The 288,358-nt window shown below is 44.3% G+C and overlaps 3 protein-coding genes and 1 long non-coding RNA gene across 5 annotated transcripts; 2 read left to right on the forward strand and 2 right to left on the reverse strand.

Moving 5' to 3' along the window:
* Positions 1-2,352: 2,352 nt before the first annotated feature.
* On the forward strand, positions 2,353-170,835 carry kctd14 (potassium channel tetramerization domain containing 14). 2 transcript variants are annotated; one of them, XM_084318007.1, is made up of 5 exons: positions 2,353-2,469; positions 88,091-88,315; positions 88,759-88,893; positions 91,152-91,507; positions 170,781-170,835. In XM_084318007.1, exons 1-4 carry the CDS (start codon positions 2,416-2,418, stop codon positions 91,461-91,463), a joined length of 726 nt encoding a protein of 241 aa, XP_084174133.1. In that variant the 5' UTR covers positions 2,353-2,415; the 3' UTR covers positions 91,464-91,507; positions 170,781-170,835. The 2 variants fall into 2 exon arrangements, with proteins under 2 accessions (XP_084174133.1, XP_084174132.1); XM_084318006.1 differs by lacking the exon at positions 170,781-170,835 and having other exon boundaries at positions 91,152-92,045.
* On the reverse strand, positions 158,132-188,656 carry LOC311231427. The gene is made up of 4 exons (XR_014619867.1): positions 188,248-188,656; positions 180,126-180,258; positions 169,132-169,407; positions 158,132-159,935 (listed from the first exon to the last, which is right to left on the reverse strand). It is a non-coding gene; the product is annotated as an uncharacterized lncRNA (long non-coding RNA).
* A 5,535-nt stretch (positions 188,657-194,191) lies between these two features.
* yju2b (YJU2 splicing factor homolog B) lies at positions 194,192-238,007 on the reverse strand. The gene is made up of 10 exons (XM_084317999.1): positions 237,906-238,007; positions 230,665-230,702; positions 230,473-230,526; positions 230,298-230,380; positions 228,431-228,486; positions 222,606-222,666; positions 221,048-221,190; positions 217,372-217,544; positions 202,306-202,444; positions 194,192-195,209 (listed from the first exon to the last, which is right to left on the reverse strand). The coding sequence occupies exons 2-10, from the start codon at positions 230,665-230,667 to the stop codon at positions 194,683-194,685; spliced, it is 1,239 nt and encodes a 412-aa protein (XP_084174125.1). The 5' UTR covers positions 230,668-230,702; positions 237,906-238,007; the 3' UTR covers positions 194,192-194,682.
* Positions 238,008-254,835: 16,828 nt separating this feature from the next.
* On the forward strand, positions 254,836-257,013 carry LOC311232168 (transcription factor IIIA-like). Its single transcript, XM_084318868.1, has one exon. The coding sequence runs from the start codon at positions 254,847-254,849 to the stop codon at positions 255,831-255,833; it is 987 nt and encodes a 328-aa protein (XP_084174994.1). The 5' UTR covers positions 254,836-254,846; the 3' UTR covers positions 255,834-257,013.
* The last annotated feature ends 31,345 nt before the right edge of the window (positions 257,014-288,358 follow it).

The following is a 288,358-nucleotide window of genomic DNA, read 5'->3' on the forward strand; positions in this document are numbered from 1 at the left end:
CCTCCTGATGGGGCGGCTAGATCCCGCGTTACCCCAGACAATGTACCGGCCTGAAGAAGCGAACGGCCGACGAATGTGGAGGTACAGCCAAGTATTAGCCGACAAGTTTTGGAGCAGTTTCCTACTGCACTACCTACCGTCTCTACAGACCCGCCAGAAGTGGGTAAAAGAGAGAGACAATTTGACGGAAGGAACAGTCGTCATGATTATTGACCAGTCACTACCCAGAGCTATGTGGCCGGCTGGCCGCGTAAGCAAAGTGATCACCGGTGCCGATGGCAAGGTCCAAGCAGCTGAAGTACTCGTCCAAGGGCGCACTTACACCCGTCCTGTGGCGAGGCTCATAGAACTGCCCCGACTCCCAGACACAATCGATGATGACTATGACCCTATGACTTTGTGAGTTGACTGACCCTTACAGCGAACCCTTGAGTGGTAGACAGTGCGGTTAATCTGTCTCTGCTTAACTAATTAGGTTGGGACCAATTAGGGGGCGGCTGTTCTGAAGGATCAGATTAAACCGAATATATATATTTATTTATATATATTTAATTGTATTTGTATATCCCCTGATATCCCCTGATATCCCTTGTATATTCCTTGTACAATATGCATTGAATATCCCTTCTAGTCTACTGAACATCCCATAATAGTCTCCATTCTACCATTGGACGAGACCTTGGTGCCAGGTCGCCATACCCCTCAGACCAAGTTCAATCGTACCGCTCAACATGTATGGACAAGTCCTAGTTCCGCGTAGGAATATGTCTACCGCACCACTAATGGTACTATTTATTCATAGTGCGTATATATACTGCGCTATTAAAGTAGAACTTTCTTTTAGTCCAGTTCCTTACCCTCCAACAGAGTGACAGACGCAAAAGCCTCCCCGCGAACCACGTGTGGGCAGTAAGGCCAATTCGGCCCAGTATCGGCATTGAGACATCGTGTATATTAATATTTGAATAGTCATATTTGGCACTATATCGTCGAGTTGGACGTATTCTATTAAGCTAATAATAGTCTATTCATATATAGTGCCTCGTGCGGTAAGAGTTCTATAGTAATCAGCACCCCCATCGTTTCGGGCATCAGCTGGACGCTTATCCAGGGTGGTTGACCCCACGTGAAGCTGCACCCGAGGAGCTCCAGGCCAAAGAGCGAGTGGACCTGTATATTGGATTATTCTACCGACGACGGCTAGCCTTCCCCGGCTTGGATTATGCTTTGTATACTTTGATTATTCTATGGATAAAGGCCAACACTGCGGTGTGTTGGAAATACCCCCCCCGGAGAGGGCGACAGGTGAGACGGCGCTCTGCACAGTGAGGTCGCCTCACGTCTCTCCGTCGTGGACCGGAGGACGCCGGCCACAGAGGGTCCAACTGCATTCATCTGTGGATCGAGGATCGTTGGGCACCGTGTCGCACAACTGTGGACTCTCCCAAGATACCCTCGGCCAGACGGGATCCAGCCAGTGACTCTCTAACCCCCCCCCCCCCCCTCCAGCTGTCCTACAAGCAGTCTGAACCTTCCCCTAGTGTATCCAGCTATATAATCATTCAAGTATCATCGCTATTGTTCCCTAAATATTCCAGGTTGTATATTTGCTTCCTGCGCAATCAGAGATTGGACATTCGATATTGATCTACCTACGGATACTCATTTGCCATAAAAGTGCATACTATTTCAAATCATAAATGTAATTAAGTGATCGTTGTACATACCTTTTGCTATGTATTAAAACTCAAACTTTCGATTTGGTACATTTGTGTTGGATCCGTTTATCAGGTGGGAGTGTTCAACATATTCATACCTAGTACTGGGTGGCCAGAGTCTAAAGTACAAGAGGTAGTGGTAGTAAGTATCATATCTAACCATACAGTCAGGGAATTGTACCCCTCAGTTACACTGTTCCTTTCGGCCATGGAATTTGGTGGATTATATTAATATTTACTGTTGGACTGTGGTAATTCCATGTACGAATAAATAAATGATGACGTTTGGTGAAAAAGCAAGTTATTGCACTATTAATCCCAATAGGGATATTCATCTTTGTTTGATCAAGAGTAACCTTTTATATACAATAGTATATATAGCATTATTGTACACTATCATACTATGGGTTATATATGCAGGTGTATGCGTATAGAAATGATTATATGCAGGTATATTCAGACAGATATGGATATGCGGTAAATATAAATATACATACTGATACACTACTATACCGCATTGTTGTACATGCCATCAAGGGCAGTAAGTAAAGTTTCTGACACCGCCCTCCCCAGCGAACCATGTCCGTATTAGACCCCGCCCCTGGAAACCTACCTGCTGTTCATAGTGAAGCGGTCTAGCTTTCGCTTATCTTCGCAGCCTACAGGTCTACTGACGACCGATGCTGCAGGGACCAACATGAGTCTTCCAGACTACAAGTCGCCCGGAAAACAATCTTCCCCCGCTGTGCTGGTATGTAGTTTTCTTACTTTTCTACTTGGTGGACTCTATTTAGCCATTGGTAATCGATGCAGAACATGTTCGGATCTCCGCAGGGCAGCCCTAACTAACGCACCTGTTCAGGTTGAGTGTGTAATAGGCCTTTACTTTGATGATTCAGGCTAAATATATATTTGCAGACCTTGAATAACTTGGAACAGGTTATCCAGGTGTCTCGGATCACAGCTGCCAGAGTTCGGGCGAGTTACGTCACTTAATCACAACAATATATTTACATTAATTTAGCTGACAATTTTATCCAAAGCGACTTACAAGTTCTGTACGACAAGTCAGCAGGAAGGGTACAACTCTTACAGATGAGTAACAATCAGAAGTGCACAGTGGTGCGTTATTGAAATCATCTGGGGTGACACGCACCACGTGCACGCGCGCTCCCGCGAATGCGCATTTAATGTCCCCTCGCTTGGGCACAGACTAAAGACAGTGCCTAATTGCCTCTACGAATGGAATGTAACACTAGTGCTCATGCCACGCGGTACCACGCCGTTCCACCACTTTTCTGAGCCGAAGCACGCACATGCACGCGCGTGCACACAACAATGCGTTCACAACTTTCACTCGACTCGTGCGCAGTGTTGCGATGCTCATATCAACACTGGCTGCACGCACGCTAATGACGCCACATGCACGCATGCTCCCAGGCGCGTGCGCGCGCTCCCGCGCATGCGCATAAATGTACCCTCGCATAAGAACAGACTAAAAACAATGCCTAATTGCCTCTATGAATGGGATGTAACACCTGATGACCGGCGCTATTGATATGCAAAGTAGCCAGGTGTGTACTGCGAGTTGGCGCATCAGTCGAGTGCAGCACATTCCTGCAGTGTGCATGCGCATGCACATCCGTGCGTGTGCGTGCACAGCTTCTGCTCACAAAACTTTGGTTGCACGGAGTGCAATCTCGTCCCATGAGCAATGCATCTCTGCTCGTGCGCCAAGTGCTATCCAGGGACGTGCACAGGACTTTAGAGGGGCAGGTGCTCAAAGGCTGAAAAGGGCACTATACCTGTGTGTGTTTTAACCGAGCGCGCTCAGCGCGCAAGCCCGATTTTTAACACTTTGAGTGCCAGCGACGTGTTATGTCGTCTTTTCATGCCCCCCGTTGAGTGCCGACGACGCAAATTGTCGTTTGATTTTTTTTATTAGCGATCTGAATTCATATTTCATCAACCGAGTCTGGTGGATCTGTGTGGGGCGAGCCAACTGGCTCCATTATGCTGGCGAGGGATCTGATGAACATGGAAGTGATCGCGAGTTGGAAAGCAGCCTGGAATATATATTTACAGCAGCCAATAATCAATCAATAAACGCGATCGATATTTGGAATGGCGATCAGGAATTGGAATAATCTTTTTGGAGAACATCTGATCTAAGGTAAGGAGTCTGTTACCAGTTTTACCAATCCCCCTTTTTATGCTTTTTGGGGGGTTTTGGTGATCAAATATTGAACTATAATAATCAGTGCAGGAGCTCACTTATCCTTGAAAGACACTTTTATCACTGACTTAAAAGGCCCACACATCTCCATAAATGTTCAGGGGGGAGGGAATAAGTGCTTACCCTACAGACCCCAAGAAGTGCTGTATATTCTGTATTGTTTAATATAAATGCATTTTTTATTCCAATTTGTATTTGAGATTCCCAAATCCCATCGGACTTGACTTCTTCGTGTCCCTCAATGAGTGTAATACCAGCATTCAACTGTATGCGCCACAGCGGTTTCTATCATCATCATCACCACCCACACTATGCATAAAATATAGGTCCTGCGAAGAGGCACGCTGAGGAGGCAGTGCAAACTGCAATGGAATATGGGGCATCTCTCTCTCTACCTAATATTTTGATTCTATCCTGACATTTTTCAGTTGGAAGGGCAGTCTATATGCGCATGCATTAAAGCATTCCGTCTCCAGACGGATTTCCGTCAATTTGATTGGGGAGATCCGTCCATTTGATTCGCGGTCTGACGGAATTGGCTACCTGGTATAATATGATTTGTAGATGCATACACATTTAAACAAAATTGAGCCAATCAGAGGCGCCAAATATGAAGAAAAAAAATCGCGCCGCGCCAAGCAGAGTCATCGAGAGACAGGACGCTGCTCGCTCCGGAGGCTCGCTCCGCGGTTGCAGCTGCAGTTGCAGTCTATTGGGCGAGTTACACATTTGCGAGGTCTGAGAAGTCTGTCCACCACATGGCAGGGTAACAAGATAGTCATGTAAAATAATTAAAAACTGCGTGTTTTGGTTTAACGAGTCGACTTTTTTGCAGCCTCGCGCGTCAAGTCAACTCTGCTTGTTGACCTAGTTTGTTTGTTTGTTTATTTGTTTGTTTATACCACGCTGCTTGCACTCGCTGCTATACCGATTAGCTAACGTTAGCTTAATAGCGTCGGTTAAATGGAAGGAGTAAGCCGGCCACTAAAAAGAGAACCCACCGCGGGGTTCTCAGATGAAAAGGATGAGCGGCACCACCTAACAAAAGAAAGTTTAGAGAGGAGAGGACGTTTGAAGAGACTGGCTAGGCAGCGCTACTGGGGGCTGTAGTGGTGAGTTGTTAACTTGTTCCGTGTGCCGCAACTATGTCAAAAACAGAAACAACACTTTTGTCATTGTCGTGTTACTTCACAGTACAATACGTGAGTCCCCTGCTGTGGTTGTGAGTATAAGTTTATTAGCTTAACTCCGTAGCAACATCACACAGGTGTATCTGTCTGTAGACAGTCTCCTCCCCACCATATATTCTCTCCCCACCGTATATCTTTTTTCTACCATCCCCTCCTAATGTACGGTCTCCTCCCCATCATATGTATATAATCTGTTAGGATCTATGGGTAACTACTGTATATTTCTCTCCCACCCCCTCCTAATGTACAGTCTCCTCCCCATCATATCATGTATATAATCTCTGTTAGGATCTATGGGTAACAGTACTGTATATTTTCTCCCACCCACCCACCCCCTCCTAATGTACAGTCTCCTCCCCATCATATGTATAATCTCTTGTCAGGATATATGGGTAACATTACTGTATATTTGCATATCGTATATGTCACAAATGTAACTACTATATACCTGTAGACTGTAGTATGTCCATATGCCATAAATGTCACTATGAATTGAAAATGGGGGACCCTGATGATGTAAACAAGACAAACGTCTTTCTCTGGTCTGCATCCCCTTAACAATTGTGTGTATTGAGCCATACTGTATTGTACCCATTCTGCAATCTGTTAAATATTGATTGAACATTTTATTAACAGAATTGCAGAATGGGTACAATAGAGTACGGCTCAATACACACAATTGTTAAGGGGATGCAGACCAGAGAAATACTTTTGTCTTGTTTACATCAGGGTCCCCCATTTTCAATTCATCATAACATATATGACACACATGACATACAGATAGACAATACTGCTACATCTATACATTTATGACATACCAGATTTACAAATACAGTATTGTTTGTGATACAAAAATAGTCTAAAAAAGAGAGTATATACATTGGAGGAGGTTGGGTAGGTGGGGTGGTACATTGGAGGTGGTTGGGTAGGCGGGGTGGGGTAACTGTACATTGGATTATCGACAAAACCTTACTTGGTCCCAAGAAGAGGGTCTTGTGTATTAAATAAAGTTTTCATTCATTCACTCTGGATCTGGTAAATCCAGTAGCAATACACACAATTGTTAAGGGGATGCAGACCAGAGAAAGATGTTTGTCTTGTTTACATAATCAGGGTCCCCCATTTTCAATTCATAGTGACATTTATGACATACACAACATACATGACATCATGACATTTATGACATGGGGACATACTTGACTTACAGGTATAGTACTGTTACATTTGTCACATATATGATAAGCAAATATACAGTACTGTTACCCAGAGATCCTAACAGTAAATATATACATATGATGAGGAGGAGACTGTACATTAGGAGGGGGTGGGTGGGTGGTAAAAAATATATACAAACGGTGGGGAGGAGACTGTCCATTGTTGTTGTGGCATAATTTGCTAAACGTGTTTAGTCCCTTGTTTGTATGATAACAAGCCGTTTAGTTCATGGTTCAAAGTAATGGGAAAGGGGTGCTAGCTCGCCATCAATCAGAAGCTAGCCACAAGACTTGCATTCACGCTCTCCAGCACACAGCCTCCCTGCCTGGCACAACAACCACAACAGTAGGGTATATAGTCACAGTCAGGACAGTAGGCTCTACAAGTAGGCTCCCTTAAAACGCTAACGCTATTAAAAAAAATAGTGGAGATTAAAATAAGAATATGACTTGGCCTGAAAAAAAGTTCAGTCAGGAGATTTTTTTTTGCTTTAATCCCTGTATGCGTAACGGGGAAAAAAAGGGCACTTTTTTTACGAGGCTCAAAAAGGCAGGTGCTCAAGCACCCCTTGGGCTCTTATGTGTGCACTGCACGTGCCTGCACCTATCACCTAGTTTTTCATAACAATAGCATAGCAATAGCATAACAAAGAACAAGAAGTGAAAAACCAAAATACAAGCCCTGTACCAATTGGTTGCTTGAGCTGTGGAACCTCTCACTATGTGACTTAATGGTCCCGACTGGAAGGATGAGACATTTCTTAAGTTGTGCTTCAGAAGGAAACTGTCCTTCTGTAAACTGTAAGTTACATTGTTAACACTTTAATCGCCGGGGTTAAATTCATAATTTACCATCCCTCGCCAGCCCTATTTAACATGGAGAAGTTCCCCTTCTTTGCAGGGCTATAACTTTTTTAATTCTATTGCTAAATTGCCATTATTATGGCCCATTCAATGTCCTATATGTATTGTTCAGGGTGTAGCAACGTTAAACTTTTTCATTCACATATTCATACTAAAATATGGTCTAAACGTATAAGTATGTTATCGTTTTCTGCAGCTTTCTTCAGAACGTGATTTATAGCCCTAAATGCATTATATTGATGATCAAATACAGTTTGGTAGGAATCTGTACGAGATAAAAAATGTCAAATGGACGTGCTTCTAGAAGTTTCTACGTATCATCTGATGATGACCGGATGGGCGGGGGATCGTTTATAATTCCGTGGGCAGCGTTAGATGATTCATCCAGAGTGGGTCATATGTTCATCAGATCAGTTAGTATAGAAGACGTTAGAAAATAACGCTGAATCTTACCGTGGCTTCCTCGCGCTGCTGGCAGATGAGCGTGGAACAGAATTTTTTCTATTATGGGATGTAGAAATGCCCGATCCATTTCCAGGTTGTATAAATAGTATATACGTCCAAATCATGTTGTTTTTTCGAGTTATTTGCACCGATCGATGTTCACTGTATCAAGACGGAGTCTCTCTAACGATAGCGAGTGGCCGGACCACATATGGATGAGCACTACCGGTTCAAAGGTTAATTTCCGGTTGGCGATCTGCCGATCGGCCACCAGATGGCGCTCTTGAACCGCTAGAGAGTTGAGAGGAGATCAGCAGTGTGTCTCAGGGCTCCGGAAAGGAAATATGATTTCGATGACAGATTTTTGAAATATTGACATCAAAGACGAGTTACGGCGTCTTCGGCAGAATGAGCATGGCTAGGAAAGACGAGTTACGGCGTTTTTTCGGCGATTAAAGTGTTAATTTAGTTTGTATTTACTTTATTTTAAAAAAAATGTATTATCTCTCCCCCCCCCCCCCCCCCCCCCTTCTTTTTTCGTTTTTTCCTCCCCTCCCAATGTTAGTCGTTATGCCAATTCCCAATCCGCTTCCTGGTCGTTGCGCACTCTACCCCCTACCGTCTGGGAGGGCGGAGACTATCACATGCTTCCTCCGACACATGTGTACCCAGCCCACCGCTTCTTTTCACCTGGCAGCGCGGACTCTCACTGAGAGTGTAACGTGTGGAAGGTCACACTACCTCTCTTAGATCCTTCCCTCGCTGTGCAGGCGCCCTGACCGAACTGTAGGAGTCGCTGTCCACAATGACCCAGACCCACCCACCGGCTTCCCTCCCGCTGACTCTGCCAATCGAGCCAGTATGACAGCCGGCAAAGCCGGAAGCAACGCTGACAGCTAGATTTGATACCAGTGTCTCTTGCGTTGGTGACGAGCGCCTTGCCCGCTGCGCCACCCAGCCGCTGTATTTACTTTTCTAGTTTTAAGTTAATTCAATTAAAGAAATTGTAACTACAATATTGTATCTACAATTACATTTAAAACATTGTTTGTTTTTCAACCATATCTGTTGACAATATAATTTCTTTATATATTGAAGGCTACATCCTGCTACCTTTTTCAGCTTCTCTATTTCAAGGCAATATTTACAAAAACTTAACTAAAACTAGTAATTTCCTATACAAACATGTTTCCTACTATTTATACATAATAATCATCTGTTCTGTACGCACGCGAGGGAACATGTATGCGCATCCGCATGCACGTGACGTAATTTAAACAGAGTACAGGCACTTCTGAAATGACCACTGCAGCCCTGGTAACAATGTTCATCAAACAGTGTTGAAACTTGGGTGCTGCAGTGTTCAGTGCATAGTAGTAGAGATACATATTAGTATAGTACTGTAGTGTAGTAATATAGACAAGAAAGACTAATTAGTGGAAGAGTGCATGATAGTAGAAGACAGTAAGAAGGTTGGTAGTTTTATTTTCTTCTTTCATTTCAGATATTGATTGAATATTAGGGATGGGTACCTTTCACATTTGAACCGATACCGGTACCGGTACCGGTACCTGTGAATCGATACCGGTACCCAACGGTACCTTTTTTCGGTACTTTAAAAAAAAAAAAAAAGTTTTTTTTTTTTTTTTTTTTTTTTTTTTTTTTTTTACTTTTTTCTTTTCATGTCAACGTTCACACGCACAATATATGCTTACCTAGGATTTGACTTGATTCAACAACAAAGCAGTCGGAGCAATGACAAGCCGAAAACTGTCGAAATTTTATTTACCTACCTCAGTCGTAAAAAAAAATCCAAACTTCAAATAACTACAATTTCGACAAGTTTTCGGCTTGTCATTGCTCCGACTGCTTTGTTGTTGAATCAAGTCAAATCCTAGGTAAGCATATATTGTGCGTGTGAACGTTGACATGAAAAGAGAAAAGTAAAAAAAAAAAAAAAAAAAAAAAAAAAAAAAAAATTAATAAAAAATATTTTTTTTTATTTTTTTTTAATTTTTTTTCCGGTTTCTCACTTGATTCGATACTCGGTAGTACCGACGTGTTTCGGTTCGGTACCTCAAAAGTACCGAATTCGGTACCCATCCCTATTGAATATTGATTGATTGATTGAAAACGCTATTAACAGATTGCAGAATGGGTATAATACAGTACGGCTCAATACACGCATGTCATTAATTGTGTGCGAGAGGTCGATCAGTGACCACGTTAGCGTATGCTAACGTTAGATGGAAACAAGACCATATAACGTTACTGGTGAAAAAGTGATTTACATTGGAATACTCCTGTGCCAACTTGCTGTACTTTGCTTGCAGGTCTGCAGCCATTATTGCTGGATTATGAATAGTCCCAACTTTAGCCAAGGTAACGTTAAAGCTAAAACTAGCTTTTCGGTTAGCGCTTCAGCTAATGCTAATAACACCAGCAAGCGAACCCATCAGAGCTCCCCGTCAACACCCCTCTCTCGGGACGATGGCATTTAAGAAAGTATCTGCTGTTAAAATGACAAACAGCATTGACACTTTAATTCACGGTCGATTAAAAACACGTTTGTTTTATAATGCTCACTCAGCAGACCGCACGCGTTGTTAATAAATGACGTCATATGGTATCGGAGCGCAGAATTAGAGGGTACTCGCCGATACCAGCATTTTAGGCAGTATCGGAGGCATTTTTGATACTGGTATCGGTATCGGAACAACTCTAGTAGTTAGAAGATGTAGGTGTCTTGATGGTGTGTAGTTAGAATATGTAGAGCAGAGGGGTCTTGAGGGTGTGTAGTTAAGATGCAGATCGTAGGGGTCTTGAGGGTGTGTAGTTAAAAGATGTAGAGCGGATTGCAGAGAGTGACTCCCCCCCCCTGCACAAAAAGGGCAGCAAATTAGACCCAGGCAACTACCGCCCAGTCCGCCCTGTTTCTATTCTTACCTGGCTCCATCTCGAAAGTCATGGAACAAATAGTCTACGAACAGGTCGAAAAGTACCTTGCGGAAAAAAAATCTAATCTACGAATTCCAATCTGGCTTCAGAACATCCCACTCCACGGACACATGCCTTCTCTATTTGAACGACCACATCAAACAAGAGGTGGACGGGGGCAAATACTGCAGCAATCCGGCATGGTCATGCTGGACCTACAAAAGGCCTTCGACACTGTCAATCACTCCATTTCTAAAAGCAATTGGTTTTTTTCAGTGAGCTGGATGCAATCCTAACTGGAGGGGAGAGAACAGATGGTGGAGGTAAACGGTACTCTAACTCAGGGGTTCCCAAACTTTTCAGGCCGGGACCCAGAAAATAAGGCGTCAGAGAGCCGCGGCCCAATGCACATCGTCAGGTTTTTTTTTTTTATTATTTTGCCAGGCGACCAATTTTTAAGCCAAATATCACTTCAATCCTATTAAGTTAGTTCAAGTTAGTTATTCATTTATATGTGCTATTTATGAGAGGGCTAACTTGTTGCAAAATTATAATGATAATAATAATAGCCTCATTAAAATACTATTGTTGCTTCGGTTGTTTTTCAGCATTTTATGTGCATAATCTGTTATTTAGTTTGAAATGTTCGTTGAAATAAGTAGATTTTTCGTTTTCGTTTATTTATTAAGTTAATATAAAACCATATAGTCACATTTTAGAATACAATAGAATAGAATTTTAGAATACAACTAGAAACACTGTCCTGGCCTGCTTCTAAATTCAGTGGCTGCTCGCGGCCCACCTTTGGGAACCACTGCTCTAACTCACTGTGGTGAGCTGTGGTGTTCCACAAGGAAGCATACTAGGACCGCTACTAGGGGTGGAACGATACGCATTAGAACCGTACACCGTTCGATACGACTTCCACGGTTCGGGGCGTCTGTGTATCGTACGTTCAGGGAATGCGCAAAAAAAAAAAAAAAAAAAAAATTGGCACGGAGCCGGGAGAGGTGAGCGCTGGCTGCAGCAGCAGCAGGTGCTAGTCAGTTTGTGTAAATGGCAAGCGCAATATAAATCAATCTTCATTACGACTTTAAAAACATAGCCATTAACATTACATAGGCCTACACACATCTTGCCATAACGTTAGCAGTTTGTACAACACAACGCACGTTTTAACTATGATAGCCCGCCAGCTAATACAGTCAATGAAATGTTATCGTAGCTACTAGCTAGCAGAGGAGAAAATGGGAGTCTGAGAGGTGGGGTGTTTAAAGACAATGATAGGCGTTTATTCAACATCCAAGAAGGCTAACATACAACTGTGTTTACTAACTACAAACCGGGACGCGTCAATTCTTTTGCCAACACACTTGCATTTTTCCACGATCTGATTGGCCACTGACGTTTCTGGTCATGTGACATCTGCACCAATCGTGTAACGCCTGTTTCTATCACTGGTTAAGCTTAGGCACTCTTTCGAAGTTGGTTACGGTTAGAGTTTGTCTTAGAGCAGGGCGATAGAACACCAGCCCTGATTCCAAACTCTAACCTTAACCAACTTCGAAAGTCGCCTAAGCTTAACCAGTGATGGAACTAGGCGTTAGGTAGTTTGCAGGCTGTTAGAGGTGGAAATAGGCGCAGAAACAGGCGTCACGCGATTGGCGCAGATGTCGCATGACCAGAAACGTCAGTGGCCAATCAGATCGCGGACAAATTTAAGTTTGTTGGTAAAAGGTTACACGCAACCGGGACTATTGCCACTTTTCCACTGCATGTTATGAACTCCTAACGTTGGCTGAGCTGAAGGTCCGTGCCGCTAAAATGTCCCTGCGGACCCGCCAACCCATAGATAGTTCCAACTCACCGAATTACGTAATCCACCACAGTTGCACTCAATATTTAAATAATGTTAGTCTAAATCAGTGATGCCGGTAACGCGTTACTAAGTAACGCGTTATTGTAATCTGATTACTTTCCCCCGAAAATAGTAATCTAACGCGTTAATCTTTAAAAGCCAGTAATCTGATTGCAGTTACTTGTCCAAGTGGCTGTGCATTACTATTTCGTTACTATCTCATCATAAATTCATAATGCATGCGGAATGCAGTATTTTATTTCGTTTTCGACAGTCAAAAATACATTTTTGAGCTGTTTTTCTTATTTGGGAGTGACGTGGTGTGGCAGTGAAAGGGTTACACAAGAATGTGTCCTCGCGGCGTGACTGGACTCTCTGTCTGTGAGTGACTCTGCTTTGGCCCAATCACATTCCCCATCCACAGTCTGCGAATCAGAGGCAGAGTAGGGCGGGTCTTCACAGCACGTCATGTGACATATGCGCCAATCGTCTGACAGCAGGGCTCCGTGGCATTCGTCTGAGAATTCCACCCCAAAACGCTTGTCTAAACGAAGTGAAACCGCAAGAAGACTAGAGAGACATTTATAAAAACAATTTAATAGTTACAGTTGATATAATTGAATAGTTCAGCCTGCATTTGTTAGATGTGAATGGATACACTGGTTTTGTAAAACCACTGGCTGGCTGCTCTAATGCTCTCCCACAGTTCTTCAGGTGGGAGAACACGAGTGACAGAGAGAGGGGAGAGAGACACACACACACACACACACACACACACACACACACACACACACAAGCACGCGCACACGCACACACGCGCACACACATACACACAGAGAGGGAGAGAAGGGATTATATTATAATAATAATAATAATAATAATAATAATTATTATTATTATTATTATTATTATTATTATTATTATTATTATTATTATTATTATTATTATTATTATTATTATTATTATTATTATTATTATTATTATATTAGAGATGTAGGCTGTCTGGGTGGGGTTGGAGAGAAAGAGGCATGGGGTGAGAGAGAGAGAGAGAGAGAGAGAGGGGTGAGAGAGAGAGAGAGAGAGAGAGAGAGAGAGGGGTGAGAGAGAGAGAGAGAGAGAGAGAGAGAGAGAGAGAGAGAGAGAGAGAGAAAAGCTCTTATTTGCCAGATTTACAGTTAATTTACATGTTAAAGAGAGACTGCTTGTATGTTTATAGAGAGACATTTATAAAAACAATTTAATAGTTACAGTTGATATAATTGAATAGTTCAGCCTGCATTTGTTAGATGTGAATGGATACACTGGTTTTGTAAAACCACTGGCTGGCTGCTCTAATGCTGTGAGCATCATAGACTGTTGCTTTACCATACTTGATGGTACAGAAGCTGAAGCACTAGTTTAACAATTTACGTTATGTGCAGAGAAACAAGTTAAAAACAATTTATGCACTTTCAATAAAGCGTTTAAAAAAAACTGTTGGGGGAACGACGACTTCGTAACCTAGTTACTTTCAAAGTAACTAAGTTACTCTGATAATCAAGTAATCAGTAAAGTAACTTGGATTACTTTTTAAAGGAGTAATCAGTAATCAGTAATCGGATTACTTTTACAAGTAATCTGTGGCATCACTGGTCTAAATAAATGTAGACGGATAATGTACGTATTTTTAAAATAGAATGAACAGAGCAGTGTTGTTTTGAAACAGTACAGTGTGTGTGTTAGTTTGATGTATGCTGCAATTTATATTGATGGCCTTCTAATTTGTTTATTTATTTATTTTAAATAACGGTGACACTTTTCCCTTTGATAAGAAATCCAGCCATATTCCTTTCATTGTATTTCAAATACTGCACTTTAATTTCAAGCGGAAAACTAATCTTTCCATTAACACATTGGCGGCTACCGTCCCGCGGCGATTTATAGTCCAGAGGACCAAGCTTTTTGAGACTGTTTTCGCGATATTTCATGATCTTTGCAACACTATTTCTATATTCTATATTCTAGCTATGGGGAAATGGTTCGGCACATCTGACAAGAACGTTAGGTTATGACTATAACCAAGTTCTGTTAACACTTAGTGAACGCTCAGCGTTTCATGCATATATCTCGCTTCAGCATATATACACTGAATAATTTCACAAATGTACCTTTAAATGCCAGCATTCATCTGGCCACACCCCCATCCGCTTACCTATATAAGCAGGGATGGTGCCACACACTCATCTCCTTCCCAACAAATTTCACCACAATGAAAAATCAAGGGCCGCAGCGGCGTCTAGACGCTGAGTGTTCACTAAGTGTTAACAGAACTTGGTTATAGTCATAACCTAACGTTCTGTATCACACTAGCTCACGCTCAGCGTTTCATGCATAATAGGAGCTGAGCGGGAGCTAGAAGCTCGACAAATGTACCCTGCTGAGGCCCCCCACAACCATCAGATCAGGGAGGGCCGAGCCCCCCCGACCCACCCTAATGGAGGGCACCCCCCCTATTGGTGGCTTCACGGGAGGGCGACGGACCCGACCGTGCGAAGAGGCACTCAAGCAACTCAACGCACAGGGTGAGCAGACCGTGGCTTGACCCCACGACTACACACACGCACAACCCGCATGCCACCCGGGAACGAACGGAGGGATAAACCTCGTTACTGCCCCCAAAATCACGGGGTCAAGGGTAAACCCAACCCCGTGGCAAGGCCGTAGCAGCGGAGCGCGAAGGAAGACCCAGACCCACCAAAGGGACTGGACCCCCTGGAACGGGGGCCCGGAGAAGTCCATGATGCCAGCATCAAGACCCCACCAGGTGGGCACTTAGTGACCCCGCCCCCCACATCGCCAGCGTATTCGGACAAAGGCCCCTCAGCCGAGCGGGCCCTGTCCCCCCAATAGTACACCGCCTGGCACACTGACCCTGCAGAACAGGCAGTCAGCATGGCCGTAAGCACACAAAAAAGGTTAACCAACGGAAGCAGGCAGCGCACCGGGGAAAAACCAGGCAACAGGCTATTAACCCTAGCCTGGAGACTGCGGACGAGACAGGCGCCAGAGGGGACAGCTGAACACAGCCGCCCCGGCGGAAGGAGCGTAAGCTGGCGGTGTTGCATGACCAAGCCTCCATTTAAAAACCCCCACCCAGAGGGGTTGAGGCAGAGAAGGCTGACACGATTGGCATACGTCATGAACGTGCATGGGCACCCTCAAACGGTGAACCCGGGAGTTGACACTGCTCCAACACACCAGGGAATCAACCACCTTGGCGTTACCCAATGCGGTGGTTGTTCCTATAACCCCTCAAGAAAAAACTCAAACACACCTGCGGGTATACACCGGCTATACCGCAGTACAAGTGTTTCAGTTTTCAAAAAAGGGTTAACCCAGGCCTACGGGTCGACGAAACATTACTTCGGACCGGGCCTGGCGATACGGGAAGCACAGAGTCACCAGAGGAGGTCAAAGACCACCCCAACAGGCCCCTTTTCGCCATGCGTGAGAGAGGAGCGAAAAAGAATGGAGAACCAGCCCCTAAGCACACCGTACTTGGTATTCCCAGGCGGTCTCCCAACCAAGTACTAACCAGGACCAACCTGTGTAGCGGCCGAGATCCGACGAGATCGAGTGTGTACAGGTTGGCATGGCCGTAAGCCATTACGACAGTGCTGAGTAAAAACGTACCCAACCAGGGTCTCCATAGTGCTTAACCCTGTGACACCCGGACCGACCTGGCATTTTTCCCCCTGAAAAAAGCCCAAGTCCCTCAGGGTACCAGAACAGCAGATCTGCATCCCCGGCGGACAACGGGTTCAACTGATCCGGACCAGCGTGACCAGAACCAGTCCCGTGCCCTAACCACGCCGACATGCCTACTCCAGGAGAAAGGGCAGATATGCGTGTTGATCTTAACATGAAAAGAAGGCGCCACCCAGACGTTCGGGTGAACCGCGCCCGGTGGCCCACCCCCAGGGCGTGAGACCCCTCTACATGTTCAGATCCATTCCATCATCATCCCCCAGACATGAACGAGAATCCGTCGATAACCAACCCAGGTCGTGGGATGTGGTCGTCGGAAGAGGAAAAACCTCCATCTCAGTTGCTCTATAAAAACGCTGTTTTAACCTCAAGCAACCAATGCGTGCCAGTCAGTCGCCTGTTTATAGCGAGCTAGCACTATACGTGCGTCGGGACACACCCACATCAATGAACAGGCTATCCTGTCATTGAATCCCCAAGGCGCCCAGGGGAACGACAAGAGGGGTGTGACACTTCCTAACTCCAACTCTTTTTTTAATAGAAAAGAAGGAAGCACCAACAGTATGTATCCCAGTCTACACAGCTGGGGGTAAATTTTTTTCACATTTTTACATCCCACCACCCTCCCATAGGAAGGAGACGGGAATCCCCAGAGAGACTTCCCACGAGAGCTGTACAGATTGAAAAGAATATATTGCACCTTGAGCCATGTAAAAAAATTGGTTTTTAGGGCTCTCCGGGGAAGAGGCACTGAACCCATACACACAATAATCGAATTGAATCGAATACATACACAATATAATAGGACACCTTCTAGAGGGTCCACTCACTTTGACAATCTGAGGAGGAAGGCTCTGTACTCTGATGGAGGCTCCCTCACATGGAAGGAGGAGTCCGAACTCACAGAAGGCCCGAATAGGCGCTTGGTGAGGAGGAGCCCTGACCACCCCCCCCGAAACAGATCCATCACATGGACCTGAACAGCACACGGAAGTCCTACCAACAGAGTGACGTACTCTATGGTGGGGGAATTTCTGCGGTACACACGCCCAATATTCCAGGCCGTGGGACCAGGAAACTCCCCCCCCCCCCCCCCCCCCCCCCACCCCGTAACGTGCCGAACCGCAACGTGACAGGAACCTTGAAGGACAGGGGGTGTACCCCTGACCAACAGAAACAAGGGGGAGAGGAAAGGTTACCAGTTCACCCCTTTACGACCCCACACCATGATACGATGTAATGACAAAAAGAGAATATGACACAGTCATAGTCAGCTCTATGAAGCGTTTGACAGCTTCACACAGCGCATGAGCTAACCTGCTATCTGATTTTTACTAAGGAAAAAACACAGAATAGAGAGGGCTCTCTAAGAGCCCCGGTCCAACATACACATGTGCTTCTGTGGCCAGTCCAACCCAGTTGCAGGTCACATGACACACACAACCCATCATCACCTACAAAAAATGGCAAAAACACTCTACAGAGGAACGCCGTTTTTCATAATGAGAGAATACATAATTCTCGATTAGTATCGGCCACAGGCCTTGCTAAGCACACACGACAGCGACCAAACAATCTTTTCTTTTAGGAAAATAAAGTTTCTCCAGCAGTCATAGCACAACCTCAGCAATCAAGCTAAGGGTTACATCGCATCCCTACCACACAAAGACACAATGTAGTGCAACAACATGTCTGATAGGAGGATGAAGAAGTCCCCAGGGAACCGTGGGGAAAAACACAATCCTCCTACTTTACCCTTAATACGGCCAGTTAAAACAGGAACCTGTTAATATGTGAACACACTGTTCATTGTCATCACAGGCTGAGAAAAGAATATTCTTTCACTAATTTGTCACTAAGCATAGCTTCATAGGTTAGTTACCTTAGTTGTGAGTACACGGTACATAACAACACACATGATGTTTCTCACACAACAACCAGATCATTTTCACATCTGTAACAACAACCCGATTTGCCCGGAGAAGCTAATTACCAGTGACAAGACAGTTCACACAAAACTCGCGTCGTATCCCAAATGCATTGCAGCAACACACGTTTTTGGAAAACAGCGTTATTTACAAAACATGTAGAAGGTAAAGCCGGAAGACGCGTATAAGGTCTGGTCAAACCTTTGTCCTACCCGGAGCGTAGATCAGCGAAGTGCAGTCTCAAGACACCGTAGAAACACAGCCATCCTGTGTTGTTCGATCTGGGCAGCGTCGCCGCTCCACCCGTCGCTACGGTCCCTTTTGTTGACGCAATCCTTGCCGTCCTGGCTCAGGGCAGGGTCGACGAACATCCCCTGTCAAAGATGACGTCGTAGTCAAGAGTGTAAAACATGTTATAATCAAAGCACGTTCAACAGAGTAGCATTAAGCTAACGGCCGCTCCAACCGTCGGTCGCTACTGCCCCTGCTCGCGAGACGCCGAGCGAACGGCGCACGCGACCAGAGGGGAGCTCGCGGCGGCGCGCGAGTAGCCGGAGCTACCCCGCGCTGGCCTTGTCCGATAGCAGCAAGCCAACGTTTCCTAGTGATCACAACAGGCTAGCGCCGCAGCTAACAGCTGACTGGCTAACAGTAGGCCCAACCTCTGTAGGCCACGCAGTGATCCCAGCAGGCTAACGCCGCAGCTAACAGCTGACTGGCTAACCGTAAGCTAAGCAGCTATCACCTGAACTTGTACACAATGATATAACACTCACCCAGACAGGCCGCCGTTCTGAAACCCTCCTCACTTTTTAAGAGAAAAGAGAAACAAGATGTCAACACAGCTTTACAACGGTGATTTTACCAACACCCGACGGAGTCAGCACAATACCAAACTGGCCTGTGTAGCTGACTTGAACATAGATCTTCCGCTATCAAACATCTTATGCACATATCTCCTCGTGAAGGAATACTCTCATTTGGATATGAAAGAAGGGGCTACACGGTGACGGAGAGATACCCACTCGTCCAGAAAACACAGGGATCACCAGTGTTAATGGTCGCGGCCCACTAGTTAAAACTACAATGGTCTTCAGACCAAGGTCTTCTGTCGCCTAGGAGGCTGAACAAAGGACCCTAGCCTGGGGCCAGTTTTCATAAACATTGTCAATTAGCCCCCATAGCACTAACAGACAAGTGAAGCCTGCCAGCAACAGTACTCACCCAACCTGAAACCCACCGCTTCTCACAACAGCGGCGCGTCCTACAGTTCAGCTGTGGCCTGAAAGGTTTCACCCCAACCAACACAACAAGGAACTGCAGTTGAGAAGCATGCAGCGGCGTGCTCCCAATACGAAAACCGGTGGAGGGTTTTAGAATGATCACCATCTTCCAGACACTCCAGTGACGAAGACAACATCGCCGTATTTTCTCGAAAATAGTGAGAGAGAAAATAAAGATATGATGTCAACGTATCTCCTTGTTCTTCCTCTCCTCGTAAACATTGCTTTTCCAGCAAATATTTTTCTCCACGTCAAGTGGGCATATGAGCAACACGTTGCTTGTGATGAAATTTGAGAAGGAGATGAGTGTGTGGCACCATCCCTGCTTATATAGGTAAGCGGATGGGGGTGTGGCCAGATGAATGCTGGCATTTAAAGGTACATTTGTGAAATTATTCAGTGTATATATGCTGAAGCGAGATATATGCATGAAACGCTGAGCGTGAGCTAGTGTGATACAGAACTATTTGCTGTTCAATATGAAAAAAACGTTTTGTTTCTACATGCCTTTGTTCGTTCACAATTACAAGTTAAAAAAGATAAACATTGATGGAAAACCAGGCGCATTTCCTGGAAACTGAGTTATAGACCTTTTTGTGCAGAATGCGTAAATTGTGCTTTGCTGCCTGAGACACATTATTTCCATGGTAACACGACTCCACACCTAGTGTTCCGTTTGTCAAAACCAAAATTGGGGGGGGGGGGGGGGGGCTAAATGATCGAAACACGTTATAACCTATTTAGACTGGTAAATGTCTAGAAACACAGCCATAAGCATTGCATTATAAATTATTCTGTATTCTACTATGACAAATATAAAAAAGAAGCAGGAAAGCTGGACCAGCACTCTCAGGTTCAAGTATTTAATGGCAGCCTGAAACAAACATGTTTAGGAATTCTTATTCCTTCGTCAGTGTTATAGCTAGCAATGCAATTGCAGTCAAGATGGTGGTTATATACACAGGTGGTTAATGACTTGGCAGGAAATGGCATCACGGCGCAGGTGTGCCTGGTCTATTGGTCCTCAATGACCAAAGGAAAGACCTATCAAAATAGAGTCTGTTAGTAAATACAGATTATACAAATATACAACATATATAAAAAAACAAAAGCAAAAGCAAAAATACATTACATTACCAGAAACTTGATATGTAACATGCCCGTAGTTTATAGGGCTAATTGAGCCCCTTTACTTATTTAAAAAAATTGTATCTATTGAGAATCATAGGATAAACATACCTCATACGTGAAAACAACCACATGAATTAAACCAAAATAATAATATTATAGGTAAAAGGTACTTAAAGGAAACAGGTTAACACGTTCTCTTCATTCATTCCTCTAGGTTCTATGCAATTAAACAGGTGGATATAATAACATTCCCGTTGCGATAGTAACTTGTGTCTGTCTCCCCCTCAGACTAACTCAAGTCCCATGTATCTGAGTTCGTTAACGGTATGTACTATGTCTACACCTGGAAAAATGTCTAGCTACTGACTACTTTATATCTGAATTTCTCACAGAACACTTGTGTTCACTGATTCTTGTTTTAAAGGCTCTGGTTGTTTTCCCCACATAAGAAAAATTACACAGGCATTTTAGCAGATACACCAGATTTGATGAATTACACGTGATACGCCCTTTAACAGGTATACTTTTGCCCGTTTTCGGGTGCGTGTAAAATTTATCTTTGATCATGCCTTGACACTGTACACAGGCTTGACAAGGAAAATTTCCATCAGGGATATTCGACAAAAAATTTGTAGGTTTCCTTACGGGCAAGTCGGTTTTGACTAAAAGGTTAGATAAATTCGCTTGTCTCTTATAAAAGTAATTAGGCGAATGTTGAAACGCTGCCCTATTATTGGATCAGAGTGTAGAATATGCCAATATTTATTGACGATGCTCCGTATGCCTCTCGTAATGGGGCTAAAAGTGGACACGAAAGATACTTTGTCTGTTTTCTTTTTTCTTTTTGGGGGTAAACAACGTGACCCTATCGATCAGATTGGTTTTGTTCAGGGCTTTACGTGTCAAATCGACACTATAGCCTCTATCATGGAAACTGCCACGTAGAACTTCTGCTTGTGCAATAAATCTATCTTCCGTGTCACAAATTCTCCTGAAACGATAAAGTTTGATATGCATATTCTACCTTTCCTAGATGTTTTGATCAAGAAAGCCCCTGATGGCATCTCATTACATACAGAGGTCTTCAAAAAGGAGACGGACCGTAACTCGTTCTTACATTATTCCAGTTACCACACCCCAGCCTTGAAGAATAGTCTACCTTTCAGCCAAATCCTCCGTTACAGGAGAATTTGTGACACGAAGATAGATTTATTGCACAAGCAGAAGTTCTACGTGGCAGTGTCCATGATAGAGGCTATAGTGTCGATTTGACACGTAAAGCCCTGAACAAAACCAATCTGATCGATAGGGTCACGTTGTTTACCCCCAAAAAGAAAAAAGAAAACACAGACAAAGTATCTTTCGTGTCCACTTTTAGCCCCATTACGAGAGGCATACGGAGCATCGTCAATAAATATTGGCATATTCTACAGTCTGATCCAATAATAGGGACAGCGTTTCAACATTCGCCTAATTACTTTTATAAGAGACAAGCGAATTTATCTAACCTTTTAGTCAAAACCGACTTGCCCGTAAGGAAACCTACAAATTTTGTCGAATATCCCTGATGGAAATTTTCCTTGTCAAGCCTGTGTACAGTGTCAAGGCATGATCAAAGAGAAATTTTACAATGATGTAATATTTACAGTACAGTATACACATGTATACATTTAATAATAATAATAATAATTAATTTAATTTATATAGCGCTTCTCAATAACCCGAAGTCGCTGACCGTAACGTGCATTCGCATTCTTTCGCCGTTAAGTTTAGGCATAACTTTAAGCATTGTTTCGGAGTTGGTTAAGGTTAGGCATTGTTTCGGAGTTGCTTATGGTTAGAAGGGTTAAGTTTAGGCGCTGTTAAGGAGCTGGTTAAGGTTAGAGTTTGTCTTAGAGAATGGCAATGTTTCGGAGTTGCTTATGGTTAGAAGGGCTAAGTTTAGGCGCTGTTAAGGAGCTGGTTAAGGTTAGAGTTTGTCTTAGAGAATGGCAATGTTTCGGAGTTGCTTATGGTTAGAAGGGTTAAGTTTAGGCGCTGTTAAGGAGCTGGTTAAGGTTAGAGTTTGTCTTAGAGAATGGCAATAGACAGCCTATTTCCGCGCTGCAGCGCGAGGCAATAGACAGCCTATTTCCGCGCTGCAGCTCTCTCGCGCTGCGGCGGTCACATGGGCGTAGTGGCCAATCAGAGAAACGCTAAACACAAGTTGGTTGCCGAAAATATTCACGCCGGGGAGACAGCCTGATAGCACAAAAAAGACTGGAGACAGACATCAATCAGGTTGGAGGGGAGGGGGGGTTTAAGGGTGGGGGGGGTTGAAGGCAAGGGAGGGTGGGTTTTGAGGCGAGCTTTGAAGGTGGAGAGTGTAGGGGAGTCTCTGATGGACTGGGGGAGGGAGTTCCAGAGTCGGGGTGCAGTACGAGAGAATGCCCGATCTCCGAAGTTTTTAAGCTTGGATGTCGGGACAGTGAGGGAGGCAGTGGAGGAGGACCGGAGGGAACGGGTGGGGCGGTAGGGAAGAAGGAGATCAGTCAGATCACCGATAAGACTTTATAAAACTATACACTTGACTTACTATAAAACCGAGCAAATCAGCAGTATGGTTGTTCACAGTTTGTGCATTTTATGTCGATTGTGAAAATATTTACAATACAGTAAGGCGGCTAGGTGGTGTGATTGATTGATTGATTGAAAAGTTTATTAACAGATTGCAGAATGGGTACAGTACAGTACAGCTCAATACATACAATTGTTAAGAGGATGCAGACCTGAGAAAGACTTTCGTCTTGTTTCCATCAGGGTCCTCTATTTTCAATTCATCATATGACACACACGACATACAGATAGACAGTACTGCTACATCTATACATTTATGACATACCAGATTTTCAAATACAGTACTGTTTGTGATACTAAAAAAATCCAGAAAAAGAGTGTATATACATTTGACATAAACTGTGCATTGGGGGAGGTTGGGTAGGTGGGGTGGGGCTGTACATTGGAGGGGGGGGGGGGGGTTGGGTAGGGGGGGGGGACACTAGGGCTGGGCGATATGGAAAAAAATCATATCGCGATAACGATATGATAATTTTATTTTATTTCTCGATATCGATAATTATCGAATTGTTATAAGTATACTTTTTTTTTTTTTTTTTTTTTTTTTAACAACAGATGTATGTTTATTTTGCAGCAATTCTTTGTCATTGCCGCCATCTTTAGTGTTACATCCCCTCACACTCCAGTTCTCAGGCTGCAGCTGGTTTAAAAGCTAAAGTAAACCGGCTTCTCTGCTGGCTGTGGCTCCAGAGGAGTTGAACAGTTCTAGCTCTGCTAGTTTATTTTCGATCTTTTGGCGCTTTTTTGGTGGACAAACCACCGCACATGTGCACTGTGACTCGTGACTGGAGTCTAGTTCTGCTAGCACACATAGCCTACTGTGTACAGACGGTTTCAAAATGTATTTTAAATTAGAAAGCAAACAAAATAAATGGACAAGAGAAAAAGAAATCTGAATTTGGTCAGTATTGTCATTTGGACAAGCAAAGCCATTACTTTAAGTTGCAGGCAAGAAAGACAAGTCTGTCCACTGTCTCTGGTTTTAAAACTGCCCTGTTGCAGGTAAAAAAAAAAAAGTAAAAAAAAAAAAAAAATCGATTTTTTTTTCTTTTCGATATTGATTATTAAAATATATCGCGATATTTATCGTTATCGTTATATCGCCCAGCCCTAGGGGACACTGTACATTGGAATACTGACCTACATTTGACATAGAAATTGTACATTGGAGGAGGTTGGGTAGGTGGGGTGAGGTTGGGTGGGGCTGTACATTGGAGGTGGGGGGGGGGGTTGGATACATTGGAATACTGACAAAGCCATGCTTGGTCTTTATTGTACAACTGGGTTAGGACATTTGTAGGGGCCAGTTTTGAATTGCAGTCTCCCGTAGGTGTTCTTTGAGAGTGTTTTTGAAGGTGGGTAGTGATTCACATTCCTTTACAGCTTTGGGTAGGGCGTTCCACATTGTTGTGGCATAATTGCTAAACGTGTTTAGTCCCTTGTTTGAGCCGAATCTGGGTTTTACATGATTTGTGGAGCTCCCTCTGGTGTTGTGATCGTGGTATTCACTGACCTTTGGGATAGGGATGCACCGATATGAAAATTGGCCGCCGATACCGATTGTTCAACTAACACTATCGGCCGATACCGATACCGATACCGATATTTGTATATAAGTATTTTTTTTTTTTTTTTTTTTTTTTTTTATTTTTTTTTAATGAAACTACTGTATATTTGTATGTGTATGTTTGTATTTGTAGGCCTCTTTACTTACTTAAAAAAAGGAAACATCAAGAAATATGTTTATGGTATCACTATCTCTCTCCCAGTATCGTCTAGCGGCCTGCAGAGGGATACTATTTTCTCAACCAGAGCTTTCAACCAATGCAATGGAACCATTCTTGCGGCCTGCAGCGGGATACTATTCTCTCAACCAGAGCTTTCAACCAATGCAATGGAACCATTTTGATTGACAGTCGATTCGGCCAATTACGCCACACCGCTAGGCGCTAGCACCCACCTCCTGCTGTCCTTACCACCAATCGGCAAGCGTTTATAAATTTTTCTACTTCCGGGCATGCCGCCATTGTTCTGTTTGCGAGAGCAGAACACACTTAACGTAGCTACGTTAGCTGCCCGGCCCGCCGACCGGCGCTCCACGCATGACCAAATGAGACATAATGATTTTACTGCAACAAATGTTATAATAAAACAAAGCCTTTCTATACATTTGTCTGGTTGAAAACTTTATTAACAGATTGCAGAATGTGTAGTTGGGTACGGAATGAGCAACGGAATGGAACCGAGCTATGAACGGACTAACGGAGTAATGCCTTGTTTACTGCTATCTTCGGGTAAATAATATGCTTGTTATTGAACGTGTAACACTTCATTTTAACAGCAGATACTTTCTTAAATGCCATCTTCCCGAGAGAGGGTGTTGACGGGGAGTTGTTATTAATAGCATTGAACAGCTAACCGAAAGCTAGCGTTAACTATTGTTAAAGGTTTAGCCATAACGTTACCTTGGCTAAAGTTGGGGTTATTCATAATGCAGCAATAATGACTGCAGACCTGCAAGCAAAGTACAGCAAGTTGACAAAGGAGTATTCCAACGCAAATCACATTTTCACCAGTAACGTTAGTCTTGCATCTAATAGCTAATAACGTAGCTACGTTAGCTGCCCGGCCCGCCGACCGGCGCTCCACGCATGACCAAATGAGACATAATGATTTTACTGCAACAAATGTTATAATAAAACAAAGCCTTTCTATACATTTGTCTGGTTGAAAACTTTATTAACAGATTGCAGAATGTGTAGTTGGGTACGGAATGGAACCGAGCTAATGAACGGACTCGGAGTAATGCCTTGCTGCTATGGGTAATAATAATATGCTGATGTTATTGTCCGTGTAACACTAACTATATAACGCTAATGCCACAAAACGAATGCCTTGTTAATCATAAGTAGTTACTTTGATGCAGTAGATTGTGTGTGTGTGTGGGGGACGGCGGGCGTTGTGCAGGTAGGTCTCGAGTGAACTTTTTTTTTTTTTGCCTTTTGACGCTACACAAATTATTGGGTATTTATCGGCGACTGCTATCGGCACATTTGAGCTTATCGGCCGATAGGCCGATAGCAGTCAACAAGGCACTTATCGGCCGATACCGATACCCGACCGATATATCGGTGCACCCCTACTTTGGGAAGTATTTTGACATGTACATGGGTACCTTGGTCGTGTAGTGTATCTTGTAGACCAGGCCCATTGCAAGTTGCTGTACTCTGTCGTCTACTCTAAGCCATCCTAGGTTGGCAAAGTGTGCAGGGGTGAAGTGGGTTCTAGGAGTCAGGTCAAGCAGTAGTCTGACTAGTTTGTTTTGAGATGTTTGTAATTTGGTTTTTAGTGCCTTTGAGGTGCTTTGGTACCATCAGGTGCAAGCATAGTCGTAGTACCCTTGAATGAGTGCTCCTGCCAGAGTCTTCAGTTGGTGTAGTGGGCAAGGCGCTCACCACCAATGCAGGAGACGTTGGGGCCCAGCTCTCCGCATTGCTATCAGCTTGGCTGGTCGTTCATACTAATACAATTGGCAGTATTAGGGGGTGGGCAGCTGATGGGTGGGGATCGGATGTTGTGGACAGCGACTCCTACAGGTCGGTTGGTGTGCCTGCGCAGCAGAATCAGGAAGCGACGGGGGCGGCGTGCCCTCCAAACGCAGACCCCTGACGCTGAGAGATCACGCTGTGCAGGTGAAAAGATGCGACTGCTGCTTCCTCGAGTACCGGAGGGGACACGTGATGTAAGGCTTAGTCCACATTGCAGCCGGCTTGTGGGAGGCATGGCCTAACAGCGTTCAAGACAGGGGAGGGTAGAATTGGACGATACGAAATTGGGATGGGAGAAAAATAGAAAATGGGAGAAAAAGTAGACAAAAAAAAAATACAGTGTACAGTATAAGCTAAACTTTGAGGAAACCGGCAACCAGGGGGCGAAATTAAAGCCCGCCGCCCGCCAGGGGCGCTCAGTTTTTACCTTTGGCGCTTGCCACTGGGGGGTCTGCCCGCCGTGTGGCGTGTAGACGTGTAGTTCATAACGATACTCTTATTTTGAAAATCTGTGCGGGTCTCATTTCCGCTCCAAGCGCAGCTAGAGTCATAATATCGATGGCTCCGGCAGTTAGCAGTAGGGGTGCACCGATATATCGGTCGGGTATCGGTATCGGCCGATAAGTGCCTTGTTGACTGCTATCGGCCTATCGGCCGATAAGCTCAAATGTGCCGATAGCAGTCGCCGATAAATAACCATCAATTTGTGTAGCGTCAAAAGGCAAAAAAAAATTATTCACTCGCGACCTACCTGCACAACGCCCGCCGTCCCCCACACACACACACAAATTACTGCATCACAGTTACTACTTATGATTAACAAGGCATTCGTTTTGTGGCATTAACGTTATATAGTTAGTGTTACACGGACAATAACATCAGCATATTATTATTACCCATAGCAGCAAGGCATTACTCCGAGTCCGTTCATAGCTCAGTTCCATTCCGTTGCTCATTCCGTACCCAACTACCCACTACTAGTTAGTTAGCACCATCCAGGCATCAACGTGAGCTCCCGGTACGGTAGCTAGTTAGTTAGCACCATCCAGGCATCAACGTGAGCTCCCGGTACGGTAGCTAGTTAGTTAGCACCATCCAGGCATCAACGTGAGCTCCCGGTACGGTAGCTAGTTAGTTAGCACCATCCAGGCATCAACGTGAGCTCCCGGTACGGTAGCTAGTTAGTTAGCACCATCCAGGCATCAACGTGAGCTCCCGGTACGGTAGCTAGTTAGTTAATAACGTTATATAGTTAGTGTTACACGTTCAATATAACATCAGCATATTATTTACCCGAACACAGCAAGTAAGCAAGGCATTATTCCGTTCATAGCTCAGTTCCATTCCGTTGCTCATTCCGTACCCAACTACCCATTCTGCAATCTGTTAATAAAGTTTTCAACCAGACAAATGTATAGAAAGGCTTTGTTGTATTATAACATTTGTTGCAGTAAAATCATTATGTCTCATTTGGTCATGCTGTGGAGCGCTGGTCGGCGGGCCGGGCAGCTAAGGTATTAGCTACGTTAAGTTTGTTGTGCTCTCGAGTGAGTCGCAAGCAGATCAATGGCGGCATGCCCGAAAGTAGAAAATGAATAAACGCTTGCCGATTGGTGGTAAGAACAGCAGGAGGTGGGTGCTAGCGGTGTGGCGTAATTGGCCGAATCGACTGTCAATCAAAATGGTTCCATTGCATTGGTTGAAAGCTCTGGTTGAGAGAATAGTATCCCGCTGCAGGCCGCCAGAATGGTTCCATTGCATTGGTTGAAAGCTCTGGTTGAGAAAATAGTATCCCTCTGCAGTAGGGGTGGGCGGTATGGTCTAAAATTTATATCACGGTATAATTTGAAGCATAGACGGTAACGGTATATATCACGGTATCATCGTTTTTGATAAAAAAAAAATTATTTTAATTTTTTATTTTTTTTTATAAAATATATATATTATATAATTAGACTTGTACTTGTATTATCTGCGAGACATCGCCACCACGCAACAAGCTCCACTGTCTGTGTGTACTCTAGTAGCCTCCAGCTACGGCCAGGATTCTCCGGAGCTGCACCTGGCAGGGCTCCAGACTAACTTTTTTCACCACCGTCCCAGAACCGTCCCGAAATACAATTTTAACCGTCCCAAAGTGAATGTAACCGTCCCAAAAATCAAATGTAGTTTGTTTACTTTGGTTTTGTTGTCTATAGTTGTTATTGCCATAAGAAACACCTTTCAGAGAAGGGGAGAATAAATTGATTTAGTCAAAAGGCTCCCATGGTGGAAAGATTTCACAAGAATAATTATGATTAAAAATAAATATAAAAAAAAAGTGTTTAACAAGGTGCTAGTATAGGGATATTTGGTCACGGTGCTGTTATAGTCAACCAATTGGAGCCATGTTGATTATTCCTTCCATAGGAAAATATATTTAAATGTATTTTATTTCGTTTTATTTTTTTTTGTTATTACAAATGTGTGTTTATGGTTGAAAATGTTAGAGATAAATAAAGATCAAATCAAGTTTAGCTTTAAACTACATAATGTCATTGCGTCCAGAGATTCCACCTTTGATAACTGTTGTGAAGGGCCAGATTAAACCGAATATATATATTTATTATATATATATATTTAATTGTATTTGTATATTCTCTAATATTCCCTGATATCCCTTGCATATTCCTTGTACAATATGCATTGAATATCCATTCTAGCCTACTGAACATCCCATAATAGTCTCCATTCTACTATTGGTCGAGACCTTGGTGCCAGGCTGCCATACCCCCAGACCCAGTTCAAACGTACCGCTCAACATGTACGAACAAGTCCTAGTTCCGCGTAGGAATCTGGCTACCGCACCACTAATGGGACTATTTGTTCATAGTGCGTATATATACTGCGCTACTAAAGTAGGACTTCCTTTTCAGTCCAGTTTCTTACCCTCCAATAGAGTCACAGACGTAAAGCCTCCCCGCGACGCCACGTGTGGGAGTAAGGCCAAGTTCGGCCTACCATCGGTATTGAGACATCGTGTATATTAATATTTGAATAGTCATATTTGGCACTATATCGTCGAGTTGGACGTAGTCTATTAAGCTAATAATAGTCTGTTAATATATAGTGCTTCGTGCGGTGAGAATACTACCGTAGTCAGCACCCCATCGTTTCGGGCAGAAAACTGGCTGCTTATCCAGGATGATTGACCCCATGTGAGATTGCACCCGAGGAGCCCCAGAGCCGACGAGCGAGTGGACCTGCATACCGGATTATTCTACCGACGACAGCCCGCCTTCCCAGGCACGGATTATGCTTTGTATACGTTGATTATTCCATGGATAAAGACCCCCGACACTGCCGTGTGTTGGAACCCCCCCCCCCCCTGGAGAGGACGCAAGGTGAGGAGACGCTCTGCAAGACGAGGTCGCTTCACGTCTCTCCTCCGTGGACCGGAGGACGCCGGCTCACAGAGAGTCCACCTGCTTTCATCTGTGGTCCAAGGATCGCCGGCGCATTGAACGGCACTACAGTGGGTTCACCTGGGATACCCTTGGCCGGATGAGGCAGCCGGACTCTACCCCCCCCCCCCCCTTCCTACTCCTGTCGGCTTACAAGCGACCGGATTAACCCCCCCTAGTGTATCCAGTCTATAATCATTAAAGTATCATTGCTGTTCTTCCTTAACTATTCCAGGTCGTATATGTACCACCTGCGCCTTCAGAGATTGGACATTCTCTATTGATATACCGACGAATACTCTTGCCATAAAAGTGCATACTAATTCCCATTCATAAATGTGATTGATTTGATTAAGTGCTTGCTCTACACACCATCGCTGTGTAGAAATAAAGACCTATTTCTAATTCGTACATTTGTGTTGGATCCGTTTCATCTACGTGACAGTGTTCATCATAATATATTTATGCCGAGTACTGGGTGGCCGAATATTAAGTACAAAGGTAGTGGTAGTAAGTATCATATCTAGTAATACAGTCAGGGAATTGTACCCCTCAGTTACAATAACTAAAGTAATGACACTTGACTAGTAATGAAACTGTGTAACGGTACACAAAATCCACGGTTCGGTACGTACCTCGGTTTTGAAGTCACGGTTCGGTATTTTTCCGAACCGTATAAATTATATAAATTATATAAATTATACTTTATATATAAATTATAATTTTTTTTCTTTTTTTTTATACAGCTACTGTTTTATATATACTGTTTTTTAGTAATAACTAGAAAGTAATGGTATTTATTCAACAACAGGTGATTGATTATGATACTAATACAAATCTATACACCGAGTATGGGGCTGCAGCACTGCAGATATACCCTACTCCAATGATCCACACGGACATTACACGGTTTTGCACTCGTTACCAAGTGGCTCTGCAGATATACCCTACTCAGCTACAAGGCTCCGTTGGAGAGGATCTGTTGTGATTTTTGCACAATAAATATTCAACATTCTCTTTTGAGACTCCGCCTCAGACTCGTATCATTTGGCACTAAAAGCTAAACATTGTCACCGATATGGCTGTCCGCAACATGTCATTAATTGTGTACACGAGGTGGTTCAGTGACGACGCTAACATGAGCTAGGTTAGCTAGCATGTAGCTGCAGATGGAAAGACTAACTTTACTGGTGAAAATGTGATTTACGTTGGAATACTCCTTTGCCAACTTGCTGTACTTTGCTTGCAGGTCTGCAGCCATTATTGCTGGATTATGAATAGTCCCAACTTTAGCCAAGGTAACGTTAAGCTAAAACTAGCTCTTCAGCTAATGCTAACACCAGCAATCGAACCCATCAGAGCTCCCCGTCACACTGCTCTGTCGGGAGGATGGCATTTAAGAAAGTATCTGCTGTTAAAATGACAAACAGCATTGACACTTTAATTCACGGTCGGTTAAACACACGTTTGTTTTATAATGCTCACAGCAGACCGCAGTGTTGTTGATAAATTACGTGGGGATTTAAGTTCCGCAAAAAAAGGTTCCGCACCGTTGCAATCGTACGGTGCACAGCGCGTACTGTACCGGAGGAGAGGTGGGTAGGAACAGGGTAGGAACTTGATGCTGGATGAGCGTATTGCTGCGTTGGGAGGCGGAGATAGTCATTGGATTTGGCAAATCACGCTACGTTTAGACTTCAGTGAACTTAGTCAGCACGAGACATTCACCATTTGACAGCAATATATGCGCGCACTGTCTGACAGTCGGCCAATTGACATTTCCTGTGAAAAAAAAATCCTCTCCGTCCCGGATGCGTCCCAGCAAAGATTTCTGTTCGTCCCAAATCAATATTTGATCGTCCCCGGGACGACGGGACATCGTTAGTCTCGAGCCCTGGCACCTGGACCTATACTCGAGTAGCCTCGAGCAGAGCTACGGCCAGGATTCTCCGGCGCTGCACCTGGACCCTATTGTATTGGTATAACGTTAGCAAGCCCTCAGCTCGAATACGCATCGAATCAGTGTTATAAGACATTGATATCAGGAGCTATCTGTAGCCGGATATATAACGTTAATACAACGCCTCAGTGAATTATTTAGTTCAATGGGACATTTCGTTTTGAACGGTGAACTAACTTGCGTTAACGTGAGCTAACAGGTAGCACACACGTCTCTAGTACTAGACTTTGTGGAGCGTTTGTTGATGTCGGGAGCTATCGGTAGCTGGCCGACTAGATACCGTTCGGTTAGACAATGCCCCATCATGTATTAAACTAAAAGTGAATAGTTGACTGGGTCATTTTGTAACGGTAGCTAAGCTAACGTTAGCTCAGGGAGATGCAGCCGTCCTCCCGACAGCTCCCGTGTCCCGTCCCACTAGACTACTAGACCCGTGTTTACATGCGTGCGGTAGGGGCTGGCACGCCCACTGCGCGAAGCCTCCTAAATAACTTTTTCCAGTTCGCACATATCTATTATCTATGACTAATTCTATCTATTTTTAGGGGCAAATGCGAGTGAAATAGTCGCGCTGTGGTTACATGACGTCATTGCTATTTTAGAGCTGCACTACCGGTTACACGGTATAGTCAAAATCCATACCGTAGAGCAAATTCATACCGTTTATACCGTTTATACCGTCCACCCTTACGATACTGGGAGAGAGATAGTGATACCATAAACATATTTCTTGATGTTTCCTTTTTTTAAGTAAGTAAAGAGGCCTACAAATACAAACATACACATACAAATATACAGTAGTTTCATTAAAAAAAAAAAAAAAAATTACAAATACTTATATACAAATATCGGTATCGGTATCGGTATCGGCCGATAGTGTTAGTTGAACAATCGGTATCGGTGGCCAATTTTCATATCGGTGCATCCCTAGTTAGCAGCATTCGGTTCGTATGATACTCTTATTTTGAAAGAAACCGTGGCAACGAGTCATATCTGCCCAGCCCTGCAGCGGGATACTAATACTATTGGCTTCTGCTCCTATCAACACAGAGGCAGTCTGCTCTAGTCTAGACCGGACCTCCATGAGCTACCGTTACTGTTTAAACAATGACCCAGTCAACTATTCATTTTTAGTTTAATACATGACGAGGCATTGTCTAACGGTATCTAGCTGGCTAGCTACTGATATCAACAAATGCTCCAGCAATAGTCGACTCGAGTGCATAATACCTCCGTTCCCTCGTTAGCTAGCTCACGTTAGCTAGCTCACGTTAGATCTATATGTCCCAGTAAACTAAATTGTCTTAATGTTACCTAGCGGGCTAGCAGTAGCTACAGATAGCTCCTGATATCAATGTCTTATAACATTGATTCAATGCGTATTGTAGCTGAGGGCTTTATGAATGTGATTTGACCAAAGAACCGTAACGTTATACCAATAGGGTCCAGCTGCAGCGCCGGAGAATCCTTGCATGCTGAATGTAGAGTATTAGTATAGGGTCCCGCTGCAGCATAGGAGAATCCTTTTTGGAGCTGGAGGCTACTAGAGTACACACAGACAGTGGAGCTGTTTGCAGATAGCGAGCATTTTGACTTATTGCGTGGTGGCGATGTCTCGCAGATAATACAACTACAAGTATGATTATATAATATATATTTTATTTAAAATAATGTTTTTATATAAAATATATATATATATATTTTTTTTTATCAAAAAAGAATTGGCAGGTAAGAAATATGCTTGGCGGGTAGATTCTTCCCATCTACCCGCCACTGGCCGGTGAGTCAAAAAGTTAATTTCGCTCCCTGCCGGCAACCAGTACTACACGACAGGCCCTGACTTGGAATCCCCAGGGGAAGCGGAAGAGAGGGCGGCCTAAGAACACCTGGATGCGGGACACTGAGGCGGAGAGAGACAAGTAACTAGCTGGGGGGAGGCAGAAAGGACAGCCCCAAAGCCGTGTTGGATGGAGAAAAGTCATAGATGGCCTATGCTCCATTGGGACACAATTCGAACCTATTCCTAGGCATGGTGGCTGGGAAATGTGGGGTTGAGAACAAGGTGTCTGTCGACCAATACATGCGTATTACAGGCTTTCTAATAATACCAGTTAAAAAGTAAAGACCAAAAAAGCACCTGAGCTCCTGCACATTGACAGGCTTCCAAACAAGTGCCCTGCTAGACTTCAGGGTTGGATCCAGCAGGATGATGGATTGCTCTGCATATATATTTGTTTCCCTAACTATCATCGTTGGGAACTCCTCGGTCAGGAAGAGGTCCAGAAAGTCGACAGGGCGGTCCGACTCCAGTGTTTCAGCGTCATTGATTGGTCCTGGTTCGGCTGTGAATTCTATGTCCGTTGGCACCCAATTGTCAGTATACCAGGTCTCCTGGCTCCTTCGACGAGACGCTGACCCGCTACTTGGACGAGCCCTCCCACTGCTTGCCCTTCCCCTTGCCCTTTGCAGCCCACGACCTGTCAATTACACAAATATACAATGATTACCATAACTAACTAGCCTACCCCGTACACCCTACTGTATAACATGTAGTTAGAAACTTTGTGTGAGAGAGTGAGGCCTGGTACTTATGTCACCAGACCCCCATGGGAAGTATCCAGATCTAGGGTTAAAGTGTGCAAACGCATGGATACACTTCCCAAAGGGCTCAGCTGACCTACCACACATTAATTTCCCCAAGACCACAAACAGACACGGGAGAATGTTTTGAGAAACAATAAGAGACTTTATTACAGGAAAATAGATATATAGCATACAAGTTTATACTCTAAATAAATAACTACTAGCTAACCTAATGCTAAAAGACCTGTGCCCGTAGGCCTAGGGTGGATAAAAAAGGAAGCGCTTATCTGCCCTATAGGCCAACCCCAGGCTGCTACTCCCACCCCCACTACCTGTTCTGCGGAGGTAGATGCGGCAGCAGCACTCGTCCGTAGCACATCAAAAACACGACATTCTTCCAGCACGTTAAGGGCATGCCGTGTTGATAAATGCTTTAGCATGTTGCTCGTATTTCCCCCCTTCAATGAAATCTAGATATTTTGCAAATGCTGCAACTTGCGCTGTTTTCATCAACTTTGGTAAAATGCAGCCACGCTTTCGAACGTCTTTTTCTGCCAGACATGGTGGCTCCGGTCCCAAACAAACTGGCGTTACGTACGTCATATGTCGGAAACGCATGGTATCAATACAGGAATCGAGAGTCACGGAGTCATGCGATTCCAGGAATCAGACAATTAGGAACCGGCTCCCAACGGGAACCGGTTCGCGATTCCCATCCCTAACCATCTGTTCTCTCCCCTCCAGGTAGGATTGCATCCAGCTCACTGATGAACTATCAAAAACAATTGCTTTTAGCTTATCAATCAGAATGGAGTGATTGACAGTGTCGAAAGCCTTTTGGAGGTCCAGCATGACCATGCCGCATGTGGTCGTTCAAATAGAGAAGGCATGTGTCAGTGGAATGGGATATTCTGAAGCCAGATTGTAATTCGTAGATTAGCTTTTTGTGAGATGTGATTGTTGTCTGGATGTATCCGTGTGTGTAGTTAGAAGATGTAGAGTGGATGGGTCTTGAGGGTGTGTAGTTGGAAGATGTAGAGCGGAGGGGTCTTGAGGCTGTGTAGTTAGAAGATGTAGAGCGGAGGGGTCTCTAGGGTGTGTAGTTAGAAGATTCAGAGCGTATGGGTCTTGAGAGGGTGTAGTTAGAGACCATTGACCGGAGGTAGGAGGGAGCCGTTCCCCTTGATGCACTGTATGCAGGTCAAGGACCTTTAAGCGGATTTGTGTGGCGATGGGGAGCCAGTGCAGGTCCCTGAGAAGTGGGGTAACATGGGCTGACTTTGGTAGGTTGGAGATCAGGAGGGCGGCTGCGTTCTGGACGAGTTGAAGAGGCTTGGTGGCAGTGGTCGGTTGACCAGCAAAGCAGTGCATTGCATTGCAGTAGTCGAGGTGAGACATGACTGTTGATTGCAGGAGGAGTTGAGTGGCTTCTTTAAATGGACATTTAAAATGTTTACACTTATTACTGTACATTACATTTTAGTATATTTTTGGCTGTGTATTCATGTATATACATATCTTAGAATGTATATCCCTGACCGTATTTTTATTTATTATTTGTGATTTTAGATTTTGACTACCTAAATGTTTACTGTGAGCGATCTGTAGTGCTGAATTTCCCTCGGGATAAATAAAGTACTTCTATTCTATCTATTCTATTTTATTATATTCTGTAGTGTACCTTACTGCCTGTATACAGCATTGCAAAACACAGTTAGGACCACATGGGTGTTCCCAGTATGATCAGAGTTGTGTAACAAGGTGACAGTGTTTTAAGGAATGTGTACTTATCATCTTGAGTAAACTGTAGTTTACTATGTCTAGAGGCTGTTTGACGCCCCTCCAGCGCTGCTCAATCACACCTGGTTTAGTTTAGTTTATTTGAATAGAGACAGTGCACATTATTCAACAGTAATGAAACAGAGTACCACCACTGTAAATACGCCAGTGTTAGCTGGGTAGCTAGTTTTCAACGGCAGTCCCTAGGCAAGATGTTAAATGCCAGGTAAACACAGAATAGAGAGAGACATTTTAAGAGCATAATTATAACAGTATTTGAATATAACAGCATAGTTAAAAGTGGTTAAGGCTATTAAATACATAATTTGCTATTGGCAAAGTGGGGAAAATACAGAGTAGGATGGGAGAATACAATACAGAATACAGGAAGAAATGCTGAGACAGAACAAGGTAAGACAGGGACAATGTAACATCAGCAACATGTAGGCCATGCAAACAGACAGACATACATTAACACTTTCAGTGCCAGCCATGCGGTGCCCCGGAACCCAGTTGCATGCCAACACCCACTCCAATGATAGAGCTCTCATATTTGTGAAAGCATAAACTACTATCTTAAATTATGGCTATGTGTATAAGGCCCTCGACCTAGCATACCGTGCGGCAAAGGGAACTGCTCCCGCCTACCTCCGGTCAATGGTCTCTAACTACACACCCTCAAGACCCCTACGCTCTGCATCTTCTGGCCGCCTCAGACCTACTCCTATCCAAGCTCCGGGAGGGTCATCAAAGAGAAGTCGCCTATTCTCAGTCCTTGCCCCACAATGGTGGAATGAACTACCGACCCCAGTTAGGACAGCCGAAACACGTCCAATCTTTCGCCGTCGACTAAAGACTCACTTCTTCAACCATTATCTGAATTAAAAAAAGAAAAAAAATATTATCTAACCCTAACTAACCATACTGTCATGCACTTGTCCTAATAAACTAACCTACACTGTAGCACTCAACACTTTGATGAACATTGTTACTCAGCTGATAGAGTTGTGCCCTTCCTGATGGCTTGTCGTACAGAACTTGTAAGTCGCTTTGGATAAAAGCGTCAGCTAAATGACTAAATGTAAATGTATATGGCCGTCGCTTATCAATGACTTGTTTGCAGTCAACATTGTCGAAACGGATTGTTTTTTAATCGGTTAATTTCCGTTTTATACCATTTTGAAAAACGCTAGTTTCTTGAAATTTTCAGAAATTTTCAGAGGATTCTGTGATAATCGCCCTTTACTGGAATATACTGGAATACACAACTGTCATTTTTCGGCCTATTTATTAATCGTTTTCAAATAAACGCTACATTATCGATAGTATGTGTACTTATGCACGCTAGGGAAGCGGGCTGAAAAATCGATTTATCTATTTCCTGATCAGCACACACACACATACACACATAGGGCCCACGTTGATATATCTGAAAAAAGCTCTGATTATCCCAAGACTGGTAAAATAGATTCCTTACCTCAGATCAGATGTTCTCCAAAAAGATTATTCCAATTCCTGATCGCCATTCCAAATATCGATCGTGTTTATTGATCCAACGCTGGGTACTGGAAACACACATTATCCGCTGTTCTGGTGCTGGGCAATGACTTCGATCGTCTCGGGTTACTTGTCTGACAAGTAAAATGTGGAAGCAGGACTTTTTTTTTCACCATGTGTTTCATTCAATCCAATCCAAAGGGGTGCAGTACCATCCGGAGAGACGATGGGGGACGGTATTTTCCCAATGGATCTCAGAGAGTTCCAGTGGTAACGTGAGGCTAGATTGATGAAATATGAATGGAAATCGCTAATAAAAAAAAAATATCAAAAACGAGATCTCTCGTCTCTCTGGCACTCAACGGTTGGCATGAACTAAGGAGAAATGTCGTTGTTGGCACTCAAAGTGTTAAGTAACACACACTACTAATTAACTACTAACACACACAAAGTAACACACGGACTAACAGGCACATAGAGATCAAGGCTTGAGAGGCTGGAAGTGGCAGGGCTAATTGTTCTGCTGAAGATCTGAAGCTACACGAGGGGAAAACACAACGTTGCATTTTCACTCGTGAAAAGACAGTCCGGTTAGACGACGCGTTGTCTCCTGAGCTCTCTCGTTGCCAGAAGCCTGGCGTGGTCAGACGACAACAGATCTCATCACTGAATTCAACACTGAGCATGCGCGGGCAGGTACTCGTTGTGAGCACAGAGCGCACGTGTGTGCCAGGGTTTCCGTTAGAAAAAATTGTTGCCGGTCTCGGTGTCCGGCAAGATTTCCATCTCCCTGACAAATGAGAGAAATTCCGGTCAGAGTTTATTGAGCTTAAAAACAATTGATAGGCAGGCTATATAAAGAATGACATCCTCAAGGCATGTAGATTTATAATATTTTTACTTAAAACTAGGCTACTTTTGCGTATACAGTCATTATATTCCAAATAAAATAAGTCCCGAGGCTCCGTGCTGCTGCGGACTTGAAATCAAATAGGTGTCTGTGCGCAGTCGGCCCGACATGATTAAACAGCAGTCTGTTATAATCACATTTTTCTGAGCTAACGAATTCCGTTATATTGGACATTTGTATTAATTATATCAAGCGAAGAACTGAGAAATTTGGCAGAGAGTCATTATCGTGAAATATAAACGTTGCGTGATGACTATTATATCTCCGCCTCCGTCCCAACGAAGAACCAATAGTATGCAACTGCAGAGCCGCAGAGCCAGCGGCACTCTCGGGTCCGGTCACAGGCCCGCTCAGCAGCGCGCCCCACCCAACGGCTAAAAAAATTAGACCACTTGAGGATCCTGATCTCCCAGACGGATCCGGATGTTGTAGTAATAGCAGAATCATGGTTAAAGAAATCTGATGATGACTCCTCCATTGCACTAAACCATTATAATGTATTTAGAATAGATATAATTGGAAGGGGGGGTGGGGTGATCATGTATGTGAAAGTTTGTTTTTCTGTTACCATTCTACATGCAATCACTATTGCCAAATGCTGTGAAATGCTTGTTTTAAAAATTAACTTGGGTACAAATAATTCACTAATTGTCATTGGAGTATATAATAGACCGCCATCGGCTAATGCTAGCTCTGTTGATAAAATAGCAAATGTTTTAGCTCTGTATCCTGATACTGAAATGCTCCTAATGGGTGACTTTAATTTAGATTGGCTGGGTAGTAATTCTGGGTATCTAAAGGAGGTTAGTGAAAATCTAAACCTAACCCAATTGGTTACGGAACCAACTAGGCCAAACCCCAAAAATCACACAATCTACTTTAATTGATTTAATTTTCTCCAATAGATTAGACAGGATCACTGCTAGTGGAGTTTTTGATTTAGGAATCAGTGATCATTGCCCAATAGCCTGCATCAGGAATACTAAGCTAAAGAAGACAAAATCACACAATATAATAAATCTAAAACATTTCAATGATCAAGCTTTCCTATTTGATCTACTCAATAGTGACATCTCATATACTTCGGAAATTCCGGATATAGAATTGGCCTTGGACTTCTTCAGTAAAACTCTCCTATCAATCATTGATAAACACACACCATTTAAGAAACTCAGAGTGAAGGATAGATCAACTCCTTGGTTTACACCTGAGCTATCATTGCTATTCAAAGAAAGGAATATAGCCTGGACACTAGCCAGACGCTCTGGGGATCCATCCCATTGGCTATCTTTTAGACAGATTAGAAACAAATGTACATCATCTGTCAAAAATGCTAAATCAAGCTATTATTTAGAATTAATCACAAGTTCATACTCTGACCCAACAACATTTTGGAAAGCAGTAAATTCAAATAAAACCAAGACTACCATTTCCCTGCCTACAGAGGTAAAATATAATGACTGTTTGATAACTGAAGGTAAAGAGATTAGCTTAGCCTTCAATAGCCATTTTGCCCAAGCTGGACATTTGTTTAATGAAGTAGACTGTGAGCATGACTGTGAAGAGCCTCCTCCTGGTGACTGCTATAGGTGCGTCTGAAAAGTTTTACCCCGTTATGATCGCGGCTGATGACGTTTGGGATTTACCGATACAAAAGTAGAAAAACTTTGATGACTTACTGGCGCAACAGTATTGCTTTTATGAATGAACTGGACGCGAGCTACACGAGTCCGCACTGCCAACGCTGCCAGACGTGAGTAAACACTCCAGAATTGTGTGAATGAATCGCTAACATGTCTGAGAAGCCACAGGGTGCGACTGAGGATGAATACGCACAGGATGAACAATATGCATTCACAATATGCTCACAATATGCTCTCGCCTTGGGAAATTATGTGCCCTAACGAGAGAGTAACGAAATTAAATAATTAATGGATCATGTCTGTACTAAAGAAAATAAAGAAAATGTCGAGCAGGATTTGAAGACATTTAACACCCTGCTGGAACAATTTATGGAGTTACAAGTCTCTGTGCAATCATTACTTTTGTCTCGTGATGAACAAGAGGCAGATAATCTTGATTGGTACGAGCCTAAACTACTGCGCTTCAAACAATTTCTAAATAGTGCCTGTCCATGTTGTTGTGTCTAAACAACAGCCACTCGACGAGGAGGCTGAACAAGCACTCAATGTTGACGATGTGGATGAAAAGGTTATGATCACAGTAAAATCGACATTCCTTTCTTCGCCAGGCTTATGTATATCATTATACCATCCTCTGCCGGCTCTATTTGTATATGGAGAAGTTCCACTTCTTTGCAGGGCTATAACTTTTTAAATTGTATTGCTAAATTGACATTACTATGGCCCATTCAACATCAAGTATCTATTGTTCAGGGTGTAGCAACGTTATACTTTTTCATTCACATATTCATACTAGAATACGGTCTAAAGTATAAGTATGTTTTTATCGCTTTCTGCAGAACGTGATTTATAGCCCTAAATGCATTATATTGATGATTGTATACAGTTTGATAGCGATCGGCGCGAGATAAAAAATTTCAAATGGACGTGCTTCTAGAAGTTACTACTTATCATCTGATGTTCACCGGATGGGGGGGGGGGGGGTCGTTTATAATTCCGTGGCCAACGTTAGATGATTCATCTAGTGTGGGTGATATGATCATTAGAGCAGTTTGTATCGAACACGTTAAAAAAAAACGCTGAAACTCACCGTAGCTTCCTCGTAGCGTTGGGCGATGAGCGTGGAGCAAAAATATTCCTATTATGGGATGTTGAAATATGCGATCCATCTCCAGGTTGTATAATAGTATATACGTCCAAATCATGTTGTTTATCGAGTTATTGGTAACGGATTGCTATCCATTGTGTCTAGCTCGAGTCCCGGGACTATTAGCGAGTGATCGGACCGAATTGGAATGAGCACCAGCTTCCGTTTCCGGTTTCCGGTTTGGGCGATCCGCCGATCGCCCACCAGATGGCGCTCTTGAACCGTTGGAGAGTTGAGAGGGGATCAACAGTAGATCTCAAGTCTCCGGGGGAGAAATATGATTGCGATCACAGATTTTTTAAAATATTGATCTCAATGATGTGTTACGGCGTCATTGGCAGAATGAGCATGGCGGGGAATGACGAGTTTAGGTGTCCTTGGCAGAGAAAGTGTTAAAGGAGAATGTGTTTGAGGATGATGATGTCGGGCCAGCAATCAGTGTGTCTCAGAACGGTGCAAGTTCAAACGGCTCAACCACTTCCAGCGCTCTGATGAAAGCGACAGCCGAACACGCAGCGCTGAAAGCTAAAGCTTCAGTTATGAGCCTAAAGCATGAAATCGATATGGAAGAAGCCAAGCTCAAGATAAGACGAGAGAGGTTGGCATTGGAAAGTGAATTAGCAGCAGCTGACGCAAGGATTCAAGTGCCAATCACGTGACTCCTGTTTCTGCGCCTATTTCCGCGTCGAACAGCCTGCAAACTACCTAACGCCTAGTTTATCACTGGTTAAGCTTAGGCGACTCTTTCGAAGTTGGTTAAGGTTAGAGTTTGGAATCAGGGCTGGTGTTCTATCGCCCTGCTCTAAGACAAACTCTAACCTTAACCAACTTCGAAAGAGTGCCTAAGCTTAACCGGTGATAGAAACAGGCGTCACACGATTGGCGCAGATGTCACATGACCAGAAACGTCAGTGGCCAATCAGATCGCAGAACGCAACGCGGAACTGGAAAAAGTTAAAGTAATGACGCAACCTGACATTCACAGAGTCCACGCCCACAGTGTACAACCCAATCACGCCAAATCCAAATCCCGCTCAGCCAATGCGTGCGCGTCACTGTCTCAGCATCAAAGTCATGTTCACTCAAGTTCAATCAATGTGCGCACAGCACAGCGCAACTGTCTCCACAAACGGGACAAAATGCTAATTTAAATTCGAATGCAAATGATCAATCTCTGGTCAGTGTTATGAAGAAACAACAAGACATGACTGAAATCATGGTCAAACTATTACAGCAGTCTCTTCTTCCACCTAAAGAAATACCACTTTTTAATGGTGACCCACTCCAATACAGGTAACTTATTAAAGCTTTTGAACATGGCATTGAAGCAAAAACTGACAATAATCAAGACGGCTCTACTACCTAGAGCAGTTTACAACTGGACAGCCAAGACAACTGGTTCGTAGCTTTTTAAATATGGATCCTGCAAAAGGCTATAAACAGGCCAAGGAACAACTGGAATGGAACTTTGGTAATGAGATGTAAATAAAGCACTGAACTGGAATTCTATAAGAGCAGAGGATGGGGAAGCATTAAGAGCCTATGCACTATTTTTAAGAGGCTGCTGCAACACAATGCAGGACGTCCAGCATTTGGATGAGCTGGATAATGCATCCAACCTCAGAATCATTGTCTCTAAATTGCCATTCAAGCTCTGTGACAAATAGAGGTCAACTGTGTGTGATCATCAGGAAAGGCAAAAAAAGAGTGAAGTTTAAAAACTTGGTGGAGTTTGTGGAGAAGCAGGCTAGGATTGCATTGGTTCGCATTGGAACCAATCTTTGGTGACATCATTGACCTAAACACAAACGGCAGAGGTGGCTTCAGAACAAAGCCTGCAGACACAAAACAAAAGCCCAATCCGACCAGCAGAGGGAGCAGTTTCGCCACCACAGTAACTTCCATGCCTAAAGATTATATGATCACTGCTACCCCACAAGCTATTCAAGGCCAAAGACAGGACTCTAGCACAACTGCTTTTCAAAGACAGGACTCAAGCATATCAACTGCTTTTCAAAAGCCTTGTATGTATTGCAAAGGAGATCATACCATGGAGACATGCAACAAGATGAAAGCCATACCTAACGAGGAGAAAATTGATTTCTCAAAGTCGGACGTTTGTGCTTTGGATGTTTGTCAAAAGGACACATGAGTAAGGACTGCCGCAAGTGTATGACCTGTCCAGTGTGTCAACAAAGGCATCCAGGCATTTTTCACTTTGAAATGGAAAATAAGAAGAGTGCTCAATCAGAGGGGTCTCCAAATGGAACATATACAGAGTCATCTGTGAGCAGTGCTTTGGTTTCTCTAGAACCACGTCAACCTATTGGGGCCGGTAGCAAAGAGTGCACGCTTGCTGTCGTTCCTGTTCAGGTGAAGCTTTCTAGAGGAAGCCAGATTGTGCAGACCTATGCTTTTTTAGATCCAGGCAGCTCTGCTACATTCTGCACTGAAAAATTTATGACAACAGTTAAATGCAAAAGGAAATAAGATGGAGATATTACTCAAAACCTTGGCACAGGAAAAGCCTGTCACCAGCTACAGAATCACTGGGCTGGAAGTGGCCGGTATCAACAGCTGCACATTCCTGGACCTACCAGATGTGTACACCCAACAAAGCATCCCTGTGACAAAAGACAACATCCCAGAGGAAAATTACGTCAGGAAATGGCCATATCTGAAGGATGTTGTGAACTCGCTAAAATCAACGCAGGCGTTGGACTCCTGATTGGTGTTAATGCACCAAAAGCTCTTGAACCATGGAGAATCATAAACAGTAAAGGTAATGGACCTTATGATGTTCAGACTCTCCTCGGCTGGGTGGTCAACGGACCACTCGGTAACAGCACCACCAGCACAGATGGACATGGCCGTCTGTATGTGTGTGCAAAAAAATAGAATCTCTATTTCAAACTTGGAAGAGATTGGTCAAGCAGTACAACCAGGATTTTGCAGAGCATTATTATGATGAAAAGAATGAGATGTCAGTGGAGGATAAACAATTTCTGAACATCGCATCCACCTCTGCAATGATGAAAGATGGACATTACCACCTCAAGCTGCCTTTTCGCAAGGAAGACGTTAGCATGCCTAACAATCGACAGGTACTGTAGCGGAGGAGCCGGCCGTGCACCTCCTGAGAAAGTTCAGGAAGAATGACACGTTCTGTCAAGAATACAAAGGCTTTATGAACAATGTAATTTCAAAAGGATACGCTGAAATGGTACCCAACAAGCAGCTGGAGTCACAGTGGCCAAATTCAGTTGAAGAGCCGGAAAAGGTCGCTGATGATGACCCCAAAGTGAGAAACCACACCTCTTACAACTCTGAAAAGAGAAACCGCATTGATGTTTACAGCACAGTGGTGGAGGGAGAGAAGAATCCCAAAAGCACGTTTATCGAACACTTCTCCAAGTGGACTAGCCTCAAGAGAGCTGTGGCATGAATTTTGAAGTTTGAAAAACTGCTTCAATGCTTGTGCCAGGAAAAAACAAGAGCAAGTGGATCACAGCAACAAAACACAAACACTGCTGGAAGACCACATGGACACTTTTAAAGACAAGCTGACCCATCAAAATCGTTCTGTGGATGACGAGGCCCAAGCAGAGGAAGCCATTGTGCGTTTCGAACAGGAGCACAGTTTCCGTGACGAAATGACTGCTTTAAGAAAGGGTTCCACAGTAAAGAAGAGCAGCTGTATTTACAGACTCGACCCTGTCCTGGTGAATGGAATCGTGAGGATGGGAGGCAGGCTGAGCAGATCAGCATTGCCAGAAGAGGTGAAACATCTGGCAATCCTACCCAAAAGTGTACATGTGCCTAAGCTGATACATCCATGAGTTGACCAGCCATGGCGGTAGAAACCACATGCTCTCCAGGCTTCGGCGGCATTACTGGATACTGCGAGCCAACTCCTCAGCAAGGACAGTCATAAGGCAATGTCATGTCTGCCGATGTCAGCGTGGGAAAGTAGGAGAGCAGATGATAGCCAACCTTCCCACCCAGGGCTCTACACTAACCTTTTTCCCAAGGAGCACATGTGCTCCTAAATGAAAACATTTAGGAGCACACAAAGAAATTTAGGAGCACACAAAGAAATGTAGGAGCACAGTGAATTTTTTCTAGTAACTGAGTTTATTAACAAACTCAAATTTTGTAAACAAAAATAAATGTACATGTATCGTAGTACTGGGAAATGGGAACGGAACTGTGCAATAGCACCAAAGTCACTGGCCCACACTGTGTGTATGTGCTAAACACAAAGGATATTGGTTGTCCAGCTGCTTTTGTAGTTTGGTTGTCTGGCACGCTTGGAGGATAGCCAGTAGTCCATGGCAAGAGTGGGATCATACTCCTCGACAGAAGGCCCCTCCAGGCTGATCCTCATCAGATCTTCGGTGGTGGAGACCCCAAGGCAGCTTCTTTTCAAACTCTTTATGCGGTTTTGCGCAGAGAAGCCTCGCTCACACTGGGCGGCTGAAATGGGCAGCACCAGCATCATCTGCACCAACTCCAGTATGTTCTAGGGAAAAGATATCTTTCAATTTCTTTTAAACTCTTACCATTCACTTATCAAAATCAACCATAGGGATGCCATACACAACCACTCAGTACTGTTGGCCTACCTTGTAATCATTCCTGTAGGGGTCCTTTGTCAACATGGTCTCCCACAGGCCACTGTAGGACTTGTCCCTGAAATGCCTCACCAGGTCTGCCACACCATCACCAAAGGTGAGAAGGCTGGTCTGGTCTTCTGGCCATGTGTCAGGGTTGAGCACTTTGAAAGAGTCCAGTGGGGTCTGGACACCCTCATCCTTCAGCAGACCACCAAACCTGGCTTTAAGCTCATTCACGCAGAATCGCCGATGTTGATGGCCGCCTTGATGTGTTGCTTCAGCTGGGGATTGGTGAGGTCCGTGAAGCCGTTCAGATTCCCCTTCAGCGTTATTCCCTTTACAGAAATAACACACACACACACACAATAAATATGGCCATCTTTTTAAAGACTTTTCCACTGCATTTCCCTCCTTATCCTTAAATTGTTCCATTATAGTATACAATGAATACATTGATTCAGTGAATACACCTGGAATCTCTTCTCATCACCCTGCCTGCTGAGCAAGTATGGTCTGGATCTTCTCCAGCATGCCTCCCGCCTTTGCCCTAAACTGTAATGCTTCCAGTCTGGTCACTGTCTTCCTCAACGCTGATGTGGCTTGGGGAAGGATGAGGTCATTCCTCTGCAGGCTAAGTGAGGATAGCTCCTCAAACATGTCTGAGAGGAAATGGCAGAATACACAAAAGAGTGCATTCTCCATTTCCCGCTTTATCTGTTTAGTGCAGGGGTGGGCAATTATTTTTCCCGGGGGGCCGAATGAGCAACTGAAAATATGTTAGAGGGCCGGGCCAAAATTTCAAACTCAATTATGCATAATATATAAATTTTATTTCTATATAAAAAGCAGTAAATGGCATTGTTTTGACCCCTGGTAAGAGTATGTTATTATTTGGCAATTAAAAGGTGAGGTTAGCTTTCAAAAATATCATTTATTCAAATAGAATTTATTTCCAAAATGATAAACAAAATGTGAAACATTAATAACAAAGGGCATGTATGAAAAAGTGCTATACAAATAAAGTTATTATTTTGAGTTTCATATACTATTGAAACAAGGATTTTCTTAGCTTTCTAAAGACATCACATCATCTTATAGCCAAAATAAACAAGACATGTCACTGAACTGTGTAAAGAAAAGTGTCCCAGTAGCCTTTTTTACTTTACATGCCTATATTAAACATTTAATGTTTTCAGAACTGTGCAAAAAAAAGAAAAAAAAGATGAAGTGTCCCATTTCACTTGTTATATTTCCACATTTTAGTGTTCTTCAGCTATTTTTTTTTTTTCATTCAGTGTGATAAATCCAGTCTCTGTTGAGCTTTAACAAGTCCATCAAAGTCAGGTTGCATGTCTGAGGTGGAGATGCGAAGCACAGCTGCCAGATGTTCATCAGTGAGAGAGGATCTGTACCTGGACTTGGTAAACGTCATGACTGAGAATGTCTGTTCACATATAGGTGGATCCAAAGAGAACCAACATCTTCTGAGCATGTCTCCTCATGTTTGGAAAGTTCTCCTCATTGAGAGCAGAGTAGAACTCTAGCAGTGATGCTGACTTAAAGTGCTCTTTCAGTAGTGAATCAGACTGCAGGTCAATGAGTTCAAGCTGAACATCAGTGGGTGCACTATCATCAACACTGCAGGTAAAGGGAGAGGAAACCAGCTGCATTTCATCCTCAACCTTTTTGAAATCTTGAAAACGCCTTGAAAATTCATCATGCAGTGCTCCCAACATGGATGAGTACCTGTGCCGGTGATCAGCTGATGGTTTGACTTCTTTCAGGGTTTTCATGTGTTTGAGATTGTTGCTGCCTAGTTGCCTTGAAATTAATTGCAACTTTGTCATGAAGGCTTTCACATGGCTATGCATTTCATGAGCAAAAATGCCCTTGCCCTGCAGTTGTGTGTTCAGTAGGGATGGGTACCGTTCACATTTGAACCGATACGGTACCGGTACCTGTGAATCGATACCGGTACCCAACGGTACCTTTTTTCTGTACTTTAGTCTCAAAAAATGTAATCTACCTACAGTACCTCAGTTGTGAAAAAAGAAATCCAAACTTCAAATCCACACTTTCGACCGTTTTCGGCTTGCCCCGACTGCTTTGTTGTTGAATCAAGTCAAATCCTAGGTAAGCGTATATTGTGCGTGTGAACGTTGACATGAAAAAATTAAAAATTAAAAAGATTTTTTTTTTTTTTATTTAAATAATTTTTTTATTATCATGTAATCTTTCGCGGGCCGGTCAGAATCATCCCACGGGCCGTATCCGGCCCGCAGGCCGTACAATGCCCAGGTCTGGTTTAGTGAGTAAATAAATGCACAAAAGTGTTAAGGGTTAGTGTTAGTTAGTTAGTGTTTTTTTTTTTTTTAACTATTAAATTGACTGTAAAACTGACCTTCTTTGCCCGCCCTTGCACTTCTGGTGATATTGCTGCTACAGCCAGGTGCTCCATGTGCTGCAGAACAATTGAGTACTGGCCTTCGTCAGTGGCAAGGTCCTTGTCTTGTCCATGCCGCAGGAAGACTTTGAGGGCTCTGTGGACATGGGGGATCCAGCAAGTTCCCTTGACGCTAGATGGTGTGCAGATATCCACACCGAGCTCTTGCCCGAGAGAATAGAGCTCTCTTTTTCATTTTCCGCTGAAGTGATACGTCTTCCATATAAGATGGAGAAGATCATAGACAACGGACACCTTTGGCTCTTTTTTCTGGATCGTCAATATTGCCAGCTCTAGCCTGTGATAGTCAGAACAGAATCTTAATACAAACAATTCACCATCTCTCGCTCCCCCTCTCTCGTGCCAACAGAATACAATAATTCTGTGGTAAGTATTTTCCATTCCAGCACTTGGGGCGCACACACACACACACACACACACACACACACTACATGATGAATTGAAAATGGGGGACCCTGATGTAAACAAGACAAGTCTTTCTCTGGTCTGCATCCCCTTAACAATTGTTTGTATTGAGCCGTACTGTATTACCCATTCTGCAATCTGTTAATAAAGTTTTCAATCAATCAATCAATCTATAATAGTTTAACATTATCTGCTAGCAAATAAAACTAAATCATATACAGGAAAATTTGTATTAGTTACAAACCTATGTGGCATACAGTGGATTGGGATTATATGCCTCCCTGCCTCTCTGCAGGAGGGCAATCACTCCCCCATGGTGGCCCATGTTCACAGAGGCACCATCTGCCCCAAAGGAGATACATTTCTTCATCCATGACCAGGCCCCTCCATCTTCTTCTGGGCAAACAGCATGACATGCTGCTTTGGTGGTATCCAAAACACCTCGATTGACGAAACAAAAAACAATTATACAAAACAACAAAAGTCTTTCTGACAAACTAAATTATATCTCATTACTGATTGATTAAACTGTACACAAGAATAAAGCATATACTGTACACAAGAATAAAGCATATAAAGAGAAACAACTTACCAATGGCATGGGAGTGTTCAAGGGTCTGTTGGCCGACTAGGAGATTGACCGGCTTCCCATCCTCCAACAAGCGCACGTAAACGATCTCGCATTCCGTGTTAGATATATCTGTGTCTCCGTCAATGAGAACAGACAAATATTTTGCGGCTTTCAGCTTCGCTGACAGGCTCTCTCTCATGATGTCGGCAATTTGCCCGATCATCTCCGCACATCTCACGTCATTGTCATAAGTGTTGCCTAATGTCTCGTTTTTTTTTTTTTTTTTTTTTTTTTTATATGGAGTCTGATCAGCGGGCCAAATTTCACGAACGGTTCTTCTTCTTTTGCGATGAAGTATGCTATGTTCATTTTAATTTTTAGCTGTCTCCTCGTCTCCTCCTCTGTTATCAGTATGTAGCGTGATCCAATCTGCGTTGTGTCTGGTGTGAGGTGGAAGTAGACTCCGACAACGGTACTCAATTGATGGTTGTTTTATTGGTGATCTCCTGTTAGCGAACCAAAACAGCACATACAAAACATGGCGTGAGGTACCATCATCACCGTGTAGTCCACCTCTATGCTCTTTCACGGTAAACTCAAAGAGAACGCGCGCACACTCAAAACAGTGCGCCATCCATAGTTACAGCAATTGTTAGCTACTATCAAATACATGTAACTCAGTACAAGTCAACTTCAGCAAAAACATATGAAATAATATGAAATGAAAGACAGTGTGTAAGCATTAATTAAACCGAAATACAAAAACAACGGTTCATACCTGTTAGCGAACCAAAACAGCACATACAAAACATGGCGTGAGCTACCATCATCACCGTGTAGTCCACCTGTGATTGCCAAACAGAATACTAGTTAGCACACAACGGTACTATGGCTGTTTTACACAGGGCGAATTAATGTCATCACACACAGGACAATTTCAGTACCAAAACCAGAACATAAATCAATTTTACAAGTTATACATAGCAATTAAATCAAATATTAGGTAACCGAAAGTCCGTACCTCTGTGCTCTTTCACGTTAAACTCAAAGAGAACGCCCACTTCCGCCGGCGTCTCTCTTGCCGGCGAACCGGCTAAACCATTATGTACATTGGTTGAAAGTATTTACAATACAACAAATACTCAACTGGAAAGATGACCTATCCTCTCTAAACCCATTATAAAAGACCAAAAGGGAGTTCGTTTGGAGAATCAATAACTCAATATGAGGAAATTTATATAAACTAGTAACCAAGGCACCCCTCAAACACTAGAGTGAGCTCGATCCACTTTGTTCCTTCAAAGTAAGAGTGTTTCCGTCTTGGCCTACTTATTTAAGATGAAAGATAACAGTTTCTGTCCATGATTCTAGCATAACAACTTCACTCTGCTACATTCACCCCTACTATTTTATGCCAGATCATGGACAGTGTTCCCTTCAATCACTCAACAGCGTAAGTATAAACCAAATAAATAGAAAATAAAAAATTTACAACAAGTCAACGCGTCACATGTAACTCGGTGTATTCCCTTAATTCCAAACCTAGAAAATATGTTGACCAGCTCAAAAGCTATCCGATGAAGGATCAGGAAAAATAAAGGGTAGCTAATCCCTCATCTAACCATAGAAAAAAAACATGCCATGTACATATTTATACCATGGAATACACCAAAATTACCAAATCATGTCTAATGCAATAGACAACCGTAACTACCGGTATGACTCAAAGAAAATCAAACAGCAAAATCAATGAAAGAAAAGAAAAAAAAATTAGTAATAAAAAGAATTACTCAAAAGAAAACAAAAAAAATTGTGTCATCTTTTAAGATGACAGCAGAGCCCTGACTCTTTGTACAGCCATCGTCTGAATGAGCCTGTTAACTGGCCTGATGAGCCTCCCCAGCCTAGTGTAAACCCCTTGAGGTACCCCAACTACACTCGGTATGACAGTGACAATGGCCGATTCAGGTTCACTCACTGGTACAAGTAAGGATGAACTACAAGGGGCCTCCTCCGAAGCCATCATGTCTCCAGTGAATGATTCCACAGTTGTCGTGTCCGACGACTGATCACTATCCTGATAAACAATTACAGAGTATGATTCCTCTGATTCAACATCTGCATCTGGTCCCTCCATCCAAAAGTGGCGTGGTTTCTTCAGTTTACACTCCTGCTCCCCACCATTATGTGTCTCAAGTGTAATTCTATGATGTTGATCACTACCCATACTTCCCACCTGCTCCTCTGCCGGCTCTGATACACCCGTCCCTGTCACGGTATCTACTACCCCCTCCACACTGGACTCAGGAAGATGAGCAACCCACCGGGCAGTTCTCAGCTCATCCTGATCAGAATCATCTGTCATTTCCTCACTCGGAACAGTGCCAGGAATAGACACCTCAATCTCTGGCTCGTCCCATGACGGCAGAGGCAGGAAATTGACGGGCATAATCAAGTTCCTATGAACAGTCTTAATCCTCCCTGTGACAGGATGACGGATACTGTATATGTTCAGCACACTGTTTTTACACACTACAGTATAGACGGCACTCTCCCAGCGGTCGGCTAGCTTTTTCTTGCCCCGATCCCCCTTCTCTACCAAATGTCCCTTTAACTGTCTGTTATACACCTCAGCTTGCCTGGTCTGTTGCTTCTCAGCATGCTTTTGAGCAAGTGCCATTGCTTCCCTCAGATCCTTTCCCAGTGACTGGACATACTTATCCACATCCACCGTATCTCCATCCAAAAGGACACTCTCAAACATGACATCGACAGATAATCTTGGAGTGCGGCCAAACATCAAAAAGAAGGGTGGGAGCCCTGTGGTCTCATGCACTGTGCAATTATAAGCAAACGTCAAAGTGTTCAACATCTGAGGCCATTTCACCTTGGAACGAGGTGGCAAAGCACGGATCATACTACCTAAAGTGCGGTTTAGACGTTCTGCTTGTCCATTTCCCATAGGATGGTATGGCGTGGTATGGGATTTTTCAACCCCTGCCATCTGAAGCATTTCTGCTATGAGTGCACTCTCAAAATTAGCCCCTCTGTCGCTATGAATGCAGGCTGCAAAACCATAAACAGAAAAAAAATTATTCCAGAGCACTCTGGCCACCGTCTTTGCAGATTGATTGGGACACGGATAAGCACACGCTAGTTTGGTAAAATGGTCAGTTATAACAAGCACATCAATGGACTTATTATTGGCATCCTCAGCCGACCAAAAGTCAATACACACCAACTCCAGTGGTGCAGTGGTGACTATAGATACCAGCGGAGCCCTAGCCTCCGGCTCAGGTGCTTTGCTCAGTACACATCTCTTACAATGACTCACATATTCTTTGACATCCTTTTCCATGGAGTCCCAATAGAAACGTTGTCTAGTGAGCCACAATGTGCGCTGCTGGCCCTGGTGACCAGCCTCATCATGTACCCCTTTCAGCACCTGTCCTCTCAGAGCGCTCGGTACAACATATTGAAAGACCTTCTTCTTGAAACACGGTACAACACTCCTAATTTGGTTGTGAGTTTTCCCCATTGTCTCAGTGTGCGGTTTGTTTCTTTCGACTCATGCACTCTCTCTCTTCGAGATGGGCGAAAGGGGGGCAGCTCTCTTCCCTTTTACTTTGCCTCTCCGTGGCTTTTTCACACCCGTGGTCAACTGAAACAGTGGTCTTGCAACTACAGAGCAGTTCTCAATGTAATGTTGATAATACACCACCATTCCTAAAAATGACCGGATCTTATTGGCAGACGGGGTGACCCCGTCCGACTCCATAATATCGCTCTCCGTCACCCCCACTATAGCCTGCACCTTATCGGGGTCTGTGGCTATCCCTTCCCGAGAAACAATATGTCCCAAAAACTTCAGTGACTTTCTCAGAAACTGACACTTAGATGGAGACAACTTCAGGTTGTGTTCTTGTAAACGCTGAAATACCATCTCCAGCCTCTGCAAACTCTCTTCTTCAGACTTGCCAAAGACCAGAAGGTCATCTAAATAACAGAGAAGACTCAGTGAGTTCTGATCACCAAAGATTGTGAGCATCATTCTCATGAACGTAGCTGGACTGTTACAAAGCCCCTGGGGCATACGGTTATATTCATGTAAACCGAGAGGAGAGGAGAAAGCAGTGTATTTCTTATCATCCTCATGCAGTGGGACATTGTAATATCCGGATGTCAAATCCATAGAACTGAAAAAGGCATTGCCTCCCAACGCTGCAAGTACATCTGCTTGATGAGGCAATGGATGTGCATCTTTCACTGTGCGAGCGTTTAACCACCTGAAATCTGTGCACAGTCTCAAGTCACCGTTCTTCTTCCAACAAAGAACAAGTGGGGATGCATACTCGCTACTCGACTTCCTAATTATCTCCCTGTCCTCCATCTCATTCAGAGTCTCTCTCAACTTTTGGTAATGGGCGGGGGAGAGCCTCCGGTAAGGTAACCGAAAGGGCCGATCGTCAGTCAGTTGGATACGGTGACAGAAGCCACTAGCCTCACCACAATCCAACCGGTGTCTAGAAAACACATCCTCATAGTTCTCAATTAGGCCAGTCAGTCTATCTTTCCAGACTGGTGAGACCTGACAGTCATCAACTGACAGGTTCTGGAGCCCTAGACTAGCCAGTCTATCATTCCCCCTAGCTACATTGTTGCTAGCACAACTCCTAGCTGTCAGACTGCCGTGAGAGCTGCCACTACTCACTCTACCGGCATTCTGGTAGACTGACGTGTTCGTATCACTGTCAAAATCTTCTAATGCAATGCATGGATACACGTCAGCCACTTTCGCATTCCTTCTCAAGGTGATAGCTTTGGTAGTCGGATTTATAATCTTGACAGGAAGCCACCCATCCCCCCAGAGAGGTGTAACTACCCTGCCAACTAGTATGTTACGGTGCACACAACGAGAGGCGCTGGGCTCAACAATAACAGTACTTCCCATAGAAAGTTTTGTCCTGGGTGGGAGACGACCCCACACTACATGCTCACTCATCGGTTCAAGTGTTACGGCCTGTTTCAACTTGACTGTTCCCACTTTGTCAGGAATTTCCTCCCCCCTCCATCTCTCAAGGTTGGCCATGAACCTGATAAACTGACTGTTTTCGTCCTGACATGGTGACTCAGCTGTTCCCAATATGCGCCAGTAGGCCCCCGTGGATTTGAACTGTCTAATTAAGGGCTTCATCACATTGGTGCCTATAATGAGCTCATCAACCTGACCCTCCACTATCAAGACTGGTACTATGTATTCAAAACCGTAAAGCTTAAGTTTCAGCTCACACGTTCCCACCGGACTAGTCTGTTTCCCACCACACCCCACAAGAACAACATTGGTAGTCGATATCAAATCACCCGTCACTACTCCTGCCTCCCTCAGCCGAGGAACCACATCAGCGCGCAGAGAAGTAGCCATGGATCCGCTATCTAACATCCCCTGTAACTCAACCTTGTCTCCTGTTAATACGGTGGTGAAAAATAAACTGTCACTTTGGGATGTTCTGGTCACATTCTGCATAATTACTGTCTTGTCTTTGGGTGCTGCTTCACAAACGGACGTATATACAGACTGAATATCATCATTGCAATTGGAGGAAAAACCATAGGGGCCCACATTGTCCTCCTTTGAATGAGGGCCGTCTAGTTTTCCTGAGGAGGACCAGCCTGTCTCTGACCAGGGGGCTGTCTAGGAGTGGTCTGCCCACAATAGATACCAATATGCCCTGGACCCAGGCACTTGAAACACAGCCTGTGCGTCCTACAGTGCGTCCTAGTGTTGTGCTCCAAACTGCCACAAACCTGACATTCTTGAGAATGTTTGGGGAACTGTTTATGGGGCCATTTTGTACATAAGGACCATTTTGTACAGACTGAGTGTTGTTGCCTAAAGCCATTTCTAACACTCTCAAAACTCTATCCATTGTGTTATTCTCAGATACAGACGACAGCTGCTCTAGCTCTGGACTACTGACAGCCATAGGTGACACGCTTTGTTCGTGATTAACAACCACCCTCTCCTGTGATGACTCAATGGCGACCACATGTTGTGTCAACCGACCTCGACTCGCTCTATGCTCTCTCAAATATTCATCCAAATGTCCCTGCACCTCACCTGCTGTCCACTCACGAGATGGCTTACTTTTGAACACTAAAGACAACTCCTTATCGGGGCAGTTACGGATGAACATGAGAACTAGATGCTGGCTCAGGCTAGTCTGAGGTTCCCCCTTACTAAGAAGACACTGCTCTGTGGCTTCTGCTGCTTTGTTAAGCCTAATCCAATAGTCAAGAGGATTCTCGCTTGCATATGCTTTGACTGCATAAAAGTCAGCTAATGGAAGATCTGAGTGAATAATATCACCAAAATGTTGCCTCAGAATGCTAAAAATAACACCCACCTCACTGACAGTTGAGTTGCTACGCATCCATACTTTGGTAACGTCCCGGGCCCTCCCCATTAGCTTGTTCATAACCTCCTCAACTTGTTCAGCTCCAGTACAGTTATTTTTCTTCCTGATATACGTCCTCATGAGTTCCTCCCACTCAAAAACAGAGCACTTATCTGTGCTGTCCCCTCTAAAATAGGGTGGGGCATTTGCATCTGATCGTAACACAAGATTCATTTTGGATGCATCAATCACAGTATTCCCACATTGGTCAGGTTGGAACATCTGTTGGGGATTTTGAGAAGCTAATGCAGGTGAAGTCCCTAAGGTTGTGTTCTGCATTAACGTCATTCTAATAGCTTCCCCTATTTCTGACCCAATGGATTTTATCAAATTGGCCATTTGGCTGGGGGATGTTTCAACACTAGTGTTGTTCATTTCACCAGGTGAGGGAACAACCGGGGTGAAAAGTAACGATTGGGCATTTCTCTCAGAGTGACCCTCTACACTCTCCCTTCCAGGACTAGAGGGACCTGATAAACCTGGACTCGCCGGAGTAGACTGCATAACCGGTGTGTAACTTAGAACCCCTCTCCCTCTCCCCACAGTCAAGTTCCCTGTAGGAGTGTTTCCTAGGTTCAAAGTCATTTTCAGTATCAAATGGTACTTTTACCGTTATACTCACAGCGTGTTTTAGGTAACACACTCAAAATCAATAAACTTGATGAGAGACCATATCTTTTTCAAAGGATTCAGTGCTCTCCAGCCTTCTCAGGAACAGACGGCGAATGCAGCGTCCACGTGACCAGGCCGCGCCGGCAGCATCCACGCGTCCAGGCCGCACATGAAGCCTCCACGTCTCTCCAGCAACACCGGTGGTCGGCTTCCGCTGACCAGTTGATCCGGATTGTCTCGGCACCAGTTTGTAGCGTGATCCAATCTGCGTTGTGTCTGGTGTGAGGTGGAAGTAGACTCCGACAACGGTACTCAATTGATGGTTGTTTTATTGGTGATCTCCTGTTAGCGAACCAAAACAGCACATACAAAACATGGCGTGAGCTACCATCATCACCGTGTAGTCCACCTCTATGCTCTTTCACGGTAAACTCAAAGAGAACGCGCGCACACTCAAAACAGTGCGCCATCCATAGTTACAGCAATTGTTAGCTACTATCAAATACATGTAACTCAGTACAAGTCAACTTCAGCAAAAACATATGAAATAATATGAAATGAAAGACAGTGTGTAAGCATTAATTAAACCGAAATACAAAAACAACGGTTCATACCTGTTAGCGAACCAAAACAGCACATACAAAACATGGCGTGAGCTACCATCATCACCGTGTAGTCCACCTGTGATTGCCAAACAGAATACTAGTTAGCACACAACGGTACTATGGCTGTTTTACACAGGGCGAATTAATGTCATCACACACAGGACAATTTCAGTACCAAAACCAGAACATAAATCAATTTTACAAGTTATACATAGCAATTAAATCAAATATTAGGTAACCGAAAGTCCGTACCTCTGTGCTCTTTCACGTTAAACTCAAAGAGAACGCCCACTTCCGCCGGCGTCTCTCTTTCGGGCGAACCGGCTAAACCATTATGTACATTGGTTGAAAGTATTTACAATACAACAAATACTCAACTGGAAAGATGACCTATCCTCTCTAAACCCATTATAAAAGACCAAAAGGGAGTTCGTTTGGAGAATCAATAACTCAATATGAGGAAATGTATATAAACTAGTAACCAAGGCACCCCTCCAAAACACTAGAGTGAGCTCGATCCACTTTGTTCCTTCAAAGTAAGAGTGTTTCCGTCTTGGCCTACTTATTTAAGATGAAAGATAACAGTTTCTGTCCATGATTCTAGCATAACAACTTCACTCTGCTACAAGTACTTGCCTCATCAAGGCAGCTGACACCGTGCCGGACGGTCTCTCCTCTCTCAATATGTACATATCTCTGCACTGGATGTGCCGCCGCGAGACGTTGTGTTTTACTACCGAATCTCTTTTCAGGTGCGGGTTTCCTGACACAAACGGCGTGTTGCCTGCCTGTTTCTGCCCTCTGCAATATTTACAAAACATGACATTGTTTTCGAACTCTAGCCATGGGAACATTATTAGCCAATTTGCGTCAAATTAGTATGTCTTGGGGCGCCCCAGTGGCGAACCACATAGCGCGCTCAGCCGCGACACGGTCGACCCGGGTTCGACTCCCGAACCCGTCGTTATTTGCCGAATGTCTTCCCCCCACTCTGTCTCCCATTCCTCCTCTGTCTCTCTCTACTGGACTGCCCAGTAGAATAAATAAAGCGATAAAACGCCAAAAAAACATATTTAAATTTTTTTTTGTGTCTTCCCTCCGGCTCCAGTGGGTGTAGCTTCGCTAGCTACAGTGGGTGCTACAGTGGGGGTACTGTGGGTAGTGGGTGTAGCTTCGCTAGCTTGGCCAACTTCGCTAGCATGCTGGCTAGCGTCAGTATCTTGGTTAACGTTAACTATCACCTCTGTAACATGAGCTGCCTCGCCTGACTTCTCATTCTCCTCTTCTAATGGTATCTTTCGCGCAAAATAAAAATGAATGGGCTTCGACATTTGTCTGACTGACGGTGTATTGTCTGACAGTGACGCTGATTTCATTACTTTCAGATTCCAGTCGCGTGACCACAGGAAACTCTACTGTGATTGGAACGTTTATGCGGCTTTGTGAACTGTGGGACTTGTAGTTTTTTAACGATTATCAGCGGAGAAAAAAAAGAACGACTGAGGCTGTAATCTTCACTCGCACACCGTGCAAGTAATTGATTTTTCAGGTTCGCACACATATTTTTAGGGGCATATGCGAGCAATATGGTCGCACTGTAGAGCCCTGGCCACCGATCGCATCACACCAGGTCTGTTCAGCAAAGATGACGTCTACGTCCGAAGACGTTGGAGGCACGTGCAGTATATTGCAGACCTCTTCTGGAGAAGGTGGACTAAGGAGTATCTGCCAATGATGCAGGAACGTCAAAAATGGAAATGCAAAAGGAGGAACTTCGACCCTGGAGACATAGTCCTCATCGTGGACAGCCAAGCTCCTCGCAACTATTCCGAAACATCAAAACGATGCCAGACTCCAAAGGTTTCATCCGCCGAGTTCTCCTGAAGACGAAGACAAGTGAACTGGAAAGGCAAGTGGACAAGATCTGCCTGCTCCTAGAAGCAGAATAGACCAAAGTATGGTAATGATGACGGGCCAGTGGTGAACACTGAGCTCCAACAGGTGTCACTGTTCTTGAACAGCTGGCTCCCCGCTCCCCGCTCACATTAAACAATGCTAACACATTTATACATATAATTTCTTCTGACATATCTTATGGAATTCGCTAACTTGCACACACACTCCCACCCCCTTCAAATGATGGAATATACAGTGTGTGCACGACGGACTATGCAGCACAAGGACAATACTGCATGCCCTGTTTGCCTTGTCTGTTTGGACAGTAAGCTCATGATCTAAAAAAAAAATATATATATATATATATATATATGTATTAGAGCTGGGCCGTTAACGGCGTTAACGTGCTGCGCTAACGCTATACTAGTATCGCGCGATAATATAATTAACACATTAATCTAAAATTTTTTTTTTTTTTTTTTTTTTTTTACATTTTTTTTCTACCTTTATTTACCCAGGGTAGGTTCGCTGAGCACAGATGTTCTTTTCCATTCACACCTGGGAGCTGCCCAGTACAACCACAGTTGACACCATTGGCCACTGAGCAACTCCACTGGAGCAGTTGATTCAAGCCATGTCACATAGTTCAAGTTTGAAATGATTCTTTTTTTTTTGCTCCTGAGAGTGTGCTAGATACTGTACTGTACTGGTAATATTATGTATTTGTGTTAACTTCTGAATAAAACAACTTATTAAACACAAGTACATCTTATTGAACATTATTTTGATATTTCATTACCAATTATCATAGCAAAACAGCTTTTTCAAACAGTCTGTAATGCATTTTGGAAACGGGAGATGGGCTCATGGTGTAATGGGCCACCTGGCCTGAGAAACATAAGGAGGAAAGAAAAAGTAAGTACTTACTTCTGGTCATTATTTGGGTAGAACACACATATTTTGAATGCCTTCGTCAGGTTTTTTTTTTTTTTTTTGAGCCATTTTAATCTAGATTAATCTAGATTAAATCCAGGATTGCAGATAGATTAATCTAGATTAAAAAAAATTATCTATGCCCACCTCTAATATATATATATAAAAAAGAAAAAAAAAAAGGTTTTTGTCATTGTATCAATTGAAATGTACTGAACTTTGTCTGAATTATGGGTAAACCCTAGTTATTACATGATTATTATATCGGCTCCATTTTGTTTATAGGTAATTGTTTTCTGGGTTAACAATTAGGGGCCAGTGTGGTGGAGCCATATTGCTTATTTAAATGTTTTCTTTTTGACCATGTGTTGATATTTAGATTTAAACTTGTTCTATATTGTGTGTAACTGAGGGGTACAATTCCCTGACTGTATTGATAAGTATGGTATCATTAAACCACTACCGCTTTATGTACTTTAACTACTGGCCATACAGTACACGATATCTAAATATGATGAACACTTTCCCACCATGAAACCAGGTCCACACAAAGGTAATAATCAAATATTTAATATATAGCAAAAGGTACATATAATATTCACCATTACATTTATGATTTGAATGCTCTTGTAAGGCAAATGAGTACTCGTAGGCAAATCAACACTGAATGTCCAATCTCTGGTTACGCAGGAAGCAAGTATACAACCTGGCTCTTAGGGAATTATATCTATGGTCACTTAATGATTATAGCTGGATATACTGTAGGGGTCCTCCCGGTTGTAGGCCGGTAGGGGGGGTAGGAGAGCCGTCGGCCGTATCCCGTCTGGTCAACGATGTCTAGGGAGACTTCACGTACAGAAGACAGTGCAGTAGAATCTTGATCCACAGATGAATACACCTTGGCTCTCTTGTAGGCTGTAGCTGTAGCTGTAGCTCCACAGTGAAGAAGAAGCGAGGCGACCTCAGTCTGGTCTGAGCGCCGTCTCACCTTGACTCCTTTCGGGGTAGATCCAACACTCACCGGTGCTGGCGATTATCCGCTCCACAAATCAAAGTACCAAAGCAAATATATATTCCATGCCGCATAGGGCTCAGCAGTCGTCGGGTAGGTAATCCAATGTACAGGTCCACTCGGTCCTCGCCTAGAACTCCTCGGATGAAAGCACCACGTGTGGTCTGCCCAACCTGGTTAAGACTCTAGATAACACGAGGAAGCGATGGGGGTGCTGCTCACTTTAGAACTCTAACCGCACGATGCACCATACATAATAGACTATTATTACTTAATAGAAATACAGTGCCAAACTCTGGCAATTCAGCTATTAATTCGCACGAGGTCTCACTGCTATTCTAAGGCCAAACAGGCCATACTACACCGCACGCGGTATCGTGGGGTGAGGCTTCACGTTCTGTTACTTAGTTGGGTAGAAGGGTAAAGGACTAAGAGGAATTCTACATTTCTTGCGCCATATTTATATGCACGTGGACAAATAGTGCCACTCTGCTTTCGGTAGCCGTATTCCTGCGCGGAGCCGGGGCTAGTAAGGGCATGTCTCGTCGGTACCTTTGAACTTGAACGCCAGGGGCTGGTCCCTGGCGCCTGGTCCTTTTGTCCAATAAGAGAATGAACTATTATGGGCTGTAGTAGAATAAAGGAATATTCCGTGTATATGTACAAGGAATATACAAGGGATATCGAACGATATACAAATACTATTCAATATATATCCATAAATAAATATATATATTCGGTTTAATCTGATCCTTCACAACAGCCGCACCCTAATTAGTCCCACCTAATTAGCTAAGCAGAGACAGATTAACCGCACTGTCCACTACTCAATGTCCGCTGTAAGGGTCAGTCAACTCACAAAGTCATAGGGTCATGGTCGTCATCGATAGTATCGGGGAGCCTTGGCAGTTCTATTAGCCTCGCCACGGGTCGGGTGTAAGTCCGTCCTTGGACGAGCACTTCAGCTGCTCTGACCTTTCCATCGGCACCGGTGATCACTTTGCTTACGCGGCCAGCCGGCCACATAGCTCGGGGTAGTGACTGGTCGATAATCATGACGACTGTTCCTTCTGTCAAATTGTCTCTCTCTTTTACCCACTTCTGGCGGGTCTGTAGAGACGGTAGGTAGTGGAGTAGGAAGCTGTTCCAAAACTTGTCAGCCAGTACTTGACTGTACCTCCACATTCTTCGGCCGTTCGCTTCTTCAGGTCTGTACATTGTCTGTGGTAGCGCGGGGTCCAGCCGCCCCATCAAGAGTGTGTTGGGGGTGACTGGGTCGACATCTGCTACATCGCTTGAGACGTAACCGAGGGGCTTTGAGTTCAATACTCCCTCGATCTCCGTGAGGACTGTCATTAGGACTTCTTCCGCCACGGTCTGGGCCCCAAGCACGGCGTACAGGGCTGTCTTTATGGAACGTACTTCTCGTTCCCAGGTTCCACCGAAGTGAGGTGCGTTCGGGGGATTAAACTGGAAGTCAATCTGGGATGGAGCGAGGTGGGTCTTAAGTTCTGGGCCCATAGCTTGGAAGCTCTCTCTCAGCTCTCTTTCTCCGCCTTTGAAGTTTGTCCCGTGATCAGACAACAATGTAGACGGTTTTCCTTTCCGTGATGTGAATCTTCGGAAGGCCATAAGGAATGAGTCTGTGCTCATGGTTGGGAGGAGTTCGATATGTATCGCTCTGGTGGTCATGCATTTGAATACAATACCCCACCGCTTCTCGGTTCCTCTTCCTCTCTTTATATACAGCGGGCCAAAACAGTCCATACCGGTGGAGTGAAAGGGCTTGTCGCCGAGTCGGAGGCGACAGGGAGGTAGGTCAGCCATCCGGGGTATACTGGGCTGCGCGCGCCACTTACGGCAGTCTAGACAGGTTCCCTGGAAGCGCCGCACTGCTTCTCTCCCTTGCAGTATCCAATAACGACGTCTGATCTCCGCGAAGACTCTCTCTGCCCCTGCGTGGTGCACATCCTCGTCGTATTTCTTTATGATCAGCTCTGTGACCTTATGTCGGCTGTTCAAGACTATCGGGTACTTAACGTCATCCGGTAGGTCTGGGGCTCTCCGCAGACGACCACCCACTCTGATGAGATTATGGGTGTCGCTCTCGGGGGCTAGGTGGAGCAGTCTGCTGTCTGATGGGACGGGCTTTGCTCCCTGTAGACAGGCTAGCTCATCGGGGAACGAGTCTCTCTGGGCTCGTTGTAGTAGAAGGAGTTCTGCTTCTTCGTAGTCAGCTGCTGAAATGTCAGTTGTGGGCTGAACCTCTGGGTGGTGCCACAGAAATGTCTTTAGCTGCGCACTCTCTAGGGTGAGGCAATTGTCTAGGACCGGGTCTGTGGGGACGAGTGTGTGTGTCAACCCACAGAACATAGGTTTCTTGTTCTCTGCCTCCTCTTTACTCGCCTCCCGTGGGGTGGGTGTAGGCCACTCTTCTTCGGGGAGCTTGAGGAACTCTGGCCCGTCACTGTAGAGGTTGTGACGGGTGAGGTCATCCAGGGACATTCCCCGGGTGATGACGTCAGCTGGGTTGTGTTTGGTGTCCACATACCTCCAGCTGGTTACTTCTGTTAACTCTTGAATCTCGGTGACTCTGACTCCCACGAAGACCTTGTATCTGCACGAATCAGACCGGATCCATGTGAGTACGGTCGTGGAGTCTGACCACAAGATTGTTCTTTGGGATGGTGAGTTCACGTTGGATTAACGTGGCGAGCTGCGCTCCTGCTAGGGCTGCGCAGAGCTCTAGACGCGGGATAGATTGTTGCTTGCGTGGGGCTATTCTTGAGCGAGCCAGGATGAAAGCAGTATGTATTTCTCCTCCCTCCTCTCGGGCACGCAAGTAAGCCACCGAACCGTAGGCTACTTCGGAGGCGTCGCTGAATACGTGCAGGTCGATCTTGCATGTCTCTGGCCTCACTGTGGGTGGGAAGTAGCTGCGGCGTATATTAACACCTGGGAGTGAGCGGAGTTCCATCTCCCACTCTCTCCATGTGGATGCAAGGTGTTCGGGTATGGGATCGTCCCAGCCCTGGTCTTTGTCCCATAGCGCTCTTACAATCATCTTTGCCCTGGTGGTGTAAGGTAGAATACATCCCAACGGGTCATATTGTCTGGCGAGTGTTCTGTATACACTCCGTCTGGTGGTCGGTATTGCCGTCGACCTTCCCTGCTCCTTGGTCAGGGGTTTGTGTCTATAATGGAGCGAGTCTGTTTTGAAGCGCCAGACTAGTCCTAGTGTCATTTCTTGGGCTTCTCCTGGGATGGTCGCCATCCAGGTGTCGCTGCTCGCGGCCTTGTCCTCGGGAGAGGCTGCGCAGTACTTGCGGGTCGCTGCTGGCCCACTGCCTGAGATCAAAGCCGCCTTTGATCAGGGAGGCGCGGAGCTTGAGTAGGAGAGCCTCGGCTTCTTCTGGCGTCGAGACGCTTTGTAAACAGTTGTCCACGTAGAAACTATTTGTCACACTTTGTTGGACCTCTTCATCTGCTGCTGGGTCCTCTGCGACGTGTTTTTGCAGTGCAAACGTAGCACAGCATGGGCTGCATGTGGTTCCGAAAGGGAGGACTTCCCATTGATAGATGGCTGGGTGCTCATCTCCGATCCTCTCTCTCCATAGGAACCGCAGCAGGGGCTTGTCCTCCTCCACTAGTCTCACCTGCAGGAACATCCCTTTGATGTCGCCGCTGATAGCCACCTTGTCCTGGCGGAAGCGTAGTAGCACGCCTAGTAGGGAGGGGCCGAGTGTTGGGCCGGCCAAGAGTTCTTTATTCAGATTTTGTGATCCGATCTGGTAGCTGCAGTTAAACACAATGCGATCCTTGCCGTTGTGGTGGACCTTGTGGTGCGGCACGTACCATGATTCGGTCGTCTGATCGGCCTCTTTAATGTCAATTTTCTTTATGTGTCCCGCTGTGATTAATTTGTTAATCTCAGCGCGGTACACAGCTTCTTGAGCGGGGTCTTTGGCTAGGCGCCGCTCTGTGTTCAATAGATACCGCTCCGTCGCCTCTTTTGTAGCGCGAAAGGTGGGCATTCCCTCTCGCCTCAGGAGTGGAGTTGCGTATCTCATCACTCCGTTGACGTTGACTCTCTTTGTCCCGTGCTCGAGGAGGGCTATAGCGTAGATATCTTCCTTAGAACGAATGTCTTTCTTTTCGTTCTTAAAGGGCATTGTCTCTAGTGTCCATAGCCTCTCGACATGCTGCAGGAGTGTGGTGTCTCCTTCTGTCGCTCTGGAGTGGAGGCAGCTAGTGGCTGCTGTTCGGTTGAGAGACTTGGCGAGGGGGCCTTGTAATGTCCATCCTAGGCGGGTCTCGACTGCTGCAGGGCAACCTCTGGGTCCTGTATGGACCCGGTCTATCGGGACTATGAGGTCTGCATGGTCGGAGCCTATCAGCAGGGTCGGGGTGGCGCCGTCTATGAGCGGGATAGGGAGTTGACGCAGGTGCACATATTTATCCATCAGCTTGGCGATGGGGTAGGTGTACTGCGATAGTCCTTGTAAGAGCCAATTTACATGGTTGTAGTGCCATATGTTATATTTTATGCATTTGTTTGGATTTATGTATTTATGATGAATTCTGCCTGTAATACATTGTGCCTGCCAGCCTGCCAAATTGAGTTTGTGGCATCAGTTCCCGTTGCTCACCAGTAGGTGACATACGTAGCTACTTAATGAGTAACGGGACTGATGACAGGCAGGTGCGTTTGGTTACCGGTAGAGCCAAACAGTTTTTGACCGTCAAGTCGTCAAGTCGTCAAGTCGTCACGTCGACACGGCACGTTGTTTTGTTATCGTTTTGTTTGTAGTGTATAGTGTTTGTTTGTTCTTTTGAAGGTATCGTTGGCATTTGCTTTGTATCGCATGCAATTGGTGCATACGTTAATTATGTGGTAAATAAACCCATTTGGGGTACTAGTGGAACGGACCTTGTGGACATTCATTCCTTTCACCAGACGGTATACAACAGCGGCCACAGACGCGTCAACTATAGGTTTTTAGCCGGTAACAGCCTCCTCAAGGGCTTATAGTTTTATTGTTTTTGTTAAAGTCAAGTTGGCCCTTATACAAGTCAAAAACTAGTGCTCGTTGAGAACACATGAAGAGCAAGTCAAAAACTTGTGCTCTTTAGTATAAAGGTGGATTGAGAACCACACCAAGAGCAAAGCAAGTCAAAAACTTGCTCATCAGTAAAGTGGATCAGCCAGAACCACAGCAAGACGAGCAAAGTAGGTTTAAGCTTTGCGCAACAAGAAACGTTGAGGACAGCGGGGAAGCCATTCAGCCTCGCTTTGATGCGCGCGCGGAGCTGATGCGTTGAGGACTGCGTGGGATTTGCGCAGTTCCAGCTGTTGGATGTCAACATAGCCATGAGCTGAGAAGCGCTGAACGTCAACCTACTCATCAGAGCTCCGACTACAACCAACGGTACCCAACGTCAGCTGCCAACATTTTCCGTGGTAGGCTACAAGCCGAGGTAAGGTAGCGCTACCCCTTTTTTTGGCCATGGTAAATGTGTGCACACAACTCTTACGTTTTGCGAGCATAAAGTCCAATGCATTGGTAGCTGAAAATAGACTGCGCGTACCAGTCTACCGTTAACTTTGATTTGTTTGTGCGCGCCACCGTTGAATCCGTTATGTGCGCCACGCACAACTATCGTTGACTGTTTGAATCCCTTCGTGCGCGCCGGGCATAACGTTATTGCTTCAATCATTTCACTGCTGATTGTCAACATGAGCGTTGCGGATGACAATCAAGACATTAATAATGAGCAACTCGTCGGTGCAGAGGCGGCTGTGAAAACTGTCACAATGGAAAAAAGGGAAATTAAACTGACCTTAAAGGCTGTAATGGAAAAATTGGGAAAATTGGAAAATAAAAGATCAGATATATTAAATAAGGCACAAAAGTTGTACAAAATGATGGAGGTATTTATGCACAATGCTGACGTGACAGGGGTACAAGATGTATTATGTGAATATGTAAGGCTGTGTGAGACAGCCAAATCTGTACAAAATGAATTTATGAATACGTCAACTATGTCCCCGGACGAAAATACATTACAAACTGCCTGGTTTGGGTCAAGAATAAACACGTTGGAAAGCTTCCACATGCTTGTTGAGAGTTGGCTGGCACAAAATATGGCAATTACAAATAGCCAGGGTGAAGTGCACTCAGAACCTGTGCACACAGAGGATGTGCACACTGTCTGTGTAGACACAGAGGCTGTGCACACAGAGGATGTGCACACAAGGGAGGTGCACACTGTCAGTGCACCCACAGAGGACGTGCGCCCAGACAACATACAAACAGTGGTTGATGATGTGAAACCAAATGACAGTATTTCAAATATCTCCTTTGGACGCTCACAAGGCAGCAGAAAGAGTGGTAGCAGTGTCAGCTCTGAACGCCTCATAGCAGAGGCTAAAAGAGCATCACTGCTGGTGAAAGCAGCGTACTTAAAGGAGAGACAAGCTCTGGAGGAGCAAGAGCAACAGTTAAGGAGGAAAAAGGAGCAGCTTGAAATGGAGGCTGAGTTGGCTGTATCCACTGCCCATTTGGCTGTTATGCATACTACGTCAGATGCAGGGAGACGGTCACGAACCTCTAGCCAAAGGCATGTGGGAAATCACATTGGACCCCCTCATTCAAGCCATACTGTGCTAAATCCAGCAGCACAGCAATTCAGTACTCCTATGCCAGAGCCTGTTGTCAAGCCAAAGGTTAAACCTCACCTCTTCCACATGCCCTCACAAGGTGGAGCTGCTGCACAACCAACCCTCTTCCACTTGCCATCACAAGGTGGAGCTGCTGCACAACCAACCCTCTTCCACTTGCCATCACAAGGTGGAGCTGCTGCACAACCACCCCTCTTCCACATGCCATCACAAGGTGGAGCTGCTGCACAACCACCCCTCTTCCACATGTCATCACAAGGTGGAGCTGCTGCACAACCACCCCTTTTTCACATTCCACCACAAAGTAGAGCTGCTGTCCAACCACAATTGTTTCAACCTTTTCAAATGCCACCACAAGGTGGAGCTGCTGTGCAACCACAACTGTATCAACCTTGTCAAGTACAACTTCAAGGAGACTTGAGTACAGTCCTGCAAAGGCAGAATGAAATCACTAATGCTCTTGTGCAACAACAGCTCACAATGTCTCTACCATCCAGAGACATCCCTGCCTTTGATGGTGACCCGCTTCACTACAGGAGCTTCATAAGATCCTTTGAGCACAATATTGAAGCAAAGGCCAACAAAGCTGATTGTTTATATTTTTTGGAACAGTTCACAAAAGGACAACCACGTGAGCTGGTAAGGAGTTGTCAGCACATGATGCCAGACCGTGGTTATGACATGGCCAAAGGTCTTCTGAAAGAACATTTCGGGAATGAATTTAAGATCGCTACGTCATATATCGAAAAGGCCTTGGCCTGGCCCGCAGTTAAGGCTGAAGATGTAAAGGCACTACAGGACTATTCTCTGTTCCTGCGCAACTGTTGCAACGTGATGACAGAGATGCAACACATGCAGGAACTTGACATGCCCACCAACATGCGCATGATTATAACCAAGCTGCCCTACCGATTTAGGGAAAGATGGAGGACAACAGCTTATGAGCTACTTGAGCGACGACATCATAGAGCTGTTTTTAATGATCTGGTCACATTCGTGGAACGTCAGGTCAGGATCCTTTCTGACCCACTTTTCGGTGACATCCAGGATAAACCAACCATAAAGGATGGATTGAGCAACAGGAGCAAGTTCCAGCCTCAGTACAAGTTTGGCAGAGCTGAAGGCAACAGCTTTGCTACAACTGTCACACGTCTGGACTCCAAGGACCCAGACTCAGGCTCTGTCCATAGGGGACAGGATAGCGGAGCATATTCAGGCTCTGTCCATAGGGGACATGATTCCAAAGCCAATTCAGGCTCTGTCCATAGAGGACAGGATAGCAGAGCATACTCAGGCTCTGTCCATAGGGGACATGATTTCAAAGTCAATTCAGGCTCTGTCCATAGGGGGCAGGATTTTGAAATGGAGAAATCTGAGTCTTGTGTATGCTGCTTTCAGGATCACTCTCTGTCAGAGTGCCCGCTGCTGAAAGGCAAGAACCACAATGATAAAATTATTTTCATAAAGCAAAATAGGATTTGTTTCGGATGTTTGTGTTCCGGTCACATGAGTGCTGGTTGCGACAAGCGCCTAACCTGCAAGGTTTGTGAGAAAAAACATCCAACCGTACTTCACATTGACAGGCCTTACCTCAGCACATACCAGCAGCCTAATTCATCTGCAAGTGTCACTTCAGCTGTCAAGTCAAGTGTCACTATAGCCACGCAGACGTGTGGTCTTACTGGGGCCGGCGGAGGAAATTGTAAGCTGTCCATTCTGCCAGTCCAAGTCAAGTCCACAAATGGAAAGATACTGCAAACATACGCCTTTCTCGACCCTGGCAGTTCTGCAACATTTTGTTCTGAGCATTTAATGAGTGCATTGGATGTGACTGGACCACAGACTAACTTCCTTCTGCGCACTTTGAGCCAGGAGCAGGTGGTATCAAGTACCTCACTGAAAGGTTTGGAGGTCTCTGGTCTCAATGGGGACACTTTCTATAGCCTCCCAGAAGTCCTTTCACAAAGGAAAATGCCTGTGACAAGTGACAATGTTGTATCACAGGAAGATTTGCTGAAGTGGCCTTACCTTTCCCATGTCCAAATTCCCAGCATAAAGGCAAATGTTGATCTATTGATTGGTACCAATGCTCCCAGGTTATTGGAACCTTGGGAGGTGATCAACGGCCGTGGAAATGGTCCGTATGCTATGAGAACTGTTCTGGGCTGGGTGGTCAACGGCCCCCTGCAAGAAAATAACGGTCCTGAAAATGGGATTTCAGTGGCCACTGTCAATATGATTTCTGTGAGCAGATTGGAAGAGACACTGAGCAACCTGGGAACTTCGCTGAACAACCAGATTTCGGTGTGCCATCCCTTGAGTTTCCTTGGCCCAGTTACACTTCCTGCCAAGTCCATGCTGCTCAAACTGTGGAGAAGAGTGTGCAGCTGGGATGAAAACATTCCCAATGACATTGAGCGCCAATGGACAAGATGGCGGGAGATTTTATCACTTCCTGCCAAGTCCATGCTGCTCAAACTGTGGAGAAGAGTGTGCAGCTGGGATGAAAACATTCCCAATGACATTGAGCGCCAATGGACAAGATGGCGGGAGATTTTATTGACATTTGCAACTCTGCAACTCCTCGGCAGAGTTTTTAGAGGCCTTCCCAGACGAGAACGGCTTGGGGTGCTCGGTGCTTAAAGCCAAGACATTGATCTTGGAATGACCATTGACCGGGCTTGGTCCTAAGTTTGTTTTGCACGAGGCGATAGTCTCAAATATTTGATTTGTTTTGTGGTTATATGGCATTGATTTGTTTTGTGGTTATATGGCACACTTTGGCTCTTTTTGTTTTTCATTTTATGTTATAATTGTTATATGTTATGACATTTAACAATTAGAGGCCGGCGTGTAAGAGCCAATTTACATGGTTGTAGTGCCATATGTTATATTTTATGCATTTGTTTGGATTTATGTATTTATGATGAATACATTGTGCCTGCCAGCCTGCCAAATTGAGTTTGTGGCATCAGTTCCCATTGCTCACCAGTAGGTGACATACGTAGCTACTTAATGAGTAACGGGACTGATGACAGGCAGGTGCGTTTGGTTACCGGTAGAGCCAAACAGTTTTTGACCGTCAAGTCGTCAAGTCGTCAAGTCGTCACGTCGACACGGCACGTTGTTTTGTTATCGTTTTGTTTGTAGTGTATAGTGTTTGTTTGTTCTTTTGAAGGTATCGTTGGCATTTGCTTTGTATCGCATGCAATTGGTGCATACGTTAATTATGTGGTAAATAAACCCATTTGGGGTACTAGTGGAACGGACCTTGTGGACATTCATTCCTTTCACCAGACGGTATACAACAGCGGCCACAGACGCGTCAACTATAGGTTTTTAGCCGGTAACAGCCTCCTCAAGGGCTTATAGTTTTATTGTTTTTGTTAAAGTCAAGTTGGCCCTTATAGTCCTATTTCTTGGCTGGTGAAAGCATTAGTAATCCTATACCGTCTCTCGGGCTGCCCGCTTGCTGCGATAGTGAAGGAGACATTCTCGCCCTTTATCGTCTTTAGATCTCTTCTTATTGTCCGAATCGTCATCTGGTTCTCGCTCCCCCGCAGCCCCAGCTGGGCCGCAGCGGACGCGAGGAGAAGGGTCTTCTCTGACCCGTCATCAAGGACGGCGTAAGTGTCCATGACCTTATCTTGGTAACTCAGTGTTACACGGACCACCTTTAAGAGCACCTGGGCACCGCTGCTGCTAGCGGGGTCAATGTACATAACGCTTGCCTTTGTGCTGCTGGATGGTGCAGGCTTTCTTTTGTTACTGTCGTGTAGGACATCTAGGTGGGCTCCATCACACTTACTACACCTCTTCTTGAGGCGGCACTCGGCTGCCATGTGACTGCGCGCACATCGGTAACAGCGCCTGTTGGACTTTATCCAGTGACTCACTTCTTCAGCGGTCATCTTCTTGAACTGGTCACATTGTGACAACCAGTGTTCCTTCTCGCAGTACGGGCACACCATCTTCCACTTCTCTTTCATCGAGGGGGTACTGTGGTTCTTGCTGCTCGGTACTGATTCTGATTGGTGCATGACAGTCACCGATCTTCGGCCATCGTTTACTCTCCTAGGTCCCTCTCTGGAGCTTGGTGTGCTCCGCACGAACGTATCCAGCCGTAGGCTGCTGACTTCTCTCGCCAGGAAGTCGGCTAGGTCTAGGAGGGATGGCTCGGGACCATTAGGATCACGGTGGTCTCTTTGCCGCCTGAAGCGCTCCTGTCGGGCGGGCGGCAGCTTCTCTAAAATCCTCTCGACGTTCGAGTTTGCGTATAGTTCGTGCATACCCTTTTCTCGTTGCGCCCCCAGCATCCCTACCAGGGATTGTACTTTGATAGACAGGTCGTCTAGTGAGCGATTATCTGTTGCTGGGGGTAGGCGGTCAATATGCCTTATCTCTTGTATTACGTAATCCCATATACGTCCATATCTTTGGTCTAGTGCTGCTAGAGCCGCGGTGTATGGGGTAGTAGAGGTGGCATAGGCCAGCGCTATGTTGTGCGCTCTGGGCACTTTCAGGTGCTTCAATAGGATCGCATACTTGTGGCGTTCATCAGCTACATCCACCATCATTGTCTCTAAGCACATCCGTAGCTCCGTGTACTGTGCTCGGTTCTCATGGGTGAAGTCTGGAAACGTCGGTGTGCCAATGTATGACGCCGTGGATGGCTGGCACATCGGTGAGCGTTGGAAGAGGCCTCCTGGGCGAGTCTCCTCTTACGCCTCTCGGTGGGCTGGTACTGGCGGGGTACCATGGCCCGCTGGTCCAGGTGCTATTCCTCGGGACTGGTCGTGCGTCATGCTCACCCGTGAATCGAGTCAGGGGTCTGTAGCGCAGAGCCGTGGGGGTATAGCCTGGGCTGTACTGGACCTCCTGGTCCTGTGGAGTAATGTGCTGCTGTCGGGCTTGACTCTCCTCTTCTCCCTCTTCTTCCTCTGCCAGGTCTTCTAGATCCTGTAGTCGTCTATTTAGCCTCTCTGCGGTGTCCGCCGTTCCTTCCTTGTAGCTGGGTCTCACTTGGACCGGTCGGGGAAGGAGTTCGGAGGGGGGTGTGGGCTCTCTCTGGCGGTCGGGTTCAAGGTCGCCTGCTCGGTCAGGGGAGGGTGCCCTTGACACGTGTCTTGACGAGGCCCTGGAACCCCTTGTGGAGGGAGGGGGTGTTGCCCTGGTGATCAGCTGCTCCATTAGCTGCGCTTGTAGTCTGTCGCGCTCGGCTTGTAGTCTGTCGCGCTCGGCTTGTAGTCTGTCGCGCTCGGCTTCGCGCTGGATGAGAGCGATGTCGCGCTCTGCTTCTCTTTGGGCACCGTCAGCGGCGCGCTGGGTGTCGGACCGGTCTCTTGCCATATTCTCTTCCGTCTGAAGGCGTCTCAGCTCCAGACGTATGTGCTCTTCTTCGCTCCGTTGCTGTGTTTGGAGTCGATCGCGTTCACCCTGAAGTCGATCGCGTTCACCCTGGAGTCGATCGCGTTCGGTAGAGGCTGTCAGGGTGGCGAGGAACGCCTGTGACAGCATCCTCTCCGCCTCGCTGGGGGAAGGCGCTTGTTGAGGTGAGCCGCTCCTGGCGGTACCGGTCGGGGATGCGTTCCCCTGCGGGGAGTCCTGGAGTTCTATCTCCTCGGCGCTCTCCTCATCTTGTTCCGCGCAGAGTTCCATCTCTGAAGGGTTGTCTTCCTCCCGGAGCTCTTGGGGGACTACTTCTTCGGTCTTGGCGGGGGGTAAAGTCGTGTCAGTTCCCTCCTGGTCCCCACCGTGAGCTTGGTCAGTTACATTAGAACCCACTAGGGCCTCTGTGGTCGGGGTATCCTGGTTGATAGGGTCGGACATAATTTTACTTTCTACTTTTACCGCGTTTACCGTTTGTAGAAGGCTAGGTAGTATACTGGCAGCGTAATCCTCTAAGTACTGAGGTGGCTGTCGTCTACGCTGCGGGCGTTCTACTTTAGGAGGACCGCTTCGTGGAGTGTTCATCATAGGCCATTTCAATATTAATACCACTATATTAATATTACACTAATTACCCTCCGGCTCGAAGGACCAATTGTAACTGAGGGGTACAATTCCCTGACTGTATTGATAAGTATGGTATCATTAAACCACTACCGCTTTATGTACTTTAACTACTGGCCATACAGTACACGATATCTAAATATGATGAACACTTTCCCACCATGAAACCAGGTCCACACAAAGGTAATAATCAAATATTTAATATATAGCAAAAGGTACATATAATATTCACCATTACATTTATGATTTGAATGCTCTTGTAAGGCAAATGAGTACTCGTAGGCAAATCAACACTGAATGTCCAATCTCTGGTTACGCAGGAAGCAAGTATACAACCTGGCTCTTAGGGAATTATATCTATGGTCACTTAATGATTATAGCTGGATATACTGTAGGGGTCCTCCCGGTTGTAGGCCGGTAGGGGGGGTAGGAGAGCCGTCGGCCGTATCCCGTCTGGTCAACGATGTCTAGGGAGACTTCACGTACAGAAGACAGTGCAGTAGAATCTTGATCCACAGATGAATACACCTTGGCTCTCTTGTAGGCTGTAGCTGTAGCTGTAGCTCCACAGTGAAGAAGAAGCGAGGCGACCTCAGTCTGGTCTGAGCGCCGTCTCACCTTGACTCCTTTCGGGGTAGATCCAACACTCACCGGTGCTGGCGATTATCCGCTCCACAAATCAAAGTACCAAAGCAAATATATATTCCATGCCGCATAGGGCTCAGCAGTCGTCGGGTAGGTAATCCAATGTACAGGTCCACTCGGTCCTCGCCTAGAACTCCTCGGATGAAAGCACCAGGTGTGGTCTGCCCAACCTGGTTAAGACTCTAGATAACACGAGGAAGCGATGGGGGTGCTGCTCACTTTAGAACTCTAACCGCACGATGCACCATACATAATAGACTATTATTACTTAATAGAAATACAGTGGCAATTCAGCTATTAATTCGCACGAGGTCTCACTGCTATTCTAAGGCCAAACAGGCCATACTACACCGCACGCGGTATCGTGGGGTGAGGCTTCACGTTCTGTTACTTAGTTGGGTAGAAGGGTAAAGGACTAAGAGGAATTCTACATTTCTTGCGCCATATTTATATGCACGGTGGACAAATAGTGCCACTCTGCTTTCGGTAGCCGTATTCCTGCGCGGAGCCGGGGCTAGTAAGGGCATGTCTCGTCGGTACCTTTGAACTTGAACGCCAGGGGCTGGTCCCTGGCGCCTGGTCCTTTTGTCCAATAAGAGAATGAACTATTATGGGCTGTAGTAGAATAAAGGAATATTCCGTGTATATGTACAAGGAATATACAAGGGATATCGAACGATATACAAATACTATTCAATATATATCCATAAATAAATATATATATTCGGTTTAATCTGATCCTTCACAACATTGTGTATATATTTATAATGAAACAATCATTTTGGTTATTTGGAATGATTGCTCCCCCTATTGGTATGGAAATGGTAGGCCTAATGGTTTGCTGATTAATGATAATTATCAGGTGGTAATTATCAGGTGTTTAAAGTGGATGTCTACCGGGAACAAGGGCCGCTTTGATTTGGAAAATACGGGGCAATCATACAGTTTTTCGACCACACACCACACACACGCAGCAACCACAGTTAATATTCACAGTTTGTTTTGTAGTTTATGCGCTCGCTTTCGTTTTGTTATTGTGCATCCTATGCTTGGAGATCAATGGGATCACAATAAATAACATCTGAACGTAATCTATGACTCAACTGAATTAATTGTGAGCTGGAAAAAGTGCGTCTGAAAAGTTTTACCGAGTTATGATCGCGGCTGATGACGTTTGGGATTTACCGATAGTGTCTATTGATACCAGAAAGTCGACTGGGGAGGACAACTTGGACCCTTACTTTCTTAAATTAGCTGCTCCTGTAATCACAGAGCAAATAACCTATATTTTGTATCTCTCTATATTAACTCATTCAGTGCCATCGCTTAATGAGCCAGGGGGGCGCTAGAACGCCATCGCTTTAATCAATGGGGAGACTGCGACATTTGCGAGTGCTTAAAATATATCTTATATTATAGCTATGGGTCTAATACACCCGTCGATTGTCAGTGAGTTGCTTCCAGTCAACATGCACGAAACAGATTGTTTTTTCATCCGTACATTTCCGTTTTATACCGTTTTGAATATGAATATAGTTTGGGTGCTTCTGAGTAATTCCAGGAAAAGACGCGATAATAGCGTTTTAGCGGAATACACTTATCACGTTGTAATTTTTCGCCTGATTATCGAATCTTCCTGAAATCAACGCTAGATTATTATTATTATCCTTCCTCGTGCATACATGAAATGGCCCTCTTAGCGGGGCGCTCGCTCCCATCCCCCCACCGCATCCAACGGTAAAAAGCACATACACACAGATAGCTTTGATCGCGGTAGAAAGAAATATCAGATCAATGCAAGATTGGATATATGGAGTCCTTACCTGGTCTCTGATGTAATGCAAAAGAAATAATCCAATTATCTGATCGCCATTCCAAATACTGCTCGTGGAGCTCCGTCCCACATTGTCCGGCATTGCATATGAAGGGGGGGGGGGGGCAGCATCGCAGATGTAACCTGCCGGAGTATTTAAACCCCACCCGCACGGCTCGGATCGTCCCAGAAAAGAAACTACACCATTTCTAATGGAGTGCAATACCGTCTGGAAGGCGTAGGCGGCGGTATTTGACCTTTTGCGAGCTCGGACCCATTCCCAATGATAACATCAGGCTGGATGGATGAAAAATGAATGGATATAGCTAATAAAAGAAATAACGATTAAAACCTGACTATACTCGTGATTGGCGCTGATCGGTTGGCGAGTTAACCCGAATTTACTTGTGATTGGCGCTGAATGAGTTAACAGGCATAGTTCCCAGTATTTGGAAAATGGCCCATGTCTCTCCTTTGCATAAAGGTGGAGACGGAACTGACCTGAACAATTATCCAATTTCCAAGTTGTCCTGCTTAGCTAAAATTCTGGAATCACTAGTAAATAACCAACTCAAAACATTTCTCTCTATTCTAAACCCATCAATCTGGTTTCAGAGCCAACCATAGTACAATCTCAGCCACCACTTTAGTTATAAATTAGATTGTTTCTGCATTGGACAAAAAGAAACATTGTGCTGCCCTATTTATAGATTTATCCAAAGAGTTTGATACGGTTGATCATTCTCTTCTGTTGAATAGACTGCATAGTGTTGGTTTTGATGAGATTGTTTGCGGTTGGTTCCGGAATTATTTATCAGGCAGAAACCAATGTGTGAAAGTGGGCCAAACCCAGTCAGAATTTTTGCCCATTACAAAAGGTGTTCCACAAGGATCGATCCTAGGCCCGTTTTATTTACTATTTATATTAATGATATTATTCTGTCCTTGAAGGGCTGTCAAGTGCATTTATATGCGGATGACACAATTATCTATTGTACCGCAGATTCTGTACAAATAGCTACTTACAACATGCATTTAATGCTCTGCAAGATAAGCTTATAAGCCTTAAGCTTGTATTAAATGCAAGCAAAACTAAATTCATGGTGTTCTCCTGGGCCAGAAATATAGATCAAAATAATTTACTTATATCGACTAGAAATGGGTCTGATATAGAAAGGAAGGGTAACTGAATATAAATATCTTGGAATCTGGCTTGATACATTTTTGTTTAAATATCATATAAACAACCTTGCCAGTAAATTGAGGCAAAAAATTGGTTTCCTGTATAGGAATAGATCGTTTCCAAATGATGTGTAGAAAGAGGGTTATTGAAGCAGTCTTTCTATCTGTCTTGGATTATGGAGATGTGATTTATGGAAATGCTGCCCCTTCGACTCTCAAACCACTAGATTCTGTTTATCATTCTGCTCTTAGATTTATCACTGGTGACAGATATGATACACACCACTGCATCTTATATGAGAAAATGGGTTGGTCTTCTCTGGCAGGTAGGCGAAATCAACATTGGTATTTATTCATCCTTAAAGGGGAACTCCAACATTTTGGGAAATTAGCTTATTTAACATCTTCCCTGGAGTTAGACAAGAAGATACATACCTTTTTTGTCTCTGTGCATGCATTTTAGCTTTGGGAATAGACGCTCCGTTAGCATAGCTTAGCTTCATCACTGGAAGTGAGGCAGGACAGTAGCCTTACAGTGCCTTACAGTGTATTGCAAGGTCTGACATTGACCAAACTTGATATGCATGACCTTGGTGGGCTCTAGGTCAACTCCTGAAAAGGGGGTCAATGTCAGACTTTGCAATCAAAAGTTAGGGGGCTAATAACCCTTGCCATAATTTCAGTGCGCCCCCTAACTTTTGATTGCAAGGTCTGACATTGACCCCCTTTTCAGGAGTTGACCTAGAGCCCACCAAGGTCATGCATATCAAATTTGGTCAATGTCAGACCTTGCAATACACTGTAAGGCACTGTAAGGCTACTGTCCTGCCTCACTTCCAGTGATGAAGCTAAGCTATGCTAACGGAGCGTCTATTCCCAAAGCTAAAATGCATGCACAGAGACAAAAAAGGTATGTATCTTCTTGTCTAACTCCAGGGAAGATGTTAAATAAGCTAATTTCCCAAAATGTTGGAGTTCCCCTTTAAGGCCATTAACGGGAAATGACCTCCTTATCTCGCATCACTATTAGTTCAGAACACTAGACCTTATATGACTCGCTCGAATGATTGGCTTACACTGGAGGTCCCCCATGTACAGACCCAACTTGGAAAATCAGCCTTTCATTATAGTGCCCCTACTACATGGAACTCTCTTCAGCTCTCACTGAAGATGAAACTACCTATAACGCAGGGGAAGTTTAGAGGTTTACTTGCAGGCCTGCCTGCAACAGTCTGTAACTGTTTTGCTTAGCCTACTTATATTAGTTTAGGGCAGTATATAGTCTTTCAGGCGTTTCGCACATTGGTCTTTGTTGTCGTCATTTGGACACAGTTTCCGGTGGGTCGTGGCTGGAGGGGGACGTGGGTAGTTTGGGTGTACTTGGATTGTTTGTGTGTAGTGGTGGGGGTGTCGTTTCTGTGGGCTGCTTTGTTACCTCTGGTCCTGGTGGCCTTGTCAGTGCGGGGGGATCGGTGGATTCTATGTTTTTGCTTTCAGATTCTATGGGGGGCACTAGCGGACTGGCCATCGGGAGCACCGGGAGTTTTCCCGGTGGCCTGGCAGACTGGCATGGCCTGGCTGCCCTGGCAGACTGGCAAATGTTTTTATTTTTATTTTTTTTGTTTGTTTGTTTGTGCCCGCAGTCAGGCCACTGAACTCCGAAGCAGGCCAGGTCGGTATACATGTTTCTATTTGCGCATATATAAGTTCAGGCAGGAATGCGTGATTTTTTTTTCGTAGCCGCAGTTTGCAAAGACGCTCTCTGATTGGCTAGCCCGCGTACAGCGAAGACCCTCTCTGATTGGTTTAGCTCCGAAGGGCTCTTCCGCCTTGTACATAATATTCTCTGCTTTGAAGTAACTGCCGAAACCCGGGAGATATGAACGTTTTGGATAGCTCTAGAATGGGTGAAGACGAACGTCGGACTAAAATTGAAAGAATGAGACGAAGGTGTTACTACATGAGTTTTGAATCAGATGGACATTGAAATTGACGTGGAAACTCCGGATGTTGATCACTTTATTGGATGTACAGATACAGCCGGGAAAAGTCCAGGAACAGCTGTTTGCCTGCCGTTATTACGTCGTTTGGCATGGTTAATGTTAACAATGACCAGCGGGGGCGTTCTCATACAGCTGGTGACAACTGCCCGACGCGCCGGCTTTTTGTTCATTCATTGGAGGAGCTCCGCGCTGGACTAAGCTCGAGTTCCATTCAATTCCATTACAGCTGGTGACTTCATTCATAGGATGCTACAACGTCCTACAGTATGTCTACAGACTGCATGACTGAATGTTGCTGAATTAAAGAATGAATAAGTTAAACGTGTCAATTCAGCAGTCAAAGTGTATATATTAAAACGTGTCAAATCTAACTTCATTAGATGGCCGACGTACGGCTCTCTTGTCCATTCATTTCATCAAAAGAAAGCGTTAGTGTAATGCTTCTTGGTAACAATAAGTTTGTGTACGCAATGTTGCTGAATAAAATAATTAAACCGTTAAGACCTGTCGAATTAGCAGTCAATGTGTATATTTTGTGTAGTGCCAGGTGGGCTCTCTTTATAATGGATATATTTTGTCTAGTACCGTGGTCTAGTGGTCTAAGGTTATTCCTTTCAAGCTGACGCCTGGGGTTCGAATCCCAGCGGGTCTAATATATATATTTTTTTTTTATTATTTATAAAATGAAATTGCCCGCAACGATGTGCATAATACAATAGTAATAATATATAATAAGAATCCAACCAATAGAGCGACATTGTGCAATAAACAAGTAAACAAAGTAGGGCATATTTTACAGTAGGGCACTTTGAAACAACCAATCACGTTGCGCGATAGCACGAGCGGTGCACAGTCAGGAAGTAATGTTACAGCTGAGTTCACTCATTCCGAACGGCGAAATGTAAAATGCTACCCAGGATTGTTGCGTTTCGTTATAAAAACTATGCGGTGATAAACAAAAAACGAATCGCAGTATGCAAAACGTGCGGTTCGAGGATCACAGATGTACTATGGTGACAGATAAGGGGGGGGACCCTGATGTAAACAAGACGAAAGTCGTTCTCTGGTCTGCAATGTACAGTGTTGTTTGTACAGTTGTACAGTGTCCCCCACCCACCCCTCCTACCCAACCCCCCCCCCCCCCCACTCATACCCAACCCCCCCCCCCCCCCCCCCCCCCCCACTCCTAACCAACCCCCCCCCCCACCCACCTCCAATGTACAGTCCCCCCCACCCCCACCTACCCAATCCAATGTACAGTTTCCATGCCTAATGTATATACTCTTTTCTTTCTGGACTCTTTTTGTATAACAAACAGTACTGTAATTGCAAATCTGGTATGTCATAAATGTATAGATGGAGCAGTACTGTCTATCTGTATGTCATGTATGTCATATATGTTACGATGAATTGAAAATGGGGGACCCTGATGTAAACAAGACGAAAGTCTTTCTCTGGTCTGCATCCCCTTAACAATTGTATGTATTGAGCTGTACTGTACTGTACCCATTCTGCAATCTGTTAATAAAGTTTTCATTCATTCATTCATTCATCCCCTTAACAATTGTGTGTATTGAGCTGTACTGTATTGTACCCATTCTGCAATCTGTTAATACAGTTTTCAATTAATGTCAGACTGCCAAATTACTTCCACCCTCATCTCCAAAACAGTTGGCGTGAACAAATAATACTAGAGACAGAATGAGTTTAGCTTCTTTTTTTGGTTTTTCTTTTAATCAGTGAATTATATTCCCATCCATATCCCCAACTTTGTGATTTTTACATACTGATCAGACGGAGGCAGAATAGCCTGCACATACATCAATGCATCTCTTGTAAGATATGAATTGCGGCATACATTTTCCCAAACATGGTGCTGTTGGCGTCAAGCACAGGAGGTGAGGGGTGGATTGTCACCACCTGTTTAGCTAGGGCAGAGCGCATGTAGAGGGCATAGAAGAACCAGACGAGGCTGAAGATGCACAGGCCGATGGAGATGTTGATGAACACTTTGCCCATGTCAACCTTCTTCTTCTTCTCCTTGCGGTGCCGCTATATATATCAACAACAATCATTCACAAATAATAGACCGGAACAGGAATGGAAAGGAAACGTCAGTGACGTCACATACTGGATTTACTACATCGCCCTCTGTAGAACACAAATGAGCAAGGGCGCACATAATAATAATAATATATTTAACACCCCCACTCGAACTTAGCTTATTGTGGTACAAAACAAAAATATATATATATATATATTCTCCCTCTTTGGCCTTCAATACAAAATAAACAACAACAACAAAAAAAACATATTGGCACATCCATGCTTTTCTTTCACTCTAACTAAGTGCCAAACAAATACTGAGCAAACTTCTTCAGTTGTAGCTTAGTGGCTGGTTTTGTCATCACATCAGCAATCATGTTGTCAGTAGGACAATATTCCAAACATATCCTCCCACTATTCACAGTTTCTCTTATGAAGTGATATTTTATATCAATATGTTTACATCTTTGCCTGTTTACAGGATTCCTGGCTAGTGCAATAGCTCCTTGGTTATCATCATAAACCTTGGTTTGTGCATACTGACATACATCAATACCCTTGAGTAGCTGTTGCAAATACATACACTCCTGTATGGCTGATGCTAAGGCCATGTATCCTGCCTCGCAGGTAGAAAGTGCAACTGTTGGTTGTCTTCTACTCTTCCATGAAATGAGAGAGCTTCTCTCACTTAGACTGGCACTACGTAGAGTGACTAGCCTGTGTAGGTGTGACATTGGATTGGCAACCCCCCCACACACCATTGAAATGCTAATTGTTGGGGGACCCTGATGTAAACAAGACGAAAGTATTTCTCAGGTCTGCACCCCCTTAACAATTGTATGTATTGAGCTGGACTGTACTGTACCCATTCTGCAATCTGTTAAAATTTGATATTACATTTACATTTAGTCATCTACCTATTGAAGCGTTGAGAGAAAAAGACAGCCAAGATTGTACTTTAAACTAAATTACTTTTATTTGCCTGTATTCTAAATTACATGCAATGCAAAGTAGAACTGTAATATGTACTTTCTCAGTCAGTGCTAAATGCAGTCCTCTTATGCAGCATCACTTTTCACATCAAAACAAAAGTAGAACTGTAATGTGGACTCAGTCAGTCACACTTATTTAACTTGATCAAATAATTATTATAATATTTTTTACTTCACTTTGAAATATTATAGTGAAATATTTTGCAATGTTGTCGCATTTATCTTGTTGAAATCCTCCAACAGGCTCTTTTTTGTAAGTTGACTGGTTTGCACACCAATAATACAGTGCAATAATAGAATAGTAGAATAGATAGTAAAATTATGCAATAGAATGGCCAGAGTAAAATAGTGCTACAGTACAATCAACAGCGGGGTGTATTAGAAGGCTATGGTGAAGAGCTTTTTAGCTTATTTCTGAAAATATTAAGAGATCTAGCTTCCCTAATGTCCATAGTGTGTTCCATAACTTTGGTGCATAGTTAGCAAAGGCTGCATCACTGATTTTCTTTAGACTGTGACTCGGAACCTTCAATAGTAGATGATCGCAATGTTTATACTTTGTATATAAGGAGGAGGACCTTGAAATCAATTCTAAATGTTACCGATGATTACTGATGTAAACAGGGGGATCCTGATGTAAACAAGATGAAAGTCTTTCTCTGGTTTGCATCCCCTTAACAATTGTATGTATAATTGTATGTAATTGTATGTATAACATCTGCCAAATTTTTTTATAGTTTTTGATTCGCAGCGGGATCCGGAAGCGCCACTGAACCGTGAGTCGAATCAGTGAATCGGTTCATTGCCGTGAGCGTGTATCGAATCGCTCACTCACTGAAATGATCCGTTGGGCACATCACTGACTGTTGCCTTTGACACACCTCTGATGTGGGAGATGAGGTCAAAGGACATGTCGTGACACAGTTTGACAAGGGTGATAAATAGCTGATCTATGGGTGAGATTATGGTGCTCCTTGTCTTCTCTGTGTGCAAGAAAGAAAACAAGTGCTGAAGCACTGGCCAGGTAACACCTGTCATCATCTTGCATTTGGTGTCGTTGCTGTCCACAGATGAAGCGGTCAAGGAGCTTGACTCGACCTTGGTTCTCTGTTGGTCACCATCCTCCTTGGCTGCATCACTCCTTTTTTCACGCCGCTCATGGCGACTGATGTTTGTTGACGTAGATGGTGTAGACTGTGATGTTGAAGGGAATACAGGTATGTAGTCTGGGTGTGTTTGGTCATTGACCTTTGCTCCTGAATGAATGAATGAAAACGTTATTAACAGATTGCAGAATGGGTACAATACAGTACGGCTCAATACACACAATTGTTAAGGGGATGCAGACCAGAGAAAGACTTTCGTCTTGTTTACATCAGGGTCCCCCATGCGAGTTCTCTCTCTCTCTCTTGGATCAAATAACAAACTCAGCAAGGCCAACGGCTTCTCTGTTACAGTGGGTGACAATATTGTCACAAGGAAAGATGAAATTACCTACCTGGGTTCCATCCTAGAGGCAAATCTTTCCTGTGACAAAATGGCAACCAATGTAATAAAAAAAAGTCAACCAACGAACAAGATTCTTGTACCGGATCTCCTCTCTGGTAAACAAGAATACCCTGAAGACTCTGGCAGGAGCACTCATTCAAGGGTACTACGACTATGCTTGCACCTCATGGTACCAAAGCACCTCAAAAGCGCTAAAAACTAAATTACAAACATCACAAAACAAACTGGTCAGACTACTGCTTGACCTTACTCCTAGAACCCACCTCACCCCTGCCCACTTTGACTACCTAGGATGGCTTAGAGTAGACGACAGAGTACAGCAACTTGCAATGGGCCTGGTCTACAAGATACTGTACACTACACCACTAAGATACCCATGTACATGTCGAAATACTTCCCAAAGGTCAGTGAATACCACGACCACAACACCAGAGGGAGTTCCACAAATCATGTTCAACCCAGATTCGGCTCAAACAAGGGACTAAACACGTTTCGCAATTATTAAAATGATAATACTTTTATTAATATTAATTAGGCTACTGCTGGCCATTCATCAAGCGAGACATTGCTGATTGTTTATGTATTTTATAAGACAAGACTACAGCAGCCGACCCGTGTATCTTGGATGTAATGATTGATTGATTGATTGATTGATTGATTGAAAGAAAATTAACAGATTGCAGAATGGGTACAATACAGTACAGCTCAATAAACACAATTGTTAAAGGGATGCAGACCAGAGAAAGACTTTCGTCTTGTTTACATCAGGGTCCCCCATTTTCAATTCATCATAACATGACATACATGACATACAGATACAGTACTGCTACATCTATACATTTATGACATACCAGATTTACAAATACAGTACTGTTTGTGATACAAAAAGAGTCTAAAAAAGAGAGTATATGATAACGTTAGCACACTGTCGATGGCTCATTGATTTAACTGTACTGTAGCTACTGTACAGTAGCAAGCCAAGTTACTATGGGGGACCCTGATGTAAACAAGACGAAAGTCTTTCTCTGGTCTGCATCCCCTTAACAATTGTGTATATTGAGCTGTACTGTATTGTACCCATTCTGCAATCTGTTAAATAAAGTTTTCATTCATTCGTTCATTCACTTACCGATCTTTGTGCACCTTCTTAGTTCAAGTGTCGAACGAAGTTGGACGTTGCATGATTGCATCTCCATCTGTGATCCTCGAACCGCACGTTTTGCATACTGCGATTCGTTTTGTTTATCACCGCATAGTTTTTATAACGAAACGCAACAATCCTGGGTAGCATTTTACATTTCGCCGTTCGGAATGAGTGAACTCAGCTCTAACATTACTTCCTGACTATGCATCGCTCGTGCTATCGCGCAACGTGATTGGTTGTTTCAAAGTGCCCTACTGTAAAATATGCCCTACTTTGTTTACTTGTTTATTGCACAATGTCGCTCTATTGGTTGGATTCTTATTATATATTATTACTATTGTATTATGCACATCGTTGCGGGCAATTTCATTTTATAAAAAAAAAAAAATATATATATATATTAGACCCGCTGGGATCCAAACCCCGGGCGTCGGCTTGAAAGGAATGGGCATCAACCACTAGACCACGGTACTAGACAAAAAATATCCATTATATATCCCTTATATGAACCTCCACTAGCAATCGACAGGTTTTAACTGGTTAATTATTTTATTCAGCAACATTGCTTTAGACATATGGTATGGTATTTATTTTAGACAACAAAACATATACAGATCGTTATACAGTATACTGTGTAGGACGTTGTAGCGTCCGTCTAATGACTTTGCGCCTCCTGGCGGCATAAAATAGAACAGCAGCCTGGGTTCCTAATTCATTTCCACGACGTGATATAACCGTGCGCACGTCGCGGCAAAGCGCCCAGGAATACTAAAAGCTTCATCTGTACTGCTGGGAGTTAAAGAAGACAGTTAGTTGGAACCTGACCGTGAAATAGAACAGCTATAAGTCTGATGGATGATTTGGATGCTGATATTGCACCGGTAAACTTCTATAAAGGACACTTTCGTATTATAACCCGACATTTGGACAATCCATTATTTGGAAAGTAGTTATTCTACACTTTGGTGTAGTGTATACAACTTGTATGGTCCGTTTTGTGACAGCGTTGCTGTCCATGGTGCCGAAGGTCTCATTTATACTAGTGTATACAGCATCTACAGTGATACAACGCAGCGTGTATATTTTCCCTAACGGAGTTGCACTTCCGCGTTCGGTTTGCGAGATCTGATTGGCCACTGACGTTTTTTTCAGCGCCAATCGCGTTACTCCTAACAAACTGGTTAAGCTTGGCGACTCTTTCGAAGTTGGTTAAGGTTAAGGTTAGGGTTAGTTGGTTAGGGTTAGTTGGTTAAGGTTAGGGTTAGTTGGTTAAGGTTAGTTGGTTAGGGTTAGTTGGTTAAGGTTAAGGTTAGGGTTAGTTGGTTAATGTTAGGGTTAGTTGGTTAAGGTTAGTTGGTTAAGGTTAAGGTTAGGGTTAGGGTAACAGCCTGCTGGCGCGATTGTTAGGAGTAACGTGATTGGCGCTGAAAAAAACGTCAGTGGCCAATCGGATCGCGCAAACCGAATGCGGAAGTGCAACTCCGTTAGGGAAAATATACACGCACACGCGGCCTGGCCTGCCTGAGTCAAATTATGGTCCCAGTCCGCGACTGATGGGGGGGGGGGGTTGTGTGCCCCATGGCCTGGGGGGTGGTGATTCTTGATGTTCGGGAGGATGGACATGGTGGTGGTTGGATGGGGAGGCGTGTGGCGTTGTGGTTGGTCTGGGATGGCTCTGGGACCTTTGGAGCACTTTGGGGTACTGTAGGTGTTATGGTGGGTTCTTCGTGCGGGGGAGCCCTGGGGTGTCTGTTGGTTGGGGGAGTTTAGCGATGGGGGCTGGCCGGGGTTCTTCGGGGCGCATGCGGGGGGCTGGTGTTTGACTCTGGGGGGGGTTTGGTTGGAGCCTATGGTGCCTGTGGCTTCGACTGGACCTTTCCTGGACCTTCCCTGGAGTTGGGTATTGGTCTCTTGCGTGTGCTTTGGTGGATTTTTGGTTGGTCTTCATCGTTGGGCTCCCTCGGTTCGCTGGTTTTGGGGTTCCTTGCGTGGGGGGCTCGCTGTGTTCCGGGGTGTCCCGGTATCGTCTCGGACCGTCCCGACCCTGCATGTCTTTTCGTTTGGCCGCTGTTGTGTCTGTCTGCTTGTGTGTGTGGACTCGTGAGTCATGTCTCCTTTGGTGTGGCTGCGGGTCCTTGGGCACATGGCCTGTCTGAAGTTTATGCAATTTTTCTTATTTTGTCAATTTGTGTGCTGATTTTATGCCTGTAAATTTTTTATACTAGTTGCTGTGGTGCACTCTGGACTGAGAGTACTATGTAGATAGTTATTAATATTTATTGTTATATTGTAGAAATGTGTGCATTGAAATATCTGTAAAGTCTCGACTACATTGAAAATGAGGGTGACCTCAATTGTAATTTCGAGAATAAATAAAGGTAGATGATGATGATATACAGCCAAAAATATACAGTAAATGTACAGTAATAGGTGTAAAGAATTGTATATATATATTGTGTCGACATAAATGTAAAAAGTCATAAGTCAAAGAGTCCAGGAGATATGCCAGAGTTTGTGCTGTCACTTTGTGCTCAATGATCCATTATATATAATATATATAAATGTATCATCATCCTTTATTTATTCTCGAAATTACAATTGAGGTCACCCTCATTTTCAATGTCGTCGAGACTTTACAGACATTTCAATGCACACATTTCTACAATATAACAATAAATATTAATAAGTATCTATATAGTACATGGTGGCGCTGCATAGTGGCGCTGCACCCCTATACCATTGTTTAGGGGAAGCCCTGGCTTGAATCACGTTCTTCTCCGAGATGTTCCTCAGTTAATCGTCGGTTGTCTGCCGTAGCATTCCCCCGTGGTCCAGCTGAACATCGGAGGACATCTCTTCAGCACGTCGCTGACCACGCTGAGGAAACATCCAGGCTCCCTGCTGGCGGAGCTATTCAGCGGCCAGCCCAAGCTACGCACCGACGCGGAGGGGCGCTACTTCATCGACCGGGACGGCACGCACTTTAGGGCCGTCCTCGAGTTCCTCCGCACAGATCGCCTGCCCACTGAGAACTTTGCAGAGGTTTGTGGAATAATCGCTTTTTCCTTTTTCTCACAGTAGAACAAAGAACACCACACGTCTTCAATTAAAACACATTTATTGGGAACAAGTACCTTCAATACATTTTGTTCTGCTGTTCTTCTGACCTACAGGTGTGCAAAGAGTTTGCCGTTTGACTTTATTTCACAGACAACTACAGCACCTGCTTACGTTTTTAGGTTGTGCTTATAAGGACCCAGCTTGTGTGTGTGTGTGTGTGTGTGTGTGTGTGTGTGTGTGTGTGTGTGTGTGTGTGTGTGTGTGTGTGTGTGTGTGTGTGTGTGTGTGTGTGTGTGTGTGTGTGTGTGTGTGTGTGTGTGTGTGTGTGTGTGTGTGTGTGTGTGTGTGTGTGTGTGTGTGTGTGTGTGTGTGTGTGTGTGTGTGTGTGTGTGTGTGTGTGTGTGTGTGTGTGTGTGACACTGCAGGTCCACAGGGAGGCGGTCCACTATGATATCAAACCTCTAGTCAAACAGTTGGAAGAGTGTCCTCAGTTCTTTGGGGAGGCGGTGGGAAGACAGCAGTTCCTGTCCCGAGTCCCACACTACAAGGAGAACATTGAGGTAGGACTTCCACACTACAAGGAGAACATTAAGGTCCGGAGTCCCCCCAGTGAGAAAGCCGTCAGGCCCAGTGGCAACAACCTAGCTAGCTGCTGTAAAACAAGGTACCTATTGGGGTTTGTGCTCTACATCTGAGTGTAGTGATTGATTGGTTTTCAGATATCTCACTCAAAGTGGAGTGGGGCAACACAACGGAAAGAAACCTTTATTTGGTAGCTTCGCTGAGCAGGGATGCTCTTTTTCAGCAACACCCTGCTTCACACTTACTTGCATTCACATCTGGGAATTGCCCAGTACAACCACCGTCTGACACTGTTGGCCACTAGGAGCTGCCTAGTACAACCACAGACTGACACTGTTGGCCACTAGGAGCTGCCCAGTACAACCACAGTCTGACACTGTTGACCACTAGAGTCCAGCGCACACGGCGGACGATTTTTGCCAGGCGACCGATTCTATCGCTTCCATTGTTATGAATGAGAGAACCCACGCGGCAGGAGATTTTGAAGCGACGATCGCGCAGCAATTTCTGTCGCCTGGCAAAAAATCACCTCGATCCTATTTTTTGAGGCGACGGCAGGCGACACAGCAAGGACAATGAGCAAATAACATGACTTCTACAGTAGAAGTAGTACATCGTGTATCATTTGTACGCCATTAATTTATCAATACATTCATTGATCAATAACCTACGTATTATTACCATGCTAGTTATGTTAATTATTATTAACAGGAACAATTGAAATAAATAACATTAGTTGGAGAAGCTATAGTGGCGGCTTGTCATTAACTAATTAATTGACAATGCGCCACGATGCACCTACTAGATATTTTTATACTCTGGTAACAAAAGAAGTTGTGGATGTTGACAGAGTTTAATGTCCAGGCTGCAGCTGATGTAGTTTGTAAGGTTTATTGTCCAAAGAAGATTGTTTGAGAACAGAACAGCGTCTTCCGTGAAAAAACACACTCTCTCAGCAGGTGCATAACAATACTTGTCCAATCGGTGGTAGTGAACGTATTGTAGCGATCAGTCATGCAGTAATGTCAGGAAGAATGAGGAGAGGTTGTATTCGTATATGGTGGTTTAATTCCAGCTCAATATGGGTTTTACAGGTCAATACTTCCCTCGTAATGCTAATATGCTTGCTTCACGACAACCTAACGTCCGGTCCGTCCTCCTATATCTCCCGGGGGGAAATGACACCCCCCCCCAGCTAAACAGAGCGACACATAATAGCTTATTATACCTGTGAACGGTCGGGTCTGGTGTGGGGCGCTAAGCGATTGTCGTTGAGCGACAGACGATCGCATCGCCAGGCGACGTCTGTTGCCCGCCGTGTGCGTTGGACTTTGGAGCCGCCCAGTACAACCAGTCCGACACTGTTGGCCACTGAGCAGCTCCACTCGAACAGTTGGGGGTTAAGTGCCTTGCACAAGGTCATTACAATGGGGGGTATTGAAGGAGGGGAAGAGTATTATTCATTAAAATCCCATTCCTTACCTTGTGAATCGGAATATATGCACATTTCCACCCAAATAGTTGTAGGAACCACTAACCCTGCTACCTTGTAGAGCCTTTGCAAAGTAAATTTTTGCAGTTTTCTCTTGCATTGTTTACATCCCATTGGTGTTAAGTTTCACTTTCAGTTTGATGACCTGACCTTCTTTGATTGACAGGCTGTTAGCTTGATAGATTTCAAGGGATATTGTATATATAGACCAATCAGTTTGAAGCACAAGGGCATGTTGACACGCCTCCAGTGCACTCTTTTGTGTTCTACATCGCATCACAGCATGCTAGAAGAACATGTGATACAGTTGTCAGGGACCCCTTTTCTATTTGATGACCTAGTCCTAGTGGTTAAAAACTCCACTGGATACCTTTAATCAGGATACAGGCTATTATCTGGAAACCGATCGTCCGGTACGAGATTGATTTCATGCCATAAATAGATGAATACAGAACGTATGTAATTAATGTTGCGTTTCTTTTTCAAATGTAGCCAAGACCCTAACCCTGTCAAAACAGCAGTCAAAGTGTATATTTTCAACACTGATTTTAAGTGTTTTATTAGCGAAATTATGAGTTGATAAATATCTCGGCGCATCCCGGCTGAAACTTTAATTCATTAGACGGAAATAAAGGAAGCTGGCAAATTTCATAAAACTACACTTCCCAGCTCACGCCAGCCCCTGTCAATCATCTGACTACGGGCTATTATCTGGAAACAAACTCTCTGTTTCACATGCTCCAGGTGTTGATCCGAGTCGCCCGGGCAGAGGCCATCGCCGCCCGCCACTCCAACATCATCATCTGTGTTCTGCAGACGGAAGATGACCTGGGTTTCTACGATAACGCCATCAACAGCCTGGATGCGGATAAGGAGTCCGTGGTGACCTTTGGCCCCTGGAAGGCGGCGCCATGCGTCCAAGACCTGCTGGACTCTATCAGGATGGATGTCGAGAGTCAAGGCTACATGGTATCCATCCAGCCTCACAGCACAGACAAAGGCTTCCTCTTCAAGAGCTACGACTACTTCTATAAAATCACATTCACCTGGTGGTGATACGTGGTGATGTGAGCTGCTGTGGATACCGACACTAATCACAGGTTAGATTAATACACAAAGATAAAAAAAAAAAAAAATTATATTCTCATTTGGTTCATTACAATTTACTCAAAATAAAATGTTCAATCAATCACCACGCAGATTGATTGAAAATTGTATTAACAGATTGCAGAATGGGTACAATACAGTACGGCTCAATACACACAATAGTTATTGTTAAGGGGATGCAGACCAGAGAGACTTTCGTCTTGTTTACATCAGGGTCCCCCATTTTCAATTCATAATGAATTGTAACTAAGGGTGCAACTTGCACCGTGCAATCCATTATTTGTGGATCTAGCCCACAGTATTTCTGACACTGGGAATACATTCCCTGAGATCCATAGATGTCCCTAGAATCAGATACCAAGAACATGCAAATGGACCATATTAAAAAAAAGTCTGTAAATGTGTATTCTACGTTCTTATGGAATGAATGATACAATTTTTTTTTAATTTTTTTTTGTAGTTAATTTTGAGTTAATTTTCATAACGCGATAATTTGCTGTGTAATTAATTAATCTAATTAACGCAATAAACTGACAGTCCAAATTTTTACTCAAGTACTGTACATACAGTAAGTAAAGTTTTTAGCTACTTGTACTTTGTATTTTCATTTTAGGGAACTTTATACTTTTACTAAAAAAAACACTATACAAAATAAAAAAAATTATGAAGATTATATACTTTCACATTTGAACCCTGTCAACTTCAAGAGTACGTAATCAGAGCAGCATAACATACCACTTTAACATCACCTTTAATCAGAGCAGCATAACTGGACCGCATAACACTTTAACATAACCTATAGATGTCAATTGATCAAGGATTCTCCCAAAACTCCCAAGCACTGGAATGCACAAACATCATGTAGAATGTATACTTTTACTTTAGATACTTTTACTCTAGTAGAATTTGAATGGAGGACTATTTTTACTTTACTCATTTATCTGGGTATTTCTACTTTTACTTAAGTAAAGGAACTGTGTACTTCTTCCACCACTGGAGAGGGGACCCTATTAACTGTCCCACCGCTGAACAGCATGCTGGGTACAGCTCGCTAACAGTCTTAATTAACACTTTCAGTGCCACTCACGAGATTTCTCTGGTTTTTTTATAGGTGGTTGCATGCCACTCACGAGATTTCTCGGAATTATTATTATTCTTTTTTTTTTGCGATCTGAAAAATTATTGCATCACCCGAGCCTACCCGAGTATAGCCGAGGGGCGCCGGCGATCACTGTGGAAAAAAGCGCCCCCTGTCGTCTCCCAGATGACATAAGTGATTTTGGAATGGACTCAATGAAAATGAATTGGGAAAAAAATCCGGTACTCCACATTTTCCAGTTCACTGATCCAGCCGGGGTTACTAGAGTTCATTCTGGAGCCTCAGATCCCCGCGGATCATGGAGTTCTACTGTATTGCGTTGGATCCATACACGTATCGATTTTTTCAAATGGTGATCAGGAATTGGAATATACCAGTTGGATACCATCTGATGTCAGGTAAGGACTCTATGTTATCAGTGGTAGGATAATCAGAGTAAGTTTGATGAAGTTATAAGCTGTTTTGTGAAATGTCTTCTTTCGGTTTCACTGTAAAAGTCCGTGAGGAAATCAACGGAGCGATTATCAGTGCGCGGCCGTAATGTGCGTGCACGTATAATAATATTGATCATCTAGCGTTTATTTGAAAACGATTCATAAAAAGGCCGACGAATATCAACGTTGTGGAATATTCCACTAAAAGACGATTTTCATAGAATGCTCCAGAATGAGCTGTTTTTTATATCAAAACGGGGGCTTTTCTAACTGCTCTGAAACGGCAACGACGCGATAAAAAAACAATCTGCCTTCACAGCACTGACTGGAAAATAGTCTTTGATAATGCGATGGGCAGATTAGACACATAGCCATAATTTAAAACATAGATTAGGCGATATTAACGTTAACATTGGCGCCGATGGTGGCATTCAAGCGGTAAAACGGAAAACCAGGCGTGGCGCTGAAAGTGTTAACACTTTGAGTGCCAGCCACGAGAAATCTCGTTATTTCATGCCATGCGTTGAGTGCCAATGACGAGAAGTCTCGTTTTTTAATCGTTAGCTTTTATTAGCGATATCCATACATTTTATATCAATCTAGCCTCACGTTACCATTGGGACTGGCTCTGAGCTCGAACAGGGAAAATACCGCCCCCTATCGTCTCCCGGATGGCAATGCATCCATTGGATTGGACTCAATGGAAATGGATGAGAAAAGAAAACTCCGGAATCCACATTTTACCTATCAGGCATGTAACGATCCCATTCATTGTAGACACTCAGAACAGCGTGGAATATGTGTTTCGAGTACCCAGCGTTGGATCAATAAACTCAATCGATATTTTGAATGGCGATCAGGAATTGGAATAATCTTTTTGGAGAACATCTGATGTGAGGTAAGGAATCTATTTTACCAGTCTTGGGGTAATCAGTTTTTTTCACATCTCAACGTGTCCCCTATATTCATTCAATCTTTATTTATACTCGATAATACACTGAGTAATTAAACTCATTTACAGTGCCGTCGAGATGTTACATACACAAGTGTCAGTGTGTTCATAAATATAAAGACATCAGACAATCAGAATAATTAAGAGCACATTTTAAAATACATTAAAAAAAATAAAGAATACAAGACTCCAAATGCTCCTTATGTACAAATGGGGACGAGGGGACATTTATGCACATGTACTGGGACTGCCCACCAGTTAAGATATTCTGGAAAGAGGTGACCCAGCAACTATCAAATCTCTTAACTTGGAATATACCTGTACACCCCTCTGTACTACTGCTGAATGATGTTTTTGAGTGTGCAGTACATCCACAGCTAAAGAGATTGGTTTTATCGGGTATCACAGTGGCTAAAAAGCTGATAGCATCACGATGGTTCCAACCGGAAAAATTTGCCGAAAGGTCTGGATTATTACATATCTCGATGTGATCTATCAAGAAATATCTACAGCAAGAATTTTGGGTCTCAATGAATCCAAAATGACATTGTGGTTAGAAGTGGTGGAGAAAATAAAAGCTAGCATATAATGGTAATGTCTGGTTAGGAGCGAGGGAAAGTGGATGGATTATCCAATGGGGGGTCCGGAAGGGGGGGGGTACGAGCTGGAGCATATGTGTGTAGGTTTTTAGATAACAGGTATTAAGGGTATATCCTATATAGGACAATTAACTAAATTGTGATTTCATTGGATGTGCACTGACAACTAATGCTTGTATATCTTATCGTGTGTTGTCATGTTTGTTTATGTGTTTGTTTAAAAAAAAAAAAAAAAAAAAAATACAAAAAAATAAAGAAATCTTTTTAAAAGAATAAAATAGCTAAAAATTAAAACAGAGGTAATAATTTAAAAACAATTACATATTGTGGTGACCTGATTGGTCATTAAGGTTCTAAACCGACCCATAGACACGAGTGTCTAGTTCAGGGGTCAGCAACCTTTTTGACATGGAGTGCCTGTTTGAAATATAGTTGTAACTAGTGTGCCTCAACAATATTCCATGCATCGTAATATTTTTCTCATAATCAGGTCTTTTTAACACTTTGGTCGCCAGGCTTATATTCTTAATATACCATCCTCCGCCAGCTCTATTTGTCTATGGAGAAGTTCCCCTTATTTGCAGGGCTATAACTTTTTAAATTGTATTGCTAAATTGACATTACTATGGCCCATTCAACATCAAGTATCTATTGTTCAGGACGTAGCAACGTTATACTTTTTCATTCACATATTCATACTAAAATACGGTCTAAAGTATAAGTGTTTTTATCGTTTTCTGCAGCTTTCTCCAGAACGTGATTTATAGCCCCAAATGCATTATATTGATGATCAAATACAGTTTGATAGGAATCTGCGCGAGATGAAAAATGTCAAATGGACGTGCTTCTAGAAGTTACTACTGATCATCTGATGTTGACCGGATGGGGGGGGGGGGGGGTCGTTTATAATTCCGTGGCCAACGTTAGATGATTCATCTAGTGTGGGTGATATGATCATTAGAGCAGTTAGTATCGAACATGTTAAAAAATAACGCTGAATCTTACCGTAGCTTCCTCATAGCATTGGGCGATGAGCGTGGAATAGAATATTCCTATTATGGGATGTAGAAATATGCGATCCATTTCCAGGTTGTATAATAGTATATACGTCCAAATCATGTTGTTTATAGAGTTATTGGTAGGGATGCTCGATATTGGCTTTTTTACCGATACCGATATTCCGATATTGTCCAACTCTTAATTTCCGATACCGATATCAACCGATACCGATATATGCAGGGTTTCCCCGTCCAAAAAACTGAATAATTTCAGGTAACTAATAATTTCACTGGATATATATATAACAAATAGTTATCGTTTTTTTTTTGTTTTTAAACCGATACCGATATTTTCCGATATCACATTTTACTGCCGATATCGGCCGATAATATCGGTCGGCCGATAATATCGGACATCCCTAGTTATTGGTAACGGATTTCTATCCGTTGTGTCTAGCTCGAGTCCTGGGACTATTACCGAGTGATCGGACCGAATTGGAATGAGCACCAGCTTCCATTTCCTGTTTCCGCTCTGGGCGATCCGCCGATCGGCCACCAGATGGCGCTCTTGAACCGTTGGAGAGTTGAGAGGGGATCAACAGTAGATCTCAAGTCTCCGGGGGAGAAATATGATTTCGATCAGATTTTTGGAATATTGATATCAAAGACGTGGTACGGCGTCTTTGGCAGAATGAGCATGGCGGGGAATGACGTGGTACGGCGTTTTTGGCGACCATAGTGTTAATGATATTTTTTACATTATTACATTGTTATTGTTATTAACAATATTATTATGATGGTTGTATCAACCCTAAATCTGAGTTGGGGGGGGGGGGGGAATGCAATGCAGACAAACAGCTGCATACAGTGTGACCATTTCACTCAGTGTGACCATTTCACTCACATTTGCCCATTCATTTTTGGACACATCACACACCATCGGTGTGTGTACTGTACGTGTGCTGTCATAGCTCCACCTACAGGCCTAATGGAGAACACCAGGATGTGAATGGAGGGTGAATGTGAGGTATATCGTGTAAATAAGTTTTGATTGATCGCAAGACTACACTGTAAAAAATAAATAATAATAAGTTACCAGAACTTAAAAATATTGAGTTCAGTTACTGTGCATTAAGGTGTTCAGTTTTCAAACCATAATAAGTTAACAGAAAAATAAGTACACAACCACATTATTTCAACCTAATAAAACTATGTTTATTGTCATTGTTTTAAGAACACAAGTTGACTTTGTAATACTCACATTTTGAGTAAAAAAAATTGCTTTTAACATGTGCAATGTTCAATGAAATGGAAAAATAAATAATACAATGTTGATTAATCCCACTGGTCACAATGGTGACCATAATAATGTTTTTGTTATAAGGCTCTGCAAATGTTACTGAATGATGTAGCAATGTATTTCCAGCTAAATTGAAATAATAAACAAATAAAGGGTCTCAATTAAATATGTGGTAGTAAAAAGAACCTGTGGGAGGATTTCAACAAGATAAATGCGACAGTGAAAAATATTTCACTATATTTCAAAGCAAAAAAATATATATATATATATATATCTTTTTTTTTAATGCTGCCCCCTGTGCCTATGAAAATGCCCCTGCGTGCCTATGCAGGCACGCGTGCCTAGGGTTGCCTACTCTCTGTTTCCTGCAGGGTATTCCATGATGTAGGTGCAAAAAAGCCAAAAGCAGATCTACCAAGTTCAGTACAAACTCTAGGCACTCTAAGTGTAAGCCAAAAACTGGATCGTGTACGACGGGGTCCAGTGGTCCATTCCAATAAAGAACTAATATAATTTGGACAATCTCTAATTATGGCTTTATAAATAAAAAGATTGCAATGCAACTTACGTCTCTCTGCCAGAGAGGCCCACCCAACCTTATTATATAGGATACAATGGTGAGTACCATAACTATCACCGGTGATAAATCGAATGGCTGAATGATGAGAGTTTAGGGCTTAAGAGTGGAAGCCGCTGCATGTCTATAAATCACATCTCCGTAATCCAAAACAGATAGGAACACTGCTTCAACAACTCTCTTTCTACTAATCATAGGGAAGTTGGCTCTATTTCTATACAAAAAGCCAATCTTTTTCCGTAATTTACTGGCGAGTACGCCCACATGATATTTAAATGTAAGTCCTTCATCAATCCAAATACCAAGGTATTTGTATTCTGAAACTCTCTCGATATCAGAACTGTTCAGAGTCGATATATGCAAGTCACTATAAACAATCTTTTTGGCTTTGGAAAACAACATGAATTTAGTTTTACTGGCATTAAGCACCAATTTTAGACTAAGTGCATCTTGCAGGGCGTCAAAGGAGAGTTGTAAATAATTAGTGGCCAGTTGCACAAAATCAGCAGTACAATAGAGAACTGTGTCATCCGCGTAAAGGTGGCTTTGACAGCTGCTCAGAGATTAGCCAATATTATTAATATAAATGGTAAATAAGACCGGGCCGAGGATTGATCCCTGTGGAACACCTTTTGTGATGGGTAGAAGCTCTGATTGGGCATTTTGCATTTTCACACACTGAAATCTTTCTGTTAAATAGTTTTGAAACCAACTGCAAGCACCTGTATCAAAGCCAACACTCTGCAATCTTTGTAATAGGAGAAGGTGGTCAACAGTATCAAACACCTTCGACAAATCTACAAACAGGGCAGCACAATGCTTTCCTTTGTCAAGGGCTGATACAATGTCATTTATTACTACAGTAGCCGCTGAGATTGTACTGTTTTTCTCTAAAACCAGATTGGTGAGGGTTTAATATAGAGTGCTTTGTGATGAAAGTTGGTCGTTTACCAATTTATCCCCCCCTTTATGCAAGGGGGTCACATGGGCTGTTTTCCAGGCAACAGGAACCACACCGGTTAGTAGTGAAAGATTAAATATGTGTGTTATTGGCTTTGAAACCAATGGTGCAGCTAGTTTGAGGAAAAAAGGATCCAACCCATCCTCTCCAGTTGATTTCCTGGTATCAATGGCTTGAAGTGCCTCAAGAACAGAGTTTACAGACAAGGGTTGTAAATGAAACTGAAAATCATTTCCTATCTATGTACAGGGCTCCTGATCCTGTCCACCTGGTGGCCCTACATGGCTATTCTCAAATAGATGACCAGCTTCGATAAAATGTTTGTTTATGGCTAAACAGACCTCTTTTTGTTCCGAGATCAAGGATTCACCCTTTCTAATCTCTGTAGGGAGGGCAATTGTGGTTCTGGTCTTATTTAAATTCACCCGCCTTCCAAAACTTAGCAGGATCTGAGTAGGAGCTGGTTACTAGTTCTAAGTGATACTCAACTTTAGCCGTTCTCACAGATGCTGTACATTTATTTCTGAGCCGTCTAAATGCTGCCCAGTGTGACTGATCACCAGAGCGTCTGGCAAGTGACCAGGCTCTATCTCTCCTTAACACTTTGGATGCCAGCCACGACATAACACGTGTTATCAGCCCGCCCCCTGAATGCCCAGCACGACAATTAGCGTGACATTTTTATTAGCGATCTGAATTCATATTTCATCAACCGAGTCTACCGTTGGGAAACCAGCCCCATCAGGAGCTCAGATGTGAAAAAAGCACCCCCTATCGTCTCCCAGATGGTAATGCACCCTTTTGGAATGGACTCAATGAAAATGGATGAGGGAAAAAAAATCCAGAATCCACATTTTACTTCTCACGCATGTAACTGGAGTTGATCCCACTCATTGTGGACCATCAGAACAGCGTGTAATATGTGTTTACAGTATGTAGCATTGGATCAATAATGATCGATTTTTGGAATGGCGATCAGGAATTGGAATAATCTTTTTGGATACCATCTGATCTCAGGTAAGGAATCTATTTTACCAGTCTTAGGATAATCAGACCTGTTTTCACGGAGATATAAGCTTTTCCCCTATGTGTGATATGGCTGTTTGGCTGTGCGAGCGATCAGGAAATATATCAGATCAGATATCAGATCGCCTATATAGCGTGCATACGTACACATATACTATCGATAATCTAGCGTTTATTTGAAAACTATTCATAAATAGGCCGAAATATTTGAACGTTTGTGTATTCTAGAATATTCCGTTTATTATGGAATATTTTTATTTTCCTTAAACGAGGGCTTTTCAAGATGCTATAAAACGGAAATGAAGTGATAAAAAAAACAATCCGCTTCGACAATGTTGACTGGAAAATGAGTCATTGATAAGCGACAGATTAGACACATAGCCATAATTTAAAACATAGATTAGGCGATATTAACGCTAACATTGAAGTGGGCATTCAAGCACTAAATCGTGCGCCCCCTGCTGGGCACTGAAAGTGTTAAGCAAGGCAGATAATTCAGGTGTGAACCAAGGGATTAATCTATTTTTTATTCTAAGCCTTTTATAGGGTGCATGTTTATTAGCAATTGAGAGAAAGGTTTTTGAAAAAAAGTTGAGTGCTACTTCGACATCGGGAATCTCCAATGTGGATGTCGCTATGGAATAGGTGAAAAAAGTAGTAGAACGCGCTCACCTCACTAGACTTGACACTGGGTGCTGTAACCTCCGATATCATACATAAAAATAGGGAAACAATGTCCAGGCACGCACTCCAGGTTTTTCCAAATTTATTGGCAGCCTGTAATCATGACGTTTCGGTGTGAACACACCTTCTTCAGAATGGTTTGAAACGTCATGATTACAGGCTGCCAATAAATTTGGAAAAACCTGGAGTGCGTGCCTGGACATTGTTTCGCTATGGAATAGGTCAATTAGAAAAGCCTGATCACTAATGTTTTTCATATTCCTTTTGTTAATAGTGCGAGACTGTGGGATCGCAAGAAAGGATGAAACGGGAGACGGTAGTAGAGTCTTTCCTTTACTTCCCAACATAAATTACATACATCAAACAGAGTGCAGAGGCGTTTAACGTTACTACTTCAAAGTGACAGCAGCCAGCTGACAGCTGACAGGTGACCTAATATACGTCACCAAATACCCACACCGTTCCCAGAATCCCCAGGCTTAAAGGAGCATTCCTTCGCTCTTCAAGTCCAGTGAATGTGTCACCACACAGGCCCCCCCAGAATTCACAATAACCCCCCAAAAGATCATCCACAGTCAACGAGGCGGGGGGCGGATCAGGTGCCCAAAACGAGTCCGTATCACCCGTGCAGGGGTAGAGGTGGGGATTGGGGCGTGTGGGGGGGATTCAGGAGATATGAGGTGACTAGAGGGAAAAGCAGTTGGCAGGGGCCGGGCAGGGGGTCGTCCACGCCGCGGGGGCCGGGCCAGTTCAACTGGCCTGTCTAGGTCCAAATGGGCAGGCTTGAGCCGGTCGACCGATACCCGCTCTGACCTTCCTCCAATGTCCACCATGAAGTTCTTAGGCCCCGCCTCCAGGACGCGAAAAGGGCCGTCGTAAGGGGGCTGCAGAGGAGTACGGTGGCTGTCATGGCGAATGAAAACATACCTGGCTGACTGCAGATCCCTAGGCATGTAGGACTGCGGGAGGCAGTGCTGGGAAGTTGGGACTGGGGTGAAAGCACCGGCGCCATCCCTGAGCACAGTCCGAGATGAGGTGACCGACCAGGGAGCCTCGGCATCCGGGAGGAACTCTCCAGGGACTCGCAGCGGCTGTCCGTACACCAGCTCAGCAGCCGAGGCCTGCAGGTCTTCTTTGGGGGCGGAGCGCAGGCCAAGCATGACCCAGGGAAGCCGGTCGACCCAGTTGCAGTCCGTAAGGCTGGCCCGCAGAGCAGCCTTCATAGAGCGGTGAAACCGTTCACACAAGCCGTTGCCCTGTGGGTTGTAGGCTGTGGTGCGGTGGAGCTTCACTCCCAGGCCCTCGGCGACTGCAGTCCAGAGCCCGGACGTAAACTGTGGGCCCCGGTCGGATGTGAGATCAGATGGTGTGCCAAAACGGGCTACCCAGGACCCAATGAACGCCCGGGCCACCTCGGCGGATGTGGTCGATGCCAGCGGGACCACCTCCGGCCACCTAGTGGTTCTGTCCACCATGGTGAGGTGGTGAGTGAACCCGTGGGAGGGGGGCAGGGGACCCACCAGGTCCACATTGACATGGTCAAAGCGCCTCTCCGGCACGAGAAACGGTGCCAAGGGGGCTTTGGTGTGACGGTGTATCTTTGCACGCTGGCACGCCACGCAGGAGCCGGCCCAGGCTGCGATGTCCTTCCTGAGGCCATGCCAGACGAATTTAGCACTGACCAGCTTAGTTGACGCCTTCACCCCCGGGTGTGACAGGCCATGGATGGCTTCGAATACCTGCCGCCGCCAGCCAGCGGGAACCATCGGACGGGGCTGACCGGTGGAGACGTCGCAGAGGAGCGTGGTGTTGGCAATACCGACCTGCACATCCTCTAACCTTAGCCCAGTGTCGGCTGTTCGGTAGGCCTGCATGTCCTTGTCAGTGGCCTGGTCGGCAGCCATGGCAGCGTAGTCCAGTCCCAAGTGGATGGCCCCCACCACCGTCCGGGAGAGGCAGTCAGCGACGTAGTTGTCTTTACCTGCGACATGCCGTAAGTCCGTGGTAAACTCGGAGATGGCGGAGAGTTGGCGCTGCTGGCGCCCTGACCACGGCTCGGTGGCCTTGGCCATGGCGAAGGTGAGTGGCTTGTGATCCACAAAGGCAGTAAACCGTTGGCCCTCCAGCAGGAATCTGAAGTGCCTGATGGCCAGGAAGAGGCCTAGGAGCTCCCGGTCAAAGGTGCTGTACTTTCTTTCATTGTCCCGCAGCTGGCGACTGAAGAAAGCAAGCGGTTGCCAGCCCCCCCCCACCCACTGTTCGTACACTGCCCCCACTGCGTAGTCTGAGGCGTCAGTTGTGAGGGCGATAGGGGCGGTAGGAAATGGGTGTGCCAGTAATGCGGCATTGGCCAGTGCAGTTTTAGCACCCAAAAAAGCGTCGTCGGTACACGGGGACCAGTCCACCTCGGCCTTGGGGTCCTTACCACGCAGGGCCTCATACAAGGGGCGCATGAGGTGAGCAGCACGGGGAATGAACCTGTTGTAGAAGTTCACCATGCCTAGGAACTCCTGCAGGGACTTCACGGTGCGGGGGCGTGGAAAGCTGGCAACGGCGTCCACCCTGGCAGGGAGCAGAACGGCTCCCTCTGCTGAGACCCTGTGCCAGAGGAAATCAATAGACGACCGGCCGAACTGGCACTTGGCGGGGTTAACAATGAGCCCATGTGCACTGAGCCGCTCAAACAACTGCCTGAGATGTGTCAGGTGCTCCTCTGCAGACGTGCTGGCTACGAGAATGTCGTCCAAGTATACGAACATGAATGCCATATCCCGCAGCACCGAGTCCATCAGTCGCTGGAAAGTCTGTGCCGCCCCCTTGAGGCCAAAGGGCATCCGCAGAAACTCGAACAGGCCAAAAGGAGTGATGACCGCCGTCTTGGGAACGTCCCGTGGGTGAACTGGTACCTGGTGGTATCCCCGCACCAAGTCCACCTTGGAAAAGATGGTGGTCCCCGCCAGGTGGGCGGAGAAGTCCTGTATATGCGGGACGGGGTACCGGTCCGGGGTCGTGGCGTTGTTTAGGCGTCGGAAATCGCCACAGGGACGCCACCCACCATCAGCCTTAGTGACCATATGCAGGGGGGAGGCCCACGGACTGTCAGAACGGCGCACAATTCCAAGGCGTTCCATGGTTGCAAATTCCTCCCTGGCAATGGAGAGCTTAGCTGGGTCAAGGCGCCGAGCACGTGCATAGACCGGGGGACCGATAGTGGCTATATAGTGCTCCACGCCATGCTTGGCGACTGCTGAGGAAAATGTAGGCGTGGTGAGGATAGGGAACTCCGCTAGGAGGCGCTGATATACATCCCCAGCAGCAAGCATGTTGGACAGACCTAGTGTCCCTGGCCCTCCCAGCGTGCACGGGTAGGTAGCGAAGGAGACAGCATCGATCAGGCGACAGTTTGTAATGTCCACTAACAGCCTGAACGCACACAGGAAGTCCGCGCCGAGGAGAGGAACTGACACAGCGGCCATGACAAACTCCCACCCGAAACGGCGCCCGCCAAAACACACCTCTACATACCGGGTTCCGTAGGTACGTATAGGCGTGCCATTAGCAGCGTCCATGGGGGGACCGTGGCCCCCAGCCATAGTGTCCACAGCTGTAGCAGGCAGGATGCTGCGTTGCGCGCCCGAGTCGACTAGTAGTCGCTGGCCAAATAAGGTGTCCTTAATAAATAGCAGCCTGCTGCCTCCGCCAACGCTCATGGCTGTTAATGAGCATTGGCCCTGGCGTTTCCCTGGTCACTGTAATTGCACGGTGGGCGAGACTGTTTGGCCCTGGCGCCAAACCGGTTATGGAAATAACACCATCCACTGTTACCCTGGCGACGGGCAGTCACTGCTGCAGCGGCGTCCGCAGCGTCCACTAGGTGGGTAGGTGGGTCGTAGGCTGGAAGTAGCGCATGAACAAACTGCTGCCGAGATAAATCCTGTCCGCTTCGGCAGCCAGCGCGCGGAAGTCCTTGGTGAAGGAGACGGGAGAGCTGGCCAGGGCGGTGCGCACAGGCGCTGGGAGCTGACGCATGAAAACATGCTTAAACAAAAAAGAGGGATCTGCCGAGCCCAAAACGGACAGCATCCTGTCCATCAGTTCGGACGGCTTGCCGTCGCCGAGGCCGTTAAGTGACAATAGACGATCCGCCTTTTCAATTTCCGACAGTTCAAATAATTGCAAAAGGAATGCCTTGATAGCGTCATATTTGCCGGCAGCTGGCGGGGCTTCCAGCAGCCCCATAGCGCGGGCCGTCGTCTGGGCATCCAATGCTGCTACCACATGATAATATTTCGTAACATCCTGTGTTATTCCTCTCAACTCGAACTGAGCTTCAATGTGTTGAAACCAGGGTCGAGGGCTGTGATGCCAGAAGTCGGGTAACTTAATTGCAGCGGCGTAGACAATGTTCACTTCTCCGTCCGTCATGATGTAATATTCACGTACTTCAGGTCACCAATGTGGGATCGCAAGAAAGGATGAAACGGGAGACGGTAGTCGAGTCTTTCCTTTACTTCCCAACATAAATTACATACATCAGAGTGCAGAGGCGTTTAACGTTACTACTTCAAAGTGACAGCAGCCAGCTGACAGCTGACCTAATATACGTCACCAAATACCCACACCGTTCCCAGAATCCCCAGGCTTAAAGGAGCATTCCTTCGCTCCTCAAGTCCAGTGAATGTCTGCACCAATTGTGCGTGATAAGTGTCACCACAAGACTGTGATTTCTCTAATCGAGAGTTTCTAACACAAGCTAGGACAGTTATCACTGACACCTAATTCAAAAACACCACAAGCACAAATTGTATCTTATTAGAAAACATTAAGTCAATTATACTTGACCTAGAATAATTTTTTAGATTTGGCCTGGTGGGTTCAGTAACCAACTGAGATAAGCCAATGCTACTACTAATGTCTCTAAGATGGTTTGAATCATTACTAAGCCAATCAATATTAAAATCCCCTAGAACTATCAGTTCAACATTTGAGTACTGAGATAGTAACTCTGCTATCCTATCAATAGAGTGGGGGTCTAGACTCCAGTCACATTAACAGAATTATTGGGTCCCAAATACATTTTTAAAACAAGAATTTCAAAAATTTTGGAATTGTTAGTTTAAAATAGTCACAGAAAAAATTTACTTTACATAAATAGCCACCCCTCCCCCCTCCGAGTCCTATCCGCTCTAAACAGGTTGTAATTGTCTAGAGAGTTACATCCAAGTCAGAATCACCTTTCTTAACCCGTTAAGCCTTAAGCCTGCTTTTCTTTATCATAAATCGATCAATAGAGACCGTATTAGATCCCCAATTATCATATCATGGGGTATCATTGGAAAGCCACACATTGGCTACAACCCTGTGCAAAGATTTTCGAGATCGCCAAATGATTGACGGAGCTAGAGCCCTGGGAGTCGGGGGTGGTAATGTGTACTTTTGCGTACTTTGGGGCACGCCTCACATATCGGCATGTAACTCGAGAACCGCTGAACGGATTTTGTCACCTGAAAGGGCAATCGACAGGCAACAAATAGGGCTTTAATTCCATCTATATATTGTATTAAAAGAAATGCACACCCGAGCCACTAGAGGTCGGCAAAGAATCGTCCACATGTGGGCCCTTGGATGTTAAGAGGTTAATGTTTAAAAAAAATTAAATGTGTAGCCAAGAGTAAAGACCATAACCCTATCAAAAACAGTAGTCAAAGTGTATATTTTCATTTTTACCGATGTTTTATACGATTTATCGGAAATACGAATTTATCGGAAAATGCTAATTATCGTAAAAAACGCAAGGAAATGAATAAATCCAGATTAAACCCTGCCATTTCACTTAAAATCAGGATATCGGGGTTAGACTGCATGACAAGTATCTTTACATGATCAAGATTTTTATGTAAACTCCTAATATTCCAATGAATGATCCCTAATCCGTTTCTATTTTTAAAAGTAAGTGGGCTGAATAGAGACTGAATTGGTGTAAAATCAATAACATGATTAATAACAGGGGGCTGAATTGGTATTAAAACCAAGTTTGGAGTAACAGCAGTACGACCTAAATGATCAACCGGGGGCCTGGTAGTGATTCGAACAGGAATAATAGCAACAGAAGGATTGGGACTATGCATAGACACTATTAGTTACACAAAGAGGATTAAAAACAAAACATAGATTATTTAAACTACTTACTGATGTGGGTAGCTGTCAGGTCAGAGAGGCATTAATACATGATTTCATACAATTTAATGTTAGTTTCTCAGCCCCCAGATAATTTGGGTGAACCCCATCCACTTTGTATAGGTTCACTCTATTCCAAAACTTGTCAAAGTTGTTAATGAAGGTATGGCCAGTGGCAGTACATAAAGTCTGCAACCAGCAATGCAGGCTAAAAAGGCGACTAAAATGCTCAGAGCCATGTCTTAAAGATGGAATAGGACTGGAGAGGACAGTGTTTTCCTAGGCTCTCTATGGTTAATGCCAGAGACATAAGGTCAGATTGAAGCTTGGTTGATTGCCTGGATAACACATCATTGGTCCCTACATGTAAAATCACAGTGTGAACAGAGGGATGATTCTCAATGATAGATGGCACCCGTTCCATAAGATCAGTCACCTTAGCACCAGAAAAACAGTATGATATGGCACAGGGAAGTTTAATAGACCTGATGATGGAGTCACCAATCAAGAGGACTTTGGGTTTGCCCTCATGGAAACCTCCATCATAGATGGAAAGCCTTGGGTGATTTTCAGCTGCCACTGGGACAGGGTAGACAACAGGTCCCCCAGGGTCCATGGAGGAGGAGGAGGGGGGCAGCGACGGTGCGAGTGCAGACCATGAGGGTTGATGTACAGGAGAGCGCTGCCGAGGTGAACTGGGGGAGGAGTGGTCCCTACGAGCTCTCGTTCCCGGGCTGGGGGTCAGATGGAGAGGATGAAGAGTGGTCCCTACGAGCTCTCTTGTTCCCGGGCTGGGGGTCAGATGGAGAGGATGAAGAGTGGTCCCTACGAGCTCTCTTGTTCCCGGGCTGGGGGTCAGATGGAGAGGATGAAGAGTGGTCCCTACGAGCTCTCTTGTTCCCGGGCTGGGGGCCAGATGAAGAGTGGTCCCTACAAGCTCTCTTGTTCCCGGGCTGGGGGCCAGATGGAGAGGATGAAGAGTGGTCCCTACGAGCTCTCTTGTTCCCGGGCTGGGGGCCAGATGGAGAGGATGAAGAGTGGTCCCTACGAGCTCTCTTGTTCCCGGGCTGGGGGTCAGATGGAGAGGATGATCCGCAGCATGAAGCTGGATTGGCCGGTCGTTTCCTCATTGAAGTAGAGGTTGGGATGTTATCTTTAGCTGTTAGGAGTGGGAACTCAGTGAGGAAATCCCAAGTGCTCAGTCAAAGGAGCATAAGACATCTCTTTCCTTTCCTTCCATTTACCACGGTAGACCAAGTTTAATTTACTACATTTGTATTTTTTCAATTAGAACCTTTTCGATCTCTGTAGTAATGAGTTTCAACACAAGTGTGAATGATGGATTCAAAGTATCTTTTGCTGCAAGAAGTTCCTTGAGGTATTATTTGGTGTCGTCTATGACGGGCACGTTGCCACAGTTTGCTTAGAGCAGACACTATTTTTAGAAAATCCATAACAAGTACGTTCATTGTCAGAACTGTTAAAAATATCTACCAGCTCCTTTTGTGAGGGAGTGCGTTCCCAGAGCATCCTCCATAATGGGTTTCCAGTCGGGTCCGCTTCAGCAGTGCCCCACACAGTAGAGAGGATAGGTAACAGCCAGCAGCAGAGGTTCTCTTTGGGGTTCTCTGTAGAGTTGTATTTTTCTGGTGCAGGTCTGAGGCCTACCAGGCCTGGTGGTGATGGCTAGTAGCTGGTAGCCTGGGGCTGGCCTGGTGGTGGTGGCTGGTAGCTGGTAGCCTGGGGCTGGCCTGGTGGTGGTGGCTAGTAGCTGGTAGCCTGGGGCTGGCCTGGTGGTGGTGGCTGGTAGCTGGTAGCCTGGGGCTGGCCTGGTGGTGGTGGCTGGTAGCTGGGGCTAGCCTGGTGGTGGTGGCTGGTAGCCTGGGGCTGGCCTGGTGGTGGTGGCTGGTAGCAGGTAGCCTGGGGCTGGCCAGGTGGTGGTGGCTGGTAGCCTGGGGCTGGCCTGGTGGTGGCTGGTAGCTGGTAGCCTGGGGCTGGCCTGGTGGTGGTGGTTGTGGCTGGTAGCTGGTAGCCTGGGGCTGGCCTGGTGGTGGTGGCTGGTAGCTGGTAGCCTGGGGCTGGCCTGGTGGTGGTGGCTGGTAGCCTGGGGCTGGCCTGGTGGTGGTGGCTGGTAGCTGGTAGCAGGGCTGCTGCTGAGTAGGCCACAGTTTGGAAAATAGAGCAGCTCTCAAGCAGCTAAAGAATAGGCCACTGTTTGCAGGGCAAATCAGGTATTTCAAACAGTATATAAATCAGCAACATAAAACCTTAGTAAAAAGTAGAAAATGGTGCTAAATCCAATACAAAATGTACTACTAACAGACAGACACTGAGCAGAGACACTGACATGCTGCCATCTTGGATTGGAGGCGGGGTTCTTAAAGAGAACCGTAATGTATGTGTGTGCGCTGAGCAGGAAATAGATAATCGATTTTTCAGCCCGCTTCTCTAGCGTGCATAAGTACACATACTATCGATAATCTAACGTTTATTTGAAAACGATTCATAAATAGGCAGAAAAATGACAACGTGTTTTGTGTATTCCACTAAAGGGCGTTTATCACAGAATCTTTTTTATTTTCTGGACATTTCCAAAAACGAGCGTTTTTCAAAATGGTATAAAACGGAAATGTACCGATGAAAAAAACAATCAGTTTCGTATATGTTGACTGCAAGCAAGTCATTGATAAGCGACAGGCGTATTAGACACATAGCCATATAGAATATTTTTTTATTTTAATTTTATTTATCCTTTATTTATCCAGGAATGTCCCATTGAGATACAAGATCTCTTCTTCCAGGGAGTCCTGACCAACACGGCACACAACAAGTTTCAACATAAAACAGGGCATTAAACAAAAAACATACAATTCAAATATAAATACAGAAGGCCATTTGTGCAGTGGCAAGGAGCATAATCAGATCAGCAATAGCATCAGGTAAAACAGTTACATGCTTCGTGAAGGGCTAATCGTAGCATGTAAAGCATTCACAGTAGGAAGTGCCTCTAGACAAAGTTTTACTTGCAGCGTATTCCATAAAAAGGGAGCATAGTGGGAGAATGCAGCTTTACCAAGCTCTGACTGCATCAAAGGAACATTTAAAAGCATCCCATTTGCTGCTCGTCTGGTATTAAAAAAGCAATATAGAAATAGCTCCGTGAAAATCATGAAATATATCGGAAAATCTGTCTAAAAAGGCTGGCATTCAAGCGCTAATTCTGGCGCCTCCTGCTGGCACTCAAAGTGTTAACAGCTGGGAGAACAGAAAAGAAAGATATTCAATTAGTATTTGAATAGTTCCCAGTGATTATCGAATAGTAATTTGCCCATCCCTAGTAAACTGTACCACCTACCACTTTAACCCTTTCACTACCACACTACCGAAGGTTAACCTTTCACTACCACACTACAGACTGTGTATTTTGCGCGCCCCTTCATCGATATTATATCCTCTGGTCATTCACAGAGTGTCATTCTCTGCCCAGGTAGCATGGAGCCCTTTTTCTCACAGTGTAGTTTTGGAAACTAACTATTATTGATCTGGGACGTTCATTGTGCCCAGTCTTCAGCCCAGTTGCCGGTGCGCTCTTTCAATGTAGATTTCACCGCTAACATCCAGTTTCCCGCCCCCCCCCCCCCCCCCCCGAGTTACGTTTTCCACAAACTCCAGTGTTATCTCTCAACACCATCATAATAACATTACTACTCGTAAAAACTTTGTCCGGTGAGTCTTTATTTTCTCCATGTGTTTTCTTTTTAATGAACATGGCCCTTTAAATCATCTTGTTCAGTCGATAATAAAATATATAATTTTTTTGTATCCATTTTTTCTCCAAATATTTCTGTTTTTTCTCCCATCCCAATTTCGCCTTGCCAATTCTCCCTTCAATTCTCCCCTCCCCTGTCTCGAACGTTGCTAGACTATGCCTCCCACTGGTCAGCTGCAGTGAGGACCAAGCCTTGCATCACGTGTCCCCTCCGGTACACGAGGAGGCAGCTGTCGCATCTTTTCACCTGAACAGCGCAATCTCTCAGTGGCGAGGAGTAACGTGTGGGAGGCTCACGCTGCCCCTGATACTTCCTGATTCTGCTGTACAGGCGCACCAACCGACCTGTAGGAGTCGCTGTCCACAACGTCCAATCCCCACCCTCTAACACTGCCAATTGTGTTAGTATGACGACCGGCCAAGCCGGTAGCAACGCCGAGAGCTGGGCTCGATACCAGCATCTCCTGCATTAGTGGCGAGCGCCTTGCCCATTGCGCCACTCAGCCGCCAATAAAATATATTATAATATAACGTTAGACAACACTAATGTGCTGCGGCGGTGTTGACATCCCCCACTAAAATGTAATAAAGTTATTTTCAGATTCATCCAATCGCATCGGAATTAATTTGACATCTAGGGGCGACAGTGGCTCGGGAGGCAATCCGGAGGTTCGATTCCCGCTCCTCCCGGGCAGCGTGTCGATGTGTCCTTGAGCAAGACACTTAACCCCTAATTGCTTCCGATGAACATGTTGGCACCTTGCATGGTTGCCTCCGCCGTCGGTGTGTAAATGTGTGAGTGAACGGGTAAAATGTGAGGAAAGGAACTAATTGTAAAGCGCTTTGGATAAAAGCCCTATATAAATGCAGCCATTTATATCTTTCTCAACGTCTTTAATTTTCCAACCGTCGTCTTCGTCGATAACCACATTTTACCATCCGAAATCTACCGCTGAACGTCGCAAGCTGAACTTCAGTGAACGAGTGTATCCCCACGTTGATTGGCTGCTCAGAGGCGAATCAGAGGTCGACAAAGCTGCGGTCGAGACGGCAGTAGTGCATGTGACCAGAGGGTGGTAAGGTGGGTAGGACATGTGACCAGCACGTGACATGTTATGTAAGGCCTCGCTATGACGTTATTAGCATGAGGCTATATAAAGCGGCAGTTGTTCATAGACCAGCGGTTCTCAAACTACGGGTCGCAACCCAAAGTGGGGTCGTGGGTAGGTGACAGGGCATTGGCAAGTAAAAAAAAATATATATATATATATTTGTATGTTCTGGCAACATATTTTGGCTAAATATGCCTCCTTTTATAAATGTGTATTGATAACATAGTGCTGTAATTCAACTTTTTATTTAAATTTTATCCACTTTCTCCTCCTGTTTTTCTGTATTTTCCTCCCATCCCAATTTAGTCGTTATGCCAATTCCCCCCTCCCCTTCCTGGTCATTGCGTGTATGTTCCCCCCACTGGTCGGTCTAGGGAGCCCTGAAGTCTATCACATGCTTCCTCTGATACATAGGAGACAGCCAGCTTTTCACCTGACAGCGCGGACTCTCATTGTTGAAGTGTAACGCGTGGGAGGTCTAAAAAGGCTGGCATTCAAGCGCTAATTCTGGCGCCTCCTGCTGGCACTCAAAGTGTTAACAGCTGGGAGAACAGAAAAGAAAGATATTCAATTAGTATTTGAATAGTTCCCAGTGATTATCGAATAGTAATTTGCCCATCCCTAGTAAACTGTACCACCTACCACTTTAACCCTTTCACTACCACACTACCGAAGGTTAACCTTTCACTACCACACTACAGACTGTGTATGTTGCGCGCCCCTTCATCGATATTATATCCTCTGGTCATTCACAGAGTGTCATTCTCTGCCCAGGTAGCATGGAGCCCTTTTTCTCACAGTGTAGTTTTGGAAACTAACTATTATTGATCTGGGACGTTCATTGTGCCCAGTCTTCAGCCCAGTTGCCGGTGCGCTCTTTCAATGTAGATTTCACCGCTAACATCCAGTTTAGTCGTTATGCCAATTCCCCCCTCCCCTTCCTGGTCATTGCGTGTATGTTCCCCCCACTGGTCGGTCTAGGGAGCCCTGAAGTCTATCACATGCTTCCTCTGATACATAGGAGACAGCCAGCTTTTCACCTGACAGCGCGGACTCTCATTGTTGAAGTGTAACGCGTGGGAGGTAACACTACCTTCACCATTTCCCTCCCTCGCTGTGCAGGCGCGCTGACCGACCTGTAGGAGTTGCTGTTTACAACGACCAGATTAACACCCACCGGCTTCCCTCCCGCTGACACCGCCATTGTGTCTGTATGACGGCCTGCCAAGCCGGAGGCACCGCTGACAGCCGGATTCGATACCAGTGTCTCTTGCGGTGGTGACAAGCCCTTAGTCCGCTGTGCCACCCAGCCGCCCCTGTAATTACATTTTCTAATAAATATGCATGATCAAGTTCAACAACGTGTGCTTTTATTTTGATATTCCTTAATTCCACGTTGAAATTATGCGATACATTAACACTTCCAGTGCCGTTCACGTAGAACTACGTTTCTGTCGTCCGGATGGTTTGGACTACTGACCCCGCCCGCCCGTTGAAGTGCAATGCCCAATAACATCGGAGACAGGATCGATGTGGATAACTGGAATGGCGATGAGATTATTGGATTCTTGGACACCATATGAAAGCTTGCGTTGATCTGATATTTATTTCTACTGCGATTGAAGCTCTGTTATAGCGGTTTGGCTGTATGCCGTTGGGTTGCAGGAGGGGGGGGGGGGGGCGCCGGTCAAAGCCACATTGCATGCGTGCACGACAAAGGATAATAGTGATGATCTAGTGTTGATTTCAGGAAGATCCGATAATCGGGCAAAAAATTACGACGTGTTTATTGAATTACACAAAAACGCTGTTTTCGTGTCTTTTACCTGGAATTGCTCAGAAGCGGCCGGACTATGTTCATATTCAAAACTGTATAAAACGGAAATGTACGGATGAAAAAATAATCTGTTTTTCGCACGTTGACCAAAAGCAGCTCAATGAGACTCGACAGCGTTATTAGACCCATAGCTATACTATAAAATATAGGTTTAGGTCTACAAAGTACAACTACGTTTACATGGGGTTAATGGACTGCACGGAAGTGGTCACTTCCCGGAAGGGGCGTGGCACTCAATGTGTTAACACATTGACCGCCGGGGGTTGTGCCCATCTTTGTACCCTCTCTGCCACCGTTAAAAGCCTATGGAGATGTTTACCTTCTTTGCAGGGCTATAACTTTAATTGTATTGCTATATTGACATTACTATGGCCCATTCAACATCGATTATCTATCGTTCAGGATGTGGGAACGTTATACTTTTTCATTCATACATTGTTGTGTTAATACCTTCGAGAATATAAGTGTTTTTAAGCTTTTCTGCTGTAATTCCAAAAACGCTAGTTATAGGCCCAAACGCATATGATAGATTATCGATTGGCGTTTCTTTCCCATACACGCTATATTAAAAAATTCAAATGTTTCGAGCCCAGCTCTCGCCGTTGCTACCAGCTTGGCTGGTCGTTCATACTAATACAATTGGCAGTATTAGGGGGTGGGAAGCTGGTGGGTGGGGATCGGACGTTGTGGACAGCGACTCCTACAGGTCGGTTGGTGCGCCTGCGCAGTAGAATCAGGAAGCGACGAGGGCGGCGTGTCCCTCCCACGCAGACCCTCGCCGCTGAGAGATCGCGCTGTGCAGGTGAAAAGATGCGACGGCTGCCTCAAGTACCGGAGGGGACACGTGATGCAAGGATTCGTCCACATTGCAGCCGGCTTGTGGGAGGCATGGCCTAACAACGTTCGAGACGGGGGAGGGTAGAATTGGACAATGCGAAATTGTGGACGGGAGAAAAAAATAGAAAAATGGGGAGAAAAAGTAGATAAAAAAAATATATATATTCAAATGTATATGATCTGTATACATTATGCTTCAAGCCAGCGACTCCGGACCATAGCATCTCTCCCTCGGACTCCTTCACCGTCCTACGAGCGGATCGCACGGCAGCCTCCGACAAGAGCGTCGGCGGTGGGGTCTGTCTCCTCACGAACAATGGCTGGGTTAACCCCAAAGAGGTGCATGTTCTCTCACGCTCATGCTCCCCAGACATGGAACATCTTTCAATTCTGTGCCGTCCGTTCCACCTCCCCTGTGAGTTTACCGCGGTCATCATGACCGCTGTATATATCCCTCCACAAGCGAACACTGGCAAGGCGCTGGCGGAGCTACACGACCATCTCAATAAACATCAAATCAAACATCCAGACGCGGCGACGATCGTAGCTGGTGATTTCAATCAGGCCAATTTGAAAAAAGTTATGCCGTCCTTTTTTCAACACATCGCCTGCTCCACAAGGGGAGGAAACACACTCGACCACTGTTACACCCCGTTCAGAGCCGGCTACAAGGCTGTAGCGGCTCCACCATTGACGGGTGCTACAAGCTCATCCGACCACAACTCCATCTTGTTATTCCCCGCTTACAAACAAAGATCACGTGACGCCGTCGTGTCACGTGAGACAAAAAAATTTACCGACCAATCAGAGGCCACGCTTCAGGACGCGCTCGCGGACACAGACTGGAATATGTTTCAAGGGAGCGCCAGTGACGTCAGCGAGTTCGCGGACAGCGTTGTATGCTTCATAACAACACTCGCTGACAGTATTGTCCCCATGAAAAAGGTGCAGGTTTTCCCAAACCAGAAACCGTGGGTGGACAGTACTATCAGAGCAGCTCTGAACTCTCGCACCACTGCTTACAACCTGGGCAGAGAGTCAGGAAACATGGAGGAGTACAAGGCTACAGTCTATACTCTGCGCAAGGCTGTAAAACTTGCAAAACGGACATATGCTGATAAACTGGAGACACAAATGGCACAAAACGACACAAGAGGCTTATGGCGGGGACTGAGGACAATAACTGACTACAAAGTCAGCGCCCCCTCAATGGGGAGCGACGACGCCTCTCGCGGACAAACTCAACTCTTTCTACGCTCGGTTTGGTGTAGACAGTGGCGCCGCTGGCTCAACGGCTAGTCACGTCACTGGCGCGCCGGCTGTTGTGGAGGGGGGGGGGGCAACCGCGGGGGGGCGGGGACGCTCTCTCGTTGTCGGAACACAGTGTGAGAAGAGCATTTATGCAGGTGAACACCAGGAAAGCGGCTGGCCCAGATGGTATAACAGGACGCATACTTAAGTCCTGTGCCAACCAGCTAGCCCCTGTGTTCACCGCCATATTTAATCAATCCCTGGCGGAGTCAGTGGTCCCTGCCTGCTTCAAGATGTCTACTATCATCCCTGTACCGAAGAAACCCTCCCCAACATGTCTCAATGACTACAGACCGGTGGCACTCACCTGTGGTCATGAAATGTTTCGAGAGGCTGGTCAAGGATCACATTTGTGCCTCCCTCCCCAGTGATATGGACCCTATGCAATTTGCATACAGGACAAACAGGTCCACTGACGACGCGGTCTCCTAGGTACTGCACAGCACCCTCTCTCACCTTGACCGCCAGAAGGGGGCCTATGTGAGACTGTTGTTCATTGACTACAGCTCAGCGTTCAACACCATAGTCCCCACCAGACTGGTGGACAAGCTGATCGAGCTGGGTCTGAGCTCCGCTCTGAGCGCCTGGGTACTGGACTTTCTGAGTGAAAGACCCCAGGCGGTCAGGGTGGGGGGTCAGACCTCCAACACCATCACCCTGAGCATCGGGTCCCCCCAGGGCTGTGTTCTGAGCCCCCTGCTGTACTCACTCTACACACACAATTGTGTGGCCAAGTTCAGCTCCAACTCCATAGTGAAGTTTGCAGACGACACGGTGGTGGTGGGGCTGATCTCGGACAACGACGAGAAGGCCTACCGGGAGGAGGTTGATGTACTGGAACGCTGGTGCCAGGACAACAGCCTGCTCCTGAACATTGGTAAAACCAAGGAGCTGATTGTGGATTATAGGAGAGGACAGCAGGAGACACACACACCACTGAGGATAAACGGGGCTACCGTGGACAGGGTGAGCAGCTTTAAGTACCTGGGGGTCCACATCTCAGAGGATCTGACATGGTCAACACACATAGACTCAGTCGTAAAAAAGGCGAAGCAGCGCCTCTACCACCTGAGACAGTTAAGGAAGTTCAGAGTATCTGGGAAGATACTCCAGTCTTTCTACTCCGGAGCTGTAGAGAGCATCTTGACTGGAAACATCACTGCCTGGTATGGAAACAGCACGGCACAGGACAAGAAGGCCCTACAGAGAGTGGTGCGCTCAGCCGAGCATACCACGGGTATTGCACTACCTCCCCTGCAGGTTCTATACAACAAGAGGTGCAAATCCAGAGCCTGCAGAATAATGAAAGACCCTCACCACCCCAACAACAGCCTGTTCCAGCTGCTGAGGTCAGGCAGACGCCTGCGAACCCCAGCTACTAGGACAGAGAGGCTTCGGCTCAGTTTCTTCCCCCAGGCCATCAGAGCCTTGAACACTGAACACTGAGTGCCACAGAACACTGAACTCTCCACACACAAGCACACATGAGCACACACACGACACGCTCGCACACTAGCAGCCACTTTAACATGAGCAAGCACACACTCATGCTGCACACGCCCACACTTATGGCCACAAAGGAAAGGTCACTTTAAAAATAGTATAGCAACAGTAACAGTGTATTGCACTACCAAAGGACCTAGCATGTCCTCCATGCTCTGTAAATAACTTATGTACAAATACCGAGATGCCCCACTATGTTACCTGTTTATTGCACAATGTTGTTTATTGGATTCTATTATATGTTGTACTACTGTATTCCACATCGTTGCGGGCAAGACCACCCGCATTTCATTGTATACTTGTATGCCGTGACAAATAAAACTCTTGACTCGACTATCATGCGTGGAGGAAAGGGGGGGGGGTCGTTTATAATTCCTTGATCATCAGTAACGGCTTTATGTAGTATGGGTGGATATATTGATCAGACTGATTGCAAACAAGGAAACGCACAATCTGGCTGAAAATAACGTTAGTGTCCTCTTACCGTGGGCCGATGAGACTGGCGGAAAAAGATCCCAATTATTCGACGCCGATCACCTACATCCATTTCCGGTTTGTATGGCGCAATAAATGCCGAAATCATATCGATTATTGCGTTATGGCAGCGATCCATATGTACTATAGTGTCTGTCAGGAGTCCCATAGCGAGATGTGACTGCCGGAGGAATTTCCTAGATGCACCGATGACACTTCCGGTTTTTGCGAGAGTGTAACTCGCCCGACCATCCACCAGGTGCCTGTATTGAGCCGTTGCAGTCACATCTAGGGTCCCGCTGGAGTCCGGAGGTTGGCTGGATGAATTATGAATGCCATGGCGAAAAAATGAAATATTGATATAAAAGACGCTGTACAGCGATGTTGGCGGTCAACGCATGGCTGGCAATAACGCTGAAAAGCGATTTTGGCGACCAATGTGTTAAGGGGTCACCAAAGAAAATCCTAAATAAAATGGGGTTGTGGTATAAAAAAGTTTGAGAACCCCTGATAGACATATAATAAGGCTAGATGACTCGCCCACTCATAACATGAATGTCTATGGTGCATGTACTAAATAATCATAGCTTGCTCAACTTTCAACCGATTTTCAAACGGTTTGGTTTGTTATAAACGTCAGCGATGTAGTTATCATACTGCATACTTATAATGGACTTTCATATTAAAATTATTTCAACCTGTCCAAGCATCCTGAATCATAGCCACATTAACACTTTGGGAGCCAGTCCGTGTTTTCCTTTTTACCCCCTTGAATGCCCACATCCACTCCAATGTTAACATTAATATCGCCTAATCTGTTTTAAATTATGGCTATGTGTCTAATCTGCCCGTCACTTATCAAAGACTCATTTTCCAGTCAACATTGTCATGGCAGATTGTTTTTTTATCGCTTCATTTCCGTTTGATAGCATTTTGAAAATCACTCGTTTTCGCGGAAAAAACAATTCATTCTATGATAATCGCCTTTTACTGGAATATTCTAGAACGTTGTCATTTGTCAGCCTATTTATGAATCGTTTTCAAATAAACGCTAGATAATAGATAGTATGTGTGCGCACGCACGCTCGTGCCACGCGCTGATAATCGCTGCTCTTATTTCCTGATGGCTTTTACAGTCAAAACAGCTATATCACATATAGGGGAAACGCTTATATATCCGTGAAAACAGGTCTGATTATCCTAAGACTAGACTGATAACATAGATTCCTTACCTGAGATCAGATGGTATCCAAATGGATTATTCCAATTCCTGATCACCATTCGAAAAAATCGATAATTGTATTGATCAACTGTGTATACAGTAGAACACATAATCCCCGCTGCTCTTCAGGCTCCAGAGTGATGCCGGTCGATGCCGGCTGCGTGAGTGAGAAGTAAAATGTGGAGTCAGAAATCCATTCTTCCATTCACTTTCATTGAGTCCAATCCAAAAGGGTGATTTACCATCTGGGAGACGATAGGGGGCACTTTTTTCACATCTGAGCGCCGGGGGTGCCTGGAACTCCAACGGATGGGCCTTCAACCCGGGGGGTAATAACCAGAGAAAAGCCGTGAGTGGCATTCAAAGTGTTAATAACATTTGTAATAAACCAAACCGTCTGTAAATCGGTTGAACATTTTGCAAGATATGGTTATTTCAATAGTACATGCACCATAGACATTCATGTTATGAGTGGGCGTGCTGCCTGTGACATGACAGCCCCCCGGTGAACTACGCTGGAGTCTCCGCCTTGCACCATCTAGTTATATATATCTATGGTTGTTCACCGCTCAATCATTCGGGAAGTGCCAGACACAGATTCACTCTAGGCTAACAGACGCACCTTATCTCTAGGCTAACAGATGCTGCGCAGCTTCTCTCTAGGAGAACAGACACAGCTCCTCTCGAGGCAAACAGACAGTGTTTAGCTAATCTCTAGATCAGGGGTGTCAAACTCATTTTCACAGAGGGCCACATCAGCATTATGGTTGCCCTCAAAGGGCCAAAGACTGTATTAATGTTAATGTAATGTAAAATAAATGTAGCTACTCATTTACATATTGTTAAACATGTTTCTGTATTTATTACTTATTCAAGTTATACATATTGCATAATGCATAGATGTAAAAATATATGTTAGCTTATGTTATTTTAACAAATAATTTTAGTTGATCAGAACCCCATATTACTCCATCAATCAATGATCAAACCATTCAAGTAAATAACAAAGAAGAATATCATCAAATACAAGCTATAACATTAAGTTTGTTCAAAACCTTTTTGTCACAGTCAAGAGGGGCAGAACTAACAACTGTGAGCTGCAAAGAACACGTGGGACAGATGTAGCAGATGTTACAAAAACAAATGGCTGCACACAACCTTGCAGAGGCCACTAATGGAAGATAGTTTAATTAACTTTAATTAACAGATTGCAGAATGGGTACAGTACAGTACAGCTCAATACACACAATTGTTAAGGGGATGCAGACCAGAGAAAGTCTTTCGACTTGTTTACATCAGGGTCCCCCATTTTCAATTTGTAATGAAATTGCTATTATGTGTCTGCATGAACACACAACTGTAACTGTACTCAAAAATAACAAAATAAGGCTTGTCTCAGTTCACAACTATATTGGTCAAGTTTTGGGTGGGACTTGTTTACGTCCCTACAGCTTCTTATTCAATTGAGCGAGATGCTCGGTTATGTCACACAGCCAGTTTGCATCCGACAGTTCAGACAATATTTCTTCAACCCTTTGTTACCTATTCCGCCTGGATCTTTTTTGTATTTTGGGCTGTAAAATTGTCAAAGAATGTCTGAGGAGTAAGTGCTTTTGGCTTTTTTCCTTTGTTACTTCATCAATACCTCAGATGTTCAACATACATGTATGTGTAAGAATGTGTAATAACTAAGGCTGTCAAAGTTAAAGCTTTATTAACGCATTAACCCACAATTCTTTTAACGCCGCTATTTTTTAACCCAAGATTAATGTAAAAAAAAATAATTCAGAGCTCTTGGGGGCCACATCAAATGACGTGGCGGGCCACATTTGGCCCGCGGGCCATGAGTTTGACACCTATGCTCTAGATGAACAGACATTGACCATCTTCTGTGAGGCGAACAGATGCAGCTTCTCTCTAGGAGAACAGTGTTTAGCTAATCTCTAGACAGACACTGAGCATCTTCTGTGAGGCGAACAGATCCAGTTTCTCCCTAGGAGAACACACAGTTTCACTCTAGCAGAACAGACAGTTTCACTCTAGGTTAACAGATGCAGCTTATCTCTAATCTCTAGGTAAACAGACAGCTTCTCTAGGAGAACAGACACAGCTCCTCTAGGAGAACAGACACAGCTCCTCTAGGAGAACAGAGACAGCTCCTCTAGGAGAACAAACACAGCTCCTCTAGGACAGGGGTTCCCAAACTTTTCAGGCCGAGACCCAGAAAATAAGGCGTCAGAGAGCCGCGGCCCAATGCACATCGTCAGGCTTTTTTTTTTTGCCAGGCGACCGATTTTTTAAGCCAAATATCACTTCAATCCTATTAAGTTAGTTCAAGTTAGTTATTCATTTATATGTGCTATTTATGAGAGGGCTAACTTGTTGCAAAATAATAATGATAGTAATAATAGCCTCATTAAAATACTATTGTTGCTTCGGTTGTTTTCAGCGTTTTATGTGCATAATCGTTATTTAGTTTGAAATGTTCGTTGAAATAAGTAGATTTTTCGTTTGTTTATTTATTAAGTTAATATAAAACCATAGTCACATTTTAGAATACAATAGAATAGAATTTTAGAATACAACTAGAAACACTGTCCTGGCCTGCTTCTAAGTTCAGTGGCCTTAAAAAAATAAAATAATAATATTTTCTTTAATCATCTCGCGGCCCTCCCGTGGCTGCTCGCGGCCCACCTTTGGGTCGCGACCCCGACTTTGGGAACCACTGCTCTAGGAGAACAGACACAGCTCCTCTAGGAGAACAGACACAGCTCCTCTAGGAGAACAGACACAGCTCCTCTAGGAGAACAGACACAGCTCCTCTAGGAGAACAGACACAGCTTCACTCTAGGAGAACAGACACAGCTCCTATAGGAGAACAGACACAGCTCCTCTAGGAGAACAGACAGCTCCTCTAGGAGAACAGACACAGCTCCTCTAGGAGAAAAGACACAGCTCCTCTAGGAGAACAGACACAGCTCCTCTAGGAGAACAGACACAGCTCCAGAACAGACACAGCTCCTCTAGGAGAACAGACACAGCTCCTCTAGGAGAACAGACACAGCTCCTCTAGGAGAACAGACACAGCTTCACTCTAGGAGAACAGACACAGCTCCTCTAGGAGAACAGACACAGCTCCTATAGGAGAACAGACACAGCTCCTCTAGGAGAACAGACACAGTTTCACTCTAGGTTAATAGACGAAGTAGTAATAGTATAAAGAAAAGTCAATACAATTTGATCAAGCTTGGGGCTCCTTGGGTTGGTGGGTTCATGGGTTAGGGGCGGGGGCTAAAGGTATAAGAGGGTGGTACACCTGAGAGCGTGCTCTCTTGGTGTATGGGAAGCAAGACGTCTCTTGGCGGGAATGGCATAGCTAACCGGTAGTGTAGCTAACTCTTATTGTGTGACTGTATGGCGTGGGCTTTTTCAACCTGCAATTTGTCCCAGTCAGAGACCAGCAGGGCGGAGTCATCCGCGAACAGGAACAAGTTGCAGTCACAAGCTGATGACATGTCATTTGCATAGATTAGGAACAGTAAAGGTCCTAATATGCTTCTTTGTGGAACACCACAGCTCACTGGGAGGGGGGGGGGGGGGGGGGGGGGGACAGTGGCGGGCGCCTTCTGGGACAGCGGACTGAGAGCAGGGGACACAAACAGGCTGGATAAGCTGGTCAGGAAGGCCAGCAGCGTGGTTGGGGTGGAGCTGGACTCCCTAGCGAGGGTGGCGGAGAGGAGGAGCCTTGCTAAGCTCCAGACCATCAGGGAAAACCCCTCCCACCCACTATACACAGACTTGGCTGACAGGAGGAGCATGTTCAGTGCTAGGCTCACACTACCCAAATGCAGCACTGAACGGCACAGGAAGTCCTTCATTCCAACAGCCATCAGACTATACAATGCATCCACTGTGCCTCACTGCATCACTGAGCATAGAGTGACAGTTACCATCTTCCTGGACTCTTACTTTTGGAACAACGCTGTGCAATAATTCACCTACTGTAGACGTCAGTATATTTTTTGTGTATTTATTTACTGTATATTTTATTCTATTCTTAGGCAATTTGATTGGTTTTGTTATTCTTATTCGTGACCTGTTCTGTCTAAATGTTTAATGTTGAGCGATTTGCACTGTTAAATTTCCCATCGGGATAATAAAAATATTTCTATTCTATTCTATTCTGTGTACCGTTCACCTCCACCATCTGTTCTCTCCCCTCCAGGTAGGATTGCATCCAGCTCACTGAATAACTATTAAAAAAAAATTGCTTTTAGCTTATCAATCAGAATGGAGTGATTGATGGTGTCAAAAGCCTTTTGTAGGTCCAGCATGACAATTCCGCAGTATTTGCCCATGTCCACCTCGTGTTTGATGTGGTCGTTCAAATAGAGAAGGCATGTGTCAGTGGAATGGGATGTTCTGAAGCCAGATTGGAATTCGTAGATTAGCTTTTTTTTGCAAGGTACTTTTCAACTTTTTTCCATCACTTTCGAGATGGAGGTAAGTATAGAAACAGGGCGGTAGTTGCCTGGGTCTAATGTGCTGCCTTTTTTTATGCAGGGGGGGGGGGGGGGTCACTCTCACAATTTTGAAATATTTGGGGATGTGTCCCTGTTTTATGGAGAGGTTCATTATGTGGGTGATGATTGGGGTGATGGTGGCTGCTGAGTCTCTGAGGAATTTGGAGGGGATATTGTCATGGCCAGTGGCCTTGTTAGGTTAGAGGGCGCTCAGGTTTTTGAACAACTCATCAGTTGTTACCATTGCCAGTTTAAAATTGTATTTGCGAACACCTAGGTTTTTGTAGAAGGCTAGGATGTGTTTTACACCAAACTGCCCAGAGTGGGAGGGTAGTTTGTTAACCAGTGTTGTGGCTATGTTCGTAAAGAAGATGTTTAAGGGTCCCATGCCTTTTCCAGTGTTTAGCATTGTTTCCTAGCAATGGGGGATTATATCAATGTGGTCTGTGTCGTTAATTATCATATTGACTCATCAGTCTAGTCTCGAGTTCACAAGATCTTCCCTCACTCAACTAAGCCGTTCTGATTTGACAGTATTGCTGACTTGAATAAAGTACTGATTTGCAGTAACGCCCCCTATATGGTTGTAGCGCATAGTGTAACCCGACACTTCCTCAAACAGGTTTTGGCGGAGGTAGAGAACGAGATAGAGGGACCGTGCAGGACCGGCCGCGCGCAGGAGTGTAAAAATGCGTGTGCGTGCGCCGCAGGGATGGGCCTTCTCTCACACACACGGAGCATTTACACAGGTTGTGTGTAAATTCTCCGTCTGTCCCTCTCTCCCTCTCCCTCGCAGTCGGGAGCACTAGCTTATCACTGTCAAAATATCTTTGTGCATGCTCCCACGCGCACGCCTGTATTCCGATCCGTGCAATAATAATCACAGAGGTATATATTGTCATTTGAAACAAGTTACCAATGCATTGTCCCGTGGGATTATGCCCCCCCCCCCCCCCCGCGGCGAAGATGAATTAGTCTCCCGCTCAATCTCTCTATCTCTCTCTGTGCCAGTCGCAGACTGTGTGGGTGACTGTCACTCAAAGCACTTATGGGCGAAAAATGATGCTTTTGAGTACTTGATTAGAAATATAAAACAATAAATTTTTTGGAGAAAAGAAATTACAGATTACAGACTCACAGGAATTGTGTAAGGTTGCCCAAATAGTGCAAGGAATAGCAATGCATGTCCCCTTTAAGTAATTGGCCACATCCAGCTAGTCCATCCCATCGCCGTTGTGTCCTTGGGCAAGACACTTAACCTACTTGCCTCGTATGAATGTGTATGCATGTGAATGAATGTTGGTGGTGGTCGGAGGGGCCGTAGGCGATGATTATTCGCCACGCTTTCGTGAGTCTGCCTCAGGGCAGCTCTGGCTGCAATTGTAGCTTCCCACCACCGGTATGACTTTGTATGAACGAATAATGGACTCTGTGAAGCGCTCTGGGTGTCATGAAGAGCGCTATATAAATCCAAGCCATTATTATTATTATTAGTCTGTGATGAGTGTCGTCTGTCTTAATGTTGATGTTTGTAAATCTGGTTTTCAGTTTCTTACTGCAGCCTATTTGGTTGTTGAGTAATTTCCAAAGTTCACAGGGTTTGTTTTTGTTTTCCTCAGTTTTATCATTGACAACGTTTTTTTGTGCAGATTTCTTAGCCTGTTTCGTTGTTGTCTGAGTCTTAACCACGTGGGCTTGGAGATCACTGTTGAAGCTTTTGGCAAGCTTTGACTGACTTATGAAGTTCGGAGCATTTTTTGTTTCTGGTTTTCATAGCGGTCAGTATGTCCGAATGCACCCATGGCTCAGTGTGATTTTTAACCCTGGTGGTTCTCAGGGGAGCCATGTTGTTAAATGCTTAACGGGGACAAGTCTTGCTATTCCTTTCACTATTTGGGCAACTTTACACAATTCCTGTGAGTCTATGGAACACATCTGTAAAACAAATTCAAAAAAATTCATTGTTTTGTATTTCTAATCAAGTACTCTAAAGCAGCATTTTTCCACTTCAAGATTTCAAGCTGTTGGGCTGGGCTCTGCCCATAAGCACTTTGAGTGACAGTCACCCACAGTCTGACTGGCAGACAGAGAGATTGAGGGGGATACTAATTAATTTCGCCACGGGGGGCATAATCCCACGGGACAATGCATTGGTAACTTGTTTCAAATGACAATATATACCCCTGTGAATATTATTGCATGGATCAGAATACGGGCGTGCACGTGGGAGTCAAAGATATTTTGACAGTGATATGCGAGTGGAGAAGCCCCATCCCTGCACGCCGGTCGGGAGGTTGTGTGTAAATGCGTGTGTTTCCCTGAGAGAGAGAAGCTCCGGTCCCTCTCTCCCTCGTTCTCTGCCTCTCTGTCGGCACCCGCTTGAGAATGTGTCGGTATTTCCACTCGCTCTGTTGTTGAGCGAATGGTTGCGCTACAACCATAGAGGGGGCCTTACTGCAGATCAGCTCCTTGCTACGTAGGACAGCGAGTCAAATCAGAATAGCTTAGTTGACTGGGGAGGATATTGTCTCAACTGAATTGGAGCAATCCGCCAAAATGAGAATTAGAGACACAGACCCCATTGATACAAACCCCCATTGCTAGGAAACAATGCTAAACACTGGAAAAGGCCATTTATAAGACACAGGACCTTTAACACTTTGATTACCGGCGATGCGGTGCGCCTTACCGCCGTTGAATGTCAGCACCCACTTCAATGATAGCGTTGTGAACGCATAATCTCTGTCTTAAATTATGGCTATGTGTAATCTGCCCGTCGTTTATCAATGACTTGTTTGCAGTCAACATTGTCGAGACCAGAGCATGTGAGCGGAGCGGCGCGGACGAGAAATCCGCTCTTCGCTCTAGACGGCTTGTTCGGTAAAGCTTAGGTGGTGTTTAATATAAGGACTCGGACAGTGTGGCCATTTCAAGTAACGTCTTTATTATCTAACACGACTGCGCCTGCGCCACGCCTTACAGCAACAGCTATGGATGCCCTTAACGGACATCCACTACAGTTCCGCTCTGCTAATCGCTCATGTTGATCCCGCTGCCACGCCGCTCAGCGCTCCGCCCCGCTCACCTTCATTTACGAATCAAGCGCTCCACAGCTTTTTTTTTGGAGCATGATGTAAATTAGCTTGATTTGACCAAACTACAACAGTCTACACCCCCTGGGCCCCTTAACAATTGTTTGTATTGAGCCGTATTGTAATTGTACCCATTCTGCAATGTTAAATAACGTAATATCCATTCAACTAGCTCTACTAAGCGATGGTAGCTAGCCTAGCCACAATGCTATGGTCGCTGCCATTCACGTTAGCATGTAAGCTAACAACAACAATGGCGGAATATACTTTGGTCTAGCAGGATGTGAGTGACGGTTCACCCTTCTCATTGGTTGAAAATGGCCTTCATGTTTGTACATCGCCACCTGTTGCTTTGGCATTGTACTACATGTATATTACATCAGTGTTAAACCACTGTGAGCGGCCCGGAGCGGATTGGAGCGGAGGAGAACTCTCGCTCCGGAAGTCGCGCCGACTCAAAAAACCCACTCACGTCAAAACCGCCCGCTCCGCTCCCCGCGCCGCTCTCATGCCCTGGTCGAGACGGATTGTTTTTTTAATCTGTTCATTTCCGTTTTTATAGCATTTTGAAAAGCCCTCGTTTTTCAGGAAAATATAAAGATTCCGTGATAAACGGCATTTACTGGAATATTCTGGCATACACAAAAAACTGTCATTTTTCGGCCTATTTATGAATCGTTTTCAAATAAACGCTAGATTATAGATAGTATATGTGTACTTATGCACGCTAGAGAAGTGATCTGAAAAATATATTCTCTCATTTCCTGATCAGCGAGCACACACTCACAGCCACACACACACATATGGGACACGTTGATATTTCATTTCATTTCATTTCAAACCTTTATTTATACTCGTGAAAGCACTGAGGTTTCCCTCATTTACAGTGATGACGAGTTAACAAAGGACACAAATATCATAACAGTTAATAATTACAATGAATTACAATTACTACAATGATGGATTAAAAACAATTACATGATTCAGTACATAGGTCAAGTGCAATGCCTTTAAACTCCATGAATGACGGGAATGTTCCGAGCTTTAGAGTCTTTTGCAGGGTATTCCATGTGTATGGAGCATCGTAGGAGAAGGCAGATTTTCCAAGCTCAGACCGAACTCGAGGCACCCTGAGCACAAGCCGATCATTCGAACGAGTTTGGTAGGTGACAGCACTCCAGACCAACAAAGATGTAATATAAGGTGGAAGTTTGCCAATAATTGCTTTGTAGATAAAAAGATACCCATGATAACTATGTCGCAACGAGAGAGATGGCCAGCCTACCCTCTCATACAAAAGACAATGGTGAGTATCATATTTGTCACCCGTAATAAATCTTAGGTGAAAATAGATCCGATTACCCTAAGACTGGTAAAATAAATTGCTTACCTCAGATCAGATGTTATCCAAAAAGATTATTCCAATTCCTGATCGCCATTCCAAATATCGATCGCGTTTATTGATTCAGCGTTGGGTAAGTTATATTCCACACGTTTTCCAGGCCGGCGATCAACTTGGGTCTCTTCAGATGCCTAGTCGGAAAAGTGAGGCCTCTACTCAAACTGTGGTACGCGTACCACTAGTGGTACTTGGTGGTGCTGGTGGTACTTGAAAACATTTCCAAAAAAGCTAAAGAAATTATTATTATTTTTTTTTTGCAGTCAGGCCACTGAACTTAGAAGCAGGCCAGGCCAGTGTTTCTGGTTTCGGCGGCGCGATAGTTAGATAATCTAAGTGGGGAACAACCAGGAGATCACTGTGACAGAGAGTAATGCAGTCTAAACAGTCATACATCTTTAATTCAACTTCAGCCCTGATCATAACCATTTATTTTTAGATTTCTTGTAATGTCAGATAAAAAATGAAATACTCCCACTTTTCTGAAAAGAGTTGGTGTTAAATCTGACATTACAAAAAATCCATCAAAATATGTGTTGCTGCTAATCATTGACACATGCCTAGCCTGTAATAATCCCCCCCAGAAAAATGTACTTTGCATTTGATATATTGAAAATATTTTACTTTTTGTGTTTTTTTAACATTAATTTGTGATGCCATCACACAAACTGGCATTTAAAGGGTAAACATTCAAAAATGTATCGAATATGTGTTTTCTTCTTTTTTACAATAATTTGTGATGCCCATCACAAACACTGGCATTTAAAGGGTAAAAATTCAAAAATGCCTGCACCAGAATGCAGGAAATTAAGTTTTTGTAACAAAATAATTGTGTGTGTGTGTGTGTGTGTGTGTGTGTGTGTGTGTGTGTGTGTGTGTGTGTGTGTGTGTGTGTGTGTGAGAGAGAATGACGGACAATTGCTTGCTGTGTGAGAGAGAGAGAGAGTGAGAGAGAGATAGAGAGAGAGAATTAAGTACATTTGCTGAAATACAGTTCTTAATTTTCTCACTTGCTATGTGAGAATGTTAGTTATTATGTTCTCATTGCCCCTTGCATTGGATGAGTTGTGTGGAAGCGTAGTTCTAGTGCTATCTCTTTGTACATTGTGGCTGTGTCTGACAAAAGTTAACAATAAATAATGGTATCAGGAATACATTTGCCTCCTGCGTGAACTGTGCATAGCTGAATAGACTGTATTTTAACGTCGGTCATATGGTGGTACTTGTAGAACCAGCTACGTTCTCAGGTGGTACTTGGTGTAAAAGGTTTGAGAACCACTGGTCTAAACGAATGGTGTGCAGTTACACAGGGAGAGACGATAGGGGTGGTATTTATCCAATTGAGCTCAGAGAGAGTCTGCAACACTAGCGTGAGGCTCGATTGATGAAATATGAATTCAAATCGCTAATTAAAAAAAATACGACAAACAAACGCTAGTTGGTGGTGCGTTGGTGGCACTCAACTGGCGGCATGAACTAAAGACAAAACGCGTCCCTGGCACTCAAAGTGTTAAGTATTGCTGAGAATTTGGTTTTGAAGCCATGCCATGTTTCTTCAACTAGTGTACCCCTTAGCTCATCAGTCCAGGCTCTCCAGTTCTTGGTTAAAGGCCTCACTAGAGTAGGTTTTAGGGTCTCTAGATGTGACTGTTTTGTGACAGCCGGCCTTTTATTTTAGTTTTTTGCGGGTACAGAATATCAATAAAATGACCCGCATACTATAACCCCCTTTTTGGAGATCTTGGACTTGTCCGAGGTTAGAATGAGATCAATGGTAGTTTGAGTTTAATCACACACCCTTGTGGGTTGGGTAATTAGCTGACTGACACTGTGCAGATCACAAAACCTACTGAAGGATTTGAAGACTGGTGCTTCTTTACGTTGCATATCCGTGTTCCAGTCCCCAATAAGAATTTTCTCTACATCATCCACCCCAGCTAAGCACCCATCAAGTATGTCATAAAAGTGCAGATCGATTTGGGACTGCTCACTCCGTATTCACTCAGGATTCTCGGGCGTATAAAAGTCTATTGGATCATGTCTCCAGCACACGTATTGATCACATCTTTACGAATATTCATGGCCAAGCAACAAGTGGTTTGTTTTTAAGTGATATCAGCGATCATCTTCCTATATTTGTGATATTACATCATTTAAAGGTCAAATGTTCAGCTGATGTAAGTGAACCTTCTTGTAAATTTGTAAGAATTAGGACACCAGAAAGAATGAGGCCTTAAAGATGGACCTTACAAACTACAACTGGGATGAGGTGTATCCAAATCAGGCTGATGATGCATTTTTGTTGACGTTCACAGAGCTATACAAAAAAATATATATATATCTAACCCTAACTAACCTTACTGTCATGCACTTGTCCTAATAAACTAACCTACACTGTAGCACTCAACACTGTTACTCAGCTGATAGAGTTGTGCCCTTCCTGATGACTTGTCGTACAGAACTTGTAAGTCGCTTTGGATAAAAGCATCAGCTAAATGACTAAATGTAATGTATACAACAAACACTGTCCTATTAGAAAGAGCTGGGTGAAGGATAACTATAAAGGAAAGCCATGTGTAACTGAGGGGTACAATTCCCTGACTGTATTACTAGATATGATACTTACTACCACTACCTTTGTACTTAATATTCGGCCACCCAGTACACGGCATAAATATATTATCATAAACACTCACGTAGATGAAACGGATCCAACACAAATGTACGAAGTCGAAACAGGTCTTTATTTCTACACAGCGATGGTGTGTAGAACAAGCACTTAATCACTTAATTACATTTATGAATTGAAATAGTATGCACTTTTATGGCAAAGAGTATTCGTCGGTATATCAATAGAGAATGTCCAATCTCTGAAGGCGCAGGTGGTAAATATACGACCTGGAATAGTTAAGGAATAACAGCAATGATACTTTAATGATTATATACTAGATACACTAGAGGGGGTTAATCCGGTCGCTTGTAAGCCGACAGGAGTAGGAGGGGGGGGGGGTAGAATCCGGCTGCCTCGTCCGGCCAAGGGTATCCCAGGTGAACCCACTGTAGTGCCGTTCAATGCGCCGGCGATCCTTGGACCACAGATGAAAGCAGGTGGACTCTTTGTGGGCCGGCTCTCTCCGGTCCACGGGGGAGAGACGTGAAGCGACCTCGTCTTGCAGAGCGTCTCCTCACCTTGCGTCCTCTCCAGGGGGGGGGGTTCCAACACACGGCAGTGTCGGGGGTCTTTATCCATGGAATAATCAAAGTATACAAAGCATAATCCGTGCCTGGGAAGGCGGGCTGTCGTCGGTAGAATAATCCGGTATACAGGTCCACTCGCTCGTCGGCTCTGGGGCTCCTCGGGTGCAGCTTCACATAGGGTCAACCACCCTGGGTAAGCAGCCAGTTCTCTGCCCGAAACGATGGGGTACTGACTACGGTAGTATTCTCACCGCACGAAGCACTATATATTAACAGACTATTATTAGCTTAATAGACTACGTCCAACTCGACGATATAGTGCCAAATATGACTATTCAAATATTAATATACACGATGTCTCAATACCGATGGTAGGCGAACTTGGCCTTACTCCCACACGTGGCGTCGCGGGGAGGCTTTACGTCTGTGACTCTATTGGAGGGTAAGAAACTGGACTGAAAAGAAAGTCCTACTTTAGTAGCGCAGTATATATACGCACTATGAACAAATAGTCCCATTAGTGGTGCGGTAGCCAGATTCCTACGCGGAACTAGGACTTGTTCGTACATGTGGAGCGGTACGTTTGAACTGGGTCTGAGGGGTATGGCAGCCTGGCACCAAGGTCTCGACCAATAGTAGAATGGAGACTATTATGGGATGTTCAGTAGGCTAGAATGGATATTCAATGCATATTGTACAAGGAATATACAAGGGATATCAGGGAATATTAGAGAATATACAAATACAATTAAATATATATAAATAAATATATATATTCGGTTTAATCTGGCCCTTCACAACAGCCACCCCCTGAATAGGTCCCAGACCTAATCAGTTAAACAGAGACAGATTAATCGCGTTGTCTATTTACACATAAGGGTTTGCTGTAGGGGTCAGTCAACTTCACAAAGTCATAGGGTTGTAGGGTCATGGTCATCATCGATTGTGTCTGGGAGTCGAGGCAGTTCTATGAGCCTCGCCACAGGACGGGTGTAAGTGCGACCCTGGACGAGCACTTCAGCTGCTCGGACCTTGCCGTCGGCACCGGTGATCACTTTGCTTACGCGGCCGGCCGGCCACATAGCTCTGGGCAGTGATTGATCAATAATCATGACGACTGTTCCTTCTGTCAAATTGTCTCTCTCCTTTACCCACTTCTGGCGGGTCTGTAGAGACGGTAGGTAGTGCAGTAGGAAACTGTTCCAAAACTTGTCGGCTAATACTTGGCTGTACCTCCACATTCGTCGGCCGTTCGCTTCTTCAGGCCGGTACATTGTCTGGGGTAATGCAGGATCTAGCCGCCCCATCAGGAGTGTGTTGGGGGTAACTGGGTCGATATCCGCCACATCACTGGAGACATATCCGAGGGGCTTCGAGTTAAGTACTCCCTCAATCTCCGTGAGGACTGTCATTAGGACTTCTTCCGCCACAGTCTGGGCCCCAAGTACTGCGTACAGGGCTGTCTTTATGGAGCGCACTTCTCGTTCCCAAGTGCCACCGAAGTGGGGTGCGTTTGGGGGGTTGAATTGGAAATCAACCTGTGCTGGAGCGAGGTGGGTCTTAAGTTCTGGGCCCATAGCTTGGAAGCTCTCTCTCAGCTCTCTTTCGCCGCCTTTGAAGTTTGTCCCATGATCGGACAATAGGGTAGACGGTCTTCCTTTCGGTGATGTGAATCTACGGAAGGCCATAAGGAACGAGTCTCTCTGGGCTCGCTGCAGTAGAAGCAATTCTGCTTCCTCGTAGTTAGCTGCTGACATATCAGCGGGGGACTTGCACTCCGGGTGGTACCGCAGGAATGTTCTTTGTTGTGCACTCTCTATGGACGTGCAATCGTCTATGTTAGGGTCGGTGGAGGCTACGGTGCTCAATCCACAGAACACAGACTTCTTAATTTCCACCTCCTCTGGACTTGCTTCCCTCGGGATAGGCATGGGCCACTGTCCTTCCGGGAGTCTTAGGAATGCGGGGCCGTCACTGTAGACATTGCGACGGGTGAGGTCATCCAGGGGCATCCCCCGGGTGATGACGTCAGCTGGGTTCTGTTTTGTATCAACGTAGCGCCACTCTGTTTCTCCGGTTAACTCTTCGGTTAAGTCTTGAATCTCGGTGACTCCGACTCCCACGAAGACTTTGTACTTGCATGAGTCCGATTTGATCCAGGCGAGTACCGTCGTGGAATCTGACCACAGGATTGTTCTAGACACCGGTATGGTGAGCTCACGTTGGATGAGCGTGGCTAGGTGCGCTCCGACTAGGGCTGCGCAGAGCTCTAGACGTGGGATAGATTGTTGCTTGCGTGGGGCTATTCTCGAGCGGGCGAGGACAAATGCTGTGTAGATCTCTCCCCCCTGGTCTTGGGCCCGTAAGTAGGCTACTGATCCGTATGCGACCTCTGAGGCGTCACTGAAGACGTGTAAGTCCATTTTACATGTCTCTGGCCTCACCGTGGGTGGGAAGTAGCTTCGGCGCATATTAACGCCTGGGAGTGAGGGGAGCTCCATCTCCCACTCTCTCCAGGTGGATGCAAGGTGTGCGGGAATGGGGTCGTCCCAGCCCTGGTCCTTGTCCCACAATGCTCGTACAATCATTTTTGCCCTGGTGGTGTACGGTAGAATACATCCTAGCGGGTCATATTGTCGGGCGAGTGTTGTGTACACACTCCGTCTGGTGGTCGGCGCCGCCGCCGGCCTTCCCTGCTCCGTAGTCAGGGGCTTGTGTCTGTAGTGAAGCGAATCTGTTTTGAATCGCCACACCAATCCCAGGGTCATCTCCTGGGCTTCTCCCGGGATTGTAGCCATCCAGGTCTCGCTGCTGGCTGCCTTGTCCTCGGAGGAGAGGCTGCGCAGTACTTGCGGATCGCTGCTGGCCCACTGCCTGAGATCAAAGCCGCCTTTGATCAATGAGGCGCAGAGTTTAATCAGGAGAGCCTCGGCTTCTTCCTGGGTTGAAAGGCTTTGTAGACAGTTGTCTACGTAGAAGCTGTTCTTTACGCTGTGTCGGACCTCTTCGTCCGCTGCTGGGTCCTCTGCTACATGTTTCTGTAGTGCAAATGTCGCACAGCAGGGGCTGCACGTCGTTCCGAAGGGGAGGACTTCCCATTGGTATATGGCTGGGTGCTCATCTCCTGGCTTCTCTCTCCATAGGAACCGTAACAGGGGCTTGTCCGCCTCTACTAATCTCACCTGCAGGAACATTCCTTTAATGTCCCCGCTGATGGCCACCTTTTCCTGGCGGAAGCGGAGTAGAACGCCGAGTAGGGAGGGGCCGAGTGTGGGACCGGGCAGTAACTCTTTATTTAGATTTTGGGATCCGATCTGGTAGCTGCAGTTAAATACTATGCGGTCTTTACCGTTGTGATGGACCTTGTGGTGGGGCACGTACCACGATTCAGTGGTCTGGTCAGCCTCTTTAATGTCCATCTTTGTGACGTGTCCCGCTGTGATGAGCTTCTCAATCTCAGCGCGGTATACACTCTCTTGGGCGGGGTTCTTGGCTAAGCGCCGCTCCGTGTTCAGCAGGTACCGTTCTGTGGCGTCTGTCTTGGCGTGGAAAGTAGGCATTCCTTATCAACACGCCGTTGACCGGGACTCTCTTGGTCCCTGTCTCGAGGAGGTGAATGGCGTAAATGTCATCTTTAGAGCGAATGTCTTTCTTTCCGTTCTTAAAGGGCATTTGTTCCAAGGTCCATAGCCGCTCTACGTGTTGCAGGAGTGCGGTTTCTCCCTCTGTGACTCGGGAGTGGAGACATCTAGTGGCTGTACTTCGGTTGAGAGATTTGGCGAGCGGGCCTTGGAGAGTCCATCCCAAACGGGTCTCGACTGCTGCAGGACAGCCTCGGGGTCCGGTATGAACCCGGTCTATCGGGACAATGAGGTCTGCATGGTCGGAGCCTATCAACAGGGTCGGCATAGCATTGTCTATGAGCGGGATCGGTAACTTGCGCAGATGTACATATTTCTCCATCAGCTTGGCGACGGGGTATGTGTACCGCGACGGTCCTATTTCTTGGCTGGTGAAAGCGTCTGCAATCTGGTACCGTCGCTCAGGCTGGCCGCTTGCTGCGATAGAGAATGAGACATTCTCGCCCTTTATCGTCTTCAAATCTCGTCTTATTGTCCGAATTGTCATTTGGGTTTCGCTTCCCCGCAGCCCTAGCTGGGCCGCAGCGGAGGCGAGCAGCAGGGTCTTCTCTGACCCGTCATCGAGGACGGCGTAAGTGTCCAGGACTTTATTCTGGTAGCTTAGTGTCACACGCACTACTTTTAGGAGTACTCGGGCTCCACTGCTGCTGGCGGGATCGATGTACATGACGCTCGCTTTGCGGCTGGATGGTGCAGGTGAAGGGCGCCGTCTGTTACTGTCGTGAAGTATGTCCAGATGGGCTCCATCGCACTTGGTGCACCTTTTCTTTAAGCGGCATTCGGCTGCCATGTGTGAGCGCGCACAGCGAAAACAGCGCTTGTTGGACTTTATCCATTGACCTGCTTCCTCCGCGTTCAGCTTGGGGAAGGAGTCACATTGCGCTAGCCAGTGTTCTTTCTCACAGTAGGGGCACACTATCTTCCACTTCTCCGTTCTGGAGGGGGTACTGTGGCTCCTGCTGCTCGGTACTGACTCCGATTGGTGCATCACAGTCACCGATCTTCTTCCATCATTTAGTCGTCTGGTTCCTTCTCTGGAGCCAGGGGTGCTCCGTCCGAATGTATCTAGCCGTAGGCTGCTGACTTCTCTCGCCAGGAAGTCTGCTAGATCGAGGAGGTTCGGTTCGGGGCCATTCGGGTCTCTGTGGTCCCTCTGCCGCCTAAAGCGCTCCTGACGAGCGGGCGGCAGCTTCTCCAGGATCCTTTCCACATTTGAGTTGGCGTAAAGTTCATGCCTCCCCTTCTCTCTTTGCGCTCCCAACATCCCTACCAGGGACTGCACTCTGATGGACAGGTCGTCCAGTGCTCGATTGTCTATTGCTGGGGGTAAGCGGTCGATGTGTCGGATCTCCTGGATCACGTAATCCCATATGCGCCCATACCTCTGGTCCAATGCTACCAGCGCTGCTGTGTATGGGGTGGTGGAAGTCGCGTAGGCGAGCGCTATATTATGTGCGCGGGGTACCTTTAAGTGCTTCAGTAGGATGGCGTATTTGTGGCGTTCATCCAATACATCCACCAACATGGTCTCCAGACACATGCGGAGTTCTGTATACTGGGCCCGGTTCTCTTGGGTGAAGTCGGGCACCATAGGCGTGCCAATGTATGACGCTGACTGTGGATACATCGGCGAGCGTTGGGGGAGAGGCCTCCTAGGCGAGTCTCCTCCCGCTCCTTGGTATGGGCTGGTACCGGCAGTGTACCATGGCCCGCTTGTCCAGGTGCTGTTCCTCGGTGCGGGTCGTGCGTCGTGCTCACCCGTGTATAGAGTCGGGGGTCTGTAGCGCAGCTCCGCGGGAGTATAGCCTGGGCTGTACCGGACCTCCTGGTCCGGTAGAGTACTGTGCTGTCTTCGGGCGTGGTTCTCCTCCTCTTCCTCTTCGTCTTCAGTTAGGTCATCCAGTGCTTGTAGTCTCTGGTTTAGCCTCTCCACAGGATATGCTGCTCCTTCCCGGTTGCTAGGTCTCGCTTGGACCGGTGGGGGGAGGTGGTCTGTGGGGGGTATAGACCTCGTCTGTTGGTCAAGTTCAGGGTTGTTTACTCGGCTAGGGGATGCCGCCCTGGAGGTGTGTCTAGACGAGTTCCTGGAGCCTCTGGCGGAGGGAGAGGGTGTTGTCCGTCTGATCAGCTGTTCCATTAGTTGCGACTGCTGTCTGTCGCGCGCTGCGTCCCGTTGAGCACCGGCTCGTTCTCGGGCCACATTCTCTTCCATCTGAATGCGTCTTATTTCTAGACGTATCTGCTCGTGTTCGCTTCGCTGCTGGATCTGCAGTCGGTCGCGTTCAGCAGCGGCGTTCAGGCTGATGAGGAAGGCCTGCTGTAGGGTCCTCTCTGCCTCGCTGGGAGAAGGCGGTTGTATAGGGGAGCCTTCCCTCGGGGTACTCCTTGCGGAGCCTTGGAGTTCTATCTCCACGGTGCTCTCCCCGTCTTCTTCCGTGCCGAGTTCTCTCTCGGTAGCGTTGTATTCCTCCCGGGACTCATCGGGGACTACTTCTTCAGTACTGGCGGGGTGTGAAGTCATGTCTGGTTCCCACTGGTCCCCACCGTGAACTTGGTCAGTTACATTAGAGCCCGTAGGGGCCTCTATGGTCGGGGTAGTCTGGGCGTTGGGGTTAGACATACTTTTACTTTCTAGTTTTACCGCGTTTACTGTTAGTAGAAGACTAGGTTGTTGACTGACAGCGTAAGCCTCTAAGTACTGAGGGAGCCGTCGTTCGCGCTGCGGGCGTTGGTTAGGAGGATCGTTTCGTGGAGTGTTCATCATAGGCCATTTCAATATTAATAACACTATATTAATATTACACTGATTACCATCCGGCTCGAAGGACCAATTGTAACTGAGGGGTACAATTCCCTGACTGTATTACTAGATATGATACTTACTACCACTACCTTTGTACTTAATATTCGGCCACCCAGTACACGGCATAAATATATTATCATAAACACTCTCACGTAGATGAAACGGATCCAACACAAATGTACGAAGTCGAAACAGGTCTTTATTTCTACACAGCGATGGTGTGTAGAACAAGCACTTAATCACTTAATTACATTTATGAATTGAAATAGTATGCACTTTTATGGCAAAGAGTATTCGTCGGTATATCAATAGAGAATGTCCAATCTCTGAAGGCGCAGGTGGTAAATATACGACCTGGAATAGTTAAGGAATAACAGCAATGATACTTTAATGATTATATACTAGATACACTAGAGGGGGTTAATCCGGTCGCTTGTAAGCCGACAGGAGTAGGAGGGGGGGGGGGTAGAATCCGGCTGCCTCGTCCGGCCAAGGGTATCCCAGGTGAACCCACTGTAGTGCCGTTCAATGCGCCGGCGATCCTTGGACCACAGATGAAAGCAGGTGGACTCTTTGTGGGCCGGCTCTCTCCGGTCCACGGGGGAGAGACGTGAAGCGACCTCGTCTTGCAGAGCGTCTCCTCACCTTGCGTCCTCTCCAGGGGGGGGGGTTCCAACACACGGCAGTGTCGGGGGTCTTTATCCATGGAATAATCAAAGTATACAAAGCATAATCCGTGCCTGGGAAGGCGGGCTGTCGTCGGTAGAATAATCCGGTATACAGGTCCACTCGCTCGTCGGCTCTGGGGCTCCTCGGGTGCAGCTTCACATAGGGTCAACCACCCTGGGTAAGCAGCCAGTTCTCTGCCCGAAACGATGGGGTACTGACTACGGTAGTATTCTCACCGCACGAAGCACTATATATTAACAGACTATTATTAGCTTAATAGACTACGTCCAACTCGACGATATAGTGCCAAATATGACTATTCAAATATTAATATACACGATGTCTCAATACCGATGGTAGGCGAACTTGGCCTTACTCCCACACGTGGCGTCGCGGGGAGGCTTTACGTCTGTGACTCTATTGGAGGGTAAGAAACTGGACTGAAAAGAAAGTCCTACTTTAGTAGCGCAGTATATATACGCACTATGAACAAATAGTCCCATTAGTGGTGCGGTAGCCAGATTCCTACGCGGAACTAGGACTTGTTCGTACAAGTGGAGCGGTACGTTTGAACTGGGTCTGAGGGGTATGGCAGCCTGGCACCAAGGTCTCGACCAATAGTAGAATGGAGACTATTATGGGATGTTCAGTAGGCTAGAATGGATATTCAATGCATATTGTACAAGGAATATACAAGGGATATCAGGGAATATTAGAGAATATACAAATACAATTAAATATATATATATAAATAAATATATATATTCGGTTTAATCTGGCCCTTCACAACACCATGGATGACTAAACTATATGCAAAGGGCGTGCAAAAAGAAAAACTTACTTTACAAGAAATATTTACATTAAGCTGTATAAGAATAAACTGATTATGAGAGTACAGAAGAAGGAATACTACAATAAAATATTAGAGGACAGTGCAAATAATATACAAAGGACCTGGAAAATAATCAATCATATCGGAATAGAGGTTATAAATCTGAATTTCAAAGTTATTTTCTAAATAGCTCTGATGCTAAAGTACTTACTTACTTAGGCCCATCGCTCCCAATGGAGCATAGGCCATCTACGACTTTTCTCCATCCAACACGGCTTTGGGCTGTCCTTTCTGCCTCCCCCCAGGTAGTTCTTTGTCTCTTGAGCTCCGCCTCAGTGTCCCGCCTCCAGGTGTTCTTAGGCCGCCCTCTCTTCCGCTTCCCTTGGGGATTCCAAGTCAGGGCCTGGCGTGTAGTACTGGTAGCCGGTCCATCCCCACTTTCGTCTCAGGATCTGCTTCTCCACTGGTTCCTGTCTTCCTTTCAGCCATAGTTCCTCATTCTTGATTTTTGTTTGGCCACCGGATCCCAAAGATGCGTTTCAGACAAGATGCGTTTCAGACAGCTGATTATAAAGGTCTGTATCTTCTGCAATGTTCTTTTCGTCATTCTCCAAGTCTCTGAACCGTAGAGAAGGACAGATTTGACATTTGAATTGAAGAGCCGCACTTTGGTTGTCATGGCGATGTCCTTGGAGGACCAGATGTTCTTCAGAATGATGAATGCTGCTCTGGCTTTGCCTACTCTTGCTGTGACGTCGCCATCTGTGCCGCCCTTCTTATCCAAGATACTGCCTAGGTAAGTGAAGGAGTTAACTTCCTGTATGGATTCATCACCTACTGTGACTGTGTTGTTGGTAGAGGTGTTGATCATCATTAGGTTGGTTTTCTTCCTGTTTATTCTCAACCCAGTCTCAAGGGATGTAGTTGCCAGCTTGGTTGTCTTGTCCTGCATCTGGTTGTAGTTGTGTGACAGGAGAGCCAGGTCATCAGCAAAGTCGAGGTCATCCAGTTGTGTCCATAGGGTCCACTGTATGCCGTTTTTATTTCCTTTTGTGGTGGTCTTCATAATCCAGTCTATGACTAGAAGGAATAGAAAGGGCGATAGGAGGCATCCCTGACGCACACCGGTCTTGACCTCAAAACTCTGACAGTTGGCCTGCATGTAAAACTTTGCATGATGTTCCTTGATAGGTGTTTTGAATCAGAGTGATTATTTTCTTTGGGATACCATAATGCCTCAGCAGTTTCCACAGAGTCTCTCTATCCACACTGTCAAAGGCTTTTTCATAGTCTATGAAGTTTATGTATAATGGAGAGTTCCATTTGATGGATTGCTCTATAATGATGCGCAGGGTGGCGATCTGGTCCGTGCAAGATCTGTTGCTCCGGAAGCCTGCCTGCTGGTCTCGAAGCATGGGATCCACAGCAACACTCATTCTGTCCAGTATAATTCTGTTGAGTACTTTTCCCGGTACTGATAGAAGCATTATTCCTCTGTAGTTGTTGCAGTTGGTAAGATCTCCCTTTTTTGGTAGCTTGATGATGATTCCATCTTTCCATTCTTCTGGAATCTTTTCTTCCTCCCAGATCTTGGTGAAGAGGCTATGAAGCATATCTACTGCAGTCTTCAAGTCGGCCTTGATGGCTTCTGCTGGTATTTCATCTGGTCCTGCAGATTTTCCGTCCTTTGTTGAGATAATAGCTTTTTTGATCTCTGCTTTGCTGGGTTTATCACAGTTTATTGGAAGTGTTCTCTCCGCTGGTGTAATGTCCGCTGGCTCTGTCGGGGCTGGTTGGTTCACTAGTTCTTTGAAATGTTCAGCCCATCTTCTCCGTTGGTCCTCTGTTGTTATAAGTGGGTTTCCCTGTTTGTCTTTTACCGGTTTGTCCGTTTGTTGGAACTTGCCTGCTAACTTCCTAGTGATCATATAGAGGTCTTTCATGTTGCCTTGCCCTGCCGCTGTTTCTGCTTGTTTGGCTAAGTTGTCTATGTGATCTCTTTTATCCTTCTTAATGCTACTCTTCACCTCCTTATTGGCTTGGGTGTATTCTTCCTGTGCCTTTGCTTTTGCTGATCTTGTTTTGCTTGTGTTCAGTTTCTCTTTCCTCTCCTTTCTTTCTTTCAGTTTCTGGAGTGTTTCCATTGAGACCCATTCCTTGTGTTTTGTCTTCTTCTTTCCCAATATTTCTTTGCAGGTGTCCAGCCACAACGTCTTTGTGTGCTGCCATTGAGTTTCTATGTCCACATCTGTGTCTTCATCCTGTTCCTGTAGTTGCTGGTACCTGTTGGTAAGGCTGATCTGGAATCTACTCTGTATTTCTTTGTTCCTAAGAAGTCCAACATCATATCTGGTTCTTGCGCCGGTGGTTGTGGCATACTTCTTCAGACGTAGTTTTATGATCGTCAGCACGAGATGATGGTCTGATGCCACGTCTGCCCCTCTCTTGACTCGTACATCTTGCCATGACCTCCTGAACTTTCTGTTGATGCATATGTGGTCTATTTGATTCTCCGTAACTTGATCTGGAGATCTCCATGTGGCCTTGTGGATACGTTTGTGGGGGAAGATGCTGCCTCCTATTACCAGTTGGTTGAGGGAGCACAGGTCTGCAAACCCTTCTCCATTTTCATTCATCTGCCCCAATCCATGTACGCCCATGATGTCTTCGTAGCCTATGTTGTTGGCTTAGGGCTGGGCGATAAAACGATAACTATCGCAATAAATTATTTCCTCGAAATAAACATGAAACGTGGTCGCAAAGTTTCGATATATCGATTTTCCAAGCTTGGCTCCGTTCAGCCTCGGCTCAGCACACTCACTAACAACAACCAACGTTACGTGATGACGTGTTTACGCACAACAGCTAACAACCAATCAGTGAAGGAGATGGCCGAGAGCGCAATAGACCCGGAAGGAGGTAGGACTCACTCAACAACAAGGCTTGCTAGGCTAATTAGCTTGCACGGCGATGTTTTATATATTTACGTGCCGAGTATGTGTGTGGCGTGAATTCTGAGGCCACGTTTATAGTAGTGGGGGTATACAGTGGACGTTGTTTCAATATATTGTGGCGGAAGAGAGTATTTTAGTGTCATATTTAGCACATTGTGTCATGGAATACACCGCTTAGATCAGGGGTGGGCAACTTTGTATATGGTGAGGGCCACAAAATGTCCACAATCAATCTGGGGGGCCGCATTGTTTATCGGCAGTCCCGCCAGTAGTACCCCATCACTCAAATAGCCCTAATAGTCACAAGGTATATAAACAATTATAATTTGTTGTAACTTTGTTTTTATTCCATTTCAAATGCATTTAGTAATGCAATTTCAACTTTATGAATTTATAAACAGCTGAATTTAAAAGTATTGCTGTGTAACCCCAAATATATACAAAAATTATCAATTATAATTAAGGCTTCTAATAAAATAAATGTATGAACTTAAAGCCCACTGCTCAACAAACACAAAGCAGCATTCCTGCTGCATTTCACTACAACAGTAAATCAAAAGTGCAATAATAAATGATTTTGTTAAATGTATAAACTTTTATCCTGCTACTAAACAAAACATTATAACACTGAAATGCATGTTATGGATATGAAGCACTCAGGAATGTTTTGTTTAGTAGCAGGATAAAAGTGTATACATTTAACAAAATCATTTATTATTGCACTTTTGATTTACTGTTGTAGTGAAATGCAGCAGGAATGCTGCTTTGTGTTTGTGTTATTAGTGTTATCTGAACACTACAAAAGTAAACAAGTAAAGTGCAAGTAAAGTAAAGTGCAATACTACATGCCTCCCATTGACCCTTTATCAAACTGGCATGACATTCACCCTCACCCCACAGTGGGTCAATAATAATAATAATAATAATAATAATAATAATAATAATAATAATAATAATGGTCCCCTCTCTACACATCTCCATCATCCCCCCCCTCTCTACATCTCTTCATCATCTCTTCCCCCCTCTATACACCTCTTCATCATCTCCTTCCCCCCCTCTACACCTCTTCATCATCTCCTCCTCCCCCCTGTCTTTAATGAGACACTTGTGGTCTCTCCATTTGGCGCACAATAGCAGGAATGTCAACTTCAATGTTTGTGCATGCAATCTGCATCAGATGAAATAATGTTTCTCTACTTTGACTTGATGTGCTTCATGTTTGAGAAATTGCTCTCACATATGTATGTGCTCCCAAACATACTGGCCATAGAGAGGGCAAAGTCCCTGAGGAGTGGGAAGCGGGGCTCAGGTAGCAGTTTCCAAAACGAAATTCCCCTCTCATTTCTCTTTGCTTGAAAAAAAGGATCTGACTGTAGCTCGCACAGTTCAAGCTGCAACGGTGGGGGCTGCTCTGACACCGTAGCGGTGAGGGGGCCGGCAAACAGCGCTATCCGTGACTGCATGCCGTTGAAATCTTCAAACCGATCATTGAATTGCATTTGCAGTGTTTCAATGTCGCTCCTGTACTTTCCGACGGCTCAGCCATCGGATTTCTGTGTGTAGCTGCAAGTCGCCATAATCAGTGTCCATCTCTTCCAAAAAGGAGACAAACTTTCTATGGTTTAGTGACCTGTTGCCTCCACGAATTAGATTGGTAACCTTGGTAACCAAATCCATAACATGGCTGTAGTCGTCAAGCTTCTTGGCACAGAGAGCCTCCTATATCAGATAAAAAAAAATTAAAACTATTTAACGACTCTCGCATATAATTTGACTACACTCGACTCGCATTGGTCATTATAGTGACCCACAATAGATGGAAATTATGTTAGCGAACTTACCTGATGTATAATGCAGTGCAGCATTGGACACTCAACGCCACTCTGCCTTAGAAGCCCGGCGAATCCTGTGTGTTTTCCTTTCATTGCCGGTGCTCCATCGGTAACAACAGCCGACAGTTTATCAAAACCCCCGTATTGCTGCACGGCACTTTCAACAGCGTTTCATATGTCCACACTAGGGCTGACCCCTATTAGTCAATAGTCGACTAATCGATCGAAAGGAGCCATAGTCGACTGCCAACTCTTCTTAGTCGAATCCAATAAAAAAAAAAAAAAAAAATTATAATTTTTTTTTTTTTTTTTATTATATTGGCCTGGGGCTGCATGGAACGTCGGTGAGGGCCGCATGCGGCCCGCGGGCCGCCAGTTGCCCCTCCCTGGCTTAGATACTACAGGCTTGCTAGGCTAATTAGCTTGCACGGCGATGTTTTATATATTTACGTGCCGAGTATGTGTGTGTTTTGAATTCTGAGGCCACGTTTATAGTAGTGTGGGGTATACAGTTAGTTTCAATATATTGTGGCGGAAGAGAGTATTTTAGTGTCATATTATTGTCATGAGATACTCCGCTTGTCGGCTAACTACTAACGTGCGCGGACTGATGACGACATCAACTCGACTTGAGACATTCGCAGCAGCATAAGAAGTTAATTAAACTTGACGGACATTATATCGACGTTAATTATCGATATCGAATTATATGAAAATAATTTTATAATTTTATCGCGATAACGTTTTTGGTCATATCGCCCAGCCCTATGTTGGCTCCTATCTTGGCGTTGAAATCACCCATGAGGATGGTGATATCTTTTTCTCTCAGTCTGTCCAGTACAGCCTGCAGTTGTTCATAGAAATTGTCTTTCTTCTCGTCTTCGGTGTCGTTTGTCGGCGCATAGCACTGAATGATGGATAGCAGGGACGTGCACAGGACTTTAGAGGGGCAGGTGCTCAAAGGCTGAAAAGGGCACTACACTTGTGTGTATATATTAACCGAGCGCGCGCAAGCACGATTTTTAAGGGCCCTTTTCGGGCGGGGGGCCCCCTTTTTATGCTTTTTTGGGGGGTTTTGGTGATCAAATATTGAATATTGAACTATAATAATCAGTGCAGGAGCTCACTTATCCTTGAAAGACACTTTTATCACTGACTTAAAAGGCCCATACATCTCCATAAATGTCCAGGGGGGAGGGAATAAGTGCCCTACAGCCCCAAGAAGTGCTGTATATTCTGTATTGTTTAATATAAATGCATTTTTTATTCCAATCCCGATTTGTATTTGAGATTCCCAAATCCCATCGGACTTGACTTCTTCGTGTCCCTCAATGAGTGTAATACCAGCATTCAACTGTATGCGCCACAGCGGTTTCTATCATCATCATCATCATCACCACCCACGCTATGCATAAAATATATAGGTCCGCGGAGGAGGCCGTGCAAACTGCAATGGAATATGGGGCATCTCTCTCTCTGTCCCTAATATTTTGATTCTATCCTGACATTTTCTCAGTTGGAAGGGCAGTCTATATGCGTAACGGTTAAAATTTTTTTTTTTTTTTTTTTTTTTTTTTTTTTTATAAATGGCACTTTTTTGATGAGGCTCAAAAAGGCAGGTGCTCAGGCACCCCTTGGCCTCTATGTGTGCACGTGCCTGATGGATAGTCTGATGTTGTCCTTCTTAGTGGTGAACTTGGCGGTGATGATTCGTGGGTTCACCGGTTCCCAACCAATGAGAGAGCGCTGTGCCTCCGGAGCCAGCATCAGGGCCACCCCTTCCGTGTGTGGGGCACCTTCTTCTGTATGACCGGAGTAGAGCACCATCTCCCCAGATGCCAATCTCAGTTGTCCTGCTTGTAGCCACCTTGTCTCACACAAGCCAAGGAGAGAAATGTTGTAGTTCCTCATCTCCTGTGCTACCTGGACTGTCTTCCCTGGTTCGTACATCGTCCTGATGTTCCATGTGGCAATTCTGGTGGTTTTCCTGGGGGTTAAGAGGGGAGTCGGCCTTACAGCTTCCTTTCGGCTTTCACTGCACGGCGTCATGCGCCTCCTGTGTGGGAGCCCTTCTTTTCCCAGGTCGAGTTGGTTTTGAATTATCGTAGATGCTTTAGTAACGTGCTTTTTTTCCAGGTAGGGTTGTTGGCCCTACGCAAACCCATTTAACCTCTGGGGGAGGGTTTTGGAGTTGGCTTGTTAGTCCTCTTCCCACGCCTATTGTCTTCCAGGTGATGGATTGCAGTGCTAAAGTGGACAATGTAAAAAGCATCGTTGAAGATTTCAATGACTACTTTGTGGGTGTTGGAACTACTTTGGCCAGCAAAATTGTTGTGCCTGACTATAAAAAAGATATGTTTAATAATCTGATTAATGGTAATATCAATTCTATGTTCCTTTGTGGGGTAAATGAAATTGATATAATTGAAATTGTAAGTAAATTCAAAAACAAAACATCAACTGATATAAATTCCATCAACATGGTAATTATTAAAGAAGTAATTGAGTCTATTGTAAAACCTTTGACCTATATATGCAATCAGTCTTTTCAAAGAGGTGTTTTTCCTAATATGAAATCAGTAAAGGTAATTCCAATATTTAAAAATAGAGATAAACATCAAATGGACAATTATAGACGAGTGTCTCTACTTCCTCAATTTTCAAAAATATTAGAGAAATTATTTGTGAAACAACTGGATCTTTTCATTGGCAAATACAAAATATTGAGTGTACACCAGTATGGGTTTAGGGAAAATAGAACTACTACATATGCAGTGATGGAGATGGTATAGAAGAAATAACAAAAGTTGAAAATGACGAGTGTTCTATTGGTATTTATATTGACCTACAGAAGGCTTTTGATACAATAGATCACAGCATATTAGTGAGACAACTGGAGAAGTATGGGATACGAAGTATAGCTAACTCTTGGCTGAAGAGCTACTTGGAAAACAGACAGCAATGTGTGCAAATTAAGGATTTAGGAAGGTCACCTGTGGAGTACCCCAGGGATCTGTGATAGGTCCACAACTTTTTATACTTTATATTAATGATATGTGCAATGTTGTTTAACTGTTAAAGTTTGTTATTTTTGCAGACGATACAAATTTATATTGCTCAGGAAGTAATTTAAAAGGAACTTTTGTTTGATATTGAAAGAGCTTGAAATTCTCAACTTGGTTTGATGTTAATAAATTGTCTCAATATTAAGAAAACAAAATGTATGGTTTTTGGTAATTGAAAAGAAATAGGATAGAGTAAAAAAAAGTATGTAAAAATAGAAAGAGTTTCTGAGATAAAATTGCTAGGGGTAGTTATTGACCAGAAATTAACATGGAAACATGTTAACTATATTCAAGGGAAAATATCTAAGTCATTAGCAATATTGTATAAATGTAAGGATATATTAAACTACAAAGCCTTGTACATAATTTACTGCTCACTTATACTTCCTTACATATCTTACTGTGTGGAAGTATGGGGGTCGACATTTAAAAAGACTGTAAATCCAATAGTCTTACTGCAAAACAACTGCGACAACCAGAACCTGCAGATTCCTCCTGAGCAACGAAGGATCCGCCCCTTCCTGACAAAAGAAGCCACCCAACTCATCGTCCAATCAACAGTCATCTCCCGCCTCGACTACTGCAACCAAGCCTCTTCACCTCATTCAGAACGTAGCGGCCCGCCTGATCTCAAACCTACCGAAGTCCGCCCATGTCACCCCACTCCTTAGGGACCTGCACTGCCTCCCCATTGCTGCACGAATCCGCTTCAAGGCCCTCGACCTGGCATACCGTGCGGCAAAGGGAACCGCTCCCGCCTACCTCTGGTCAATGGTCTCTAACACACCCTCAAGACCCCTACGCTCTGCATCTTCTGGCCTCTCAGACCCACTCCTATCCAAGCTCCGGGAGGGTCATCAAGGAGAACCTGCCTTTTCTCAGTCCTTGCCCCACAATGGTGGAAAGGACAGCCGAAACCCATCCAATCGTTCGCGTCGACTAAAGACGCACTTCTTCAACCACTATCTGAAATAAAATGTAAGAAATATAACCCTAACTAACCTTACTGTCATGCACTTGTCCTAATAAACTAACCTACACTTTAGCACTCAACACTTTGATGAACATTGTTACTCAGCTGATAGAGTTGTACCCTTCCTGATGACTTGTCGTACAGAACTTGTAAGTCGCTTTGGATAAAAGCATCAGCTAAATGTAAATGCAAAAGCGGGCCACTCGTAACCTTTTTAAGGCTGGTTACTATGACCACACAAATCCATTGTTTATAAAGTCTCATGTTATGAAATGTAATGATTTGGTTTATTATAAAATTATGCAAATAATGTACAGAGCTAAAGCAAAGTTACTCCCGGACGGGGTGCAAAGGCTTTTTTCAATACATAGATATTTATAAATGTACTGTTCAAAAAGCTAAGAAAGTGATTAAAAGGAGGTGTATTACTATTATTGGGGTTAACTTGTGGAACAATGCTGATATACAGTTAAGAATAGGGATGTCCGATATTATCGGCCTACCAATATTATCGGCCGATATTGGCATTAAAATGTGATATCGGAAAATATCTATCTGTTTTGAAATATTATAATTTTTTTTTACATTTCTATAACCTTTATTTACCCAGGCAAGCAAGTAAGAACAAATTCTGATTTTATTTATTGTCAAAAGTATGCATAACGTTGTGTTAATTCCACAACAAGAGATATGTAATGTTAATTACCTGAAATTATTCCGTTTTTTCGAGGGGGAAACCCTGCATATCGGTATCGGTTGATATCGGTATCGGAAATTAAGAGTTGGACAATATCGGTATCGGTAAAAAAGTCAATATCGAGCATCCCTAGTTAAGAATGAGTAAATTCGCTTTTGGTTTAAGAAAATAGTTTGTAAAGCTATTTTTGAAAACTACAAAGGTGAATAATACTGTTTTTTTGCTATTTTCTTTTAGAATACTGTTCGAGTTAATTTTGTTAAGAATATAGGACAGGCATGTATAAGTATTATTATGCTTCAGTCTGTACCTTTTCAGTCACTGTAAAATCTAATTGTTAAATGATTGTGCATATTGTATTGTGTGAGATGATGACTGAATAAACTACTACTACTACTACTACTACTACTACTACCCCCACAGCCGTAGCTACAACCACTTAATGTCAAGGCTCTCATCCACATTCATTCCATACAGCTCAAACAAGGGACTAAACACATTTCGCAATTTATTATGCCACAACAATGTGGAACGCCCTACCCTCAGCCGTAAAATAATGTGAATCCCTACCCACCTTCAAAACCGCTCTAAAAGAGCACCTAAGGGAGTCTGCAATTCTAAACTGGCCCCCGGTCAATTAATGATTGAAGACTTTATTTAACAGATTGCAGAATGGGTACAATACAGTACGGCTCAATACATACAATTGTTGTAATTTCATCTTTCCTTGTGACAATATTGTCACCCACTGTAACTGAGAAGCCGTCGGTCTTGCCGAGTTTGTTATTTGATCCGAAGAGAATGGACTCTGTTTTACCCAGGTGTAATGATAGTTTGTTATCAGCGAGCCGAGTTCTGAGCTGAGGGTTTTTTCAACCTGTAACTTGTTCTTGTCAGAGACCAGCAGGGCTGAGTCGTCCACGAACAAAAACAAGTTGCAGTCACAAGCTGACGACATGTCATTTGCATTAATTAGGAACAGTAGCGGTCCTAGTATGCTTCCTTGTGGAACACCACAGCTCACTGTGAGGGGGGGGGGATAGAGTACTGTTTACCTCCACCATCTGTTCTCTCCCCTCAAGGTAGGATTGCATCCAGCTCACTGATAAACTATCAAAACCAATAGCTTTTAGCTTGTCAATCAAAATGGAGTGATTGACAGTGTCGAAGGCCTTTTGTAGGTCCAGCATGACCATGCCGCAGTATTTGCCCACATCCACCTCTTGTTTGATGTGGTCGTTCAAATAGAGAAGGCATGCGTCAGTGGAGTGGGATGTTCTGAAGCCAGATTGGAATTCGTAGATTAGATTTTTTCCCGCTAGGTACTTTTCGACCTGTTCGTAGACTATTTTTTCCATGACTTTCGAGATGGAGGTAATCATAGAAACAGGGTGGTAGTTGCCTGGGTCTAATTTGCTGCCCTTTTTGTGCAGAGGGGTCACTCTCGCTATTTTGAAGTCCTTGGGAACGTGTCCCTGTTTTATGGAGAGGTTTATTATGTGTGTGATGACTGGGGTGATGGCGGCTGCTGAGTCTCTGAGGAATTTGGAGGGGATGTTGTCATGGCCAGTGGCCTTGTTAGGTTGGAGGGCGCTCAGTTTTTTGAGTACCTCGTCTGTTGTTACCATTTCCAGTTTGAAGTAGTCTTTGCGGACCCCTAGGTTTTTGTAGTATGCTACTATGTGTTCTACCCCATAATGCCCTGAGTGGGAGGGTAGTTTCTTTACCAGTGTTGTGGCTATGTTTGTGAAGAAAGTGTTTAAGTAATTGGCCACATCCAGTTTGTCTGTGATGAGCGTGTTGTCCGTCTTTATGTTTATGTTTGAGAATCTGGTTTTAAGTTTTTTACTGCAGCCTAGTTGATTATTGAGTAATTTCCAAAGTTCACGTGCTTTGCTTTTGTTTTCCTCAGTTTTGTCATTGATGATGAAGATGTCAATGTCCAAATGTCTCACAGCCATGCTGATTTGGCTAAATGACATCCAGCCGTTTTCGTTTGAACCTACTTTTAGTCAGGGGAGTGTCATGGTTTCTCCATAGAGCCCCATTGTACTTCTTTTGGCACAGCAGCTTGCGCAGGTACGGGGCAACTTAGTCACGTGACTCAGTTGGTATTGCTGATTGGCTCGAACACGGTATGTTTGTAAACAGTAAACCAGTCTACTGGCTACCGGCACAAAGGACTGGCCAGTAGCCATCAGAAGGGCGGGGTTGCCTTCCTCACCAGCTTGTTCAGTTTGTTAGTGTGTCTTGAGTTGATGTTACCTCCCCAACATACTGTACCACGGCGAAGAGGACATTGGCTACTATAGACTGGTAAAACGACTGCAGCAGCCTATTGCACATGTTGAAGGACCGGAGTCTCCTCAGGAAGAACAGCCTGCTCTGTCCCTTCCTGTAGAGCAGTGGTTCCCAAACTTTTTCAATCAGGCCCCACTTGGGTAGTTGCAAATATTTTCGAGCCCCACCTAACCTGGTCCCCACCTAGATGTAGGCTAGAATACATTTTAGGCTACAAACATGCCATTTCTACTAGAAGATTAACATAAGACACTTATTTTTATATTTTATTTGAAAATGAACAAAAGCTTTGCAAATGATCCTGTGCCACTGTGAAATAATTAGGCCTAATTAAAATTTTATTTGTAGGCCTACAGTAGGATAGATTTATTTTTCATTCAAATAATAATTTGCCACCTTTTGTAGCAAAACGTATTTAGGCTTCTGAATGTGCTCTATATAAAGAATAACACATGACAGTCAGTTCATTTTCATTGACATTGGCGTTTATCAGTTTTGGTAGGCAACATTTATATTTAATAGTTTGTTTTGGTGTCACGCCCCACACTTGGAAACGACTTTAAAACATTGATCTTAACTGATCACTGACTTTATTGCTTTTATCGTTATATATGCCTATGTTTGTGTACAGCACTTTGAGCTACATGACATGTATGAAAGGTGCTTTATAAATACTTACTTACCGTACTTACTTACTGCTGTAGAAGGCCTCAGTGTTGTCATACCGGTCCGGTGTACTCTCAGGAAGGTCTTCCCCTCCTCCCCTCGGACAGTGATGGGAGTAGGAGGCCTTTTCTGATAGTCCACCAGTGTTGTAGTCGAGTCTCGAGTCCCCTGACCGAGTCACCAAAAAAGAGCCTGAGTCGAGTCCCGATTACCCTAGTCCAGGGGTGTTTTTAGGGTTAGAAAACATTGGGGGCTTCAGCCCGGGGGGGGTCAACCCCCCCCCCCCCCCCCCCCCGCCCCTAAAATACGCAATTTTAGAGTAATTAGAGACCAATACTGAAGAACTAGATTAGAGTTTTTTAAAGTGAGGTCCATGAGAGGGATCTGGGCAGTCCCCATAGAAAATTCAAAGTTAACAGGACCAAATCATCAGTTTCTTATTTATTTATTTAACCTTTATTTAGCCAGATAAAACATTGATCTGGTCCAAGAGGCCCCAACGAGAGTACAAATATACATATACACATACACACATATACACCAATAACAAAATAAAAACAGTTAAGAATCATACACATAAGCAAATAAACAAACAAACATATGCACAGCCTATGTACAAAAGAAATAAACAGTTAATCTCTAGTCTTTACAGTTTTCTTCGATTGCATAAACACTCAAAAGTATTACACAATTATCAAAACCTTACACTCAAGGAGCAAAACATAGGCCCAGATTTGCACCCCTATAAGCACAAAGTCAGCCTCACACTTTTTGCAAACCAATACACAGTGATTTGCAAAATACTAAACATTACATTACACATCGAATGTCAAATTACCACACATATGAGCCAATTGGTTAAACACAGCCATCAGATGCAAAACACACCATTGCTTAATTTTAGATACACCAATCAGGTTTAAGCACTATAAAAATGCAGCAGGTGAGTTCACCTGTCTTCAACCAAAATGGAAGGAGAGTGAAGTACTGTACACAGAGAACGTGAAAATATACAATACATTCACCAAACACTACACAAGACAACCAATGATGCAGACTGATGAAAATATAAATTCTCTCCATATACCCAAATCAGTCAACATGGAGAATCACAACAAAAAAAATCTCTTGCCAGATCCAGCTAGGCAGAGATAATGTCTAGTATTTTCTGTAATTTTACTGTAATTTTAAGCTGTACTGGATACAGTATTTTATGTTTGTCTGATATTTGCTGAGCTTACAGTGTTATGCACACTGTAGTAGCATGAAAACTGGGACATGTTTTGTTGTGATTCTCCATGTTGAAATGTTGACTGATTTGGTTATATGGAGAGAAAATTTATATTTTCATCAGTCTGCATCATTGATTTGGGTATATGGAGATAAATAAATTATATTTTCATCAGTCTACAGCATTGGTCTTGTGTAGTGTTTGGTGAATTTATTGTATATTTGCACATTCTCTGTGTACTTCACTTACAGTACTCAAATCACTGAGAAGTAGAATTGCTAAATGTGTTTTAGGTTAAGCACAGCAGTGTGTAACAGGTTCAAACAGAATTAAGTCATATGAAATGTGTGTTTCATATGGTAACAAAATGTAGTTTTTTATAAATTAGTGTATAGTTTGTGTTTAATTTAGCAAAGGATCTGAGGTGTTCTGATAATTGTGTGTGTGGTTGTGCTAATTGTGTGTAGTGTTTTGAAATACCGGGACCCGTTTTCAAAATCGTGCTTAAGCAATCGGAAAAAAGAACTGTATTGTGTGTTTCATTATATACATATGTTTCAGTCTTCTCGTAAAAAAAAATCGATTTTGGGGTATTTTCCTGCCTTTGGTCCGCTTTGCATTCACATCTCAAATGAACCGCAGCAGGGTTCACTTGCAAGAGTGAATGAGCTTTCACACCACCCCAAACCAACCGGACTATCCGAGGAAATGAACCAAGGTTCGATGAAAGCTTATTATAGTTTATCACAGTATCATGAGCATGTCTTTGTCAGTGGACACTGGACATGGGTATGGATGGCTCCAGGTGCTGCTGCATTAAAGTGCACATCTTCAATACCTATCTGTACTATTTAAAAGCACAGTGCAGGAGCAGGACACACTCAAAGGTTATCGCACCTCAGAGATGGCAGTGGACATGTATGACAGGACAAAGGCCATATGTAATGGCCTTGGGATTGAGGAACATACTACCAGCCAAAGGAGGAAGCAGAAAAGGATGGACGAGTATGTAGTTGAGTCATCTTGTGACACAAGCTCAGACCTCAGCTCAGGAGATCAGCTGAGACAGAGACTGTTCTATCCAGTCCTCGACAGAATGCTGCAAGAGCTTGAGAACAGGTTCTCATGAGTTGGAGAACAACTTATGAGAGGCATACAGGCATGTTATCCAGCCTCAACCCAGTTTCTCAGTGGAATTGCTCAGGGATTAAAGCAAAAAAAAATCTCCTGAATTAACTTTTTTTCAGGCCAAGTCATATTCTTATTTTAACCTCCACTGTATTTTTTTATTTTTTTAAATAGCGTTAGCGTTTTAAGGGAGCCTACTTGTTTCGGTTTCGTCGATAATCCAATGTACAGTTACCCCCCCGCCCCCACCCAACCACCTCCAATGTACAGTCCCCCCCCCCTCCACCCAACCTCCTCCAATGTACAGTTTCTTCGTCAAATGTATATACTATTTTTTAGACTCTTATTGTATCACAAACAATACTGTATTTGTAAATCTGGTATGTCATAAATGTATAGATGTAGCAGTATTGTCTATCTGTATGTCATATATGTTATGATGAATTGAAAATGGGGGACCCTGATGTAAACAAGACAAAAGTCTTTCTCTGGTCTGCATCCCCTTAACAATTGTGTGTATTGAGCTGTACTGTATTGTACCCATTCTGCAATCTGTTAATAACAATCAATCAATCAATCAATCAATCAATATTTAACAGATTGCAGAATGGGTACAATACAGTACAGCTCAATACACACAATTGTTAAGGGGATGCAGACCAGGAAAGACGTTCGTCTTGTTTACATCAGGGTCCCCCATTTTCAATTCATAGTGACATACATGACATACTACAGGTATATAGTAATGTTACATTTGTGACATATACGATATGCAAATATACAGTACTGCTACCCATAGATCCTAACAGAGATTATACATATGATGGGGAGGAGACTGTACATTAGGAGGGCTGTACGCTAAACTTTTTGACTAGGGGCACACTTGCCCCTAAATGAGAAATTTAGGGGCACAGAATATTTTTGAGAGGCCCATTTTTAAATAACAATTTTACCATTATAGTGCAAAAAAATATGTTCCTCCTGCCTCATTACTGTGATCCTTTTATTTAACATTTTTAATATTTTGTTTTAAGGTTTGTATCTTTTATAATGAACCAACTGAGAAAGTGTGTAAATCACTAATAGAACAAAAACAACAAACTGTGTGTGTGTGTGTGCGCGCGCGCTTGTAGTGCTCCTTGAATGAGATCACCACAAGACACACACCATTGCATTAATCAGGAGGACAAGAAACTCTGCATACCTTTGTTTCACAATGAAAAGTGCTTTATAAATAAAATTAATTATTATTATTGTAAATAACCCCATGAAAGGTTTATTATTTTTATGGGTAATTACCCGCTTCATATTTGTGATGTTACTGGTTTCAGGGTGTGCCTAAAGTGATCAATGTGTTGGGCCGTTTATAGAGATCTATGCCAATTAATGTTTGTATATCCGGGACTTTTTTTTATAATAATTGAGAGGCCTACTACGGTATTAGTATATGTGAGCTTTATTTTGAAAACAGTGTTGCGACGCAACCTTGTTTAAGTTTGCGCTTTTGACAGTGAAATGTTCAGTTCAACTTAGCTCGAAGGACTCTAATCAAAAAGGTTTAATTGACCCGTATGAGGCTCTTACGTTTGATTGTTTATAGAAAAGAGAAATAAACAGTGATTTTACCAGCAGTAAGTTGCAAGCCACTTTCATACGGGGAACCGTGACAATTATTAGTATTATCTTATTTGCATATTGTCTCATTATTAGATAGATAGATAGATAGGTTGATACTTTATTGATCCCCGGAGGGAAATTTAAGTAGACAGTATATAAGTATTGAAAAACATCCTAATAGTGGGCGACTCACCTAATGCATGGCTGAACCTGAACGTTAGAATTGTGTCCCCGTCAATAATCACTGCCAGATCAGGGGCGGATTTAGGATTGTAAGAGATCCGGGGCTTAGCCCAGATGGCCCCCCCCCCCCCTTTTTTTTTTCTTTTTTTCTTTTTTTCTTTTTTCTTTTTAAATTAAAAAAAAAAAATTGGGCAGGCAAGGGGTGGTTTGGAGGGGCTCAGGCACGACCCCCTCCACGACAGATTTTTATTTGAATTTAATGAACCTGTACGTGCAATTTCCTGCAATATAGAGCCTTCAATCTTGACCAATAAAGCTGCTCTTTTCACTATAAAACTCAGTTAACCATAACGTAGTTATGGTTAGATTTATATATTGGGGGGGATATATCATATTTTTCATATAATCAAAAAGTGGTGGAGCAAGATTATACCTTTGCTCCCCCAAGTTCAATAGTGGGAGAGCAGAGATGCTCCGAATGCTCTTATGGCCAGGCGTCTATGATTCACTGATACAAAGTAAAATAGTGCAGTGCAATAAAATAGTTAGTAAAATAGAATAAAATAATGCAATAGTGCATTGCAATAAAATAGTTATCATCGTATTTAATCGGGAGGCCGGTAAGGAGTGCATTACAGGAGTCGAGTTGGCTTGAGATAAAGGCATGGATCTGGTTTTCAGCGTCCTTTTGATTTATAAATGGCCGTACTTTAGCTATGTTTCTAAGGTGGAAGAATTAAGTTGTCGTCAACTTGTTGATTGTGATTTAAAGCTTAGGTCTGAGTCTACCATAACACCAAGACTTAACTCACTCAAATACAGTTAGCAGCTGGATAGACCACAGATGGAAATTAGCTTCTGCTAAATCTGGTGCAAACATATTTTCATGTAACAATGATGAATTAAAAAAAAAAAAAAAAAAAAAAAAATTTTTACAATAGATTCGGGGCTTTTCAGAATACATCCGGGGCTTGAGCCCAGGTAGCCACCCCCTAGCTCCGCCCCTGTGCCAGATCAGACTTAATTTAATCGGATATGGTCTCTTATCATCTCTCCACATCGGACGTGGTTGTCATAAGATGGACTGATATCCGCTCCGTTCTTCTTGCAGAGCAAAATTAGCGGCTTAAACGTATAGACCACCGCAACACTTCCGGGATTCTGAAATCGGGGAGGAGATAGCGGGGGGAGCATATGAATGAATGTGGACGAGAGCCGTGATGTAAGTGGTTGCCGATACGGCTGTGGGGGTGCTAGAGACATGATCGAATAGACGTTTATGCGCCTCAATCTCCTGAACACGGCGTGACCCATTCCTAATCGATCAGAACTAAATCGGCAGAGAAAAAGCCCATTTTAAAGCACCTATTCCGCATGCACATGCGCAGAGTGCCCATGGAGTCTGGACGACGCGAGATGACGCACGAATGAATGTGGACTGTTCCATCAGGGCGGAGCTTCGGTGGTAATGCGAGTGGCTACAGACCGCTGCACTTAAATATAAACATTAGTCTACCTGGAGACTCAATGAGGTAATTGTAGATGTCGCCATAAGATGCGTCTGGCCATTTAGTGGGATAATTTTTTCATTATCCTGTTCGGCTGAAAGGACACTGGCCACCGAAGCTCGCCCCTCTGATGAAACAGTCCACATTCATTCGTGCGTCATCTCGCGTCGTCCAGACTCCATGGGCAATCTGCGCATGTGCATGCGGAATAGGTGCTTTAAAATGGGCTTTTTCTCTGCTGATTTAGTTCTGATCGATTAGGAATGGGTCACGCCGTGTTCAGGAGATTGAGGCGCATAAACGTCTATTCGATCATGTCTCTAGCACCCCCACAGCCGTATCGGCAACCACTTACATCACGGCTCTCGTCCACATTCATTCATATGCTCCCCCCGCAATCTCCTCCCCGATTTCAATGTAACGCGGAAGTGTACATTCAGTTTCGATTAGATTGTTCGCTAGGAATTATGGGATTTGGTGTTGGATGTATGGACTCTACGCAGACGGGACATGGTCTTTAATCGCACGATAGACTACAACTACCAAGTATATAGCTTGGCCCAGATTCACTTCACACAGGCAGTAAATTCATTCATTGCCGACAGATTTTTTCATAGCACCGCAACATTATGCTCGCCAATGACTGCTTGGCGCGGCCGCGGTAGGGGAAAAAAATGCCCTTTTTCATGATATTTGATGCCTCTAATAGGCTCAGGTTAAATCCGTCATGACTCGGAATCAAATGACGGAACTCCAAATCAAATGGACGGATATCCGTCTCAAGACGCCTGAATTGCTGCAACCCCTCGCCACACATTACAATATCCAACTACTGCCAGAGGAGATCACAGTTGCAAAGTGTTTCCAGAGATGCAGTCCCTACTATCCAAAGTGTCTTTTCCCTCCTGGATGATAATAATAATAATAATAATAATAATAATAATAATAATAATAATAATAATAATAATAATAATAATAATAATAATAATAATAATAATAATAATAATGCATTTTATTTATAATGCGCCTTTCAGGACACTAAAAAAGAAAGTCCACAAATCGGTGAATGAAAAAATTATATAGGATCAAATGAAAACTACTACTTGCTAAAAATCGATGTTTAAAAGTACTAAAAACAAAAGAAAAATACCAAACACTAACAAACATTCAGCACAGACAATGGGGATGCTGCCATCTATAATAATAAAAATAAAAAAAGGGAAAGGGGGGGGGGGGGGGGGGGGGGGATTAGGAGAAAAACATCCGGGGCTAAAGCCGCGGAAGCCCAGGGCTAACAACGCCACTGCCCTAATCAGAGTCCAAGTCATCAAGGTTGAGTCCACTCCACTCTGGCAGTCAAAGAGCTGACATACAAATAAAGAAAGGTCTACATTACACATTACACATAACAGCGGTCACCATTTCAAAGAGAGTTTATTTACTTTGTGGCACAATAACAAATGCACTAGCCATCAATATCATATGCCAAATGATTAGGGCCCATTACAAAACAATTCTAATAATAGTAACTGTATTCATCAATTAACAAGTCCAAGTCCTCGTCTGCACCTTCCGTGTCTGAATGCAGTCAATGATCGAGTTCAAGTCCAAGTCAGAGTCATCAGTGCTCAAGTCGAGTCACGAGTTCTGAAAATCAGCCCAGGACTCGAGTACTACAACATTGGCAGGTCCGTCTTTGCTACCGACCAGAGAGTGGAAAAGACACAGACGATCCTCTGCGGTGGTGCTTCGTTCAGAGACCCGTTTAAGGTGCAACTTCAATCCAATAGCCGTACAGAAGAGCACACAGAACGGCCGGTAACTTGTAACGTGTCTGGCTGTGTGACGTCAACTTGTCAGCATGGAAGTAACAGCACCAGGATAGCTTAGAAAAGTAGCTTAACAGACGTTGTTGCTTTCAGGATTTGGTACACTACAAACCCATTTATTATTTACAAAAAATATAAACATACGCTGCCACTTCATTCAATATACACAACTACAGTATATTAATACATGGTGATTACAACTACTAGCCACATCGTTACTAGAGAACTACGATAAGTCGATGCTGCTGTCAGGTGGAACAGGAAGTGAAGAAGTCACTGGTTCAGATTAAATCAAATTAAACCTGTAGCTCTATCAGGTACAAACAATGGAGCGCCACTTAGTGACCAAACATGGCACTGCAACTAAATAACAACACAAATATAATAGGCACATTTGTGACGGTTACAAACTGACGTTTGTATTACAATTTGTGACGATAACCCTCACGATTGTGACTCTCTGCAGACTTGCCAACTCCCTCGCAGCCAGTGCCATTTTTGAGTTTTTTAAAGTTGTAGAGGGCCGAGGAACTGGCGAAACTCAAAGTGCCATTTTGTGAGTGGATAGGGATGAGTGGGTGTGCGTGTGCAGCTTGACAGGCTAGGCCGTCGCAGTGTTTCTTTAGGTTGCCCTTCAAACTGAACCCTTTCCCACAGACTGAACAACTAAAGGGTTTCTCTCCGGTATGAGTTCTCGTGTGTTTTTTCAGGTTACCTTTATCACTGAATCCTTTTCCACAAACTGAACAACTAAAGGGTTTCTCTCCCGTATGACTTCTCATTATATGGATCTTCAGATGTTCTCTCTTATTGTACCCTTTCCCACAAACTGAACAACTGAATAGTTTCTCTGAAGTATGAGTTCTCATGTGCATCTTCACAGTTCCCTTCCGAGTAAATGTTTTGCCACAAACTGGACAACTAAATGGTTTCTCTCCTGTATGTGTTCTCATGTGTGTCTGCAGCTGTGACCACCATTCAAACCCTTTTCCACAAACACTGCAAATAAACGGTATCTCCCCACTGTGACTCCTCATATGTCCTACAAATTCAATATTTGTAGTAAATTCTTTACCACAAACATTACATGTCCTGTGAGATTCAAGATGAGGTTTCAAGCTCTCTGTGGGATCTAAATGTTTTCCACACAAACCACAATCACTAGAATGAATGCGAATATGCATCATTAGAGACACCTTATCAATGAAACATGTTCCACACATTTTACAACAAGGTGTGGACGGGATGTAACTCAATGATTTGAGTTCATGGGATGATTCTATAGATCTCTTTAAAGTCCTGCTGTTAGATAAACTTTGGCTTTCCTGCATCTTTAAACCTGACTGAAGTTCCTCACTCTCCTCCCAATCGTCACTGTCATCAGTCTCGGATCCAGAACAGTCATCATCTGAGAGGGAGAGGGAGAGGGAGGGAGGGAGAGAGAGCGAGAGCAATCAGACGCAGGCAGCACAAATCTTCCATGGCTTTGGGGTACAATTGAACTCCCAGTTCAATGATACCTGACTGCATTATCTGCATTCATTAATCTGGCTATATTAAATTGGACTGGAGAAACTGAAAGATGCATGAGTCACAGAGGGAATTACCTGAATCTGCTGCACAGCTAACGTTATCTGTGGAAGGGATACGTCTCCAGACAGTCCAAGTAACCATACACGACATTCATCATTTTCATACAGTATGTTGCCAGTTGTTTGTGCTTTTCTTGATGTGTGGACTACCTCTATTTTTGTTAGTTAGTTGGGATGGCTAGTGTTTACCCTAGACTTTCCTTCAGGCCTGGTGGTACGTACAGAAAAAGCCCTAAACAGACGAGGTGCATCATGGGATGGCATTATAGACCACCGCAACATTTTAACACACGCAGGGGGAAAAAATGAATGAATGTTGATGAGAGCCTCGACGTAAGTGGTTGTAGCTACGGCTGTGGGGGTGCTGGAGACATGATCCAATATACTTCTTTATACGTCTGAGTCTCCTGAACACGGAGATACCAACACAAGTTGTGGGGCGGCGTGGCTCAGGGGTAGAGCGGGTCGCCCAATGATCGAAGGGTTGGTGGTTCGAATCCCGCTCAAGCCCATGTCCATCCCACTGCCGTTGTGTCCTTGGGCAAGACACTTAACCTACTTGCCTCGTATGAATGCGTATGCATGTGAATGAATGTTGGTGGTGGTCGGAGGGGCCGTAGGCGATGATTATTCGCCACGCTTCCGGGAGTCTGCCTCAGGGCAGCTCTGGCTGCAATTGTAGCTTACCACCACCGGTATGACTGTGTATGAACGAATAATGGACTCTGTGAAGCGCTCTGAGTCAGAGAAGAGCGCTATATAAATCCAATCCATTATTATTATTATTATTACAAGTCGATCAGCACTTTCTCGGCCAAGCTATAGTCACCTTTCCGCACCTACTCCCCAAACTCTGCATGCACAGATTGCCCAGGGAGTCTCTAGATTGTCCACACACTCCCTGGGCAATCTGTGCATGCAGAGTTTGGGGAGCAGGTGTGGAAAAGTGAGAAAGAAAAAGCTCAGATCGACTTGGGATTGGTCTCTCCATGTTCAGAATGATGTAGCTAAATAACTATTCCCCTTCCTGTTGCCAAAATTGATGTGAGAATGTGGATGGAAGAAACATTAGTTATTTACAACGTTATGAACAGTTGTAAATTTTGAGTGGTGACACAAATATTTATGTTTTTTTTTTTTATCCACTTTTTCTCCCATTTTCTATATTTTCTCCCATCCCAATTTCGTATCATCCAATTCAACCCTCCCCTGTCACGAACGGTTTCTTGCCTCCCACAAGCCGGCTGCAATGTGGACTAAGTCATACATAGCACAAGTCCCCTCCGATACTTGAGGTAACAGCAGTCGCATCTTTTCACCTGCGCAGCTCGATCTCTGTGGCGAGGAGAAACGCGTGGGAGGCTCACGCTGCCCCCGACACTTCCTGATTCTACTGCGCAGGCGCACCAACCGACCTGTAGGAGTCGCTGTCCACAACGCCCGATCCCCACCCATCAGTTTCCCACCCCCTAATACGGCCAATGTGTATTAGTATGAACGACCAGCTAAACTGAAAGCAATGTGGAGCGCTGGGCTCAAACAGGCGAGCCCAGCGTCTCTGCATTCGTGGCGAGCGCCTTGCCCACTACGCCACGTAGCCGCCCCACACAAATATTTATGTTGAGTTGAAATGTATATCATTTCGAATACATTTTAAGCCTCATAAAAAATGAATTGGTCCTAAAATTCCACTGCAAATTGGTAGTGGTTTGTTTACAGCCCGTCGAAGATGGCGAATGAGGTTACCGACTCTAGCCTGGAAGCAAAAAAGAAAAGAAAAAAGGGTTATACAGGCTCATCCGTAACGAGGACTGTTTTTACTAGGCTTGGGCGGTATGACGGTATTACGGTATACCAGGGTATTTAGAAATCCCGACGGTATTGAAAATCAATACCGTCTAAACGGAGTTTTGTTGTAGTGCACACACGCGCCAGCAGAGGGCGAGACCAGTCCTCACTAGTGGGGCGAGCCATGCAGAGCTGGTTGTCTACACACAGGAGGAGGAGGAGGAGGAGGAGGAGGAGGAGGAGGGGAACCCCGCTTCAGTGAGTGAAATTAAATGAGACACGCTTACCGTTGCTGGTGCTGCGTGCTAACTGGCTATTCTGAGAGCTAACTGTAGTGTTGTGTATGATCACAACGGTGTTCACGCTTTACGGTAATGTTGCGACAGTGCTGTGAAAATACCGTAAAGTGTTGTGGTAACGAGGGTGTGTGTTGTTGTTGTGTGTAGGATGCTGCGGGCGAACTGCTACCATTCTGAGAGCTTAACGTTAGCACTAGATGCTGCGGGCAAACTGCTACCATTCTGTGAGCTTAACGTTAGCACTAGATGCTGCGGGAGGACTGCTACCATTCTGAGAGCTTAACGTTAGCACTAGATCGCTGCGGGAGAACTGCTACCATTCTGAGAGCTTAACGTTAGCACTAGATGCTGCGGGAGGACTGCTACCATTCTGAGAGCTTAACGTTAGCACTAGATTGCTGCGGGAGAACTGCTACCATTCTGAGAGCTTAACGTTAGCACTAGATGCTGCGGGAGGACTGCTACCATTCTGAGAGCTTAACGTTAGCACTAGATTGCTGCGGGAGAACTGCTACCATTCTGAGAGCTTAACGTTAGCACTAGATGCTGCGGGCAAACTGGCCATCTCCGAGATTTGTTTACTTGGTAACACGGGTTGCCACCCCCCCCCCCCCCCCCCCCCGCGCTGATGATAATGAAAGTCATACCGTCATATACCGTATACCGGGGTATTAGGTAATCAAGGTATAACGGTATAAGTCATACCGCCCAAGCCTAGTTTTTACTACATCTTTGTATAAATGATCCTTCTTCAGCCTCGGATGGTTGTAATTCTTCCAGTTTCGCACCAGTTGCATGATTGAAAAATCAACACTTTTTATTTTGTATATATTAGGGATGCACGATAATTATCGGATCGATAATTATCGGGCCGATATCAGCAATTATGACGTCATCCCGATAAACCCGATAACATTATTGATAGCTCCGATAATATATAATAAATTTTTTGGTTAAAAGAAATCCGGTGTGGGTGGATTGGGATGAAGGGCGTTTGTTTTTACTGTAGGCTCCTCCCGTTTTGCCAGTACTGTGGTACGACTGATAGCGTGTGGTTTAGGAAGAGGGAGTTTTTCACAAATCCAGCGCTCCCTTTCTCATGCCTGGCTGTGACGTAGTCACGTAACATTCAGAAGCAGCACAGATAGTAAACAAAGATGGCGTCGTCTGACTTTTTCAAAGTTTCAGAGGAAAACAGTTCGCTTGCTATTTGTAACAAATGCAGAAGTTCCACGAGGAGGGAAAGGGGCAACAAGCTATAACACATCCAACCTAATAAGTCACCTGAAACATCACCACCGCTACGATGGTGTATTAAAATCCGACGACGACACCGAGCAGCTAAAGGCTAAGCTAATCCAAAGCCAGCTGCAAAGGAACCGGCGCGGCTTGTACCTATTGACAAGGCGTTTGCAAAATTAAAGACATTTGACAGAGATGATTTGTTTGGTTTATTTCATTCTTTTTGAGGCGTGCTGTCCTATAAATGCCAAGTAATAGTTGTTTCATGGACCAAGACCACAACAGTCTCCTCTCCTATAGCGTCAAATGTTTTATCTGCTGACAAAGCACAATACCTGTTGGTTTTTAGTTCACTCATTGTTCAGGGAAACAGTGTTAATGTTGACGGATTGTGAATTTTGTGATTGACTCAAATTATATTTATTTGGAAAAATAAATATAGTCACTTTATTTGAAGAGTCAAAACTGTTCTCTTGGCTTTGTTTTGTTCATAGTAGTAACGCTCATGTCATGATAAATCTGGTTAGGTCAAAACTACAGGAATATACATTAAAAAAAAATATATATAATACAATAAATATATATATTGCACTCCATTGGAAATGGTGTAGTTTCTTTTCTGGGACGATCCGAGCCGTGCGGGCGGGGTTTAGGTGCTCAGGCAAGGTAGGCCTTTGCAACGATGGTATGGAACAGTAACCCTGCCCGCCCGTTCATGTGTAACACTCTGTAATGTGGGACGGACCTCCACAAGCAGTATTTGGAATGGCGATCAGATAATTGGATTATTTCTTTTGCATTACATCAGAGACAAGGTAAGAACACTATATATAAATTTGATCGTTGATCTGATATTTCTTTCTACCGCGATTGTCTCTGTGTGTGTGTGTGTGTGGCTGTGTGCCGTTGGGTGCAGGAGGTGGCGGGGGGAGCCCTGCGGTCCAGGGCTCTTTTCATTCTTGCACGAGGAAGGATAATAATGATGATCTAGCGTTGATTTCAGGAAGATTCGATAATCAGGCGAAAAATTACAACGTGTTTAGTAGGGGTGGAACGGTACACATTCAAACCGTACACCGTTCGGCACGGCCTCCACGGTTCGGGGCATGGGTGTATTGTTCGGTTGACTTGGCTGGTTCTCCTCCTACCTCACAGACAGACACCAATTCATCTCCCTCTCCGGCCACAACTCCTCCCCCTCCCCAGTCACACAGGGGGTCCCCCAAGGCTCAGTCCTTGGCCCCCTGCTCTTCATCTGCTACATTCTCCCCCTTGGTCACATCATCCGTAAATACCACCTCAACTTCCACTGCTACGCTGATGACACCCAAATCTACATCAGTACACAATCCCCCCACAGCCCACCCCTCAGTCACATCGAATCCTGCATTACCGAACTCCAAACTTGGATGACTCACAACTTCCTCAAATTGAACAGTGACAAGACTGAACTTCTCATTATTGGCACCAAAACCACCCTCACCAGATCCGGACCCATCACACCCACCATCAACGACTCCACCATCACCCCCTCCCCCCTAGTCCGAAACCTTGGTGTCCTCCTTGACCCCACCCTCTCATTTGACCCCCACGTCCGCTCCATCGTAAAAATATCCTACTTTCACCTCCGCAACATGCAAACATCCGTCACTGCCTCTCCCCCCCCCTGCTGCTGAATCCCTCATTCACGCCTTCATCTCCTCCCGCCTGGACTATTGCAACTCCCTCCTCACTGGTATCACCTCCCGCTCCCTCCATAAACTGCAAATGCTCCAAAATTCAGCCGCCCGCCTCCTCACTAACACCCGGTCCCGCGAACACATCACTCCTGTCCTCCACTCCCTCCACTGGCTCCCGATCAAACACTGCATAAACTTTAAAACACTACTCCTCACCTTCAAAGCCCTCCACAGCCTGGCCCCCCCTACCTGACTGATCTCCTTCTTCCCTACCGCCCCACCCGTTCCCTCCGGTCCTCCTCCACTGCCTCCCTCACTGTCCCGACATCCAAGCTTAAAAACTTGATCGGGCCTTCTCTCGTACTGCACCCCGACTCTGGAACTCCCTCCCCCAGTCCATCAGAGACTCCCCTACACTCTCCACCTTTAAAGCTCGCCTCAAAAATTGATGTCGGTCTCCAGTCTTTTTGTGCTATCATGCTGTCTTCCCTGTTCCCCCCATGGTCGCATGTTCCTTTCGTTTCTTTGTTGTTTTTGTTTCTTTGCTTTTGTTTCTTTGTTTTTACTTTTGCTCCCGACTATTGTCAGCGACTTCGGGTTATTGAGAAGCGCTATATAAATTAAATTAATTATTATTATTTTGATTGATTGAAAAGTTTATTAACAGATTGCAGAATGGGTACAATACAGTACAGCTCAATACATACAGGGCTGTACGCTAAGCTTTTTCACTAGGGGCACACTTGCCCCTAAATGAGAAATTTAGGGGCAAAAAATATTTTTTAGGGGCACATTTTTTAATAACAATTTTACCATTATTGATATCGATTGTTTTTTATTTAAAAATAAATATATATATATTTTATATTTTTTTTTAATAAAATATATATAATCATACTTGTAGTTGTATTATCTGCGAGACATCGCCACCACGCAACAAGTCAAAATGCTCGCTATATGCAACCAGCTCCACTGTCTGTGTGTACTCGAGTAGCCTCCAGCTACGGCCAGGATTCTCCGGAGCTGCAGCTGGACCCTATACTGTAGCCTCCAGCTACGGCCAGGATTCTCCGGCGCTGCAGCTGGACCCTATTGACTATATTCAGCGTGCCCTCAGCTCGAATACGCATCGACTCAGTGTTATAACTTATAAGACATTGATATCAGGAGCTATCTGAACTATTTAGTTTAATGGGACGTTTCGTTTTGAACAGTAAGCTAACGCGAGCTATCATGCACTACTAGACTTGCTGGAGGATTTGTTGATATCAGTAGCTAGCCGGCTGGCAGGCTCACCGAGGTCCCAGTGTCCCACTAGAGACTAGTGTTTACAACAGCCACGGGTGCGGGAGGGAGGAGGAGCAGACGCCGCAGCTCTCTCCGTGTGTCTGAGTTCAGTTCAGTTCGGCTCACTATAGGAGGTCGAACGCGTCGAAAATATGAAGCAATACTAACTTTACTTTTCTTCATAGCTAAATCATACAGTCAGCCAGTCTATCAGAGTGAGTGCTCAGTCGATTGTTCCCGCTGATCATACCTGCTGAGTGCTCACTGCTCAGCTCGCGTGAGTGGCGTCATCACACACCTTGGATAATTTAGGAGTGAAATGCGAATGCAAGGCTTGAAAGCACTGCTCGCAAGCCCGCCCCCAGATAATATTTACCAATCGCAACGGCCAATTAAAGGGGCAATTCGCGACCATCTCGTCGCACTGTACAGCCCTGACATACAATTGTTAAGGGGATGCAGACCAGAGAAAGACTTTCGTCTTGTTTACATCAGGGTCCCCCATTTTCAATTCATCATAAGTTATAATGGTTAGCCTCGAGCTAGGCTAACGTCACGTTAGCCACGAGCTAACTAACTTTAGCCGCGAGCTAACGTTAACTAACTTTAGCCGTGAGCTAACTGTGGAAACAAACGCTCACAGCGAAGTGACTCCACGACACCAGTTCCATTTGGGGAAGGGGGGTATATTGACATGGCTTGACCACAGAGGTTGTGTCTGTCTGTCTGTCTGTCTGTTAAATAACGAGCCAGGAGACTAGAGCTTGTGTGTGTCAACTGCGTCTGTTTACATCCTGGTCCCTGCTGGGACGTACCAACTCGATACACCAATGTGGGGGGGTTTCTATAACATTCCCCATTCCCTTGTAACATCTCCTTTTTTTTGTTGATAACAACAGTTACAACATTCCTTAGTGCAAATTATTATTAATACAAGAAACCCCATAAACGTCCTTATTTAAAAGCCTAATAATCTTTTCTGTAGACTTTTCCTTTTGGATAAGAAAGTCTAGTGCTGGTTGAGCATATGCATACTTTGTTGATGGCCTTTGTCTATAATGTGGCCAAAAAAATAGAAAGGTTTAATTATTTAGTTTGTTTGCACTAAGTTAATACTTTGACAAATGTAGCCTATATTTTTCAGTCAGTTCGGTCGTGTGCCAAACATTATTTAAGGCAAACCGCTGTAAACCTTTTTAAATTTTTTTCAAATAAATGAGAAGCATGTTAAAATGTTTGGAGTGTTAAATTTTTTTAAATAAAAAACAACGTATATCGAACCAAACCGAAGACCACAAAACAGTGATACGAACCGAACCGTTGATTTAGTGAACCGTTCCACCCCTAGTATTTAGTGTATTCCACTAAAGGGCTATTATCGCGTCTAGGGCTGCAACGATTAGTCAACATAATCGACGATGTCGATTATAAAAAATCGTCGACGAGGAATTGTTGCGTCGATTAGTCATTAAAAAAATTAATTATATTTTTTTTTTTTTTTTTTTTGCACTACCTATCTTTGTGAAAGTGGCTTCTCAGCTCTGATCCAGCCAGCTGAAGACTTCTTAGCTTAACATAACAGACCGACAGTAAGTTTGGGGGAACTAATGGGATAACTGGGGATGTTGTTTGGTCCTGACAAGAGTCTCAAAGCAACTCTGAGGTCATGCTCAATGTCCAATCTGTTCCTCTGCTCTGTCTTCAGCTGGACCAGAGCTGAGAAGCCACTTTCACAAAGATAGGTAATGCATAATTGTTTCTCGATTAGTCGACTACCAAAATAGTCATTAGTTGCAGCCCTAATCGCGTCTTTTCCTGGAATTACACAGAAGCACCCAAACTATATTCATATTCAAAACGGTATAAAAAGGAAATGTACAGATGAAAAAACAATCTGCTTCGTGGATGTTGACTGGAAGCAACTCACTGACAACCGACGGGTGTATTAGACCCATAGATATAATATAAGATATATTTTAAGCACTCGCAAGTGAACAAAGCGCCCCATTGACTTACAGCGCTGGCGTAATAGCGCCCTCTGGCGCATTAAGCGATGGCGCAGAATGAGTTAAGGGACAGGTTTGCAAATGAGCTTTGGCTACAAACACTATGATACAGGCATTAGATCTCCATGTATTTGTATCGGTCCTTTTCAAATAAATAAATCAAATCAACACTCCCGTGAATTCTCCAGACAATGACTTGCTCTATTCACCCATGGGCTCAACCAGACATTACACAGACCTTGTACTAGGGAGCTGGAAGGGTAAAGTCTGTTTAATGTCCGGTCCAACTGATTTGAAACTCACAGGACATGTAATCCTCACATGCAGCCTGTCTGGGTAATGTGGAGATAGGTTTAGGTTTGCAGTTCACGTGGGAAAGCAGCTAGACAGCTATTTTTTACCCAGGGACAGTGCACATTAATGAACATCTTCAGTTTCCACATCAATGTAAATGTGCCAGATTTGAGCTAATTAGCTAGTTTCCATTTGTAGTCCCCGTCTACCATGCATGTCTTTTATGGTGTGGGAGGAAACTGCAGTACCCAGAGGAAACCCACGTGAACATGCAAACTCCACACAGAAAGGCCCCCTGATGGGGTTCGAACCCAGGACCTTCTTGCTGTGAGGCAGCAGTGCTAACCACTGTGCCGCCCGCAACAGTGGAAGGAGAACAAGGGGAAATAGAAGACGAGAAAAAGAAAAGTAACATACTGATATCCTGATGGTCTGTGGGCTCCTCCTTCAGCCCAGCGGAAGTATCCATGGGTGGGTCCAGCGTGTTCTGTGCCTCTTCTTTTTTAATCATCAGTAGGTCACAGAGTGGACCTGTGGACTCCTCCTTCATCTCAAAGGAAATATCCTTGGGTGCCTCCTCCTTCTTAATCATCAGTAGGTCACAGAGTGGACCTGTGGGCTCCTCCTTCATCTCAAAGGAAATATCCTTGGGTGCCTCTTCCTTCTTAATAATCAGGAGGTCTCTGGGTGGATCTGGGGCAAAGGAAGACAGCAATTCAATTTGTATACACCAGTGATTCACTTGTGTACCCTCTGAGACACGCTGGATCGGTGGTGGGGTCGGCTGACATGGATTCTAGAGGCAGTAGCTCTGTGAACATGCCTGAGTGAAGGTACTGGTATCATATGAAACCAGACAACCATGGGAATCTGTGACCTCTAGGATCATCACAGCCTCATGAGACATTACAAACACGAACTAGAGACGTAGTGCATTAAGAAGCTATATGGGTTTCCTACTAATGAGTCTCAATTGTCCTGATCATCATCATTTTGGGACTACCGTCTGTGGCCCAGAAGGATCGGATATTTATTTTCTTTGGAAAAAGGTATCGCTTATAGTATCGCTTAGGGGTGTAACGGTATGCGTATTCTTCCCGCGACTTTACGGTACGGCCGTCACGGTGCGGTACGTGCTGCCATACGAAGAATACGCCCTTCAGCGCAAACACACCAGTCGCACATGCAGGCACTCGCGAGGTCCGTGCGAGAACAGCGAGTCCCGACTTCAGTTCAGAGCCGGCGAAAGTGCACGGAGAAAGGCACATTTACATTGGAACAGCTGCAGGGTCATTACAATTTTACAGTTTTCTTTCGTTTTCTTGTTTGCCCAATAACGTTAACCAAATGAAACCAATGGAAAGACACACGCGCGTCGCCGACACACACACGCGCCAACAAACACATCAACATTCTCCCCCGCCGGACTCACAGGCACAATCAAATAAAAAAAAGAAACATACTTTTCCGGACAGATCATCTGAGCTCCTCTCCAGTTGAACTGCTATGTTTAAATCCAAATAATCCTCTGCCATTGTTGTACGTAACATGTCATCTGTTCTCTAGTATTCAGTCTCGTCGTGAAGTTAAATTCTCTCTAGAAGTGAAACTGAAACTTAGCAAGGATAAGTTGTTAAAGGGGCAGTAGGCAAGTGGATGCCTGAACACAGAATGACACCAGTATCACTGACTACCACGGCAAGCCTATAGAAAATTATTCTATTAATAATAATAATAATAATAATAATAATAATAATAATAATAATAATAATAATAATAATAATAATAATAATAATAATAATAATAATAATAATAATAATCATCAATATAATATATAAATTAAAAAAGTTTTAAAAAATATATATATAAAAATATATATAATAATAATTATTATAAATATTTTTTTTCTGTTGTACCGAACTCGTACCGAACTGTGACCCCAATACCGAGGTACGTACCGAACCGTGGCTTGTGTACTGTTACACCCCTAGTATTGCTCATTCTCATGTCAGTCCTTGTCAGTTTGTTTGCTTTGTCTAACCCGTCTTGTCCTCCTTTGCTCACAGTCCTCTACCTGGCTCCACACCCTGCTCCCGAGTTCTGGATCTCTGTGTATGACCTTCGCCTGCCCGACTACTCCTCTCCTTGTGTACCCCTTGGACTGTCCAAGAACACGATCCCGGCTACAACCCCCCCGCTTGTCCGACTACCCGTCTATACGCCAACTCCCTGGACTGTCTGAGAACCTGGTTACCATTCTCCCTTTTCTTAATAAATATACCCGCAGTTTGGGTTTTCCCTGATTCGACATAGTCTCTGCCTGTTTGTATCTGCACCTGGGTTCTGTCTATAGTGCAACCATTACACGTTGAAGAGCCACAATGGTAGGTCTATTTACCTTGAAGAACCACAATGGTAGGTTTATTTAACTTGAAGAGCCACAATGGTAGGTCTATTTGACCTTACAATTAGGGCTGGGCGATATGGCCTCTAAATGATATCGCAATATTTTTTGGCCATATCGCGATACACGATATATATCGCGATATTTTGACATTTCCTCTAAATCAGTGGTTCTCAACTGGTCTAGCCTCGGGACCCAACATTTTCCTTAGTCATTAAGTCGCGACCCAAAATGTTGAACCACTATGATTTATGTAAAAAAAAAATGCAGTAATACGCAATCTTTCAAAACATGAAATAAACACAAAAAAGTGCAACAAAAGTGCAACTATTGCTAAAAACCCAATAAAATAAAATAATAATAAATAATATATGCTTCTTAGCAGATTTCTTAGCTTAACATAACAGACCTAAGTTTGGGGGAACTAATGGGATAACTGGGGTTGCAACAAAAGTGCAACTAGGGCTAAAAACCCAATGAAATTAAATAATAATAATAAATAATTATGCTTCTTAGCAGATTTCTTAGCTTAACATAAGAGACCTACGTTTGGGGGAACTAATGGGATAACTGGGGTTGCAACAAAAGTGCAACTAAGGGCTAAAAACACAATAAAATAAAATAATAATAATAATAAATAATATATCCTTCTTAGCAGACTTCTTAACTTAACATGCAGGGAACTAATGGGATAACTGGGGATGATGTTTGCTCCTGACAAGAGTCTCAAAGTCTGGGGTGATGGTAGACAAAGCAACTATGAGGTCATGCTCAATGTCCAATCTGTTCCTCCGCTTTGTCTTCAGCTGGACCAGAGCTGAGAAACCACTTTCACAAAGATAGGTAGTGAAAAAAAAAAAGTAAAAAAAAAAAAAAAATTTTTTTTTTTTACACACATCCACTCAAAATGGCCCCGCGACCCACTTTTGGGTCGCGACCCACCAGTTGAGAAACACTGCTCTAAATCACTTAAAAATGCTTGATTTAACCCTTTGATGCATACAGTCACGCCAATATGATGATTATAATAAGTCCCTGCAACATATGTTTGCATTATTAAACCATGAAGATGCTTTAAAAAATAATTTAATGAAAATGTACTAAGAGTAGTCTACTGACACACTAATAAAAAAAATTATTTACATCTAAGACAATTTATATAAAAACTCTTGGGTGCCTAAGACTTTTACACAGTACTGTGTTTTCTATCCACTTTAGCCAAACACACACACACACATATATATATATATATATATATATATATATATGTATATATATACACACCCTACTGTGAGAAAATAATAATCACACACAAAGGTATAATGGCTTATAGCAGACTTAATGATTTTAGAATATTTCAGATAATGAAATTAAATGTTTATATCATCAACTATCCAGTTAGTATTTATACTGTCTGTAACGTTTGGCTACTTTAAATCATTGAATGTAGAGAGAGAGAGAGGGGGCGAGAATGAACAAGAGAGCCAGCCCCCCCCCCCCCCCCCCTCGGGTTTTGTTCTAGGTTTGCGTTTTGATCGTCTAAGCTGCCGTAGGTGATGACGTCACACTTGAATGTAAACAGGAAGAGATGGAGATGGAGACACACGGAGATGGAAATTGAATGATATACAGAAACGAATAACCAATAAATATGAAGTTATGTTTAAACTTCTGTTGTCAAGCGTTGTCAATATAACCCACCCCCTTTCCTCACGAATGGAACTAGTCTTGTGGAGTCCGCTTTGACCGTTTCAGGGTTAGCAGCTATCGCTAGTTAGCTTAGCATAATCATAATGGATACCTTGGTTAGCAGCTACCGTTAGCTCATTGCTCGTGTCAATTAAATTACATGTTATTAAAGGTCCGCGCTGGTCTGTCTAATGAAATTAGAACCGCAACATTATATCGCACTGTACAGCCCTGACTACACTAACGTTAGCCTATAGCTCCGCCGTCCCTTCTCGAGGAAAGCACTGCGAGTGTCTCTCGGCCGCGGGCGGCGCCATATAAACTAAATACTCAATGTTCGCGATATAGTACAGTACTACATCTCGGGTAGAACAATCCGCGATACATCGAGTATACTCGATATATCGCCCACCCCTACTTACAATCTAAAGAAATTTCATTGCAGCAGCTTTGTTAGATAGTTAGCTAAAAGCTATTTATAGGTCAGTGATCAATAGACGCACAGGAGCAGGAGGGAGAGAGACTTGTTGCTAAACGCTCAATGTTCCTCTTCTCTATCATGCACTGCTGTGCTGTTAGTGTTTATTACATGGCGTTTTCACATTTGCCGAAATGCTTGCTTGTGATTGGTCAATAGCGCGCGTCAGAGGTCAGTTATCAGACAATAATGACCGCTGTGGGACAATAATGACCGCTGTGCGCAGCTGTTCGCAGTCAAGCCCACTGACACACACTGTTTCAGTGCAATTAGACACTGCCGGTGTTCTGCTGCCGGGGAAGCTGCCGGCGATGACAGGGGGCGGAGCGACGAGCAGAGCCAGAACCAGTGTTGCGAGTCGATGTAAAATGAATTAGGTATATTGTTAGTAATTAGCCATGTAATAAGCGGGATAATGTATAGCTATACTCGATCATTGTCGCAAAATAATTGACCTTCACTGACGTTTAAAACACCTCGCCGAGGCGGCTCGGTATTTTAAACTCTGTGTCGGTCAATTATTTTGCGACAATGACCTCGTAGCTATACATTATCCCTTACATAACTGATAGCTCTATTTATTTATATTTATACTATTGTTACCTTGTGTATATATATATATATATATATATACTGGATATGCATTTAATTACATGTATACATCAGGGTTTCCGTTAGCCAGTAATTACCGGTATTTGACCGGCAAAATCTGTTGAAGTCTGAATATTTAAATCTCTCCGGTCATAATGTCCGGTGAAAATAATTCCCTCTAACAGGGCTGTACGTTAACTTTTTTTGCACATAGCACTGGTGCTACAGAGGTTGATAGTTTTGTAGCACAGGCCAAAATCTTGTAGCACAAGTATAAAACGTGTTATATTTGTAACAGTCACAAATGTGCCTATTGTATTTGTGTTATTTAGTTGCAGTGCCATGTTTGGCTGTCATTTAGTATATCGCCATGTGTTATTATTACTATGATACTCTCATATGCTATTTTCAATTAATATCATAAACAACATAAGGAATATTAGCATCATTTTGAGTGGACTGAAGGAATGAGTCAGCGTTAATAGTTTTAAATGCAAATAATTTATTGAAACATAGAAGTGGGGTCGGTTGGGACACACACACACACACAATGGGGGACCCTGATGTAAACAAGACAAACGTCTTTCTCTGGTCTGCATCCCCTTAACAATTGTGTGTATTGAGCCGTACTGTACCCATTCTGCAATCTGTTAAATAAAGTTTTCATTCATTCATTCACACACACTGTTTCAACTCACCACCCCCGCATCATATTGTAGTCTAGTCTGTCTTCAAACTTCCACTCCTCTCGAAACTTGTTTATATTTGAATATCATCATTATCTGTCCATCCTCAGTTTACTATAATATACTCCTGTCCTGAGTCCTGACTAGTGACTTCATCGTCTTTCCAAACGCACGCACGCACACACACACACAGGGAAGGGGAGAGAGTGCCCCCCCATTTCCCTTTCCACACTGTGTCTGCTGGCTCTGCGCCTCTGATCAGGATTAGCTTGTTAGCTTGCTAACGTTGTAGTGATTGTAATGGTACATAAACGTTAATTTCGGGTGATGTGCGCATAAAGGAATGGCGACGGTGCAAAGCATGTAGATGCATTTGACCCGTTGCGAGAAAGAAAAAACACCACGGACCTATTTCGGGACGTGTAGGCGCACTGCTGTGTTAACGCAGCAGTGCGCACCAACCGACCAACGCGCTGCTCCTTGCAGAAGCACGGATAGGGCGGATACGACTCGTCGAGTTGTCACAAGAGTTTTTTCAAAATAAGAGTATCATATGCACCTGAACGTTGCTAGCTTTCGGAGCCTAGCTGGAGCTGCGCGTGGGCAGAAATGAGACCCGCTACAGGATTTTCAAAATAAGAGTATCTATATGAACCGAATCCCTATCGCACCAGTGCTACTGAAGTAAATCCATCCATCGCACAGACAGCTGTTGCTGTAGCACGTGCGATATATATGTCGCACTGTACACCCCTGCCTCTAAGCACAATTTGATTATTTGAATTGTATTAAAATAGGCTAAAATTAAATAGCATATGCGATGAACGAAACAATCATTACATTTGTTTCATTGATGCTTCACCAAGCAGGTCTAATAATGACAACGATGTTGTCAGCGGGAGCTTGGTGCTGGTTTGCGAGAGCATGCAGCTGCAGAGCCGCAGAACCCACAGAGCTGTGCCCGCACAGTGCAGTACTCCAATTCAGCCATTGGCAATTCAGTAGGGGTGGACGGTATAAACGGTATAAACGGTATGAATTTGCTCTACGGTATGGATTTTGACTATACCTTGTAACCGGTAGAGCAGCTCTAAAATAGCAATGACGTCATGTAACCACAGCGCGACTATTTCACTTGCATTTGCCCCTAAAAATAGATAGAATTAGTCATAGATAATAGATATGTGCAAACTGGAAAAAGTTATTTAGGAGGCTTCGCGCAGTGGGCGTGTCAACACGCAATTGTCATTTCATAATAAACACATATCACCACGGGGCGCACAGCAAGTTTCAATTTCAGTTCCTGGCATTTTTAACCAATGGAGAAAGGTAAGAGATTTCCCTATCGTTTTTCTTATATGTATTATTCTACGTTAATAAAACATACCTGGTGATCAACTACAGTTTGCTGTGAACATTATGATATGTGTGTAATGTTCTGATAACGACGGCTGGGCAGCGGGGCTGGATGCTGGATTTTGCAAGAAGCATATGCAGCTGCAGAGCCGCAGAATCCACCATAACCAATCTGTACCGGCACAGTGCAGTACTCCAATTTAGCCATTGGCAATTAAGCCGTTGGGTGGGGGGCGCTGTTGAGCCGGGCCTGTGACCGGACCTGAAAGCGCCCCTACTCTGCGGCTCTGCAGTTGCATACTATTGGGAGCAGCACGGAGTCTCGACTCGGGACTTATTTTATTTGGAATATAATGACTGTATACGCAAAAGTAGCCTAGTTTTAAATTAAAATATTATAAATCTACATGCCTTGAGGATGTCATTATTTATATAGCCTGCCTATCAGGCAAAAAAAAGTATTCTAACGGAAACACTGATACTGTGATATATACCGTTACCGTCTATGCTTCAAATTATACCGTGATATAAATTTTAGACCATACCGTCCACCCCTACAATTCAGCTGTTGGGTGGGGGGCGCTGCTGAGCGGTCCCCAGACCGGACCTGAAAACACAGCTGGCTCTGCAGCTGCATGCTCTCGCAAATCCAGCACTGAAGTTGTTGGGAGGTGGAGATAGTCATTACGCAAACCCACAATAATGTTGCCGTCTCTCTCTGCCAAATTTCTCAGTTCTTAGCTTGATATAATTAATACAAATGTCCAATATAACGGAATTCGTTAGCTCATAAAAATGTGATTATAACAGACTGCTGTTTATTAATGTCGGGCAGACTGCCCACCGACACCTCAAGTCGGCAGCAGCACGAAGTCTCGAGGGACTTATTTTATTTGGAATATATTAATGACTGTATATACGCAAAAGTAGCCTAGTTTTAAGTTAAAATATTATAAATGCCTTGAGGATGTCATTCTTTATATAGCCTGCCTATCAATTGTTTTTAAGCTCAATAAACTCTGACCGGAATTGATCCCATTTGTCCGGTAGATTTGACCGGCAACCCTGGTATACATTCATACCAATTATTCACCTATTATATTCTCCATCCATCCATCATCCATTGCAACACCATATTATCACCTACATCCAAGTTGGGGGATCCCCTTTGAACAGCCCATCTGAGGTTCCTCTCCTCCACGCCGCCTGTGGTGCTTTTTTCCCCTCCTATTGCTAGGTTTTTAATGAGTCGTTCCTTATCTTCATTGGGTAAAGTCTGGGAGTGTTGCATATTTAGATTTTATGGTGGGTTTTGTTTTTGATCTTTTGTGATGTTTCTTCTTGACTTGTACAAGACAACTTGTACAGCCCATGGGGCAGGGTTCGAAATTAACGGGGGCTTGGGGCATAATGCCCTTGAAAATGGACAAAATGCCCTCGAAAATCAGTTAAGGGGGGCACAAAATGCCCCAGATAGTTTACTAATTATATATATATATTTATCCGGTAATGACGCGTCTGTGTATCGTACGGTTCAGATGACGCGCAAATAAAAAAAAATCATTTGGCGGAGGTGAGCACTGGCTGCTGCTGCAGCAGCAGCACTGCAGCTGAGCCAGGTGCTAGTCAGTTTGTGTACAAATGGCACGCACAATATAAATCAATCTTCATTACGACTTTAAAAACATAGCCATTAACATTACATAGGCCTACACACATCTTGCCATAGCGTTAGGAGTTTGTACAACACAACGCACGTTTTAACTATAGAATCAGCCCGCGAGGTAATACAGTCAACGAAATGTTACCGTAGCTACTAGCTAGCAGAGGAGGAAATGGGAGTCTGAGAGGCGGGGTGTTTAAAGACAATGATAGGCGTTTATTCAACATCCAAGAAGGCTAACATACAACTGTGTTTTACTAACTCCAACCGGGACCATTGCCGCTTTCCCACTGCATGCCATCACCTCCTAACGTTACCGGAGCTACCGGAGCTGATAATAACATTGCCTGAGCTGAAGGTGCGTGACACTAAAATGTCCGTGGGGACCCGGCGCCAACCCATAGATAGTTCCAACTCACCGAATTACGTAATCCACCACAGTTGCACTCAATATTTAAATAATGTTAGTCTAAATAAATGTAGACAGATACATAATAATTTCAAGCAGAACACTAATCTTTCCATTAAGAACTGACAATCAGGGAATTTAAACATGGTTGACATTGTTTTTTTGTGTTTATATTAAAGAAAGGAAAGTCTAGTGCTGGCTGAGCATATTGTTTGTTTGCACTAAGTTAATACTACAAATGTAGCCTATATTTTTCAGTCAGTTCGGTCTTTGTGTGCCAAACATTATTTAAGGCTGTAAACACTGTAAACTTTTTTATTATTTTTTAATAAATGAGAAGCATGTTTAGATTTGAGTGTTACATTTTTTTTTATAAAAATTTACGTATATCGAACCGAACTGAAAACCGTGACCCCAAAACCGTGATACGAACCGAACCGTCTATTTTGTGAACCGTCCCACCCCTACCGTTTATTATAAAAATTCAGTGCCCCCGAAATACAAAAAAAAGCCCCCGAAAATCAATCAAGGGGGGCAAAAAAAGCCCTTGAAATTTTTTTTTAATTTCTAACCCTGCCATGGGGGGTATTCCATGTGATCCCGGGCTCTAGAAATACATTTGATTTGGTTCAACAGTATCGGAGCATCCCTACTGCTTATAACATTCAATATATAAATATTTATACCTTTCCAAACAGAATCTAAGGGCGCTTTCACATATAGTTTTGGTGGACTCGGTGCGGACTCGGTGCGGTGAAGTTGCAACATTGTTGCATTCTTCATTTGGTTCGTCTGCGTTCACATTGCAATTTGTCAAGTGCACCAAACTTTCTGAACAATGTCACACGGTCGAAAAAGGCGCTCGTCTATTGGACACAATAGAGAGTGGGCGCGTGTGTGTGTGTGACAGCGAGCCCTGTCTGACTCCAGATCAGCGGAGTAGTCACAATTTTCAGTCTGTGACATGTTTCGGGCTGGATGTGGGTCTTGTGCCAAGTATAACGTCCAGGTCATCTTACCAAGGGAACTTGTCTTTCTCATCCCCCGAACTCCTACTTTTTCCAAGCAAGTCACAGACTTTAAATAGGCTAATTGTTTTTCGTTTTAACTTCTTTAATTCACATCTCTCTAGTTTGCAACAACGCAACTGCAAGCCAATGCTCCGAGACATATTTATATATTTGTAATTGTTATTAGGCTATTTGAATCTACCATTTAGGGCTAACAGTGTATTCAAATAAATGTAATATGTCTCGGAACATTGGCCCGCAGCTGCACCATTGCAAACCACAGAAATGTGAACCCAAGAAGCCAAAAAGAAGTTTAGCCTGTTCAATAGTTTTAGAAGGCTATAGCCAAAGTTGCCTTGTACGCACCGCTTAGCCTATATTTTACACACTGTGTTTAGCCTATATTAAATAGTCTAATTGTTTTTTCAGCCTGTTATTCGTTTGAACTTTCAGCCTGTTAATAAATATGTGTCGTTAATTCAGTATTTAACTTCTTGAATTCATATTTATTTAGGCTATGCTAATTAAAAACACAAATGTTATGGACATCTAATTTAATTCTCTGCTTATTTATTAATATATTGCTGACGCAGTTTTTAAAATTTTGACGTGGCATTGACCCATTGTTCTATTGAAGCCCATTACCACCATCCTCTCGCTAAACAACTTGTACACCGCGTTGTTTTTATGGGTGCCCACAAGTAGCTGTTTAAATTGGTCTTCTGCCCATAATGTCTATCAGGGCTTTCACCTCGTCATTCGCCCACGTCTGTCCACAAGACATGTTTACTGTGTGCTTGTTTTGCAGTGAATGCGCACCGCAGTGTTTGTTTTGTTTCCTTCTACCCAAGATGCAGTTTATCAGGTCACTTCCTATATTTGGTCTTGCGTTTGGTCCGAGACCTATGTTTTCAGGCGGACCAGAGTTTGCGTGTTTGGTCCGCACCAGAGTTCGACTGAACATTCACACCACCCCAAAAAAAGCGGACTATCCGAGAAAACGAACTCTGGTCCGATAGTCCGGACCAAACAGATCTGGTGTGAAAGCACCCTAAGACTATTTCATGCTTTTTAAGAACCCACAGCCACCCTGGTTTAGAGATTAAAGTCAGTTTCCATCCATACTTGTTTGCATGAGGTCCAAAAGGCTGGTCTCCTGGTCCAGCTGTGGTGGTTTCATGCAGTCCACCAGACAGACGGACAGTTCTCTCAAACCAAGGCGTGAGAGGCTGTGAGGGGAGGGCATATTCAGAAGAATCTTGGGGGAACATAAGGAAAATAATGTCAGTTATTTTCACCTTCATCCCTACAGACAAAGTGGTTACAAACCTGGAATAGGTGCCATTTCTATGACCTTCCATGTAGATTTGCCTCCCCAAAGATAGAAGCAAGACAATATTAGAATCTGAAGTACATCGTTAATAATCATCTCAAAGATTTTCTTCACATATCACTCTGATGTATGCATTTCATCAGAGGGCAAGGTCAGCCATTTTGCAGCCATTCTGGTGCAGGAAGTCGATAGATCAAACTGTATAACCACCAGACCAAATTGAATATCAGATAAATATGCCAGTAACAGGAAGTGAGGCGTTAAAGATGAATGATTTGAATTATGTCGAAAAACTAGAAAACGAGTACCATTTCACCCACTGAATTTTCCACATTACTGCCACTCAGTGGAAAGAGTGATGGGGATCAGTCATAGAGATACATAGTGAACACTTCTGAGAAATTCTGTTGCTGATGGCCTCACACCATGTGGAGCAGATGATCTTCTTCTAGATGTATGTGTAGGGGTGATTGACTGTTCTCATGTGTATACTGCCACCTAGAGGCTGATATTTCTCCTGTCTGTCTCTCTCCCTCCCTTTCACCATCTCTCTCTCATTGATTGATTGAAGATTTTATTAACAGATCGCAGAATGGGTACAAATACAGTACAGCTCAATACACACAATTGTTAAGGGGATGCAGACCAGAGAAAGACTTTCGTCTTGTTTACATCAGGGTCCCCCATTTTCAATTCATCATAACATATATGACATACAGATAGACAGTACGGTTACATCTAGACATTTATGACATACCAGATCTACAAATATACAGTACTGTTTAGGAGTACAAAAAGAGTTTAAAAAGAGAGTATATACATTTGAGGGGGAAGAAACTGTACATTGGAGGAGGTTGGGTAGGTGGGGTGGGGGTTGGGTAGGTGGGGGAAACTGTACATTGGAGGTGGTTGGGTGGGTGGGGGGTGGGGTTGGGTAGGCGGGGGAAACTGTACATTGGAGGGGGTTGGGTTTGGACATTTACAGGGGCCAGTTTCTAATTGCAGTCTCCCGTAGGTGCTCTTCGAGAGTGGTTTTGAAAGTGGGTAGCGATTCACATTCCTTTACACATTCTGGTCTTCCCGAACCAGAAACCGTGGGTTGACAGTACTATCCGAGTGGCTCTGAACGCTCGCACCACTGCTTATAACCTGGGCAGAGTGTTAGGAAACATGGAGGAGTATAAGGCTCAGGGTTTCCGTTAGAAAAAATTGTTGCCGGTCTCCGTGACCTGCAAGATTTCAATCTACCGGACAAATGAGATTAATTCCGGTCATAGTTTATTGAGCTTTAAAACAATTGATAGGCAGGCTATATAAAGAATGTCATCCTCAAGGCATGTAGATTTATAATATTATTACTTAAAACTAGGCTACTTTTGCGTATACAGTCATTAATATATTCCAAATAAAATAAGTCCCTCGATACTCCGTGCTGCTGCTGACTTGAAATAAAATAGACCGCGTATGTGGGCAGTCGGTCCGACACTAAACAGCAGTCTGTTATAATCACATTTTTATGAGCTAACGAATTCCGTTATATTGGACATTTGTATTAATTATATCAAGCGAAGAACTGAGAAATTTGGCAGAGAGAGACGGCAACATTATCGTGGGTTTGCGTGATGTATATCTCCACCTCCCAACGACTTGGTGCTGGTCATAATGTCCGGTGAAAACAACTCCCTCCAAGTACAACTTGACCACCCAAACCGTACCAAAACAGGCCAAAATTAAATAGCCCATGCGACGAACGATTCATTACATTCGTTTCATCGTTGCTCCACCAAGCAGCCGGTCCAACAATGAAAGCTGTTGTCAGCGCGAGCCGGCCGCAGTTAGTTTGCAAGAAGCATCCAGCTGCAGACCCGCAGAGCAGCTTTCCAGGTCTGGGGACCGCACTGTGCCAGCAAAGCTGGTGGGTTCTGTGGGTCTGCAGCTGCATGCCTTCCGCAAATCCAGCAGCAAGCTCTCGCTGACACAGCGTCGTCATTACCAGACCGGCTGCTTGGCGAAGCAACGACAACAAACGCAATGATTGTTTCGTTCATCGCATAGGCCACCCAACTCCAGCCCATCCAAATACAATTCAAATAATCAAACTGTGCCCAGAGGGAACTATTTTCACCGGACACTATGACCGGAGAGATTAAATATGTCGGACTTCAACAGATTTTGCCGGTCAAATACCGGTAATTACCGGCTAACGGAAACGCTGATAAGGCTACAGTCTATACTCTGCACAAGGCTGTAAAGCTTGCTAAGAGGACATATGTAGCGGGTATATAAAATATACTAATGTTGTATTCCACAAAGATCCCTCCCTAACGTTATTACTTTAATTTGTTTATTATTATTTTTACTCTAATAGTCTTTTATTTTGAAGCCGTCGTCACTTCCTGCCGAAGTGACGTACTTACTTTGTCGCCCGCCTCCTTCCGTTCAGTCTGGCTGAGTAAGGAAGGAGGTAAGAGCTGTCCCATGTCCCCAGAACTTATTAATGGTTTAAAAGAACGTACTATTGTAAATAATTTACCGGGCAATGAACCGGAGTTGTATATATTGGTAACTGTGTTAATGCGAACAATTCTGCACTTTTTGTAATGTGGTTTAGCTGTGGTGGCGAACTATTGTATGACACATGCTGACTGAGTTTGTGGTAATGGCTGAACAATGCGTGTAGGCCTCGTTCTGACTGCGTGACATATTTCTCCCCCCTTGTAGCCTAGGCAAGTTATTGACGCCATCTGCTGGCCAAGTGTTGATATGTACCTGTGGAATGTCTTCTCCAGGTAATTGGAGATATCTTATTGGTTATTTTGTATTATTTCATTGTGTTGTTTTATTTTAATGGATATTTCAATGTATCATTCAAAATGTGCAGTCTGGCTGAGTAAGGAAGGAGCCTAGGCAAGTTATTGACGCCATCTGCTGGCCAAGTGTTGATATGTACCTGTGGAATGTCTTCTCCAGGTGAAATAAAACACACTGAATTGCCACAACTGAGTCTTCACTTCCACTACACGACGACGACACAGAGGGGTGACCTTAGACCAGTTACACATACACTGACAAGATAGAGGCACAAATGGTCCAGAACGACACAAGAGGTTTATGGCTAGGACTACGGACGATAACTGACTACAAAGTCAGCGCCCCCTCAATGGGGAATGCCGACGCCCCTCTCACGGACCAACTCAACTCCTTTTACGCACGGTTCGGTGCAAACAGTGGCAACGCTAGCTCACCGGCTAACGACGTCACTGACACACCGGTCGTCGTGCAGGGGGGGGGGGGGGGGGGGGGCATCCGCGGGGGGGGGGCACTCTCTCAGTGACGGAACACAGTGTGAGAAGAGCATTTATGCGGGTGAACACCAGAAAGGCAGCTGGCCCAGATGGGATAACAGGATGTATACTTAAGTCCTGTGCTAACCAGCTAGCCCCAGTGTTCACCACCATATTTAATCTAACCCTGGCTGAGTCCATGGTCCCTGCCTGCTTCAAGGTGTCCACTATAATACCGGTACCAAAGAAATCCTCCCCAACAGGTCTTAATGACTACAGACCGGTGGCACTCACCTCTGTGGTCATGAAATGTTTTGAGAGGCTGGTTAAGGATTACATCTATGCCTCCCTACCCAGTGATATGGACCCTTTACAATTGGCATACAGGCCAAACAGGTCCACTGACGATGATGCAGTCTCTCAAGTACTACACAGTGCCCTCTCTCACCTAGACTGCCAGAAGGGGGGCTATGTGAGACTGTTGTTCATTGACTACAGCTCAGCGTTCAACACCATAGTCCCCACCAGACTGGTGGACAAGCTGATCGAGCTTGGTCCGAGCTCCGCTCTGAGCGGCTGGATACTGGACTTTCTGAGTGAAAGGCCCCAGGCGGTCAGGGTGGGGGGTCAGACCTCCAACACCATCACCCTGAGTATCGGGTCCCCCCAGGGCTGTGTTCTGAGCCCCCTGCTGTATTCACTACACACGATTGTGTGGCCAAGTTCAGCTCCAACTCCATAGTGAAGTTTGCGGACGACACGTGGTGGTGGGGCTGATCTCTGACAACGACGAGAAGGCCTACCGGGAGGAGGTTGATGCACTGGAACGCTGGTGTCAGGACAACAGCCTGCTCCTGAACATTGGTAAAACCAAGGAGATGATCGTGGATTTTAGGAGAACACAGCAGGGGACACACACCAGAGGATAAACGGGGCTACCGTGGACAGGGTGAGCAGCTTCAAGTACCTGGGGGTCCACATCTCAGAAGACCTGACATGGACAACACACATAGACTCAGTCGTAAAGAAGGCGAAGCAGCGCCTCTACCACCTGAGACAGTTAAGGAAGTTCAGAGTGTCGGGAAAGATACTCCAGTCCTTCTACTCCGGAGCTGTAGAGAGCATCTTGACTGGAAACATCACTGCCTGGTATGGAAACAGCAAGGCACAGGACAAGAAGGCCCTACAGAGAGTGGTGCGCTCAGCTGAGCGTACTACGGGTATTGCACTACCACCCCTGCAGATCTTATATAACAAGAGGTGCAAATCCAGAGCCTGCAGAATAATGAAAGACCCTCACCACCCCAACAACAGCCTGTTGCGGCACGGTGGTGTAGTGGTTAACACTGTCGCCTCACAGCAAGAAGGTCCAGGGTTCGATTCCCGCTTGGGGACCAGGTTTCCATGATGCCAGGTACCCAGGTTGGGTATCTCCCAGGCCTTTCTGTGTGGAGTTTGCATGTTCTCCCCGTGCTCGTAAGGGTTTCCCCCCTGATAAGATAAACCATGAATGGAAAAACATGCACAACAACAGATCGCTAACGCTGTGGCGTCCTTGACGAAGACGGACAGGAGCACTTGGATTGGTCCCCTGGTGCGGCTCACGTTGACGCCTGTCTGCTCCCGGCTGCCCTTGGGGGGGAAGGACGACGGGATGGGTTAATCGCAGAGACTAATCGCATCAGCGATCCTACAGAGACAATGCATGCGTGTGTGTTCCGGTGTGTGTGTTGAGGATAATTGCATGCCAATTAAAGACCTCTGAGCAGGTCCTGCATTATTATTATTATTCAAGCTGCTGCGGTCAGGTAAACGCCTGAGAACACCAACAACTAGGACAGAGAGACTTCGGCTCAGCTTCTTCCCCCAGGCCATCAGTCTTGAACACTGAACTCTCCACACACAAGCACACACAACACACACGCTGTATACGCTCACACACTAAGTCACTTTAGCATGAACACACACACATGCTGCACACTCACACTCACTTTACACAATGAAAAGGTCACTGTACACTGTACATTGGAATACTGACAAAGCCATACTTGGTCATTTACTGTACAACTGGGTTAGGACATTTGTAGGGGCCAGTTTCGAATTGCAGTCTCCCGTAGGTGTTCTTTGAGAGTGTTTTTGAAAGTGGGTAGTGATTCACATTCCTTTACAGCTTTGGGTAGGGCGTTCCACATTAATGTGGCATAATTGTGAAACGTGTTTAGTCCCTTGTACCATCAGAAATAGTGTCTAATAAGTGGGAATGAATAAATGTCCACAATTTAATAAGATATAGCAGTCCATTTAATAGGGCTGTCTTAAATACTTCGAAGCTTCGTTCGATGGGCATGGGATTCGAATATGAAAATTAAATTCGATTATTAAAAAAAAATTATATATATATATATATATTTTTGCAAAATCAACTCTGCCTCTCTTTGTTAACTACAACAAGCAATGCTGTTTGTTATTTAAGATGAGGTCGGACTCGGCACCGACAGATTTGTGTTCATTGTGCTGCTTTTATAAAGCCTCAAAAAAATGACGGCTTACAATATTTCATGAAAGCAAAGTGTTTTGTTTGTCTAAGATTTAAAAAGGTTTAAACTTTACAGCACTGACAAAGTTGAACAAAGTGCTGTACAAGTCCCACAACATAAAAAAAAAAAGAAAAAAGAAAAAAAAAAACTTTAATTTTAATTTTTTTATAGTTGATTCCATTTTTATTGCTCAATTCCGCGATTCCGTCCGCGATTCCGTGATCGCGGATTCCATATGGCTCTAGCCTCTAGGATGGAACCCAGGTAGGTAATTTCATCTTTCCTTGTGACCAGGGGTGCAGTGCTGGGCAAACGCGGTCAAACGGCGTTTGGCCTCCGTCACTGAGGCCGAAGTGCGCGCATCCTATTATTATGCAAAGTCTAGGTGATAAAATGACTTGTCGCGCCACTTATCACCTAGACTTTGCATAATAATAGGATACCGACAACCAAATACAAGCCCTGTAGGTGTGGTGGGGGGTTGCTTGATCTCCCGACTTCACTGGAAGGATGAGACAAGGTGTATCATCTGTTTTGTGCGCAACAGAGGGAACATGTACTATGCGCGTGCGCGCTTGCGCGGGCGTTTGGCCTTCGCCCATATTACGACTGCACCCCTGCTTGTGACAATATTGTCACCCACTGTAACTGAGAAGCCGTCGGTCTTGCTGAGTTTGTTATTTGAACCGAAGAGAATGGACTCTGTTTTGCCCAGGTGTAATGATAGTTTGTTATCGGCAAGCCATATGCAGATTTTGCCTAGTTCCGAGCTGAGGGTTTTTTCAACCTGTAACTTGTTCTTGTCAGAGACCAGCAGGGCTGAGTCGTCCGCAAACAGGAACAAGTTGCAGTCACAAGCTGACGACATGTCATTTGCATAAATTAGGAACAGTAGCGGTCCTAGTATGCTTCCTTGTGGAACAACACAGCTCACTGGGAGGGGGGGGGGGGGGGTAGGGTACCGTTTACCTCCACCATCTGTTCTCTCCCCTCCAGGTAGGATTGTATCCAGCTCACTGATAGACTATCAAAACCAATTGCTTTTAGCTTGTCAATCAGAATGTTGTGAATGACAGTGTCGAAGGCCTTTTGTAGGTCCAGCATGACCATGCCGCAGTATTTGCCCGCGTCCACCTCTTGTTTGATGTGGTCGTTCAAATAGAGAAGGCATGTGTCAGTGGAGTGGGATGTTCTGAAGCCAGATTGGAATTCGTAGATTAGATTTTTTCCCGCGAGGTACTTTTCGACCTGTTCATATAAAAAATGTTCCATGACTTTCGAGATGGATGTAAGGATAGAAACAGGGCGGTAGTTGCCTGGGTCTAATTTGTCTAAGATGTAATTTCATCTTTCCTTGTGACAATATCTTCATCAAATGTATATACTCTTCTTTTTTTACTCTTTTAGTATCACAAACAGTACTGTATTTGTAAATCTGGTATGTCATAAATGTATAGATGTAGCAGTACTGTCTATCTGTATGTCATATGAATTGAAAATGGGGGACCCTGATGTAAACAAGACGAAAGTCTTTCTCTGGTCTGCATCCCCTTAACAATTGTGTGTATTGTATTGAGCTGTACTGTATTGTACCCAATCTGCAATCTGTTAATAAAATAATCAATCAATCATCGATAATCCAATGTAGTTACCCCCCCCCCCCCCCACCACTTCTAATGTACAGTTTTGAACGAATATGCTTACAGAAAAGGCGCTGATAAACGTCAAGGTGAAGTCAACTTAGTTTGTGTTCTTTATGGGTTCAAAATAAGGGTTTGCTGCGACACGACGCGAGCTGCGTTCAGTCCATGCCACCGGAAGAGGGTGTGTGAATACACAACGTATTCTATATACTTAGGCTAGTTTTCTGTAAGAACGTTTAAAGGAATTTGATTATATATGACAAGAGTTGACCGCCAGTCACAACATTTAATTAGTTGGTGAGTAAACAGTTTTCTAGGGCTAGGTTCACAGCCACAGGCTATAGTATACATTTGCAAAAGTGCAGGAAACGCCCAACAGATCATATACGGTCACTAGATGAATAAAAGCATTTGCTTACGGTCATAAAGTCGATGCCAAGATTAACTTACCTTGTTTACCGTTGTTTGTCTACTGCCCTCGAGAAAGAGACTCTCGGAACAATACCCAACACGTTACTCTCTGCGTTATGGGTTTTGTTTGTCTGTAGTAATTTGTCAGGAACAATTGTAGCTTTACTTTAAGTTAATTGAATTATACATTTTGGGGTGATATAAGCAAATCAACAAAAACAGAGAGTTGGCACCAAAACTTCCTGGTCACTGGCAAGGAAACTATACGTCACTGGGAAGCGCCATCTCCTCGCTTATGGCCAGCCATTTACACTTCGGATGTCAGAATCATCGGCAATTTGTTTAGCTTGTTTAGCTTCCTCAGATAGCTTGTATATTTCGATTTTTAATACAGGCTTCAATAGTACTGGCACCAAAGTCTATTTAGCACGCAGACCAGAGAACACTGGTATAGCTTCCTTCGTCACTGGATCGCGTAGACATAACCGCTTGTCCCACGACGCTGTGATTGGACAGTGTGCGTGTATACCAAACCAAGCCGCATTTCTCGGAGACGCTCTCTGATTGGCACTGACTGACGCTCTCTGATTGGCCACTGACGCGTTTGCCCAATCCGTGACGAGCTGCGTCTTTTACCATTTCCACGTCAAACAGCCTGCAAACTACCTGGCGTTCTATCGCCATGCTCTAGACAAACTCTAACCTTAACCAACTTCGAAAGAGTGCCTAAGCTTAACCGTCAAAAGAACTTGCCGTCACGCACTAAGACAAACTCTAACCTTAACCAACTTCGAAGAGTGCCTAAGCTTAACCAGTGTAGAAACAGGCGTCGGCCAATGAGAGAGTGTCTATATATATTGAAAATGGGGGACCCTGATGGAAACAAGACAAACGTCTTTTTCAGGTCTGCAATGCATCCCCTTAACAATTGTGTGTATTGAGCCGTACTGTATTGTACCCATTCTGCCATCTGTTAAATAAAGTTTTCATTCATTCATTCATTCATTCATTCCGAGAAATGCGGCTTGGTTTGGTATTCACGCGGACAAGCGTGTGTCAAACTTTCTGCTACGTTCCAATCAAAGTCGCAGGTCTGAAACTTCCTACTAGGAAAGGGAAAATTAAGTCGTTTTATGCAAGTCCAAGTCAAGTCCAAGTCTTTGGGCCACACGTCCAAGTCAAGTCTCAAATAAATACATGTTTAATCCACTGTGCATCAAGTTAGAAATAGCCGCTGTGCAACATGGTTATTTCTAGCGAACTCATTTAGCAAAAAACACCTACGGGAGACTGCAATTCTAAACTGGCCCCTGTAAATGTCCTAACACAACCCCCCCCCCCCCAATGTACAGTAAATTACCAAGTATGGTCTTGTCAATATTCCAATGTACAGTTTTGCTTGTTCAGTTGTACAGTGTCCCCCACCCACCCACCCCTCCTACCCAACACCCCCCCCCCACCCAACCACCTCCAATGTACAGCCCCCCCCCCCCCACCTACCCAACCTCCTCCAATGTACAGTTTCTATGTCAAATGTATATACTCTCTTTTCTGGACTCTTTTCGTATCACAAACCGTACTGTATTTGCAAATCTGGTATGTCATAAATGTATAGATGTAGCAGTACTGTCTATCTGTATGTCATGTATGTCATATATGTTATGATGAATTGAAAATGGGGGACCCTGATGTAAACAAGACGAAAGTCTTTCTCTGGTCTGCATCCCCTTAACAATTGTATGTATTGAGCTGTACTGTACTGTACCCATTCTGCAATCTGTTAATAAAGTTTTCAATCAATCAATCAATTACCGGTATCTCTCATTTCAGCTATCTGCTTTTTCCTGCTCCAAACTCGTTATTATATTGGCCTTAAAGATCCACTATCGGTCTACCTCCAAATATTTCGATTAAGTAAGTCCTGGAGTGTGTACGCTTCGACACACATTCATGTTTGCTGCTCTACCAGACATATGTCTACAACCAACAAAAAAGAACGCAGGATCTTTTTGCAACAATGAAAAACAAATATACAACAGATATATATCTAGTAGGGTTGCTGCAGTGATGTGACATTTTCCATGACTAATAAACTCATGACAATGTCTGTCTGTCAGGGCAGCTACGTGGCGTAGTGGGCAAGGCGCTCGCCACTAAATCTGGAGCCGCTGGGCTCGGCTGTTCGAGCCCAGCGCTCCACATTTGCTTTCAGTTTAGCTGGTCGTCCGTACTAATACACATTGGCCGTATTAGGGGGTGGGAAACTGATGGGTGGGGATTGGGCGTTGTGGACAGCGACTCCTACAGGTCGGTTGGTGCGCCTGCGCAGTGGGATCAGGAAGTGTCGGGGGCAGCGTGAGCCTCCCACGCGTTACTCCTCGCCACTGAGAGATCGAGCTGCGCAGGTGAAAAGATGCGACTGCTGTTACCTCCAGTACCGGAGGGGACTTGTGCTATGTATGACTTAGTCCACATTGCAGCCGGCTTGTGGGAGGCAAGAAACAGCGTTTGTGACAGGGGAGGGTTGAATTGGATGATACGAAATTGGGATGGGAGAAAAATATAGAAAATGGGAGAAAAAGTGGATAAAAAAAAAAAGACAATGTCTGTCCGTCTAAGTTTTTTTTTTACTACATTTTCAATGACTAGTATTCATTTGTTTGACAAAGTTGACGTCCATTGGTTAAGTAAACCAATGGACTAATAACTTCCATGCATCAAACAAACATACCGTTACTGGTCTGGACTGGTCCTCAGCTCCTCTCCAGTCGAGCTGCTGCAGGATTTAATCCAAAATATTTCCAAATTCTCCACCATCATTGTGTTACCATTTACCTGTCGTGTAGTCTAGAGCCTCCTTTCTCTTCTTCACACAAAGTTAAATCTACTCTCAGTGAAAGTGAATCTTGAGCTACTCTGTACTGTGACCCTGGTGCCTATAGAGACCTATAAAATAGATCTGCTGTCCGCGCATACACGTTCACTTTATAATGTTGTCTGACTAAGTATTGTCTGACCAAGTACAATACTGTACTTATTTTATGCCTATTCTTATGTCTGCACTTTCTACATTGCACTACTTTTATTGTCTTTTATACACATTCTTATAATACATTTAAAAAAAACATACACCGGTCGCGGCGGTGGGAAAGTAATGTACTCGTGGATGCCTGAACACAGAGTAAGCCTAATATCTAGACCACCAAGAAACCTAGAATTTGTTCTGCAGAAAGTTTTCACAGAAAAAAATAGCACAGTTCAGACAGAGCAATAGTCCAGTCATTATATGAAAAAACCTAGGACAAATTGCAACAGTAGCAAACTCAACTGATTTTGTATCCTCATTATGTCCTTAGTGAGGGAAAAAAAGTCCCAAGGAATCCCATCATGGGAAAGTTTTGAAAACGACCTATATATATTCATATCGAAAAATGGCTGTTATAACATAGTGGTGAACATTTTACTTTTAGATATCACTATAAAAACTCACAAGCTGATTACACACACAAAGACAAGAAAAAAAGTCAATCACAACTTCATTGAATTATTCTGTTTACTCATGCAAATCACACATTATCTTATTTGATATGCACCAATTAGCATACACGCCAGAACGAATCAAAACATTTGATAAAGACATTTTTTTCTTCTTGGAATATTAGTAGATAGGCTCTGTGGAGCTCAGTCCACGAGGATGGGGCTCAAGGGTTTATGTCCGTGGGGATAGGTCCATGGAGATGGGTTTTTTTATAATAGGCGGAAACTACATATTTGTACAGCATGCAAAACACTACATGATTCTTGCACAAAACTACATGGTCTTAACATAAATTTGGTATGTCTGTATAGGGGAGGCTTGTAGGTACCCATGTAACCCATTTCCATTAACATATATTGAGGTAGAAGGCCAAGGGACCATTTGAAAAATGGTGATGGCCATATTTCCCTCCACAAAAAATCGTCTTAACTTTGAATAATTAGGTATGTAGCCCCCTTTCCAATGAGGTAACATGACATGGTTGGTCTCATTGGAAACCCGAGGTTGTCTAGAATCAAATGGTATCTTTACTTTTGAGCTACCTCAAAATTTGAACGCGTCACAATCTCTGAAAGACAGTGTCGTCAGTGATCCTGCCAGCAATCAAGTACATTGAAAAAAAACACATTTCCAATGATGGGATTCCTTGGGACTTTTTTTCTCTCACTAAAGACATATTGAGGATACAAAATCAGTTGAGTTTGCTAATGTTGCAATTTGTCCTAGGTTTAGCCTAATTCTGTCCTATAATGACTGGACTATAGGGGTAACAAAACATTGAAAAAAAACACATTTCCCATGATGGGATTCCTTGGGACTTTTTTTCTCTCACTAAAGACATAGAGGATACAAAATCAGTTGAGTTTGCTAATGTTGCAATTTGTCCTAGGTTTAGCCTAATTCTGGCCTATAATGACTGGACTACAAAGCAGCTCATGGGAAATGTATTGGAAAAAACAGACAGTACCGCTTGCAGCCAGCAGGCACCACAATTACACATTATCGCTTTAACCGTTGATCTAGATTAGAATAATGAATATTCTACATCTAGGGTTTAGAGATGGAACTGCTCAGTTCGAACACCACGGTTCGGGAAACCTAGAGACCCTTCGGTTTACTTTGGTACTGTGTGGAACCCTTCACTGTAGCCTAATACGTCACTCCTGGGTTTACTTTAGTACTGTGTGGAACCCTTTGCTGTAACCTAATACATCACTACTTGGTTTACTTTAGTAGTGTGCGGAACCCTTCGCTGTAGCCTAATACATCACTCCTGGGTTTACTTTAGCCTAATACATCACTCCTGGATTTACTTTAGTACTGTGTGGAACCCTTCACTGTAGCCTAATACATCACTACTTGGTTTACTTTAGTACTGTGTGCGGAACCCTTCGCTGTAGCCTAATACATCACTCCTGGGTTTACTTTGGTACTGTGGAACCCTTCGCTGTAGTCTAATGCATCACTCCCGGGTGTATGGCGTACTTTTGTAACTGGCCTTTGACTAACACTAAGAATAAGGAACACTAGGTTCAGTTAACATTAGTAATTCATGCCCACTGCATACAAATACAAAACCGAGTGAGACCTTAATTTTGTCCAGGCGAGTTGGTGAGTGCAGATGTGTCAAGTTATTTTGTCTTGGAAATGGCTATTAGGCTACTGGTGGACTAAGTGGACGTCGCTTCACCTACTGCAATGCACTGCTTGCTGGTCTACCAACCACCGCCACCAGGCCTCTTCAACTCATTCAGAACACAGCTGCCCGCCTGATCTCCAACCTACCAAAAGTCAGCACGTTACCCCACCTCTTAGGGACGCTGCACGAATCCGCTTCAAGGTCCTCAACCTGGCATATCGCGCAGCAAAGGGAACGGCTCCCGCCTACCTCCGTTCAATGGTCTCTAACTACACACCCTCAAGACCCCTCCGCTCGACATCTTCTGGCCGCCTCAGACCCACTCCTATCCGAGCTCCGGGAGAGTCATCAAAGAGAACCACCTATTCTCTGTCCTCGTTCCACAATGGTGGAACGAACTTTCTACTAGTTAGGACAGCCGAAACCCGACCAATCTTTCGCGGTCGACTAAAAACACACTTCTTCGATCAATATCTGAAATAAAAAATGTTTTAAATATTTGTGGGTGTGGGCGGCTGGGTGGCGCAGCGGAGATTGCGCTCGTCACCAATGCAAGAGACTCCGGTCTCGAATCCCGGTGTCAGCATTGCCTCCGGCTTGGGCCAGTCGTCATACTATCTCAATTGGCAGAGGTAGCGGGTGGAAGTCGATGGGTGGGGATTGGACGTTGTGGACAGCGACTCCTACAGGTCGGTTGGGGGACGCCTGCACAGCAGAGACAGGAAGTAGCGGGGGTAGTGTGAGCCTCCCATGCATTACACCTCGCCTCTGAGAGTCTGCGCTGTCTGGTGAAAAGATGCGACAGGCTGCCTCCTCGTGTACCGGAGGGGACACGTGATGCAAGGCTTCTATACTCCCTACGACCGACCAGTGGGAGGCATAGTCGAGCAACGTTCAAGACAGGGGAGGGGAGAATTGGAAATACGAAATTGGGATGGGAGAAAAATAGAAAATAAGGAGAAAAAGTGGATACAAAATATATATATATATTTGTGGGTGTACGTTTAATTTTCTTAAATGTTTTAAAAAGTATGTACACAGAGAGAAAACGAATTTGAATTAGCGATGGAATTCTCTCTTCGTTGAACCATACAGAACTAAAAACAATGACCCCAAAACAGTGATATGAATCAAACCGTGATTTTTGTGAACCGTTCCACCCCTACTACGGTTACACCTTTGTTTACACATCGATGACAAGCGGCCATATTGTCCAGTGAATGACGATTGCCATCTCCAGTAGTTCTTTACATTTAATCAAACAGCGAATCATGTTCGTCGTGTACAGAGAACAGTCTCATTGCCCCGAGTCAGAGTCTGAATCGCTGTAGTCCGCCACCAGCGAGGTGACACCGCTCAAACCGCTACCCCGCTCCGTCCCTGTCCCACAATCACCTGCCCTCGTCTGTCCTCGGTCCTCTTCCTCTGTGGTGTTATCGCATGTCCCCTGCATCCCAGTGTCATTAGTTTCTATCATTTCCTGTCCCAGCTGGGGTCGTCCGACACCCATATTTGGCCCTTCCGCCCATGCGACCTCAGACTCCTCTTGCGTCGTCGCGCTGATTCCGGGGTCCGATTTCCTGCGTGTGATGGTGGCACAGGGTTCGCCTCTGTTCCCCGAACCCACGGTGCGTCTGCGGATGAGGGCTTCAGGGGTGGAGGTGGGGGAGGGCCCCAGGGCTTTGGCCACCGCGGCTCCCTTCCCCTGCAGGCTCAGCTTGTGGAGTAGACTGCCTGCAGCGCCCCCCTGTGGCACAGAAGGGGCGGTGAACCAGGAGCGAGAGGTGATCTCCTTCCGCTTGCTGTGCTGCCTGTCATCGTAGGCTGTTTGGGAAGGAGAGAGGACGTCAGAAAGGTTCAAGGAACCATTGCTATACCTTCTATTTACCTTGTGATTCATAAGACTAAAACACACCTATTCAATCAATATCTGAAAAAAATAACAATAATAAAGAACTAACCTTCTTACAGTCTTTCACTATTATATTTCTAGAAAGTGTTATGAGCGATGCACTGCTCTGTTGTAAATGTATTGTAAATGAGTGCCATCTTATTTTCTTGAACTATTTTATCACACTACAGTACTGCATCATTTTACTGTATTCTATTTGACTTACTATTCTATTACACTATTTTACTCTGTCTATTCTATTTTATTCTTTTTATTACTGCCCATTTTAAAACTGAACCAAACCGTAAACAGAGAGGCCTATTGGGATGTTAGTCTTTTTTACTGCTGTGAAGCACTTTGAACTGCAATTTCTGTATGAAAAGTACTATACAAATAAAGTTTATTATTATTATAATAATGTACTATGTTACTATCCTTATACTACTACCCATCATGCTAATATGTCTATACTACTATACACTCGGAGTGTAACACTAAAGTTAAACACTATTTGATAAAACCACTTACCATTAGCTGCCAGAGATGTACCGCTGACTTGTTGTACAGAACTTGTTGCGCACTCCTGGCCACCTGTGCTCAGCGCACACACACGTACTGTATATATGTGCTTAATGATTAGTTCCAGCAACAGTAGGCTTATATTATTCGAATGACTTGTTTTATTAGGAGATTGCGGATATGCGCTGCCCCCCTGGTTCATGACCACTCACCAACCCAGACAGAGCAGGAGGTGAAGAGCCAAGCGTGCAGTCGTTCCGTATTGACACTAAATAAAATGTCACGCTAATATGTCATGTTCTACAGTATGACTTACTAATATAGGGAAGCACATATCTGCAATCTCCTAATAAAACAAGTCATTAGAATAATAGAAGCGTACTGTTGCTGTAACGATTCATTACGCACATATACCGTACTTGTGTGTGTGTGCGCTGAGCGCAGGTGACCAGGAGCGCGCAACAAGACGATATATGGAATATTAATAGTCTATTCCACTATAGCTATAGTGTGCTGTATGACGACAATACATTTGAATCTAATCTCATTTTGATCAGTCGCAAATTGCTTCCTCGCTACCTGTTGAATACAGGTGTCAGCACAGCACAGACGCAATGTTGAGCCTCTCGCTTCCATTTTGCACATGGTCCTTTGCCTTATAAGGAGCTGGCAAGGCGTGTTTGTATGCAAAATCAGGTGTACGAGAACACGCTTCCAGTTTAAGAATGAGTGACGTACTTCATTCAAGGAGTTCGGAGCTGCGATCATTTGGCAACATAAGAGCACCTCTGCACACGTTGATGACTCCGGGGCAGACTATCATAGGTTTTCTCTTACGAACTTCCAACAAGGTTATTTACGAGGAAATGTATGTGTCCATAAGTGTGTGAAACTTGTATGTGTCCAGGTCCTACATGTTAACTCGCAAATAAGACAACCGTTATCTTTCATTCATGTTTATTTCACGCTCCACAGCGTAGTGGCCACTGCCTTCCTCCAGTCCAAAACCAGTGACGCGCAACAACAGTGCCCATTCACCTTTATCCAGATTACCGTAATGGCCGCAGTAGAAGTGAACTTAACAATCTCACTCTCTTTTTTTAAACAAATAATACAAGATCAGATCTCACTCTCTTTTTTTAAACAAATAATACGAGATCTCACTCTTTTTTTTAACAAATAATACACTGCAAGGATATTTCAAGAAAACAAAAAAAAATAAACTCAGTCATCATAACCAGTTATTCAGTAATCTAGCTTCCACTGTCCATTCTTCAGTGCTTTAAGCAGCACAAGGGAAGATGCTCCCTTTTTGGTCAGACAGTTTGCCAGCTGGTCCTTCGTAGTAGACCACAGAATCCGTTGGATCCTTTTGTCCTGGATAAGTTCTTTGATTCCACTTATTTCCAGTCTCAGTCGTTTCTCAGTCACTGACTTGGTGGACTTGATAGCCTCCACAAGGGAGAAGTTGTCTGTAACACACATCACAGGTAGGGTGCGCTGTTTGACCATACCTGTAGTAAGTTCAGAGTAGAGAGAGGACAAAAATATGGCATTATCAATACCATCAGCCAGGGCTAGTGTCTCTCCTGCCAGCGTGCTCCGAACCACTCTTCTGATCCTTTTTGATTTCCAGCAGATTGGAGAGAATCGTCCTTTCTCACCCATCAGAACGATGAGATGCCCTCCTTGTGTTCCCCCATCTGGGAGGTTTCCCATGGATGCGTCGCTGAAAACAACAAGCTTCAAACAGTCCTCCTTTCCTAAGTTGTGAAACTTCAGGGTGACATGTTCTGATTGCAGTTTTCGTACTACCTTATTTGCTTCATGCATAGTTTGCACAGTAGCATGTTTTAGATTGGTTGCAAGGACACATGTATCGAACATGATATCTGGCCTACTCTGTCTAGCCACCCACAAGAGTTGTCCTATTTTTGACCTTAGGTTGTCAGTCTCACACTCTGTGAGAAGAGCATCACGGTGCAACGCTCTTGATGGGTCTATGAGAATGGGCTGAAGGTTCTTTATGTAGATCTCCTGTTGCACAAGCACTTCTCCACCTACTGTGGAGAGTTCCATCCCCACATAGCGAAAGTTGTCTTGTTCCTCACGTCCCACCTGGAAAACTGTTTTGAGGTGGGGAATGGTCGTTGTGGCAAATGTGTGTGAGCCACCCCAGATGAAATCATCCACATGACAGGCAAGAACACCAGTCACAATACAGTTTTCATCAAGCCAGTAGAATACAGCAGGATCAACTTGTGACATAGTGGCCCCTGTTTTGATCATCGTTGCTTTTACTCTGTTGTACCAGTAGAGAGAGGCATCAGCAAGTCCATAGACACACTTCTTCAGCTTCCACAGTGTCCCGTCACTTTTAGCCTCAGGAGGAGGGCGGATGTGTATATCCCGAGACAGCTCCATTCCTTGAAGAAAAGCTGACTTTATGTCCATAGAGTTCAATGTCCATTTTTTCTGACACAGAACTGATATGAGTAATCTAAGGGACTCTGATGAGCATGTAGGCGAGTCCTTCTGTAGATCTTGAGTGTTAAATTCTTCAAAACCCCTAGCCACTAGCCGTGCTTTAGGTATGATACCATCTGGGGTTTCTTTAAGTGTACACACCCATCTCGTTGACACCTGTCTTTGACCCACATTTTTCACCTCCTCAAACACCTCATTTTTCCTCCAGTTACTGATTTCATCTTGTTTAGCCTTATCAAATGGTACACCCTCTGTTACTAATACATCATTTTCCTGCATATCAGAGCATAGTTCTAGACCATCTAGTTCTACACCATCTAGTGGCTTAACCTGAAAATTGTCTACTTTAGTAAGATCAACTGACCCCATAGTACCAGTGATGTCAAAAGGTTCTAAGTACTGTAGGTTGTACCAGTTGCTGTTTTTTCCTGTAGCCTTTCCTGCTCGTCCCATCACTTTAGCTGTGTGAGAAACACCTGTTACATTATCCACAAAGCTGATTGTCTGACCGGCTTTTACCTTTATACCGGTTTTCACCTCTATGCCGGTCTGGTGATAATCGTCTTGATTGATCGCATTAGGGTTATCTATATCCTGGTTTGCTACACCTGCTGCGTCATTATTCATGTCACCATCAGTAACGGGCATGTCCTCACTGTTACTATTCATATCATTGTCAGTAACAGGCACATTATTATCACTAACAGATACATCGACATTGCCCACAGTATTACTTTCCCCAGGGTGCACTTTTCGCAGCCTAGATTGATGAACCCTGACATATGTCCCACCATGACGTACAAAAATCACCACCCCATCTTGCCCTATCACAACCCCAGGGCCTTTCCATTCAACACAGTCTGTCCTTTTGTAGAACACTTTGTCTCCCGTTTCATACTTCTCATCTGTTGGACGAAGCTGTTTTCGAAGAGCTCGTCTGATTCTCTCTGAGCATTCTGCCTCCGTAAAAGCTTTCCTTGCTGCATGTAATGCTGTTATGTGCTTTCCCACCCATGCGCTCATTGTAGTTCCCTCCAAAGCAGGTGGCTGGTCAACAAACACAGAGGGAAGGTTCGGGTTCTGTCCAAACACCAGCTGATGTGGACTGTAGCCATGCACGTTCTGCATTGTGTTCTTTGCCATGAGTGCCCAATCAAGAGCCGTTTTCCAGTCAAGTCCTTTGTCAAGTTTTACCTTCAGTAGTATCTCTGTAAGGGATTGGTTGTGGCGTTCCAGCAAACCATTGCTCCATGGACTGTAGCCAGCAGTCGTCTTGATCTCGATGTTGAAGTTCTCCGCCATGTCTCTTATTTCCTCATTATTGAACTCTCCACCGTTGTCAGTGAAGAGACGCTCAGGTGGACCATGGACACTGATCCAGGAATGCACAAAATTGTTCACTATCACACTTGGCTTCTTTGAGGTCACGATGCTACCTGCACTAAAGCGAGTGAAGTGATCGATAATGTGTAGGTACCACACATTTGGTTCTAGCTCATGTAGATCAACTGCCACAGTCTCGTTGTACCTGGAGGCCATGGGCAGACCAACAGCAGGCTTGGGCTTAGCCTTGCTGTACTTGAGACATATCTCACATTTTCCTACTATTTCCCCTAGAATAGCAGTGCATTCATCATCCGTGTTTCCAGCATTTGTCAGCAGCTTCTTTAGCCTATCAACTGATGCATGTCCAAATTGCTTGTGAAGTTTAAGTAAAGCTTTGTGTTTTTCCACACTGGTCATATTATCTGTGATGGCCAGGACCACATTCTCATATGCTTCACTCGGGGACTCCTTATCCAGTATGTTCAGACAGTAGTGTCCAGATGAAGTCAACTCTAGAGCTACTGGTTTCTGAAACATTATAGCTGTATCGTTTTCCAGGTTCAACACAGCTCCTGCTCTCTTTAGCGAAGTTTTACTGAGCAGTAAAGGAATGTCAGATGAGACTACCTCTGTTTCAATATAACATTTTGTTTCTCCTATCTTGGCTGGTATCTTGACCTTTTTTGTAGAATGCACAACTCGCCCATCCCCAAACTTAAAAGGTTTGCTACTCTCTGTGCTAACCAACCTTTTGACTTGTTTCTCATTTAGTCCCCCAACATAGTTATCCAGCCATTTTTCACCACATACAGTCCGTGTACATGCCGTATCAATGACGGCCGTTCCCAGAGCCTCAACCATGAATATTGCTGCATCTGATTCCTTAGAAATAAGTGTTATATTACACTCATCTGGCTCTTCATTTTCTTCCGTCACTTTTACATATTCTTTCTTGTTTGGGCAATCTTTCACCCAGTGGAATGTGCTCTGACAAATCCCACACTTCGTTCGTCTTCCAAATTTATCAAGCGGATTAGTGCCTGCGAATGGTCCTCTAACTTGTCCACTTTGAGATCGCGGCTGCTCCCGCCTCTGCTGCTCTCGTCTCTGATCTGTGTAAAAAGCTGCATCTTGCTTCACAGTAATGCCTCCTGCCCTTTTCTCCGTTTTTTCTCCAAATATACGTTTCAGTCCTGACTTCATATCAACAAAGGTGTGCTTACCACAGGCAGTCAACGCCAGTTGTTTGTCTTTGATGTCGAGGCCCGCTGTATCCAGTAGTTTGAATGCCAAAACAGCGTCAGGTAGAACCATATCGAACTTCTTGATCCGGTTGTACTTCTGTTCAAAATCAACAATATAGTCCACCATAGAGACGCCGTCTCCTCGCGAAATCTGATCAAACTCCGAATAGGCTTCGTAAGCCCGGTCCTTCTCTTCTCTCAAAAACACACTGTCAAGTTCCCGAATCAAAGTTACCATTCCATCATCCTTATTCAGATCATCGACAGGTATTTCCAACGCAGTATCCCTCGCTCTACCCGTCAACGATAGAGCAACAGCCAACGCTTGTTTCTTCTTGGCTAAATCCGTCACCCGACTCCACATCTCCACTTCATTCTTCCACTTCTCAAAAGACGTCTTTTCGTCCAGTCCAGGCGGCTGCCTGTAGTTATTAACGTTAGAGGCAGACATCCTCTGCTACCATGTTAACTCGCAAATAAGACAACCGTTATCTTTCATTCATGTTTATTTCACGCTCCACAGCGTAGTGGCCACTGCCTTCCTCCAGTCCAAAACCAGTGACGCGCAACAACAGTGCCCATTCACCTTTATCCAGATTACCGTAATGGCCGCAGTAGAAGTGAACTTAACACTACAGTCTGGTGTATATATTCAGGCCTTACAGTCCGATAGGTATCCAGGTCTTACAGTCTGATAGGTGTATATATTCAGGTCTTACAGTCTGATAAGGTGTATATATTCAAGTCTTACAGTCTGATAGGTGTATGTGTCCAGGTCGCGTGTATATTTTCCCCAACAGAGTTTCACTTCCGCGTTTGGTTTGCGCGATCTGATTGGCCACTGAATTTTTTTTTGCGCCAATCGCGTTACTCCTAACAATCGCGCCAGCAGGCTGTTACCCTAATCTTAACCAACTAACACTAACCTTAACCCACTAACCTTAACCAACTAATCCTAACCAACTAACCCTAACCTTAACCAACTTTGAAAGAGAGCGACTTCGAAAGAGTCGCCAGGCTTAACCAGTTTGTTAGGAGTAATGTGATTGGCGCTGAAAAAAACGTTAGTGGCCAATCAGATCGCGCAAACCGAACGCGGAAGTGAAACTCGGTTGGGGAAAATATACAGGCGTCCAGGTCCTACAGTCTGATAGGTGTATATATTCAGGTCTGACAGTCTGATAGGTGTATATATTCAGGTCCTGCAGTCTGATAGGTGTATATATTAAAGTCCTACAGTCTGATATGTGTATGTATTCAGGTCCTACTGTCTGACATGTGTATGTATTCAGGTCCTACTGTCTGATATGTGTATGTATTCAGGTCCTACAGTCTGATGGGTGTATGTATTCAGGTCCTACTGTCTGATATGTGTATGTATTCAGGTCCTACAGTCTGATAGGTGTATATATTTAGGTCCTACTGTCTGATAGGTGTATCATCCAGGTCTTACAGTCAGAGGCCTGGTAGGTGAGCAGTGCAGCCAGTTTCTTGTCCTCCTCCTTCTCTGGTAACAGTGGGATGGACAGATTCGTCCTCATCCTGACAGCGTTGTCCTTCTCTTCCTGCTCTGCAAACACTTTCTTCTCCGTCTGCATGAACCAAGAAATACAACCGTCCATTAAAGATGCGTTTTAACATTCGCCGAAATGCTTGATTGCGCTCAATAACGGACCTCTGCCGAGCAATAATGACCGCTGTTCGCAGCTGCAGCAATCAAGCCTACTGACAAACACTGCATCAGTGCAATCAGACACACCTGCCGGCTGCCGGCGATAATAATAATGACAGCGGAGCCACACAACAACTGCGTCTGCATTTGATCTCGTCTTGTCGATCAGGGTGTAAAATTAATTAGGTATATTGTTAGTAAGTTAGCCATGTAATAAGCGGGATAATGTATAGCCTATACTCTGTCATTGTCGCAAAATAATTGACCGACACAGAGTTTAGAATACCGAGGCGCCTCGCCGAGGTGTTCTTTTTCTTTTTTTAATCTTTTTTCCCCCTCCTTTTTCCTCCGATTTTCTCCCATCCCAATGTTAGTCGTTATGCCAATTCCCAATCCCCTTCCTGGTCGCTGCGCACTTACCCCCCACAGTCGGTCTGGGAGAGTGGAGGCTACCACGTGCTTCCTCCGACACACGTAGAGCTGCCGCGGTATTGATTATTCCCTTACCGCACAAATTTGCAAAATATTTCCTACCGCCGCGGTTTTTACCGCACGCACACAAAAAAATAAAAAAAATAAAGTTTGAATGCATTTTTTTTTTTTAGTAGTAGTCTACTCTTTATAGCATATAGCCTGCCTCTAGTCTAAACGTCTATCTTTAGAGGATGACTTTGCAGCATGAATATTGTTTGGGATTCGGCAAGCACGCATTAGTTATTGAAAGTGAAACACGGATGCGCAGTTCACTCGGTGTCGCGGGCATAACCCCGCCGACCCTTTCTTATTATTATTACTATAAAGTTACTACTTTATAATAAAGGCATTCGTTTTGTGGCATTGACATTATATAGTTATACGTTCAATAACATCAGCGTATTTACCGGACCATAGCAAGCAATACTCTATTCATATCTCAGTTCCTTTCTTTGCTCAGAGCGTGCTGAGTTGTCCCATTCTGCGGTCTGTTAATAAAGTTTTCAATCAGACAAGTGTATAGAACGAAGGGCTTTTATTATAACATTCGTTGCAGACAGTAAAATCATTATGTCTCGTTTAGTACTCCTGAGGCGCGATGTTAGTCCACTCCGGCGGAGAGTTAAAGCTAACGTTATTAGCCATGTTGTGATGAGCTGACATTCAGGACGTAAAAACGTGTGACGCGTCTCTCTTCTGACCAATCAGTGGTCTGCAATGTTTCACGTGACTTTTCTGGTACCCAATAGGGTCGCTTGGAACCTCGATAGACGAGTAGGGTATATCTGCAGAGCCGCAAGCCCAACGAGAGGAGGTAATTTATTATTATTATTATAAAAAACAGTGGTGACGCGGTATTCAGCCTACTCTGCGGTGGCCGTGATGTAACAGCGATACCGCGGTAATGCGGTAATCGCGGCAGCTCTAGACACACGTCCAGCCAATCAACCGCTTCTTTTCACCTGGCAGCGCGGATTCTCACTGAGAGGGCGTAGCGTGTGGAAGGATCACACTATCCCACTCAGGTCCTATCCGCGCTTAGCAGGCGCCCCGACCGAACTGTAGGAGTCGCTGTTTACAACGACCCGGACCCACCCCGCCAGCTTCTCCCACCCTCTAATACTGCCAATAGACCTATCTCAAACCCTGCCCCTTTTCTTGATCCTCCAATTATTTTGCGACAATGACAACTCGGCGAGGCGCCTCGGTATTCTAAACTCCGTGTCGGTAAATTATTTAGCGACAATGACCTCGTAGCTATACATTATCCCTTACTTATTGTGGGAGCGGCCGGGTAGCACAGCGGACTAAGCGTCTGTCTACCACCACAGAGCCAGTGGGATCGAATCCGGCTATGGTGCCTCCGGCTTGGCCGACCGTCCATACTAAACACAATTGGCAGTGTTAGCGGGTGGGAAGCTGGCGTGGATGGGTCCTGGTCGTTGTAAACTGCAACTCCTACAGTTTGGTCGGGGCGCCTGCACAGCAAGGGAAGGATCTGGGAGAGGTAGTGTGACCTTCCCCACATTACACTCTCCCAGTGAGAGTCCGCGCTGCGAGGTGAAAAGAAGCGGTGGGCTGGGTACACATGTGTCGGAGGAAGCATGTGATAGTCTCCGCCCTCCCAGACCGACGGTAGGGGGTAGAGTGCGCAACGACCAGGAAGGGGATTGGGAATGGACCTCTCAAACCCTGCCCTCTTTTCTTGGTCATCCAATCACAACTGTCGCTTGCAAGCGACAGTTGTGATTGGAGGATCAAGAAAAGAGGGCAGGGTTTGAGATAGGTCTATTGGCATAACGACTAACATTGGGATGGGAGAAAAACTGAAAAAGGGGGGAAAAGATAATAAAAAAAAAATTAAAAAAAAATGTTATTGTGAACTGAGGCAAACCAATAAATTAACCTTAAAGTCCAGGTAAAGAATCCAGATATTTGTTTTTACATTTGTTAACACATTACACCAAGACAATGAAATCCAGTCTTCACCACATTTGACCCTGTGTTTGTCACGTATGTCGTCAAACTCTTCTTCAAAACAATCAGTCTGACCCGTACATTGCAAATTGTGCAAAAATATGATGTAAATGAAAAGTAGACATGTTGCCAAGTAGTTGAACTCTATCGCTGTGCAATAGTAAACAGAACAGCATGGTCCCTGAGCAACCTGCACATTGCCCTCTTCACTCTGCCTGAAGCAGAACTACTTCAGAGGGAATCTGTCACTTCATGAAGTAGTTGCAGGGAAAAGTACAATGATGAATTTATGTAGCTAGAAATTAATTAAATAACACTGGCCTTATCCTTGAAGTCTGCTGTGTGGGCGCATTCAGGGTTTCCGTTAGAAAAAATTGTTGCCGGCCTCAGTGTCCGGTAGATTTCAATCTACCGGTCAAATGAGAGAAATTGAGTTTATTGAGCTTAAAAAACAATTGATAGGCAGGCTATATAAAGAATGACATCCTCAAGGCATGTAGATTTATAATATTTTAACTTAAAACTAGGCTACTTTTGCGTATACAGTCATTATATTCCAAATAAAATAAGTCCTGAGACTCCGTGCTGCTGCTGACTTTAAATCAAATAGGTGTCTGTGGGCAGTCGGCCCGACATTAATAAACAGCAGTCTGTTATAATCACATTTTTATGAGCTAACGAATTCCGTTATATTGGACATTTGTATTAATTATATTTTATTTTTATTTTTACCTTTATTTTACCAGGTAGTCACTTGAGATCAAAGATCTCTTTTTCAAGCGAAGAACTGAGAAATTTGGCAGAGAGAGACGGCAACATTATTGTGGGTTTGCGTGATGAATCTCCACCTCCCAACGACTTATTTGCGAGAGTATGGCGCTGCAGAGCAGCAGATTCAGCTGTTTTCAGGCCCTATCTGGGGACCGCTCAGCAGCGCCCCCCACCCAACAGCTGAATTGCCAATGGCTGAATTGGAGTACTGCACTGTGCTGGCACAGCTGGTGTGCAGCTGCGGCTCTGCGGCTGCATGCTTCTCGCAAACCCAGCACTAAGCTCTCGCTGACAACGTCGTTGTCATTATTAGACCTGCTTGGGTGAAGCAACGATGAAAAAAATGTAATGATTGTTTCGTTCATCGCATAGGCTATTTAATTTGAGCCTATTTTAACACTTTCCGTGCCACTCACGAGATTTCTCGGATTTTTTTTTTTTTAGCGATCTGAAATCATATTGCATCACCCGAGCCTACCCGAGTATAGCCAAGCGGCGCCGGCGATCATTGTGGAAAAAAGCGCCCCCTGTCGTCTCCCAGATGACATAAGTGATTTTGGAATGGACTCAATGAAAATGAATGGGGAAAAAAATCCGGTACTCCACATTTTCCAGTCCACTGATCCAGCCGGGGTTACCAGAGTTCATTCTGGATCCTCAGATCCCCGCGGATCATGGAGTTCTACTGTATCGCGTTGGATCAATACACGTATCGATTTTTTCGAATGGTGATCAGGAATTGGAATATACCAGTTGGATACCATCTGATGTCAGGTAAGGACTCTATGTTATCAGTGTTAGGATAATCAGAGTAAGTTTGATGAAGTTATAAGCTGTTTTGTGAAATGTCTTCTTTCGGTTTCACTGTAAAAGTCCGCGAGGAAATCAACGGGGCGATTATCCGTGCGCGGCTCGAATGTGCTTGCGTGCACGTATAATATTGATCATCTAGCGTTTATTTGAAAACGATTCATAAAAAGGCAGACGAATATCAACGTTGTGGAATATTCCAGTAAAAGACGATTTTCATAGAATGCTCCACAATGGGCTGTTTTTTATCTGAAAACTGGTGCTTTTCTAAATGCTCTGAAACGGAAACGACGCGATAAAAAAACAATCTGCCTTGACAGCACTGACTGGAAAATAGTCTTTGATAATGCGATGGGCAGATTAGACACATAGCCATAATTTAAAACATAGATTAGGCGATATTAACGTTAACATTGGCGCCGATGGTGGCATTCAGCCGGTAAAAAGGAAAACCTGGCGTGGCGCTCAAAGTGTTAATACAATTCAAATAATCAAATTGTGCTTAGAGGGAATTATTTTCACCAGACATTATGACCGGAGAGATTAAATATGTCGGACTTCAACAGATTTTGCCGGTCAAATACCGGTATATACCGGCTAACGGAAACCCTGGGCGCATTACACATTTAGTTTTGTTGTGTGGGCGCATTACACGTTTAGCTTTGTTGTGTGGGCTCATTACACGTTTAATTTTGTTGTGTGGGCGCATTACACGTTTAGTTTTGTTGTGTGGGCACATTACACATTTAGTTTTGTTGTGTGGGCACATTACACATTTAGTTTTGTTGTGTGGCCACATTACACATTTAGTTTTGTTATGTGGGCACATTACACATTTAGTTATATATCGTACTTGGCTTATCGCGTCCCGCTCTTAAGCCCATCGAGATATACCTCATCTCATGTACCTATTGTACTCCATCAACGAATAAAACCAAGTACACCCACACCTGCCGGGTCCCGCCTCTATGGAGGCGTAGCCTATAAGACAGTAGGCATGGTCACCAATACACTCTTCCTCTATTTTCGTTTCCATCATAACGGTCGCAGTGCACCTTATGTAAACTAGTTGTTATGAAAAGATTATGAGAAATTGCGTAATGTTGAAAGTTACCGGAGGTTTGCTTACCCCTGGAATCTTCGGGGCATGTTTCAGCGACACGTCGGGCCTATTCTGATGTTTACTCGTCTGGTGACAGCAGATCCAGGAGCAGCGTGCAAGGTTGGCTATCGAGCCGGCTTGTACACAGGTAGGCCCTGTGTTATCAGGCATGGGTATTAGTGTTAGTAATGCTGGGTTGTTTTGTTACACAACCATGTTGTGTGTCGGCGCCAGGGGCGGGATGGTTTGGTGGACGTTTCACTGCAGTGAACGGGTTCCAAATGGTCCTGGAAGCGTGCTGTTAAACAACTAATGCTAACGCTACGTGCTAATGCTAATGCTACATGCTAACACTATTGCTACGCTGTTCTAATGTCTCCGCCGTGGGATGTTGCTGCTTTTCCCTCCTCTTGCCCGGTTCATCAATGAAGGTCAGTCGGTAGCTAATGTGGGGGTTTTGCTGAGTCCTATTTTACCCTTTTTACGGGTAAATGGGTTGTCAACAGGGTGTGCCATGACTAGGTAGGCCTAGCCAGGTAGCGTTAAACCTGTGCCCCTGCGGGGCTTTGAACGGGGTTTCCACCCGGAAGCCGATGCTTGAGGCTCGGCGGGTGGCAGTAGATCTATACTACTGCAGGACGGGACTTAGCGGCGGCCCGTGTTGTGGCTCAGCTGTTTTCTGTCCATAGTAGCGTTGAACGCTATGCTATAGTAGTGTAGTGGGCTACTGTTTTGTTCTGTCTCTACGCTACGAGAATGTCTGTCTATGCTACAGCTTTCTCTCCTCTCAACCATTCCTGCTGACGGTCAATCGGTGTCTATTGGGGGAGTAGTGCGGGGTGGGGCTTTGTTAACCTTTTTGGTAAATGGGCTAAGCTGGGGCTGGTGTGCTTTTGTGAATATTTTGAATGAATGCGGGACTGGTTCTCTCTGGTCCGCGGCCCGCCTCCCCTTAACGTTGTGTATATGGGCTTGCTCATTCTACAGTATTTTGTGGTGTTAGTTCTTTTATTCATTTAACCCCTTCATGGTGCACACCACAGTGGAGGTTGCTGTTTGCAGCCACCAATGGTGCTCCGTGTTAACATCAGTCCTTTGCTTTTGACATATTGAAACAGTGCCCCGCCCGGCCACCGCCATGGGTGGGTCGGCCTGGCGAGTGGCTGGTGGGCTGCTAAAGCATGTACCGCCACGGTATGGAATTGGCAGCGATTAGAACTGTGTTCGAATTGTTGTTTTTTCTATCAAAAAAATGGTGTCTGGTGGCGGGGCCTTGAGGGCCAGCCGACGTCGACACATCACGCGAGGTTGTTGACGTTATTAGCTTTGACCTAGCCGCAAGCTATAACCGCTCAGGGTTCCCCTCTCCGCAGGGGATTTTGGTCTTCTGCTGGAGCGCGGGCGGTATTGTCCTAGGCCCCACACCGCCTCACACCGCGCAGCCAGAAGAAGAGAGAGCACGGCCTCTTCAGCGGCGATGACGAGGCCCTCGACAGGCGGCCATGTTTCCCCCGCCAGAGGTATCCTGGGCGTTGAATCGACAGGTGTGCACAAGGCCGACAGCCTTGGCGGCCGAGGGATCGGCCATGTTGGATGGGCTCGGCTTGAACAACAAGCCGTCGCCGTCCTGCTGCGAGCAGCCCGCTCTCCGATCACTCCCTCCCCCAACACCAGCGGAAAAAGGGGGCTCTGATTGTTTCCTTTGGCTGCGGGCCGCGTGCCTTCGTTGAAGCGCGGGCGGCCCCACTTTTCGCTTCTCATGGGGACAGGGGCTGACACCCAGTTTATGGCTGAGCCTGGGTCTGTCCGTGAGAATGTTGTGCTGTCAAGCGGCTCCCACACCATAAGCTGTGTTGGTTGAGCCTGGTGTTACGTCTGTCAACTATAAGTGTTCTCAGCAGGGGGGCTCGAAACCTTTTGAGGCACAGTGCGGGCTTCCCCGGCCTCGCCTTCGCCAGGCATCATGTTGGTACCTCCCACTCCCGCGAGATCGGCAGTGGTCTGAAATGAAGAGGTGCGCGTGATTTAGGTGGTAGTAATATCACTGCAGGGCTACGGTGTGTAGGAACCCATGGGGTCCTCACGCCTTGCATGTCCGGCTGCAGAACAACTCCTCAGCATGTTCTGGAGGGGTGTTCAGTGGGGGGGCTTTTGTCACCTAGATGATGTCAGCTTCCCCCGTATCAAACCGGCCCTTTCTGTTGGGGTCCCCCCTTGGGTGCGATTGCCTCGTGGGTAGTGTCAGGTTCCGACCAGACTCCACGGAACACTCTGCTCGCAAGGGTCCAGGGTTGGCTACGCACAGCGGGTGGGACCGGGCCAACTATCTACAGTTCCTGGCGGACCTGCGCCACATGGCGGCGGGTGCGTTGGGAGTGTCATCACATATGATACGGCAGTACCATATGTCGAGGTGGATGGAGAGAACGCTGAGGCGGGGACTTGTGTTTACACAACCCCACCCGTTTTCGGGTTTGGTACAGACCCTATTGTCAGGGTCACCAGCAGTGACAGCTCTGGTCAACGAGATCCAATCTCTGTGGACGAAGCAAGCCATCGTTGTGGCGTTCTCCTCCCGGTGTTCTCTGGTGCCTGAGAAATCGGGAGGGGGGGGGGGGTGTCAGACCCATGCTGGACCTGTCCCATGGGAAGGTTCAGCATTTTTTGGATCGTCTCCTACCTGTTGAACACTGTCAGGTGGGGGTCTGGTTCTCCTCCATAGACCTGTAGGATGCGTTCTCGCATCTCCGATCTTCCATCCTAGGGCTTACCTACGCTTCCTTGCAGGGTTAGCGTATGAGTACCAGAGGCTGCCGTTTGGTTTTTCTCTGGCTCCCCGCATCTTCACCAAGTGCGTGGAGGCCGCACTGGGGCCTCTGCGTCGTCAGGGGTTACGAAGTGTATTCTGCCCTGATGACGTTCTGGTCCTTCGCGGTCAAGGTGGATCGTCGGGTCTCGTACCAGGCAGGTCCCTACCAGCCTGGGGTTTGCTGTAGACTGGAAGTAGAGTACTCCTCTTCCCAGTCAACGGTTGGAGTGCTATGGGCATCCCTCTCAGAGCGTGTTGTCGACACGCTCGGGAGGTTCCGTCCTAGGACGGTTACGGCGCTGTCTCACGTCACGTTTTTCACCAACGCCTCCCTCGCTGGTGACGCGTCGGGCCAACGCAGTAGGGGGCAGCTGGCAAACCATGCTGCCTGGTCTGCGCTACGTTTACTGTGTTGGTATTGAAAGCGGTCCTTCTGGTCCTCAAACGGTGTTGATCAGGACGGACAATACGACGTCAGTGTCGTATATCGACAGACTGGGAGGAGTACGCTCCCCCCGTCTGCACCAGGCGGCGGGCGGCTGGCTATGGGCGTCCTCCATCTGCGCGGCCTGAGGGCTCCCCACATCCCCGGCAGGGTGAATGTGGGTACAGGTGTACTGTCACGGGCCGGTCCTCATCCTGACGGTTGTTGGGACGGGTACGTTGAGGGGCGCAGGTTCTTGATCCTGATGGTGATACCATCCGGAATGCGCATGCTCCCTCCACTGTTGCGCTTTACGCGGGCAGATGGCGTATGTTCCAAGTGTGGTGTAAGGCGGGGGGCCGGGACCCAGTCTCCTGCCCCCTGGATGCTGTCCTTAGTTACCTCCAGTCTCTCCTTGATAGACTGTCGGCTTCGACGGTGAGGGTATATGCAGCAGCTATATCCTCCTATCATGAGGGATTTGAGGGAGATGTCTTGTTCAGCCACCCTCTTGTGAAGCGTTTCCTGCTTGGCGCTCGACGCGTTAAGCCGGTGCAACGCTCTTTGGCTCCGAATTGGGATCTTCAATTGGTCCTCGGTCAGTTGTCCTTGGCCCCGTTTGAGCCTCTTGAGCAAGCGCCGTTGGAACAGCTGTTGTTCAAGACTGCGTTCTTGCTGGCCGTCACCTCCGCTGAACGCGTGGGTGTGCTTTGTGCTCTCTCGGTACGACCAAGAGTGCCTGTCTTTCGTTCCGATTACGGTGCCACTCTGCGGCCTAATCCTGCCTTCGTGCCTGTAAATATCCGGAGTTCTTCCGCTCCAGGGATATTGTGGTTCAGGCGTTTCGTCCGCCTCCTCACGCTAGTGGGTTAGATGTGGGCCTTCACCTGTCATGTCCGGTCCGTGCTTTGGGAATTACCTCAGCCGTACTCAGGACCTCGGGGTCACCGATCAGCTTTTTGTCTGTCACGGTGGTTCTCAGGCCGGTAAGGCACTATCAAACAACGCCTGTCCCATTGGTTGTGCGAGGACATTGCCCTCTGCTACACGTTGGCCGGGCTGGATCCCCCTGGGGGCGTCAGGGCGCACTCCACTCGTGGGGTGGCTGCCTCTGCCGCTCTGCTGGGTGGGGCCTCGGTGGAGGACATCTGTGCTGCAGCTTCATGATCCTCCCCGGGCCCCTTTGTAAGGTTTTACCTCATGGACATGACCGGGGGTTCTGTCTCCCAGGCGGTTCTGGGGTCTGTGGCCTTTCCTGCTTCCCGTCCTTTGGTAGGGTAGCAGGAGTGTGTGGGTATGGGCCATAGTGTGTTAGGTCACACGTGGTTCCGCCTGTGCTGTGTGTTCAAGGGGTTCTAGTTCCTCCTTGCTTGCACTCCGGTGGAGTTGACTGCGCCCCCCCTTCATTAAGAAGGATGGGGTGACGGGACTCCCCAAACCCCTTGATGTGGGCTTACGGGTCCTCAGGGGGTACATTTGTCGGGCCTCGCGTCCGCTCTAACCCATATCTCGATAGGCTTAAGAGCGGGACGCGATAAGCCAAGTATCGTACTGGCTGAGCGTCCCGCTCTTAAGCAGCCCTGAGTCCCCTTGAGGGATCTTTTACTGGAAACGAGATTTTGGCGAGGAAGAGTGTATTGGTGACCATGCCTACTGTCTTATAGGCTACGCCTCCATAGAGGCGGGACCCAGCAGGTGTGGGTGTACTTGGTTTTATTCGTTGATGGAGTACAATAGGTACATGAGATGAGGTATATCTCAATAGGCGGGACGCTCAGCCAGTACTCATATAACTAGGTTATATACATAACCTTCCGTTTTATTGTGTGGGCACATTACACATTTAGTTTTGTTGTGTGGGCACATTAGACCTCCACTATACACTCACTAGACCTACAGAGAGAGACCTCCACTATATACTCACTAGACCTACAGAGAGAGACCTCCACTATACACTCACTAGACCTACAGAGAGAGACCTCCACTATACACTCACTATACCTACAGAGAGAGACCTCCACTATACACTCACTAGACCTGCAGAGAGAGACCTCCACTATACTCACTAGACCTACAGAGAGAGACCTCCACTATACTCACTAGACCTACAGAGAGAGACCTCCACTATACACTTACTATACCTACAGAGAGAGACCTCCACTATACACTCACTATACCTACAGAGAGAGACCTCCACTATACTCACTAGACCTACAGAGAGACCTCCACTATACACTCACTATACCTACAGAGAGAGACCTCCACTATACACTCACTATACCTACAGAGACCTCCACTATATACTCACTAGACCTACAGAGAGACCTCCACTATACACTCACTATACCTACAGAGAGAGACCTCCACTATACACTCACTATACCTACAGAGAGAGACCTCCACTATACACTCACTATACCTACAGAGAGAGACCTCCACTATATACTCACTATACCTACAGAGAGAGACCTCCACTATATACTCACTAGACCTACAGAGAGAGACCTCCACTATACACTCACTATACCTACAGAGAGAGACCTCCACTATATACTCACTAGACCTACAGAGAGACCTCCACTATACACTCACTATACCTACAGAGAAGGCCTCCACTATACACTCACTATACCTACAGAGAGACCTCCACTATACACTCACTATACCTGCAGAGAGAGACCTCCACTATACACTCACTAGACCTACAGAGAGACCTCCACTATACTCACTAGACCTACAGAGAGAGACCTCCACTATACACTCACTAGACCTACAGAGAGAGACCTCCACTATACACTCACTATACCTACAGAGAGACCTCCACTATACACTCACTATACCTACAGAGAGAGACCTCCACTATACACTCACTATACCTACAGAGAGAGACCTCCACTATACACTCACTATACCTACAGAGAGAGATACCTCCACTATACACTCACTAGACCTGCAGAGAGAGACCTCCACTATACACTCACTATACCTACAGAGAGACCTCCACTATACACTCACTATACCTACAGAGAGACCTACAGAGAGAGACCTCCACTATACACTCACTATACCTACAGAGAGAGACCTCCACTATACACTCACTATACCTACAGAGAGAGACCTCCACTATACACTCACAGGGCTGTACGCTAAGCTTTTTCACTAGGGGCACACTTGCCCCTAAATGAGAAATTTAGGGGCAAAAAATATTTTTTAGGGGCAAATTTTTAAATAACAATTTTACCATTATTTATATCGATTGTTTTTTATTTAAAAAAGAAAAGAAAAAAAATTATTTTATATAATTTTTTTTTTAAATAAAAAATATATATTATATAATCATACTTGTAGTTGTATTATCTGCGAGACATCGCCACCACGCAACACGTCTAAATGCTCGCTATATGCAACCAGCTCCACTGTCTGTGTGTACTGAGTAGCCTCCAGCTACGGCCACGATTCTCCGGGGGTGCAGCTGGACCCTAAACGCTACATTCAGCATGCAAAAGAATTCTCCGGCGCTGCACCTGGACCCTAGTCAGCAGCCCTCACTCATGCGATGTAAACCAGGGACTCGAATACGCATGTTGTTGTTGTAGCCAGGACATTGATGCCAGGAGCTTTCTGTAGCTACTGCTGGATGGCGTTGGGACAACGCCTCAGTGAACTATTTAGTTTACTGCAACATTTCGTAGTGACTAGTTACCTAGCCAACGGAGGTATTATGCACTGGACTATTGCTGATGGATTTGTTGATGTCGGGAGCTATCCGTAGCTAGCCGGCTGGATAACGTTACACAATGCCTCAAAGTCATGTATTAAACTAAGTGAATAGTTGACTGGGTCATTTTGTAACGGTAGCTAACGTTATCTCACGAAGGTCCTACTGACTAGACTAACGTCTCGGTGAGGCAATAGCCTCTGTTTACATGCAACAGGTGGGGAGGGGGTAGCAGCAGCAGCAGCAGTGCGCGGTGCGCGCTTCATGTGTGCTGAGACAGCGAGTGAGAACTCCGCTAAAGAATTGGATCATGATTTTCACATGACTATTTGATTGAGCGCCACACGGCGCTCAGACGTCTCAGTGGGAGGCGCCAAACGTAAAAACTGAGCGCAAATGGCGGGTGGCGCTCTAGTTTCGGTCCCTGGTTCCCGCTGATCATACCTGCTGAGTGCTCACTGCTCAGCTCGCGTGAGTGACGTCATCGCGTCATCACACGCCTTGGATAATTTAGGAGTGAAATGCGAATCCAAGGCTTGAAAGCACTACTCGCAAGCCCGCCCCCAGATAATATTTACCAATCGCAACGGCCAATTAAAGGGGCAATTCGCGATGATATCATCGCAGTGTACAGGCCTGACTCACTAGACCTGCAGAGAGAGACCTCCACTATACACTCACTATACCTACAGAGAGAGACCTCCACTATACACTCACTATACCTACAGAGAGACCTCCACTATACACTCACTAGACCTACAGAGAGAGACCTCCACTATACACTCACTATACTTACAGAGAGACCTCCACTATACACTCACTATACCTACAGAGAGACCTCCACTATACACTCACTAGACCTACAGAGAGAGACCTCCACTATACACTCACTATACCTACAGAGAGACCTCCACTATACACTCACTAGACCTACAGAGAGAGACCTCCACTATACACTCACTAGACCTACAGAGAGAGACCTCCACTATACACTCACTATACCTACAGAGAGACCTCCACTATACACTCACTATACCTACAGAGAGAGACCTCCACTATACACTCACTAGACCTACAGAGAGACCTCCACTATACACTCACTATACCTACAGAGAGACCTCCACTATACACTCACTAGACCTACAGAGAGACCTCCACTATACACTCACTATACCTACAGAGAGACCTCCACTATACACTCACTATACCTACAGAGAGACCTCCACTATACACTCACTATACCTACAGAGAGAGACCTCACTATACACTCACTATACCTGCAGAGAGAGACCTCCACTATACACTCACTATACCTACAGAGAGAGACCTCCACTATACACTCACTAGACCTACAGAGAGACCTCCACTATACACTCACTAGACCTACAGAGAGAGACCTCCACTATACACTCACTAGACCTACAGAGAGAGACCTCCACTATACACTCACTAGACCTACAGAGAGAGACCTCCACTCAGGGTTTCCGTTAGCCGGTAATTACCGGTATTTGACCGGCAAAATCTGTTGAAGTCCGACATATTTAATCTCTCCGGTCATAATGTCCGGTGAAAATAATTCCCTCTAAACACAATTTGATTATTTGAATTGTATTAAAATAGGCTAAAATTAAATAGCCTATGCGATGAACGAAACAATCATTACATTTGTTTCATCGTTGCTTCACCAAGCAGGTCTAATAATGACTTCGACGTTGTCAGCGAGAGCTTAGTGCTGGGTTTGCGAGTGCATGCAGCTGCAGAGCCACAGAACCCACCAGCTGTGCCGGCACAGTGCAATACTCCAATTCAGCCATTGGCAATTCAGCTGTTGGGTGGGGGGCGCTGCTGAGCTCTGCAGCTGCATGCTGTCGCAAATAAGTCGTTGGGAGGTGGAGATTCATCACGCAAACCCACGATAATGTTGCCGTCTCTCTCTGCCAAATTTCTCGGTTCTTCGCGTGATATAATTAATACAAATGTCCAATATAACGGAATTCGTTAGCTCATAAAAATGTGATTATAACAGACTGCTGTTTATTAATGTCGGGCCGACTGCCCACAGACACCTATTTGATTTAAAGTCAGCAGCAGCACGGAGTCTCGGGACTTATTTTATTTGGAATATATTGACTGTATACGCAAAAGTAGCCTAGTTTTAAGTTAAAATATTATAAATCTACATGCCTTGAGGATGTCATTCTTTATATAGCCTGCCTATCAATTGTTTTTAAGCTCAATAAACTCTGACCGGAATTTCTCTCATTTGACCGGCCTGCAACAATTTTTTCTAACGGAAACCCTGCCTCCACTATACACTCACTAGACCTACCGAGAGAGACCTCCACTATAAAGTATAATAAATCGCAAATTACTTTGGGTATGCAATTGTCAGGCGTTTTATGCTAAATGTGGGGTATGCTTGGGGATATATAAAACATTATACAGTGTTATCTTCATTTTAAGGGTAAATAGGTTGTGCGGCTCCCTGAGCATTTTATTTTGTGGGACGGGGGAAAAGTGGCTCTTTTGATAGTAAAGGTTGCTGACCCCTGCACTAGACCTACAGAGAGATGCACCTTATGAGAGCCACCTAAATTAACAAATTAATAGACAAGCATGTGTTCCTTGCAGTTCTAAGCTAATATATATTGAAGTCAAAACTTTTATTCTATATATATTATTTTGCTTGGTAGGAATTGCCCTGCTACTGTCACTGTGTAGATAGGAACTACTCTATATTTTTAAACTCTTGCGTTCAATACCCTGAATTTCCTGCGGAGGCCGCTGTTGAGCTGGAAGTCGTCCCTCCAGCCGGCCTGGTGGTCCTGGATCTCCGACAGCGAGGGAATCGCCTTCTTCAGCTTCTCGCGGTCTTTCCCTCCGTGGTCCAGCTTGAACATGGGGTCAGTCTCCAGTTTCTTCTTCTCCTCCCGCTCTGGGGACAAAGGGGGGGTCACAATACCACAGGAGTGTAAAATAAAGTGTACGCATGCATGGTCTGGACCACTGCCCCCCCCCCCTGGACACAGCCCCCCTCTGGACCACAGCCGCGCCCCCCCCCCTCTGGACACAGCCCCCCTCTGGACCACAGCCGCGCCCCCCCCCCCCTTTGGACACAGCCCCCCTCTGGACCACAGCCTCACCCCCCCCTCTGGACACAGCCCCCCTCTGTACCACAGCCTCACCCCCCCCTCTGGACACAGCCCCCCTCTGTACCACAGCTGCACCCCGCCCCCTTCTGGACACAGCCCCCCCTCTGTACCACAGCTGCACCCCGCCCCCTTCTGGACACAAGCCCCCCTCCCTTCTCGACTACAGCCCACCCTGGACCACAGCCCCCCCTGGACACAGCCCCTAATAAGATGTTTAGCCTACTAAACAAATCAGCTTGATCAATTCAAGTGGATATTATTCCCATAAAAAACTCAGTCTCACTGCCCTGGCCCAGTGGTGAATTGGTCTCGCTGGCTTGGATAAGCACCAGTTTGGGGGACTGGCTGTTCCGGGGTGGTTCACATGCCTTCGAGCAACACTGTACTTATTTTATGCACTTTATGCATTGTTTTGATTCTGTCAAATGTATGCTAATTTCATCGATTTGCATATTCATGATCGACACGTAGTATTGTTAAATGTGCCTTTTACGGTGGAAATGGCAGACGTTCAAAGTCATAACATGCGCAACGTGTAATCCAACTAATGCGCAGTGAATCACGTTCAAAATAGAATTAACTTCTCTTAGACCACTATTCGTTCTATAGCCTGTGATAACTCCTCTTGGGAGTCTCGCTGTTTCTATGTAAACTCTGCAAGCAACGGGTCCAATAAATGTATCTTTAACATGCTTTATATTTTCGCCATTACTATATGCCGGTCGCGGTTAAAAACATTTTAAACTAACGTTAGCTGCTAGTGCTACCTAAGCTAAGCTAGCTCACAGGAGAAATCAGTTTCAGTTACCTCTTACCGTATCTAAGGTAATCAACAAGTAAGCTAGCGACCACTGCTGTCCCCGCTGTCAACAGCACCGTTCCTCCCAGGTGTCTCAATAGTTCTGAAGTATAAACAAACTATACAGCAACATTAATCTGTCTAATATATTTTCTGTGTAACTTACTTGTTTTTATGAGCTAATGTAGCGATTTTCAAATGATCAGTAAAGGAACTATTTCTCAGTTGAGGTGTAGTTTGACCAACTCAACTTTTCACAGAATGTTTAGAATCTTTCAACTAGGGCGGTCACGATTCGTCAACCTATGGCATTTTCTCCTTAGGAACGGTTCTAATAGTGAGCAAAGGGGGGGGGGGGGGGGTCTCTCTCTTTCTCTCTGTACGTTCAATGATGATGATCAATGAAGTAGCCAAAATGTACACTATAAAAACGAACTTGATAGTTGATGATTAAATATTTCACTTCATTAGCAAAAATATTGTAACATCATTAAGTCTGTTATAAGCTATTCTCCCTCTCGTGTGTGTGTGCATACATTCACTATATGCTACTCTTTTTCACATGGATTAGGCTAATTAGCTTTAACAATCCTGATTCCTGGAATAATAATCTCTCTGGCTGGTAGTTTTTTTAATCCAAAACTAAAAAGGATGAGGATACTCATTAAACATTTTGAAATATTCAATTAAAATAGATTTTTAATTAATGATTAATCCACTAATCGATAAAATAATAAACTGATTAATCGATAACAAAAATAGTCGTTAGTGACAGCCCTAATGCTAATTATATGCCTGTTCATGTTCATTTTATGCTGTGGGGCACTTTGGGCTGCGGTCCATGTGTGAAAGGTGTATAGATAGTTATTATTATTATATTGTAAACAAATTAAATGTATGCATTGAAATGTCTAAGTCTCAACGACATTGGAAATGAGGGTGACCTCACTTGTCCTTTTCGAGAATAAATAAAGGTTTGAATTGACTGTAGGCCCTATAACTTCTATTGACTAGAATAGATGAATGACTAGAAACGGCAGACAAAATGATTCTGGTCAAGCGTGACGCTGCGTTGTCATCAGCAGCTGTTTAGACTGGATCCCCAACGTGAGTGGAAGTGAATGAGGAGCCTGAGAGGAGCCTGAGAGAAGCCTGAGAGGAGCCTGAGAGGAGCCTGAGAGGAACCTGAGAGGAGCCTGAGAGGAACCTGAGAGGAGCCTGAGAGGAGCCTGAGGCCTGGGAGGAGCCTGAGAGGAGCCTGAGAGGAGCCTGAGAGGAGCCTGAGAGAAGCCTGAGAGGAGCCTGAGAGGAACCTGAGAGGAGCCTGAGAGGAGCCTGAGAGGAACCTGAGAGGAGCCTGAGAGGAGCCTGAGAGGAGCCTGACGCCTGAGAGGAGCCTGAGAGGAGCCTGACGCCTGAGAGGAGCCTGAGAGGAACCTGAGAGGAACCTGAGAGGAGCCTGAGAGGAGCCTGACGCCTGAGAGGAGCCTGAGAGGAGCCTGAGAGGAGCCTGACGCCTGAGAGGAGCCTGAGAGGAACCTGAGAGAAGCCTGAGAGGACCCTGACGCCTGAGAGGAGCCTGAGGCCTGAGAGGAGCCTGAGAGGAGCCTGACGCCTGAGAGGAGCCTGAGAGGAGCCTGAGAGGAGCCTGACGCCTGAGAGGAGCCTGACGCCTTCCGACCACTACCACCAAGCCTCTTCAACTAATTCAGAACGCAGCGGCCCGCCTGATCTCAAACCGACCGATGTCAGCCGATGTCACCCCACTTCTCAGGGACCTGCACTGGCTCCCCATGGCCGTATGAATCCGCTTCAAGGCCCTCAACCTGGCATATCGTGCAGCGAAGGGAACAGCTCCCGCCTACCTCCAGTCAATGGTCTCTAACTACACACCCTACGCTCTGCCTCTTCTGGCCACCTCAGACCTTCTCCTATCCAAGCTCCGGGAGGGTCATCAAAGAGAAGTTGCCTATTCTCAGTCCTTGCCCCACAATGGTGGAACGAACTTCCCACCACAGTTAGGACAGCCGAACCCCATCCAATCTTTCACCGTCGACTAAAGACGCACTTCTTCAATCATTATCTGAAAATAAATAAAAAATACTCTAATCCTAACTAACCTTACTGTCATGAACTTGTCCTAATATACTAACCTACACTATAGCACTCAACACTTTGATGAACATTGTTACTCAGCTGATAGAGTTGGACCCTTCCTGCTGTCTTGTTGTACAAAACTTGTAAGTCGCTTTGGATAAAAGCGTCAGCTAAATGACAAAATTACGCCTGAGAGGAGCCTGAGAGGAATGGTGGCGTTGGCGGCAGGTACAGCAGTGGTCACTAGCAACTCAATGTATGACTGTCCCTTTATGTATGGCGTAAACCAAAGGGGGGGGGGGGGGGAAGAGAGAGAGAGAGAGAGAGAGAGAGAGAGAGAGAGAGAGAGAGAGAGAGAGAGAGAGAGAGAGAGAGAGAGAGAGAAGGTACCTGTGGTGAGGATCTGTTCATTGTCGGCCATGTCCCAGCGCTCCTCCTTCCGCTGAGCTCCGATCACGATCACATAGTCACAGGTGGCAGGATCGGTCTGCATCTCTATGTAGTTCACACACAGGTGGCACTTCATACGGAACCTGGGAGAGAGAGAGACAGAGTGAGAGAGACACAGGGTGCGAGAGAGAAAGAGAGAGAGACACAGGGTGTGAGAGAGAGAGAGACACAGGGTGTGAGAGAGACGAAGAGTGCGAGAGAGAGACAAAGAGTGTGAGAGACAGGGTGTGAGAGAGAGAGTGAGAGAGACACATGGTGTGAGAGACAAAGAGTGTGAGAGAGAGACAGAGTGAGAGAGAGTGTGAGAGAGAGACAGATTGAGAGTGAGAAATAGACAGAGTGAGAGACGGAGTGTGTGTGTGTGAGAGAGAGAGAGAGAGAGAGAGAGAGAGAGAGAGAGAGAGACACACACACAGGGTGTGAGAGATAGAGTGTGTGACTAAGTCCCGTCATGCAGTAGTATAGATCTACTGCCACCCCAGTGTGAGAGAGACACAGAGTAAGAGACAGAGACAGAGTACAACTGTCCGACAAGTACAACACGCGCTGCTTCAGCACCAAGTAATTCTGTGTGTTTACCTGTAGATCAGTGTGGTGTAGTAGTTCTGTGTTACCTGTAGATCAGTGTGGTGTAGTAGTTCTATGTTTACCTGTAGATCAGTGTGGTGTAGTAGTTCTGTGTTACCTGTAGATCAGTGTGGTGTAGTAGTTCTGTGTTACCTGTAGATCAGTGTGGTGTAGTAGTTCTATGTTTACCTGTAGATCAGTGTGGTGTAGTAGTTCTGTGTTACCTGTAGATCAGTGTGGTGTAGTAGTTCTGTGTTACCTGTAGATCAGTGTGGTGTAGTAGTTCTATGTTTACCTGTAGATCAGTGTGGTGTAGTAGTTCTGTGTTTACCTGTAGATCAGTGTGGTGTAGTAGTTCTATGTTTACCTGTAGATCAGTGTGGTGTAGTAGTTCTATGTTTACCTGTAGATCAGTGTGGTGTAGTAGTTCTGTGTTTACCTGTAGATCAGTGTGGTGTAGTAGTTCTGTGTTACCTGTAGATCAGTGTGGTGTAGTAGTTCTGTGTTTACCTGTAGATCAGTGTGGTGTAGTAGTTCAGTGTTACCTGTAGATCAGTGTGGTGTAGTAGTTCTATGTTTACCTGTAGATCAGTGTGGTGTAGTAGTTCTGTGTTACCTGTAGATCAGTGTGGTGTAGTAGTACTATGTTTACCTGTAGATCAGTGTGGTGTAGTAGTTCTGTGTTTACCTGTAGATCAGTGTGGTGTAGTAGTTCTGTGTTACCTGTAGATCTGTGTGGTGTAGTAGTTCTGTGTTACCTGTAGATCAGTGTGGTGTAGTAGTTCCGTTTACCTGTAGATCTGTGTGGTGTAGTAGTTCTGTGTTACCTGTAGATCTGTGTGGTGTAGTAGTTCTGCGTTACGTGTAGATCTGTGTGGTGTAGTAGTTCCGTTTACCTGTAGATCGGTGTGGTGTAGTAGTTCTGTGTTACCTGTAGATCGGTGTGGTGTAGTAGTTCCCCACTTTCTTCTTCTCTGCATTGTAACGTACCCCTGAACAGACACAAAAGGTTAGGAAAAACCAGGGAAACTCAGAACACCTCATTCAGAAAGATGCTACACACACCACTACAGCACAACTACATGAACAGAGACGAGGTGACTCATTATAATATAATAATGTGTAAACCCAAGTAGATCCAGCTCACCTCAAAATCTGTGATTCTAAAGTAGTGATCAATGACATCCCCATAGCTAGGGTGTGTTCTACACGATTCCTTGGTGTTCTGCTTGATGAATCCCTATAATGGAAACCTCATATCACAGCCATAACTACAAAAATGGCCAAGAGTATTGGTATTCTTGCTGAGCACTGAGGTTGCCACAATGTTATATTACTCTATGGTTTACTCATATCAATTACTGCAATTTAGTTTGGGGTAGTACTCATCAGACCAAACTTGAGCCCATATACCGTCTGCAGAAACTAGCTCTAAAAATAATCAGCTGTGTACAACAAAGTCATTCTTCTCAGCCTCTATTCCATAAGTTAGGTATACTCGGTGTTTATCAAGTGAATCATCTTCAGACAGGTTTATTTGTCCATAGTTCTTTAAACAGAGCCCTTCCCCCTTTTTTTCATGACATGTTTGCCCACAATCACCAAATTCATAATTACCCCACACGTAGTTCCTGTTTGCTTAGACCATCCATTTCCCGCACTTCCCAATCTCAGTTTTATTTACTCTACCGAGGGTCAAAGTTGTGGAACTCTTTGCCTACACATATTTTGGAAATTTCTTTTCTGAGGTTCAAAAGAGCACTGAAATCTCATCTCCTAGATCAGTGGTTCCCAAAGTCGGGGTCGCGACCCAAAGGTGGGCCGCGAGCAGCCACGGATGGGCCGCGAGATGATAAAAAAAAAAAAAAAAAAAAAAAAAAACATTTTTTTTATTTTTTATTTTTTTTATTTTTTTATTTAATTTTTTTTGTCAGGCCACTGAACTTAGAAGCAGGCCAGGACAGTGTTTCTAGTTGTATTCTAAAATTCTATTCTATTGTATTGCAAGCTATAACACTGAAGAAGGAATACATATTTCCGAAACATTTCAGGCTGCCATTAAATTTTGAACCTGAGAGTGCTGGTCTGGCTTCACTGCTTCTTTTATATTGTATTCTAAAATGTGACTATATGGTTTTATATTAACTTAATAAATAAACAAAAACGAAAAATCTACTTATTTCAACGAACATTTCAAACTAAATAACAGATTATGCACATAAAATGCTGAAAACAACCGAAGCAACAATAGTATTTTAATGAGGCTATTATTATTATCATTATTATTTTGCAACAAGTTAGCCCTCTCATAAATAGCACATATAAATGAATAACTAACTTGAACTAACTTAATAGGATTGAAGTGATATTTGGCTTAAAAAATCGGTCACCTGGCAAAAAAAAAAAAAAAAAAAGCCAGACGATGTGCATTGGGCCGCGGCTCTCTGACGCCTTATTTTCTGGGCCCCGGCCTGAAAAGTTTGGGAACCCCTGTCCTAGATCACCAATATTTCCCATATGGGCTCCATTAACAAACTGTGGTCTGATGGCTTGTTGTATTTTGGTTTTATTATATATTCTTCCTGTCATTAGTTTTTTTCTCTATACCCGAAATCGTATGGCTGCTCCGGTGTCTATGTAGACCTGCTTGTGTGTGTGTTTGTTTGTGGGGAGGAAGGGGGGGGGATATTTTATCTTGCTTCCTGGTGAATGCCACATGCAAGCCACTAGAGGGTTTTTAGGCAATTCTCCTACACATCCCTTGTGGATTGTATTGTATTATATATGTAATTGTTTTTATATGTGTAAATAAACAAACAAAAAAACTACATGAACAGAGACGAGGTGACTCATTATAATATAATAATGTGTAAACCCAAGTAGAACAAGCTCACTTCCAGATCCTCAGCTCTCCTCCAAACTGGCTCCCCAATGCCGCACAAATCCGCTTCAAGGCCCTTGACCTGGCATATTGTGCGGATGGGAACGCCTACCTCCGGTCAATGGTCTCTAACTACACACCCTCAAGACCCCTACGCTCTGCATCTTCTGGCCGTCTCAGACCTACTCCTATCCGAGCTACGGGAGGGTCATCAAAGAGAAGTCGCCTATTCCCGGTCCTTGCCCCACAATGGTGGAACGAACTTCCCACCAGTTAGGACAGCCGAAACCCGTCCAATCTTTCGCCTTCAACTAAAGACACACTTCTTCAATCATTATCGGATTTTTTTCTTTTTTTTTCTAACCCTAACTAACCTTACTGTCATGCACTTGTCCTAATATACTAACCTACACTGTAGCACTCAACACTTTGATGAACATCGTTACTCAGCTGATAAGAGTTGTACCCTTCCTGCTGTCTTGTTGTACAAAACTTGTAAGTCGCTTTGGATAAAAGAGTCAGCTAAATGACAAAATGTAAATGTAGTACAAAACGCTGCTTACCAACAAAAGTTAATCCTTCACTGAGGAAAACACAAAGCGCCTAACCATCATGTATCACAATGGTGATGTCAGCCAGAGATGGGGAGAAGCATGAACCTTTAACCATTTCTGCGCCAATAACCGCCAATCTAATAACACCAATAACGAGTTTACTCGTTTTTATGATCGTTATTTCGTTTATTTGCTATACTATTCATAATTCATAGCTGCAGCCTCTGGTATAGTCTTCAGACCCTGTCTGAGCTGGCAGACGGTCAACACAGCACTCTACTGCCAGGCAGAGCTATTGCATCTCATTGAAAATGGGCTTGTGTCTTTTAGGAGGCGATCTGAGCCGGGCGGGAAGGGTTTAAATTAGAGGTGGGCATAGATTATTTTTTTTAATCTAGATTAATCTATCTGCAATCCTGGATTTAATCTAGATTAATCTAGATTAAAATGGCTAAAAAAATAAAATAAAAATCTGCCGAAGGCATTCAAAATATGTGTGTTCTACCCAAATAATGACCAAAAGTAAGTCCTTACTTTTTCTTTCCTCCTTATGTTTCTCAGGCCAGGTGGCCCATTACACCATCTCCCGTTTCCAAAATGCATTACAGACTGTTAGAAAAAGCTGTTTTGCTATGATAATTGGTAATGAAATATCGAAATAATGTTCAATAAGATGTACTTGTGTTTAATAAGTTGTTTTATTCAGAAGTTAACACAAATAAATAATATTACCAGTACAGTACAGTATCTAGCACACTCTCAGGAGCAAAACAGAAAGAAGCATTTCAAACTTGAACTATGTGACATGGCTTGACTCAATCAGTTGTCAAGTTAGACCGCGCTCTCTACTAACACTGAAGAAGGAATATGTAATTCCGAAACATGTTTGTTTCAGGCTGCCATTAAATTCTTGAACCTGAGAGTGCTGGTCTAGCTTCACTGCTTCTTTTTTATATTGACTATTGACTATATCAGTCCAATCTCTATTTCTCCTTCTTCCACCAGTCACTCAGGCAGACCAGCTTGTTTTATGTAGCGATGTCTACTTATAGTGCCTATAATATTTTTCCCGTTGGGTGCCAGACAGGGCCAAACCCTGCCAATGCAAATCAACTGCTCCAGTGGAGTTGCTCAGTGGCCAATGGTGTCAACTGTGGTTGTACTGGGCAGCTCCCAGGTGTGAATGGAACTGTGTGAATGTGAAGCAGGGCGTTCCTGAAAAAGAGCATCTGTGCTCAGCGAACCTACCCTGCGTAAATAAAGGTAAAAAAATAATAATAATAATAATCTCTTTTGCATTACATCAGATACAAGGTAAGAACATCATATATGAATTTGATCGTTGATCTGACATTTATTTCTACCCGATCACAGCTATCTGTGTGAACCGTGTATGGCTGTTTTACCGTTGGCTGCGGTGGGGGTGGGGGGGGAGCGCCCCGCTACAACGGTCATTTCATGTATAGACAAGTTTCAAGTTCAAGTTTCTTTAATAGTTGTCATACAGAAGTACAGAATACTTTCATACAAAATGCTTCTTACTGTTACGCTCCAGAGACTGTGCTAGACAAGATAGTATCAAATAACATAGTATAGCATGTAATTTAGAAGAAGAAAATGAGGTCACAGTGTTCGGTATAGACATATGTACAATGTTCTGAGTTACCATATAAGACGAGGAGACATAGTGATAATCTAGCGTTGATTTCAGGATGATTAGATAATGACTGGATTACAGTAAAATGCATTTTTCTCGCCTTTTCCTGGAATTACTGAAAAACACCCAAACCATACTCTATTCAAAACGGTATAAAACGGAAATGTATGAATGAAAAAACAATCTGTCTCTGTAATGTTGACTAGAAGCAGCTCACTGAGACCCGACGGCGTTATTAGACCAATAGATATAATATAAGATATATTTTAAGCACTCGCAAATGTCAGTCTAAAACTATATCCATTGAATAAAGACCTGGCAATGACGGTCCTGCTGTGGCGGTCAATGTGTTAAGAAATTACATTTGACTGTTTTCTTCTGATTTCTTTTAAACAAATTATTATTTTGTATTATTTAACTATTTAATTATTATTTATGCATTGAACTGAATTGAAGAAGAAAATAAAATCATAACTGCACTGACAGTTGCAGATGTACTGTTATTAAAGATAGTTAAAAACATCATTTTGGATAGTTTTTTTGGTTCAACTTAAATCCAAAATGAAATTTCTTTTTTTAAACGAAGAGAAAACTGAGAAATACGAAAACAGGAAAGTTTTATTCCAAAAACAGGAAAAGATAAAAAACGGATTTCATAGGGCCCTAGTTAGAGCCTAAAGGTGCTCCCATAGTCGAGCGGACCGTACACAGAGCGGACTCCGCGAAGGTCCGCGCGGACTCAAAGCATACTCAAAGCGGACTCCAAGTGCGAAGCTCCAATTTTCTAATGCGCGGACGTCCGCGCCGCTCACTTGGTGTCACATAAAAGGCTGCTCTGCGTTTTGGTTGACATCGACCTGTATTTAATGTGACGCCGATCTGCATTTTACTCTGAACACTCACTCCGTGCCAAGTGAGAGTAGGGAAGGATCATAGCCACTTATATACTATTCTGAGAAGATAATTTATCTGTATCGCAACCGAGTCACGGATTTTGTCGAGGCAGGTAGCATTATGTCGGAAAAAATGAAATGAAATAAAGAAATGTGAATTAAAGAAGTTAAAACGAAGTTTAGCCTATTAAATTGTTTTAGAAGCCTATAGCCAATGCCTGCGTGTACGTATTTTAATGCTCCTTGGACGACTGGCCAAGGACTGCGAGGAGGGGGAATTGCAACCGTGTACAAGCAAAACTTTGACTGTAAACAACGGTCATCGGTCTCATCATGATTAAATGGGTAGGATTGGTCCGGTAAAACGTTGGCAGGTAGATGACGCTAAATTTAGTTTTACTATCGCTAATCGTCACCCATTCCAATTCATATACATTTGGACCATGATGTCTTTTTTCATCATCTGAAGAAACTTGAGATGTTTGAATGGCTTTTCTAAATGAAGTGTGTAAAACTGCCAGTTTTATTTCGAAATATTGGAAACGGAGATAACAGACTCTTTATTTTGACATCGGATGACGACGACATGACAGAAGTTGAACAGCGCGGGAAAGATTGTGTAAACTGGCGCGAGACATGTAGGAAATTGGTCCGCGGAGGTACGCTCGACTATGTAAGCTCAAAGTGTCCGTGCGGACCTCGCAGAGTCCGCTCCGCGCACTTTCAGCTCGACCATGGGAGCACCTTAAGGATGGTCAGGTTGTTACTCACCCATGCCAATGTGGTTCTTGCAGCCATCACACCAGATGTTGTAGGGCATCTCAAACCTAAATAGACAGGTCATTGTTTATCAGAAGGACTGGCACACTAACATCTGTATTACTAGACTTGTGAGAATCTGTTTGATTTCTGGACATAACTAGGGATGCACCAATCCGATATTGGTATCGGCCACCGATATCAGTCAAATAGCTGGATCGGGTATCGGTACAAAAAATATATATATATCGGATTTTTATTATTATTATTTTTTAATAAGAAATAAAATAAGAAATAACCATTCAGTACATTTATATCTTTTTTTTTTTAAACTTTGGCCATTTCCCTGGCTCTTTTATACGTTTATCGCATTTATACTTGGTCAAGTTCGACCGACAGAAGCAGGCTGAAAGGGTTCAGATGGGGGGGAAGACACTCTGGGAAAGGCACGGTTGCAGTCCGGGATTCGAACTCGCTCAGCCCCAGATCCGTGACGAGCACGGTTGTCCACGGCGCTGAAATAGCACTCGCGGTACGTGGTGAGCTACTGGAGCTCCCCCAGTACATTTATATCTATGTGTTAATTTGTTACATTTAGTTTCACTAAGTTAGGAAAGTAATGTTTTAAGTCAAGCCTGATGTTGCCTTGCACAAAAGAATGATCCCAGTCTCTTCCACACAGTGAGGCATACAGTTTATTAATTGAATGAATGAAGTTTATTTTCTGTCTTTATTTACAACAAATCAAAAACACACTTGTGATCCTTTACAATTCTTAAAAACAAAATATATTTTAATATAAAAAAAAGAAACATGTATTAAATCTTAATTATTTTTACTTTTTTGTAAAAAGAAATTGGACAATGGGTATCGGATTGGTATCGGTATTGGCCAATACCCAAACCCAGGTATCGGTATCGGGACTGAAAAAGTCGGATCGGTGCATCCCTAGACAAAACAGGTCAGGACTTTCTTTGGGAAAGAGGACATTTCAGCCCGTCATCACATTGAAAGGGGGCTGTTTCATGGTCAGGTGTAGGGTTACAATTAGGATTAAGCTTGAGGTAAGGACTGAGGTTAGGCGTGTCTTGCTGAGAATTAGGGATGGGCGTGAGTAATCGATTACTTGCAGTTTCAACTGAACTCGAGTGGTTTTTGAGGGTGCTAGATTTAAAGATAATTGATTACCACCAAATACGTGCACCAAAAATGCCTGTTTGTGTCAATGAAACAGAAAACTGAAATCCGACGAAGAGTGAGTTGTTGCAGAAAGCTGGAAGCTGTGGAGCATTGATAGTACACTTAATGTTACAGCTGGAAGCTGTGGAGCATGGATAGTCACGAAATACACTCCAAAACGTTCCTGTAAACATGTTGTGACCTGTGTATTTACCATGTGGAGGGAAAAAATTGACATTTTCGTTCTCTAAGCAGATATATACTCTGAATTTTTTTTTGCCAAACCACTGCTGCCTTTTTCAAAAAGCAACAGGGCTTTTGAGGTGATGAAATCACTGCGCCCAGGCAGCAGTGGTTTGGCAAAAAAAATTCAGAGTATATATCTGCTTAGAAAACTAAAATGTCTAATTATTTTATTTCTCCATGAGGTAAATACACAGGTCACAACATGTTTACAGGAATGTTTTGGAGTTGTATTTGGTGACTGTTGGGAACTAGGCTACACTGGCACACCTACTTCCAGTGAATGAGTGAGTGAGTGAGTGAGTGAGTGAGTGAGTGAGTGAGTGAGTGAGTGAGTGAGTGAGTGAGTGAGTGAGTAAGTGAGTGAGTGAGTGAGTGAGTGAGTGAGTGAGTGAGTGAGTGAGTGAGTGAGTGAGTGAGTGAGTGAGTGAGTGAGTGAGTGAGTGAGTGAACTAACCGGATAATGAGAATTCCCTGGGATAATTTCCTGGCCCTCTCCCGCAGAGGGTGAGTGTTGTGGTATCCATTGAGAGAGCCATGCTGGAAAGACAATAATGGAGATGAAAGTTCATTATCATCCATTGAGCTGCACTGTTTAGCTTTATCATCACATGTATGTTGGTCTCGCTCACCTTGGCCGGGTCGAAATCCGGAGGGTAGTATTTATTTGTTCCTTTCCTTTCACCCTGTCAAAGAGAAAAATACCATTGCGTGTTCAATCTGGTCCAATCACATCTCGCACCGTAACGGCATGGCATGGCACACACACACGCACACACACAGTGTAACAGAGATGTTAAGATGTGTGATCAAATCTGACTCACCATGCTGACTGCTTGTTGTCCGGCCGGCTACTGGAGACCTGATTAACACAGAGCATCAAACGTGATTTTATTGTTTGTATCTATTATTGTGGGTTAACGTTTTATTTTACCTTTATTTAACCAGGCAAATCAATTAAGAACAAATTCTTATTTACAATGATGGCCTGGCAAGAGTCAACGCCTCTTGAAGGGAGGGAAGGGGGGCTGAAAAATAATTCAGGTTAAGCATTTCCGACATACTGTAGCTAAACGACAGCTGCAACGCAAACTTTTACAAACCCAACTAAAAGCACAACAATCTTAAAAAGTTAAAGGACAAAGTGACAGGTCCAAATATACCAGTCAAGCAATATACAGTTATAAAATATTTCAAAATGTTCAGTTGCTATTGTATGTAGGGCTGGGCGATAAAACGATAACGATAACTATCGCGATAAATTATTTCCTCGAAATAAACATGAAACGTGGTCGCAAAGTTTCGATACATCGATTTTCCAAGCTTGGATATGAGCACGCACTAACAACCAATCGGTGAAGGAGATGGCCGAGAGCGAAGGAGACCAGGAAGGAGACCCAGCGCTGCACCTCTGGGTAGAGAGGTAGGACTCACTCAACAACAAGGCTTGCTAGGCTAACTAGCTTGCACGGCGACGTTTTATATATTTACGTGCAGAGTATGTGTGCGCTGTGAATTCTGAGGCCACGTTCATAGTAGTGTGGGGTATACAGTGGACGTCGTTTCAATATATTGTGGCGGAAGAGAGTATTTTAGTGTCATATTTATTACATTGCCATGAGATATTCCGCTTGTCGGCTAACTTCTAACGTGCGCGGACTGATGACGACATCAACTCGACTCGAGACATTCGCAGCAGCATAATAAGACAACAGGCTGGCTAGGCTAACTAGCTTGCACGGCGACGTTTTATATATTTACGTGCAGAGTATGTGTGCGCTGTGAATTCTGAGGCCACGTTCATAGTAGTGTGGGGTATACAGTGGACGTCGTTTCAATATATTGTGGCGGAAGAGAGTATTTTAGTGTCATATTTATTACATTGCCATGAGATATTCCGCTTGTCGGCTAACTTCTAACGTGCGCGGACTGATGACGACATCAACTCGACTCGAGACATTCGCAGCAGCATAATAAGTTAATTAAACTTGACATACATTATATCGACGATAATTATCGATATAGAATTATATGAAAATAATTTTATAATTTTATCGCGATAACGTTTTTGGTCATATCGCCCAGCCCTAATTGTATGGACTTATCTGTGTTTCATTTAGAGCCATATGAAATCAGTGTTCACGGAATCGTGGACGGAATTGCGGAATTGACCAATAAAAATGGAATCAACTGCAAAACGTGGAATATTGCAGAATTTGGCCTAATCTGGACTGAAATTCCGTTTTTGGGTGGAACGTTTGGTGCAAAGCAAACATGACCGGGGACCACTGCATGTTACACACAACACAGCAGTGTCCAAGCGTCTGCCGTCTGGTAGAGCCATATGGAATCCGCGATCACGGAATCGCGGACGGAATCGCGGAATTGAGCAATAAAATGGAATCAACTATTAATTTTTTTTTTTTTTTTTTTGCTTTTTTTTTTTAATGTTGTGGGACTTGTACAGCACTTTGTTCAACTTTGTCAGTGCTGTAAAGTTTAAACCTTTTTAAATCTTAGACAAACAAAACACTTTGCTTTCATGAAATATTGTAAGCCGTCATTTGAGGCTTTATAAAAGCAGCACAATGAACACAAATCTGTCAGTGCCGAGTCCGACCTCATCTTAAATAACAAACAGCATTGCTTGTTGTAGTTAACAAAGAGAGGCAGGGTTGATTTTGCAAATATATATATATATATATATATATATATATATATATATATATATTTTTTTTTTTTTTTTTTTTTTTTTTTTTTTTTAATAATCGAATTTTATTTTCATATTTGAATCCCATGCCCATCGAACGAAGCTTCGAAGCTTCAAAGTATTTAAGACAGCCCTATTAAATGGACTGTTATATCTTATTAAATTGTGGACATTTATTCATTCCCACTTATCAGACACTATTTCTGATGGTAAAATGAGCGTACAAAGCAAAATACAGAATTCTGAAATATTAAAACGGAAAAAACTGAATTTGGAAAAAAATTAAATGGAATTTGGAAAAAAATAAAACGGATTTCATATGGCTCTACCGTCTGGCTGCTTTGATGTTAACATCGTCAAGAAGCTAAGAAATTCCGCAATAAGCCCTAAATTCAGAGCAGAGCAGTATCCTAATGACTTTTTATGCCTCCGGCGATAAGGTGTTTTTCAAATTCTGTCAACGTTCCGTGGACTGGACCCGCAAAAACACGACACTATTGTGATTAAATAGCTAACGTTACAGTACATAGGACTATAGATGGAAATGATAGCTTCTAGCTAAATCTAGTGCACCCATCCATTTGTTTAATTTATTAAATTATTATTTATTTTTTTATGATTTATTTATTTACCCAGGCAAGCAATTATGAACAAATTCTTAACATTTATTTGAACATAATTGGACAATGCCATGGATTGTTGCACTCTCAAACTTAAACTGGTGACTGAACCACGATTTGTTTAAACAGAACAGACTACATAACATATCTGTCTCGGAGCGATGGCCGGAGTGTTGAACGTCCCGTGATTAAGACGGGGAGGACGCAACCCTCTTTGCGCCGCTCCTGTGCCTCAAATAGATCCGCTATCAGCTCTATCTTTAATCTTTCAAAATGTTCAGTTGCTATCGCTATCAGCTCCATCTTAACTTTTTCAAAATGTTCAGTTGCTATTGCATGCACTCATCTGTGTTTCACTACACACATGAGTGCATTGATTGATTGAAAACTTTATTAACAGATTGCAGAATGGGTACAGTAGTACAGTACAGCTCAATACATACAATTGTTAAGGGGATGCAGACCAGAGAAAGACTTTCGTCTTGTTTACATCAGGGTCCCCCATTTTCAATTCATCATATATGACACACACAACATACAGATAGACAGTACTGCTACATCTAGGGCTGTCTTAAATACTTCGAAGCTTCGTTCGATGGCACAACCTTCGAAAAAAAAAATCGAAGTAAAAAAAAAAAATATGTATATATATATATATATATATATAAAAATATTATTATTTTTATTTTTTTTGCCTCCAAAATCTTGCGCCTCCATTCCAATGAAACGAAAGTAAGCGGCGCCTTCCCGCCTCCATTCCAATGAAACGAAAGTAAGCGGCGCCTCGACTCCACCTCTCTACAACAAGCACGTGGAGATTATCTGTGTTGAAAACAACAAGGACATGTGCAGCAGACATGTCGACGAAGAAGCGAAGCAATGCCGTTTGTTATTTAAGACTATGTCGGACAGATTTGTGTTCATTGTGCTGCTTTTTTAAAGTGTCCCGACCCATATAAAAATATATCTTAATAAAACGTGCTTAATTAAGTCGAATTCTGCCTTTGTCTCTATCAACTACATATAAATATTTATATAATTGTTTGCTTGATAGACGAAGGTTGCAACATAATTATGTAATGTCATGTCGTTGGCTGTGAGAGCAGCCCCACTGCACCCAGGCAGCGCAGCCGAGTGAAACCTTGTTGGCTGCGTCACAGTCACGAAAGGGGCTACTTAATTAATTAATCCAATCCACTTTATTTATAGAGCACATTTAAAAACAACAACGTTTACCAAAGTGCTGTACAAGTCCCACAACATAAGATTAAAAAAAAAAGAAAAAAGAAAAAAAGAAAATAAAAGAAATCGAAGCTCGGCCCCGAAGCTTCATTTGCCAAAAAAGCTTAAGGTCAGCCCTAGCTACATCTATACATTTATGACATACCAGATTTGCAAATACAGTACTGTTTGTGATACAAAAATAGTCCAGAAAAGAGAGTATATTTGACGTAGAAACTGTACATTGGAGGAGGTTGGGTAGGTGGGTGGGGTTGGGTGGGGAACTGTACATTGGAGGTGGTTGGGTGGGTGGGTTGGGTATAGTGGTCTGCAAGGGCCTTGAAATAAAGCCCGAGCCCTGCCCGAACCCGTGAACTTCAGGCCCTGCCCGAAAATAAGCCTGACTGTAAATAATATTTTAAGCCCTAGCCCGCTGAAAACCCGAAAAAAATTATTATTATTATTATTATTAAAATATATATTTTTTTGTATTTGTTTTAAATATTCGAAACACTTTTATATGAACGTAATAAATAAACAAAACTAAGAAGCATTTACATAGCCTGTTTCGCTCTTATTAGAATGCGTCTCTCCCAGTGCTGCTTATAGACTGACTCACACATCAGCCTCGTAAAACGTATTGAAGGCTATAGAATCTTCTTTGACACACACACACACACACACACACACGACACACAATAGCCTACTCAGTCAAACAAACAAACAGAAAACAGAAATCAGATTTCGAGCAGAGCAACGTAATGAAAAGCACAACAAAACAGGTAGCGAGGCGACCCAGCAAATAAACATCACTCACCACGACTTCAGCAACGCGTTGAACACCGTTAACAAAACTTCGCCAACCGGGTATACATCCCAAGAACAAATTAAAAACGTTCGCCAACTGGCTATATTCCAACACAACCAATCGAGTTGAACTTGTCCCCCGAGTTCTCCCTGCGCGCTGCGGTAATTACATCCAAATGTTTCTCTGGCGCGAAAGAGAAAACGAATCTTAAAACAAAGGTTATCATATAACCCTAGTTATATGAAAAAAATAAAAGAAATAAAAAAACGGCGGTGCCTGGGCCCGGCCGAGCCCGAATTATTTATTAAAAAAAAAAGCCCTACCCAGCCCGAACCCGCCGGGCCGGGCAAGGTTGCAGTGCACTAGTTGGGTAGGGGGTAGGTGGGGGACACTGTACAAGCAAAACTGTACATTGGAATATTGACAAAGCTATACTTGGTAATTTACTGTACATTGGAGGGGGTTGGGTTAGGACATTTTCAGGGGCCAGTTTCGAATTGCAGTCTCCCGTAGGTGTTCTTTGAGAGTTTTTTTTAAAAGTGGGTAGTGATTCACATTCCTTTACAGCTTTGGGTAGGGCTTTCCACATTGATGTGGCATAATTGCGAAACGTGTTTAGTCCCTTGTTTGAGCCGAATCTGGGTTTAACATGATTTGTGGAGCTCCCTCTGGTGTTGTGATCGTGGTATTCACTGACCTTTGGGAAGTATTTTGACATGTACATGGGTACCTTGGTCGTGTAGTGCATCTTGTAGACCAGGCCCATTGCAAGTTGCTGTACTCTGTCGTCTACTCTAAGCCATCCTAGGTTGTCAAAGTGGGCAGGGGTGAGGTGGGTTCTAGGAGTAAGGTCAAGCAGTAGTCTGACCAGTTTGTTTTGAGATGTTTGTAATTTGGTTTTTAGCGCCTAGGTGCTTTGGTACCATGAGGTGCAAGCATAGTCGTAGTACCCTTGAATGAGTGCTCCTGCCAGAGTCTTCAGGGTATTCTTGTTTACCAGAGAGGAGATCCGGTACAAGAATCGAGTTCGTTGGTTGACTTTTTTTATTACATTGGATGCCATTTTGTCACAGGAAAGCATGCTTACCAACTGTCCGTCTGCAACACTACTATCACCGACATCAAAGAAGGAAGATCCCCCCTTGAATGGCCACTTTTTTTTTTATCTACTTTTTTCTCCCATTTTCTATTTTTCTCCCATCCCAATTTCGTATCATCCAATTCTACCCTCCCCTGTCTCGAACGCTGTTAGGCCATGCCTCCCACAAGCCGGCTGCAATGTGGACGGAGCCTTACATCACGTGTACCCTCCGGTACTCGAGGAAGCAGCCGTCGCATCTTTTCACCTGCACAGCGTGATCTCTCAGCGGCGGGGGTCTGCGTGGGAGGGACACGCCGCCCCCGTCGCTTCCTGATTCTGCTGCGCAGGCGCACCAACCGACCTGTAGGAGTCGCTGTCCACAACGTCCGATCCCCACCCATCAGCTTTCCCACCCCTAACACTGCCAATTGTGTTAGTATGAACGACCAGCCAAGCTGATAGCAATGCGGAGAGCTGGGCTCGAACCCAGCGTCTCCTGCATTGGTGGCGAGTGCCTTGCCCACTACACCACCTAGCCACCCCTTGAATGGCCCTTCTAAGGTTTCTCTCCTCCACACTGCTGTGGTGCATTTTTTCCTATTGCTAGGTTTTAGTGAGTTTTTCCTTACCTTCGCGTGGGGTATGTCTGGGAGTGTTTGCATTCATTCATTTAGCATTTATTTTAAATGTGTTGGACCTTATGGTGTTCTTGTTTTGTTCTTGACCTATTGTTATGTTTCTTCTTGACTTGTTTAAAGAAGACGTGTCCGGCCCATGGGGACATTAACGTGTGTTGTCGGGCCTTACAAATAAATTGTATTTGACAAAAGTGCTTGACTTAAACTTAAAAGTCTCTTCTAACATACAAAATAACTCTGTTCCTCAATATACATTTAACATATTACAACGTAGGCTATGTGTTACAGCAATACTTTTGGTGTGTCCCCCAGGAATGTCTTAACCCAGTTGTACAGTAAATTACCAAGTATGGCTTTGTCAGTATTCCAATGTACAGAGTAGTGTGTGTGTGTCCCCTCCAATGTACAGCCCCCACCCACCAACCCCACCCCACCCATCTCCTCCAATGTACAGTTTCTACATCAAATGTATATACACTCTTTTTCTGGACACTTTTTGTATCACAAACAGTACTGTATTTGCAAATCTGATATGTCATAAATGTATAGATGTAGCAGTACTGTCTATCTGTATGTAATGTATGTTATGATGAATTGAAAATGGGGGACCCTGATGTAAACAAGACGAAAGTCTTTCTCTGGTCTGCATCCCCTTAACAATTGTATATATTGAGCTGTACTGTACCCATTCTGCAATGTGTTAATAAAATGTTCAATCAATCAATCAATCAATTGCTCTTGAGAAAATGTAATGTAACTGTCCCCCCCAAAGTTGATATCAGATTTTCGCCCCTTGAATGCGTTCCGTTCTGTTACGTTACTGTGCTAGCTAGTGCTAGATAATAGCTAAAACGTTAACGTTAGCTGGTTGCGTCTTCGACGTGTCTTCAACTATAAAACATAACTGGCAAACACTTTTCAATTTGACAGCAGACAAACGAGAGACAAAGAGACAAACATGAACGTATGCATAGTCATGAAACATACTTAGCTAGTTAACGTTGTTGGTTGATTAGTTGGTTAACTGTTTGTTTGTGTTTGTGTTTGTGAGTCGAATGATAGATGGGGGATGATGACGTCACTTCCAGGTTGTCACGTGACGCAACAGAGAAGTGAATGGTGCGTTCGGTCGGTCCTCGTCAAATCGGAAATATAATATGTGAACAAATGGTGTAGTTTAGATTATATTCAAATGTATTGTCATCGTACACAAGTACAGTACAATGAAAATAATTTGTCATCTAACCAGAGTGCAAGGTAACAGTAAAGGGCCGTAAAATAATGTGAATCCCTACTACCCTCCTTCAAAAACGCTCTCAAAGAGCTACGGGTGGCTGCAATTCGAAACTGGCCCCGGTAAATGTCCAAACAACCCCACCCACCCAACCTCCTTCAATGTACAGTTTCTTCCCCCTAGAATGTATATATATTTTTTATGATCTCTTTCTCTAAAACAGTACTGTATATTTGTATATCTTGTATATCATAAATGTCTGGATGAAACAGCACTGTATATCTGTATTGTACAGATACTGAGATGTGAATGAATGAATGAATGAAAACTTTATTTAACAGATTGCAGAATGGGTACAATACAGTACGGCTCAATACATACAATTGTTAAGGGGATGCAGACCTGAGAAAGACGTTTGTCTTGTTTCCATCAGGGTCCCCCATTTTCAATTCATATAGACATTTATGACATACACAACATGACATTTATGGCATAGGGACATATAGGTATTTAGTACTGATACATTTGTGACATAAACGGTATTCCAATATACAGTACTGTTACCCCTAGATCCTGACAGAGTATATACATATGATGGGGAGGGGACTGTACATTAGGAGGGGGTGGGTGGGTGGGTGGGAGAGAAATATACATACGGCGGGGAGGGAATATATACATGCGGTGGGGAGGAGACTGTCTATTAGGAGGTGGTGGGGGTTTTGGGCATTTACGGTGGCCAGTTTCGAATTGCAGCCTCCCGTAGGTGCTCTTTAAGAGCGGTTTTGAATGTGGGCAGGGATTCACATTCCTTTACAGCTTTGGGTAGGGCGTTCCACATTGATGTGGCATAATTGCGAAACGTGTTTAGTCCCTTGTTTGAGCCGAATCTGGGTTTAACATGATTTGTGAAGCTCCCTCTGGTGTTGTGATCGTGGTATTCACTGACCTTTGGGAAGTATTTTGACATGTACATGGGTACCTTGGTTGTGTAGTGTATCTTGTAGACCAGGCCCATTGCAAGTTGCTGTACTCTGTCGTCTACTCTAAGCCATCCTAGGTTGTCAAAGTGGGCAGGGGTGAGGTGGGTTCTAGGAGTAAGGTCAAGCAGTAGTCTGACCAGTTTGTTTTGAGATGTTTGTAATTTTGTTTTTAGCGCCTTTGAGGTGCTTTGGTACCATGAGGTGCAAGCATAGTCGTAGTACCCTTGAATGAGTGCTCCTGCTAGAGTCTTCAGGGTATTCTTGTTTACCAGTGAGGAGATCCGGTACAAGAATTGAGTTCGTTGGTTGACTTTTTTTATTACATTGGATGCCATTTTGTCACAGGAAAGATTTGCCTCTAGGATGGAACCCAGGTAGGTAATATCTTCTTTCCTTGTGACAATATTGTCACCCACTGTAACTGAGAAGCCGTCGGTCTTGCTGAGTTTGTTATTTGAACCGAAGAGAATGGACTCTGTTTTGCCCATGTGTAATGATAGTTTGTTATCAGCGAGCCATATGCAGATTTTGCCTAGTTCTGAGCTGAGGGTTTTTTCAACCTGTAACTTGTTCTTGTCAGAGACCAGCAGGGCTGAGTCGTCCGCAAACAGGAACAAGTTGCAGTCACAAGCTGACGACATGTCATTTGCATAAATTAGGAACAGTAGCGGACCTAGTATGCTTCCTTGTGGAACACCACAGCTTACTGTGAGGGGGGGGGATAGGGTACCGTTTACCTCCACCATCTGCTCTCTCCCCTCCAGGTAGGATTGCATCCAGCTCACTGATAAACTATCAAAACCAATTGCTTTTAGCTTGTCAATCAGAATGGTGTGATTGACAGTGTCAAAGGCCTTTTGTTGGTCCAGCATGACCATGCCGCAGTATTTGCCCGCGTCCACCTCTTGTTTGATGTGGTCGTTTAAATAGAGAAGGCATGTGTCAGTGGAGTGGGATGTTCTGAAGCCAGATTGGAATTCGTAGATTAGATTTTTTTCCGCAAGGTATTTTTCGACCTGTTCGTATAAAATTTTTTCCATGACTTTCGAGATGGAGGTAAGGATAGAAACAGGGCGGTAGTTGCCTGGGTCTAATTTACTGCCTTTTTTGTGCAGAGGGGTCACTCTCGCAATTTTGAAGTCCTTGGGGACGTGTCCCTGTTTTATGGAGAGGTTTATTATGTGTGTGATGACTGGGGTGATGGCGGCTGCTGAGTCTCTGAGGAATTTGGAGGGGATGTTGTCATGGCCAGTGGCCTTGTTGGGTTGGAGGGCGCTCAGTTTTTTGAGTACCTCATCTGTTGTTACCATTTCCAGTTTGAAGTCGTCTTTGTGGACCCCTAGGTTCTTGTAGTATGCTACTATGTGTTCTACCCCATAATGCCCTGAGTGGGAGGGTAGTTTGTTTACCAGTGTTGTGGCTATGTTTGTGAAGAAACTATTTAAGTAATTGGCTACATCCAGCTTTTCTGTGATGAGCGTGTTGTCCGTCTTTATGTTTATGTTTGACAATCTGGTTTTAAGTTTTTTACTGCAGCCTAGTTGGTTATTGAGTAATTTCCAAAGTTCACATGGTTTGTTTTTGTTTTCCTCGGTTTTGTCATTGATGAATTTTTTTTTGCTGTTTTGATCATGGAGTTTACATCATTTCTTAGTCTGTTTCTTTCCAGTTTGAGTTCAGTCACGTGGGCTTGGAGTTCACTGCTCGTGCTTATGGTAAGCTTTGACTGACTTTTACGAAACTCAGAGCATTTTTTGTCTCTGGTTTTCATAGCGGTCAGTATTTCAGCGTGCATCCACGGCTCTGCGCGATCTTTTACCCTGGTGGTTCTTAGGGGGGCCATGTTGTTTAGTATTGTTGAAAATTTGGTTTTGAAGCCAAGCCATGTTTCTTCAACCAGTGTACCATTGAGCTCATCTGGCAGGGCGGTTACGGCGCTGTCCGTGATGCGCCTGCTCGGCATGATGGCGTCTGCTCACTCTGTGGTCCCACTTGGCCTCCTCTTTATGAGGAGGATACAGAGGTGGTTTTTCAGTATGAAAGTAGACCCTGTGAGAGGCAAGTGGAGGCGGCTGAAAGTCCCCACTTCAGTGCTGGGGGACCTCGACCACTGGGGGGGGCCAGGGGCCCTCACCAGCGGGGTCCCCATAGGCAGCAGGCCATCGCATGTGGCGGTCTTCTCCGCCGCCTCCCTCACAGGATGGGGGGGCACGTGTCGGACCGACGCAGTAGGGGGCAGCTGGCCTGCCCGGTCTGCACTACATATCAATGTTGTGTTGGAATTGAAGGCAGTGCTTCTAGTCCTCAAACGGCTCTGCCCTCATGTAGTGGGCGAGCATGTTCTGATCAGGACGGACAGCACGGTGTCAGCGTCGTATATCAACAGACAGGGAGGAGTGCGCTCCCCCCCGTCTTCACCGGGCGCCGGTCGAACTATGGCTATGGGCGTCTCGCAATCTGCGCAGCCTGAGGGCTCTCCACATCCCCGGCAGGGAGAATATGGGTGCAGATATGATGTCACAGTGAGGTCTCCACCCAGACGAGTGGGGACTACGTCCAGACATAGTCAGACAGGTCTGGAACCGATTCGGGGAGGCCGCGGTGGACCTGTTTGCAGGCAGTCAGTCCTTCCAGTGCTCCCTGTGGTTCTCGGTCAGTCGGAAGGACAACCCCCCTCTGGGAGTGGATGCCTTCTCGATGTACTCGTGGCCGCCCGGGATTCTATATGCGTTCCCCCCCATACATCTGATAGCTCAGCTGTTGGAGCGGGTACGTCAGGAGCGCAGGACTTTGATCCTAGTCGCGCCGGACCGGGGCTCAGCTGTGTGGTTCCTGATTCAACTCTTGGTGGCCCCGCCGTGGCCTGTCCCATGGTCGCCGCGGGCCCTCTCTCAGGCACAAGGCACACTGTTTCTGCCTCCTGTTCTGGGGCAGCCTTTAATGGCTTGGCTGCTGAAAGGTTGAATTTGGAGGGGATGCGTCTTAACACTACTGTGATTAACACCATCCAGAACGCGCGCACGCTCCGTCTACTACCGCGGTTTCTGGAGCAGCCTTCCCCTCACTACATGACATTTACTCTACCAGGGCCACCAGGAGAGCACAATATAATTAAGGACAGTACACACCCCCAGCACAGACTCTTCAACCTCCTGGCATCAGGCAGGCGATACAGGAGTCTGAAAGCCAGGACTACGAGACTGACAAACAGTTTCTACCCACATGCCATCAGGCTGGTGAATGCTAGCTCCTCCGTGTGAATACTTTCGACAACAAATGTTTGTTTCCGCGTTCGAGTTTTGCGCTCTGATTGGCCAGGTCATGTGACATGTGCGCCAATCGTGGGACAGCAAGTTCTGCGCCTATTTCCGGGTCTAACAGCCTGCAAACTACCTGGCGTTCTATCGCCATGCTCTAAGACAAACTCTAACCTTAACCAACTTCGAAAGAGCGCCTAAGCTTAACCAGTGTAGAAACTTGCGGTCCCACGATTGGCGCACATGTCACATGACCAGAAACGCGTGCGGCCAATCAGAGACGCGGAAAACAAACATTTGTTGTCGAAAGTATTCAGGCAGCTCCTCCACCTAGCCCCCCCCCCCCCCCCCCCCCCCCCCACACACACACACCTTTTTTGAACCTGTGATCCCCCCACCCCTCTTTTGCTTCTGTGCCAGGCAGACACTCTGACCTGGCTGCTGCTGTGACCTCACTGTCACCCCGTGATCCCCCCACCCCTCTTTTGCTTTTGTGCCAGGCAGACACTCTGACCTGACTGCTGCTGTGACCTCACTGTCACCCTTCTCCCAAACTATGAATCACTAAAGACACTTTTTAACTGCTGCTGTGACCCATTGTCACCTCCATTTTGTATATTGTAAACACTGTGAATCGGAACGTGCAATGTTACTCACTGTGCCTTGTATATATCTTGTACCTTTACAACAACAAAAAATCAATTTTTTAGCACTCGCTTGTATTTAAATTGTAAATTTTTATTAAGTATTGTGTGTGAAGGGCGGACTAGCAAAGTAAGATTTTCATTGTACGGCAAACTGTCTGTTTAACTGTGCACATGACAATAAACAATCTTGAATCTTATGCCTATCTTTTTTGCTGCTGTGAAGCACTTTGAGATGCAATTCTTGTATGAAAGGTGCTATACAAATAAAGTAAAATATTAAAGTTGTTATAATTTATAACTAGTAAAAATAGGTATGGGATATATATATAGATAACTTATACATGTATGTAAACAGGAATATTCAAACATATGTATACAGCAGGTTATTATTGTGTATAATGTGATAACGTTCGGAGTACATTAGTTAGGTCGTAAAGTCAGATTTATTTCTTGATGCAGGTGGTTTGAGTGATGTTTAGGAATGCCAGCAATTGTCAACATCATGTTTCTGATGATGTCTCGTGTGATACATCTTGTTCAGAATAAAGTATGTTCGCACCAAAAAACATTAAGGGTCAGTGCAGTGTCATAACTCGTAAACCCCGGTATAATGGAATGAATGAATGAATGAATGAAAACTTTATTTAACAGATTGCAGAATGGGTACAATACAGTACGGCTCAATACATACAATTGTTAAGGGGATGCAGACCTGAGAAAGACGTTTGTCTTGTTTCCATCAGGGTCCCCCATTTTCAATTCATATAGACATTTATGACATACATAACATACATGACATTTATGGCATAGGGACATATAGGTATTTAGTACTGATACATTTGAGACATAGGCGGTATTCAAATATACAGTACTGTTACCCCTAGATCCTGACAGAGTATATACATATGATGGGGAGGGGACTGTACATTAGGAGGGGGTGGGTGGGTGGGAGGGGAATATACATACGGCGGGGAGGGAATATATACATGCGGTGGGGAGGAGACTGTCTATTAGGAGGTGGTGGGGGTTTTGGGCATTTACGGTGGCCAGTTTCGAATTGCAGCCTCCCGTAGGTGCTCTTTAAGGGCGGTTTTGAATGTGGGCAGGGATTCACATTCCTTTACAGCTTTGGGTAGGGCGTTCCACATTGTTGTGGCATAATTGCGAAACGTGTTTAGTCCCTTGTTTGAGCCGAATCTGGGTTTAACATGATTTGTTGAGCTTCCTCTGGTGTAGTGGTTGTGGTATTCACTGACCTTTGGGAAGTATTTTGACATGTACATGGGCACCCCGGTCGTATAGTGTATCTTGTAGACCAGGCCCATTGCAAGTTGCTGTACTCTGTCGTCTACTCTAAGCCATCCTAGGTTGGCAAAGTGGGCAGGGGTGAGGTGGGTTCTGGGGTTCAGGTCAAGTAGTAGTCTGACCAGTTTGTTTTGTGATGTTTGTAATTTTGTTTTAAGCGCCTTTGAGGTGCTTTGGTACCATGAGGTGCACGCATAGTCATAGTACCCTTGAATGAGTGCTCCTGCCAGAGTCCTCAGGGTATTCTTGTTTACCAGAGAGGAGATCCGGTACAAGAATCTAGTTCGTTGGTTGACTTTTTTTATTACATTGGATGCCATTTTGTCACAGGAAAGATTTGCCTCTAGGATGGAACCCAGGTAGGTAATTTCGTCTTTCCTTGTGACAATATTGTCACCCACTGTAACTGAGAAGCCGTCGGTCTTGCTGAGTTTGTTATTTGAACCGAAGAGAATGGACTCTGTTTTGCCCATGTGTAATGATAGTTTGTTATCAGCGAGCCATATGCAGATTTTGCCTAGTTCCGTGCTGAGGGTTTTTTCAACCTGCAATTTGTTCTTGTCAGAGACCAGCAGGGCTGAGTCGTCCGCAAACAGGAACAAGTTGCAGTCACAGGCTGACGACATGTCATTTGCATAAATTAGGAAGAGTAGCGGTCCTAGTATGCTTCCTTGTGGAACACCACAGCTCACTGTGAGGGGGGGGGATAGAGTACCGTTTACCTCTACCATCTGTTCTCTCCCCTCCAGGTAGGATTGCATCCAGCTCACTGATAGGCTATCAAAACCAATTGCTTTTAGCTTGTCCATTAGAATGGAGTGATTGACAGTGTCGAAGGCCTTTTGTAGGTCCAGCATGACCATGCCGCAGTATTTGCCAGCGTCCACCTCTTGTTTGATGTGGTCGTTCAAATAGAGGAGGCATGTGTCAGTGGAGTGGGACGTTCTGAAGCCAGATTGGAATTCGTAGATTAGGTTTTTTTCCGCCAGGTACTTTTCGACCTGTTCGTAGACTATTTTCTCCATGACTTTCGAGATGGAGGTAAGAATAGAAACAGGGCGGTAGTTGCCTGGGTCTAATTTGCTGCCCTTTTTGTGTAGAGGGGTCACTCTCGCAATTTTGAAGTCCTTGGGGACGTGCCCCTGTTTTATAGAGAGGTTTATTATGTGTGTGATGACTGGGGTGATGGCGGCTGCTGCGTCTCTGAGGAATTTGGAGGGGATGTTGTCATGGCCAGTGGCCTTGTTAGGTTGGAGGGCGCTCAATTTTTTGAGTACCTCATCGGTTGTTACCATTTCAAGTTTGAAGTCGTCTTTGTGGACCCCTAGGTTTTTGTAGTATGCTACTATGTGTTCTACCCCATAATGCCCTGAGTGGGAGGGTAGTTTGTTTACCAGTGTTGTGGCTATGTTTGTGAAGAAGATGTTTAAGTAATTGGCTACATCCAGCTTGTCTGTGATGAGCGTGTTGTCCGTCTTTATGTTTATGTTTGAGAATCTGGTTTTAAGTTTTTTACTGCAGCCTAGTTGATTATTGAGTAATTTCCAAAGTTCGCGGGGTTTGTTTTTGTTTTCCTCAGTTTTGTCGTTGATGAAATTTCTTTTTGCGGTTCTGATCATGGTGTTTACGTCATTTCTTAGTCTGTTTCTTTGGATTTTTAGTTCAACCACGTGGGCTTGGAGTTCACTGTTTGAGCTTTTGGAAAGCTTTGTCTGACTTTTATGAAGTTCAGAGCATTTTTTGTCTCTGGTTTTCATAGCGGCCAGTATTTCAGTGTGCATCCATGCCTCAGCGCGATTTTTAACCCTGGTGGTTCTTATCGGTGCCATGTTGTTGAGTATTGCTGTGAATTTGGTTTTGAATCCAAGCCATGTTTCTTCAACCTGTGTACCACTGAGCTCATCTGACCAGTCCAAGCTCCCCAGTTCTAGGTTAAAGGCCTCTCTAGAGTAAGTTTTGAGGTCTCTAGATGTGACTGTTTTGTGACAGCCGGCCTTCTGTTTTAGCTTTTTGCGGGTACAGAAAATCATATAATGATCACTTAACCCGCATGCTATCACCCCTTTACTGGAGATCATGGACTTGTCAGAGGTCAAAATGAGGTCAATGGTGGTTTGTGTCGAATCGCATACCCTTGTGGGTTGTGTGATTAGCTGGCTGAAACCGTGCAGGTCAGAAAATCTACTGAAGGCCTTGAAGACGGGTGCTGATTTACGCAGCATATCCGTGTTCCAGTCCCCAATAAGAATTTTTTCTACCCCCTCCACCCCAGCTAAACACCCATCAAGTGTGTCATAAAACCCACTCTGTTCTGGTGGTCTATAGATTGTGCCTACTAGTACCGGTTTCGCCCTGTCTAATAAGATTTCAATCCAAACAGTTTCAATTTCATCATGGTTAAGGTCAGTACGGTTGATGTATTTGGTATCCTTGTGTATATACACACAGACGCCACCTCCATACTGGTTCCTATCCCTCCTGACTATTGAGTAGTTTTCAATTTCAATCTCTGGATCCTGTACAGATGAGTCTAATTTTGTTTCTGTGAAACACAATATGTTAGCCTTACCGTTTAAAAACAACTGTTTGATTTCAGCCAGTTTCGGTCTCAGGCTATTTGTATTCAGATGAAATATGTGAAGTCCATTTTTGCTTGTAATAAGTTTGATGTCGTCACAGTTGAGGTAACTCTGTTCCATTGTGTCCTGTCCTGTGGTGGGGGGAGGGGGGGCGTTGTTGCTGTTTGTGCCGTGGGTGGGGAGGGGGGGGAGGGGTGATGCTTTGTCCTTTGCTGGTGTCTGTATTCCTTTGTGTGAAAGCCCGCGATGTGGGGGGGGGGGCTGGTTGATTACAGATATGTCTGATTGTACTCCATTGTGGGGGAGGGGGGGTGCCTTTTGTCCTGGCCTCGGCCCGGGTAGACTTGCTGGCATGGCGGCCTTGGCGGGGCCAGCCAAGCTAACCGTCGGGTCCTTGGTGGTCTCGATGTCCCGCGCCGCTCTTCCTTTAGCCACTCGCCGAGTCCGCTGGGGCTTCTGTGAGGGTATGTCGCCGCTTGCTGGTCGGCTGGTGCAACTGCTGGCTGAGGCGTCAATTGCGTGGATGCTGTTGATCTCCGGCGCCGGTGTGAGGAGCGATGCCTCGCTGTTTTGTCCCCGCGACGTGCTGGGCGCCTCGGTTGTGAACCCCGGTTCCTTCCCTCTCGCTGTGGCCTCTCGTGGGTTCTTTTGCAGGGGTGGCAGAGGAGGAATGTTGCCGTTGATCATGTCGTTAGCCGCAGTATGTGTGGGTAGCCGTTGATCTGTTGTGCTGGCTGCTGCTTCTTGGATCAGCAGATTTGACTGTAGTCTCTGGTTCCGTGTCATTACGGGACCAGGGTTCTGATGAATGTCACCCGACATGAGCAGGTATAATAAAAACATTGATCTCTTATTACACTTGCCTGCCGGGGGTAATTTCTTTCGTTCCGGATTTGCAGTAAGTACTGTGTGGATGGTCGTGGCTCCGAAGGCAGGATGTTTCCTCTCCGAGCCCGTTAACAAATAGAAGTCGCAATGGGACTGCTGTTTTACGTTTTCGCTATCCTCCACTTCTGTCTGGAGTTGCTGCTTGAGTTGTGAATTCAGGTACAAATCCATAATCCACAGGAGGGAAAGTAGAAAATGCGCAAAGTACTTTGTTGTTGTTGCTCTGTTGCGTTGGTTACGGGAGCTACGTAAAATGCGACCGTCCATGTTGAAGCCGGATGCTACGGGGAACGCGACATTCCGCCAACACAATCTGAGCATGCGCCGTATCCCCCTCTCCCATTGGCCGGCTGACCGCTTGGTATAGACCACTACACTTCCGCGTTATTGAAATCGGGGAGGATATTGCGGGGGGCATTATGAATGAATGTGGATGAGAGCCGTGATGTAAGTGGTTGCAGATACGGCTGTGGGGGGCGCTAGAGACATGATCAATAGACGTTTATGCGCCTCAATCTCCTGAACACGGCGTGACCATTCCTAATCGATCAGAACTAAATCGGCAGAGAAAAAGCCCATTTTAAAGCACCTATTCCGCATGCACATGCGCAGATTGCCCATGGAGTCTGGACGACGCGAGATGACGCATGAATGAATGTGGACTGTTCCATCAGAGGGGGGAGCTTCGGTGGCCAGTGTCCTTTCAGCCGAACAGGATAATGAAAAAATTATCCCACTAAATGGCCAGAAGCGTCTTATGGCGACATCTACAATTACTTCATCGAGTCTCCAGGTAGACTAATGTTTATATTTAAGTGCAGCGGTCTGTAGCCACTCACATTACCACCGAAGCTCCGCCCTCTGATGGAACAGTCCACAATCATTCGAAGCGTCATCTCGCGTCGTCCAGACTCCATGGGCAATCTGCACATGTGCATGCGGAATAGGTGCTTTAAAATGGGCCTTTTCTCTGCCGATTTAGTTCTGATCGATTAGGAATGGGTGACGCCGTGTTCAGGAGATTGAGGCGCATAAACGTCTATTCGATCATGTCTCTAGCACCCCCACAGCCGTATCTGCAACCACTTACATCATGGCTCTCATCCACATTCATTCATACGCTCCCCCACGCTATCTGCGTCTCTACAATTCGTAGCTGCATTTCTGCAGACCCCTCTCTGATTGGTTGAACTCCATTTCTGCAGACCCCTCCCATTTCTGCAGACCCCTCTCTGATTGGTTGAGCGAAGCCTCTCTCTGATTGGTTGAGCGAAGCCCCTTTTAAGGTACGCGCTTGGTTTGAGCAAAGCCCCTCTCAGGTACGTGTTGTAAGGTTATCGCGGTGCTCGCGCCAAAAAAAGAAAAAAGATGCCGCACATTAATATGGCAGCAAATCTTAAAATACGCGTCAGCAATGATGAGCGTTTTCCCTGTACTCCGCCATGTGAATCTAATCTGGATGCGTACCCTGAACTTATGGTAGGCATAGACATTTTCAATTCATCATCTTGTTTACATCAGGGTCCCCCATGTTCAATTCATGATAACATATATGACATACAGGTAGACAGATGGACAGTACTGCTACTACATCCATGACAGTTTCCTGGAGCCTCTGAACCCTCATGTGATGGGTGTATCCAGTGGGTCACAGGTCCTGGACAGGGGCGGATTTAGGATTGTAGGAGATCCGGGGCTTAGCCCAGATGGGCCCCCCCTTATTTTTTTTATTTTTTTTAATATTCTTTTATTTATTTATTTTTTTCGTTTTTGGGCAGGCAAGGGGTGGTTTGGAGGGGGTCCGCCACAACCCCCTCCACGACAGATTTTTTTTGAATTTAATGAACCTGTACGTGCAATTTCCTGCAATATAGAGCCTTCAATCTTGACCAATAAAGCTGCTCTTTTCACTATAAAACTCAGTTAACCATAACGTAGTTATGGTTAGATTTATATATTGGGGGGGGATATATCATATTTTTCATATAATCAAAAAGTGGTGGAGCAAGATCATACCTTTGCTCCCCCAAGTTCAATAGTGGGAGAGCAGAGATGCTCCGAATGCTCTTATGGCCAGGCGTCTATGATTCACTGATACAAAGTAAAATAGTGCAGTGCAATAAAATAGTTAGTCAAATAGAATAAAATAATGCAATAGTGCATTGCAATAAAATAGTTATCGTATTTTTTCGGGAGGCCGGTAAGGAGTGCATTACAGTAGTCGAGTTGGCTTGAGATAAAGGCATGGATCTGATTTTCAGCGTCCTTTTGATTTATAAATGGCCGTACTTTAGCTATGTTTCTAAGGTGGAAGAATTAAGTTTTTGTCAACTTGTTGATTGTGATTTAAAGCTTAGGTCTGAGTCTACCATAACACCAAGACTTAACTCACTCAAATACAGTTAGCAGCTGGATAGACCACAGATGGAAATTAGCTTCTGCTAATCTGGTGCAAACATATTTTCATGTAACAATGATGGCTTTTCAGAATACATCCGGGGCTTGAGCCCAGGTAGCCACCCCCTAGCTCCGCCCCTGGTCCTGGAGCCTCTGAATCTGAACCCTCATGTGATGGGTGTATCCAGTGGGTCACAGGTCCTGGAGCCTCTGAACCCTCATGTGACGGGTGTATCCGGTGGCCGTGGGTCACAGGTCACTCCAGAGCTGAGCGACCAGACCACATTTATGGGAGCTGACGGCATTGAAGGTGGAGACTTGTTTTTTCAAAATTGTGTTCATTGTCATGGCCAATAGTCAATGTATTACATGCATTTATTATAAATACAACAATTAAGTTGCTCAACACGTGGGATGTCCATTGGCAAGGCGTACCTCTAGGTGCTGACACCTCAAAGGCTCGATCTCCTCTGCTGACCATTTTTGAATTTATATAAATGTTTACACTAAAGTTCAAATAAAATATCATCTATTGCTCCATCTTTTTTCAGCTGTTTTAGCCAGAGAGAGGTATCGGTCCCAATTGGAGGAGTTCAAAGAGGAGTTCCACGAAATGCTGACCAATGAGGAACTTCAAGGGGGAGCGTCAGCCATGATAAAGATCTTCAATCAGCTGAAGGGGAATCCCTCCAAGCTGCTGTCAGCTCTACACACCTTCGGCCGCTCTGGTATCAGCCATGCATCAAAACGTGCACACGCGCTCAGGCGAGTCGCTAACCGTGCTGGGCCAAGCATAGCGGCTCAACCCACCTCTGTTGCCCGTCGTAAAATGAAGCTCGGGGGTCGACGCCGGCTCGCTGCGGGGAGGCCGAAGAAAAGTGTGGTGAGCACAGACCATCGCTATAGTTTCCCAACGGGAGTAAAGTCTGGAACGCACCACAGCCTGTCACAAGCAGTAGAGATGTGTCATAGCAATCCGAAGTGACATTGACCACCAATATAGCATGTACATAAAGACCCAGTGCCTCATCCGGAGCTAACAGTGTATTGCACTACCACAGGACCTAGCATGTCCTACCATGCTCTGTAAATAACTCATGTACATATACTGATATGCATGCCCTACTTTGTTTACTTGTTTTATTACCGATATGCATGCCCTACTCTGTTTACTTGTTTTATTACCGATATGCATGCCCTACTCTGTTTACTTGTTTTATTACCGATATGCATGCCCTACTCTGTTTACTTGTTTTATTGCACAATGTCGTTCTATTGACGGGACCTAAATAACCTATGTACATATACCGATATGCCCTACTCTGTTTACTTGTTTTATTACTGATATGCATGCCCTACTCTGTTTACTTGTTTTATTGCACAATGGCGTTCTATTGACGGGACCTAAATAACTTATGTACATATACCGATATGCCCTACTCTGTTTACTTGTTTTATTGCACAATGTCGTTCTATTGGATTCTATTATATGTTATTACTATTGTATTATGCACATCGTTGCGGGCAAGACCACCCACATTTCATTGTAAACTTGTATGCAAATAAACAACTTGTGACAAATAACTCTTGACTTGACTTGACCACCAGCCTCTCTCTCTTAAGGCATTAACTGGGTTAATTAATCTAAATGTTATATTGTAACTGTCTAGTTATTGATTGATTGAATTGATTGAAAACTTTAACAGATTGCAGAATGGGTACAGTACACAGTACAGCTCAATACATACAATTGTTAAGGGAATGCAGACCCCAGAGAAAGACTTTCGTCTTGTTTACATCAGGGTCCCCCATTTTCAATTCATCGTAACATATGACATACAGATAGACAACTGGGTTAATCTAAATGTTACATTGTACAGTAAGTGGGGAGTGTAAACAAGTTGAACGCTGGCTGTGTTGTGAAATGTGAATAAACCGTGAAGTCACGCGAAATAACGTTATACGCGAAGCTATACAAACCAATTACATAATCCTATCCAACATGTGTAAAGGCACACACAACATATTCCAGTTAACGGTATATTTTTTTAATGATTCGTTATGGCGTAATCAATACTTCCATGCGTATAAATTGCGTTCGCAACCTCCATGTTTTGGGGCTATTCATCAGAAAACTCGGATCCGGGATTCGGCTCCCATCCGTCGGGCAACAACCGTGGGTTTTCAGCCTCTCTCTCTGGAGTTAACGGAGTTTCGACTGCTGGCTAGAGGAGCTTGTCTCGGCTCATGCGGGGGGCCAATCAGATAGGGGCTTCGCTCAACCAATCAGAGAGGGGTCTGCAGAAATGGGAGGAGTCTGCAGAAATGGCCTCAACCAATCAGAGAGGGGTCTGCAGAAATGCGGCTACGAATTGTAGAGACGCCCGCTATCTCCTCCCCGATTTCAGAATCCCGGAAGTGTTGCGGTGGTGTCGGAAGCAGCGACAGAGAAAACACAACGCTTGTGAAGTTTGTGACCTTCCTCGAGTTACAATGAATATACAGAGTAGTAAGGCTGAAATCCAAAGTATAGTCAAACTAAAGGTTAAGGAAAAATGGAAAGTCATGTGGGATAGATAATGAGAGGTCAGGGAGATGGTTTTATGGGGTGCAAAAAAGGGTGGGTTGGAGTAGGGCTACTAGTAGAAACAAGCAAGAAGAGGACGTGTTTACAAGAATGAGGTTGGGACATACAGGGTTGAACAGTACGTTAGTAAAGTTTAAAAAAGCATACTAATGAACAATGTGAGTGCAGTGTTAGTCAGGAAACGGTAGAACATGTCCCCCCCCCCCCACCTCCAATGTACAGCCCCCACCCACCCAACCTCCAATGTACAGTTTCTACGTCAAATGTATATACACTCTTTTTCTGGACACTTTTGTATCACAAACAGTACTGTATTTGCAAATCTGATATGTCATAAATGTATAGATGTAGCAGTACTGTCTATCTGTATGTCATATATGTTATGATGAATTGAAAATGGGGGACCCTGATGTAAACAAGACGAAAGTCTTTCTCTGGTCTGCATCCCCTTAACAATTGTATGTATTGAGCTGTACTGTACTGTACCCATTCTGCAATCTGTTAATAAACTTTTCAATCAATCAATCAATCAATCAATAGAACGGTGTATATTATATCAACGGCAAAGAACAGTTCTTATCAGGAATTTGCAGAGTGAAAAGATAGCACTTAAAATAGCTGACATATTGCAAAGAAATTCTGGAGAAGTTTGTATGAAGAGTTTATAAAAAAAATTGAGAACTGGTTTATTTTATAGGATTTAGAACATCCAGATCCACACTCCTTATCAGTAGATGGCGGTAATGCTCATCGAAAGTGATTGCCAACCGCCAATAAAATAGAAAAGAAGAAGAAAACACAACGTGATCACTGTGCAATCATGGTGCGTTCACGTCAGGTGGGAAGAAGCGGACGAACCAGATGACATCTCGTTGCTACAACTAGGAAGCATTCACGCGTTGAACTCGAGGAAACGCCCACATCCAAGATGGCGATAGCCTACTGTAATTAGCCTACTGCTAACCTATTGCTACAAGTCGTTAGCAAGTTACTTTAAAATAACTGTAGACGAACAGCAGCAAGTATAGCTCGTTTTTCATATGAAGAGTACAGCAGTATGATTGTATTATTCTGATTATGTGATCAAAGTGATCATTTTGATTTGTATTGCCGACATCGCCGTCAAGCTTGCTGCCATGATGGTTGATACTTCCGCATTTCGGGACGCGAAGTGGGAGATATCGGGGTATATAAAAAACTCCCATATGACCTAGTAGGAATTACCACTAGGAGCAGGCATGCGTTGTTCATGGCACGGGGTACCACTCAGTGGTACCTCACTGAGTATTAAAGATTTGAGCAGAAGCGCGTGCACGCACATGCACGCGCTCGCGAGAACGCGCTGCGCTCGGCTCGGATCGTTGTGTTTACCTGCGGCGCTACCTCGCATTATCATAACAATAGCCGCTATAGGCTGGTGTCTTCAACCAGTCTGGGACTCTTTGTGATGTAAATATGGAACGTCCCAAGTCAATTCCGAATTGACAACTGTTTTGATTCAACTCCCCACCCACCACCACTCACCCCCGGACAACAACACACTCTCCAAACAGCAGCAACCCGGGACATTCCATATCTACATCACAAACTTCGGGACTGAGTAGATAATTAATTAATCTTCTCTTTATTTTTATTATTTATATTAAAACTGAATCAAACCATAAACAAGGTTGCCTGTTGGGATGTTAGATCCTAATGTGAAAAACTGATTTTATATGTCTGCACTTTATGTGCTCATTTTATGCCTGTCTTAATTCTGTTGTGAAGCACTTTGAGCTGCAGTTTCTGTATGAAAGGCTATACAAACAAAGTGTATTATTGTGCGCGAGGGAACATATGCGCATGCGCGCGGGGCCGCGCGTGCGTGTGCACGCGCGCGTGCGCGCGGCGTCATTATCCTGCGTGGCGGCTCAGCCCATAATAACAACGCAACGCTGACTAGGAGGCTGACGTGAATGGCTTTTCCCAGTCGGAAGCTGGTTCTTCCGCTTCTTCCCACCTGACGTGAACGCACCATCAGTCTCGTCTGGAATTTTAAAGACAACACTACAGACATGGAGACTACACGGGAACCATTCAAACGTTTTATTTGCTCATTTCCCGACTGTGAGGCTCGTTACAACAAAGAGTGGAAACTCGACGCCCACATGTGCAAACACACGGGACTGAAGCCTTACACTTGTTGTGAACGCGATGGCTGCGGGAAGTCATTCTGCACCAAATACCATTTGTTGCGGCACGAACAGAGTCACAGCGGCGAGAGGCCATTCCACTGCACCGTTGACGACTGTACAGACGCATTCACCACGAATTCAAACCGGCAGAAACACGTCAATCGCATTCACGGCCGAGAGCGGAAACAATACGTGTGCAACTTCGACGGCTGTGGACTGGCGTTCAAGAAAAACAAGCAACTGAAGTCTCACCAGTGCGAGCAACACACTCAACTTCCTCCCCACCAGTGCACGTTCTCAGGCTGCCAGCAGCGCTTCACTTTGCCCAGCAAGCTGAGACGTCACGAGAAGGTGCACAGAGGTTACCCCTGCGAGGAGGAAGGCTGCTCGTTCACAGGGAAGACCTGGACCGAGTACACTAAGCACAGGAAGGATTCACACAAGAAGACCTTAGTACAGTGTGACCAGTGTGACAAGGAGTTTCGGGACGCGTGGTTCCTCCAGCAGCACAAGCGGGTTCACTCTGACGTCCGGCAGGTGCTGAAGTGCCCCCGAGAGGGCTGCGAGAGGTCCTTCACCACAGCCTTCAACCTGCAGAGCCACGTCAGGTCCTTCCACGAAGAGCAGCGGCCCTTCGTCTGCCCCCACGACGGCTGCGGGAAGACGTTCGCCATGAAGCAGAGTCTGCAGCGCCACAGCGTCGCGGTGCACGACCCCGAGAGGACTAAGATGACGAAGCCTCGGCCCAAACGAAGCCTGGCTTCGAGGCTGAGTGGTCACAAGCCCAAAAAGAAACCCGTCTGTAAGAAGCTGCGAGACGATTTGGAGCTAGTTTCTCCGTTAAATACGGAGTTGATTCTTAAATGAAGTACTACTTAATATCTAACAGTTTCTACTTGCCCCCCTGTCTGAAGCGGGTAAGACGGGTCCAGCTGCGCCTGTTATGAACCCAGCTTTGGGAACCAGCCAACCACTCATCTTACCTGTGTGAAAGTATAATGTGTAATTATACAAAGGAATTCAAGCAATTATGCAACCTTTTCACTGCCCGTCCTGATTCTGAGTTTGAAATGTTTTAAACATCTGCTGATTTCGTTACCTTTACTGAATTGTATAGAATCTGACCTTAGTTTCGGGTTACTGGACATAACCCATTTTTCTCTTAAAGGGATATTTCACTTTAGTAGAACTTGTAAACAATCGGCAGTCTTACCTCTATCTAAAGTTAGCGACCACTGCTGTCCTTGTCGTCTGCTGTCCACACCACCATTCCTCCCAGGTGTCAGGCTCCTCATTAATTTCTTTCATTTTGAAGACCAAGTCTAAATATCTGACACTTCTGACTATCTGACTTATCTAAATATACACTTCTGAATTATAAACAAATAATACAGAAATATTGTTTTGAATACTTGTTTTTTGGAGCGAATGTTGTAATTTTCAAATGATGAGTAGGCTATAGGAACTATTTCTCACCTGAGGTGTAGTTTGACCAACTCAAACTTCTCACAAAATGTAGAATCTGTCTTTCAGCAAGGCAGCACGTAACTAGTATGGTAACCACTCAAACCTACAACAAATTGACTGGATCTGCTTTTTATTTTTGAATGGGAATACACCTCGAAAATCAAACACGTACTTTTGACTCAACTGTCTGTTTTATTGAAATTTGCACAGCAGTAGTTTGTTTATACTTTAGAAGTATGATATTTAGACTTGATCCTCATAATGAATGGAAGTGAATGAGGAGCCTGACACCTGGGAGGAATGGTGGTGTTGACAGCAGACGACAGCGACAGCAGTGGTCACTAGCTTACTTGTACAGTAGATGACTTTAGACAGAGGGAAGACTGATTGACTGATTTGTGATCAGTTCTACTAAACTGAATATCCCTTTAACATTAGTCTGCCAAGGGCGGCTAGGTGGTGTAGTGGGCAAGGCACTCGCCACCAGTGTGGAGACGCTAGGATTCGCGTGTTCGAATCCAGCTCTCCACATTGTTTTCAGTTTAGCTGGTCGTCCGCAGTAATACACATTGGCCGTATTACGGGGAGGGAAAACTGAAGGGTGGGGATCGAACGTTGTGAACAAGCGACTCCTACAAGTCGGTTGGTGCGCCTGCGCAGTAGAATCAGGAAGTGTCGGGGGCAGCGTGAGCCTCCCACGCGTTACTCCTCGACACTGAGAGATCGAGCTGCGCAGGTGAAAAGATGCGACTGCTGTTACCTCAAGTACCGGAGGGGACTTGTGCTATGTATGACTTAGTCCACATTGCAGCCGGCTTGTGGGAGGCAAGAAACAGCGTTCGTGACAGGGGAGGGTTGAATTGGATGATACGAAATTGGGATGGGAGAAAATATAGAAAAATGGGAGAAAAAGTGGATAAAAAAAAAACATTAGTCTGCCAAAAATGCAGAAAATCGAGTCACTTATTTTTTGACATGTTACATGATCAATATTAATACCCTGTTTTACCCACATGCAATATCTAATACTAGTATCGGTATCTGCATCAATATCTAATACTAGTATCGTTATCTGCATCAATATCTAATACTAGTATCAGTATCCGTGCATCAATATCTAATACTAGTATCGGTATCCAAGCATCAATATCTAATACTAGTATCAGTATCCATGCATAAATATCATACTAGTATCGGTATACGTGCATCAATATCTAATACTAGTATCAGTATACGTGCATCAATATCTAATATCAGTATCCTGCATCAATACCTAATACTAGTATCAATATCTAATAGTATCTGCATCAATATCTAATACTAGTATCAGTATCTGTGCAGTAATATGATGTCTAATACTAGTATCGGTATCTGCATCAATATATAATACTAGTATCTGTATCTGCATCAATATCTAATACTTGTATCAGTATCCGTGCATAAATATCCAATATTTAGTATCACTATCTGTGCATCAATATCTAATATAATACTAATATCGGTATCTGCATCGATATCCAATACTAGTACATGGTATCTGCAGGGTATTCAAAAGTTATTGGTTAAGTCGTTGACTCCAGAGTTTTGTTCCCTGTGGGTTAAAATATCAGTTGGACATCACATTTTCGTCTAGAAGCAAGTGCTTATTTTTGGACATCAAAGCCATTATTTTGTGCGCTATGGTGTAGCCAATTATAAAATAAATTGTGCATGAATATTATTTGTATTAATGTGTCTGTCCACAATTTCTTTCTTAACTTTTTTTTTTATAAATTATTTACAAAAAGCATTTTTTTTTTTTTTTTTTTTAACAATACATGTATGGAACCGTTTTAGATGCAAAGCACCTAGGCCAACAATGTCCCTAACACAGATTATCTCGGTCACGATTACCCTCAACCCCTAGCGACGGCTCACGAGTATGGTACAGCTGGAGCCTGGAAGATAACTTTGGCCTATGTCTCATATTATGTTTAATATTTAAGCAACACGTATTGTACCATATTAAAGGTATTTTTTGATGGCCATCACTGATATAGCGTGTCTGGTCGGTAACATGAGTCTTTCAGTCCCTCTGCTCTGCAGTAAACAGAATTTTTTTTTCTGGTATCCCGTTCCCACTTTATCCAATTAGGAGAGGGCAAATTTCGCTTGGCAACATTTCTTGAAACAAGTAAACATATCTAGGGTTCTCTCTCCTGATTGGATAAACAAATACCACTTACAGCACCTTTAAAATATGACTGCTAAGCTTAGGCTCTCATGAAGATGTTGTAGCTTGCCATTTACCATATATATTTTTATAACCCTTCATGTTTTTGATCCTCACCCATTGTTTACAGGTCTGGTGGACCCACAACATTATTGTAATTTTAAAACGATAACGCCATAAAATGTATGTAAAATACTTACCAGAAGTTAACTTTATCTCAGATTGGGGCGGCTACGTGGCGTAGTGGGCAAGGTGCTCGCCACGAATGCGGAGACGCTGGGCTCGCCTGTTCGAGCCCAGCGCTCCACATTGCTTTCAGTTTAGCTGGTCGTTCATACTAATACACATTGGCCGTATTAGGGGGTGGGAAACTGATGGGTGGGGATTGGGCGTTGTGGACTCCTACAGGTCGGTTGGTGCGCCTGCGCAGTAGAATCAGGAAGTGTCGGTGGCAGCGTGAGCCTCCCACGCGTTACTCCTCGCCACAGAGATCGAGCTGCGCAGGTGAAAAGATGCGACTGCTGTTACCTCAAGTACCGGAGGGGACTTGTGCTATGTATGACTTAGTCCACATTGCAGCCGGCTTGTGGGAGGCAAGAAACGGCGTTCGTGATAGGGGAGGGTTGAATTGGATGATACGAAATTGGGATGGGAGAAAATATAGAAAATGGGAGAAAAAGTGGATAAAAAAAAAACTTTATCTCAGATTGATTGATTGATTGAATACTTTATTTTGACACAATCGTAGGACAAAAACATTTTAAAAGACAAGACAATAACAGTGTCAACATCGCTGGTCAAAAATGGATAAAACACAATAAAGCCAAGGCTTGTTTCCATTGTGGTCCATACATGGAACATAAAAAGGCACAGAAACACAAATGGACATGTACACTAGACAGGACACATCCTAAAAATGTGTATAAAAACACCTAACCTGACAACTCATACAGTTAACTAATGTTAAAAGAAAATCCGCAAACCCTTAAAAGCAACTCATGATAAAAGAAATAAAAGCAAAGTTATGATAAAAGAGATAAAAAACATTTTAAGACCAATTTGAGTTGCTGCTGAGCCATGTTTTTGGGGCGGATTTAAATCCGAGAGGGGAGTTCAGGAGTTTTATGAATGTTGGCAGGGCATTCCACATTACCGTAGCCGAGTAAAAAAATGCATCTTTCCCCATGCATGTCCTGACTCTCGGCGGGACCAGGTCCGTGGGGCTTCCTCTTGTGGCTTGTTTGTGGACATCTCCTACTTTATTAAAATAATTTACTAGGTACTTGGGGACCGTTTCTTTCAGTACTTTAAAAACCAGTAGCATTTTAAGCTGGTGTACCCTTACTTCAACCCTAAGCCATCCCAGACTGCTAAAGTGGGCTGGCGTTAGGTGAGTCCTAAAGTGAAGGTTGTGCAGGAGTCTCACTAGTTTGTTTTGGGAGGTCTGGAGCTTTGTCTTCATTTGTTTTGATATGTTGCTGTACCATGAAGTGCAAGCATAGTCAAAGTGACATTGGATGAGGGCTCCAGCTAGGGTCCTCTGAGCGTTTCTATTTATGAACGAGGAAATTCTAAATAAAAATGTGGTTTTTTGATTGACCTTAGAAATAACTTTTTGTGCCATTTTTTTTCGTTAGAAAGTTTGTTATTTAAAATAAAGCCCAGGTAGGTGACCTCTTTATCCTCAATAATGTTTTCACCTACTCTAATTTTAAAACCCTGGGATTTCTCTAGGTTGGCGTTTGACCCAAAGAGTATGGCCTCTGTTTTTCCCAGATGTAGAGACAATTTATTGTCACTGAGCCAAGAGCAGATCTTTTTCATTTCACTGCTCAGGACACTTTCCACTTTAGACTTATCCCTGTCAGAGACCAGGAGTGCCGAGTCGTCAGCAAACAGGAACAGGTTGCAATCGCATGCCGATTTCATGTCATTAATATATATTAAAAACAGTTGAGGCCCCAAAATGCTTCCTTGGGGGACCCCACATGTCACTGGAAGGGACGAGGACAAGGTGCCATTGATGTCTACCACCTGTTCTCTTCCCTCCAGGTAGGACTTGACCCATTTGGCTGACTTGCTATCAAAGCCTATCGCTCTCAATTTTTCTAGTAAGATCGAGTGGTTGACCGTGTCAAACGCCTTTTGCAGGTCCAACATTACCATTTACCATCCCGCAGTAGTTCCCCTTGTCCATCTCCCGTTTTATATAATCGGTCAGGTACAGTAAACGGGTGTCAGTGGAGTGTGATTTTCTGAAACCTGATTGGAACTGGTACAGTAGTCTATGTTCAGTCAGGTAGTTGTCTATCTGCTCATATACCAGCCTCTCAATTACCTTTTATATGGAACAAAGGATAGAAACGTGCCGGTAGTTACCTGGATCCAGTTTGTTTCCTTTTTTAAATAGAGGGGTTACCCTAGCAAGCTTGAGTTCTTGTGGGATGTGACCCTGGTTGATGGAGAGGTTGGTGATATTGGCTACAATGGGAGCTATGATGGAAGCAGAGTCTCTGAGAAATCTGGTGGGAATATTGTCATGGCCTGTGGCTTTTGTTGGCTGCAGCATACTGAGCTTTTTCATAACCTCTTCAGTAGTTACTTCAGTCAATTTAAAATCATTTTCACGTACACCCAGTTCCTTATAAAAGGCCTGGATGTGCTGTATGCCATATCGGCCAGAGTGGATCGGCAGTTTGTTCACCAAAGTGGTAGCAACACTTGTGAAGAAGGTGTTTAAACAATTTGCCACACTCAATTTGTCAGATGATCGTGTTATCTATTTTCAGGTTGATATTTGTGGTTTTAGTCTTGAGTCTATTATTGTGACCCAGTGTTTTTAAAGACTTCCACAGTTTTTGAGGATTATTTTTATTTTCCTCAATTTCTTTGTTAAAATAGTTCAGTTTTGCTTTTTTGATCATATTGGTTACTCCATTTCTTAGTGTTTTACAGGTCTCAAAGAGCTGTTCATTTTTTGTTTTTCTGTATTTAGAGAAGCTCTCATTTCTCACTCTGATGGCTTTTAGAATCTCGGCAGTGACCCAGGGCTCTGTTCTAGCTTTAACCCTGGTCACCTTTGAGGGTGCAAGCGTGTCAATAACTGAAAGGAAGGTGGTTTTAAAGCATGACCAAGCTACAAGATACAAGAAATCTAGACAGTATAGTCAATATTTGCACTGTGGCCATTATATGGTTTACATAATTTATATGTTCTTTACGTTTGTGTAAGCCTAATGTGATTGAGTGCATGATTGATTGATTGAAAACTTTAACAGATTGCAGAATGGGTACAACTCAATAAGGGGATGCAGACCAGAGAAGACTTTCGTCTTGTTTACATCAGGGTCCCCCATTTTCAATTCATAATGACATTTATGACATACACAACATACAGGTATTCAGATATAAAAATCTAATCATGACATACATGATATACAGTACTGTTAAATTTGTGACATACAAGATATGCAAATATACAGTACTGTTAAACATCCTAACCGTAAATATATACATACGAGGGGGAGGGAAATGTTCATTAGGAGGGGGTGGGAGGTTCGGACATTTACGGGGGCCAGTTTCAAATTGCAGCCTCCCGTAGGTGCTCTTTTAGAGCGGTTTTGAAGGTGGGTAGGGATTACATTTTTTTTATGGCTGTAGGGCGTTCCACATTGATGTTGCATAATTGCAAAACGTGTTTAGTCCCTTGTTTGTGCCGAATCTGGGTTGCACATGATTTGTGGAACTCCCTCTGTAATATTTGAGAATGTATTTATATTGCATTTATTTCTTTGTTATTTAATTTTCTACAAGTTTGTTTGTTTATTTACACATATAAAAACAATTACATAATGCAATCCACAAAGGGATGTGTATAATTGCCTAAAAAAACTCTAGGGGCTTGCATGTGGCATTCACCAGGAAGCAAAATTACACTGATATTATATCAACATTGATTGATTGATTGATTGAAACTTTATTAACAGATTGCAGAATGGGTACAATACAGTACAGCTCAATACACACAATTGTTAAGGGGATGCAGACCAGAGAAAGACTTTCGTCTTGTTTACATCAGGGTCCCCCATTTTCAATTCATCAGGACATATATGACATACATGACATACAGATAGTCAGTACTGCTACATCTATACATTTATGACATACCAGATTTGCAAATACAGTACTGTTTGTGATACAGAAGGAGTCAGGAAAAGGGAGTATATACATTTGACGTAGAAACTGTACATTGGAGGAGGCTGGGTGGGGGGGGTTGGGTACACTGGGATATTGACAACCATACTGGGTAATCTACATTGGAGGTGGTTGGGGGGGGGGGGGGGCACACTGTATAAACAAGCAAAACTGTACATTGAGGGGGGGGGGGGGGGGGGGGGGAGACACTGTACAAACAAACAAAATTGTACATTGGACTATTGACAAAACCATACTAGGTAAATGACTGTACATTGGAGGGGGTTGGGTTAGGATATTTACAGGGGCCAGTGTTGAATTGCAGTCTCCCGTAGGTGTCCCTTGAGAGAGGTTTTGAAAGTGGGTAGTGATCCACATTCCTTTACAGCTTTGGGTAGGGCGTTCCACATTGATGTGGCATAATTGCGAAACGTGTTTAGTCCCTTATTTGAGCCGAATCTGCGTTTAACATGATTTGTGGAGCTCCCTCTGGTGTTGTGATCGTGGTATTCACTGACCTTTGGGAAGTATTTTGACATGTACATGGGTACCTTGGTCGTGTAGTGTATCTTGTAGACCAGGCCCATTGCAAGTTGCTGTACTCTGTCGTCTACTCTAAGCCATCCTAGGTTGTCAAAGTGGGCAGGGGTGAGGTGGGTTCTAGGAGTAAGGTCAAGCAGTAGTCTGACCAGTTTGTTTTGAGATGTTTGTAATTTTGTTTTTAGTGCCTTTGAGGTGCTTTGGTACCATTGGTAACATAAAATATACCCCCCCCCCCCCCAAACAAACACTAAGTTTTCACGGTGGATTTGGAGTAACAAGGCTTCAATAAACCTGTAGCAAGAAACCACTTAAATAGTTCATAACTATTAGCTTAGCCTTAGCTTAAATAGCTAGTAATTCATGCGATTAATAAACGTACACAGCATCGTTTATCAATTATTTCACAACAGCCAGTTTGACTTTGTATTTTCTCTTGTTGCAGTAGATTGTTGATGACGTTACCAGCCCCTCCAGGGAATCACGAGTCTGTGATTGTAAGTATAATTCAAGCAAACATTGCCATATTGGCGGGGACTAAATTACCTCCACTTCTCATTAAATGTCCACATCCGACGCATTATAAATTAAAATACTTACTGGTCACAGGAGTCTTCAATAACGTTTGAATGTTAATTCATTTGTCAAACATGATGAAACAGCTCCTTATCAACACTGCTATCTAACAAGCAAGCAAACGGGTGCATAGCGCGACCAGTATAATGTTAAAGGGATATTTCATTTCAGTAGAACTTATCAGAAATCTGCAGTCTTACCTCTATTTAAAGTAATCTATAACTTAAGTAAGCTAGTGACCAGGTGCCAGGCTCCGCTACTATTAATTTTGAAGACCAAGTAACTAAATATCATACTTCTGAATTATACAAATTAACAAATACAGCAGTTATTCTGTGTAATATATTTTTTCCTATGCCCTTAGATACACACACTAAGCCCAAAACACATTATGTTATACATTATATATATATATATATATATATATATATATATATATATATATATATATATATATATATATATATATATATATATATATATATATATATATATATATACTGTATATTTATAAAAATCCAACACCCCCAAAATAGTCCAGTAAATACTTACCAGAGACCATAAAAAACAAACACCAGTTTAAAATATCCTACATTTTATTCAACACCCTGATTCCAAAATGATTGTCCTTCTTGGTAACATAAATTAAACAAAGGTTCAGGCAGGTGACTTAATCCGATCCATTACGCTCATCTCTTTGTCCTAGAAAAGCCATATTACATATTATGTTGGTTAATGTATACATCTCATCTCGTTTACCGCTGGTTCTGCTGTCTCTGCGAGTTACATTTCCATTATTTTACATTGTCATCTTCTCCAGAGTCGGACACAAATATAGATACCAATTTCCTCTCTGTGTTCAGTAGAAAACTATCCGCTTACAAGCTAGCCTAGCTTAGCACAAATTAATGGAAGCGGATATGGACCAGTAGCCTAACTGTTGGCCAAAAAAAACTTCTCCGATGTTTTAAGCTAGGCTAGCTGATCCCAGATTGTGCCTTTAACTGGGGTATGAGTTAGTATATGGAATACTATGTGCCTGTAGACTAAGGACGCACCAATATCACTTTCTCACTGCTGATACAGATTCCCAGTCCTAAACTTGAAGTAGCTGCTACTTTAATGGTATAATCCGTAACAGCGTCCTCTAGGCAAAAAAGCCCCATTTGGTATTGCACTTTGTTTCGTTTTGGTCTGGATTGGAGTTTAGTACCTTTTATTATTCTGTGAATTTCTCCAGACCTCTCTTGGTAGAGCCTTTGTAATTTGTCATTTGTAATTAACTACCTAAACCACATGACCCAAAATAGACATTTTAATGTAGTTAAACTACCACCCAACTACTGCAAAATGTAATCAAACTAGTCATTAAATGTAGTTAACGTACAATATATTACTGCTTAACATGATACAGTAGGGGCTTTAATGGTATAGGGCAGTCCATTCCCCTTGATCTTCTCTCTTTATTGAGACAGTAGGAAGGCTTGGAGGGAGACCATTTGCGTTATTCACTTCACCACCTTGTCGGTCAAGTTTGATGCAATGTGAGGTATGGATGTGGAAGTTCACATCAATGTTAAAACCTATAAAAGGCTACTTCAAGAACCAGAGTAGTCAAAACAACAGCCAGAACACACTATCAGACTCAACAGCAGCCAGAACACACTATCAGACTCAAAACAACAGCCAGAACACACTATCGGACTCAAAACAGCAGCCAGAACACACTATCAGACTCAAAACAACAGCCAGAACACACTATCAGACTCAACACAACAGCCAGAACACTATCGGACTCAAAACAACAGCCAGAACACACTATCAGACTCAAAACATCAGCCAGAACACTATCATACTCAAAACAACAGCCAGAACACACTAGCAGACTCAAAACAACAGCCAGAACACACTATCAGACTCAAAACGGCAGCCAGAACACACACTCGGACTCAAAACGTCAGAACACATTCTCAGACTCAAAACAACAGTCAGAACACACTATCCGAATTACAAGCTCTGAAGCTCATGATCACCTGGGCTGACTCCAATTGTTTTTCACATGGAAGTGAATTAGTCATCAGCACATTGAAATGTGTTCGTAGCGATCTACCAAAACTAAAATGGCGGCGGGATCAATATGGCGAATTGGGGAGACTTGGGAGCGAATGCTCAGGTCAGCAGGTTGTGGTTCCTGAGGCGGTGGGTCTCAACTAGTCTCATCTCTGCGTACTACATCCATCATGCTCTGTGTCCTTGTTTTCTTTTCACATCACTATTAGATTAGATTCAAATGTATTGTCATTATACAGCACAAGTACAGTACAACGAAAATAAGTGCGGCATCCAACCAGAGTGCAAATGTTACAGTAAAGTGCAATTGTAATACAATGTACAGGTGATTTAACTGGGTATAACATACTGTATATAAATGAGTACTACTGAGTAATAGTGTTAATCAGATGTACAGTATGTACAGTTATAGTATTAGTATAGTGATACAGGTATGAAGACACTGGTAGTAAGTCATACTGGCCAGCAGTATAACTAGTAAGAGTAGGTACAGATATAGATATATTATTATTATGTAAAAAGGATTATATGCAGGTATATACAGATGGACGTGGATAAATATATGTATACGTTATATACAGCATTATATAGCATGGCACTATGTCATCAGAGGCTGTTGTAGAATCCTGTATTGACTTTATTCACCTGGCCGCCATATTTGTGAAGTCTGATGTCATGTGAGATACGGAATGTGCCTGTTCACTTCCATGCTGAAAATGAATAAAAACCAAAACAGGCAGAATAACAATCGGAATTACGAGTTCATGATCACCTGACTAGTTGATTTAGTTTTTTCACCAGTTTTGAACAAATCTGAAGTGAATTAATCATTGGGAAGAAAGACTGTCAGGTTTTAAAACTGTGGGGGAACTGCCTAGAACTGCGCCCTGAGAGGGAGGTTTGCCCTGAGAGGGAGGTTCGAAGGGTCAAAGTGGGTATCAAACAGGAAGGAAGACTGTCGGGTTCTAAACTGTGGATATCAAACAGGGAAGGTAAAGACGGCTTTAAACTGTTATTTTATTCCACTGCACTATTGCACTATTTTACTCTTTTTATTATTGTATATTTTAAAACGGCTATAGAATCAAACAATAAACAAGGTGGCCTATTGGGATGTTAGATCCTAATATGAAAAACTGATTTTATATGTGCTCATTTTGTGCCTGTTTTTTCTGCTCTGAACCACTTCGAGCTGCAATTATTGTATGAAAGGTGCTATACAGATAGTCTATTATTATTATTATTATTATTATTATTATTATTATTATTATTATTATTATTATTATTATTATTATTATTATTATTATTATTATTATTATTATTATTATTATTATTATTATTATTATTATTATTATTATTATTATTATTATTATTATTATTATTATTATTATTATTATTATTATTATTATTATTATTATTATTAGCGTGTTCAAATGCATTCATAGTGAATAAGGCAAATTGAAGTTTCTGTAGCAGGTGTCTACAGCACTTGAACTCAGGAATCAAAATATGTGGTGTTGCATAAAAACACTGGGTCTCATTCCCCAATATTTTCCAAAGAGTTCTCTTGGAAGACTTATCTTGGAACCGACTGAGACAGAATCAATGACAAGTTCATTCTTGAGTCCTCAACGCGCTGGGAAGATGTCTTAATGACTCAAACTTGTCTCAGCTGAGATGCCGCGATGAGGAATTTCACCGCTCTGAAACATGAACGCGCGTTCCCGTCCGAATCTCCTTATAAGGCAGCCAATACGGAAGTGTGCAGATGAAATCGCAAAAAGTCAATAGTTAGACACACCTGTCCAGCTCATTAGACAGACGATGCAGCCGTGTGTGTAACTGAGGGGTACAATTCCCTGACTGTATTGTTAGATATGATATTTAATACCACTACCTCTTGTACTTTAACTTCTGGCCATCCAGTACATGATATAAGTATGATGAACACTTTCCCACCTGATGAAACGAATCCACACAAATGTACAAATCGAAGGTTTAATATAGCAAAAGGTATATACAACGTTCACTTGTTTACACTTATGGTTTGAAATATGCACTTGTATGGCAAATGAGTATTCGTAGGTAAATCAACATTGAATGTCCAATCTCTGGTTACGCAGGGAGTAAGTATACAACCTGGATATTTAGGAAACTATAGCGATGGTACTTAAATGATTATAGCTGGATACACTAAGGGGGGGGGGGGGTCCCGCTGGTTGTAAGACAGTAGGAGGGGGGGGTTAGAGAAGCCGCTGGCGGTATCCCATCTGGCCGACGGTTTCTTGGGAGAATTCAAAGTCTTGAACACGGTGCCCACAGATCCTCGGTCCGCAGACGAATACAGCTGGACCCTCTGTGGACGGTAGCTGCCGGTCCACAACGGAGAGACGTGAGGCGACCTCACTGGTGTAGAGCGCCGTCTCACCTGGAGTCCTCTCCGGGGGGTAGTTCCAACACTCCGCAGTGTTGGCCTTTATCCATGGAATAATCAAAGCACCCAAAGCATAATCCAAGCCGTGGAAGGCTCGCCGTCGTCCGGGTAGAGTAATCCAATATACAGGTCCAGTCGCCCTGGCCCGGAGCTCCTCGGATGCAAGCACCACTAGGGGTCTGCCCAGCCTGGTTAAGCGTCCAGATAACGTCAGGAACGATGGGGGTACTGATAACTTTAGAACTCTAACCGAACGATGCACCATACATAAATAGACTATTATTAGCTTAATAGAATACGTCCAACTCGACGGTATAGTGCCAAACTATGACTATTCAGCTATTAATCTACACGATATCTCAATGCCTATTCTGGGGCCAAGTAGGCCTTACTACACCACACGTGCGTCGTGGGGAGGCTTCGCGTCTGTCACTCTGTTGGAGGGTAAAGAACTGGACTAAAAAGGAAATTCTACTTTACTTGCGCCATATATATATGCGCTATGAACAAATAGTACCATTCGTATTTCGCCCGACATATTCCTGCGCGGAACCGGGGCTTGCCACGACATGTTGGGCGGCACGATTGAACTTGGACCTAGGGGTATGGCAACCTGGCGCCAGGTTCTCGTCCAATGGTAGAATGAAACTATTATGGGCTGTTTAGTAGACTAAAGGGATATTCAGTGCATATTGTACAAGGAATATACAGGGGATATCAAACGATATACAAATACAATTAAATATATATATAAATAAATATATATATTCGGTTTAATCTGATCCTTCACAACAGCCGCCCCCTAATTAGTCCCACCTAATTAGCTAAGCAGAGACAGATTAACCGCACTGTCTACCACTCAAGGTCCGCTGCAAGGGTCAGTCAACTCACAAAGTCATGGGGTCATGGTCATCATCGATAGTATCTGGGAGTCGGGGCAGTTCTATGAGCCTCGCCACGGGACGTGTGTAAGTGCGCCCTTGGACGAGTACTTCAGCTGCTCGGACCTTGCCATCGGCACCGGTGATCACTTTGCTTACGCGGCCAGCCGGCCACATAGCTCTGTGGAGTGACTGGTCAATAATCATGACGACTGTTCCTTCTGTCAAATTGTCTCTCTCTTTTACCCACTTCTGGCGGGTCTGTAGAGACGGTAGGTAGTGAAGTAGGAAGCTGCTCCAAAACTTGTCAGCTAGTACTTGACTGTACCTCCACATTCTTCGGCCGTTCGCTTCTTCAGGCCTGTACATTGTCTGGGGTAGCGCGGGGTCCAGCCGCCCCATTAGGAGTGTGTTAGGGGTGACTGGGTCGACATCTGCTACATCACTGGAGACGTAACCGAGGGGCTTTGAGTTCAATACTCCCTCGATCTCCGTGAGGACTGTCATTAGGACTTCCTCCGCCACAGTCTGGGCCCCAAGTACGGCGTACAGGGCTGTCTTTATAGAACGTACTTCTCGTTCCCAGGTTCCACAGAAGTGGGGTGCGTTCGGGGGATTAAACTGGAAGTCAATCTGGGATGGAGCGAGGTGGGTCTTAAGTTCTGGGCCCATAGCTTGGAAGCTCTCTCTCAGCTCTCTTTCTCCGCCTTTGAAGTTGGTCCCATGATCAGACAACAATGTAGACGGTTTTCCTTTCCGTGATGTGAATCTTCGGAAGGCCATAAGGAATGAGTCTGTGCTCATGGTCGGAAGGAGCTCGATATGTATCGCTTTGGTGGTCATGCATTTGAATACAATACCCCACCGCTTCTCGGTGCCTCTTCCTCTCTTTATATACAACGGGCCAAAGCAGTCCATGCCTGTGGAGTGGAATGGCTTGTCGCCGATTCGGAGGCGACAGGGGGGTAAGTCAGCCATCCGTGGTATGCTGGGCTGCGCGCGCCACTTACGGCAGTCTAGACAGGTTCGCTGGAAGCGCCGTACTGTTTCTCTGCCTTGCAGTATCCAATAACGACGTCTGATCTCCGCGAAGACTCTCTCTGCTCCTGCGTGGTGTACATCCTCGTCGTATTTCTTTATGATCAGCTCTGTGACCTTGTGTCGGCTGTTCAAGACGATCGGGTACTTGATATCATCCGGTAGATCGGGGGCTCTCCGCAGGCGACCACCCACTCTGATGAGATTATGGGCATCACTCTCGGGTGCCAGGTGAATCAGTCTGCTGTCTGATGGGACGGGGTTTCCTCCCTGTAGACAGTCTAGCTCATCGGGGAACGAGTCTCTCTGGGCTCGTTGTAGTAGAATAAGTTCTGCTTCTTCGTAGTCAGCTGCTGACATGTCAGTGGTGGACTGAATCTCTGGGTGGTGCCGCAGGAATGTTCTTTGCTGCGCACTCTCTAGGGTAATGCAGTCATCTATGTTGGGGTCTGTGGAGGCGACTGTGCTCAGTCCACAGAACATAGGTTTCTTGTTCTCAGCCTCCTCGTTACTTGCTTCCCGCGGGGTGGGCGTAGGCCATTCTCCTTCCGGGAGCTTGAGGAATTCTGGTCCGTCACTGTAGATGTTGCGACGGGTTAGGTCATCCAGAGACATTCCCCGGGTGATGACGTCAGCTGGGTTGTGTTTGGTGTCCACATACCGCCAGCTCGCTGCTTCTGTTAACTCTTGAATCTCGGTGACTCTGACTCCCACGAAGACTTTGTATCTGCATGAATCAGACTTGATCCATGTGAGTACTGTCGTGGAATCTGACCACAAGATTGTTCTGTGCACCGGAATGGTGAGTTCACGTTGGATTAACGTGGCTAGATGCGCTCCTGCTAGGGCTGCGCAGAGCTCTAGACGTGGGATAGATTGTTGCTTACGTGGGGCTATTCTTGAGCGGGCCAGGATGAAAGCAGTGTGTATCTTTCCTCCCTTCTCTTGGGCACGCAAGTAGGCCACCGATCCGTAGGCTACTTCGGAGGCGTCGCTGAAGACGTGTAGCTCAATCTCGCATGTCTCTGGCCTCACTGTGGATGGGAAGTAGCTGCGGCGTATATTGACGCCTGGGAGTGAGCGGAGTTCCGTCTCCCACTCTCTCCATGTTGAGGCAAGGTGTGCGGGTATTGGGTCGTCCCAGCCCTGGTCCTTGTCCCATAGTGCTCGTACAATCATCTTTGCCCTGGTGGTGTAAGGTAGAATACATCCCAACGGGTCATATTGTCTGGCGAGTGTTCTGTACACACTCCGTCTGGTGCGCGGTATCGCAATGTATGACGCCGTGGATGGCGGATACATCGGCGAGCGTTGGGGGAGAGGCCTCCTAGGCGAGTCTCCTCTTACGCCTCTCTGTGGGCTGGTACCGGCAGGGTACCATGGCCCGCTGGTCCAGGTGCTATTCCTCGGGGCTGGTCGTGCGTCGTGCTCACCCGTGAATAGAGTCGGGGGTCTGTAGCGCAGCGCCGCGGGGGTATAGCCTGGGCTGCACTGGACCTCCTGGTCCGGTGGAGTACTGTGCTGTCGTCGGGCTTGGTTCTCCTCCTCTCCCTCTTCTTCTTCTTTCAGGTCTTCCAGATCCTGTAATCGTTTATTTAGCTTCTCCGCAGTGTATGCCGCTCCTTCCTTGTAGCTGGGTCTCGCTTGGACCGGTCTGGGAAGGGGGTCTGCGGGGGGTATAGGCTTGGTCTGTTGGTCAAGTTCAGGGTCGCTTGCTCGGTTAGGAGGCGCTGCCCTTGACTGTTGTCTCGACGAGTTCCTTGAACCCCTGGCGGAGGGAGAGGGGGTTGCCCTGGGGATCATCAGCCGCTTCATTAGCCGCGCTTGCGCTTGTAACTTGTCGCGCTCGGCTTGTAGTCTGTCGCGCTCGGCTTGGCGCTGGATGAGATCGATGTTGCGCTCTGCTTCTCTTTGGGCATAGTCAGCGGCGCGCTGGGCTTCGGCGGCGGCGCGCTCTGCTTCTCTTTGGGCATAGTCAGCGGCGCGCTGGGCTTCTCTTTGGGCACCGTCAGCGGCGCGCTGGGCTGCGGCGGCGGTCTCTTACCATATTAATTTCCGTCTGAAGGCGTCTCATCTCCCGGCGTATGCGCTCTTCTTCGCTCCGTTGTTGCGCTTGGAGGCGTTCTCTTTCAATGGTAAAATGTTCGCGCTCGCTAAGCGTCTGCGCTTGGAGTCGATCGCGTTCGGTAGAGGCTGTCAGGCTGACGAGGAACGCCTGTTGTAGCATCCTCTCCGCTTCGCTGGGGGAAGGCGGTTGTGGAGGTGAGCCGCTCCTGCGTGAGCCGCTCCTGGGGGTACTCGTTGGGGAGTCTTGGAGCTCTATTTCCTCGGCGCTCTCCTCCTCTTCTTCCGTGCAGAGTTCTCTCTCTGTAGGGTTGTCTTCCTCCCGGGGCTGGTCGGGGACTACTTCTTGGGTAGTGGCGGGGGGTAAAGGCATGTCCGCTCCCTCCTGGTCCCCACCGTGAGCTTGGTCAGTTACATTAGGACCTACTAGGGCCTCTGTGGTCGGGGAAACCTGGTCGTTAAGGTCAGACATAATTTTACTTTCTACTTTTACCGCGTTTACCGTTTGTCGAAGGCTAGGTAGTTGACTGACAGTGTAAGCCTCTAAGTACTGAGGTGTCTGTCGTCTGCGCCGCGGGCGTTCTAGGTTAGGAGGATCGTTTCGTGGAGTGTTCATCATAGGCCATTTCGATATTAATAACACTATATTAATATTACACTAGTTACCCTCCGGCTCGAAGGACCAATTGTAACTGAGGGGTACAATTCCCTGACTGTATTGTTAGATATGATATTTAATACCACTACCTCTTGTACTTTAACTTCTGGCCATCCAGTACATGATATAAGTATGATGAACACTTTCCCACCTGATGAAACGAATCCACACAAATGTACAAATCGAAGGTTTAATATAGCAAAAGGTATATACAACGTTCACTTGTTTACACTTATGGTTTGAAATATGCACTTGTATGGCAAATGAGTATTCGTAGGTAAATCAACATTGAATGTCCAATCTCTGGTTACGCAGGGAGTAAGTATACAACCTGGATATTTAGGAAACTATAGCGATGGTACTTAAATGATTATAGCTGGATACACTAAGGGGGGGGGGGGGGGTCCCGCTGGTTGTAAGACAGTAGGAGGGGGGGGTTAGAGAAGCCGCTGGCGGTATCCCATCTGGCCGACGGTTTCTTGGGAGAATTCAAAGTCTTGAACACGGTGCCCACAGATCCTCGGTCCGCAGACGAATACAGCTGGACCCTCTGTGGACGGTAGCTGCCGGTCCACAACGGAGAGACGTGAGGCGACCTCACTGGTGTAGAGCGCCGTCTCACCTGGAGTCCTCTCCGGGGGGTAGTTCCAACACTCCGCAGTGTTGGCCTTTATCCATGGAATAATCAAAGCACCCAAAGCATAATCCAAGCCGTGGAAGGCTCGCCGTCGTCCGGGTAGAGTAATCCAATATACAGGTCCAGTCGCCCTGGCCCGGAGCTCCTCGGATGCAAGCACCACTAGGGGTCTGCCCAGCCTGGTTAAGCGTCCAGATAACGTCAGGAACGATGGGGGTACTGATAACTTTAGAACTCTAACCGAACGATGCACCATACATAAATAGACTATTATTAGCGGTATAGTGCCAAACTATGACTATTCAGCTATTAATCTACACGATATCTCAATGCCTATTCTGGGGCCAAGTAGGCCTTACTACACCACACGTGCGTCGTGGGGAGGCTTCGCGTCTGTCACTCTGTTGGAGGGTAAAGAACTGGACTAAAAAGGAAATTCTACTTTACTTGCGCCATATATATATGCGCTATGAACAAATAGTACCATTCGTATTTCGCCCGACATATTCCTGCGCGGAACCGGGGCTTGCCACGACATGTTGGGCGGCACGATTGAACTTGGACCTAGGGGTATGGCAACCTGGCGCCAGGTTCTCGTCCAATGGTAGAATGAAACTATTATGGGCTGTTTAGTAGACTAAAGGGATATTCAGTGCATATTGTACAAGGAATATACAGGGGATATCAAACGATATACAAATACAATTAAATATATATATATAAATAAATATATATATTCGGTTTAATCTGATCCTTCACAACAGTGTGAAAATGGTTGCCGATAGGAAGCGATTTGCAAGCGATCAAAATGAGATTAGATTAATTGTATTGTCATCATATAGTAGAGCTTGTGGTGTACACGCGCGGAGTACTGTATAGCCTACGCCAGCGTTTCCCAAACTAGTTTTTTATTGGGTCGCCAATTAAAAAAAAAATATTATAAATATATATATTTTTTTAAGCTGTAGATGTGTTGATTCAGTTTGGCACCACATACTTATGTGAATCTGGGTTTTCTACTCTAGCATACCTGAAAAACAAATACAGAAACAGACTAAATGCTCAGCATGACCTCAGAATAGCACTTTCAAAAACCAAGCCCAGAATAGATCTGCTGGTTGAACTTCAACCAGCCACATACCTCTCATTAGATTTCATTGTGCCATAGATTTACATTTAGTCATTTAGCTGACGCTTTTATCCAAAGCGACTTACAAGTTCTGTACGACAAGACAGCAAGAAGGGTACAACTCTATCAGCTGAGTAACAATGTTCATCAAGTGTTGCGTGTTACAGTGTAGGTTAGTTTATTAGGACAAGTGCATGACAGTAAAGGCCCTCCCATAGTCGAGCAGACTGTACACAGAGCAGACTCCGCGGAGGTCCGCACGGACTCTTTGAGCTTTGATCTCAGCGGACAGCAGACCCACAGCAGAGTCCAAGTGCGAAGCTCCTATTTTCTGATGCGCGGACGTCCGCGCCGCTGACTTGGTGTCACACAAAACGCTGCTCGGTGTTTTGGTTGACATCGAACTGCATTTAATGTGACGCCGATCTGCATTTTACTCTGACCACTCGCTCCGTGCCAAGAGAGATGTTTGAATGGCTTTTCTAAATGAAGTGTGTAAAATTGCCAGTTTTATTTCAAAATATTGGAAACAGAGATAACATAGAATGTTATCTCCGTTTCCAATATTTTGAAATAAAACTGGTGCTTTTTTTTCATGCAATGCATGTTTGTCATTTCAGCACCACGCGCTGTCCACCTCAAGCCTATACGGTACATTGCATCTCGCTGCCTATATACCTGTTATTCAAGTGCGTAAAACTGCCCGTTTTATTATCGAAATATTGGAAACAGAGATAACATGACAGAAGTTGAACAGCGTGGGGACAATTGTGTAAACTGGCGCGTGACATGTAGGAAATTGGTCCGCGGAGGTCCGCTCGACTATGAAAGCTCAAAGAGTCCAGTGGACCTCTGCTGAGTCCAGTCCGCGTACAGTCTGCTCGACTATGGGAGCACCTTAAGGTTAGTCAGGGTTATTATTTTCTTTTCTTTTTTTAATCATTTCAGATAATGGTTGAAGAAGTGAGTCTTTAGTCGACGGCGAAAGATTGGACGGGATTCGGCTGTCCTAACTGGGATGGGTAGTTCATTCCACCATTGTGGGGCAAGGACTGAGAATAGGCGGCTTCTCTTTGATGACCCTCCGAGAGCTTGGATAGGAGTAGGTCTGAGGCGGCCAGAAGATGCAGAGCGTAGGGGTCTTGAGGGTGTGTAGTTAGAGACCATTGACCGGAGGTAGGCGGGAGCGGTTCCCTTTGCCGCACGGTATGCTAGGTCGAGGGCCTTGAAGCGGATACGTGCAGCAAAGGTCCCTAAGAAGTGGGGTGACATGGGCCGACTTCGGTAGGTTTGAGATCAGGCGGGCCGCTGCGTTTTGAATGAGTTGAAGAGGCTTGGTGGCAGTGGCCGGGAGGCCAGCTAGCAGTGCGTTGCAGTAGTCGAGGCGGGAGATGACTGTTGATTGGACGAGGAGTTGGGTGGCTTCTTTTGTCAGGAAGGGGCGTATCCTTCTGACGTTGCTCAGGAGGAATCTGCAGGTTCTGGTTGTCGCTGCGATGTGAGCAGAGAAGTTCAACTGGTCGTCGAGGACAACACCAAGGTTCTTGGCGGTCGGGGACGCGGTCACAGCTGCATTCTCGACTGTGATGGAGAGGTCGGTCAGGGGGGAGGATTTGGCCGGCAGGTGGAGCAATTCTGTTTTGCTTAGGTTCAGTTTGAGGTGGTTGGTCGTCATCGAGGCGGAGATGTCGGACAGACAGGCCGAGATCCGCTCAGAGACGTGGATATCTGAGGGAGGGAGGGAAGGAGAGGAAGAGTTGAGTATCATCGGCATAACAATGATATGAGAAGCCATGAGACGTGATAATGTTACCCAGTGATTTAGTGTAGAGGGAGAAGAGAAGGGGTCCTAGGACCGAGCCCTGGGGGACACCCGTCCGGAGGGGGCGGGTGGCCGACAGAGTCCCTCTCCATGACACTTGGTAGGAGCGGTCGTTGAGGTATGATGTCAGCCATGTCAGCGCAGATCCAGCCACTCCCATTCCTGCGAGGGCCGTGAGGAGGATCTGATGGTTGACTGTGTCAAAGGCTGCAGATAGATCTAGGAGAATCAGAACAGAGGAGAGGCCTTTCGCTTTTGCTAAGTGAAGTGCCTCTGTGACCGCAATGAGGGCCGTTTCTGTGGAGTGGCCAGTCCGGAAGCCAGACTGATTGGGGTCTAGGAGGTCATTCTGTAAGAGATAAGCAGTAAGTTGGTTGGATACAGCACGTTCAAGTGTTTTAGAAAGAAAGGAGAGAAGAGAGACAGGACGATAGTTGGCTATGACGGTGGGGTTCAGGGTTGGTTTTTTTATGAGGGGCGTGACTCTGGCTTGTTTTAGGGAGGTGGGGACCACCCCAGAGTTGAGTGAGGAGTTGATGGACCCTGGTGGAAACAAGACGAAAGTCTTTCTCTGGTCTGCATCCCCTTAACAATTGTATGTATTGAGATGTACTGTACTGTACCCATTCTGCAATCTGTTAATAAACTTTTCAATCAATCAATCAATCAATGGTTGCAGTTAGGAATGGGAGGATGTCCGGTGCTATGGTCTGGAGGAGTGGGGAGGGTAACTGGATGAAATATTATACCCCTTCTTGCATGATGTCAGGTCAGTAGAATTTTTAAATAAGTCAGTACAAATTACTCAATATTTGGGTTTAAGGTTGAGGGACGGAGGGTGGGGGTAAGAAATGGAGAGTTGAAAAAGGGGTGAGAAATAGAAAGGAGAGTAGAACATGTTTGTTAATTTAAAAGTGTTACAAAATTGTATGTACAGTACATGTGTTATGAGGTGGTGAGAAACTTAACATTACACTCTGATTATTGCTGTGATGTACTTTTATAATTGAATAAATACATTTCATATACATTTGAAATTCATGGTTTGTTGTGTTCTTTATCAGTAGTTTATAAATGTATTTTATGGCAATTCATGATGTATTTTTGTAAGTTTGGGTCCCAGGGAAACCAAATTTCTCTTTTGGGTCTCGAGCTGAAAAAGTTTGGGAACCCCTGTCAGAGTTTCCCAGAGCCTTGGTGGATGAATTATGAATGGCAATAGCGAATAAAAGAAATAACGATCACAATAACGAGTTTACTCGTTGTTGGCGATATTCGATTGGCGGGCAATAACGAGTTAACTCGTTCTTGGCAATTAATGTGTTAATCAATTAAACTTATATTGAAATACACTATATAGCCTATACACCAACACTGAAATGACAGTGGATAAATAAATAAGAACTAAAGCTAATCGCGTGGAAATAGACTGCATTAATATTCCATAAGTCTTGTGTGCGCCAGTATACGTGTCTAATGAATGAACAGTATATAGGCTTAAGCTTATATTATTGTAATTACTTGTTTCATTAGGATTTAGTAGATACTATATGCTCTGCCCTACCTACGTACAGTAAGTACAGTATACACATAAGGCCGCCAGAGTCGCGCTTACCAGCGGACTGCATGGTGGACTGTACTACGTCTATGGGGCGGGCAGTGCAGTATATTTGCTGCTCTCCTAATAAAACAAGTCATGATTAGAATAATATAAGCCTATACTGCGTTCATTCATTACGCGCGACTCTGTCTGCGATTGCAACGGCCCGATACCGCCGCCTGGTGGATTTCGGCCGATGGTGCACTTACTTTTCTACAGGAAGTATGACTCTGTGCATCGGTGAATGTCGTCCCGGCACAGTTTTCTTGTAACGTGAATCCAGATGAACAGTCGAGTGCATTGAATCGCCTTCGAGACGCAAGAATCATTATGCTTTTGGAGTTTATGGTGTCGGCCAAATGGACATACGATCTAGCAGATGGCAATCAAATAATTGGAATATTTTTCCTCCAGTATCATCGGCCAGAGGTAAGAGGAATCTAATGTTAATTCCAGCTCGATTGTCCATTTCTTTCATTGCAATCCATCTGATCAACGTATGATGTTGTACTAAAGAAAGCCGTTATTGACAATCAATTAATCAGAAACTAGAATCATGATGGAGCATAATGTATACCGATCATATGCATTCAATTTTTTTATTGTAGCATGTATAGGGACGAAATGCCAATCGATTAAGTATAATATGCATCAGGGCCTATAACTCGCGTTCTAGGAATTACCGCAGACCACTCTAAAAACATACTTATATTCACGACGGTATTAAACGACAATGTATGAATGGAAAAATATAACGTTCCCACATCCTGAACGATAGATACCCGATGTCGAATGGGCCATAGAAATGCAGATATAGCTATACTATTTAAATAGTTATAGCCCTGCAAACAAGGTGAGCGACTCCATAGGCTTACAGCGGTGGCGTCAGAGCTATAAGATTCTCATATTGCGTGGCAGGGATTGTGTTAATGATATATTCGAAGGAATGCAGGTTTATAGCTATATCAAACAAAGGTCTGTCCCATTGTATACCATCAATGGGATATATTGCATGTTAACCTGCATTCTTTCAAATGTATAATTAATCATTAAAACAGATATGTAACAAATAAGAAATACAAATTCCACAGAAGGCATTAAATAATAATTATTTTCAATCATTTCACAATAATTGCATAATTGTGTTTGAATATCTGAGTAATTAAAGTAATTATACATTTGTCCAAAATAGCTCGTTCAGATATGGTTAATCCAGCTCCACTGTGATCAGATGAATCCATATTATTTATTTTTCCGACATCAAATGCGTAATTTCTTATCGTACAAATATTGTCATATTTATTTTAATTATGATTAAGTAATTAATTCCAAGGAGGCCTGACATGAAGGAATCACTATGAGAACACAGTCTGTCAAGTTAATAAAATGTTCAATTAGTCAATCAATCATAAGTGTGCTCCTCAGCACTCTTAAATTCTGCTCTCAGCCACGGTCAAATCTGATCTCAGGAAAATTTGGGGAATCGCGCTACTAGCGCTAATATGTCTTAAATGGGCAGAAATCTGCCTAAGAGGATTTTCTTTGTCGTAAATCCCTTCGGAAACGAGACCCACTGTCTTTGGTGTGCAGAGACTAACACCATGTATAGTAGCAGTGTTGTAGTCGAGTCACTAAATCTTGAGGTCGAGTCTCGAGTCCCCAGTGTTTGAGTCCAAGATCGAGTCCCCAAATAAGAGCCCGAGTCGAGGTCGAGTCCAAGTCATCAAGGTTGAGTCCACTCCAGTCAAAGAGCTGACGTACAAATAAAAAAAAGTCTACATTAAACAAATGACACAGCGTTCATAGTTTCATAGGGAGTTTATTTACTTTGTGACACAATAGCCAAACAAATCCACTAACCACCAATATCTTATGCCAAATGATTAGGGCCTGTTAAAAAAATAAATTAATAATAATTAACTATTTATCAATTAACAAGTCAGAGTCCTCGTCTGCACCTTACGTGTCCGGAATGCAGTCAATGCTCGAGTCCAAGTCTGAGTCATCAGTGCTCAAGTCCAAGTCGAGTCACGAGTCCTGAAAATCAGTCCAGGACTCTGACTCGAGTACTACAACACTGCCATGTAGCCAATCAATGCGTGTCATCTCCTCTTGCATTCTGTTTTGGACACATGTTTTTGGTTTTGTGTCTTCCTTACATCATGATAGACTCGTATTAATTCTGTCTTGTACAATATGGCCCTCTCTTGCAGAGAGGCGTAATAAACATTGGTATTTGTTTACTTGTTGGTAAGCCCTTACATTACAACGATGTTGGATTGGAATTCTGGATTCTATCGGCCTATTCTCCTCAAATCGGTGTACAAGGGGCAGTGAAAAACAAAATTATATATAGCATTTTGACCCATGAATGTTTGTAATATATATTGAAATTCTTTATTTGGAATTACCCCTTGAGATGAACCATCTAGTTTTCAAGGGGGTCCACAGCTTACAAAATACATAAATTACATATCTGTATTAAATATAACAAAACAAAAAGAAACAAACAAAAACCAAACACAAAACAAGATACAATTAATAATAAACAGGTTCAAACAACATCAAACAAGAGGAACATAAGACAAACAAACAACAAAACACAGAGCACATATTCAAGTGATTGCTTCAAAGATCTGTTATACTATTATTGGTGGAAACATGAACAAGTAATCTCAAGGTGAGGGGACAGCGCAGTTTTAAACAGTTGTGAGGATGTTATAGATCGAATATGAACTGGAAGATTATTCCAGTCAGATGGACCTTTGAACAATGATGAAATGTAATGCTTTGAACAACAATGTAATGAAATGCAAATTATTATAGAGAATTATTTTCTTTTCTTTTCTTTATACTTTATTGTGTCAAAGAAAGTCATTTTACATTTAGGTATAGTATGTGTACCCACATACACATACATAACTGCACATATCCATACTTACATACGTACATACACACACAAATGTACATACGCATATTTTAAATCTTGACACTTTTTTTTTTTTTTTTTTACCCATCACCCATACAAAAAACAAGAGACAAAAACACAAACAAAGGGGTGAGCACCAGTATAGATCCTGGACCGGTACACATCCAACATCCATCCCTACTCGTCCCCACATACACACACAAGAAAAATAACAACAACAATAATAATAGCAAATAAATAAAAAATGTATAGGAAAAAAAAACCAAGCAAAAAACAAAAAATATAAATAAAATAATAATAAGTAAAAAGGCTTGAATTTTCATTGTAGGTGTAGCTGTAGGCCTAAGGGGTGTTCCCCAACAATTGAGCAGTAGATCAAGACATCACTGTGTTTCTATACCCACTTCCTCAAACATCTGTTCCATTATGTCTAAAATATCTGACCAGTAGATTTTTTTTTTTTTTTTTTACATGTAAAGAAAATATGTGTATGGTCGGCATTCTTCTCCCCACACTCCCTCCAGCATATAGAGAATTCTTACTGCCCATAATACTGTTGGTTGCACACCTTTTGCTCCTTGCTATTTTGGTTGGGCATAACCAATGTGGGGAAGACAGTGGCTCAGGAGGTAGAGTGGTCGTCTGGTAATCGGAAGGTTCCTGGTTTGATTCCCGGGCATCATGTCGAAGTGTCCTTGGGGCAAGACACTTAACCCCTAACTGCTCCCGACGAGCAGGTCGGCACCGTTGGTATGTGAATGTGTGAGTGAACGGGTGAATGTGAGGAACAAAAATTGTAAAGTGCTTTGTATAAAAGCTACTATATAAATGCACCATTTACCAATGTTTCCATGCTATGATCAGCTGATATATGATGCACTACTTCAGTTGTCCTTATTTTGCCGTATAGGGCTTTGAGCCCAGGACAAGTTCATAATTTTGTAGCATCTTGATCCCAATCAATCACAAATACTCCTCCCACACATGAAACAACTAGGACTATGGTCCCCTCATAGTTGGTTAAGCACGGTGGCACAGTGGTTAGAACTAACGCCTCACAGCAAGAAGGTCCTAGGTGGGGGGTGTTGGTTTTCTCCCACACCAAAATACATGCATGCATACTCTCGCCGTTGCCCTTGACCAAGTTACTGGAATTATGACTGGAGTTGGTTCCCGGTTGCCACGCTATGGCTGCCCACTGCTGTAGTTGGGATGGGTCAAATGCAGAGGTCAAATTGAAAGCATAACTTAATCAGTGGATTTGATCTTGGTCAATAAAGACTTAATCATTGTTTTTATACTTTTTGCTGAAGTAATTATTTTAATGAAAAATTATAGCACTTCTCCGGTAAACAGATTCATAAAGGTCATTCTGCATTTCTACCACTCAGCTATCAGGCTTGATTCTGATCTCGGTGCTAGATCGGTCTCGGACTGTTCTCCGGCTTTGGGGTGGTGGGAGTCTTGAGGAGATACTTTTGAGGGAGGGGCCAAGAGATGCTCAGGGCTTGACAGGTGAGCGTGTCTGATTAACAGATTTACGGTGAAAACGGGAGCGGCTTGGTGCGAGTTTGAGATTCCGTGGCTAAATCCCCCCAGAATGCTCCTTGCATTCCTCTGCTCGGTTCAGACGATCCCTATATGGACTGGCCAGGAAACCCGACGCATCTCGGAATGCGGACCTCATAGAATTACTAATAGAATACAAGCAATATTCTATCGGCATTCGGTCTTAGTTTCGGAGTTGACAATCTGATCCTCCAATTCAGCATCTGTTGGTCCCCAGCACTTATTATTACTAAGGGGAAATCAGCACTTATTACTAAGGGGAAATCCACCTCTGAAATCTCGCCTCCATAGACTTATGTCACTCTGCCTCATAGCCTAAAATAATCAATCCGCCTTTCTCTCAGGAACATCCATCATTATAATTCTATAATATACTTCATCCACTAATCTCTACCAGTAATTCTACTGATTTCCTGTATTGACCCCCCCTCCCCCCTTTACAATGATGTAAATATCTGATGTGAATGTTTCAGTTTTGGCCCTGACCGCAGCCCCATCTGCACTGCCTCTGAAAATGGAGACAAATGGACTGACAAAGGTTTAAAGATAGCAACTGTCAGATTTACACATCATACATCTTGTATTTTTTTTATCTTTTATTTCATCTCTGCTGCCCGTCCAGCCCCACTCCAGCCAGACTCTTTTATGTGTCCGTTATGGATAAAAATAGTCTCTTTCCCCGAGCAGAATTCCCCAGAAGGAAACCAAATGCTGAACATTATCATTGTCGAGATGTAGTGATTGATGTGGCCTGGTGAAGTTATCACGTTTTAAGGGAAAGTTCAGAGTTTTGAACTTTGTTTCCTATTTACTAATGTTGTGGATCAGTAGAGGCCTTTCTTACCACAGTCCATGCTGTTCTTCATACTTGATAGCCACAATATAATGCTAAGTTGATGGGTCCAAGCCCCAATGGCATTACATTAGTTTGTGGCTAACTAGTCGGAGCTGTGGGTACATCCAGTATGAAGAACATGGATTGTGCTGAGAAAGGACTTTACTGATCGCCAACATCATTGGTAAATAGGTCTAGGGGTCCAACATCTGTTTAAATCCCCAGACATTATATTCATGGTTGGCTAAAATTGTAAGAAATAAAATAAATAAAATACAGCAAAGGGAATAACAGAGAGATGACCCCCTGATAGACTGTATATTTCTACTCCAGTGACCAGATGTACAGTAACGGTCTTGATGTATATTTCTACTCCAGTGACCAGATAGTAACAGTCTTGATGTATATTTCTACTCCAGTGACCAGATGTACAGTAACAGTCTTGATGTATATTTCTACTCCAGTGACCAGATGTACAGTAACAGTCTTGATGTATATTTCTACTCCAGTGACCAGATAGTAACAGTCTTGATGTATATTTCTACTCCAGTGACCAGATGTACAGTAACAGTCTTGATGTATATTTCTACTCCAGTGACCATTATGTAACACCTCAGTCTGAATACGCTGAACTGAGCAAGAATGCACCAGAGCCAGTAATGTGTGATATTCACCTGAACCTAAGATACTTGGAGAAAGGTTTAAAATAGACTAGTGCAGAATAATGCTGTATACCGTACAGTATATATATATATATATATATATATATATATATATATATATATATATATATATATATATATATATATATATATATATATATATATATATATATATATATATATATATATATATATATATATATATATATATATATATATATATATATATATATATATATATATATATATATATATATATATATATATATATATATATATATATATATATATATATATATATACATTGTATATTACTATTGCACTTTACTGTTACATTTGCACTCTGGTTAAATGCCAAATGTATTTTCGTTGTACTGTACTTACAATACATAATGACATAATGACAATACATTTGAATCTAATCTAATGATCAGACAACCATTTATGACAAACCATACGTCATCAAAAAAGAGCATATGGAGAGGGCTTCAGCGTTCTTGGTTTTGTTTCGGTAGGTGCTCTTTGGATTAAATCCGGGGTAGGATTCGTTATAAAAAAGTTGAGATCCAAGGCAGCTCTACACGTTTTAAAATGCCTTTATTTAATGGCTCACATTGTTTAGAGAATTTTAAAATAAACCGACATGTTTCGGCCTACACAGGGCCTTCATCAGGGTGTTGATAGTTGACAACAAGACAGCAGGAAATATCAGCTGAGTAACAATGTTCATCAAAGTGTTGAGTACTACAGTGTAGGTTAGTATATTAGGACAAGTGCATGACAGTAAGGTTAGTTAGGGTTGGAGTTTTTTTTACTATATTATATATATTTTTTTCATTTCAGATGATTGAACAAGTGCGTCTTTAGTGGACGGCGAAAGATTGGACAGGTTTGGGCTGTCCTAACTGTGGTGGGAAGTTCGTTCCACCATTGTGGGGCAAGGACAGAGAATAGGCGACTTCTCTTTGATGACCCTCCCGGAGCTCGGATAGGAGTAGGTCTGAGGCGGCCAGAAGATGCAGAGCGTAGGGGTCTTGATGATGTCACAATGAGATGAATTAGCTTTGATGAATCAATTACCTGTGCCTTTTGGAGCCAGGAACACCGTTTAGCTAATTAGATTAGATTAGATTAAAATGTATTGTCATTATACAGCACAAGTACAGTACGAAAAGAAGTTTGGCATCTAACCAGAGTGCAAATGGTAAAAAGTAAAGTGCAATAGTAATATACAATGTACAGGTGATTAAACTGGGTATAAAATATATAAATGAGTACTACTGACTAATAGCGGTAATCAGATGTACAGTGTTATAGTATTATGTACTGTAATACAGGTATAGGGAGGTGTAGTCTGACGTCACTGGTTGTTTCACCCATATAAGGATTTATCATTGGGGAAAATGGATTATCGGCTATTGTAACAATTCTGCCGCATGGAATTTTAAAAACTTTCCACCTTTGCACAAAATGAGTTCCCTTATATCACTAACATTATTGTTTAAGCATTTTTGGTTGAAATAAAATTCAGCGATTTTTTTAAATGATTAATTGCGAATATTTTCATGTTGAGCTATAGATTGTGGATTAATAAGCACAGAAAGGTACACCATGCCAATGTTTTTATCCACTTTTTCTCCTTATTTTCTATTTTTCTCCCATCCCAATTTCGCCTTGCCAATTCTCCCTTCAATTCTCCCCTCCCCTGTCTCAAACGTTGCTAGACTATGCCTCCCACTGGTCGGCTGCAGTGAGGACCAAGCCCTGCATCACGTGTCCCCTCCGGTACACGAGGAGGCAGCTGTTGCATCTTTTCACCTGAACAGCGCGATCTCTCAGTGGCGAGGAGTTGCTCACGCTGCCCCCGATACTTCCTGATTCTGCTGTACAGGCGCACCAACCGACCTGTAGGAGTCGCTGTCCACAACGTCCAATCCCCACCCACCGGCTTTCCCACCCTCTAACACTGCCAATTGTGTTAGTTTGACGACCGGCCAAGCCGGTAGCAACGCCGAGAGCTGGGCTCGATACCAGCATCTCCTGCGTTAGTGTCGAGCGCCTTGCCCACTGCGCCACTCAGCCGCCTACACCATGCCAATGTTAATGCTTTATTTGTTTTAAATGAGACGATTTAGAAATGGGCAATGGGGAAATGCATTGGGTTGGACAGAGGGTGGAACACAAAAAACGGCAATGACGTAACCACTACACCTTCCTATAAACAAAGACACTGGTAGTAACTTAAGTCATATCTGGCCAGCGGTATAACTAATAAGAGTAGGTAAGGGATACAGATATTGTATCTACAAATGTAAAAATTATTATATGCAGGCATATATAGGCAGATGTGGATAAATATATATACGGTAGGTATAAATATATATAGAGTAAGTAATTCAAATGCGATTTTAAAAACGTAACAACCATGTTCCACAGATTCACACCAGTAAACACGAATAACCTAGTTTCTGCACTCAGGACCCGGCTGTGCGTTGTGATCCAACTTCGTCGACCCTGCCCATCGCCAGTGCCGCTCGCCTCCCTTACACACAAGACAACGATGATGTCACGACTCGGTGGATCTCTTTCCCATAAACGACACCGGGGCTGCATTCCTCCCGTTGCGCAGCCCCCTGACACGACTCTAAATTCCAGACCGGCTCTTCAAGCAGAAATTCCAAAGCGATTGCTCTATACCTCCACTGTATCTCTCTCTCTCTCTCTTCATCTTACCCACTCTGCTTTCATCCCCCCCCCTCGTCTGCGCGAGGCGGTGGAAGGAATGTGTCAGGCCCTGTGCCCTCTCGCACTTCCATGTGTGTGTTCTGAGCACTGTGTATATTAAAATGTGTGTATTATAAGCATTGTGTATATTAAAATGTGTGTATTCTGACAGCAGACATCATCTTTATGCCTATACTTAGGGTCGGCTACATGGTCGTACCTCACATCCCTTCTCTCCTCCAGGCAACCTGGAGGTCAACCAGTGGTGGATTTACCACTGGGGCCAGAGGGGCAATTGCCCCTGCTGAAATCTGATTGGCCCCCTCTGTGCCCCTATTGGCGCAAGCTCAGCTGATGCAAATTTAAACCTTTGCACTCTCGTTAGTTACACAGGGGATTGTAAATCTATTCGGGTTGTATCCTACCGCGCCGGCGTGGAAGGATACATAACCTCTCAAGTTCAAAGTGGGTTCTTCTGAACCGATCAGTCACCACTGATGGCGAAATTATTGACAACCATTGTACCCAAGGAGCGCATTTTGACTGCTTCAAGAAGCAACCCCAGACGAGTGGGAGAGCGACACACACATGGCCTCTGTTGATACACTTTCCGTCGGATTTAATGAACGTGTCAATGACTCTGCCTCGGAGGGTCTGTCTTTATGGGTACGTTTAGAATGTATTTGTAATTGTGATGTGCTCTCACAGAATCAGTCGGAAGTCGCAATGGCAAATCTACATAGGAATGCCTTTTTATGGGCTTCCGGTTTACGCTCGGATCAGATGGCTGTGTGACTTTTCCGAGCTCTGTGACCACTTCACTTTAATATTGATTACGATGCTAATTTTACGACATACACTCACATTATACCTCGTAGATATGGCTAAACAAATACCGAACAAGATTGGAACATTAAATGAGGTTGACGGTGAATTTATCAGGACTTTGTTCTGTGCTGAGCTTGATGCTAGCATGCTGCAGCTAACCAACAGACTGGACTCGCTCCAGGAGGATGTAGCTAGCGCGACCACGCGGCTCTCTAGGGTGGAAGAAGAGATGGCAGAGGTGGCGGTCATAGCTGAAACCAACTCCACCGAGATCTCGGCGATTGAAGACGAGTTCCCTTTTTACGAAAATAAGATGGCTGACCTAGGACCGGAATAGAAGGTGCAACATCAGAATATACGGCTTGCCCGAAAACATTGAAAACGATGCACCGATTCAGTACCTTGAAAAGATGATTCCACAGTGGTTTCCGTCCGTCTCTATACCAGAGATTGAGCGGGCACATAGAATATTCAGGAATGGTCCCCCGGAGAAGGGCGAACGTCCACACGCCTTTATATTTTG

The sequence above is a fragment of the Notolepis coatsorum genome, assembly GCF_963971535.1.
Source record: "Notolepis coatsorum genome assembly, chromosome: 7".
In the NCBI taxonomy this organism is placed as follows: domain Eukaryota; kingdom Metazoa; phylum Chordata; class Actinopteri; order Aulopiformes; family Paralepididae; genus Notolepis; species Notolepis coatsorum.

Coding starts and splice junctions, on each gene's coding strand:
- yju2b (XM_084317999.1), bottom strand. Junction 230,381..230,472: donor CGGATTTCGACCCGGCCAAG/GTGAGCGAGACC, acceptor TTGTCTTTCCAG/CATGGCTCTCTCAATGGATA. Junction 222,667..228,430: donor CAAGAACCACATTGGCATGG/GTGAGTAACAAC, acceptor GTGTCTGTTCAG/GGGTACGTTACAATGCAGAG.
- kctd14 (XM_084318007.1), top strand. CDS start 2,416: ATGAGTCTTCCAGACTACAAGTCGCCCGGAAAACAATCTTCCCCCGCT. Junction 2,470..88,090: donor AATCTTCCCCCGCTGTGCTG/GTATGTAGTTTT, acceptor TGTCTGCCGTAG/CATTCCCCCGTGGTCCAGCT. Junction 88,894..91,151: donor ACTACAAGGAGAACATTGAG/GTAGGACTTCCA, acceptor CACATGCTCCAG/GTGTTGATCCGAGTCGCCCG.
- LOC311232168 (XM_084318868.1), top strand. CDS start 254,847: ATGGAGACTACACGGGAACCATTCAAACGTTTTATTTGCTCATTTCCC.